The sequence below is a fragment of the Micromys minutus genome (assembly GCF_963924665.1).
Source record: "Micromys minutus genome assembly, chromosome: 8".
Taxonomy (NCBI): domain Eukaryota; kingdom Metazoa; phylum Chordata; class Mammalia; order Rodentia; family Muridae; genus Micromys; species Micromys minutus.
The window spans coordinates 3702269-3990626 of NC_137977.1; the positions used below are offsets into that span (position 1 = coordinate 3702269).

Genomic DNA, 288358 nt, shown 5'->3' on the forward strand with positions numbered 1-288358 from the left:
ATACTGTTATGCAAAAATGCTTTTAAAATCTGTACATTTATCTTTGTTTTTCAAATTAAAAAAAAAAAGTTGCTCTGATTCTCCCCTGGGCCTCCTCAGCACTGTTTACTCCCCCAGGTTATTCCACCAGGGAAAAGGACTCATGGCATTTCAGCTACTCACAGTCTCCATTTTTTTTTCCCAATTTCAATAGCTGATGCAAGTAAAAGTGTTCTGCTTTCTGCTGGTACGGAGGATTTATCCATATAAGACTTCAATAGAGAAATGGCAGCAAGTTTGCTTACAGGCTCACATGCCAGATCCCATAGAGCTCAAGAGTGGCTAAAGGGAAAGTACCCCTTTTTAAGAAGTATGTATATGTGCGTGAGTGTGTGTGTTTGTGTGTGTGTGTGTGTGTGTGTGTGTATGTATGTGTGTGTTGCATTCATGTCTTCATGTGTGAGGTTGGCATTGCTTGTCTGTTTAGCTCACGTATTTTCTGTTTCTTGGACAGAGCTAGTCTAGCTAGCCCTCTTGTCCTAGAGATCTCCTGTCTCCACTTCTTGAGTGCTGAGATTGCAGACTGGCTTTCATGCACATGCTGAGGATCTGTATTTTGGTCCTAACCTTTGTGTGGCAAGTGCTTCATGCACTGAGCCATTTCTCTGGATGCAGTTCCAGGGTATTACGTACTTGTGGCTTTCTGGAGGTTCAGTGAGTTATTTGCAATGAGCAGATTTTCGTTTCTGGGCCTTGTCACAAGCATTCAAACTGTAATACTTATATAATCTAACCAATGAGGTCCGCTTTTAACTTTGGGCTAGTATAAGTAACTCATGTAACAATCTTAAAGACTCAAGAAAAGCAAATGTCTCTTTTCAGTTACTCTGACTTAATTTGTCTCTTTAGACCAATTGGTCTTTTAAGAACCTGTAAACTAAGTATAACTATACACTAAGAGAAAAACCCTTATCCTTAGCACTGAAGTACTTAGTATAGAGGCTGGCCATGTCCTACTTGGTACACACAGTGTGAAATATGTCAAATGTGCATACATCTTTCTCACTTGGAAAAAACACATTTCTTTAAATTTTTAAAAGCCATGATACATCCCAATGACATCAGAAATTTTTTAAAAAGTTTAAAATATATTTGCTTATTTTTAGGACTGCACGTACATGTACTGTATATGTGAAGTTCACAAAGGGGATAAAAGTTGCCATTGGATCTTCTGGAATTGTGGTTACACTTGTGAGTTGTCATGTGTGTCCAGGATTCAAAGCCAGGTCCTCTGCAGGACCAACAAACACTCTTAGTTGCTGAGCCATGTTGCCTGCTCTGACACGAGAAGTTGGATATGCATAAAGTAATACAAATGGCAAGCAAGGAGATTATAAAGAAGAAAAGAAGAGACGTTTGCATTTATATATATATCTATATCTATAAAGGATCTGATGCTTGTCACTTGAAGCAAGAATAATTTTGCCCTTTCTTACAGATCTGATTAATTGTCTATGAAAAGATGGGATTTTCAAGTGAGCTATATTCCTGGTGGAATTATGGTGACAGTAGTGTATAGCTGTCATATCTCCAGCTACATAGAGAGGAGAGCATTGTGGGTACCTGTGATGTGAACTACGGCTTAGAGATGGGAAGGGAGGCTGGATGTCGGGGGTGGGGGAATAGTGAGAGGCCAGCATTCGCGAAGCAGCAGTTTTGAGGGGTGGGAGGTGAGCTCTGTTGAACTTTCTTCCACTTTATCCAGGCAGAGTGTTCCCAGGGGACGCTCTCCCACTCTAGCTCAGTGATTATTCACACTAACTTTTCTCGTATGCATTTCTTTTCTATAATCTTCCTGAGTCTAGGTTTATCTGATGCCAAAACTGTTTCTGGGGATGAATGAGGACAAAGAATCATTGCCTCTTTTCTCACAGCAGTCTGAGGTTTCAGTGTGAGTCACACTGAGTCAGATCCACCTTCAGTATTATGTGTATTATATCATAAGTGCTTATGTGCTGTTTGATTCACAGAGAAGCTGACTCTGGAAGTGGGGTTGCCCTAAGTGAGTTTGGCTCATAGTCTCTCCCCAAAGTCACTTGTCTGGGGATGGGCTGTTCCCTGCCCACTCTTATCTATTCTAGGCAAGGAAGAGAACAGCAGAAGAAGGAAGAAGTTTTACCATCTCAATAACTGTTACTATTTGTTTATCCATCTATGATACAAAAATGCCTGCAGTGGGAAGGAGAAACTGAACGTTCAGTCATGGAGAGACAGCTCAACTGGGAACTCCAACCAGCTGCCTCAGTTTTCCCACTGAGGATCTAGGCAGTGCTGTGAACGCTCAGTTTGACCATATTATAGTTTTATATTGTCTTGTCATTCACCTGACAGGACATCTGCTCTGAGCAGAACTCTCTTGGTCAGGAACTCCAGCTGGCTGCCTTAAAGGGACTTCTCAGTTGTTTTCTGCTGGATGCTCTGGGCACCCAATGTAATGTTTGTACTCCCACTCCTCTTTCTTCTACCCTCCTCTCTTATTTTTGCTTGCTATTTACTTTATAAACTCCCTCCTGCAATACCAAAAATACAGCTCTTGTAGGTCATTCTTACCATTACACAGGACAATTAGTTGTCTGCCCTCTTTGACCTTGAGAGTGCTTATTTGGAATTTCTCATGAAAAAAATGAAAGTGATTATATTAGATTAAACCTGTTCCATTTTATCTTTTTTTTTTTTCAGAAGTATGATATTTTCTGAGCAAGTACAGCTTTAAAAAATGCAGCAGATGCTAAAGACTCATTTCTTCCTAACTGATGGAACCTGTCAGCTTAATTCAGCAAAGGTAAAGGGATGAGCTGACTTGCAATGCTAGCTAAAGACATAGCTGTTTACATTTATATCAAAAATGTTTTCTTCTGGGTACGGTGAAGCATACCTTTATTCACAGCACTTGGTAGGCAGAGGCAGACAAGTCTCTGTGAGTTTGAGGTCAGTTTGTGCTACATATTGAGTCAGGATGGACATCATTACATAGGAAAATCCTGTCTCAAGAAACTTCTTTAAGATTATACTATATGTTTTTTACTTTTAGTTATTTTGCATATCAAGGGACAAAATGAAAATTTCTGTCTAAAAATAGGTTTGTTCATGGACTGGCTGGCTCCCTACCCACATTACCTATTCTGGCAGCTCAACTACCCACAGTGTACTTCAATTTCTTTTATCATACATGGGAATAAAGAGAGATGCTCATATGGACAACTGAAGCTAGATTGTCTGGAGAGGATAAACAGATAAGTGTATGGAAAGATTTTAAGGAGTGCCCAGTGCCCAGTAAATATAAAACAGTGATCTGTATGATAATGATATTGTTGATAATTATAATCGAGGAGGAATTGCCCTAAAAGTAGGATTACAGTGAGTTGAATTTGGTCTAAAGTCTCTAGTGGGTAAAGTTTACTGATTTCTATTTTCTAAAATAGTAGAAAACACTGTGGATGGCTGTGGGCAAGGCTTCTACTTCTCCACATGCTAGGGAGGCCCAGGACAGAAGATGCCCCAAAACACCAAATGAGAGGTCACAGCAGAGGGAGGCTTACTACACAGCCTATTTATCCCCAGTTCTATAACTCCTCCAGAAATGTATTAAAGCTATGCTGATATTTAAAATTTTGTGTGTATGAAAGAACACACATGATATGTACTCACTGATAAGTGGTTATTAGGCAAATAACTTGTAATGCCAGTGATAAAACTCAAGGAACACATGAAGCTCAAGAGGAAGGAAGATCAAATAATGAATGCTTCTGTCCTACTTAGAAGGGGGAACGAAATAATCAAGGGAAGTAGAGGGTGGGAGGTACTTGGGAGGAAGAAAGGAGAGGAGGGGAAAAGAGGGGCAGAATCAGGTATAGAAGGAGATGGAGATGTATAGAGGGTCAGGAAATTGAACAGAGGTGTGTAGCAATGGCAGATGGAGAACTGGGAGTAGCAATCAGAAAGTCCCAGATGCCAGAAAAGCAAGAGCATCCCAGTTTCCCATGGGGAGGACATTAGCTGAAATACCCCGTAAAGGGGGCAGTACTGATTAAGACCATATCCAGAGCTTAGGCATGGCCCCTGGTTGAGGGATAGGGCCACCCACACATCTTCAAAATTTTAACGCAGAATTGCTCCTGTCTAAAGGAAATACAGGGACAAAGAGTAGAACAGAGACTGAAGGAAAGGCCTTTCAGGGACTGCACCACCTGGGGATTCATCCCACATGCAGACACCAAACCCAGACACTATTGCTGATGACAACAAGTGCTTGCTGACAGGAGCTTGATACAGCTGTGTCCTGAGAAGCTCTGCCAGATCCTGACCAATACAGATGCAGATGATGGAAGCCAATCATTGGACTGATCCCAGGGGCCCCAATGGAGGAGTTAGGGGAAGGACTGAGGAGCTGAAGGGGACTTATCTGGCATCAATAGGAGGGGAGTCCCTTGGTCCTGTGCAGGCTTGATGTCCCAGTGTAGAGGACCGCAAGGGCCATAAGGCAGGAGTAGATGGGTGGGTGGGGGAGCACCCTCATAGAAGCAGGGAGGGAAGATCAGATAGGGGGCTTACAGAGGAGAAACAGGGAAAGGGGATAACATTTGAAATGTAAATAAATAAATTATCCAATTTAAAAAGAATTTAAAAAATTGTGTGTCTGCTTATATACGGCTCTTTGCTAAATACTATGTATTTTAAAAGATAGAAAATTTTGAAGAATAACTTCTCAGAAATATGCAAGATTTCTCCCTCCTTCTAATTATGAAGGACAGCCAAATAGCTCTGGAATTGCTGGGCAATACTTAATAGGCTGTAAAATAGACAAGACAGCACATGGATTCACATTTTCATTGACTCGGTGGATATTTCCAAACACAGATGCAGACATATAAAAGTTGGGTGTTTTGTACTGACACAGCCTGTGAAAGTTTGTGCCAGTCGTTGGGGCGATCACATCAATTATGCCTGTGCATTGGTGGCTTCCAGGTTAAATAACTGTGGTTGAAGATTCACGGTCAACTTGCTATCTTAATAGGAATTCTAGACAGAAGTAGCCGAACCAAGAGTCTGTGCACGAAGCTACTGCCCAGCATCCGAGCAAATAGGTACTAAAGGGTTCATCAGAGGATGTGCAATCACACCGCATGCGCACTGACATTAAAATGGGAAGGTTGGACATATGCAAAGCGAGTCTGGACTACTCCGCTTGCCCTAGCATTCATGGCCTTTTGTTTTTCCAGTGGTTCAGACATGCTTGTGTACACGAGCAGATACAATGAATGTGAACTTGACCTGGTTCAGAGAGGAGGACAGCTCAGGGTGGATGCATGAATTGCTGTATGTGCATATATACGTACATATGTGAATATATATCATTATATAAGTATGGATTGTTACAATATGATGGTAATTATATACTTAAATACAATAGATCTAGGATGGTGACTAGTTTCTTTGGTTTTGATAAAAAGCCATATAAAGGAGAAGTTATAGAGCAGGTTGCTATTCAGCGAGAAAACGTCAAACCGGGTCTGCTGAACGCACAGCCGTGCAGGGTGTCAGACACAGGCTCTATTGAGAAAGGAATGAAGGTTTATAGGTAGGAAGCATCAGAAAAGGAATAAGTGGCATTGTCTGTTTTTATCAATGGCAGGTGTGCTCTGTGTTTCCCAGGAGATATCTAAGGCTCAGGGAATCCCTTCCCCCGCAGAGGTTAATGTTTTCCTATTCATACACAAATACCTATGGAGAAGTTTAAATTATAAATTATATGCAGTAAGAGGTTAATAAGAACTGACAAAAGAGAACTCTTATGACAACAAGTTATAGAATTAGTGGCGATGTTTTGTCACTGTTTCTTTAATCTTCTTGTTGGAATGCTTTCGCCTTTCGTATACTCAGGTAAATCGGGGAAAGGGACGGGAGGTCAATGATACAGGCATTGCAATGCAGCCTCAGACTGTTACTCAAACACTGTAATCCTGGGAAAGTCAATCTGAGAACTGTAATGGCTATTAGCAGGCAGGGAGCACCACCAGCACCTGGTACAGGGCTGATTCAGGTCCAGGTCAATTAGAAGGAGGAGCGAGTCCTTAGGATTTCACCTTAGGTTGGTGCACAATTTAAAAACTTATGAGGTGTCTATTTCCAAAGGTTTCCATGTAATATTCTTGTACTGTGGTTGAAGAGGGTAGGTAGCTAGAACTGCAAAAGGCAAAGCCACAGGTAAGGTGACACTATCTCACAGCAGAGTTCCAGGACAACAATTGGAGAGAACTCTGTGCACTGCCTTTCTCTCTCACTCACTCTGCCAAAGATCTGTGACTATTAAAATAGGGGATATAAATGTCTCCTTCCCCAGGGCATGAAAAATGGTAATACAGAATATGTTAATTTTTCCTTTCTAGAGCTATGAAAGTGAGGGACTCTCTCTCTCTCTCTCTCTCTCTCTCTCTCTCTCTCTCTCTCACACACACACACACACACACACATTACCATTGTTTCTTATTTAGAAATGCCTTTGAGAAACAGCCTTTGTAGCAGGTTCTGAATAAAAGGAGCTCTCCGTAGTACAAGAATAAATTTTCAGGTTTCTGTAATGTTTATCTTTTCTCTCTCCAGAAAAAAGATAATTTCAAGGTCTCTAAGTAATGAGGAATCCACTCTCTCTAACCCAGCAACATCTTAATTTATATAATTTAGATTGCTCAGCTTACATGCATGGTCTAGAGGCATAAGGAAATGGGATGGAAAAGTAGTGAGAGGGTAGGGTGGAAAGTTTAATCCTTTTGATGACTTGGCTCACTGCAGTTTACCCTCTACAGTGAGATACGGAGGAGATAAGGCGGGTGTGTTCGCAGAGAGAAGCAGTTCATGGATACTCAGCCATGAAATGGAAAATCCAAACGAGACACGTATGACTATAATAACCTTGGTCTATTAATATTCAAATATTAAGACAGACTTTTTTTGTAAGACATAGCTGAATATTTACTGATCAAATAAGATAGCTTAGGAAGAGAAACATATTTAAGAAACACATTTCAACAGGATTTGACTGACATGTGGTTTGCTTAAGTCAGGGTAATAGTTAACTAATTAAAAGGCACTTCTCATCTGAATGTGTCTTTAAATTTAAGATCCCTTGGAAAAAAATTTCCAAAGTACATTACAACTTTTCATAAGGGTGACACATGGTCCTATTTTCCAAAGACTTTGATTTAATATTTGAATGCAATGGTATTTGACTTTGTTAGTATAGAGTATTTAAACTTAAGAAGAAAATACCTTAATTTGCTTATTCATAAGCCTATTAAAAACATTTCTAGGGGCTCTTGTTATGTCGATTCTCTAGAACATAACCTGTCTTTGAAGTGGTATATTAGTTCTTAAAAAGTCATTCCCGAGCTGAATAATTAGACTGCAAACAAAAGCTATTCTTAGAGTGTATTCCATACAGAAAGCTACACACATGGTGCTTTGATTCAAATAATATTCTTATAAAACCTTGTTATTGCCAGAGGTCTATGTTCAGAACGGCAACTTTTGGTTTTGATGATTATTCCATCCTGAAACAATTGCCCCTTTCCCAATTAGAGCAGAATTAAGAGCACATTTCTATCTGATGATGTGTAGAGATGAGAACCTGCTCATTCTGTGTCTTCACGGAGGGCTCAAAACCAAGAAAAATCAATCCTCCTGAAGTTTTGCCTGGAAGAGAAAGGTGGCTTTTGTTGTTTTGATCTTAGTATGTTGTGCATTTGTACTGGCTGTTAAATTTTTTAAAAAGCCACAGCTTCATCTGTTGTCTGCTCTGTTCTCATTCTGTAAATCACAGAATGCCTCCAGATCAATAGTAAAATGACTATGCCCAAATGTTTAAAAGGGGATTTATCATCACAGGACTGGAAGATTCAGGGTATAAGAAAACCATCCAATAATTGGCTGCAAATGCCACAGACTGGTAAGCACTGCTTCATGCATGTCAGATGATACTTGCCAAGATTTGGACACACAATTATCACCATTGTGACCCCTTTATTTTACATGCAAGAGGCTTTCTTGGTTAATGTAACAGCTGGCTACGTTACTGCTCCCACAGTATAAGCCACAATGCCAAAGCAGCTCTTGTATCAACATTTAAAAGCACATCAAGTTGTTTCCATGTCTCCTTGAGATGATTTTCCAGTAACTTTGTGCCAATTTCTGTCATACTCTTTGGTTAAAAAAGAAACTCCATTCAATCAAGACAACTTCGCTTAGCTGAATTTCCTCTATACAGAGAATTGTAGGACAATTACAGTAGCTGATTTGAGGCCATCATCATTAAGTCTGCGCAGGGCTTTAAAAATGAATGCAAATTATAAATGTGGAGTAGTGTAATTAAACATCAAATAGTCCAAGCGATAAAAGTCATAGATGAGCCGTCTTTCGGCTGCACTCAGGTCCTTTAAATACTGCCTCACCACGTGGGCACTGGTTCTTTCATCAGATGAGTGCCTATCCTTAAAGTTCGGAAATTTCAACTCTTTGGGAGCACCAATCAACTGCAGAAAGTAATTGGCATCTTCTTCTAATGTCTCGAACTTCCCTACAAAGTCATAGTTGATCAAACATGGATAACACAGTTTGCTGACCCTTTCCCAGTGAATATCCATTCCTACTGGGCGGTGAGCATCTAGCAAATAGTAGGCAAATTCTTTGAATTTCACTCCAGATCCATTATTTAATGCTTCTGCAGAAGCATTTGGTCGGTATTTCCTGATAATTTCCTTTCCAAACACTGGATGATAGTAACTATTGGGATGCTCAAATTTATCCCTAAATGCAGACACTAATCTTTCCATGGGATCTCGAACAAACACAGCTTTGGTATAGGTACTCAAACGCATGTGTACCCCTCTTAAGTCAAAGCTATTCAGTGTTTTCAGATGCTTCCCATAGTGCACAGAATCATGGGAGATATTGTATGCAGAGGAAGCCAGTCCATTTAAGACCATCAGAATTCTTTTCCAATTAGAGCAGCCAGCCTTTGGTACTTCACAGTACAGGATTTTGTGTTTATCTTCTACATATATCCTGGATACTATGTGAAAAAGATTGGATTTGGGATCATTTACTCCACCATATTTCTTGCAAAACTCATGAAGGAAGGACCTACGTTTCTCTTGGGTCGCATCTGCTTTCTTCCACTTGTTGCCTTGGACAGAACTTTTGTTTAAGGGCCAAGTGACCAGCCGCCAGTCCATCTGGATGGGTTTCTGAAAAACTCGAATCCTAGCTCCTTGATGTGTTTCAGTTGATGATCTGGGAGCTTGGTCCTCCCTTTGTGAATGGCTGCTCTTCCTTAACACCCTAGTGGGTCTCCCCAGGCTGAGCAGATTTCCTCTTTTCTTTGGATCTTCAGGCTTGTGAACCTCGGAGCTCTGTTAAAATAGGAAGAAGACATGTTGGATGCACATTCACAGGCATGTAGATCAGGAACTTAGCGACTTTGTTTTCATGTATTATTGAGGAGAGCACACAGCACACTGAGTAGCAGAAACAATTTCAGCTTGTTGAACATACATTTTGTGGTAAGATTTTTCACAGAAAACCCAGTGATAGAAAACAAAGATATAGGATCTATAAAATAGAAATTAGAAGGCTCTGCCTTGATGTTAGCAGGCATGCAATGAAATAGATCTCAATCATTTCATGTCTTAGTGATTTCTGAGGCATTATTGAGCCTGTTATTTCCAAGTAGCATTACTGACTGGACATGCCATCCAGAGCTATATTTAGACAGCAGTTTTGTTGTTTTAGGAGCAAGCATTTTCAATATGTAGAACAGTCCAAATTCATAAATTATAACTTAAAAATTGTAATAAGACCAATTATCACAGCCTAACAATCATTACAGTTTCATAAGCATTTACCAAGAGTGATGTATTTGTTTACTTGAAAAATATTTTATTTTCAATTTATTTATCACAATGATGTTAGAATTATAGTCACAATATCATATACTTTTCTTCATGTATGAAACTGTCCACCTTCCCTACTTGAGTTAGGAACACAAAGTATCTTTGATGTATTGTTGTGTAATATGTATTGGAAAAAGACTGAGGTCATTTTTCCTCTTGTCTCACTAGCCCACTTTCAAGAAGCTATCATTTTATTATTTCCTTCCTACAGCTCTTGACTTGGCTTGGAAAGAAAAGCCACAGAAGTTGTAATTTATATGTGCTATCTCCAATAATAAGAAAACTACTAAAGAGATTAGTTTTTACTCTGAGACCGCTAAGAAGCTATTGGAGATCTCTGGCTTGACTCACTTAGACTTTTGGAAAAGCTAGGTGATAAACATTTAGTCTCTTAGCATGTTATTGGGAAATTTAACAAATAAATAATGCACAGAAAGAATACAGTATGGAATCACAGAGAAAGAGAACAGGTAGAGAAAATTGGAAGAGTTTCTTATATGTATTTTTTGTGTTCTTTGCATCTAGGATGCTCTATAATTGATAGTAGTTGACCTTCAATTTTGTGGATGAATAGTCTTTGGTCTTCAAAGATAATTAGGATTTTTCTACTGGTTGAGTGACAGCAGAAAAATAAGTACTGGGGTCACCTTTGAGTATAGTGGGCCTTCACCAATCTAAATATAAGATATCCAGAGGGCTTTGTGAGTAATTCCCAATCACCATACACCAGCTTGTGTAGCCTCATTAAAAACAAACAAAAAAAAAAAAAAAAAAAAAAAAAAAACTGCCTCAAATCATCTGAATTGTGAAGCCATCTAGTTGAGGTCTCAACTCTAGAGCTATTTATCTGCTTTCTTATCCAGAGACTGCCAGGAGTCTTCAAAGCCCCAAATCCTTCTTTGTTCTGATCAATGATTTATGGTACATAAAGTTGTCATAAATTATATATGACTTTTCTGTAGGTTTGAAAGATCACAGAGTTATTGACAGATGTGCATGAGAAATATTTCACATAGGACCATAACAAGCTGCCATGATTACCAATGCTACGATTATCAGTATAAATAAATTATTATTGTTTATAATTAAAGTTAGAGCTATTGTTATTTCAGTAAAAGTAACAGCATTACTTTATCTCCATGGTAAAATGAATGTTAATTTCCCTCAGTTGTTCATTACGATTTATGCTAAGATTTGTGTGTCTCTGTATGCCACCCAATCCGTTAGAATTTTCCCTCATTAATATCTTCCAATGCTTCCCCCCAGTGAGTGTCTGCTGTGCCCTCTAGACCTTCTCTGAGGTCAACAAATTTTCCTTTCTGCTTCAGGGAATCTTAGAATGTTTATTTCTTATAATTTTTCTTACTGGATCCCCAATATTCTGCACACTTCACATTGTCTCAAGTAAATAAAAGTCTATTGTTTGGATCCAAGTGTCCCTTGGTTCACGACCTATTGTCCTGCCGTCCACTCTGTTTCCAGGATAGCTCCCAGAGAGCTCTCTGCTCCTGTGAAATGTGCTCTGTGGAGCTTCCTCACCTTTCTCTTGCCACTGGTCTCTGTTTTGTGTCTTGAGGACTGATTCCTAATTTGGATGTTTCACCTTTATCTCTATATGTAGCAGCTGACATACTGTAAATTCAGCTCCTTAACCACCTCATTTTCAATAGAAGACTTCTCTAATTCACCTGCATCAACCATGTTAGAGCCTTCTCATTATTTCTCAGACCACCACTGCCTAACTGGCTCGTTGTTTGCTATTGTGCAATACTTTGGTGACTTTGACTTCATTCTCAGGCTTCGGGTATATGACATAGCTGGTTCTTCATCATTTAATTCTCATCCAGTTTCTCTATAATGACAGTTTTCCTAGCCACCCCTTCTAAGCCTTATTCCTGGTGATCCTCTCACTTAACTCTACTATTTTTCTGCACAGCACTAATAACCATGTGAAATGATTTGACTTACTTCTATGGTTTCTCTTTTCATCCCATCCTTCCCCAACCCATTAAATATTACCACAGAGGCCTGTGGTTTAGTCAAGAGATAATTACTAAATTAATAAATATGGTGATGACTTAATGATTACTTCCAGATAATTATCTTATGGTATTATAGAAAATAACATACTGTTCATCAAAAGGTGTAGGTTAACTCAGAGAAATAATCAACTGATCCTCACAAGGCACTGAAAATATGTGCACAAAAAATGGCAGCAAAGAAAACCAGGAAGAGCCATTTGTGCTATGTTGGGGGCAGGGTGCAGAGTTTTGCCTGCCTTTTAATCAGATTGTCCAGAGTCACTCAGAGTTGTTCTGAAGCCTCAGAAAACTTCATAGCATTCTGGGTCTTCAGGCTTTCCTGTGGATATGGTAAAGTACAGTCTCTGTTGGTGAAACTCTCAACCATAATCAATGGAGCTCTCCTGGAGTTCAATGGGCTGCGGTGACAATTGGCCACCACACAGCTTCAGTAACAAAGGGAATTCATAAAATAAAGAATATAGTCTGAGGATTTCCTCTCTTTTTGGGGAAGAATGCTCTGTGGTAGACTTGACTGATTTAAAGAAGAGACAGAACTCAAATAAATGTAAGATCAGATGCCACATTGGTCTTCAAGGAGGACAGATACCATGCCTCCTGTTTATATGTTCTCCTTTGTCATGTTCATGGTCCCCAAGCAGCTTTCAGGTGATTGATACAACATGAGGAAAAGGCTCACCCTGCACTCAGGGCTATACTTCTGACTTCTGATCGATTTTATCTCCATGAAAGACAACTGCTCTGACTTTGACCACATTGAGGTATAGGAAAAAAGTTACTTTCTAAAGTGATGGGACAGACACCTCTCGAGCTCTTGTCTGGCTTCATATCCTCTTCAGAATCCTTCACATTACTATTTATTCTACAAAGGCTGCTCTCAGGGACTGGTGGCCTTCTTCCTTACCATTCCACCCAGATCTGATTCCTTCCCATTCTATTTAGAGCTTTCAGAGACCGAGGGTTATAAATATTGAATTATAATACACATTGATATAATACTGATTTTAAAGTGAATGGCATGCTATATCTGAGGCTTATATAGATGATTTCCCAACTCCATCTTCCTAACAATGCCAACAACAGGAATAAGAAAAGGATGAAATCTTAAGTCTTTTCTTTCTTTGAATTGTCTTTAAAGCAAAACCCTACAAAGCCACATGGTTTCTCCCAAGTTCTTTCCTGTTTGTGAAATGGTCCTGTTGCTCTATGTTCACCCATTCATAGGATCTGAGATCATTTTAACAACCAGAAAGTAAGATGACTATTTCACATGTCTGCATCTTTAAAACTGTATTTCATCTTTTTTATATGCCGATTAATCATGTGATTTACTCTGTAGCTGGTGACTTAATGCTTGTCCATTGGGTGTTCTGTACTGTATTTTCAACCAGATTTGCTGCAAATGGCTACCAAATTAGTATTCACCAAATGGTTGCTTTTTCATTTGTTGATGGCTTGGATTGGCTTTGGGAGATACCATCTGACTTTCTGATCCCCAGGTAGATCTGTAGATTGCATCAGCTCAGCCACTTCTTTACTGCTATTTACATTCTCTTGATGCTGACTTTTCCTTGTACTTTCCTTCCTCCTTAATTTTGGCATCTCCTCCATCCTACGCCTCTCTCTGGGATGTCCAAGCTCTTCTAGAGTAATACACCAATCTTAGCTTCTTTTCGAAAAGCACTGCAACCTTTAGCAAGGGGCTCCTCTGCCTTCAAGAATGGCATTAGCAATCAGTCTATACCATTTGACTTTTCTAAATGCTCTTTAAACCACAGATTAACTGTAAGCAATGGCTACACTCATCAGAAATGTCTTCAATGAATAGACAGTGCAAACCTATATAAAAGATACAGTACTTCATAAAATAACAACTAGTATTCAAATAAGCGAATTAGTAAAAGTCCTGGAAGCTTAATTAACTTCACACTGAATTTGAAATTTCCATCCTTATGTTTTGTCTGAGGTCACTAAATGAAGGGTCCTTCCTCGGGGACCTGTGCTTCTTTCCTCCCATTGGAGTCATTGGAAGTGTTCCAAACATCAAGTGTGTGCTAAATGCCAACCGTGAAATGGATAAAAATCTCTGGCCCCTTGATGAAGCCAAGGTTTAATTAGGTTGGAAGTGAATAGTTTAAGAAAATGTGTTTTTATTGCCACAGTGAAAGGATGCACTGGACATTTGCTTAGCAGTGAAAAACAGAGTTTAATGTATCCGAAGAGATTGTGGGCGGGGAGCAAACTTGGCAAATAAAGCAATAGCTCTGATGACAGATGAATACTGGAAAGCCAACAGACCAGGGGCCAGGTGTGGAGAAATGTGTGTGCTGACACCTAGAGTCCACCTAGGCTTACATTCAGGTGAGAGAAGCCAGCAGGCAGGACTCGAAATAATAGAAATGTCCTGAGAAAGACTGCACTCATGTGAACGGCCTGGGACACCTTGAGCCTAACAAACAGACTGCATTTTACAGTTTATACTGTGGGAATTTTCTTTTTAATTTTCCTGCATGTGTGTGTGTGTGTGTTCATACCTGTGAGTGCATGTGATTTTCATGATACTTTTGTGGAGCTCAGAGGAAAACCTTGGGTGTTGCTCCTCAGGATCCTTCCACTTTTGTTTGAAACAGTCTCTCAGTGACCCAGAACTTTAACAAGTAAACCAAACTCCTTGGCCCATGAACTTTCAGGGGTCCATCTACTTCTGCCTCCCATCTTGCCATCTTTAGGATTGCAGGTACGACGACCTTCTTATGCTGGAAACTGAACCTGGGTCCTATAAAAGAGTAGCAGGTGTTGTTAACCACTGAACCATCTCTCTAACCCTAAGAATCAAGAGGTGGAGGAAGATGGTGATAATCTACTTGGAGTCTAACAGAGATAAGTTGGTGAGCTGAGGAGTGAAAAGTGGACGTAGTTGGGCAAACTTAGGAGCAGGGATCAGAACTGAGAAGAGCAACTGCCACTTCTCTGAAGAGAAATTCATGTATACGTTTTATGCAAAGCCACAAGAGTGAATTCTCCTTACCTACAACTTCAGATCTCTTGAAGGCAAGGTGCCTCTGTGGGAGCTGGAGGAAACCTGAGTATACAGGCGTGAGATGCTGGATGTTGGACAGGGTAGCTGAGTTTCGGGCACTGAGGACTGATAGGGAACACAATATTGCCTAAGTTCCTGCTGTGTGCTATACCCCCCAATGCATACTACCATGCATATTTTTGTGTTCATTTTGCAAGTGAAGAGATAACACCTTGGGGCTGGAGGGTTGCCTTAGTGGTTAGAAGCACTTGTTCTTGCAGAGAACCTAGGTTTATTTCCCAGCACCCATATGACAGCTCACAATGGTCTTCAAATCTTGTTCAAGGGATCAACTGTCTTCTTGTGCTCACTGAAGCACCAGACACTCATAGGGTGCACAGGCGCACATGAAGTCATTCAAACACATACACACGATAAAAATGAGCAAACTTTCAAAGAGATAAATAGATGTATTTAAAGAAATAATGAATGGAATTTTAAAAATAGAAATTTTACTAAACACATAGCTCAGTAGAAGGGACAGTTCACAAACCTGTTTCCCCCCCCCCTCAGGCATAGAGATTTCCTGTTCCTATTGTAAATACATGTGTGTGTGTGTGGGGGGGGTAGAAGAGTCACTGCAGAAGAACTCCACCCAGAGTAGAGTCAATGGTAGGAGTGTTTGTGTGCTGGACTGCAAACAAGTGGGTTAGCAGGCAAATGAATGTTTTCTTTTCTGGCTTAATTCCTTCAAGAGATCTAGGACTCTACGATTGTGCTAAATGTGTCAGGTAGCATCATAACTCAAGTTTATAGCAGAGATGCAATAAGAAGTATCTGTGGTGTTAACGCCCATCCCACTCTCAAGGACTGAGATGTAACATCATAAAATGTATCAAATGCAACCCATAGCATCTATAGGACTTGGGGCTATAGCAATAAGGACACATTGGGACTTCCAGCATCTTTGGACAGAAGACAGAGCACAGCACCTTGCCTGGGACCATGAATAGGCTTCTTTTCTTTCCTAGGATATTCCTGTCTAACGAATGGAATAATATTGATAACTATGTCCCAAGTGGAGAGTATTAACTGTGTTAATATAAACAGACTATTTGTTAAAAAGTGCCTACCATACAGTATGTGACAGAACGATGGCTCTCTTTAGGGATGGTTCATTTGCTTCTTTTACTAGGAAATGCTGGGTTTTTTTTTGTTTGTTTATTTTAATGTGTGTGTGTGTGTGTGTGTGTGTGTGTGTGTGTGTGTGTGTGTGTGTGCATGTGTGTGTGTTATGCATACATATGTGAGTGTACTTATGTGTGCCCAAATGCTTGCAGAGGTTAGAGAAGATTATTGGATTTTTTTTTCTACTGTTCTTCTCCTTTTTCCCCTGAGACAGGTGTGACTGAAGATAGTGTGCAGCTGGTGGCCAGCAAGTTCTAGTAACCCACCTGCCTCTACTGGGCTTACAAAGGGAGTGGCCATGCCCAGCTTTCATTGTGCATACTGGAGATTCAAGCTCAGACCATCATGATTCTGCAGTAGCTGTTTTTATCCATTGATCACTTCTCTAGCTATGAGTTGTTTCTGATAAAACTGACATTTAGCACTTGTGGTAAATAGGTGTCTTTCATGCTCATTATGAACTTGTGTTTATGGCGCCATTTTAAGAGTCTCTTAGATCCTGTACAACAGTCATGTTGAGGAGAAGCGCTTGGTGGTCAACACATAAATTTGGTGGTGAGAATACTAATTTATAAACATATGAACACCTCCTCCCTTTCATGTATCACCTAGCATCTAATTCATTTAATCCAATGATATCCTGTGACTTATCTTGATTATAGACATGGGTATGGTCATGCTTCCTCATACTAACAGGTAGATTTAAATTCCTGTAGATGGTAATTAGGATACTGAAAGGACTGGGTGGGATGCAAGGGACCCAGCCCTGTAGAGGATGCAGACCAAGTCTCACCTCTTTATACCTGCTGCTCCTTTTCCTTTGGTTTTGTGGCTTCAGAAGTTGAAAATATAATTACACAAGAAAAGAAGTGTAAACTAATTTTGAGCAATAGGGGCAGTTCAGAAGCATGTGATTAGAGAGCCCTCCTAACTCAATATTATTTTTATCTTACCCGTCCATTGAGCAAAGGTTTTCCAACTAAGCAAGTGCCAGGTGCTGACTCTATGCTGGTTGCACATCTTCTAAGATAGACTTGGTCCAGAAGATGGGAGGGAAGAGATGGAGAATAAAGCCAAAATTGCTTTTAATAGTAAAGTATAGAAAATTACTATAGGTCTGACAGCTTATATGATGACAGAGGAAGAGCACAAAGCTTAGAAATCAGAAAAGAGGCATCTGAGCAGGACAGAGTGGTCGGTGTGAACCACACCTGCTGAAAAACCTGATGACCTGAGTTTGATCCCTGGCACTCTGGAAGGAGCAAGGGCACTCTTGCATGTTTCTCTCTGACCTCTACCTGTGTGCCTTGGCATGTGTGTGTATTCACATGTACACACAACCAAAGAAATAACATGTAAAAATGATAAAACATGAGGCAGTTAATTTCAGTATGGAGGAAAGATAAGGATTCTTGGAGAATTCATGTCTCATACAGAGTCACTTCTGTTTCCGGTCTTCTGCTTTATTTCTCTCCCAAGCACTATTTTGCTTAGCTAGTTCACAGCATGAAACAGAAACTAGATGATTTAATCATGGTGTCAATTTGAAGAGGAAGCCCAGGTATTTCCACTCTTGGTAGATGTAGGACCGATACTGAGAATTTAACTAACTTGCTTGAATGAACACCGAGACTTCTGGAGCTGTGCCTTAGCTGGATTTCACTGTGTGTGGTTTGCTTTCAGCTTACCACAAACCGAGCAATCTCTTCTTTGTTCAATATTCATTAAGTGAACTGGTGTATAGAAAGCATCAGACAGAAGGCTGTTAAAAGAGACACAAACATCAGGAATGGAGCTCTCAGAGTCAGGCAGAAGTCATGTGTGTTGTGTTGTTTCTAACTGGGTAACCATGGGTAACCTATTTTGTATTTTAAACCTCATTTTCCTTGTGTGTACCACATGGCTGGGTGGCATCTAGTTTGTTGGGTAGTTGGATTACAGGAAACGAAGGCAGAGATTGCTTAACATAAAGTCTGTTCTTTGTAAATGTCGCATACTTTTATTGATTTAGGCAGTAAATGTTTACTTATTGAGCAACTTCAAGGTGACAAGCATTTTCAATGTAAATATTTTTCTCTGCTATTTTCTCTCCTTCCTTTTCCTTCTCTCTCACCTTCATAGCAGGTAAGAACTACATTGTAACACACACACACACACATCAGTGAAGAGAGGAAGAAGAAAGGAGAATGGTAGAAGTAACTAAAGGCAAGTGTGGGAAGGAAGGATAGAATGCACTGGGATAGGCCATGGAAGAATCACAAACAGTTGATGGTGTAGAGCAAATACTCCAAGCTTCAAAAATATAAGTGGGTTAATCTTTGTTGTTTCCCTAGGAAGGATCTTCAAGTTGATCCATCAAACTAGTGCATGGTGATTTCTAGAAGCAAAAATGCAAATTATGTTATTTGCTACTATTATTTATTTGGGATTGAATTCCCCCCACCACCCGTCTCTTGCAGCAGAGTGAAATTAAAATATGAGGAGTGCTCCTAGAACCCAGGGTGAACATCATTGCTTAGTCCACACTGGGAAGAGGTCTGCTCTTTGCGTTACCCAGACGCCATGAACGTAAAACCTGAGAGTGATAAGAAGGTACACTCCTCCCAGCAAGCTTAAATTGCCTTAAGGAGTCCTCATTCTATTGTCTTTCTAACTGTTGTTGGAAAAGTGATGCATTCCATATTAGAGACGGTTTTAAGTTCACAGATTACCAGGATAGACCTGTGCAATCATGCACCCACAGTTGCTCTGTAATGTCAATCAGAATAGAGATACTGTTGCACTGTTACTCTTACTGATGCAGGGCAGCGGATCACCAAAGGACAACTTGATAAAGTAAAGGATAGTCCACACATTAGGTCCTCCTTTTCTACTAGACTATATATACACGAAAGGCAGTTGGGGACTATAAATTTAGTCTATGTTTGATCTGAGATCTGCAGGGTAAGTACACGTTTGATTATGAGGATTTAAAAAATTTATTGACAATTTAAATATACAATACATTCGAAAAATGACCTCATAATGATTATTTTTTTTTTAAATGTTACTGAGTACCCAATGCCTCTTTTCCCAGCCTTAACAGCTGATCACAGGGATACCAATGAAGGAGTTAGGGGAAGGACTGGGGAGCTGAAGTGGCCTTATCTGATATCAACGGAAGGGGAGGTCCTTGGTCCTGTGAAGGCTTGATTCCCCAGTGTAGAGAATGGCAGTGCTAGGGCAGTGAGGCAGGAGTGGAGGAACACCCTCACAGAAGCAAAGTAATGGGCGGATAGGATATGGGGCTTGCAGAGGGGAAACCGGAAAAGGTCATAACATTCGAAATGTAAAATAAATACAATATCCAGTTAAAAAAAACAATGAAAAATATAAATGTCAGCAATGATGAATAGGTCTGAGAGGTGGGAGATGGAGGAATGGCAGCTTTTCTCTAGAGTCATTTTCTGAAAAGTGTACCTGCAAGGCAGAGTTATTGTCCTTCTTATGAGGGCATTGGTGCAGAGTGATGAGCCCAGTGCCCTGAGTTCTGGTGCCTAAGTGTAAGGTTCTAGGTTCTGCATGTGTGTGGGGTGAGCTCTCTCTCTCTCTCTTTCTCTCTCTCTCTCTCTCTCTCTCTCTCTCTGTGTGTGTGTGTGTGTGTGTGTGTGTGTCTGTATGTGAAAGTATAGGGGTTGATTCCTGGGCTGATAAGATGGCTCGGACATAATTTTGATCTATAGTGGAAACAAAGGGTTGATTACTCTAGGAAGTTGTCATGTGACCTACATATGGGCACAAAGGAGCACATGCACCTGCATTGACATACACATCGTACACATATATACACAAACAAATCAACATAAATAAGGAAATTTCAAAAGGTTATTACAGGCCTTCAGCTAACGCTGCAACTGGTGACTGACTGGGATCTACCTGAGGGCTAAAGAGGAACAAAGCAGGGGTCAGCTCGTTAGGAGGGAGCTGGGGGGATTCCTGTAGGTTGAAACCCAGAGATGCACAAGGGAAGAAAGCTGCTGTAGGCTTGGAGGTATTATGGTTGAGTTGATCAGCCAAGTTTGAAGGCCAGACTGCCCAACCAAGTCTTCCACCTGAGAGCTGGAAGGTCTTAAAACAGAGTTTTCATTTCTCTTTCCCCTAAAGCAGAACCTGGGTCAAGGATTCCGGGCAAGATATTAATTTAGAGACGATTTTAAAGCCTCTGGCGGGAGTGTGAGCATATAAATCACGAGCAGAAGATACAGGGTGAGTCATCACCCAAGGTAGCTGAGTGGATGCAAGGACGCGAGTCCTATGAGGAACCCCCCCGGGACACACATGATGCGTATCCCAAATTCACTCCAGCAAATACAGTCACAGCACTTGAAGGACTCTTGGAGGAGAGACCTGGCAGCTCCAGCTGCTTCCAGACACTCAAAGCAGATACCCTAGGACAGTGATACACATGTGGCCCTAGCTGACAGCTGGCTAGAGTGCACGGGAATGCTAAGTCATGAAAGAACAGTGGAAGACAGCGCCGGCACAGTTAAGGAGTTAGCACATATTCTGACTCTGTGAGTTCCAGTTTTAAAGGTAGATGGAACCACGTGACTATTCCTGGATGTGATGCGATCGTGGTGATAGTGTTGGTGGAAGTTTCAGATCCCAGGCTGTCTGTAGAGAATTCCAGTTCTGACTTACTGTAGCTACGCTCCTATTGGAAGTGCTTGCCGTGTGGCAAGTGTGTGTGTGTGTGTGTGTGTGTGTGTGTGTGTGTGTGTGTATGAGGCACAGTTTAAAAAAAAAACCAACACCTCACACCACGTAGACTATAGTCACATTATACTGACCAACAAGGTATATATGTGAAAATGCCTTCCCCATAGAAATAAGTCTGGACTTCCTCAAGTCACTGACTTTGAGCAAGAGGCCTCCTGGCCTACACTGTCAGAGGCTATGCTAAAATTTTACTCTTTTAATTGACACTCCTGGTAGCAGATGAAGAAATCCTTCAAAGAATTAGATAGTTTCAGTCAGAAATTACGGAGCAGAGTGTGGGACACATAAAGTTATCCAAAATGTCAGTGTGTCCTGTGTCCATGCCTTTCTTCTCTGGTCTCCTCTTCTCTGGCCATCATGTTACCTTCTCAGCGTTGGAGTGACACAGCTGTGACAATAGTCTCTGTGCACAGATTCAGCTTCTGAGGTGGTCGAAATTCAGAGTGAGCACTTGACCTAGGAGAGTCATCCATAGAGCTCTGGGAACCAATGAGGGGGCTCAGAAAAAGACATGGCCCTGAGGGCTGGAGCTACTAAGTAACTAGATTAATTAGAACATCTTCCTATAGCCTAGAAAATAGGAGTAGGCATGGCCAGTTGTGGGAATAAGGGAAATGAGGAGAGAGAGAAAGAGACTCGAGGGGGAGAGAGGGAGGGAGGGAGGGAGAGAGGGAGAGGAATTAAGGACACATTACATTGGTCTGATTTGGTTAAGTCTCTACTAGCCCCAGATCAGATTCTCCTGAGTCAGCACCTATGAGTGACACACATGTCCCTCTGTCTGGTGTCACCCCTGCGTATGTGATAGCTCAGCTTTACTTAAGGCACACAGCTGAGAGCAGGGAGCACACACACAGTGTGGTGTGCTACTCTGGGTTGTCTGGACTCTGAACCAGGAAAAACGCTGCCTCTTGGAAGCTGCCACGGGGATCCTAATCGTTTGTTGTGAGGATTTCTTTTCAGGATTTCAGTCTGAGAATTCTGCGAGGGAAAATTTTAGGAAAAAAAACCTAGTGTCAAAGTGGAATAGAGGGGCAAGAAAGGACTAGTAGAGGATGTCATATGAAGGGCCAAAGTGCGCTGAACTTAAAAGAGTGCTGATCAAATGGGCACTTGCAAGCACCCCTTCACACAAATGTGCATTCGTGCGCACACACACACACACACACACACACACACACACACACACACAGAGAGAGAGAGAGAGAGAGAGAGAGAGAGAGAGACAAACAGACAGACAAACACACACACACACACACACAGAGAGAGAGAGAGAGAGAGACAGACAGACAAACACACACACACACACACACACACACACACAGAGAGAGAGAGAGAGAGAGAGACAGACAGACAGAGAGAGAGAGAGACAGACAGACACACACACACACACACACACACACACACACACACAGAGAGAGAGAGAGAGAGAGAGAGATGCACACACAGATACATTTAATTAATTTGATTTTAGTCAATTTTTTAATAAACTATATGTTAATGTTTCTAAGGGTTTTCAGGGTAGATTATATCCTGAAGACAACTGCACTTGAGTCAAAGTATACACTAAGTGACTACAGGAAGCAGCTCTGACCATGGCCATGGTCTCTCTTTGTGCTTTCTCTGCAAAACCAATCCTTGGATTTTGGCCTCAAGGCAAGAGTCATCAGTTTTATTTCCCAGAGCTGGTATAAGGTGACTCTCTCCAGGCCTGGGAGTATCTGCCTTCTGCTAATTACAGAGTGCAATTGGCAGAGGGGAGGGAGCCTCGAGCTTTCTTGCTAACCTTTTCTCCCCTGCCTCCCAGGCAGAGTTCAAGACTCTGAATTTACAGCTTCACCCCGTCCTCATGTCCACCCTCTACTTACTCCAAATCTACTTGAGCAATGCTAAATGCCCACGGCCAAGAGCTCTGACAGCTGTCAAGGTAGCTGGACACCAGCAGGGGCTGCTGCTGACATCAATCACAATCGGCCCTTATATCAAGACACTGACAGTAAAGATTCTAAGTCAATGTTAGAGACACATTTATTATAAAGCAAAATAAACAACAGGTGGTAGAAAACCACCAGGAAAGAGAGTTGCACAGGCAAGTTGGGTCATGGGGGTGGCTTGAGCCGGGTAGCTCTAGCCAAGCAATGGGGGTGCACGTGGCTCTGTATCAGGGTTGGCCTGAGGAGTGAGACCTCAGGGCCGATAAAGAGATAAACTGATTTTATTTTTTAATATTTACTACAACAATGGGTCACTGGTAGCTAACTGTTCTGTAGCTAGTACTCTATTGGGATAAAAGTACATGGATCTGAGTACTATTCATTATTGGGTCAGCTGACCAGAACAAGGGAAAATCCCTTGTTGCTCATGCATCGTTTGTGAACTTGGGTCCAGACTATGCTTGCTCCTGAACATACCCAGTGCTAGTCTATAGTTTTTGACACCCTGTTTCCTGCTGGAATCCCCATTTTCTTTAAAGTTATGCTGCTCAGTGATGGCTATCAGAAGAGGATGTGGTATAGAGTATGTTCAACATGAACACTGACAGATCTGGGGTGAAGACATGATGTGCAGAGGACTGCACTGACAATAGATTTATTCTATACTTCAGCTCTGGATAATGTTTAGGGTCCTAAATTCTTTGAGCTCTGTCAGGGGTGACTATGAGATTTGGGGTTGAAATACAGCCTTGTCTGGCTTCTAACAATGAGTTTCTCACTATGTAGCAAAGATATTTTTTCCTTAGTTACCCCCCACATCTTCCTTCCTATTTGCTGAATGACCTTGGCATGGTCAAATGTGTCCAAGTCAAGTTCCATTTAGTATGGACACTTCAGCCTTTCAGAGTCTTCACCCATGTAGGACTGGGCTTGTTGGTGATGTAGATGCCTGATTCACTCACACCCTTTCTGTAATCCCCATAAACTCATGGTTCACCAACCTGAGTTTGGAAGCAAGGCTTTCTTTGTTCTATCATTGCTTTCTATATCTGAGGTGAACAGGTAATTTTTTTTGTATCTTTCCAGAAAAATTATATAATCACTGCGCACTGTGGGGCAGGTAGGCCGTGTTAGGTACCCTGATTCTTGATTGATGCAGTTGAAGCCCTGAGAATGGTAAATGAGATGGCAGGATGCTTTCCAAACTCTCAAGAATCAGGAATCTTCACACTGCCATAAACAGTACATGGCCCCTCAGGGCATTGGCCATGCCCCAAGTCTCACTTCCATAGAAGGATGTGACTTAGATCTCAGTCAGACTGGCCATGACTGAACTCCCTCCCTGCAGGTAGATGTGACCACAGGTCACATAAGCTCTAGGCAAAAGCAGGACTGCCCCCAAATATGTAGACAAGGTCTTCCCAAGTTCCCAGACTAAGCCAATAGGAAGTAGTTCTTAGACTTCGACCTTATTTCAAAACTGTCTTTATATTGGAGCTTGGGGTGAAAGTAAGAGATGCGTGTAAGAATCATTCCTCCACCTAAGTTCCTTTGTTCTAAAGAGCTGATAATACCTCCAGTTGGGAAGAGATTTTCTCTCCCAAAGTTTGCATCCTGTGCCTGAGCCTCTTGCTGGCTCTGTTCAGTTTGGCCAGCAGTGGAACACTGGTCTCAAAAGCCCAAGCCAGAGCTCGTGAGAGATGGAGGTGGCAGAGGCTGCCTTTTCCCCAGCCAGAAAGCTGTGTGGGATTCATGGCAAAAGGTCCCACAGGGTATCAACAAGAAATACTCTAATAATCTCAAATGCTTTGGTATGGCAAGGTGTGAAGCTATTAGTCCCAGAGATCACTGATGTTCTGATCATTAGCTCAGCTTTTGCTCTAGCCTCAGATCAAAGCCTCTGATTTCATGCATCTTTAGTGCTTCTTCAGCTCCTAGGTTACTGGAGAAACATCCAAGTAAGGTGTTTATAGTGTGAGGTGGTCTTCACTTCATCCATGGGTAGACTTTTTAAAACAGTGTAGTTTGTTACTTGACAGTTCAACAGCTACAAATCTGGGAAGAGACAGTGCTAGTGTTTGGTGGTTGGGCAGTTGAACTGCACTTAGAAAGAGGAAGTGATAAACTCTGGGGTCTAGAGAATTTGTGACTTTGTAATCACAGGGACACTTGCTTTATGATGCCATTTCCATGACTATTTGCATATTGAGGCAAACGTCTATCTTCTGAAAGAGTAGGAGGCCACCTGACGTCTGGGTGAATAGTCTTCTAAATTCCTATTTTTACCACCAAGGTTTTTTTCTCGGGTGCCTAGCATGAGACTCATTTTTAATCAAGTCTTCTTTCTATCTTTATGAATGGCCAGAGAGATAGGAAACACATTTTTTTTTTAATGTTCTGTGTTTTGGTTTATTTCTCTGAGAATCTATTGCTTTAGTTTTAATTCCAAATTCATTTTGTTGTTAGATGATTTTGTAGATGCACATATTTGCTTATTCCTCTGTCCTGCCCATTAGTTTTTCTCAAGTTCATGAATTTTTATATTTCCTATTACCCATTTAGTTGATCCAGGGCCATCTGTGTGACCATTGTATTGGAAGCATCCATTGAGGCAGGTATATAACTGAAGACAATGATTTCTCTGCTTCCTGAATGTGTTGGTAGGGAATAGTCCAGCAGTGAGAAATAGGTCTCCCTGTATTCCTCTTCCATCTGCGCCTAACTTTGATTTGTTCTTTCTTTTTCCGACTGAGGGCAGGCATCCATGGATGCCGTGAGTTCATGTTTGTAATGCAGTGCCTGTCTTTTTCCCATCTTCTGGCTCTTACAAATTCTCCAGCTCTGGGTCCACATTACTTCCTTACCCTAGGATTCACCTCTTACTTATCTTCAGTGCTTGCTTCTGCTTCCTCTCTCTGCAGGTGTCTGCCTCCAAGGTTGATGGTTTCATTCTCTTATCCACTTTATCCAGACACCTTTTTCTCCAGCACCTTCTTCATTTCCAGCTGTCAAATCTGCATTGCCTCAGGTCGAGGAGGACAACCTTAGGAATTGCACAGGTGCACAGACCAATCAGCAAAAACACAGTATGAGCCAAGGATGTTTGGAAGACCTACATTCACAGCATCTTCAGCCCAGGAGCTGGTGCAGTGTAAGGGAGGAAGGGATAAAGATCTGATAAAGATCTTTATCCCCAGCTCTGCTTCACCTGCATCTGATACCGACCAAGTCAGCACTCTCCCTCACACCCTTTTCACTAGAGTCTTGATGATTAAGTTAGACTGGTTAAATCAACCCTCATTGGTTGTAAAAAAAAATCAAGACATGTGGTCTATATTAGCTCCGTGGTCGATATTTGTTGAAGTTGTTTTGGCCACAAACTGTATATGTTTTGTCAAGATAATCTGTTGCAGGATATTCGATCACACTGTGAACCCTGAGATTGTGTTATTTACTGGGAAAACCTGTTTCTTGTTGTGGTGGGGGCTCAAGCTTAGTGCATGCCTTCAATCCAAGAGTTTTCTGTTTATTGTAAACAGGATTAAATAAAATTAACGATAGGTCAAGAGTCAAAGCACACAGCCAATTGACAAAGGAATGAACAAAGGAAAACACACTGAGAAAGTAAGAGAAAGTCAGAAAGAAGACAGACAAACATGAAGTAGAAGGGAGGCACATTCAGTTTGAGGATTTCTGAGAGGACATGGAGGTGCGCTTCCCTTTGGAATGTCTGCTTAGGAGTGCTTTCCTCACCTCTCTGAGCTAGCAGGTTTCTATTACAGAATCTGGCTCCCAAGTCTTTATTGGCAAAATTGAATGTTTGACATTTTTGTTAAGCATAACATTAATTTTTTTTCTATAGCAATATTCAAGCTGGTTCATATTAACTCCACTAGCTCTTGCCTGTATTCAGAATCCAATCTATCCACTTCTCCCTAAAACTCTTGACCCCACTATCAATATTTTACTTACACCACACCTTCTCTCTGTTTAGACCATTGTCACAACTGACAGAATTAATTAATCAGTACATTCATTCAAGAAGTATTCCCTGAACACCTGAGATATCCACTGTTTTCCAGTATGAGACTAGAGGGGTAAAAAATATGACTAGGCTCCTATTCTCTGTGGTTCAGATGTTTATGTGAATGAAGACAGGAAAGACAAGTTAGTAAATTAATAGGAACCTTTAGGTGGTGCTAAGTGGATTCAGACACTAAATCAGAGTGATGCATTCAAGTGTATCAAAGGGAGATAGGTGAAGCTGCATTGAATAGATGCCCAGAGAAGAGCTATTTTCAGATTCAGTTAAGCTAAAAAGAAACATGAGAGTTGGGAGCATGACATTTCAGGTATGGGAGGCAGTGGTCATGCAGACCTTGTATTGAGTGAGTTTAGACAAGGGAGAGAATGTGAGAAGGTCCCTGTTCTTGGAACAGATATGGTCTACTGCTACACAACAAAATGAAAGAAGGCATGACCAAACTCTGCAGGAATACCAGACTATGGGATTTTCATGCACATGTGTGTGTGTGTGTGTGTGTGTGTGTGTGTGTGTGTGTGTGTGTGTGTGTGTGTGAGTATGCTGTGCATTTATGTGTGTTCACATGTCTGTAGCACATATGTGTGCATATGTACATTTGGAGGCCACAGGCATCAATATCATCCTCCATCATTCTTCACTTTAGTTAGTGACCTAATGCCACTCAGCTGATCTCAGAGCTGTGGCTTGGCTACCCTAGCTAGCCCTGCATCATTCCTTGTTAAAGCCTACCAAGTGCTGGGATGCCAGGTAGCTACCATACCTCCTGGCTCACATAGGATCTGGTGATTTGAACTCCAGCCCTCACACTTATTCAGCCTCTCTCCAGGCCAACGTGATGTTTAACGATAGAGGTGTAATGTAAGCCACAGGGAATCATAAGATGATTTACAAGGCCAATGGTAAAGCAGACTTGTAGTTGCAGGAATGGAAGGAGGAGGAAACCAGAGTAGCCTAGGGACAGGCTGGCTGCTTGTGACAGTAGAGCCAGAGCAAGAGGAACTATAAGAAGTTCCATACTAACTGTCCTAAGAATCTTTAAGATTCTTTCCAGATTAAAAAACACCCAGTGCTTCTACATTCTACCCTCAGAGCTGGATAATCTTGGCATTTAAAGTACCCTGCCCCCAACCTTCATTTTCAATTTCTCTAAATTCCTACTGTTTATATAAGAAGAAAGGTAGTGACATCAGATGACATGAGCTCTGTTGTTCTGTGACATGTGTCGAATTTTCAGCTCCTTGGAACAGACCAGGTATTGGCACTCCCTCTCACATCTTTCACAACACAACCCTAAACACAGGGTGTGTGCAGAAATTGCTTATTGATTGATGGAAGGCATACATTGCTGGTATTTGTCTCCAGTGTTTTCCTGGTGTGAAGGAGGGTGATTATCTGTCAATATTCATTGCTTCATTAAAGCAATACACAAGGCATTAATCATCCCCGAGATAACCAGATGAGGCTTTATTGTAATCTCTTTCTATTTTGCTGGATAATTTCACTTGCTTTGGAAGTTTATGAGGCCATAAGTGGCTCCCATCTGCTGATGAACATATTTGGAGGAGTCATTTAGTCTCAAGTATGGAATACTTGAGGGGAAGTTAAATTGTAACTTTTACATTAAATGTCATCTTAGTAACAGAATCAGAATTGGAAGCATGTGTTCAATTTTGGTCTTTCATTTTCAAAGCTCGAGGTCAGGCAAATAATTAATTTCATTTGTTTATAAAGTAGATTATGCCTAATAAAATCTATTTTGTTTATGGTCACATTTTGCTTAATCCATTGCTTTGGAAAATGGGAGAAATCTGATTGGCTAATCATTCAACATAGTAAATTGCATTATTCTACATCCACAGAACATTGGCCTAATTGAATTATCCAGTAATTCTATGATGAAATATTCTCTTTTAATAGACTCTGAGACGGGCACAGCAGTGATGAAATACTAGAGTGTCTTATTTTTCTCATTTTTGTTTGATGATTGACCACAGAATATAGCATTACACCTCTGTGGTTAATAACTTTTTTTTTCCACATTAAGGCTAATAAAGACAAGGCCACTTTCATTGGCTACTTCCTGGCACTATGAGTTTTCACTATTTGTATATATTTTCTGTCCTCTTCAGACTTTTGTTTTTCCATAATTGCTAGTTTGCAAACTAAAACTCAAAGGAAATTTGTTTTTCTTTGTGTATAATAGAATGACAATTGTGGTTACTTTCCCCAGTGAAAGGAGGGTTCTCTAACTCTCCAGATGGGTGTGTCAATCCCCTGGCCTGGAGACCACACCCCAAGAATGCTGACTCACTTAAGTCATGCTGATGAGACTGGAGGAATAATTATTATAATTACCCCCTTGATGAAATAATACACCCAAGTTTCCCACATACCTGACATCAACTTGGCCACCTGCTGAGCTGTTGTCCTTTCTGCTCAGCTGAGCCTGTCTGCTTCTCTGCGTATCTTAGAAAAGCATGACCTTTCCTTTACCTTCTTCTTATCTCTCTACCCTCACTACACAGATATTTGTCTGACATGTGACTGCATGCTGACCTTTGACCTATCTCAAAGCTTATGGCTTCCTCTCATTCTCTTCTGCATCTCCTTCCTTCTGACAGCTGCAGGTAGTCTCATCTTGCCTGCCTCATTTTTTTTTGTTAAAATTAAATACAGTTGGCCTCAAGCCTCCTTCTGAGTTGGTTCTTAATTTCCTTTTATTAGTAAGATCAAGAATCCAAAGAGGAGAACCTTGATTCCCTTGGTTACATGAGTGAGTGAACCTCAGGCACTGAGGTTTGTTGATAAGCACTGATACAAACATTCCAAGGGATACTGCTGATTATATTGTTACTAAAAGTTAACGAGCTAAAACATTTCAGTTTCCCTTCATACCTTTCAGAAAAAATGTTAGAAAACAGAGAGGTATATAATTATAAAAATTTGAAAAGAGAGAGGAAAGAAATGGAAGAACTCAGATTATTGAGACTTGTGGGTTAGATCCTATCAATCAGTGCATGAGCACACCGCCAAGTGATGAGATGCATTTGCATTAGGATTTTAGTCTTTCTAATAGATGCAGCAGGTTTAGTCCTGAGTTTCAATACCCCAATCTTCTCAAATGAGTACCTACATAACAACACTGTTATATCAACAGTGAAGAAGGTTTCGGAGGTTTTGAAAAAGTCACATGCTTTTCTGAAAGATGTAAAGCACAAGAAACTGTGTTGTGCTGGGTGAGTGAAAGTTTTCTGCTTCAGTTTTGACTTTACATTCACAGAATCTCTCTGTGGGCTTTATGGAGAAAAATTGCCTATGGCACCAGATTATCCCAACACCTAACTTTTTTCTTCCTTCCTTCTTTCCTTTCTTCCTTCCTTCCTTCCTTCCTTCCTTCCTTCCTTCCTTCCTTCCTTCCTTCCTTCCTTCCTTTCTTTCTTTCTAGTTTTTAATCTCTTTTTAGGTAACAAACTTTTTTCTTTGAAGAGATTCATATGATTAAGAAAACTTAATTATAAAAGTAATTTACTACACAACAGGGACTATCGAAACGAACATATGCTCTACATGATCTTCAAAAAGGCATTGTAAGCTGTCCAGGATTGCTTCAGTCTTGGGGTTAAAATTGGGGTTCTAGTGAATGTGGTCCCGAGTGTGGCAGCCGAGCTAGAGAGACAAGCACAGAAGCCAAGGCAGAGTAAGGGCGAGGGGACTGATTCAGAATAAAACACACCTGGACTGACAAGAGCTGGGCCTATTCTCTTCTGATAACGTGAGCAGAGCGACCCAGAACAGGCTGTGGCTTGACCTGTACAGTTCATTGGCGTGACACTTTCATCTTGCTACTGATCAAGCCTGAGATCTTGGGTAGACTACTTCATCTCATTAACTTTAAACCCCTCCCTCACGGTTTTACTGCTACGGAGTTTGAATGAGGCAATTCTGCATAAAACCTAGCATTGTATCTCCATACGTTCATAAACAATAACGCCACCTACCTTTCTTATTGTTTATTTAATGCTAATTATGACAAGACCTAGACAATTCCGACCAAGGCCACTGTATGACCATATGTCACATGAAGTCAAGGACAGTAATGAGTGCAGCCTAACACAAATTCGTACGCCTACTTAAGACATTATGAGATTTTTGTTTTATGCTTTTACTTACTTGACTGAATAGTTCTGGAATGTGAATGTTGGAGATGACAATGTTATGCTCTGGTATCAAAATGTTGGACATGTCTGTCACCTAAGCCCAATTTCAGGCCTAATCTTCTGTCTGTATGTGTGTTAACATGACATCGTTCAGACAAATGAGTGCAAGCATGTAATAGAGACTGCCATAATCATAACTGTGGGTATTCATAAGTACCATGTGCCTACCTGTATGTTTTATTGCTAATGACTTTCTTCATGTTTATTTCAAACATATATTTAGCTCTTAGTACCTTTTCAAACGCATGAGACAGCTGGAGAGATGGCTCAGCCATTTTAAATGTTTGATGCTCTTCGAGAGGATATGAGTTTAGCTTCCAGTGTTCAAGTTGAGTAGCTCAGAGCCATCAATAACTGAAGCTCCAGGGGATCTGAAAGGCCTGCACATACTTGTGTCATGGGTACACCCTGCACATACTTGTGTCATGGGTACACCCACATACAAACATATACACATCAATAAAAATGAATATTTAATTAAAAACAACACATCAGAGCCATTTTTTAAATCCACCTTTCTTGTCCTTACACTATTTCTGGAAGCCCTTACATAATAATTTCATTTTCTTGGCTCTTCTTAAGAAAGCAGCCTTGATATTTGTATGTAAGCATGTTCTAACTTTGTAGCTTAGCTGGCCTTTAATAAAGACTGTCACTTCTAAATCTCTTTTCATCTAGAGCTAGTGCCACCATCTTTTGATCCAATTCAGTTTTGTTTCCAAAGATTTGTGCAAAAAAGACTCACAAACTGGACAGCTTTAAAAAAGTGCAGCTTGAGTCAAGAATGTAATCGTGAAAGAGAGCTTAAGATGACTGCCCTGCCAGTTCCATTAAGGACAAAATAAAAGTCAAAACAATCTCTTTAGGTACATGGCCATTTCAGTAAGAATGTGAACCCACTTTAAATTTGCAAGCTCTAAAGTTTATGCTCCCCTGAAAAGGCATGAGTAAACACCACTGGCATGTTCAGGTTAAGGCAAGAAATCAGGTAACTTTCAACCCAAGCAAGCTTACTTTTTAAGATCCTGCAGGCTACATGGAGTATAGATTTAGAAGTGAAATAAAGACATTGGTCCTCCTAGCCTTTGGTTTCCACCCAAACCTGTGAACATAGCTTAGTGCAGGAAGGAGACTGCAAATTTAGCAGCAACAGTGGCTGCTAAGATTACAGTTCAGTCAGTAGAAGAATTACTATTAGCAATTGGCTTGGTTGTTAAGATGTACAAGGTCTGAGAATGAAACCTAAATGATCTAGGCCTGAGTCCTTCTCTTTGGAAAGATACTATTCAATCACAAAAATCATACTGGGATAGAAATAATAAAGGTAAAGAGAGGAAAAGGTCTACAACAAAGGCTCTGAGAAATGGGATTACAGAAAGAAAGTATTTGGACGTTAATGTCGGTTCAGTCCTATGTACAGAGAGAGGTAAGAGTCAGGGCAGTGATGGGATGGTTTTTCAAGTGTCACTAAGTAGAATGCATACAAAAGTAGAACAGCAAATTCTTATAGGGGGTGGGAACATTATTTCAAAAGAACAAGAGAATATGTGTTTGGAGTTTATACTCAAAGTTAGGACCTTCTCATGTACACTAGAGAGGGATTTTTTTCAGTCCTTACTTGGTAGCAAAAAATCACACAAACTGCATGCAATGGTATCAACAGAGTTCCTCTAACCTTTGTGATATCTAGAGCAAGGGTATGAGTGAGCTACAGGTATTGTTTGTCTGAACACTTACAAGATCCAATCTGGAACTGGGACACTTAAGGTTCCTCTAACCTTGAAGACTGGTTGTCCACTGGGAGTCTACATGGCAACATGGACATTTGGGGTGAAGACAGACAGGAAGGTGACTGTGGCTAAAAAGACCTAGGTGATCGCTGTGCCTGCCCCAGTCAAAGATGGGAAATATCTCTGGCAAGGTCTTCAGGGTACCTGGAAAGTAGCTTCTTCCTTACACCTTTCCTGACTCCATATCTCTAGGGGGTTCTAAGTACCACTCCAAATGGTATTCACCACCTCACTCTACTCATTAGGGGAACACTGAGGGGTTCAATGTGCCCCTATGTCCTCCAATTTGGGGAACATGGAGCATATTTGGAGAAGCTAAAACATTCTGCTATGTTTGTTTCTCTAGTGCATAGGCTGTGACTCCTGTTCTCTTGTTTGGCCCATCATCATCTGACTAGAGGCTCAGTTTCGTGTCTATATTTTGCTCATACATTGGATGTTCTTGTTGGTTATAAAACTTGTTTTATTTGGTGGAATTGAGACAAGGTTCCCCTCTGTAGCCCATGTCATTCTTGAAGTAATGATAATCCTCCTGCCACAGCCTCCTAAGGCTTATCAAAGTTTAAAATTGACATGAGAAAAGAAGGTGTCATGAAAGATGAGAAAGACAAGGGGAAGAAGAAAGTGGAGGGAGAGGACATAGAAAAAAAAAGAAGTAAAGAGGAAACAGTAGAAGAAGAGATAGGGTAGGAATGATCTAGAAAGGCATGGCTTGCCTTCTCTGAAGGAGTGAGAGAGCACTCTTCTGACTTGTGATACTTAGAACCTTGCCAAACACATGGTGGAGGCCAGTGAAACACATGGCTGTCCTAAGCTTGTCCCATAGTCTGTATTCAACACTAGGTCCAGAGTTTCATGGTAGTGCAGTTGGTAGATCTGTTAACAATGCGCAAGATGATATCTTGTTTTAAAGCCATCCTTCGCACTAACCTGTTATGGTGATGCGAGAAGACTCATTCACAGCCTGGGTACAGACTTGGCTCCCACTGACTTGGGCAATCAGTGCGGGCAAACCTGTCTTGATGCTAGTTCCTGAACTAGGGCTGTTTTCCACAACAGAAATACCTCTTCACAAAGCATGGATCCCCCCACATGCAGTCTCCTGCCTTGCCACCTAGCTGCAAAGCCCTTAGGACCTAATATACTAAGGGCTTTGATGACCGGCATTATAAAGAACGTAAACAGCCGGTGTTCATTTACCTGAGGTTGCAATTGTTGGCTCTATAACGAGGCTGTTTCCAGTTGCAAAAGGAAAAGGCTTTTGGGTTCTATTTTCCTCTCTCTCCTCATGATGACAATTATTTGGTTTTGAAATATTTTTGGAAGTATTTTAAGGTTTTCGCTTTAATCTATCATGATGAAAATTATTCAGCAGACCCATAGGAAGCTTCTTCTCAGCGAGGAACATTTTCCAGATAGGAGATTACTACAGCAGTGAGTTGCCAAAGACACAGCTCAAAAATGGGTCATGCATTCATGACATTTGCGACAGGAGCTGCCAAGTCCTTTGCTGTTCACTTTTGTCCTTTCCCGTAAACAAGTTGAATTAACGAGTTACTTTTCAAAAGCAGTCTGATTTCCCCAGTGAGTTACATGGGAAAGAATTCAAGGTTTTCTCCAGAGGACTCAAACACTTGTTTGTCCTCAGAGCTCAGGTGTGCTAAAGGAGCTAGAGGCTAAAACCACACACTAGATACTGGCCAGTGGGTCCTGAGCACTGCTTCAATTTGAGCCTCGACTTCTCAGGTTGTTTCTCAACTCTGTCTACCCACTATAGGAAAAAGAAAGGACAAGAGGTCAGGCTCAGTTTTCAATTTCAGTTTAATTATGCAATTTATAGTGTCCAGCAGGAAGAATTTAGGGGCAAGATTAATGCTCAAGAGTTTTGCATTTTGCATTGCAGACTTAATAGGAATTCTGTTTTGACTATCCATAGTGAGTTTGCAAAACTGATTCACCCGGGGCTTAAGGGATGGTGTTTTCCACCTCCATCCCTGGAATCCATTGTAGGAGAGACCTGCCTCTCTGGAGGCTCTTGAGAACACAGCAAGATACATCCCTCCCAACCAATGAAAACAGATGCTTCTCAAACGCCAAATTCCTTTGGTAGCAGAGTGGTTTCACAAAGAGGGAGACAGAAGAATTATCAGGAGTTTGAAGGCTGCCTGGGCCACATTAGTGAGTTCTTGGCCAGTTTGGGTTATATAATACGAGTTCATTTCAGAAAAATAAAACAAAGCAGAGGAAAAAAGAAAAAAATAACCCATAAAACAAAACCCAAAGGGGGGTGTCTTAGCTTTTCTTTCAGAAATTGGTTGAATTATAGTTGTCAGATGACTCTTTGAACAGTGTTTTTGAGGATGGGAAGCATGTCCCTTATTGGAAGAACAATGAATAGAAATTCCACTGGGGTATTAGAAATATAAGCTGTTGGACAAAGATTGCACAATGAGATGGACCATGTAAGAAACACATTAAAGCATTACTCTCTTATGTTAAAGTTCAAAGACATTCAGTTGCTTATTGAGACTGGCATCAGATCCATGTTTAAGATCATGAGTAAATATTTGGTGTTCTGTTTTGGTGTCCACACATTCTATTTGTTTAGTCAAATGAACAAAGAAGTAACAAAGGAAACAAAAATTCTCCTGTAAGGACCTGTCTCACTGCAGCTGGAGATAAGCATATTAAACGAGCTAAGCCCATTGCGGAAAGGCAATTCCATGCTTTCTTTATACCTGTGGTTCCTAGATTTTATCGAGATGCATAAAATTATAATATTTCATAATTATATATAAAAGTAGATGTAGACTAGGAAGACAAAGGGACAGATGGAAGGGAGAAGGAAAGAGAAAAAGAGGAATAGTTTCAAAAGGCAAAATACACGCACATGGCAGAGGCTTGACAATGAAAAGAACTCAATCGACTAGACTTTCAAACATTTTTTGGACTATTTTTGTCCATTATATCAATGGGGAAAGCAGACCTCTTCATGAGAAAAACATTCAGTCTGTGTTAAATGCAGAAATATAACAACAATAAACTTTGCAGGTCTTAACTATGGCTCTGCCTTATAAAACCACTAGAGTCTGTAGAAAGAACGTAAAGAGACAGAGCTAAGAAGGTAAATGAACTGTGCCAGAGGCAGGCTGACTCCATTGTTACACAATTATATTCTCAAATCCCTGACCATACTGCTCTTCTCCAGTAACACAACCTTTACAAGTCTATTCAAAAGCAAGTGGGTGAGGGAAGGCAATGGGAAACCTTTCGGCCATAGTCCACAAAAAGGGAAATTACGTTCATGCTTTTCATCTTCTGAGATCCTCGACCCAGCCCTCCCTCCCTCCTCCCTCCCTCCATCTCTCTTACATCTACATACATTCCCTCTCTTTGTCACTAAAGCTTCTACACATTTTTAGTGCATGTGTGCGCGTACACACACACACACACACACACACACACGGGATGGCATTGTAAGAGCCATAACTATTATAGTTGATGTTGCTGATGGTTGATATTGATTGTCAACTTGGAAAAAAATCTAAATCCACTCACCAGGCAAACTTTTGCTCATACTAGTTAGGGATCATCTAGATTAGAGGTATCTCTGGTCACACTGGAAGGATGTTCTCGGTTATACTAACTGAAGCAGAAAGGTCCACTCTGAGGTCTGGTAGCACCTTCCAGCTGCAGCAGTCCAAATATAAGGACCTTTCTGGTGAGTTCATCTAGCCCATGGCTGCCCCTTTTGCCATTTGCTGACACAGGGACTCTGTTTCTTTGATTTGCCAATGTGGGCTGAAGCTAAGTGGTTTCCAGGAATGCTCCAGGCTGTTAGCACCAGACTGGAACTCAGGAAGCATCCACTCTCATGGACTGGGTCAGCTACTATGTAAAGAAAAGCAAACAACAACAACAACAACAAAACCAAAAAAAAAAAAAAAAAAAGTGCCTGATAGATGCTTGTTTCTCCCTATTGTTTTTGTGTGGGATATAGTAAGCCAATTGAGTTCTCAGTGTTCAAGGTTTAATAAATTAAGCAGTGTCTGGAAGTGACCAGACAAAGCCATGTCTTTATATTTGGGTAAATTGACTATAAGAACTAAAGTTGGAGTTTATTTTTGAAGTTATTAGTGACCTAGAAAAAGGAGAGTATAACCATAGAAATGCAGATGTGCAGGCACTTCTGTGGTTTGTGACATTAATTTCCGTGAGTATATATTGGGGGTGGGCGGTGCTGCAGCCAAATTCAGACCCTGTATGCAAGCAGAGAGGATAGTATTCGGGAGACCACAGGAGAAGGATGGGAGAGAAGCTAGGGTAGTATGGGAGGGGTTACCACAAAACAAAACACACAAGCATGAAGAGGCTACAGTGACCCTGTGTGTCCCCAATGGCTCTTCAATTCCATCAGTACCCAAGGGTATCCTGAACTTTGAGTCTCTTCCCCAAGGCTCCATCTCTAGGAGCTGTCACAAGCATATTCTACCACATCCAGTTTAAGTGCTGCTGGAAAGACAACGCAGGGCTTCATGCTCTCTGACAAGCAGTCTCCCAACAGAGCCAAAGTCTCCCGAAGCCTATTATTTGTGTGCTAACTAAAAATCAAAATAATAAAAAGAAACATCCACAATAAAAAGCAGAACAGCAGAAAAAGAAGCATGTGCCTTGCCCGGTATAAATGCAGACTTGCCACCTTTCTCCTTGGCAACCATGAGTTATAATTTATGCCAGAGAAAATGAAAGAAAGAAGCCATGGAGATTTGTATCTGTGAGTGAAATTTGAGCAGTGTTTTGCCACAGGCCAGTGTCAGACTTTTCTGAGTCTCTTGAGCAAGTAGCATGTGGAAGCCCTGCAGCTCAAATGGCCTCTGCAGGGGTCAGTGGGCTTGGCATCATAGCTCTGGGCGAGGGCCTCATGTCACAAGTCTCTTAAAGAATGTGTATACCTGGCCATATAGCCACGAGATCATAGAGACTTGGCATGGAGAATAGGGAACAGATAAGAAGACACAAGCCAAGTTGAGCACATGGAAATGCTGAGAAGAACCGTGAGGTGCCTTTCTGCTCTAGTGGGCCCAGGTAGCCATTCAGTTAAGTTGGTTGGATTAACACTTGGGAGGACAGAGGGGCATCACCTGAGTCATGAGGGTATTTGTTCACATCATGGTTACAGGAACACTTAGGTGTGACAGAGTATATCCTTCAGTTTTGGTAGGATGTGGTAGAGGGAAGGAATGGGGTTGAGACAGATGAGAAAGTACACAGCCATTCACAGATGAATGAGATATTGGTCCTCAGAACCCAGGTTGTATATATTGCTCATAGCTAGTGATGAGCACAGGTTGTCTGAACATTTACTAATGCTTAAGTATTCACATATAAAATGATTTTGAATTATAGTTTATGAGAAGTCAGGGAAATACCTGATTGCTGAAGTGTTTCTGGATTTTTCCGGTAGTCACTGAAAAAGAAAGCAGAAAGAAATTTTATGTGAATTCACACCCATTAAGACAAAGTGTAGGACTTGTGATCCTGCTTGGTCCTTGGCCAAATTACCCTAAGCTGTCATGGCTCTGTGGACAAGGATCTGAATCGCCATATGTACAGGTATGGCAAGAGGGAGAGTGTGATATCAGAACTTAAAAAGAAAGTGCTAGACAAAAAAAACTTAAGTGAAGTAGACACTCACTAAGGACAGTAAGCAGCAGGTTGTACTCAACTGTGCCAGAGGAACAAGGAAGAGGTGAAAGACCAGAGCCTGTCACTGGTCCCAGATGAAGACAATGCCTGGAAGGGTAAGCTCTGAGCTCAGGAGGCTCTAGCTGATCTAAAACTCAGGATCTTCTTACTTTAGCATCCTCACTTCGGAGGTTATAGGCATGAGCTGTGAATCGCTGCTTTCAAAACATCTTTGTCTGGGAAATAGTGAAAACCTTTTTTATTGTTAGTATCGCTGGAGACTGAAACCCAAACCAATATCGCAGGCAATATCTTGGTCAGGACGGGAACGTTCAGAGTAATGGACAGAAGGCAGCAGGTCAGCATGAAAAATAGGAGCCCAAGATCAACAAAGTGCAAAGCTGTGAAGACACCCCAGCACGGCCAGGATCATGTATATCTTACACAGGAGTTAAAATCCTCAGCAACAATGAAGCAACAACCATATAAAGTTTCAGGATGGAAAAAAATAAGAAGTTTGGTATCACCAAAATTATTGTTTGCAAATAGCTTTATGCTGAATACTTTATAAGCATGTCTTCAAAAAATAAACTTTAACTGAAGTAGTCACAGAGGCAGATAATACAGAGGTAAAGCAATATCGTATGTGAGTATGATTGTAATCCCAGTATTTGGCAGGATGAGACAAGATTACCAGCATGAGGTCAGATTGGACGACAGAGTGAAATTATGTCTCAAAAACAAACCAAAACTAAAATCAACCCAACCCAAACAAAAATAATGTAGGGAAATTCCTACAATCCTTTATCGACATTGCCCCAGTGAAAACATCTTAAAATTAAGACTTATAGGATCGAAACATTTATGCTACATAACACCGGGAGATCGATATCCTTTCAACAAGTGTAACTTTCTGCATCACATCTTCATGGCTGAGTGTGTTAGCAGTTGTTTTCCTTTGCTTTCTGAGTTCTACACCACAGTATGAATGTATCCTGCTAATTGTGTGGTTTCTGGGCTTGGCTACACAGAGTGTAGCTGTTGTAAATATAACAGATGGGGTTTGGATGGGACACAAATATTCATTTTTATGCAACATATACCGAGGGATATAAGTGTGAGTTGCATGTTCAATCTTTTAGGAAGCTGCTGAGCTCTGGGCCATCTCTCCAGATAAGTTTCCTGGGTGAAGGTGTTTGTCACCAAACCTGGTGACCTGAATTTGATTCCTTATTTGTACATGCTAGAAGGAGAGAAATGATTTCCATCACTTGTAAATTATTGTTATTGTTGTAATAAAAAGAATCTGGCAGTCTGTTTCTTTAAAGGACATAATACATAGGCAAAACCCTACAGTCATTTTATCATCCAATTATAAGTATACATTGAACTTGTATAATAATTGAGTACCAGGCAAGGCATCATTCAGGGCACAGCAGAGATGTGAGAAGCAGAGAAAATGGAATGAAATACTGTAGGCTATCTGTTTAAAGCTGTTGCTAAGAAATGCCAGGGCCAAGCTTTGAGGAACCAGATAATAAAGTAAGATTGTTTTTAAAATCTCCATTGGACAGTCTTGATAAGTTTTACTGCTGAGATTTAACAGGTTATATGCAGATAGATTTTTTTCAAAAGAGACAACATGCTTTGAGGGAAAGCCTCTGCATTGGCTTTTAGGACCTGGAGGATAAAAAGAAATGGCTCCTCCCTTAGGGCTTCCCACAAGTGCAACTGGTCAATACTTTGCTGTTGGTTGTAGAAGCTGTCCTGGAACTTCTGACCTCTAGAGCCACGGGACTGACACGTTTGTATTGTTGTTTTTCTAAGTCACTAACATGATAGTATTGTCAGCCTCTGGATCTGGATTTCTAATCCACAGACTGTTTGTATTACTGTTCCTTAGATGATGCATGCAGGGACCATTTGCAGTGCTAGATACGTCATGTAAACTAGACATGATTAAAGGTGTGTGGAAAAAAGTATGCTGCCTCATACAAATGCCACATTTTATGCAGGGAATGTTAGCATCTTTAGACTTTGGATGTCCTGAGAACAATTCTCCCAAGTTAAGAATAAAAGTGAGAAAGAGGGAGAGAGAGAAGGAGGGAGGGAGGGAGGGAGGGAGGGAGGGAGGGAGGGAGGGAGGGAGGGAGAGAGAGAGAGAGAGAGAGAGATTCCAATGCATCCTTAAAATGTTTTATTATTGTGATTATTCTTAAAGGTGTATGTGTGTGAGTGTGTGTGTGTGTGTGTGTGTGTGTGTGTGTGTGTGTGACATGTATGCATGTAGAGTCTTTAGAGGCTAGAAGAAGGGGCTAAATCCTCAGGAGCCGAAATTACAGGTGACTGCTTTCTGAGAATGTTGGGCACAGAACTTGGGTCTTCTGGAAGAGCAGCTCATTCTCATTGAGGTATCTCTCCATATCCTATTAAATATTGATGATGATAAAGACATTACTGTGGTTTATTACAGCAGAAATAGGAAATAAGCCCCAGTTAATTCTCTTATTCTATTCTGACATGCATTTAGGGCCACACAGAGAAGTAGATGGGTATTATTACACCCAACTCTGTGACTACTCGTGGGTGATGGATTCTCCTTCTCATACATTATCTCCTGGGACCAGCTGCAAGAAGTAGAAATCATTTTAGTTAGTTAGTTTGTATTGGGTAGAAGACCATGTGATATTGACATTGTTTATGGTTGAAATCCATTGTTTGGATGTATAATTTTTACTAAACACCCAGCAACATGGGTTGGATGGAGTGGCTTGTTTGCTTCATGCTTGGTCCTTGTTTCATGTGGTTTTGGTGAAATGGAATACATGGCAAGGAGAACAAGAATCTTTCAAAGTGTTGCTGGAACGGAAATCTGATAAAATGCCGGAATATCTGCTTAGACTATTTATTTTTGATTGCATGGTGTCTTTAACAAATGGAGCAGAATGAGCTACTGAAAGAGGCTGTGGACACACTGGCTCATCGAAGTTGAATGTGTTGAGATCCATGGTCCATTTATGAATTTCAGGAATAAAAGTTGGAGCAACATTTCCAATCCATTGCCAGCAATATTTTAGGGGACTGACTGTTCCATATTTTAGTATTCTTGAATAACTACATCCTATCCTTACGAGTTCATAGATACCCACACATCTTTCCTACTGTATATCAGTTGATTAATTACTTCAAACTGACAAAAATTTCAAGGGATATTATTTTGCTGCCTAAACAATTTAAACCAGTGATTTACAACCTGTTTATGATAACAGGTCCCTTTGAGGATCTAAGAGCAACTACAAATCTGCTCCTCTGAAAAATGCTGACATAAAGCAATGGCAAAGACTTCTAGACCTTTAGCATGCAGGCACAGAACTGCAAGAACTTGCAGTTTCTAAGTATATTTTGTTTGGTAGTTTATACCATGTGAAATAACTTCTTAGATTCCAGCTCTTTTAATAACTTCAAGTCCCTCAAAACTTCAGATTTATCACATGTCATCTGTTTCCTGTAATTTAATAAACTGAAAGCATTTGTCCCCATGTTGTGGAGTACAGTATGTTAAATTTGAAATTATTGTAACTTAACTATGCCAGACACCTCCTAAATGCTGGCTATTCAAAGATAAATGCAGCAGAGTATCAGCAAGATCACGGTCTAGAAGAAGAAGGAAGAGAAATAGAGACAAACTATAAAATGTAAAAGGCCATAATTGATGATGACGATGACAATGACGATGGTGGTGGTGGTGACAGGATCTTGGTATGTAGCTCAGAATGGCATAGAACTCACTGTTTAGTTCATGCTGATGTGAAATTAATAGTTCTGCTTTGGATATCCTGGTTCTGAGATGATAGATATGAACCATTGAGAAATATTTTTAATCAATTGAATTATGACCGGCACAATCAGCAAACACAGAGAAAAACCAGGAAATATTACAAATATTGAAGAATATCTAGGTTTTCCGTGGCTATTGTGCCACTAAAAATACTGTATTCCTTTTATAACTTACTCAGAAATGTATAACCAACAATTCAGGACTCAGTATTTGTTTAGGGGCATTATAAATTAACCTTTCAAGGTTATAATACTTTTTATGATAGCCTTATCTTTTGGATGAGTGTGGTATTTTGAATAAGAAATGTCTGCTGTATGCTCATGTATTTGAAAACATGGGCCCTAGTTGGGAACACTGTAGTGAGGTTATGGGTTGCCTTAGCCTTACTTGAGGAAGTGCACCCATGCACTATAGTGAGGTTATGGGGTGCCTTCGCCTTACTTGAGGAAGTGCACCCATGCAGGTGGGCTTCAAGAAAATGGCTTCATAGACTCACTCCTCTTTTAGGTCACTTTCTTTGCTTCATGCTTATGGCTGAGGATGTGCTGTCTCAGCTTTCTGTTCGAGTCACCTGCTCACATGCCACCCTGCCACTATGGACTCTCACTTTGAAATCAGAGACCCAAATAAAATCTTTCTTCCTTAAATTGTGCTGGTCATGATCTTTTATTCTAGCAGCATGAAAGTAACTAATGCAAAAGGTACGCTGAGCAAACGCTTGGTAATATTGTAAATGTAAGACAATAAATCCAAGCTTAGAGATAGGACCTGACTTAGACCTATAGGAACCATAATTCTGAGAAGGCAGACTGTGAGGGAGTACTATAAAAGCGGTAAATGAAAGAGTTGTGATGGAAGAATCCTTACCTATGGAGGTTTGGGTTACCTGAACCCCAGTCAGTTGCCTCGTGTTGAGGTATCCGACAATTTGGAAGCTGATATGGGCTCTTCAGAAAGGCGAATATACGAAGGAAAAATGGAATGGTAAATAAATTGGACAGAGTAAGGGGAGAAGCTGGAGGATAGTTGGGGGATTTTGTAAGGGTACAAACACTAGGAGATAGGATTTGGGGCTTAGACAAGGGAAGAAAATAAAGAGGAAAATCAATCAAAGCATGTGGAAGAAGTTGGGGCTAATTGGTAACACATGGCTATAGGAAATCAAGGCCAGAGAGGATTCTATCTGGTGTTTCTTATTTCTTTATTCAATGGTTCCCATTGGATCGGCTTCCTCAAGTCATATATCAGGACTGGGCTCTGAGGAGGTGACTGTGAACAAGACAGTAGATGCCAAACATCTTGCTTCCTGCTTCCAAAGAACTTGGCTTCATTCCTTCCTCTTCCGTGCGTATGTTAACATGTATATTGTAATTTACATTTAACATGATCCTTTCTGGAGAAATGAATTGATTCGAAAGTATTCCATGAAACCACTTTCTTCAGGTATGTGGGGTATGGGGTGAGAAATGGCAAGGCAATAAATCAGTTCCTCTTTCCTGGAGTACAAGTATGCAATTATTAATCTGCATATACGGAGAGATTTGGCAACATCGAGCTGATAAATATTAGGTATCACAAGACCAACCCCCTGATAATATATTACAAATGATTCAAGAATTTAAGAAACAGGACCAATATAGTAGTGCATTGATTCAGTGAACTAGTTCCCTGTCTACCCTGAAAAGGAGCCTCAAGCTTCGTCCATTACTGATGAAAAGACACAGAGGTGAGGACACAGCAAAGGAAGCCAGTGATAGTGTGGGACTAAAAGGAGCACAGAAGTCCTGGACTGCAGGGACAGGATTTGTTTCTTTGCTAAAATACTTGGGACTAAGATGTTATGTACTTTTGTTTTATTTTAGATTATGGAATATATTTATAGGTATAATGAAAGATCTTAGAGTTGACGTGCAAGAGCCATGGTTAGTCCCACTCTGGCAATTAATATAAAAGGGATTGCATTTTCAACAACAAGAAAACTTCTGCAGGAATCACCATCCCTGACCTCAAGCTACATTACAAAGCAATTGTGTTAAAAATGGCATGATATTGGCACAGAGATATGTAGGCTGATCAATGGAACAGAATTGATGACCCAGAAATGAACCCTCAAACCTATGGTCACTTGATCTTTAACAAAGGATCTAAAAACAATCAATGGTAAAAAGACAGCTTCTTCTACAAATGGTATTGATTCAATTGGCAGTCAGCATGCAGAAGAATGCAAATCAATCTTTCCTTATCTTCTTGTACAAAGCTCAAGTGACTCAAAGATCTTCACATAAAACCAAGTACACTAAAACTACTAGAAGAGAATGTGGGGAAAATCTTAGAACACATAGGCACAGGGGAAAATTTCCTGAACAGAACATCAACGGCTTGTGCTCTAAGATCAAGAATCAATAAATGGGACCTTATGAGATTGCAAAGTTTCTGTAAGGCTAAGGATTCTGTCAGGAAAACAGAACGGCAGCCAACATACTGGGAAAGGATCTTTACCAATCCCACATTGGATAGAGGTCTAATATCCAATATATACAAAGAACTAAAGAAGTTAGAGTCCAGAGAATCAAACAATCCTATTAAAAATGGGGTACAGAGCTAAACAAAGAATTGTCAACTGAGGAATATTAAATGGCTGCGAGGCACCTAAGGAAATGCTCAACATCCCTAGTCATGAGAGAAATGCAAATCAAAACAACCCTGAGATTCCACCTCACACCTGTCAGAATGGCTAAGATAAAAAACTCAAATGACAGCAGATGCTAGCAAGGATGCAGATAAAGAACACTCCTCCACTGTTGTTGGGGTTGTAAGCTGGTATAACCACTTCAGAAATCAGTCTGGCGGTTTCTCAGAAAATTGGCCATAGACCTGAAGACCCAGTTATTCCACTTCTGGGAATATATCTCAAAGATGCTCCAACATATAATAAGGACACATGTTCCGCCATGTTCACAGCAGCCTTATTTATAATAGACAAAAGCTAGAAAGAATCCAAATATCCTTCAGTAGAGGAATTGATACAGAAAATGTGGTATATTTAAATAATGGAGTACTACTCAGCTATTAAAACAACGACTTTTGGAAATTCCTGGGCACATAGAAGAAACTAAAGAATCACCTCATGACTGAGGTAACCCAGTCAGGAAAGAACAGACATGATATGCCGTCACTGATAGTTGGATACTAGTCCTAGAAAACTCTGAATTCCCAAGAAACAACTCTCAGTCCATATGAAGATAAAAAAAAAAAAAAAGGCCAAAATGTGGAAGACTCAGTTCTTCTTAGAAAAAAAAAGAAAAAGAAAAAGGGAAAAATATATATTTGTCATGTATTAATATGTAACAAATTTTGTGAGCTATAATAATATTTTATAAAATAAATAAGTCAATAGAAAAAGAATTAACCTTCTCCCAAATGGACTACTATTCCACAAAAATATTTCAAATATGTAGAAAGTGTCAGCAGTGGGCTATGTTTGGGGGACTCAAAAATGAGCTTATTATGGGCTGTTGAATATTGAAACTTTATGACGATTTTTGCTCTTAAAAGGGTCTCACCGCTGACAGGCTGGTTTAAGCCTCAGGAAACAAAAAGAACTTTGGACTTTGTAGAAACTATTAATATGGGGACTTTTGAAGGTAGACTGAATGGATTTTCCGTGTGATGGTCATGAGCTTATAGTTAAGGCAGCAGAAAAGGCTTTAATTTCTTTGAGCGTCAGGATGACCAAAGGGATGTTGTGATGTTTAAGCTTCATGGTTCAGTTGATTTAAAGTCACCTAGAATTCATAACTCTGGATATATCTGTGAGATTTTTTCCAGATAAATTTTATTGAGGTGGGTACTATTAAGATATGGGCTAGTATCTCAGATAAAATGAAAGAGAAAAAGATAGAGAGTGAGAGAGAGAGAGTGGGGAGGGGGGGAGAGAGGAAGTGAGAGGGGGAGGGGGAACAGAGGGAGGGAGAGAGAGCACAGTCATTAAATATTGGCATTTGACTGTATTTCCTGACTCTATGTGTCCAGCTGCCTCTTTGTCTTCTTGCTGTGTCTTTTATACCATAATTAATGGTGTCCCCTCAAACCTTGAGTCATATTAACCATTCCTTTATTGAGTTGCCTCTGTCAGGTAGTTTGTCACAAAGGTTATGAGCATTTAAACATTCAGTTAATAAGTATCATCATCATCATTATCATCATCATCATCATCATCATCATCATCATCATCATTTTGTAAGCTGGGTACAATGACACAAGCTTTAATCCTGGAACTTCGGAGGTTGAAAAGCAAGTCAACCTGGGGTTTATACATAGTGGAAAGTGCCTTAGAAAACAGATCCAACTTAGAAGTTCCTTTTAACAACCCTATTTTATCTACCATCTTTCATATGACAGTTCCGTATCACACATTCCAAGTTCTGGCAACTAAAACCAAAGATAAAGATAAAACATATTCTAGATAAATTAGAATATGTTTTTTACTTTCCCCGAAGATAACTAATACATTTTACTTTTTCAATTTAGCAAAATTCTTATCATTTTCCTGGACTTTGCTGCAACTTACTAAGATTTCATAATGTGAAGATGCAAATGCACTGTGCAGCACATGTGGTATATATAGGTAGAAAGTCCTGGATGGCCACGGAGGAAACGTGTAAGAGACGTGATGGGAGGAGCCTGAAACAAAAGCCTGGGCTGCTGCCGTGATAGTCAGTGTAGGTTCCCTAGACAAAAGATCCCAGGGAGCTCAGTATGCCGGGAATCTATCTGGCTAAAGTACATTAATCTTACTCTCTCTCTCTCTCTCTCTCTCTCTCTCTCTCTCTCTCTCTCTCTCTCTCTCTCTCTCTCTCTCTCTCTCTCTGTGTGTGTGTGTGTGTTCATGTAGATGCCAATGTTCTGCATTGGGTGTGTTCTCCATATACTTCCTACCTTGTTTGAGACCTAGCTCTCTAGCTTTACCTGGACCACTCTAATTAGGAGAAGTTGGTTGTCATGGAGCCTGGGATTTGTTGGTGTCCACCTCCCAGCACGGCGACTGTAAGTGCATTGCCACCAGGCTGTGTGATTTTTCACATGGGTTCTGGGGATTGAACTTGGGTTTTCATGCTTACGGGGCAAACATTTTCCCAACCGAACCACCCCTCCAGTCCAATTATTATCGCTCTTCGTATATGAAATGAATGATTGCTGTCTTTGAGCTGTTGAAATCCTACTACATTAAAAGCATAATTGCATTATTATGTCATGGCTCCAGTGGTTCTGATGGCTGCTGGTGATAATATTTTCTTCTCCTCTGGATCTTTTCAGCCTGGTGGACGTTTAAATGTTCTTTGACCCATAGAATAACACAGGAAGGAAATCCCACTTAAAGGGAAGCTAAATCATTCCCAGTTTATTCAAGTGCTATTTGAAAAAGAGAAATGGGATGTAGGGGGATAAATTATATCTGTATAGACCTTCACTAATAAAAAATTAAGGAGTGGGTGGTTTAGCATCCTTTAATTATTTTTTTTTCCTAGAGTCTTGAATACACAGTGCTTGAAATCTCTGGTTGGATCAACGTTATTTCGCTCAGAGGTTTGTGGACTTTGCATACTGATTCTTTCCTGTTTCCAAGTACATTTGCTTTTAGGCTATTTTTATTCACTTTAAAGGAATTTTAATAACTTTCTGTTGACAGCATGGACAGCTGGTCTTGAGAATTAAAGAAAATTCACTTGCTGGCTGGGGAAGGAAGTGACATCAATGAGCTTCTAAAGTCAGCCCAGAGGGGAAGTGGCTGGTGAGAGAGTAGCCTTTCAAGGCACTGTATTTATCGAGTGCCGCCTTGAGATGCAAATTGCTGTATCAATCAAACCTATGGTGCCTACCTCCAACCAAACTGAAGCAACAGTGCCCTGAAACACCGAGAGGAAAACGGATGAGGGGTGCAGGAGCCCAGGGGCTAAGTGAATTACGGGTGCTTGGTATGCTGCCTCACCAAGCAGATACCTCACTCTGTCAAGCCTCAGTTTCTTTGTCTAGAGAATGAATTTGATGTAAACTGTTGTTTGAAGCCAGTCTATTTCCCTGACAAATGGTATAGAAGACCTTGTACTAATACATATAACACAGAGATGTTTATCTTGCTGCCTGTACCCCCGAGAGAGAGATCAATTGTTTCCCACCAACACCCCCTCCACTGGGAACTATCCAGAAGCAGAGACATTTAGGTATGTTTCAAAGCCAGTAGCTTGATCGCCTATTCTACCTCCGAAAAAGCTAGGTGCAAGATCTGAGCCTTAAATAGCAACACCAGTTACCATTGTCATAGCAATGAACTGTAACTGTCACCAGGGTCGTGGAATGCTTCTGCTGTTACAGTTTACATACTTTTCAGAAGAGAGCCATGGTGCATGTCAGATGTGTGGGTTGTGACTTGTGGGTGTACATAGATGAGTGTGTGTGTGTGTGTGTGTGTGTGTGTGTTTGTGTGTGTGTGTGTGTGAGTACATACCACATACCTGTGGAAACAAAGGTAGAAAAGCACCTGGGTATGTACATCTGATAGTCAAAAGGTGAAAAATTTAGTTGTTAATTATTTATTACTTACTCTGTCCCTTCCTCCCCAAATCTTGGAGACAGCTTGAGGGATAGTTCAATAACAGTAAAAACAATTACAGTGTGAGTTAAAAGTCTCCAGCCTCAGGAAAGCATGGAGATGAAGAAGTTCTGCACAAACCCTGGCTGCTTTCATTCCACTGTCCTTCAACCTATTTGAGACACTCAATTCAATTTTTAAATTCTTATGAACGTAATGTGAGAGTAATATTGCTTACACCATGAAGAGTCTAGAGAAACTCTCACTTGCCGTAGTTTTCAAGCCAAACACTTTGCACATTTCTCCCCAAATAGAGATCTTTTGTCGTTATTAAAACTCATTTCTTTGTTCCTGTAATAATATTTTTAAAGCTGTCTACTCAAGGCAAGTTAGTGTGTTAGCTGCTCAGGGGATGCAGAAATAAAGTAGAGGGAACAATGAACTCTCTCTTGCACACAAATAACACTAAATCACAGAGCTGTCAGATATTTATAGTAAATTGCTTATTTAGTCAGAGGCAAAATGCACCTAAGTCCTGCTGTTGCCGCTTTGGTGACGGGTCACTTTCAGACGCCTCCAGTCCCGACTGCCACTTTCAGTCTGTGTACTATGCAGCAGGTTTCTTTCTTTGTTTTTGCATATAGCGAGTGTTCCAATCACTGTGTGTAGTCTTCACTGCTTAAAGTCTTTGATTCTAAGAAAGACAGTGAAAATTTGTATAAGGTTTGCACAAATATGACTGGATGGGAAACTGGAGGAGGTTTATGAAGGACTGTATCTGAACTAGGAATGGGGTGAACAGAAGCTGATAAAATCACAGCCGAACTCAGTAGGAAAAGCAAGAGTAAAATCACATGCTGGGGGCTGGGGGAAAGGCTCAGTCTGAAAACAGACTGCCTGGCAAGGAAGAAGACCTGAATGCAGATCCCCAGAACGCACATAAGCAGCTGGATAAGGCAGTGCATCCTGAAATCCGAGTGCTGGGGACCAGGAGGGCTGGAAATCTGTGGAGTTCATTGGCCAGCTGTCCTGGCTGAATCAAGGTATAATGATGGAGAGCAATTGAGGAATGTCAGTCAGGGTTTCTATTCCTGCACAAAACATCATGATCAAAAAAGCAAGTTAGGAAGCAAAGGGTTTATTCAGCTTATACGTCTACATTGCTGTTTGTTACCATAGGAAGTCAAGACTGAAACTCAAGCAGGTCTGGAAGCAGGAGCTGAGGCCATGAAGGGATGTCACTTACTGGCTTGCTTCTGTTGGCTTGCTCAGCCTGCTTTCTTATAGAACCCAGGTCTACCAGCCCAGGGATAGCACCACCCAAAATGGGCTGGGTCCTCCCCCCTTGATCACTAGTTGAGAAAATGCCTTACAGCTGGATCTCATGGAGGCATTTCCTCAAGGGAGGCTCCTTTTTCTGTAATAACTCCAGATTGTGTTAAGATGACACAAAACCAGCCAGTACAAGGAATGACACCAAAGTCAACCTCTGGCCTTCACATGTATGTGCACACACACACACACACACACACACACACACACACACACACATTCCAAAACCAAAACATGTGCCCACCCCCACCCCAAACCATTAACTAAGTATGGAATAGCAAGGGAGGCTTCTGATTGGTCAGAGTGCTGTTGTGCGCTGGGGAAGATTCAAGCACAAGGTACATCCTGAATTGGGGTTGTGAGCATATGACCTCATGTGCATATACATTTATACATAAAAGATTATTACTGCCTTGAATTCAGCAAGGGGTGATACTGGGATACTTTTGAGCTAGGGACTGATTAAAATAATGTTTTGGGAAGATCACCCCAACAGTGGCATGGCTGGGGATACAAATTCTGTGGGAGGGGTGAAAGTATGGATGAGTGTAAGGCTCCCTGACCTGTCCTGTCCTTCATAACCAGGGATAGAGGCCTGGGAAATACAGAAACTGAAGGCACTGGAAACTCAGTTACCCGTGAGAAGCTAAATTCATGCAAAAGTGAAAACAAGAAAATGGGAACATTTGAAAGAAAGGTGCCAGAGGAGTTGAGAGCACAGTTTGATATTTGCTAAATTTAAAATGTTACCAAGATATTGGAGGAGAAGGTGGCAAAGCTCAAAGCAGAGTGTAGAATGTTAAGCAATCCCATGTAAAGACAGGAGCTCCAGGGGATGGGAGTCTCTTGATTTGAAATATAAAGAAGGGTACAGATATTTAAACAAAACATTGGAGAACAATTGCATTTTCTTAATAATTTTGATTACTCTTTAGAATATCAAATGGTCATTTTACAGCTACCCCTTTCTTAAAGCACAGCAGCTGGAGATGTTTGTAGCCTACTTAGAAGAATGCTTGCCTTAGCTTGCACAAGACCCTGGCTTCTTGTCACCAGCACTGTATAAACTGAGTGTTTAGCTTCATGCCTGTAATAATCCTAACACCCAGATAGAATCAGGAGGATTGGAAGTTCAAAGTTATCCTTAGCTACATAAAGAGTTGGAGGGCAGCCAGGACAACCTGAGACCCTGTGGCAGAAATAAGAGTTCCCAAATATCACAAATCCAACACGACCTCTATTCAAAAACCAATCTCAAGTTTACACAGAAAGAATGTCAATTAAAGTCTTGGATACAGCTAAGAATGCTAGCCCAGCTCTGTGGGGAGCTGTGTGGAACAAGGATTTCAGTAGTGATCCAGAACTGGGGGACACTGAGCAGGACATGCTTCGAGCTCCATCCCCTCTGAACTAAGGCTGGCACACACAGCTCGAAAACTGTTTTCACTGTTTCACTAAGGTAGAGGACTTAGCTTAGGGCCTGGCATACAGGGAGTCAGCCAAGATCTTCCTCCCCTCAGACTGCAGACTGTGCAGGCAAAGGCGAATGGGCTGACTGCATGGCAGTAACCTGCAAGCTGATGTTCAAGTGCGGTTCAAAGGCATGGCAGTAAGGTACAGGAATGTGTGCTGCTGTATTAGTCAGGCTTCTATAGAGTCACAGAACTTATGGGTTTCTATTTAGTAAGGGAATTTGTTGGTGACTCACAGTCTGTGGTCCAACTCCCCAACAATGGGCAGCAGCAGCTGTGAATGGAAATCTAAGGACCTAGCAGTTGCTCAGTCCCACAAGGCAAGCAGGCGAAGAGAGTCTTCCTTCTTCCAATGTCCCTATGCAGGTCTCAACAGAAGGTGTGTCCCAGAGTAAACATGTGTGCTACCACACCTGGATCTCTGGTATTTGCTTTGTCTCAGATGACCTTGATCTCAGAGATCTCCTTACCTTAGTGTCCTAAGATTCATAGCCACTATGCCTCAAGATCTCCATGCCAAGATCCAGGTCAGAAACTATCAGGATCACAGGTGAGGCTTCCAATTCTAGATTGAGGTTTAAGATATAGTCAAGTTGACAACCAGGAATAGCCACTACAACCTACTCCTTGTCAACTTGACACAAATAGTATCTCATGTCCATGTAAAATAATAACAAAGTCATGAATATTCCTAACATGATACAACTATCCCTCATAAATTGCAAACACATTTGTAAATTACAATGGGGCAATGCCCCTTGGGAACATTCTTTTAGTATCTCAACTTAAATACCAAGTTAAGTATCTCAACTTAAATACAAATGTGTTCTTAACAAAACAAAACAGAAGCACTTATATTACTTTATAATCCTCATTTCTGCAACTGGTTACATAGCCTTAGCTGGTATTTATAACTACCTTCCTCTACTACCGATTCTGTATTTCCTCCACCCTCTGCAAGAACGTCATCAGGTCTTGGCTCTTTTCCTGGAGTAGTGACCCATACCTTCATTCCTGATGGTTCCCTGTTCTTTGTCATCCTGCTTAGATCAAGTTCTTGTAGTTTCCCATTGACTTTAATCACTGGACATGGTAGTAGTAAGAGACACCCTAAAGGTTCTCCTGTACTCCAAATATAATCCTTCTTACCTCCATTGTGAGAGGCAATCCAATTTCCCCATGGTAATCTGGATCTATAACCCCTCCAAACACTGTTATTCCTTCCTCTCCTTTTAAGATTTATGGTTGTGAGCCACCGTGTTGTTGCTGGGAATTGAACTCAGGACCTCTGGAAGAGCAGTCAGTACTCTTAACTGATGAGCCATCTCTCCAGCCCCTGTTATTTCTTTCTTAGCCTGTTGGTTTAAGGGTGTTAGAAGACCAAATTAACCATGTGGAAGTCTGAGCTTCCAGTTCAATGGAAAGTTTGTTGTGGCTCCTAGTAGGAGCACTCCCCTCCTAGAACCCAAACTTCTAGGCCAGCAGAACCTAGAGCTGTGGGTACAGAAAGCAAAAATTTTCCTAGAGGGTCACTAGGAGTGATAATGAGTGGAACTATTCCTCTTTCCACCCTTTGATTCCTGGAACCATGGGAGACCCATGATCCTGGCTATGGGAGAAACTGCACCATATATCAGACACTGATTCAAAGCACATACTGCCTTCTGAAGAACTCTGCCCCAGCCCTCCATGCTGCTGCCTCCTAATAGGCACTATAACTGTGTATTCAAAAGGGCATTCCAGTTTTCTATCAGACCAGCTGCTTTGGAATGATGGGGAACATGGTAGGATCAGTGGATTCCATGATTGTGGGCCCACTGTCGCACTTCTCTGGCTGTGAAATGCGTTCCTTGGTCAGAAGCAATACTGTATGGAATACCTTGACCATGGATAAGGCATTCTGTAAGTCCGCAGATGGTGGTTTTGGCAGAATCATTATGTGCAGAAAAGGAAAAGTATCTACTCCAGTAAGAACAATATGTTGTCCATTCCACGGAGGAAGTGGTCCAATGTAGTCAACCTGCCACCAGATTGCTGGCTGGTCTCCTTGAGGAATGGTGCCATATCTGGGGCTCAGTGTTGGTCTCTGCTGTTGGCAGATCTGACATTGAGCAGCAGCTGTACCCGGGTCAGCCCTGGAGAGTAGAAGTCCATGTTGTTGAGCCCAAGCATAACCTCCATCTCTGCCACCATGGCCACTTTGTTCATGTGGCTATTGAGCAATGACAGGGATGGCTGGGAAAAAGGCTTGCTGCCCACAAAATGGGTCATTTTATTGATTATTGAACTCAACTGAAGTCAAATTTTCGTGAGCATTTACACAAGACACAAAAGTCTTCACATCCTTTACCTATTTGGAGAGATCTATCCACATATTTCTTTCCCAGATGTCTTTCTCACCAATTTTCTAATTGTAATCTTTCCAAGTCCCTAGCTGTCCAGCTAATCCACTGTACAATCATACATATGGCCATTTCTTCTTCCAAACAATCTATAATAGTATATGTACTGCCCGGAATTCTGCCCAAAGTGTAGATTTTCCTTCACATGTACCTTTCAGTGTTGTCTCTGAAAGGGGTTATAATGCTGCCGCTGTCCACTTCCGGGTGATACCTGCATAACGTGCAGAGTCATCAGTAAACCAGGTCCTAGTCTTCTCTTCTTCAGTCAGCTGATCATAGGGAACACCCGGTGAGGCTATAGGCACATGCCTGGCAGCAGATGGCATTGTAACAGGAGTAGAAACCATAGGCATTTGAGCAACTTCATGTAACTTGCTTGTGCCTTCAGGACCTGCCTGAGCCCAATAATATACCACTTCCATTTGATAACAATTTGCTGCTGTGACTGTCCTATTTATGACTTAAAGGGTCTGATAACACCCAGCTCATGATGGACAGCTCAGACAGCATGGTAACTTGGTGTCCTATTGCCAAATGTTCAGTTTCCACTAAGGCCCAATAGCAGGCCAAGAGTTGTTTTTCAAATGGAGAATATTTGTCTGTAGATGATGGTAGAGCTTCGCTTCAAAATCTCTAAGGTTTCTTTTGTGACTCACCTTCAGGGGCCTGGAAGAGGCTCCAAACAGTGTCTGTATCTGCTACTGACACCTCAAGTACCATTGGGTCTGCTGGTCTAAGGGGTAGAGCAGCCTACACAGCAGCCTGGACTTGTTGAAGAGCCTTCTCCTGATCCAGACCTCAGGATCCAGGTCAGAAACTTGTATCTTCGAGCCTCAAGATCAGGATCACAGGTGAGCCCTCCAATTCTGGATTATGGTTCAGTCCAGCTATTGACAAGTTGAAGACCAGGAATAGCCACTACAGCTGTTCTGGATTGACAGTGGGTATAAAAAACATTAAACCAATATTTGTCCTTAATGTGAAGTAGGGGGAAATTACTCAGATTTAAATAGTTTACTAGTAGTCCAGAACTTAATCTTGTCAAGTATGAAACAACAAAAGTGTTTGGAATTCCACTTTTAGTGGGGTACATGAATATATATAGGCACGAGTCCTAATTCTGCATGTGGCCTAGTCAAGATGGCTTTAAAGTCTGCTGGAAATCTGAGAATAATCCTACATTTCTGACCCTGCTTCTTCCACCCTGAGCTCTAAGAGTAAAGGCGTGTAACAACTTGTCCAGTTTGTGTATAACTGGGGTGAAACCCAGGGCAACATGCAGGCCAGGCAAATTCTGTACCAACTAAGCTACATCCTCAACTGTCCTCAACAATTTACAAATGGTTTGTTAGATGATTTATATGATTTTCCATTTTAAAATCTTCCATTCTTTTTCCCCTTACATGAGCAGAGAATATAAGCCTGTTTTATGGTGTAGATGAAAATATCAAATTCTCTAGAGTACTGGTGTATACATCATTGTAATTCTACATTTACACACAGAGTTGCAGGTAGTAATCTATCTTTTCTTATGTTTGTCCCTAATCCCTCTTCCTACCTTAACCAAGTTTGGATCAATAATGTTTTGATTGTTTTACCCACCAGTCACAATCTCACACAACTAGAAAGTCTTTCTCCTTTGATAAACTCACTACTTACACTGACTGTTTCTTTTTCACGGAGAGGAAATATTTGCTATATCAAAAGCTATTCATGCTAGCCTGATGCTGGTTCTTTTTTTTTTTTTTTAAGATTTATTTATTTAATGTATGTGAGTACTTTAGCTGTCTTCAGACACACCAGAATAGGGCATCAGATCCCATTCCAGATGGTTGTGAGCCCCCACGTGGTTGCTGGGAATTGAACTCAGGATCTCTGGAAGAACAGTCAGTCGCTCCAGTCCCCTGATGCTGGTTCTTGGTTCACATAAACAGATATGGTTTCCTTCTGTATAACAACACCCACCCTAGGGAAGGTTTGCTTCAGAAAGAGTGAACACCACATTTTATGTCAAATTACTACCTAAACTTTTTTCATACTCATTAGACATTATATGAAATCTAGACCAGTTTTTAGATATTCAGCAGTCATTATATTAATTTAGTATTTTTCATAATCTTTATACATCTTTTGAAAGTCTTACAGAAGAAGCTATGGAGAGATGATTTCAGAAGAGCTGAGGTGGAAGTATTTCAAAGACCACTGCAGCATTGTTTAGGAGGTAAGAAGGTCCTGTGTGTGTGTGTGTGTGTGTGTTTGTTTGTTTGTTTTGGGTGTACCTACTTCAGAATTGTGCAAAAGGTGAAACCGGCTTAGTGGAAAAGTGAACAAGAAAATACGAGCCACTAGGAGGTTGGGAAATGTACCAACTGTTTGGGTAACCAGTGTGTCATTTGAGCAGCAGCAGGTAATATAATTCGTTTCACTTTAAGCCAGGCATCAGCGTCTACACGCCCTCTAAGGATAGAAATACTGGGTAGGCAGATGGATACGTGAATCTGATTCTCTAGGGAGTTGCCTAGATTTAAATGTGGACGGTGATGACAGCACTGGGGCTTCGTGGAGATCAAGTGTGAAGGGTAGTCTTCAGCAAGAATGAAGGAAGGGAGTAGGAAGAGAGTAGAGCTGTGGACAGAGGACGAGGAATGCAGAAAGGCAAGAGGAAGTGCGGTCCAAAAGGTGGGATGAAATAAACCAGGGCATGGCTTATTCGGTAGAAGAAAATCAGGAAGTGGGAAGGAGCCAATCTTCCATGGCTGGGGAGAGAATATTTCGGTATTTAATAAAACTACTTATTAATTTGCTGCTTGGCTCAAGCTTTTGATTCCTAGTGAATTCCAAGCATACACATCCATAATATTTTTAAATGTATGGAGGCTTGCGTAACATGTCAGTGAAATGTATAAAGAACTGGAGCATAGGTACTTGGGGAGAACAATTTATTCAAAGGTAAGGTTGGCCACCCGGCTCTCCAGATACACCTGCTCGCCACCAAGCCTGATGACCTCATCCATCTCTGGTATCCACATAGTGGATGGAATAAACCAACTTCTACCATTTTCCTCTGACTTCTGTACACATGCCATGGTGTGTGCAGACATACACCTACACACACTCCTACATTGTTGGTGGGATGGAAGCTGGTACAACCAGTCTGGAAATTAGTTTGGAGGTTCCTCCGAGAAAATTGGAAATAGTTCTACCTGAGGACCCAGCTATACCACGTCTGGGCATACACCTTACCATGCCATATTTATAATAGCCAGAAGCTGGAAACAACACATTTCTCAGTGGAAGAATGGATACAGATTATGTGGCACATTTACACAATAGTCTGTCTTTGCCATCTCTGGAGTGGATAGAAATGGACTTCTAAGAATTGCAACAATGGGCAATGTAGCTATGTCACAGGTGTGTGCATGAGCAAGACAATAGATGTAGCACTCCGTGGTAATGAAAGAAAAGAGATCAGTAGGTGTGGGATAAGCTGAGAAAATAGACCCAATGCTGGATCAAGGCTGAAAATGTATGTGGGTCTTCTGAAAGTGTACTGATGCTTGAAATGCCTATTAACAGGAACAGGAACTTGGAGTGGACATGGCTCATGTTGAAGATAATTTCAAAGTGACATCCATGAGAATGGTGTAGTTTCCCAATGTTTGTGAGCAAGGTGTCCGGGGATAGGTGCTTGAGAAAAAGAGGGAATTTGATCATGGGTGCTAATGTTCCAAGCTAAATTTAAAAGCAAAATGGGGGAGTATGGGCAAAAGTGAAATGACCCATGAAGTTGAAGAATTTTGTTGTGGGTGAACCGTAAGCAGAAAGCAGAAACAAGGTGAGGTCAGAGGCTAGAATGACTAAATCTCAGTCTTGCTAAACAGGAAGCAATTCCATGTGAGGATCATGTTGCAGGGGACTAAAATGAAGCATAGAGTTCACGGTCACAGTGAGCTCTCCCCAGGAATGAAGATCTTCAGTCATGCAGACACAGACTTGTCTCCAAGGGGGTGGAACTTTGCTTTCCTGTCATTTCCAATCACCTTACTCAAATTGTTATTGCCAGCCCTATTGTCTCTCCTTCTTTTTATCTACCTCAGAGGTCTTAAAAAGGTCAAAAGCAAAACATAATTTCCCCTCCCCGAGAATTTATTCAAGACAAATCTCAAAGGGTTCATCTATGTCTTCCAGGGTGAGAGAAACTAAACCTGAGAGAGACACAGAATGAGGGTCTCAGTGGAGGCCTGGTTAGAGAGGTCACAGCAAAGCTGTCCCCAGTATTCTTCTCCTGCCTGGGACCAGTCAACAACTGGTCACGAGGACACAAATTAAAATGTATATATTTTCACAGAAAATGTTACATGTATCTAAATGGGTAACGAATTCAGGGCAATTTCTTTTTTCTTTTTTTGATTCTTTCCACATTCTAATTTTCTATAATGAGTTTTGTTACATATGTAATAAAAATGATTGTTTTTCAAATAAATTGAAAACGCAAATCAACATAAACGTTGTTTTTGCATGGCTGTGCTGCCCGTTATTTTATTTTTATTAACTCAATTTATTTGTTGTGAGAGGTTTAAAAAATGCAGGTGAAAGAAGCAGTCAACAACTATCTGTTGTCCTGATCAACCTTCTAACACAGGAACCTGTGGGGGATTCACTGCACACATACCTGTGTTAGAAGGTTGGTCAACAGTAAGTCAATGCTGGGTGCTTGTGGGACCACTAGTAGGAGGGCCTATGGAAATTAAACCATCCATTGGTTACATGGGCCTTGGAAGAGATTCTCTCTGGTCTTGTTCAGCAGTTGGTTCTGACTACAGCTTGTTATAATGAAGACATTCACTGTGCTTAGCTCTTTTACACAGGCTTCTCTGCTTTCTTTTATTTACCTTGATAGGATTATGTTCTTTGGACATGCTATCCATCAACATTATGAGCCAAATAAGTATTTTTATAAAGCAACCAGTCTCATTTATTATGTTATAACAATGCAGGTTGCATGAAGACAAAAGGGTGGCATTTGAGGTACATTCTTCCATATTTTTTAATTTTATTTTACAAAAATGGCTTTTTTTTTAGATAGGATTTTTCTGTATAACTGCTCTGTCTGTCTTGGACCTTGCTTTGTAGATCAGACTGGCCTCAAACTCACAGAGATCTGCCTGCCTCTGCTTTCTGGGTGCTGGTTGACATGCAGCACCAGGGCTGGTAAAACAGTGTCATACTAATGCATATTGTTTGAAAACAATTTTATGCACTTTAAAAACACCTTGAATGTCATTAAATATTCTTGCTTCATATTGTTTTATATTTTTCCTTGTCTTATTTTTGAAACAGTATCATCTGCAATCAAGGCTGGTCTTGAATTTAATATATATCCCAGGATGGCCCGAGACTCTGGGCGAGTCCCCTAATTTATTCTCCAGGTTATTACATTTGAGCTATGAGCCACCATTCCTGACACTACATCATTTTCAAAGGTCAACAACCTTATATCATTTAGCTTGGGTCTTATCAGATCACACACACACACAGAGTGTTACTCATATGCCTTTGAGAACACTCCTGATTTTTCCTAGCACAGACTCCTGGAAGTGAAATTGAAGGATTAGAAAGTTTGATTCAGTGACGCTAAAACACACCATTTCTATCAACTCCATGTTTAAAAAGTGCTATTTGAAGTAGAAACATTATTTGTATGGTTTCAGTGTTGGGACTTTTTTTTTTATTAGAAAACTGAGTGTTTGAATTTTCTTATGGTGCTTTGATGCCATGCTGGTTATTCCAGTGCCTTGTTCTGCTAAGACAACCTCTGTGTGCTCTTAGCTGCTGCCTACCACACATCTTTTCTAGTTTATCTTTCTCCTTGTTTTTGTTTTGGTAACTGTGGTGGTTTGTAGATGCTTGTCCCAGTGTTGGCACTATTTTGAGGTGTGGCCTTGTGGGCATGTCACTATGAGCACGGGCTTTAAGACCCTCATTGTAGTTTCCCGGAAATCAGTCTTCTCCTGTCTGCTTTTGGATGAAGATGGAGAACTCTCAGCTCCTCTTGCACCATGTCTGCCTGAATACCAAGCTCCTGCCTTGATGATAATGGACTGAACCTCTGAACCTGTTAGCCAGCCCCAAATATATGTTGTCCTTTAGTAAAACCCTAAGACAGTAACTAAATGCCAAAACAATAGCAGCCATAGCTCATGTTCATCAAGCAGTGACAGAAAACCTGCATCATGCTAAGCTGTTCATGCTTCTGTCATCCAGTCCTCCCACACCGAGTGACAAAAAGTGACAAAGGCTGAAGTTCATGAAAGGGAATGTTCAGACAGTTGCATGGTTGGGTGGTGTTGATCCAGCTTCTCCACTTCTAAGCCTGTACCACATTCTGCCTTCACGTCCTTCACAACCCTGGCTTATTTGATAGAAAACAGGGTTGAATATATAACTATAGAGCAGTATCAGCCTTGCATTCTAATATGTTTTAAGAAGCACATATAATCAAATATGAAGAATTTAGATGTGACATATTTTAACACTGATAAGAAAGTGATAGTAACATTTAATTTAAGTACATCTACCTTGGCAAGTAAAACATGTTTTTTTTTTTTTCATAATTAATAGATGTACAATATTTATTTGCAAAAATTATATTTCTGGTGGGTAATAAGTCAATATGCATTGAATATACCATTTTTTGCATTTAAGGATAAATTCACCCATTCACCCATCTATCCATCCATCCATCCATCCATCCATCCATCTATCCATCCATCCATCCATCCATCCAACTATCCATCTTTCCAAACATTAAAGGTACACTCTCTGAATGCTTAGTTTGTGTTGGTCCTTAACTGAGTACCAGGAAAACAAAACAAATAAACAAAATCCCTCCTCATGGCAGAGAAACAGACAACTCTAGAGTGATGGTGTCCTGTTCGATAAGGCAAGATACGTAAGATGCTGAGGACTACAGGGAAGGAGGGCCAGTACCACTGTAGATGTGGGAAGAGATGGCTCAAAGGCTCTAGCCTCTCAAGGCCAACAGACACTTACAGACTGCACAGCCTGGCTTAATGACCACTCTCCCCTTACTCAGCTGAGGGTATTGTGTAATCTTCCTGATCAGCTTCCTCCAGTTTCTCTCTATGTTTTGAGAACAACATCTTGTAAATAACCACCCACCTAACTAGAACATAACCACTGTTTACTCATCTATGGGTAGATACCAGCTGACATGGGGAACTGATGGCCTGACAGGCAGTGACAGAACCCAGAGATAACACTGCCATGTGTGTGTGTTTCCTTTGTACGAGTGATGTTTCCCTTGGGGACTGGGAGGCGAAGACACAGTAGGGGAATGTCCACACACAATTCTGGCAGGAAGTGGCAGGTGTAAGGTAGTACTATCTAGAGCCGGAGAGGCATCATTTATTATATAGTCATAAGAGTATTTGAACTTCCACAATTGGTGTTTCCTGACACCCACTCCTTAGACAAAAAGTCAAGTTTCCAATAAGTTGTCGATGTGTTCTTCATTTATTCATTCACTCATTCAGTAAACGTTGAAAGTATGTAATGTTCCAGATTTGTCCTGGGAACAAAGAGGGAAGAAAGCCAACTCAAGTCACCCTGACACTAAATACAGTGCTTTTTCCACAGACTCAAGATGCTTGACTACTAGATAAAAATCTTACTTAGCCAAAGCACTGCCTGCAAGATCCAGTGAGTTACTGCTTCCTGGGAACACACAGTCTTTGGACTGCTCAGTCACCTTTCCATTGGGATGCATGCTCTTGGTGAAGCATGTTGAAATCTTTTTACTTTCTGCACTCTCTTTCTTGGTTTATCCTCATCAGCCCTGGTCACCGAAACCAGTGCTAATAATGCTTGTCACTAAATGGTTGGACCTACTTTTAAAAATACGAAAGACAAGCTATCAGCTGCCTACAAGCTCCCCCATCTGTTGAAGTGGAAAAACTTCACAGAGCTCATGGATGTGGGCAGCATAGTTCAAGTTTGTATTTTAAAAGGACATTAAAGAAAGAACTTTTTAACATGATTTTTCAAACAAAAACGATTTCACTTTGAAGTCTTTTCTTTCTGGGTTGATATAAAATTGTGCGTATGTGTGCAGATATGAGGCGTTACTGAATTGTTCAGATGGTAAGTGTATACTGGGCTCAGAACCCAACATTCCTATAAAAATTCAGGATCGGTGATAATTCAAGCAGGAATTAGCTGCTTGTGATTCTAACACTGGGAAAATGAAGAATGGAAGAACCTGGAGGGCACTGGGTAGCCAGGCAAGCATATTTTGTTAGGCTTGGTCTGCAGGAGTCACCCTGTCTTAGAAAACAAGGAGGATGGCTCCTGGAGAAATGACATTGAGGTTGTTATCTGATTTTCACATGTGCATTGCTAACACACAACTGCCCACCACCCGCTAAAAGAGCAAAATGCAGACTTGGATGTAAAACTTCAGAGAACTTATGTAGCCATGTGCTCCCTGATTCTTCTTCTAGAATGGGGATGAATGGAGTAACTCTTACCCATTTGTTTTTTCCGTAAGGACAGAACATGATGATGCATCTACCGTACTTGGGGCAGCACCTGCCCCAAGTAGTAAGCAAATGGATACATCATCCTAATCAGTACCTCTCTTATTAACCACACCCTTAACGAGGGAAAGCGGAATGACCATGCAACCCAAAGACCTGAAGCAGGACCCACATACTTTTGCTTTGGAAAGATGAGCACATTATACAAACCATGAGTTCATTAAGCTTAGGAAAATGGAATCAGAACCGAGACCATGATGGAATCAATACAAGCTTCACGTTTCCTAAAGTAACCAACATCTTCCAAGACTAGAGACTAAATCTGAATTTTCTTTTATGCCACTGTTTACTTTTAATGTGGCCAAAAAGTCAGGGAAATTTTTTTTCTTATGAATCTTAGTAAATGTCCTTAAAAGGTAATGGCTACAAAGCATGAGCTTTCATTTTCTACTACCCATTGGATACTGGATTTGCATTCATGTGTACCACCCATTGGATACTGGGGAACCACTCATTGGATATGGGAGACCCCATGAAGTCAAGCCACCTTTGCTTAAGCATATTTATTCTTGACCTAGACAAGGCCATAAGAGAGCTGGGATGGGCATTTGGTAAAAGAAAATTAGGGAATCATAGAAGGGTAGAGAAGAGGGCAGAAGATGTATCTTCCCACCTTCAGAAACAAATGATATCATTTTAGGCTTCAAATTAATTTTTTTCCATTCAGTACATATTGCTTGGTTGTGTTTTACTTTCCTTGGTCCATTTGCACTAAGAGAGAAAAAACAAATCTGTGCCCAGATGACAGTCATGGTAACTCATGTGCTCATGGTAGACTTTACTGGGTGGGAGACTGGCTAGCAAACAACAAGGTACTAACTCACAGACCCTGGATCTGCCAGTGTGGGCTGGGGACAACTAAGCCCGTGCTTCCAGTCTCCAGCAGCCTTGTCAGTGTGTATCAAACAAATGCCTCCATGTTCCCTGTGTTCAGTGCTGTGAAGAAGGATGAGAACTCTGCTTTGGAAGGAAAAGCATTGAGCTGTGCTTTCCAGAGGTATGTTAAAGTAAGTGCGCAGTGAGCTTGCTGCGTTCCAGGATGGAGAGGTAGAGAGTTCAGTAAACGCCGAGGACACTGGGATAAGACAATTCGCAGGTTGGAAGGAGCCAGAACTCTGCTTACTGGTCCCAAGAAAAGCTAGGTTAGGCAGTCAGGAGTTTTGGAAGAGACCATAAGAGACTTCATTCCTTACTAATATTTAAATACAAAGCATATTTTCTTTATTACATGAAGCTATCCAAAGTAAACATCTTTTAGGGAAGATATCAGCTCAATTTCTAACTTAATAGGAGAAACCATTCAGTCCCAGAGAGCAGCCCCGGACCATATATTAGCTGTGTTTAAATAATTTTAGCTGACTGCAAATCTCAACTGAGTGCTGGTCATGGCCTCAGGCCCTGCTCAGCTCACAGGGTCCTTCAGAGAAGCGCTCCCCTGAGGTTGTGGTGTGCACTTGCAAGAGTTGACTAACCAGTGCTATCATTTTATAACTACATAAAAATTTGTGTGTGGACACCCGAGTGAGATGATTGCACACTATTGCTTTACTTGGGTCATGGTCAGAACTTTTTATAGGGTGGCAGTCCTGGGCAGCAGGTCATGTGGCTCAGCTCAGTCTCACTCTGACCCTGGCCTACAGCGTGAACTTTGGAATCATTTGAGTTCAAGGGCTGGGTCTGTGAAAGCGTGAGGAAGATGTCTATCATGCTTAGGTCACACATTGCAAGTTATAGCTGTGTGAATAATAGTATAGTTTATTTCATGGTGTTGCTATGAAGACTTACTCAGTAATTGTTGTCAAGGAGGGTTTACTACATATTTGTTGTCCTTTGCATTCCTGCAACAATAAAAGCTACTGTGGATTCAACAGTAGAAGATCATATTTATGGCTATATATGTATGCCATGCATATACATGTATATAATACATGCATATGCACATGTATATCAACACACACACATATATGCATTCTATCAAATTCGGAATAAATCATGAAAATTTGAGTCTTAGGAACAACTGTTAGGCCTAGTAAAGAATCCAGAATGAAATATCCCACAGTAGAATGAAGGAGGAAAAAAAATCCCCAGAATTTCGACGAGACAAGACTTGCAATTTGAACAGAACAGGCACTCATAGAACACGCCTTAGTGAGAATTCCACTGAGGCACTGGTGGAAATAATTTACTCGTAATGCTCTTTTAATACTCACAGTTCTTGTTTCTTTCTAAAGTCTCAGATGTTTTATTTCTCCCCTTCCTTCCCCGTTTCTCTGTCCTTCCTCCCGCCTGCCCTTCTCTTTTCGGATGAGGTTTTCAGCCCAGTCAAGCCTTGAACTCTCCTTGCATCCCTAGGTGACTTTGAATTGGTCCTTTTGCCCCCACCTCCAAACTGTTGGGATTATAAACCAGTATAAACCAGTCCACCCAGTTTATGTATTGCTAAAGATTAAGCTCGGGACCTTGAGAATGCAGAGCAAGCTCTCTAGCCACTGAACTGTCCGCGCTCACTTTCAGGCCTTTCAACCCTCTTGATCACAGAGGGTGAGAAGGTTTAGTTTAGAAAGTTTGCTTATAAATGTTAATAATTTGGGGGAGGAAACTTAAAAGTTGGAACAACTTTTCAAGGATAAGTGCAATTTTTGTGGCAGCTATCATGAGAAAAATCAAGGAAACTACTGTAATTGATCAGACCCCTTTATCTTCCTAAACATGTGTCTGCTGAATCTTTGTACGAGAGGAGGCATAGCACAGGTGAGCAGAGGCTTTTCAAAACATTATGTTGTTTAAAATCCAAAGCAGAAACAGTCATTCATAGTTGCAAAGCAGAAATCTAGCTGTTTGGGGATCTTTAATTTTTCATCTTTTTTGCCTTAAATTCTTTTAGAACAAGCAGGAATGTTAATAAATAATATATTTGGCACCTCTCAATTTAACAAAATCCTTGATGAAATCCTGGTGCTGGCTTCCAATCTCTCTTTGGGCCCTTTACATTGTGTGCACATGAGTGTGAGCTGGTCACATGGCTGTTCATAACTGGCCTTCTTACACATTAGCCACACATCCACCTGTCCTGCCATAATCACTCCAGCTGTTTTCTCAGTTTCCCGGTTGCCTTAGTGACGTTGCAAAGGGACCCGAGTTACTATGAACACAACTCATGAAGAAAAGTTGGCTATCCAGAGGCACACAAATCACTTTGGCATTTCAGGTTGTTCTTGTGCTGATCTTTGATGTTCACTGACGATATGAAAATGGGACATTCATTATGCCTCTCTAATAAGCATCAAAGAGGTTCCGGCAGAGGCTGAAGGGATGCTGGAAACAGACGTATCTCCTTAGTGTTCCAGTGATGGATGTCTTAGGTGAGCCCGAGGACATCTCTTTTCAGCTTTAGGAATGACTGAGCAAACACTACAGATGCACTTTGTGGAGGTGGGTCATCAGAACCGTGGACATGAAATATTAAAGACTTCATTCCCCTTCTTCATAAAATCATTTCATTCCTCAGATTCAATGTGAGATATTCCAGCAGTAAGGATGCATAAAGGGAACATTTAAAGCCTTCCTTAAGACTGAACTCCTCAGGACCAGCCACAGTGAATAACCCCAATATAATATCATGACTGCTTCTTGTACATACAATGTACAAGGATTTCTCCATTTGTTTTTGTGCCTGTGTGTGACATTAAGCAACCCATTCTTTCATTGGACCGGATGTGGTTAAACATATCTTTGTCCCCACTAATTGAGATTTACCTTATTGTCTACTGTGTTCAGCTCAGTTACCCAATGTTTTAAGGCATGCAATTGTTGTATGTGCTTAGCAAGTTTTTATTGTAAGAAATTGTCAATGGACATGCCTTTGTATTTTTGGTTCTCACCCTTTGTAGACTAAATTCTCAGACTTAGGATTATTTTGCCAAATGGTATGCATATTTAAATTTTTAGTTGTTATTACAAAATGACCACATAAAAAGGTTATACAGATTAACACTTCCACCAAAAAAAAAAAAAAAAAAAAAAAGTATGAGTGTTTGCTATTCTAGCCACATCCTCTGGCCTTTGGCATTATTATCCTTTGAAATTATGGCCATTGTTATGATTATTGGCTTTAAAAATTATCACTGAAGCATATTCATTTGTGACTGTAATCACTTGTGATTTCTTTCTGTAAACTGTCCATTTTCCTCATGTCTCGTTTTTATTTGTAGTGGTTTTGTTGCATAAAAGTTAAGATAAATATTTGCATATCTGGTTGTAGTAGTTTTAATTTCATTAGCTGTAAAATGAACTATTTTCTTCCAGTAACTTTATGATTTTTTAGTTAAATTTTTTGAGACAGGATCTCTCTAACTTAGCTTGACTTCAAAGTAAGTAGCCCAAACTGACCTTCAACTCTCCCTTTTCCCCTCTGTTCTTGCTCTTATTCCCTCCTCCCTGTGGTATCTGTGTGTCTTATTCATACATAGTGCAAACGTGTTCTCACTTGCTTAGAGGACAACCACTTTCTGATAGGGTTCCTACTTTTCCGGTCCTTTATTCACCAAACCTGCAGTTAGCCTGGGAGCTGGCTAGCTCCAACAGGTCTGTGTTTATCTCCACAGAGTCAGCGACAAGTGCATGCCCATATCTGAGATTTAGTATTGTTTTTACATGGAGTCTGGAGATCCAACCTCAGGTCCTCATGCTTGCTCAGCCAGCCTTTTATCCACAGGGCCATCTCTTCAGTTGATGGTCTATTACTTGGTATGGCTCCTTATCTTATGTTTTAGAACTAAATCTGGACATTCCTTGTGTGATGCTGAGGTACACTTGAACCCTCGTTGGTTTTGTCTTTGGTATTAATCTAGGATCATGTCCCCCGACTTATTCATATGCACACAATCTCCATATTTGTTCATGCTTCAGCTCAACTCTGCTCCATGTATCCTCTATCTTTATTGGAGTTCACACACCTTTATATTTAAAAAAAACTACCAGCTCAAATCAAGTTTACTGAATAATCGGTTCCATTGTGATATTTTTTCAGACCTTTGATACACTTTGATTGTCTGAAGTGACCTTTGATTGTGAAATGCCCCATCCCCAGGTTAAAAATATCATCCACAAAATAGTTTTCTCAAAAGTGTGAAGGCGAGCCTTTTCCTGGGCTCTGGGCATTCAGCAATGTCTAAGATAGAAGATCCCAACTCCTGTCGGGCTCATGTGAGGCAAGAGGAGGGACATTGGCAAATAAATAGGTGATATAATAGTTCTCCCAAAATGTAGCTAACAAAGTGATGAGTCAAAGCTTCAGAGTGTTGTTGTGGGTAGATAAACTAGAAGCTGTTTGAGAAAGACAGGTCCTCATGATTTGGACAGCACACACCTTACTTATTGAGCAGCAACAAAAAATCCCACTCAATCCCTCCACGCCTCTTCCCTTCAATGTTCTAATCCTAATAGTCTCAATTTTCTAACCCAAAGTCTTTAGCTGCTAGTGAGAAACATTTTTGCTTATCTGATAGATCTATAAGTAGCACCATCTCAGAAGCAGAATCTCAGAGCTCTAGGCTAGGTTCAGTCCTCAAGCCCTTTTCCAAAAGAAGAGTTGCTATTCTTCAGGCTCTGTTCTGAACACCAGAGTGACAGGTACATTCCATCGTCACAGTGACACCTTTAAACTGTCGCTGTACAAGTGAGGGAACTGAGGAATGCAGATGCTATTTAAGGTCACAGAGACAGCTATGAACACAACCCAGTCTTTAAATGAGGAGGCTCTAGAGCTTGGCGTTAATCCACAGCCACGTGTCTCACTTTGCAATGTGAAAGACTCCATCCCCACTTGTGTGTGGTTGAGTGCTATTTCTGCTGTCAGGACCTCTGTCCCTATTTCTATCTGTATGTCCACATGACCAAAGTCCAGCTTGCATAGTCTCTGTTCCCTTCTGAGACCAATTACCTTCAGATTGCTAGCGCAGCTTCAGGAAGACTTACCTACCCCACACAGTGGCTCATGGGAGTTCCTCTCTGCCTTGCTTCTGAAAGTTTACTGCAAAGTACTTTAAAGCACATGCAGCAGCTTCCGCTGAAGAACTAGGAAAGACTTAGTTACCATGAAAAGTACTGTTAATGGCAAAGTCCACCCTACAACTCTCAGTGGAATAAAGCCTGCATTTAGATGCTGCCAATGACTGCGATGTATTCTAATTTTAAGCTTGCCAAATAGAAATTAAAAATAAAGGCAGAGAGATTCACTTGAAAAGCACGTATGAACATATGCTACATATATGGCTCTGTTGAAGGTTGGCTCTAATGCCTTGATTCAATCAGGAATCTGCAAGTCTAAATGCTAAAGGTCTTTGTCCTCATCTGGTTTTTGATGGATCAATAAAGATTCCAGTGGCCAGTGGTTGGGCAAAGGGAGACAGGGTGCGACCCTTAGGGTTGCACATGCTAGGATGCAGGAGGGAGGAAACAGGATTTGCAGGATTCTGTCGGAGACAGGAGACGTTGAGAGCTGTAGGAGAGAGAGCATAAGCCATGTAAGAATTCAATAAGTGGCCAGTAGCCACTTCCTTGACTGGGCCTGGAGTGGCAGGGGAAGGTTTAGGAGTGCCCAACCAAGGCTTTTAAAAATTAACAGTGTGTGTGTGTGTGTGTGTGTGTGTGTGTGTGTGTTTCATTCTCAAAGAGTTCCTGGACAGGTGGCTGGAAGAAAGTGATCCTCTGGGAGCACAAAGGTAAATAGCTAAATACTTCCTGCTACATGGCTCTGTTGTAAGAATCCCTGAAGAACCAAATAAAACTGAATATTTAGGTTATATAGCATCAACAACTAGTCACCACCTCCCAGTAAATTCAAATGAAAGTCTTTTTCAGTGTGATACTGCAATAGCTTTTGAAGGTCATCAGGGTGATAGACCCAAGTTAATTATCCAGTAACTGAGCCATTGAAGCAACCACTCCTTTGAAAGGTGGGGGTGACATAGTGACATTTGGTAAGAGGAGGAGAAGGTGATGGGGTGTGGACTGGTTGTCAGGAAATGTACTCCCAGCGAAAAGGAAAGAGCAGTTAGTGAATAATTATCATCACTCCCTCAATAGACAAAGATCTCTACCTGTAGCTTAATCCAAACCATGAAGGGGACACAGACAACACATGGCAAAAGTGGCAATTTTGTTAATTATAGAATGTGTTAGGAGATACTATGTGTTATTGAAAGACAGGCAGCATGTAGCAACGTTAGTGGCAGTGTGGAGGAAACTGGGTATTCACTGAAATCCTGCTACCAAATGGGCCCCTGAAGGAGGCAAAGGAAGCTGCTGTAGGGTTTCCCGAGAAAGAGTTCCTGCCAGAGGGAGCAACTATACAAAGTCCTAACATGGGAGCATGTTTGTGTGTTTAAGAGCAGTAACATCAGAGGTCAGGAGGTCAGGAGGTCAGGAGGTCAAGAGGTCAGGAGGTCAGGACTGCCTTGGCAGATGGAGAAGGCAGAGCTTGGGCTGCCAAGTCTAGACTGACATGGGGCTTTTGAGGCCCTGTCAGGATTCTCATTTTTCTTTTCTTTCTTTCTTTTCTTTCTTTCTTTCTTCTTTTTTTTTCTTTTGACAGAGCAAGATAGGGAACAGCATGCTTTCACATTCCTGTTACAAGTATCTGTGTTGAGAGCAGACTCATGGAAGGCAAAGATGGAAGCAGGGTTAAGTTCAGGAGAGTGACTCCATTGTTCAATGAGAACTGGGGGCAGCTCACCCAGGTGACAGTCGGACATCTTGCCTCAGGATCTGATTCTGGGTGCCTTTTGGTGTGTGAGTTTCACAAGGTGGTTTTAGTTTCAAGCACAGCAAGATTCTTAAATGAAATTTTGATTCTTCCCACGATCCTTTGCCTTCCTCCAGTTTCACCTTTGATGTTTTGGGTACCTTGGTCACTAGCTTAGGCTACACTGGCCTGCTTGTGGGCATTTGATTACACCGAATTCTTCCCAGACACACAGCCCTCCCCTCCACATGTCTCAGCCTCAGTGTCTCTTACTGAAGAGGTCTTCCTCCACGGCAGCTTAAGAACGTCTCTCTTGCTTATTCATAATCCATCATTCTGTATTTCCTTAATGGTGGTTATTACAGTCTGAAATCCTGCTTCGTAATTTTGTAATGTTAGGTGTGTGTGTGTGTGTGTGTGTGCATATGTGTATATATGTGCATGTAAGTGAGAAAATGTGTTTGTGTATGTGTGTGAGAGTGTGTGTTTGTGAGTATGTGTGCATGTGTGTCTATATCTGTGTCTGGTGTGTGCATATGTGTGTAAGTGTGTGCATGTATGTGAGTGTGTGTATGTGTGTATGTTTTGTGTGTGTATGTGTGTTTGTGTGTGTGTGTGTGTGTGTGTGTGTGTATACATATGTAGACCAAAGGTTGCTGTTTCTCAGGCACCATCTAGAACTCACAGCAAGCCCCAAACATCCACTTATTTCTGTCTCTTCCTCCACTGGGATTCCAAGCAAGTAGCACCATGTCTGCATTTTTACATGAGGGGAATTTACATTCTGAGACATCTGAGCTAAGATTATTTCTTGTAACTTCCATAAGTGCATGGAATGAAATATAATCATATTTACCCCACTTCTGTCACCCAGCTCTGCCTGCAGTCATTCAACACACCACCCTCTGAACTTCAGCTTCCACTTCATACCTTTTCAGCAACCCACTAGGTCCAGTTGATTGTGCCTGTCTGTGCACAGACGTGTACCACACAGTACAATGTGGGAAACCTACAGGATCACATCACTGAGTCTCTCCCTCCCAGGAGATATCAACTCCCAGTAGCTCCTCAATAAGGCGTTTTTGTCCCACTAGAATGCAGGTTCCCTAAGCAGCTAAGACTGGCTCTGTCCACTTTTCAGTGTAGGATGATGTCATTATACAACAAGGAGGGTCCAGTCAATCACTGGATGAGAAGGAAAGGTAGGTGAGAAAAGTCTAGGAAGGAGAGCGGAGGAGGTGAAAGTGAAAGATTGAAGAGGAGACGATATAGAAGCAGACTTAGATGTTTATCTCAGCACATCCCTATATGGATAAGGTTGTTATGAATATCTTATAAGGGATGGAATTGTACAGAATCATTTGACTTAGCTAGGCAGGCAAATGATAATATTCCAGTTGGATCTGAGTGTTTTGGTGTGTTCTTTGATGTGGCACTTAATTGAGTTTGAAGTGTCGGGACACACAAAGCACATCATAGAGTTGGGATGTGTGTGTGCAAGGCTTGGAAACAACACACCAAGGGAAAGTGAGTGAAAACAACACGCTGGGGTGGTCCTGGACCACCCGGGACAGAAGCAGCCTGGGCAAGCAGAGTGGATCGTGCCATGCCTGGGTCAAAAAAAGCCCTGGTCTGTGAGTACTTAGAGGCTGCATGGAGCCGCTAAGATAAAGATACTCCACGTGGCCCCAGAGAGCCGACACTAGCGTGGGGTAAAAGATTATCTCTTATTATTTTTACAGCAACACTCAGTACAGAACAGTGCCGGAGAGAGTTGGGAACAGTGAAGTTGTGCGTGGATAGACCACAGTAGCCTTCCCTCACCCATTGCGCCTTAGTTTCCCATTGTTTCCGTTGCCCATGAACAGCCATAGTCTGAAAATATCAAGTAGAAAACTCTGAAAACGAATGGCTCGTGTGTGTTAAAATTGAATGCTGGTCTGAGCAACAGTCTATTATCTGGAAATGGTGATGTCTTTTCCTGGTGTATGCATTCTGTCTGCGCTACCCACCTGCCAACAGGCTTCAGTACTAGCCTACTTTTCAGGCATCTTATTGGAGGGAGTCTTAAATAAATAAATAAAGGGGATACAAAAAGTCAGGATAGGACACTGAAGGGAAATTAAAGGAAATCAAAGTGACATGTTGGAAGAAAAACATCCTTATGAATCCCTGACAGCAGAGGGTGGCTGCTAGCATGCTGGGTATTACAAATTCTTGTGTAAGGCAGTTTTGTGTCTGCTTCCTCCACTAGGGATGATGTGGTGCTCCTTCTTTTATCTCTGTGCCTCTTTGACAAACACATATTGTACCACATAGTTCTGACCCCATGTTTTCAAGTTCTCATGCTGAGTTTTCTAATGAGACCCTTATTCAATGTAGAGTCTTATCCTACAAAGGCTGCATGGGAAAGAAAACCTTGCATGCCATGATCTTTTGGACATATTGAGATGCTTCTAATCAAGCTGCCATCTGGCTCATACCTCCAATTGCATCTGTTGTGTGCCATTACTTCATGAACTGAGGCTAGAGCTCTGAGAGATGACAGATCCAGATATTTCTGTCTCTCTTCTTCAGTTTTAAGACCCAGGCTTGGCTTGAAAGAATAAGCCTTTAGTAAACTTTAAAAAGTCATTATTCGGGTGGTAGATACTAGAGGGTGATACTCAGCATGGGAAGTCCTTCATTTGGGCAGAAGACTAAGTAATTGAAAGAAGCAAATGAAATATCTTTTGAGTCCTGCCTGTCCTGTGCCCGGGTGGACTGTGGGAATGAGTGTACAGCTCTTAGGAGAGAGACATTGGAAGACTGTGTGGAAGGAAGGCAGTGATGGACAGAAAGCAAGAAGTATTTTAATGCTATTGTTGGTTTCCTCTGAAAAGCCGTTCATTATCTGAGGTCCAGAATAAAATTTGAGGTGGGCTAGAGAGATGCCTCAATGAATAAGAATATTACTGCTCTTGCAAAGGACCCAGGTTAAATTCCTTGCACATTCATGCAAGTTCACAACCATATGTTACTCCAGTTCCAGGGGATCCAATTGCCTTCTTCTGGTCTCTTTAGGCACGAGAAATGTGGGGAGTACACAGACATACATGCAGGCAAAACATTCATACACATAAAGTAAAAATAAATGTTTTAACATAAAAATCAGTTTCTCTATATTAGTACGGTGTTTGGCTCATTACAAACATTTGTACTATTCGTGATCTTATCTAAGTCCACCCACCCTCTGCAACATCCCCATGGGAGGGAGAATAGCATGATCTCTCTTATCTTAGAGACAGGGGGTGAAGTTCTGCCTTACAGGACAAGCTTGCCAAGAGCTAAGTAGAAATGCTGCAAACACGAATCCTTTGATAGTGTAATTCCTGAGGCCTATCAACCTTTCTCCATGGTTTCCCCCCCACAATTTCATTCAAGGACATTTTCTCAGACAAGAATGTAAGGAACTGCTTTCCGAGGAAGCCAGTCAAGGGTAAGCCCAGCAGGCAAGTTGAGGAGGAAAGATTGCAGGCTTAGCCTGATTTCTTCAGAGCATCAGTTACATTCGAAGTAAATTCACTTGGCAGTGGAAGAGCTGGCCTTGTGCATTCCCACATGCTACCATCATTGCCTGGCAAATGGCACCTTTCCCTAGCAGGGAGGATTCAGTGCCCTGGAACAACCTCGGCATGGTGGGAGGGCTAGTCAGTCAGCGCAACATATAGGGCAGCGACTCCAACCTCTACTTCAAACCTATATTGTTGGTAGGAGTAAACAAGGGATTATTTGTGTAGTAAGAGAAAGCTATTCATAATTTTTAAGCTGCTATACTGAGTATAAGAAATTATTTCCCTCTGGCACGTTTTCAGGGCAGATGGTGACCAGTCAAACACCATCTTTCGGATGACTATCAGAGAGAGCTGTAGTCATCTGACTCCCCGAGGAACAAAGTCCAAAAACAGTAGTTCTTCAGTAAAGGAGTTGTGCTTCAGGCTGTGCTCCGTCTTACTGAATTTACAGAATAAATTCTACTAATTCATCTCTTTCACATAAAAGATCTCTCTGTGCTACCCACCGGTTAATAGGCTTGGGGGATAAGTGAGTTAAGTTTTTTTTTTTGGTGGGCAACTATGTATTTATTGTGTTTGGGAGGCAGAGTGAGGGAGAGACCCCAGCAGGAGGAAGACGGGGTACAGCCTAGAGTTCCTGGTGAAGAGGTTTCTGCTATACCCCTCATAGAATGAGAGAGGGGCTCAATAGATCATTCCCTTGGTTTCTCGACAGGGCTTCTTGAGCTTCTCAGAGTTCTTCAGGATGATGTCATATAGCACAGCATAAGCAATACGAATCTCCATGACCATCAGACGAATCTCCTGGTACCCTGCCTCCTGCACTAGCTGCCAGTATTCACCCACCGCTTGGCTACTTTGGCCATGGCATCACCCCTCTCTGAGAAGCTTAGAGATCTGCGTGTGGAAGCCTTCCAGCTTGGTGTGAAGGCTGACCATCAGCTCAACCACCTTTTTCTGGACAGCCACTCCAAAACTATTCCCATCCTCTATCTGAGGTATCTGTAGCTGCAACCAGGTAGTGACCAGATTGAGTTGCTCAGTGACAACCTTGATCTTGGGTTTTAGGTGATACAGGAGGACCACAATCTTCTCATTGCAGCTCACAGGGCCACAGGGAGGACCTTTGTTTTCTTCATCCCCTTTCTTCTTTTCATTGTTCTCCCCCTTCTGCTGTTGCTTCTTCCACTCCTCCTTCTCTTTCTCCTTGACTAGATCACGTACTGGGATGTCCAATGGAACCTTCAGATCTCTTTGGTTGGCTTCATTGAGAACTGGCTCCTTTAAGAATGCATCCAACTCGGAGATCATGGGAAAATAGCTCCCAAGCAAGTTCTCTGTCTTACTACACAAGTTTTTGCGAAACACATCCACTTTGGCTTGGGTTTCGGGATGGACCCTCAGTGTGGCCATGGCGGGAGTGCCAGGGGCTGAGAGCCGTGCGAGGAGCCTGGGGTGCGCAGTGGGAAGGGAAAGCGAAAGCATAGCCAGAAACCAGCCTTCCTGGGTTTTTAAGTGAGTTAATTTTAAGCTCTCAAACTTGTAAAAGGCAAAAAGGATGTGAATCCAGGGCTTCTGGTGATCAGCTCAGCCTTCCCCCCAGGCTGTAGCATGCCAAGCAGTAGGATGGAAGCCTATTTTCATGTGCACAACCTGGGGACCGGCATCGGGAAGGAGAGAGAGGCCTTCTCCCTTGATTCTGATAGTGAATCAATTGTGCTCTCTTGAAGCACAATCAGATCTGAAAAGTGAGTCTGAGGAATAATGTCTTTCTTTGACACAGATGGACTGTCACAGAGCCCCGCTGCGGCTCACCTGTAATGGCTGTGTGGTGTGGAACGCTGTGAGCTCAGGAGACTGGGTGGCAAGGAAATGGCATTGCACACAAGATGGCTGTCACAGAAGCACCAGTCATCTGATTGATGGTTCTTAAGGGAAACAAAACAAAACAAAAGCAACCTCTTCGCATTGCTTGGTGCGGCCGTAGGAAGTGTGCTTACACAGAAGCTTCAGTTGTGACTTACTTTTTTCTCTTACCACATATGAAAGAATTTAGAAGAAAGAATGAGAAGGCAAATCCATACAGTTTGTGAGGTGGACTTTCTACATCCTTGGGGTGAAGCCTTATAGAAGATGTAATGTATAGTCCGCCTCTTGTCTTACACCACTGTAGTACAAGAAGAAATTATTTACTAACACATAAGCCCACGACAAGTACACAAGAAGTTTAAACGGAGCCCAGGTGGGAGCTTTCTAAATGTTTGGGTTGGGAAGAAGATTGGGTCACATACAATAGTAATTCCTCAAGCCAGGGCTTGCTGTGGGGAGCACAAATCCATCTGCACTTTGTCTAAATGGAGACTGACCTTTCTCTACCGAGCCTTGAGCTTAAAATTGGCTGAAGTTATTGGAAATCATTTTCAAAGGTCATTTGGAAAATAAAAAATGTACTATGGATTTACAGATACCTCCCAAACACAGAGCTTAGTCAAAGGTACTGAGGGAGCTGATGGCATCATTGCCAGCTGAGGTTTAGTCACACACAGACATAAAAAGTTCCTTCCTCATCCACTAGAAGAACTATTCCTTTTTATATTGCCAAGCAATATACCAACGCTATGTATACAGCAGTAAAGGAATCTTCAAAATTATGCTTAACAAGAACCATTTTCTTTTATTAGATTGGGGGTAATGTTATACTGACGCCAAGCAGTAAACATTCCCATGAGCAGCGGTCTGAGTCCTATTCCAGCTGAGGGCATCCGTGTGCAGGGTATCCAGTGTGTGATTAGAAAATTTTCAAAGGGCACATGTAGCTGAAGTCACCAGGGTATGGTTGTAGGTTACCTCAATAAGTTAAACAAGAGACACCCCCATGTTGCCCTCATCAGGAGAACAAGAGCATTTTTGTATTCCTTGGAGAATGCAAAATGAGCATCCTTCCCAGAAGCAGGCGGGAGAGGAGGCCCAAGAAATTACTCATACTTGATGAGTCTCAAAGACTCCGCTGATCCCCCTACTAATGTATATTCATGCTCTGATGTAGAAAATTGCTTTTGAATAAAACAAATTAATGAAAAATTTGCTGTTTGCCTATTTTCTTTATGATTTCAGTTAGCGTACAAAAGGATGGGTTTTGTTACAGCATTCTGATATATACATGTTATGATGCTTTGATCTAATTTAATATAAATGTTATATGCATATGTATGTGTTCTGAATATAACAAATGTGTAGCCTTTTGCTTTTCCGAGTCTCAGTTTGTTTAGCTTGATGCTTTTCGGTCTGGTGGTTTGGGTGAAATGCCCACCAGTTGATGATGCTGTTTGGAGTGGGTTAGGAGGTGCAGCCTTGCTGGGAAAAGTATGTCACTAGGAGTAGGCCTTGCGAACCTATCTCCTCCCACTTTGCTCTTTCTACTTCATGCTTGCTCTTAAAGACATGTTCTCTCAGCCTGCTGTTTCCTGCCGTGCCTGGTTTTTGCCACCATGACTGCTGCTTTCTGTCCTATGCCTCCACCACACTATAATGAACTATCCCTCTGGAACCATGAGCCCAAAGAAACTCTTTCTTCTCTGGGTTACCTTTGGTCATAGCATTTTCGCAAAGCATTAGAAAAATAACCAGTGCACAGTACAATTTAAATCATTGCAATATGCAGTAATCTCTGTTAAACAGACTTTAAGAAAATCCTTCCAAAATTTCCCCTTCCTAAGTTTTTATTTTTGTTGGTGCTATTTTGTCTTCTGAGCAGATTTTTTTTAAGAATAATGTTTATTTTGAGGTTTTGTTAAAATTTATTCAAAAACCATATGCTTATTAAAAATAAATCATATCAATAATAATCTTTTCATGTATTGGTCCAACTAACAACTCTTGGGCATCTGTTGTGTGTGTGCTAGAACATTCCTAGTACTGGATTAAATTACACATTAAAAATAAGACAGCTCTTCTGTTCCCACAGATGCTGGCCTGGTTTTGTCTGCAAGAGAGGTGACTATCACTTGGTATTTGTCACACAGCAGAGCAAACTCTATGTGCAAAAGACGGCTGGGTTCCAACATCACTTCTAAGACTTAGCAGCCTCATAACCAGAGGCAAGAAACTTCATCTAAGTCTTAGGTTTCTCAACTGTAAAATGAGAAAAATAATATCGGCACAACCTACCTCACAGGGATGCTGAGAAAATAAAATAAAAGTAAAAACTTTAGGAAAATGCCTCATAAATTCCAAAGCATTATGCAAATCAAGTTGCTAATGCTCTGAGTGAACAGCAGTCTGCATTGGGCTCTGGGCTGAGCAGAGTAGACCCTGCACAGACGGTTGGGGGAGAGAAAGAGGCCGCCATACAATGCATAAAGCAACACTTGCCAGGTCACCAAGTGACACGCCAGTATTTGTGAGTTTTGTTGCTGTTTCTAGGGCTTGGACCCTCTATATTGGAGAATGTCATTTGGAATGTCACTCTGTGGTAATGCCTCTTAGAAATGTGATATATATATATATATATATATATATATATATATATATCATATATTTATATATTATATATACATATATTTTTTCCCCTGAGAGTGTGACTTAACTGTTAACCCTTAAAATATAAAATTTCTGACAACCCTTGTATCATTCTTTCATTACAAAAGTGTTCATAATAGAGTATGGGTAAAGGCCAATTATGAGAAATGAAAAAATATTAGCCACATGACAATTGCTAACAGTTTATTCCATCCACCCTTCCCTGATGTTTTTCTCTTGTTTGGTTTTATGTAGTTCTGGCCAAAGTATATATCTTGTATGATGGCCTGATTTTACATGCCTTTATAAAATGAGAAATGTTTTATTTTTATTTTCTTTGTTCTCTCATATTTAAAGCTCAAGTCCTTTACCATCCCATTTGGGTAGCTCCACCTGTCCTAATAATGTAATTAAAGCGCAAGGATACATCTCTGCCACCACCCCTGAAAGCTTCCTTTCTTGTTAGTTTGAATTTCCTGGTCTCTATTTTACTATGAGTAGAATGTCACGTTCATTTGATTCTGTGTACACAGAGCCTGCATTGGTTTTGGAACCCATTGTTTAATAAACATTCCTAGAATGATCATGTCTCATCTTCCCTAAACTCCTTTGAATCAATAAATTGAAACTGGCCTAACTGCCCTGAAAATTGTCCTATTGTTGGTTCCATATTTTTCCATGAGCAACTATACAATTATTGAACTAAAAATTTGTGTGTCTAAATGATTGTGTGGTGTCTGTATATTGTGCATGCGTGTGTGCACACATGCGTGGGTGTGTGCACAGGTCCACATGTGTACCTGTGGGGTCAGAGGAGAACACTGAGAAAGCATTGTACTCTATGTTCCCTGCTCATGGAGACAATATCTCTTACTGAACCTGGAGTTGGTTAGCAGCCAGCAAGTCCTGGTGATCTTTCTTCCCCACTCTCCATAGCGTGGGGGCGGGGGGTTTACAGGTATGCATGACGTGCTTGGTTCTTTATGTGGCTCCTCAGAATTTGAGCTTAGATCTTCAGGCTTTTTCCCACTGTGGTCTCCACTCTAGAATTACAATGGCTTACCATTGTGTGTATTTATTTACCAAAGTTATGTATTTATTCTTATTTCTCAGGTAAGACTGTAAGTGTAGCCATGAATGGTGCCTAGAGAAGTGGCTCAGTGGTTAATAGCCCATGCTACACAACCCACGTTCACACTCAGCGCTCACATGACAAGCTTGGTGTCTTGTGCATGCTTGTAATAAGTTCTGAAATAGGAAACAGTTTTTTTTTTTTTTTTTTTTTTTTTTTAGTTTTTAACTTAAAGCTTAGTTTTAAAAGAGTAAGTCCCCCATTTTGGGTGAAACCCTGCCTAAAAATGAGTAAACTGATGAAGAAAAACAACACCTAATGTCATCTTTGTGCCTTTGTGCATGCGACAGATGCACACTCCAAAATGAGTAGACATGTTGACATATTCAGACACATACAGGTTCATACACATAAATCTTAAAATAAAAATAGTGCCTAATAAAATAATAATGATCAAACTGATAAGGTTGATGCCCCAAGTATAGGCTAGTGGACAGATAAATAGTTTACAGAATTAGCTGAACACTTTATCCTTGGAGTGCTAACAGGTTTCATCAATTTCAATGACTTTCAGATTTTAATGTTCAACATGTGCCTAAGCACCCAGTGTGTAAGGGCTTGCACACTACTGTCAGGATGCTCCGAGGCAATGAGCTTCCTTCTTTGTTAACTGCCTTCACTCCATTTTGCACACTAGGCTTCCTTCTTGAAAATTCCTACAGTTTACCTCTTCAGCATGCAGATTCAATTACTAGTCGTGTTGCCTAAGGCCAACAGTCTTATCAGTGCTAAATCTGCTCAGAAAGAAAGTCCACACTTTTCTCGGGTAAAAAGGATTTTATAATTTATAGCAGTTAATAATGATGATTTTACCAAGGGCAGAAAATGAGCAAAGTGGCATGAGAGAGGTTGTGGGTTATTTCGTAGAAGCCCTTTTGCCTGAACAGAAAAGCTTGAATATGTATGTCTGAGGTCCCGGTGCAGGGAGAGTACGTGGAAATGAAATGATCTTTAAGAACAGATATGCAGTCTCTCCTCACAAGGTCGATCAATAGTCATCTATAAAGAACAATCCTTAACAGTGGGAGAAGAGTCTGTGATATGAAGGGAAAAGCAATGAGGCCACCGAAGGCTTCTTCTCATTTTTCACTGTTATACCAGAGTTGAAATACTACATGCCTTCTGGTTTCCCAAACTGAGGCATGGGCTGGGGAATTAGAATTGTTTACAGATTGAATTGGATAGGCCTTTGTCTAAGAGGCTCCTTAAAATACTAGTACGAAGCAATTCACCATAAATACACATAATTGGTAATAGTTTTCACATGGAAGGACTAAGTTACAAAAGCATCTTACTCATGACCGACACAGACGTGATGTTTACTCTACATGTAACACATCCACCCTCATGCCATTCACAAAAAGTAGCCAGTCATGTCTGGCATCCATCAGTGTGTGAATTCCAGACTTACTTAGCTGCGGCAAGTGGCTGCTACGTGGCGTGTTTAGAAGAGAGCAGCATCAATCATTCAAGTGTTACTAATTTCCATTGTAATGAGCACTTGAGCAGCCACAGTAAGCTCATTGTCCAGGAGGACATGTGCTATCCTGCTGTTGATCACAATAAGCGAGAACTCATTTTCAAACTCTCAGGACTTGCCTCTGGCACGCAGGCGTTGGAGGTATGATTTCTGTGGGTAATTATCTGCTTTCTGTGTGCGCAGGGCTTTGTAGTTAACAAAGGCTTCCATTACATAACCTCCGAGAGCCATGGAAGCTGGGGCTTGACAGTTTAATTATTACTATTATAGCGAAAGCTCACTCTAATCATTTCTGACAAGTTCCCTATCTTTGTCAGCAAATTCAGTGGGTTGAGTCACCTTACTAAATCTAAATATCTTCAGAATTTCGTCCTCCGTGCTGTTGTAGGCTGGGTTCAATCAAGCTCTTGTTATCTCTCTTTTTATAAAGATTTTACTTTTATATCTTTCTGTTTCTATCTGCCTCTCTCTCTCTCTCTCTCTCTCTCTCTCTCTCTCTCTCTCTCTCTCTCTCTCTGTGTGTGTGTGTGTGTGTGTGTGCACACTCACATACAGGTACCTGAGGAGACCAGTACATATTTGACTTGGAGCTGTAGATCACTGTGAGTTGTCATTTGGTGATGGGGATGAACCTCTAGTTCTCTGCAAGAGCAGCAAGCACTCTTAAACACTGATTAATTTTCCAGCCCCTCAACTCTCCTTCTGATTCCTTTCAACACTTAACTGTTCTTCTGTAGGCTGATTGTATATCCTCCTCTTCCAGCTCCTCATCGAGTGCTTCGCAACACAGCTAGAATGACTTTTAGAAAGCGAATCTCTTATGATTTGCTCCTTGCTTTACAGCATCCAGTGGCTTACAGCTGCCTTTAAGATTAAGTACAACCTCCCTCACAGAGAAGACAAGACCTACAAGGCTCTTCACAATCTGCCCTGGCTTTTGCTCAGGAAGAGTTCAGTCCCTGAAGAACTTTGAAAGGTGATGATGTCCTACTTTCTAGTTCTTTCATGATGTATAATTTAAAATAACAGAGAAAAAGCATAAAACATAAAGTATATACAAATGCAATTAACAGAGTTTTTAAAATGGTCTCTTAATACATTTTTATGTGTGAATTTATGGAAACTAACCTTTTGTCATTGTTTTTAATGTTCTTGTTATAATGTTTTGATGGTAATTGTTTTTAATGTCATTGTGCTTAACGCCTGTGCTTTTAAGGTCCTCTGAGCCTGTATCCTTATTATTACCTATCATTCATCCCGATAACTGTGTGATCCACACTTGAAGTCCTCCTGAAGCAAGTATACGGAGTTAGAACAATGATCAAAACCCACATGTGCTGTAGATACCTCCTTCCCCCACTTGCTTCTGCAGCTTTGTGGTGTGGCTGGAACAGTTGAAAAAGACTTTCCAAAGTCTTGCAACATTTGCTAGTGTTTTGGTGAGCACCCTTTGTGACATGTCTTAATGTGGTACCTGACTCCATGATGTTTTTATTTTGCTTTGTGAATGTTTTCCCAGCTCAGAATTTTAATGTATCTGTTTGTTTTCTAAAAAACTGTCTAGTTTCCACCCAGTACTATGGCAGGTGTTCAAGGAGAAAACTGAATCAAAGTAACTTATTCAAAAATTAGATTGGATTGAACACCCTGTGTCTTCACCTGGGAGACCAAGGGGGTCTTGAGTCTTTATGGAGGAGCAGCAGTGAGAAATGAGCAGACAATTCCAGAGTACAACAGGTCACTTGGCAAGGACATCAAACTAGAAGAACCTTCATACACTAGTGAGAAAGGGCCTCCGTGTAAACACGTTGGGAAACCCTTCAAAGACTAGTCAGCCTAAAAGCTGATCAAAGCTTAACCTACACACCAGCAACTCCTCTTCCATCTGCACAGACACACACTTGGTCATCAACAGCGATGCTAAGAACTGACTGTAGTGTGCCAGCAGACAGGACATGGGGCCACTGAAGGAAAAATTGGAAATAGGTTTAGTTTAGACATGGTTCACTGCTTGGTATATTCGTGACAAGGTCAGCTAAGCAGTTGGATCTACAGACCTGAGATCTAGAGAAGGTTTTATGAAGTTGGTGTGGTTATCATGGCACAAGATGAAGAACAGAAAAAAAACACTGAGCTATCTCAACACTAGCAAACCAGACAGACAAAAGGAAGAAGCAAGAACTTCGAGAGGCTTCTGTCAGTGAGCATGGAGGTGTGGTTTCTTGGACATTAAGTGACGAGTTCTGTGGGGCAGAGATGGATTGCATCGGATGTGATTAATTGTATGGGCTGTTTCCAATGGTCATGAGGAACAGAGAGTGGACTGCAGCTATGAGGCACAGGCATGCGGAGCAGTCTTTGAAGAAATGGAAGGTAAAATCTTGGAAGCAGGGATGGAGAATTTTGGATTAAGAGTTTTCTTGGTGATGACGGGCCCCTGTATTTTGTTTTGGGTGTCTGCATGGGAGTTGTTATAGGGACCAGTGAACAGAAGGCAGAACATCTACTGTAGTGTGGATTGGAGGATAAACATCAAAGAAAAATGAAAGGGAAGAGACAGTTATCTAGATGTTCTATCTATTGTGGGGTGTGCCTCCACCTGCTGCCTTTGGATGTCAGATTCCAGCTTCCCTTTAGCCTTGGCACTAGTAGCCCTCTGGGGACTCTCTGGCTTTTTTCCAGAAATGCAGGTCACTTCATTAGCATCCTTGCTCTTGAGGCTTCTAGTTGCTTGAGCTTGACCATACCACCTACTTTTCTGGCTCCCTCTTGGTGATGGCCAATGATTTCTTTTTCAGGCTCTAGGATTGTGTGAGTAAATTCATCGAACACATTTTTCCTGTCTGGCATCATTGAAGGAGAGGTCTTTGGTCCAATGAAGGCCCGTTTTCCCAGTGTAGGGGAATGCCAATGTGCTGAGGTGGCAGAGGGTGGTTGTTAGAGGGAGCACCTTCATGGAGGCAATGGGAGGGGGGAAGGATGGGATTGAGGGAAGGAGATAACATCTGAAATGTAAATGCAGAGAATATCCAACAGAAAATGAAAAAAAAAGACACATTTTCTCACAAAAGAGAAGATATCTGACCAGAGTCGCCCCCTCCCCCCAAAATGAACTCTCAGATCTAAAAAGACCTTCCTACAAATTTACCCGTAAATTCACCAAGTCAAAATTTTAGGTAGTATCAATTTAGGATAACTTTCATTTAGATAAATGTTCATTTCCTTACAATCTATAGATGCAGGTTCTGGATTATACAACTAGGAATTAATCTGTTTTTAATTGCTAAATCTGGAGTCATTTGCTACAATTGTTACTAGTCTAGGCTACATATTTCAGATTTAAGTTCTTTTTTTACATGTATACAGATGCAGGAAAAAATAAGCAAATGTCTTAAAAATCAATTTCAGAAAAAATTAATAACCTTAAATTGAGCTTAAGTCTCCAGTATAAATCTATTCAACAAGATTTAATACCAGAAATCTAGATACAAAGGTTGTTTTACTCTGTAATTTTATAAAATGACTTTAGATGTATATTAGTGCAATTTTTATTTTTGTTTGGCTTGTATTGAATTTATAAGTTTTTTTTTTTTATTTCCAGTGAAATTTTGAGTTTCTTTTAATGGAAGAATAAAAAATCCAATAATTATTAAAGAACAGTTTCATTTTTAGAATATTTTTACTTGTGTGTGTGTGTGTGTGTGTGTGTGTGTGTGTGTGTGTGTCTGTGTACCTACCACATGCATGAGGATGCCCAAGGAGGCCAGAGAGGGTACTGGGCTCCTTGGTACTTTAGGGCACCTGTGATCCAGTTAATGTGGGTATTGGGAAGAGCATCAATAGCTCTTAACCACTGAGCAACCTCTCCAGCACAAGATCTGGTATTTAGTAGTGTTAGTAATAAGAGCTTACTACAAAAACTTCTTTTGAAGATAAAACTGGAATCTCTCTTCATTGTTCAAGTGTCTTGTAAGTCAGGACTGAGTCTGGTCCAGTCTGAGTCCTATCACCTTTTCCTCCTCAGTGCATCCTTTGGTGTGCAGCATCTCTTTCTGTCCATTGAAGACTCGGCAAGACCAGCCTCAGAGATCATCTGGGAAAGATCTCTTCACTATGCTGAGGCTTTTGTAACTTGTACTCTATAAATATGACTCACTTTTATGGAGGACTTTATACCCCAGTAGTGAAATAAGGAGAAAGGTCAGCCAATGCTTTCATAACAGCTGCTTAACAGTTAGGGTAGCAATGATTCTGTAAAGGACATGCTAGACTCTCTAAGCAAGAGAGGCCACTGGTCTGGAGGGAGGATTACTGCCCCAAAGGTGTAAGATGCTGGGTAGTGCCATAGTGTCCAAGACAGGCTAGGTACAAGGCAGACAAGTTGAACAGTGTTTTGAGTTTTTGTCTGACACTCTCTTATCCTTTTCCATGGTGTGGATATTTGCAGTCTGTGAAACATGTGCCTGTGTGTGTGTGTGTGTGTGTGTGTGTGTGTGTATGTGTGTGTGTGTTTACCCATGAATAACCAGAGGACAGATATTTTAGCTTTGGGTATCTAGAGGAGCCCAAATCATACCCAATTTTATTAATTTCATGCTTTATTATTTATTGCGGAAAAACAGCAGAATCCATGGGCAAAAATAAATCCTTTCTTAAGGAGCTTTTTGGCATGTTTTGTTACAGTAATGAGAAAAGTAAGTGATACCACCCCCCTGAGAGACAATTGTATCTAAATATAATTATGTTTTTTCAATATAGTTCTTTTTCATTCATAACAAATGGGAAGAACTTCTCTATCAAAGCTGGAACCCCTGATGAGAATGTGGGATCACTCCTTACTCATTGGTTCAGAGAGGCGTGCTACTCACCAATCATGTCTGTGGGGTTTCTCTGCAGGTGTGAAGTTCCCAGGCAATTTTTCCCTCATCACTTGTAAGTAATTCTGACTACCACCACATTTGAAAAAAAAATCATAGCAACTTTTGAAAGGGGGCTAGATAATAAAAATAAGAGTCTCAATTAAGATGGGCAACTTTTCTTTTGGGAAGAGATCACTGATCACAATACTCCGTGACAAGCTTTGAAAATGTTCCTATTACACTGATATAGAACACAGTTGGTCTACACACTTCAGATGCATAGAGTTATGGCTCTGAGCCACAGAACATGTGATAAGTATCAGTAGAACAAGGTATTGAAACCATTTTTATTATGTTTTATTTTAATAAAAATACTATTTGCCTGTTCAATACAATAGTAAATGATAGTATCCAAAATATTCAACCTTGGGTTTACAAAATTAATCCTGGCAGGATTTAGCCCATATACAATAATTTTTTTAAAAGCAAAACCCACCACTGATGTGGTGTGTTTTGATAACTTGTTTGCAAGTGAGATATTAAATTTTCAGTGAAATCACTGAAAACTGACTTTGCTGGTCTGATAAAATCTATTTCCAAAGGCTAATTAAATGTTTTATGAGACAAAACTCAACATTTAATTTTAGATTTAAGTAGAATAAGCAGAAAATTTCAGATGTTTGTTTAAAAATGATGTTGGGAGTCAGAGTAACAGGGTTTTATTATATTGTATTGTTTCTTGGGGAAATTAGTTTTATATATAAATTCCCTTATGATGGTTTACATATGCTCTGTCCAGGGAGTGGCAGTATGGGAAGGTGCAGCCCTGTTAAAGTAGGTATGTCACTGTGGGTGTGGCTTTAATAACCTCATCCTAGCTGCCTGGAAGCCTGTATTCTTCTAGCAGCTTTCAGAAGATGTAGGACTTCCAGATCCTCCTGCACCAACCTTCCTGGATGCTGCCATGCTTCCACCTTGATGATAGTGGACTGGACCTCTGAACCTGTAAGCCAGCCCCAATTAAACATTATCTTTATAAGAGTTGCCTTGGTCATGGTGTCTGCTCACAGCAGAAAAACCCTAACTATGACATAAGTTGATACCAGGGCCTGGGGCATTGCTGTGATAGGCATGACCATGCTTTCATTTGGAAGAATGTGGATTTGGGGACTTTGGAAAGCAGGGGAATGATTGAAATGGGGCTTAATGGGCCATCCTAGTAGGAATATGGAAGACTTTGTTACTGAATATGATTTGAACTGTACAGACCTGGCCCAAGAGGTTTCAGTGGAGAAGAATTTCAGAAGGTTGCCTAGAGACTGTTTTTGTGGGATTTTGTTGAAGAATGTAGTTGCTTTTTGTTCTTGTCTAAAGAGTCTACCTGAGTCTAAGATAAAGATTTTTATATTAATTGCATTGACAAAGAAAGTCTCAGAAATGCCCAGTAGAGACTTTGTTTCTGGTTAAGTCTCATGAATGGTATTTTGAACAAGCATAGCAAACTTAGAAATGAGAAATATAAAATATATGGTTCAAGTATTAAAGGGGCACCAGGAAGTGAAATGGAACTGAATCCTGTGTTCTAAGAGGTAGAAATATTAAGAGATTTTTGGGACAAGATCTTACCCAGCTAAATTTAGATCCAGGCATGGTGGTACACAACTTTTTATCCCAGGATACAAAGCCAAACAGATCTTTAATTTCAAGGCCAGCATAGGACAAAGAAGGGTCTATGTGAAGAAATGCTTATGTCCAGGCATAGTGGTATACACCTTTAATCCCAGCGTTACAGGAGACAGAGCCTTGTAGATCTCTGAGTTCAAAGTCAATCTACAGAATAAGTTCCAGGAAAGCCAAGCTTAGGCAGAGAGGGAGCCAGAAAAATTGAAAGATGGTAGTAGAATGGTGTATGTGGGAGAAGGGTGCATGTTCCAACCCCAGAAAGCAGCAGAACATGACAGCTTCAGACATGTGGCTCTGGCTTTAAAGTGAAAAATTGGAAGGACTAATGGGACAATTGATGCTGGTCAGCTGGAGGTAAGAAATTTGTAGTGATTAAGAAGAGACCAGCATTTCTGAGGTGAAATCTTCTGGGAAGTGTTTTCTGCAAGCACAAAGAAACTGTGTAGCCAAGGTTGTACTTTGCTCTGCAGCTGTACTTGGTAAAGTTTACGAGTCAACCAGGTAGTACTTGTTTTGAAGGCATGAAGGGTCATAAAGAGCAGCTGAGTCTTGACATTGTGAGAAGCCATGGAAGGCTATTGGCAAAGGTGAAGCCCCAGTTGCTGTTGATAGCCCAGGACTTAAGGAGTTATGCAAAGGAGTTGAGGCTTGGCACCACGAAGAGCGCATATGAAAGGCTATTGTTGAAGCCTAGTTACATCGGGAAAACCCCAGCATATTGGAGATGCTAGTACCATGGGATGAACACCAGGAACAGGAGAGGCAATGGATCAACCTGAAGAAGAGCATATGTGAATCCCAGACATTGAAATAAGAAGCTGTAACACTGAAGTTGCCTTGGAGACCTCAAGATGTTGGAGATGCCAGAGCCGTGGTCTATCTGCTGAGAAAGGTTGCTAACAGGGAGTAGAAACAGCCTCAGTGAAAGAAGTTTGTTGCAGTCAACAACGATGAAAAAAAGGAGTTGGAGGTCTGAAAACTACCTTGGCATCAGACATAAAGATGCAGAGTTGGGAGTCTGCCCAGCTGGTTTCCTGTCTTGCTTTGGGGATTATAGTTAAATGATTAAATAAATCTCAGAAGAGACCTTGAACTTCCGACTTTTAACACTGTCGAGTCTGCTATAGACTACAGGGACGTTTGAAGTTGGACTAAATACATTTCATTATGCTATGTGTAGGCATGGCCCCATAGACTCATGTTTGAACAAGCCTAAGGGGGCCAGGGAGAGGAGTGTGATGGCATATGCTCCACCCAGGGAGTGGCACTATGAGAAGGTGTGGCCTTGTTGGAGTAGGTGTGGCCTTGATGGAGTAGGTGTGTCACTGTGGGTGTGGGCTATCAGACCCATTTCCTAGGTGCCTGGAAGTTAGTCTTCCACTAGCAACCTTCAGATGAAGATGTAGAACCCTCAGCTCTGGCTTCACCTTACCAGCCTAGATGCTGCCATGCTCTTGCCTTGATGATAATTCACTGAACCTCTGAACCTGTAAGCCAGTCCCAATTAAATGTTGCTTTTTAAGACTTGCCTTGTTCATAATGTCTGTTCATCTTAGTAAAACTCTAACTAAGATGACCTCATAGCTATTATTTGGCTAGTCATATAGGTTCTGGCCACAAAACTGAGATCTTTTTAATTATGAACCACTTGAATATTGCCAAAGGTTTGAAAATGAATGTGATCTAGAAACATAAAATTACCCTTTAGCTTACTAGATAGAGTGAAAACATCATCATTGAAAATATACTTAGTATACTTAAGAGCTGACTGGTACAGCTTAGAATCCTGGCACATGGTAGAGTACCAGTTGTTTACTCTTATAAATTTGTCAATGGCCAGAGCTTGTGAATGCTAGATTTCATCATGCGAGGGTACCACAGAGCATGTTGCAAGAGGATCACATTTCAGTGAGGAATGACTTCTGATGAGAGAGCATTGCTTTCACCCATCATAACTTGGAGATGATTTGCATGCAATAATTAATGAGAAATGTAAAAGCATGTTATTATCACAGAAATATTAGGAAATCGTGTACTGTTGTGTGCTCCTATATAAGTTGAGAGGTTAGATCATTCTTTCAAATGGGAGAAGTCAATGGTAAAACTACAGAAAGATAATCATTTATAAAGACAAGACAGATTAAAATGATTCACCTTTTTATTATGATTCAGCTACACAAGTTTACATGTTATGGTTTGATGTACCTTTAAGTAAGTAATAACAAATTTAAATTATCTTGGAAAAAATAATGGAATAAAAATTCTGTAGGAATTGGCATTTAAAGTAAGATTTGTTGCTTGTGTGAGCAACACATTATCTTGAAAGGCTGAAGGCAGAGCTGATAAGTGGCTTATTGAAACCAAAGCTCTAGAGTAATGTGCATTGTAATTATCCTAATCATTTTCCTACCAGAATAACTGATGATGTGTAGACTTTCCTATGACCACATGGTGAGTCAGAGGAACAAAAAATCCAATTCACAATTCCCAGTCCCTAACCATCATTTCATTATTCCAGAGGACCAAGATCTGTGCTCCTGGGAGGTTCGCCCAGAGCTTCTAACTAGGTCGCTGGGTGAGGTGCAGTGAAGCTTTCTCTGTTTCAATTTATAGGATGAGATGATGGGCATGGACCTGGTAAATTGTACTTGCAATTATTTTCTTAATTATAACTGCAGGGTAATTTGTGCAGATAGGGTGCGTCATGCAGGAAGATCCCTCATGTTAAGGAATAGGGCAATTGAAGGTCTCTCATCTTTGCTAGGAGGCATTTCTGATATCCCATAGCCTACAAATATAGAACAACTTCTTCATATAACAAGAAATACGGGGCTTGGGAAAGACATCGACCAGACTGCTCATGGGCTAAAACAAGCCCATTTTGCAAACATTTTCCATTTCAGTATGCCCGCTATGCCTTTCTTCCTATATCCTGAGATTTTCAGCTTTGGACACACAGCATGAAATCTGTTTTTCCACTTCCTGTCTCCTTTTAGATGTTGTTTAGGTTGCTCCCATTTTCTCCCCATTTACTTGATGGGATAAGACTTTATCTCTTCTTGCCTCAGGTTACACATCTGTCTGTTGCCATCACACTTAGAGAAACAGATCCTACAAACACATTTTATTGATTTCTCATAGAAACCTGGATACCAGTGTCTAAAAGAGAAACAAAAGAACCACTTCACTCACCAACAAATATCCTCCCCTCAATAAAAACTCAAAAACCATAATAAAGGCCCCCCTTACAACTCCACAAATAATGAAACCAGAGAAACTAGGGCACAGCATCTAGCATTGTTTTCTTTGGAGAGAAGTAGGGAAGACAGAACTTACAGTCTCCACCCTGTGCTGATTTTACTTGGTCTTTTCTCTAAAGCATTAGCACCTAAAATTAGTGGTGAAGGTGCCCTGTATTTTCCTCCCTTACATATACTTATGCCAGCATGGGTCTATTTCACAAAGTAGGTTTTTTTTTTTTCTTTTCTTTTTTCTTTTCCTGGCAGAGCTGATTTTACGTCTCTAAGTGCCCCCTAGTGACAAGGTCCAATTACAAAATCTCTTTTCCAGTGACTTTGTTCTATCTACCATTTCCTCTTAGTACAGATGTGACCATCCCAGGGACAAAGAATCTAATTTATAATCAATTTATTTCAATTATGCAGACAGGAGAGCTTTTTCAGTGGATGTAGGACATCATAACATCAAATTAATGTTTTTGTTCTGAAATTCAATTGGAATTGGAAAATTCTCTAGTCCCTCATTATAGGACCAGGGTTCCCCAGCAACAGTATTATACAATAAACAATTTGGAAATGTAATTAATCAGAATTCCATAATTCTGATGTAAGGCTATATTAAGAAGTAGATTTCTGACATTTAAAAAATAATAAACAGATATGAAAAATAGTATTCTATTCTGTAATCTTTTCCAGTTACCATTTCTATGAACCGTCTGATCACTTCCCGTAAGTCTTGTCCCTAGCTAAGAGTAAATTTATTACAATGATAAATATTTAGGCTTCGTTACTGGTTTAGTAATATGTGGCATGGGCAATATATAAGGCCTCTAGAGCATATGTGTAAGAGGAATGATATATAATAGAAATAATAATAGTAATAAAAACTGCGTTGTGACAAAGTGAGATATTAAAAGCAAAGCTCTTAGTAATTTGTCAATGTTTGTCTAAGACTGAAGAAATAATAGTAATTAAAGTGCATAATCCAGTAAGTTGTGTGCATAAACTTTATGTTATTTCATCTACATTTAAAATTATTTCATATAAGCCTGGGGTGGTACATATCTGTGATCCAAGCACTTGGACAACTGAGGCAATAAGGTCAAGAGTTTGGCCTGGGCTGCAGGACATGATACTGCCTTAAAGGTCCAAGAAAATAGATCTATTTGGTGGAAGCAATCACTCATTTGGGGCACAGTCTTGATGATGACTTTTAAGTGGACTGTGGGTCCCCTGGACTGTGCTTATCTCTAATTGATGATGTTTTCAGATTCAGTTTAGAACCAAAATTTCCAAGACCTTAACTTGAACATTCAGTGAATTTTACAATAGCACATTTAGCCAGTTTTTTCTTTCTTTCTTTCTTTCTTTCTATCTTTCTTTCTTTCTTTCTTTCTTTCTTTCTTTCTTTCTTTCTTTCTTTCTTTCTTACCTTCTTTTTTTTTTGTGAAGGAAAGGAAAATGGGAAACATAAGCTTCAGGGCAATATATCCTCTGGAGCTGGAGTTATAGACGGGTATGAGACACTTAATATGGGAGCTGGGACTCAAACTTGGATTTGCTCGAAGAACATTATGAACCCTCAACTGTTGCACCATCTTGTTCAGCACCAACATTTTCTCATTTTCACCAAATGGGAAAACTAGAACAGGAGACTTTCATCAGTTGGCCTCAGTATTGGGAAGTGTCTCTTCTGGAGCTGCTGACACACACACACACACACACACACACACACACACACACACACACACAGAGAGAGAGAGAGAGAGAGAGAGAGAGAGAGAGAGAGAGAGAGAGAGAGATGTATACTGAGCTCTTTGATGGCATCTGGGGCAGAAGAACCTTAGTGATTGTGAAGTTATCAGCACGTACCAACTGAGATGCCCACTACATTTTATGTAACTGCCTCTATAATTTCATCAAAATTTTGTTTTCCAATATTTTATGACTTTCCTTACTTCTACTTGTTATCCGGTCCTGATCATATTCCTCTGTCTTGTTTACAGATCTCATCAAAAGGGGGGCCTGATTAGAGTGAGGGTGATGGGAATGGTTCCCAATTACAACTTATGTAGCACAGTAGAACTTAGCCAGTGTTCTGAGGAGGAAGAACAGGAATGTGCAGGCTTTAAGTATTCATTTTCTCAGGGACTAATGCTCACAGGTGGATATAAAATTTGTGTGTGAGGTTGGGGACAGTCATAATCACAGGAAGCCATCAACACCAATGAACTTGAGGGAACTGAGTTCCTTCACCCTCCAGGAAACATCTACCAATGGGTCTTGACTAGAGCTTGACTAGCTTTCCTGGACGTATAACTAACTGTTTATCGCACTTCAGTCCCATTTAGTCGTTTCCTTTCATTCATCTGCTTTCAACTGCAGTCAAAGTATCCAGAGCCCATTAATTCCGTATCTTTGTGACATCCGTGTTTGTCACACTTAAAAGTTCTAATGTTTATTTTGAAAACTATATTTCATCTCTGATTGCAGTTCTGTCCTTTCATTTATACATCTGCAGTTCCTTCTGTTCTATACCACTTGGCATTCAAGCAGCTCATGTTGTTGTATTTCAGTCTTCCTGGGATCACTGCACTATTTAGAACTGGTCTCTGTTTCATAGTCATGTTAACTGTAGAGAGATGTAAGGAGATGGGCCATCTGGTAAAGTGTTTGTCTTGCATACATGAGGAGATGAACTCCTATGGCAAGTACTTGTAATCCCAGCCCTGAACAGGGGAAGACAGGTGGATTCCTACGGCTTCTTGATCACCTAACCTAGCTGATTTGGTGACTAGGCCCTGTCTCAAAGTGATATGATTGGAACCTGAGAAGTGAGGTTGCCTTCCGTCCTTCACATGTGTCCCATGTGTAGTTCACACACACACACACACAGCATATAACAGCGCAATCCCATGGTGTGATCAAGTCAGCACCATCAGAATTAAGTTACTCAGGCATCTTTGGTGCTGATGAACAGGGAGCAGGTGATTGGACAGAGTTGGCAAACTTGTTATGACAATAACAATATGTCCCAGAAGTAGGACGGTGGGCACAGGATGCTTTAAAATTCCAATCCCCACTGTGTATATCTACAAGCATGTGTATTTACCTACAATACACACTGATTTGCTCAAGTGATGGTATGAATTGAACAAAAGATGATTACTCATAAATTTTTCTAATAAATGTATAATGCCTGCCATGCAGTTGATATTTTATAAAATGTCTCAGTGACTAAATGAGTGAATGACTCTTTGGCTATATCTCAGCTATATGTCTGCACTTGTGTGTTTAGCCCAATTGGAGCAAGGCAAAAAAGTCGCAAGGCACAGTGCTCCTGAGGCAATGGTTTGTGTTGTATCTGTGCCAAGACCTGCTTCTCTTGCTTTCTTCTGTGCACACTGCTGGGATACTAACTCTGCTTCCTCTCCCTGGTATGTGCTCATTGTTTCCCACAGAGCAGGCTACGTAGAAGAGTCTGGACATGGCAGGAAGACTGTCATTATGACTGTAAATCCTAAATTTGAATGAATTTATACATCTACTTCTTTTCAAGAATGAACATAAATGTTAAACTATAGAGAAGAGTCTAGATGTTGATTTAGCTTCCTAGTGAGAAAATTAATCGTGCAAATTTCTTTCATACCCAGCTAAAATTGAGCAGAAAGAACACAGGACAACTTAGTACTCAGAGCCTAAGAACATGCCCACCTCAAGAACTGCCTACCAGGTGAATTCAAGTAAATGACTTGATCTGAATAAGCCATCTAGTAACGGCGATGAAACAACCAGATACAATTTGAAGTTTAGCCTTATTTACCAATAGCTGGGCTTGATAATTTATGCAAAGTGATGAGGTAGCAATCAGCTGCCCCCCAAAGGACCCCCGTAATGTCTCTCTTTACTAATAAAACCTCTAACCCATCTTTGTTCTTTTAACAGACCAAAACCTTCTTGGTTGGTGGATGTGTCCCAAAAGCAATGTTAATTTTTGTGTTTTGCAGATGAAACAAACTAAATTTGGATATTGGACTCTGAGTTTTCACTGACTTTTATATTTAAATCAAAACATGTTTGGAGTTTAACTGAATAAAGTTGGATGAGTGAGATCAAAGTTTGCAGCGACAGCATTGGCTGCCAAATTCTTGCTCTTCATATCTGTCAAAACGAAGGATAAACGTGGAGCAAAAGCACATGACATTATGCTTGACAGGGAGTCAGCCTGAGGAAGCGTGACTTTTGAGACCTGCTACATTCTTAAAGAAGCTGTAGGAGGGTCATAGAATGTATTAATTGTTTTTATAAATCTCTTGGTACCTGCTTGTAGTTTACAAAAGTAGAAGACAAAAATTAAGAAAGATTGAGAGCTTTGACTAGGGATCACACAGAACCAAAGCTCTTTCCACTTTTCAGGAAGAGTTTTTATTTTATATTACCCAGTCCTTATGTGGCTACCTTGTAATTGCAGATATGCAAGTCCAGTGTAGTCGAACAGCACTGAGCAGAGTACTCAGTTCTAATCTAGAGGGGATGGGGTGCTTACTGAGTTTTCTGAGGAGGTGATCTTTTATCTAACTCTGCTGCAAAGTCTGGATGTAGGGAGGAAGAGCTGAGGAAGGGAGGAGAGTTCAAGAATAAACTCCAATGTGACCAGGAAGCCCTTTTTTTCTCAACCTGCTGCTAGGAGCCCAGTCTAACAGAACGCTGAGTGAATCTCCTGGAAGACACAAGCTGTGGGTTAAGACTGATGAGTAGGGAGATGGATCATCAATGATCACAAAACGAAATCATCTATCGATGTACCTATCATCTGACTGTTTATCTATCTCCATCTATCTATCTATCTATCTATCTGTCTGTCTGTCTGTCTGTCTGTCTGTCCGTCCGTCCGTCCGTCCGTCCGTCCGTCCGTCCGTCCGTCCGTCCATCCATCCATCCATCCATTTATCCATCCATCCATCCATCCATCTATCTATCTATCTATCTATCTATCTATCTATCTATCTATCTATCTATCATCTATCAATCCGTCCGTCCATCCATCTATCTATCTATCTATCTATCTATCTATCTATCTATCATCTATCAATCATCTATTTACAATCTATCTACATATTTACACACATTCCCATATATATCTATCCATCCTTTCTTTTTTCTATCATATACCACTGTCTATTTGTTGGGCTGTCTGTCTGTCTGTCCATTTATCTACCATCTATCTCTATTATCTATCATTATCTGTTGTTTATCATCTATACATCTATCAAATCTACTCTTGCTCATCTATTCACTTTCTCTCTTTGTCTCTCTCTCTGTCTCTCTCTCACTGTCTTTGTCTCTCTGTCTTTCTCTCTCTCTCTCTCTCTCTCTCTCTCTCTCTCTCTCTCTCTCTCAATAGATAGATATTATCAGCAACTATTGAAACCAGGCTCTAGGAAGGGTTGAAGACCAAAGATAAAGACTGAGTAGCCCTTTCAGCAAGTCCACAGAAATACCACAATATGTGGTATTCAGAGCACAGGAAAAGATGGTTTGGGCTATTGAAACTTGAAGAGGTGGGAAATAGTTATTTCAGAAAATTATTATGACTGCATAAGTACTTCTAGAATGTTCAAGAGGACCTTTAAAGGACTTGAAACAGTGATCAATTAATTAGGAAATAAAATAGATCAGATATATATCATAAACATGTGTTATCATCCCATTCACCCCTAATCCCTTCTGAACATGCGATGTTAAACCCAGTCAAATCAAGTGTAGCTATTAATTTAATCTGCTACTCTTCACAGTGTATATAATTTTGAAATGATGCAGTTTGAATATATATTTTAGTAAAGTAAAAAAGCATTAATTGTAGAAATAAAAGACAGCAAAGAAGGAAGTAAAGAAATGTCTACTGTCCAGTGAGTCACTTGCAGGATCAGGCAATACGTGCTCATTCCTCATTCCCTGTCTGTAACTTGCTCTCCTGTATCTTTTTATTTTTATTTTATTTTTGTATTTTGTGCTGTTGCTTTCTTATCCCTTTAGCATGTAACACAATGCTAGATGCAGAGAGGTGTTTCACAGCAGCTCAGTACTTAACTTCACTAAAACACAGTGAATTCATGGCTCTTCAGTCTCCAAACATGGGTTCTTATGGTCGGTTCTAGTTTCATGTATTTGTCCTTTCTTTAGAAACACTGAAATTGCAAGACAAACAAAAGAGTCACCCACAGAGTTACTCTTCTCTCTCACTTTGATCTTTGCTCTTCTGTCTCCAGCACGCAGAAGCACACCTTTATGCTGTACAGGAATTTCTGCTCAGAGCATCAAGGATTTGAGGAAGAAAGGAGCCCTTGAGAGAGTGCAGTTAGGATTTTGTTGCACTCCATGCTTAAGTGTAATTGTAACTCTGTCATGTATTTCATGAGTTAAATGTTGACAAGAACTAAGAGACCACTACAGTTTTCACTCTGCTGAGCACACTTTACCACGGATTTCAGCTTGGACCCACATGCCCATTCTGCAGTGACCTCTGAGCATAACATAAAGCTAAGGAAAGAACACAGACCTTTGAATTGATGCAGCTTTTGAACTCATCATTTGCTGGAGGCTTAGATTTTAGGGAAATTTCTTCTTTTCAGTTTATAACAAGAATATTCTAGAAAGATTGGTCAAATACCTCCAGAAAGCCTGATACACTTTTGACATGCGGTATGTGAGCGCATCTCTTTACTTGGCCACAGATTGGGAGAATAATGGAGTGAAAATTAAATTAAAGAAACTTTTATTATTCTGTGGCACTGTTAAAACATACTGTAAATTCTTTAAAAAAACATAGTGTCTGAAAGAAAACTTCTGGAAAGTTCTGATACATTATTGAATTGTGGGAAAGCCCTGTTCTCATTCAGCCTGTTTTTCTTTTGCCTTGGGTAGCAGCAGATCCATGATAGCATACTTTGGGCTGGCTCAGAAGCACACAGACCATAAGCCTCAGAGGTGAGACCTAAAAACATAGTTTCTAAATTAAAGCTGTTGAAGAAACAAGATAAAGCTTTTATTGGCTTCAATTACTTTGCCCCTTTACCTTAGTTTCCTGTGGAAACTTTTATATCCTACATACTACCATCATTTAAGAATCTTATATTCTTTATTAAAATAATTTTATCACATCCAGTGATTGTTTTAATTTACAACATATATGCAGGTGCATACATTAATCTTCCTCCCTTCCTCTCTCCCTCTCTCCCTCTCTCCCTTCATCTTCCTTTCTTCCTTCTTTATTTTTGTTTTTTCTTTCACTTTCTTCATCAGAATCTCATGAGATCCCAGTGAGCTGCTGAAGATAACCTTGAGTTCTTGATTCTCCTGTTTCTGCTTTTCAGCTGCTTAGATTATATGTATGTACTACTACAGCTGTCTGGCTCTCTCCCCTACCCTCCCTTCCCCTCCCTTCCCCTTCCCTCACTCCACTCCTCTCTTCTCCCCTCCCCTCTCCTTTACTTTCTTTTCCTCTCTTTTTCTGCCTTTTATATGAAGCAAACTTCAATGAGATTTTTTTAAAGACACAAAGACACTTGGCAACCAGATGCTGGATATAGTGTGAATTGCTCTCAGTTCCAGGCACATCTTTTGTGTATAACTTGTTTTCCTACCTCAGCTGCCTCTTTCAGACTTTTTCGTGACATGTGGAGAAAAAGTCCACCTCTTCCTATGCTGTTGTATAGGATAGGTTATTAATTATGCTCAGAGGCTACATGATTTGAAGTAATTGGTATCATAAACAGGAAATACAAACCTTGTTACTTAAAAGTACCTGATAAATTACTGGGATGGGAATGGGGCAAAGGCAATGGGAGAAATCTGAGTTTTGAAGCCCTCCAACCTCCAGTTACATCTGAAGCTCACAAGAATACTTACTTATGAGAATGCCTTATCTTCAACCTGAAGATAAACGTACTTGTTGCTTGGAGTTGATTAAGGATGCCATGAGGAAGAGTCCCTAACTCATGTAGATGCTCACGAATCTGCATCTATCAGCCAACGTGTTGATATCAGCACTACTATCCAAGCAATCTACAACATAGCATCTGATTATCACTTCTCTGATTGGAGCTCTCACTAGTGTCTTACAATGCCAACTTCAGGATCTGTGGTCAGTCAGGTTTGGAGAAGAGAGTCAGCACAGAAGATATTGTGTAGCTCATTAGCAGGCAGGGAGTGGCTGAGGAGTGAATGACGGGTCTGCTGAGCATCAGGCTTTTGAGGTTAGACTCAGGAGCATATACATTGTAAGGGGATCAAGAGATTTTTAAACACATAACCAAGGCTGAGCTTTCTTGGTCCAGAGGAGGCCAGACAAGGAGTGGAGTTCAGAGCCACAGACATCTGCTTGTAGGTCTTTTGAATAGTTAGTAATACAAAGATCTTGGTTGAAAAATATAGTAGTATAGGAAATAAGATAATGAAAAGTACTCATAATCACTGTCCACATTTAATTTTAACACTACACACATGTTAACTCCTTACAATAAAGCAACTCTTAATATACAAGCATTTTATAAGGAATATAAGATTTAGGGAGGAGAAAGAGTATGCTCAGACACCCATAACAGAATCAGCCTTATATAACTCCAAAATCCAGTGCTTGTGAAATCTGCCTAAGGGATCTAGGTTCAAGGCACCATGGCACAAGATGAAGGTTGTTTGGGACAGGGAAGGACTCAGATATAAGTTCTGCCCATACTTCTTCTCTGTGTGCTTATGTATATGGATCCAATGAATCTGGAGTTGGTTGTTAAGTATGGGTGTGGAAAGGGTAAGGAATAATACAAAAGGAATCTGTGGTAGTCATTCCTTTCTAGCTCAGATAGTTGAATAATTAAATTCCAAACAATTTTGCTTTTGATAAATAATGCAGCAAGATCACAGATCACTGGCCCTGAACTACAGAAATTTAAAAAGCTTTATGGATACCTACGCTAAAATGCTCAAGCTTGTACCTCATCTTGGAGAACACAGAACGACTGTTCCTGGGCAGAGTGCATTCACCGGTGCATAGCCAGGACAAGCTTCAAAGAATCCAGAGTCAGACAGTTGATAATGGGAATGTAGGGCTATATATGAGAAGCCTGAGGAGAGTGAAAGGGAGGGATGGAGCCCAGGTTAAGAGTGGAATCAAAATCGAGAAACCCTTCAAGAGAGGACAGTAGGTGCACACTTAACTCCACTCAAACTGCTGACTTACATATGCAATTTATTTTTCTTACTGAAATGTTCCCCCATTTCCAGTCCCGAGGAGATTGAAAGCCTAGACTGAATGCCACAATGAGGTCTCTGTGATATCGCAGTGCTGGGGCAAATGCCGGGCAGGCATGGTGATCCCTGTAATCTTAGGATTCTAGAAGCAGAGACAGAACGCCAAGAAGCAAAATGACTAGCTAAACTAGCTGAGTCGGTGAGCTGTGGAATGTGTCTCAATAAACACAATGGAGAGCCGTCAAGGAAGGAAGACACCTGATGTTATCATGCTCCGAATGCAAGCAAAGAACAATGTAGACATACACCTGCACATACATGTGTGCCTCCACACATGTAGGCATACAAATGCACACATGCAGACTACACACCCACATATATATCAAAAAGTCTTCACCACACACTGGTACATTCATTAATTAAGTCGTTTGCCTTCCTCTTATTAAATAATGTGTATTAATTTGTATATTCTTTAATCATTTGCTTACTTGTTTAGCATGGAACAAATTAGCAGAAATAGTCAAATAAATAAGAAAATCATGCAGTAAGGCCTAGACGTTGGTCTATGACAAGGGATTTAAACACACTTGTAGCTGAGGATATTTACTATTCGGACAACCATAAAAAACTTGACTTAAGGGTCTGAGATTTTAGATAATTAGCAAAAATATTCTTTCAAAGTTTTGTGCAATTGCTATCCATACGCAAGTTGTCTTAGTTGCTTAACATTTGGTGTATGTATGTTTTATGAAATTCATTTTGCATTTTCAACCATATAGATTTGGGACTTTAAAATCTAGGTAATTTTAAGTGAGTTTCTGTTTATTCCTTGTTCTGGGAAAAGTCCATTTCACAAAAGCCATGGAGAAAGTGTTGGCTAATTTGAATTTATTAACTGGGTTGTCAACTTTTTGTTTTCTGTAAAAATAGTTTGGCCACTTCCTCAGTAATGTTATTCTTATGGAAAAATTGATGAGCAATTTTTTACTTAATCTATGTTCAAGTTAATCTCAAGAGGTATGATTGTGCTATTATCATGAATAAAATATGTGACTGCAGAGAATATTAATTACCCAGATTCCAGAGTTCTGCAGCCAGGCATCGTTCACATACCAGCAAGAACGTGTGTGCTTCATTAAAGTCAATGGAGTGTACCTCTTCACAGTTGCATCTCCATCATCCAAATATTTCAGTTAACACACACACACACACACACACACAAACACACACAACTCGTTTAAAAGTCAAATGAGGAAATTAGTTCTATGTTACAATTCCATGGAGATACCAAGTCATCAAGTTTAGCCTCAGGGGGTAGGAGAACATATCAATACATGAGTGACAACCTTGTAAAGATGCACAGACACATTTAAATGAGTGCTCTCCCCATAACCATCTCAAAAGAAATTCATTTACCGTTGTAAAAGAGTCCCTCAAATTACTTAATCACAAAATACCAGCCTGATCTACAAATTTTTAGTGCGCACACGTGCAAACGCAAGTCTCTCTCTCTCTCTCTCTCTCTCTCTCTCTCTCTCTGTCTCTGTCTCTGTCTCTCTCTGTGTGTGTATTTGATAGTCTATATAAACATAGTGACACTTTTCACATTTAAGTGGACCTATACAATAAATGATAGGACAGTGATGTTTTGCTGTCATTGTCTTGCTGCAAACGCAGGGAGAAGGAATAGAAACCACATGATGTATCTCCCGGAACTGCGGGTGCTGCTCGCGACAGTTTATAATGCTATAAAATTGCTCTGACATAGAGCTCATTATCTAACGCCATTATCCTATGTAGGACATTCGAACCTTACACCGACCTTTCCTAATGCACTAAGCAGTAATACTAGAAAACATGTACAATTGGGAAAGATGTAAACTAAAACCATAAGCAGTGGCGCTATCCACACCTGCTGTGAAGGAGGAGGCTGGGAGCTGCAATGGTGCTTGGGACTTTTTCCGGCCGTCTAGTGTGCAGCTGACCACTAACCATCTCTAGCTGTCCTACACCTCGTTTATCCAACACGAGTGAGGGTCCATGTCTGCAAAGACACTCCCTCAGAAATATTGACACGATCACATGCCTCAAACAGCTCAAATGACAAACACAACTGAGAGACAGTTTGTAACCAAACCATGGAATATTATACAGAGTAGAGGCAATAATGTTGTGGAAGAGAAACAAACTATATATAGTCATTTAAAAGTATTATGGTACGTGAAAAATTGCCCTAAGTGTATGCATGGTTTCATTTTCAATAAGGAGAAAAATGCTAAAATAAGATGGGTGCCTAGAATAGGAGAACGGAAGGCCGGGTATGCCACCTCATGTCCGTAGTCCCAGCACTTGACTAGCTGAAGCAGGATTGGGAGTTCAAGGACAGCCTAGACAACAGAGCAAAACTGTCTAAAATAATGTAGGGAAGGAAGGAGGTGCAAAGAATTGGGATGGGAGTGGGAGCTGGGGTTGATGGGAGTGGGGGCTGGGGTTGATGGGAGTGGGAGCTGGGGATTGTGGGAGTGGGTGCTGGGGTTGATGGGAGTGGGGGCTGGGGTTGATGGGAGTGGGGGCTGGGGTTGATGGGAGTGGGGGCTGGGGATTGTGGGAGTGGGTGCTGGGGTTGATGGGAGTGGGAGCTGGGGTTGATAGGAGTGGGGGCTGGGGTTGATGGGAGTGGGGGCTGGGGATTGTGGGAGTGGGTGCTGGGGTTGATGGGAGTGGGAGCTGGGGTTGATAGGAGTGGGGGCTGGGGTTGATGGGAGTGGGGGCTGGGGATTGTGGGAGTGGGTGCTGGGGTTGATGTCAGAGGAATAGGAGAACTATTCAGAGTGTAAAATTCACACCATACTTTTGCTGGCAATTACATAGGTCTAGGCATTTTTTTTTTTTTTAACAATGCATTAGAATCAGCACCAGATAGAGATTTCATCATTTTGTTGTGTACAAATTAAGATATATGTGATAAACAAAAACATTATCACTAAACATTCCTTAGAGTGTTTTCCTATTTTCTAGGCATGACAATATTGTAAATTCATGTGTAATATTTCATAAGTTTTTGCCTTCCTGGTTTTTGAAAAACTTTGGTGAAATTACTGTATTTTCATTATAACAAGACACACTTAACCATGAACTTTAAATACACAAAAATAAAAACAGAAAACAAGGAAGCCCACAAACTGAGTACTACCACCAAAGCCCACTTGGCTCAAATACGGTTTCTAGAGTTGAATGTCATTACCACTTCAGGCCAGCAAGGGGCACACTTACACTTTGAGAAGAATTCTGTCTCTGCAGTGAAATTACTCTTCCAGGGCACTTTAATGAGGGGGAGAACGGACTTTTAGGTGTCAGTGTAATGGAAATGACAGATTATTGGAACGCAGGAGATAAATACAGGAACCCTTGCCCCACTAGGTCCCTTCTAACACCGAGGAGGGGAAAAACACTTGCAAATGGGTTCATTGAAATAGTATGTTCACGTGTAATTCAGGCACCAAGAACATATTTAAGAAAACAAAACTGACTGTAGGGTGCCACTCTTTTCTTTCTTGATTATTTCCACACAGGAATAAATGTACAATCCCCTCTGCTACCTACCTGACCTTTGAAACCGCAGACTTTTCTGTGGACATGGAAATGGTTGCATCCATCCACCGTATGCTAGAAGCTTGTGGGATTCCCACAGTGGCACGGCAGTAGGAAAGGGTGGGAAAGTGCTTACAGAGATGGCTCTCCTTTGAGACCAATAGGCTGTGACTCTTAAGGTTTATGCTGCCTGTCTTAGAAAGGTTATCGCTTTCATCAGTTCTTATAAGAACTATAAGGCTTCATTTTCACAGAAACTCAGAAAGCCTATAGAAAAGTCTCTACCTAGCCACCCCTAGAGGTTGTGGTAATCCTGGATTTACAGAGAATGCTCTGGCTGGCAACAGGAAGCATGCCTTACAGTGTGGGAAAGTAGAGCGTGCCAGTGTTTTAATGATGAGTGGCTGCCCTCTTTATGCCCTGACCTTAACCTCAGTGTGAATGCTATTTTCCCAGGGCTAAAGCCAGCCCCTGTTCTGCAACCTGCAGTGTTTGCTACTGCAAGACGGGCTTCACTCTCTATGAACACTGTAACCTTAAGGACACTGAATAACAAACAAACAAGCAAACAAGTCTCTTCCAGGAACTGTGCCCAGGAAGAAGCAAGAAAACAAGAGTGCACGTACAGCAAGGGATCCAAGCCCAAGATGGTAGCTCCTGGAAGGTAGCCACAGATGCTGATGGGTAGAAAATCTTTCTTTAAAATCACACGCACACCGCAGCAACTTCCATTCAAGGCAACCCTCCATTTGAAGAGCAGAATCTGCTACTAACGTGCAAAATGGCACTAAGCTTATATATAGGGATACTTTGACTAGCTGGAAGTTTTTCTTCATGAAATTCCAAAAATCATTTCTCAGTTCTAAGACATGCTAGTACATTAGAAGTGTGCCTGCTTATCTTCCTGGCAAGCATAGGATCAGAAAATCCAAGCTTTAGACGCTATTTTGCATTTTATCACGATCTCGATCTGAGATGCTACAGCCCAGACTATATTCTTGCTATTGAGAATTTATGGAGTATAGGACAGGGGACATATCTCAGTTGACAGCATGTTTGCCCAGCATCCACAAGACATCAGATTCAATCTCCAGCAATGCGTAGAATGGTATGCACATGTAATCCCAGTACCTGGATGATGGAAGAGGGTGAATCAGGAGTCAAAGGTCATTCTTGTTACATATTGGGTCTGAAGTCAGCCTGAAATAACAAATCTGTCTCATGAACAAAAAGAAAAACCCCAAGGATTGGCTTCAACTGACAGGTGTTTGGTCATCAGAGCAATAGGAAAACCGTGTAAGTGAATGAGCACCCAGTATTTGTTCCAAGTTTACCCCAAACTGAGTTTATTTTGAAACTATTGGGAAATCAATAAATAATGAATATCCCAAAGCTTAGTAAAATCTGCAAGATATATAAATGTAGGAATGGCAGTATAGAAAAAAATATACAAAGAGCCCTGAAATGAAACCTCTCAAGACAGAAATAGGAGGCAGTGTTGATAGGGCCAATAAACAAAGGATACATAAGTTTTGGGGAGAAGTGGTTGCTTTCTTCAACAGATGTAGAATGAGGATGGTGACAATCCAGGCAAGAGTGAAGTGGTAGCTTCAGAAGACATTTGTGTCAAGTGCTAGGTGTGTAAAGCACACCTTAGAATTGCAGATAGGTATTTTTTATATAGAGACAGAGTACCCTGTATAAACCTGTTGGGATTCTGCAAACCCCACCCATCAGTTACCTAGGAACAGCCAGGTATACCCTATCCCTTAGTTACCTGGTAACAGCCAGGTATGCTCCGCCCCCGTGATTTGACACTCTAAAGGGGCTGCTTGACCCCTCCTTTCTATCTTGTTCTCTTGCTCTTGTACTCTTGCTCTCTCTCTCTCTTTTGTTTTCCTCTCCCCATCCCCCCTTTTCCACTTCCCTTCTCCCCTCTCCCTCCACGTGCTCATGGCTGACCTTTACTCCTCTCTACTCCTCTATTTCTCTCTCTACTTCTCTATTTCTCTATTTCCCTCTCTATTTTTCTCTCTATTTATCTCTCTCTCTCTCTCCCTCTCTCTCTCTCTCCCTCCTCTCTCTCTCTCTCTCTCTCTCTCTCTCTCTCTCTCTCTCTCTCTCTCTGCCTCTACTAGCCCCTTAATTCCTCCATGACGTAAATAAACTCTATTCTGTATTATACCATCATGTGGGTCCTTCAGGGGGAAGGGATTCCCAACATGGGCCTTCCAGAGGCATCCCCCTTGCCACCAGGCTTTGCTGCACCTCCATGGGCCATATTTCCCCCACTCTCTTCATCCTTTTCCTAACATTGGTGCCAAAACTGGGACATCTTTTAACAACATTGGTGCCCTGTGGACGTCATCTTTTAACAACAAAAACTATGTTAGAAGATACACGGAGGATCTTTTCCATCTGAGAAACACAGCTATGTCTTTGCACTTTTGCAGGGCATCCTCACATCCTAGCGGAGTCTCATCTGTGTGGGAAGAATGGTCAGATGTCCCGAGGCAAAGTAGGGACTGAGAGGTCAGCGCAACTGGCAGAAAGGAATATACAGAAGGCGAGGGGCTGGAGGTGACTAGCGTGGGATTCATATTGGGACAGAGGAGAGGGATTAACTCTAGGATGAAGCAGAAAGAAGAAGCTCTGGGCTTTCCAGACTCCTAATTAATCTCTGGAGTTCTCCTCTCACAGAAACCTTGGGTTCTGTTTCAAACGGAAAGGCTTTCCTAATGTCTCAAATATTGTTCGTGGGAGACCCCTGTGTTCATTTTCCTCAAAGAACTTGAGTAGACACTAGCACCTTGCAGTCATCAGGAATGAATAATCACTGGCTGAATAAGTCAACTATGCTCCCACATAAGATATATGTCTTACATTAATTAAAATGGGAGTCAATAATGTGTCGAATTCAGCCTATATTTTCTTTATTACTGCCATTTGGCAAATTGAGAGTGAGAACTCTTGCAATTCAAATCTCCCTCTGAGGAAAGCTTAGCAACTATCAAGATAGATCTTGGCAGCTCTTTCTCTTGGGTCCCCAAGGCTCACTAAGCATTTGAAGAGGACATAGGCTTTTCTCCCAGTGGCTAGTGCAATAACCCGTGTCCTGGCGATACAACCAGGAAGTTCTGCATTGAAATTTAAAAGCAGTGCTCAGAGAGGTGCAGGGAGCAGGCAGTCTGAGTGCTTCTCACTTGGCTCCACTTTACATTTCTATTCGAGGAGTGGATGCTGCGGCAATGTGGCTTTGCCGACTCTTCTGCCAGGGAAGAGCTAAGCATTAAGGGGAAGTTGAGGCTGAGGTGGGGGCTGCAGATCAACGAAGTTAGGAGTCAGGAACATTGTCGGATGTCGCGTCCAACTCGACCGGTAAGGAAGTGACGACACTCCGGATTCTTCTCAACAACCTTTATTCAGGAACACCTCGATGTTGAGTACGGGAACCTGGAGCGCTGAGCGCTCTCTCTATTTATCTCCCTCTAATGGGGGGAAGGATGATTTGTCCCTCAGGGATTGGTGGAGCGGAGATCACCAAATTAGCATAGCGCCGCCTGGCTAGAAGAGCAGTATTGCACATGCTTAGTACATTTGTTTACCACAGTGCCATCTTAGCGGGGCGCGGTCAGGGAACTGCTCCCTACAGTCGGAGGCCACTTGAGCTGATGTTGATGGGTGAAAAGTATTTATCCTGGGGAGAGCTGGCAATGCCATTTAGCCAACCCACACATTTATGTACTAATTAATGACGTGACCCTTTGGGTCCCAGGCTCTGAATAGAAAAGGCACTTTTCATTTGGGTCAGGGATGAGGATGGAGTTTAAGGTCTTGAGTATACAGCTGTCACATCGCTGGGTCCTGCACTGAGCAGCATCTCTCAGTGTCCCCTTAGAAGCTCTAGGGACTGGCCACTCAGTCCATGAAGCCTCGATGATGAAATCATGGATTTTAGTAGCTACAGGGGCACAGGGATGTGGTTGTACTTGCAAAATCACCTATTCAGGACCAGCTATCAGGTTGCCTATGGACAATTATACATACTCTCTTTTATTCTCCATGGTGAGGAGTCTCCCAGCCCAGAAAAAAACCAGCTCACATTACCAGACGGTAATAAAGGGACAGTGCCCCTCTCCAAGACACTTTCTTTTCTGCGTGGCTGGTACATGGCTCATCTGTCATGACCTCAGGAATACATTCTTTTCCCCACTTTATGAAGTAGGCTTAGTGAGCCCATGCAGTCTGGGGTTTCTGGGGTCTATGTCTAGCTGCTTCTCGGCATATCATTTTAGTTTACGAAAGCTTTCACACAGTTGCAAATTCTTCCAATGAGTGTTCTGTTCTCTTTGTCTCTGTTCTACATATGGTGACCTACCTGCCCATGTTTCATGGTACACAGATAGTTGGATAGGTTTTCAAACATTTATCCTTTCACTATCTGTCTTGTGTTTGCTTCCATGAGATCATAGAAAGAAAACTTGATGTCTCAGACATAAAGTACTGGACATATCAGATTTCTTTATATCTACCGCCAAATATATCTTTTTCTAATTCTTCCTTTCCTCCTGTCTATGGCATAAATTGGTACAATCATGAGTCCCTATGTGTTCTTGCCTTTATTTCTAGGTGATATTTATTTATTTGTTTGTTTTGTTTCTTAGTATTAACTACTGTTTTTAGGGGGTTTCATTCACAATTTAAATTAAGATTTTAATAAAGTATTTGAACCTTACAATTTTTTTCCTTACAACTTTATTTTTCTGAAAAAAGAGATACATGTACAGAATATTAAAAGCATTTTAGTGTAAAAATACATGAATATATTTTTGTCAGTATTTGATTTTTTTAAAGGTTTGATAGCTATGCATTGAAATATTAGTATTTACAATGATCATAAAGTGTATGTAGAACAAAGTGTAACATGGAACTAGTCAAAGTTTTCTTGGTGTGTAAAGACTAAACATAATGATTTTTAACTACCAAAAATTGCCACAAGGCTATATTCTTAGCTCTTGAGTTATCAATGATTTAAGGTCTTGGTGTACCCCACTCTGAGAAAGTGCTATACACTTATTGTTTTTTTTTTTTTTTTCTAAGAAGGACTAAGGTTTCCACTTTTTGGCCTTTCTTTTTATTAGCTTTGCATGGTCTGTGAGTTGTTTCTGGAGTATTCAGAGCTATCAGGGGCTAGTATCCAATTATCAGTGACTGCATATTATATCTGTTCTTTTGTAACTGGATTACTTCATTCAGGATGATATTCTCTAGTACATCCATTTTCCTAGGAATTTCATAAAGTTATTGTTTCTGATAGCTGAGCAGTACTCCACTGTGTAAATATACCACAATTTCTGTATCCATTCATCTACTGAAGGACATCTGGGTTCTTTCAGCTTCTGGCTATTATAAATAAGGCTGCTATAAACATGGTGGAGCATGTGTCCTTATTGTATGTTGGAGCATCTTTGGGGTATATGCCCAGAAGTATAGGTAGTACTATGTCCAATTTTCTGAGGAAGTGCCAGACTGATTTCCAGAGTCGTTGTACCAGCTTACAACCCCACCAGCAGTGGAGAAGTGTTCCTCATTCTCCACATCTTCACCAGCATCTGCTGTCATCTGAATTTTTGATCTTAGCCATTCTGGTTGGTGTGAGGTGGAATCTCGGGGTTGTTTTGATTTGCATTTCCCTGATGACTAGGGATGTCCAGCACTTCCTTAGATGCTTCTCAGACATTAGATATTTCTCAATTGAGAATTCTTTGTTTAGCTTTGTACCCCATTTTTAATGGGATTGTTTGATTCTCTGGAGTTTAAATTATTTAAGAGATTCTATTTGTTTATATGTGTTTTCCTGATTCTCCTGTAATTGTTTAAAGGAGTTATTCATGTGCTTCTCCATCATTATCATAAAGTATGATATCAAGTCTTAAGTCTTGTTTTTCTGGTGTGTTTGGTAATCCACTGCTTGTTGTGGTGAGAGACCTAGGTTCTGATGTTGCCAGGTTTTCTTGGTTTCCATTGCTTATGCTCTTTTGCTTTCCTCTTGCCATCGTGTTATCTGTGATTCTAGGTGATCTTGTTGTCTCTGACTGGAGTCTGTCTCTCCTGTGGGTCTGAGGGCCTGTGGGCTCAGGAAGAAGATTGATCCTGGGTGTTTGGCTCTTTGTGGGCAGGCAGTGAGTTCTGATGGCAGTGACTGTGTCCTGTCTCTGTGGGTTCAGGTGTGAGAGCACTTGGGAGGCTGTTCTGGGAGCTCAGCCATGTGTGTGCAGGTTTTGAGTCCTCATGGCTGTCTCCTGGTTCTCTCTCTGGCCAGAAAGGGGTGATATTATTTATTTCTGTGTTTTATATCCAGACATACTTAGGCAACTCTCAGATTTCTTTCCCTTGACACTGCAGGCATTTTGAATACTTGGTGAGCATCTCTACATGGTCTCATCTCTTTACATGTATACCATCCCTGTCCAAACACCCTTCCAAACTCAGCTCATTCACAATGAGACCTATTTCTGGAATTATCCATGTAGTTCTTTATCTTAATACCCCACTTGTGATGCTGGGGACGGCTCCCATTTTTCATTGCTTTAGAAATTCTAGTCATCTGCCAATTCTATTCTGTCAGCTCAAATGTCAGACTGATATGAATGTTTCCTTTCTTTTCCAATCACATCAACTTGCTACTGTTGTGTTGCTCAGCATTTCATATGTTGGGTAACAAGTTCTAATCACAGGAGAAAGTTGTCTCAGTCTCTCTCTCAGTTTATAATCTGCCCACAAAATGAAAACAATAGAGTTTTTCTTACTGCCAGCTTCCTTATGCAATAAGTATGGTCCTTGGCTTTTTTTTTTCTATTGAACGAACAAAAGAATACGTGGTAATACAGTTCCTACTCTGATTTACAACTCTCAAGGAATAAATAATCTGATTTCTTAATCTTCATTATTATCTTGAGGATTCCTTTTGCTTGCCTTGTGAAAAATTGAGCTTCAGATTTGAAAATTGCTTGCTCTATGGTATCACTTAAGTAGTGAGAGTATATTAGTTTTCTATACAAGTAAAGATAGATTCTTACCCAGGAAACCAATGCTATGGAAAGCAATCAAAAAATAAAATTTCTACTTGTTAGTTTAAAAGAAAAACACGAGTTGATTCTTTTTTATAAAAATTGCTCCTGAGGCATGGTGACTAGTGACTGCAATCTCTAAATGGAGAGCCTTGGGCAGAAATTTTTCTGTGCATTTGAGGTCTTTTTGAGCTCTATAGTAGAAACTGGGCCAGCCTAGATTACCTAGCCAGAGTCTATCATAAAAGAAAAAGAATGTATGCTTATATATATCACAATAGTAAATTTCAATAGACTGAAATACTAGGCTTGAAGCTAGGGGAAGGTAAGTGTGAATTATGTGAGCCAGAACTTATTGAATGCAATGCAACTTCATTACTTACAGTACTATAATCGGCCAATAAAGTCTAAGGACACATTTACTTAATGACATGGATCCTTACTTTCTAGCTGGATCTTTTGCCTAAAGACCATGCTATCACTGGGCTGTGAAAAGATATTCACATAAGCTGCATGTCCTCTCCTTCTGCACTCAGCCAATCCATTCCTCACAGACCATCCAAATAAAACTTCATTCTTGTCTAGAACAAATGATGTGTAGTAGCAGTATCTGAATTGATAAGGTTTTACTGGTTTCACAGAAGAAAGCATTTTGGAAATTTTAAAATTATCGTCTCATGTCTCAAAGAAGTATTATATAGTTCAAAATAAAAATAGAAAATATTATTTTTTTCAATACAGGACAAATATTACTTATTCCATGAGTTGGAAAACATATGCAAATACCTCTGGTTTCCTTGGTAAATTCCTTTTGGATTTGGGTCCTGGTCTGATGGTTTCGCTCTCTACCTTCTGAGACTATCTATTCTACCTGTGGCACCGAGGCTGTGGTTTTTGATGCTCACTATCCCAGGGACAGGCACTAAGATACAGCAGTGAGGACTGCAGATGTGCTTCGTGCTCAGCCAGGCTAAGGAGTGGAGACTAGAGGTGGCTGTTACTCACCCACTCCTAAGCACATGCTGCAAGGAATGTACCAGACACAACTCTGACAAACAACTGAAAGAACATTTCTACATCAGCACCACAGCCAAAGACATTTACACAACTTTCTACATGAAGATGATCCCACTGGTAAGTCTCTGATAGTTGACTTGTATTAAAGATGGTACTGGGGAAGGAATTACAAAACAAAGCTTGTCGCCCCCTGTGTTTCTGGTAACATAGTAAGTGTTACTTAAAAAATATGGCATTACTTTCAAACTATCACACACAGAGTTTTTTTTTTTTTTTTTTTTTTTTTTGCCTTAAATTATTTTTGGATGTTTGATTTCCTTTTGAAGGGAAGGAAGGGATGGGGGAATAGAGGGAATGTAGGTGGGTCAGGAGGTAGGGAGGCTCAAGGAAGAGTTTGGAAAAGGGAAAGAGTATGCTCAAAATATATTGTATAAAATTTTAAATAATAAATTTTTATAGAAAAAAAAATCTTGTATAAATTGAGTAATTAAGAGTAAGTGTGGGTGAAGAACAGGGACCCAGTGGTCAGTCTGCCAGGTTCGTCTTCTAGTAGCTGAGGTTCTATGGTTCAGTATTGGACACATTTGTTTTTAAGACTAGAGAGAGAAAGTGAGCTAATATCCAAGGGGCTGTGGATTGCAAGGGAAGGAACCCATGGGTTTTACATCATCCAGAACTGGTAGGAGCATGCTCTGCACAGAGGAGTTCCGAGAAATGTCTTATTATTCTAATGAACAAGAGGAGCCTCTTCTTTCTGATGGACTTGCTTAAATGTAGCATAGCTCTGTGTTCACTAATCTATGGGACAGCAGAACCATGGGGCCAGCAAATCTAGGGACTATAAGCTTTCTTATTCTCATACAGAGTTTTAATTCTTCCATAACACCACATGAATACATTACACATACTTTATTATGATATAGTCTATACTATGCCATGTATTTTACATAGTATTAATTATATTTAAAATGTATGCTATACTGATTATGCACTATATATTTGACATAAAAAGGTTTTGCCCTCTGAATGTGTAAAAATATTCTTCCAAAATTCATTTGTTCAGATGTGAACATGTACTTGAGTGCTGTGACTTAAAGCATGCTAGGAACATTAAGTCTCTGCCCTGCCCTGTTCCATTTAAATAACCTGCTGCCAGTGTGATTCTTTATAATATTGATTTTCCTTGCCCTAATTCAGACCACAAATCCTCATTGCTCTTATCTTTTTCATCAGTCTTTCACCAAATTTCATTTGTTTAGAAATATCTTAGCCTACACTTGTGCCAATGAGGAGAATTTCTGGCTGTAGGAGCTGTTCTGAGTTTCACTGTTTTGAGCTTTCCTCCTGTAAGGTATCAGCATTTCCACTGATTTAGCCATTTCGTCATGTTAGATGAAGGCATTTATAAGTCATTTATGCAGCTCATCAATAAGTTATAGTTCTTCGGTACAGCTGATCCTCCAGTTTGAACTTGATATGTCAACCTGCTCCTCAAACCTACATTAGTATCATTGTAACTCGACTTTACCTGTTCATCTGTGTAACAGCAGCATGGCGGAGGTCAAGGCTTTTTCGGTTGGTCCATCTCAGACAGCACCATGTCTACTCTGTGCATCCTCCAGCACACTGTCCTCATCTATGTGCACCACCACTCAATGAGGGAGCAAATTAAAGTGTCACAGAAGAGGAGATACTCAATCGTCAAGTGCAACTCCTCCTCTATCTCCGAAGACACTGGAAATTTGCATACTGATTGCATGATGGGTCGTTCTCAATAAGCATCGTACTCAAGATATCTGGCTTATAGGAAAATGTCATTTTCACAAGGGTGTGGGCATGGCATGTGCGTCTCTCTATTTCACCAATAGCTGGAATAGAAATGCAGTGGAAGGCCAACTGTCATTTCTCTTTTACGTGAATCTAGATCCCTGACATTAGGACATACGTTCACCCTAAAACTTTTTTCTCTTTTTGAGCCTATTTTGTTTCCTCACACATCCCAGATGGAAGTATATTCATTAGATAATGTTCATATCTTATATTGTAAATTTGCTGAATGTTGGGATGATCCAGTTTTACTCCTACTTTAAGTTTTCACAACCTAGTTTAGTACCAAGCATTTATATGTGGAATTAAATTAAACATTTGAGAGTTTTGTGCCTTCATAGTTCTGATAAAAAGTTATATAAACTGTCTTTGAGGGAAAACCATTTGCTCTTATAACTAATAATAATAGTAGAGTGAAAGGCTCTTCAAAGCTTTGTTCACCTCTGACTTCTAAATCATTCTTACTTCTCTTTACTATCACATTTATGTGTGTATGCACATGTGCGTGTGTACAGGTACCTATGGAGACCACAAGAGCACATTATATTTCTTGAAGCTGGTGTTACAGATGTTTGTGATCCCCCTGATGTGGGTGCTGACATCCGAACTTTGGTCCTTTGATAAAGCAACACTCATTCTTAAGGAAAGAGTCACATCACCAGTCATTTACTTGTATACCATGTATTAAGGGTCTGGGGGTTGTGCTCCATTCAAACTGACTTATTAGTAGTATCTTTCCATTTGCTCTCTGGAAAAATGCATGTTTCTGTTGCTGTTGCTGTTGCAGGGTTTCTCTGTGTAGCCCTGGTTGTCCCGGAACTCACTCTGTAGCCCAGGCTGGTCTCGAACTATCTCTGCCTCCTGGGTGCTGAGATTAAAAGTGTGTGCCATCAATATTTGGGGAATTCATGTTTTATCTTGTGTATACAAATGAATAAGGTATTAAGATTTAGTTGATAACATACATAAAGGATCAGAACAGAATTTTTCTCTGTTCTTCCCATTCTTCAATCTGAGTCATTTGTGTACAGCAAGCTGAGCCTGTTGAAATGTGATGTTAAGGCCACAGCAAGTGAATATTTTCATTGTTATGATGGAAAATCATTTAAAATAATTAGTGCTTTACTGGTCTTCATCTGGAGTACTAGAGATCTTAATGAATTTGAGTACTGTGATAAGCCACAAAATGCTCATACTCAGATAAGAGGAGCAAAAAATCTACATTTTTTTTTTTTTAAATCTTGGAAGAACTCCAAGTAATCTCTTAGCCACATGGTACATTAATGAAGTCATTAGTCACCACTTTCAAAAGAAGAGATAGAGACAGGAAAAGGTTAGACAGCTTCCTAAGGCCATGAAGCCATTTGTCACAGCTGAGGCAGATTACCTGTAGATTTCCAAGCCTTCTCCTTAAGGTTTCATTAAAACCTTTTCACATGTGTTATGAGTGTCTGTACATGAGCCAGTGGTCATGGAGGCCAGAAATCTCAGAACCTCTGGAGTAGAATCACAGGTGGTTGTGTCCCATTGGCCATGGTGCTGGGAACTAAATGCGGAATCTCTGAGACATGTGTTTTGAGCTGGGCCAGTTGCCATTCCCCAAAGCCTTGTTCTTAATAATGAGCCAGGTTTGCCTTTTTCAGTCAACTTGCTCATAAATGTACTTGTGAACATTCTTTAACTTTTGAAAATGTTTATTTGATACAAACCAAGCATAAGGTCATAGCAGCAATATGTACGTTATTGGCTATCTAGTGTTTAGACAATAGATTTAAAAGTGTATCCTGATGCTTTTGTTTTTTTACATACTCAGATGATCTCAATGTAACTTCTCTCATTTCCTTTAAATTGCTGAATATACAATTATTTGATCAATAATTGCCAGGGTCACAGCTAACGGGGGCTGGTGGTTATTGAATATCAGACATGCTGCTCAATGCTTTCTGTGGGCCTGTGCTTCACATCAGAGAAGTTACAGGAGAACACTGCAGGGAGGAAAGCCGTGGGTTTCCAGACCTGGATTTTTTTTTTAAAACAGTAAAAACTCAAGGTCATCCCCCAGTGTCCCTGCTTCAGTCCCTCTAAAGCGGGCCAAGAACTTAAAAGCACAAAGAAGAATTGTTTTAGATTTACCCTTTCTTTTTCCTAATAATTTACCCACCTTCTTCTTGACATCTGATCCTATAGCTTTTGGTAGTCCCACTTGATAAATCTCTTCAAACATATTCATAGAAGCAACATCTATCTTTTTCACATGTGCATAATCATTAATTTTCAAAATTTGTAATCACATTATTAAATGGTCAAAGACAATGAACGCGGAAGGTCTGGGATAAACTTAACTGCGCTCCTCTGTACCAGCACAGTCAGGGCCTGGCCTACACTTAGAAATGGCTTGGAGGGCTCCCGATGTTGAGCTGGCCAAAAGCCTGTGTGCATGTGGATAAGGGAGTCAGATGTTTGGTTCCTTACCTGCTTTTTTAGTGATTAAATTACGTCTCTGACAATTCTTTTCAAGTAGATACTATATTCATTTACTTTTTCTGCCATCCCCTATTGTCAACCTTTCACCCACTCTGCTTTCTGGCCCCTTCTCTCTAGAGGTCTTCTTTTATTCATGCCTTTTAAATTTTATTTTGTGACCCACTTTCTTTCTTCAGTACCACAAGCTGTGTAGCCACAGCTTTAGAGCTACCAGAGAACCAGCAGGCTCGATATTTGAAGGTGATAACCAAGACCATCAAGTTGCCAACAGTTCACTGGGGGCATTTAGTGCCCCACTGTTGGCTATTGATAGGCCTGGCCTTGTGCCGGGTAACCAGAGGTTCAGTCAGGTATATCACTGAAGAGGCAGTCAATCAAAGTGTTTGATATTTTATGTATGTATTTAAACAAAATTAAAATTAAAAATTAAAACGTAAGGAGGAGAAGAAGGAAGACATTGAGGTTGGTTATTTTTGTCTTAAGCTTGTGGTCCTGAAGTAGGGTGAGTCTAGAATTTCGAGTGTGTAAGGCTCTGCCCCTCTGTCCCTTTGTTCCTGTGGATGGAGATTACTGCATGGGTTGGGTGTACTTGCTAAGGCTCAGCCAGGCAAATGTAGAGGAGTGGTCGGCAGGAGGCCAGAGCAGCAGAGAGCCAGGAGATGCAAAAGGCCCAAATGGTCTTAGGGATTTTCAAAAGAGCCTGCGGTTTCTTTGAGTTCACCCAGATATTTCTGGACTTCACCCTTCACTGATTCAGTACAAAGGGCGTTTCTGCAAATATATTTTGCTTGCTGATCCCACACAAAGAAGTGATTTTTTTGTAGTTCTGAAACTGAGAAACCTGCAAAGGGCATGCACCATTCCTAGCCAACAATAAACAATGCAGAAGAACCTGTTGGCCTGATGGTCCCATGGGGGAATGAAGAAGGGGCTGTGCTTGAAGACTCTGGTAAGGGCAAGCAGCAAAGACAGAGAAAGAATATGGAGCCCACCATGCATATTCTGTTCCTCTGGACCCCTCGGTTCCTACATCTCTCCAGCCCTTCTCTGGCTCAGTCTGTCTATGTCCTAGATCTGAGGACCTTCCTACCCTCCTGAAAGGGAAGGTTTACAGCAGCTGTTTTGAAATATTGGAGAAGAGATTTAGTTTTTTTTTCAAGACTCAGTGGTTTCAGTTTGAGTTGAGTACTTCCTCTATTTCTTTCCCTGGCATTTCCCCAGGTATTTTTTTTTTTTAAATTGAATATTCTCTGTATTTCTGTTTCAAATGTTTTCCCTCCTTTCTCCTACTCCCATCCTCTCTCCCCATGCCTCCATGAAGGTGCTCCCTTTCCCTACCACCCTTTCCCATCTCAGCACCATGGTATTTCCCTACACTGGGAAAATGTACTTTCACTGGACCAAAGGCTTCTCCTCCCATTGATGCCAGACAATACCATCCTCTGCTACATATGAAACTGGAGCCATAGGTCTCTCTATATGTACTCATTGGTTGGTGTTTTAGTCCCTGGGAGCTCTGAAAGGATTAGTTGGTTGATGATGTTGTTCTTCTCATGGGTCTACAAACCCTTTCAGCTCCTTCAGTCCTTTCTCTAACTCCTTCATTGGGGTCCTCATGTTCAGTCTGAGGGTTAGCTGTAAGCATCCTCCTCTGTATCAGTATCTTTCTGGCAGAGCCTCCAAGGAGGCATCCATATCAGGTTCCTGCCAGTAAGTAGTTCTTGATATCAGCACAAGTGCACTGGTTTGGTGGCTGCATATGGGATGGACCCCCAGATGAGGCTGTCTCTGGATAATTTTTTCTTCAATACCTGTTCCTCTATTTGTCTCTGTCCCATGAGTGTTTTGTTCTCCCTTCTAAGAAGGACCAATGCATCCGCCTTCTGACCTTCCTTATCTTTGAGCTTCACAAGGCCTGTGAATTGTTTCCCCAAGGTATTTCTTGTGAGGAGAAACCTAGAGCCATACTGAGACTTCTCTGACTTTATAAGGATTTTGTAAAAAGTTTAAGGTCTCAAATGACTGTTTCTTTTAGGTATTTATCTTCTATTGGTCAAAATATTTATTTCCTGAACCATCACTTTCCTTCACTTTCAAAGCTGCTGTTTAGGTTTACATTGGCTTCAGACATAGCTATTGCAATTGTGTGGTTTAAAGGTGAATGAGATTTACAGAAAATGGCATCTCGCTTCAATAGTTTTAACAAGGTGATTATAAAAGGATTGATTACATCACAGGAAGGAAAATGTCAAGGCCATATGGGCAAGTGGCTCTGTGTATGATGTGAATATTGCAGAATTAGTTAATCAGTTCAAACAAAGTGCATATTCAAAGGAATAAAGCAGTGTGAGACCAAGAAGCCCTGTGTGAGAAGCATGCTTTTGAGCATCCTTAATAAAGCCTGTCACTCTGCCAGCAAAGGAAGTGACCGTCACAGGTCCCCAAGGGAGGATCCAGCACATGCTCTGTATCAAAGAGTGGGACGAGGATGTCATCATAGAGGCTGTGGATGGGACAAGCCCAGGACCCCTCCCCCCACAAAAGCTCAGCATGTGACAGCCAGGACACTTGAGCCCCTCCTTCACTTTTCCTGACTGTCATCTACCCCACAGTCCCCCAATTCCTCCATATGCAAAATGTCTTGATGTATATCTTTGATTTGTAATTCAAGGAGACCAGACAAAAGTTACACAGCTCCTAAGAGAACGCCTTATTGTTTAACACTGTTTTCCATAGTGCTTTCCAAAGCCTGGCCTCATATGATCCTGATGCCTTGAGTGTGATCCTAAGTACCCACATGGAAATGAGTGTAATTTTCAGTACCCACATGGAAACTTGCATGTGATTCTTAGTACACACATGGAAGGTGAGAACTGACCAAAAAAAAAATATTGTACTCTGACCCCCAACTCACACTCCCATGCCACCCCCACCACACAAAGAATGAAAATGTCTCTTCCTTAGTTTTTTTTTTTTACTTGTTTGATTCTGTTCTAAATATGTATGCATGTACATGAGTGTACACATATGTGTGAGTGTAAATGTATGTGTGACTACGTGTGAGAGTGTACACATGCGTGTGAGAGTATGAGAGTAAGTATATGTATGTGTGTTGTTAATTTTAAACTCTCTTAAAAACCTTTAACCTTTACTTCTCAAAGTCTAGCTTCCATGAGGGTGGCTTATTGACAGATGAATGCAGCTAAAACTTTAACGAAATTTGTAACCCTTGCTTCTGAGCTTGCACACTCATGTCTAACTAGTCAGTTAGCTCTTCCTGCCATTCATGTGTGAGGCTCTGGAATTCTCTAGCACCTCTTTACTGCGTTTGCTTCTAGCCCCTCCTCTTTGATACTTTCCCTTTGTACACCATACTTCTGCTCCTGTCTCTTGAAACATTGTTCTGACTGTCAGCCTTCTACCCAAGCCCTTTAAGGCTATCAAAGCCAGATTTATCACATCCTCCCCTAAACACCCATCATTGGTCCAGTTTCATCTTGATTTATCAAATTAGTTAACTGTTAGAAAATTGTTTTACTGGCTTTAATATCCTTTTGAAAATCATGATTTAATTTCTATGGTGACAGGCCAGTTCAACTCTACACTCAGCTAACATTGGCTCTCTGCTCGTGCCTGTGGCTCAGGACTCTGTCACAGCAAGTCTACAAGTCTCTATAGTTCCCTCTATCTCAGGTTTGAAATACCTGGACCCTTTCCTTTTGCCTGTGAAAGTCCTAGTCTTTACTGGGCTTAATGATTTTATCTCTGTGTGCACAGTGGTGGTCCTCTAAACCACATAGGTTGTTGCAATTGAAAAAACCAGTAACAGCCTAGAAGTGAGCTGCAAGGGGGCAGCCAAAACCTTTAGCTTCATCAAATTATTTATGCCTTAATTTTGCCAGGTTAATATTACCTCTGCATTATGGTGGCTGAGAGATGCCTTGACCTGTTTAGGTCGCAATGGAGCCCAGTGCATTTCTAGCTGTGAATCCTGGCATGACCTGACTTACTGAAGCATTGGTTGTGTGATGTGTCAATTGTTTTCCCTTCCCCCTCCCTCCCTCCCCCTCCCTCCCTTCCTTCTTTGCATCAGTCAGTGACACTTTCATAAAGGTATGCAGAACAGTGGGAACAGCTGAGCCACAGAAACCACAGGAAACCCTGACAGGAACTGGTCTGCTTAATGCACAGTGACACATCACTTTCTCCATGTTCTGATGCAAGTACAGATGGTGTAGTTCATAGATCACAGAAGGAATAACTATGACAACCCATGCTCGGTTTTCACACTCAGAATATAAAGCAGAAGATAAGTGAGCTTTCAGCATCAGACTGTCCATCCTTCTGTCCCTCCATCCCTCTGTCCCTGCCTCCCTCCCTCTTTCCTTCCCTCTTGCCCTCCTTCCCTCTTTCTCCTCTCCATCATCTCCACTCCCTCCCTCCTTTTCTTCCTCCCCCTCTCTTTCATCATCTCCACTCCCTACTCCTCTCCCCTCTCCTGCTTCTTTCCCTTCCTCCCTTCATTTTTTTCTTCTGTCACTCACAAAGCCAAACTTGTTCTTTGCTCATAAGCAATGCATATCTGAGTGTGTTATTAAAGTTTCCATGCTAAGTACTAAAATATAAATTATATAAAATAACCACCTATTGTGAACTTTCCTATGACACTACCATGACCTAGATATTGACTTCTCCTGGTCAGTGTCAGGTCACTTTTCCTTCATATCCACTCCGTGAGAGAGCTATGGTGGTTTCAATATCCAAGGGGAACAAGCTGAGCAGTGCTAAGGTCATATGACCTTAAGAGCCTGAACAAGGATTCTGGCCTGATAGCTTGAGAGTACAGCCTGCTCTCCTAACCTCTGCTCTTGACTCCCTCAAGGAATAGACAGAAAGAACTTCATGACATCCAAAGGGCAGATGTGAAATTGGCTTCATTTCCTTTGAAAAGGGCTCAGTACATAGTAACGGGGGCAGCAGGGATACTGCAGTGTTGTCAAAGACTTTGCCTGAAAGTGGTTATCTGACCTTTACAACGTGAGCCTCTCGGGTTCTATCTCTTCTAGTTCATTTGTTAAATGACAAATTAGCTCCAAATAATTCCAGGAATTCCTTGAAGACTTGAGCTTCCATGGTGTCAAGGCACCTGCGTGACTGGGATTTCAGCATTAGAAGCACTGGGCTTCTCAAATTAGCCCAGCACACAACTGTCAGTCCACTGCACTGGCTTGCTTCTAAAGCACTGGTTTGTCATCTTGTCCTTTATTGCTTATGACTGTTAAGTAATACAGCCCAAATTGTAATAGGGAATATAGGGGTCTGACCTTTTGGCCAACTTGTGCTCTGTTTACTTCCAGAGTAAAGTTTCAGTTCTGAGTCCTTATCCTCCTTGTGGGTGGCTTTGAGTTATCTGTGAAACTTGCATGCACATCTAATGCTACCTGTGTGTAGACGCTGGCTGGGAAGGTGCTGTACCTGATTAAAAATGTACTTGGTTTAGGAGAGTGTTTGGCCTTAGGCAGTTTTGTCTGCCTTTCTTTCTTTCTTTCTTTCTTTCTTTCTTTCTTTCTTTCTTTCTTTCTTTCTTTCTTTCTTTCTCTCTCTCTCTCTCTCTCTCTCTCTCTCTCTCTCTCTCTCCCTCTCTCTCTCTCCCATTCCCCCTCTGTCCCTCCCTTCTCTCCCTCCCTCGCTCTTTTCCTTCCTTCCTTCCTTCCTTCCTTCCTTCCTTCCTTCCTTCTTTCCTTCCTTCTTCCCTCACTTTCTCCCTCCCTCCCTCCCTTTTTTTTGTCCTCCCTTTCTTTTACTTTCCTTTTTGCTATCCTTCTTTCTTTCCCACTTACGGATTTTGTTTTCACCATTGCTCTGCAGACAATATAACCCTTGCCAAGCTTTTTCTTTCACTTTGAAGTAGCCTGATCTTTGACCACACTGTTCAGGGTAATCATGCATTTTGTAGGCATTGATGAGGATGAAGCTAATACTGGTGGCTTCCAAATTTCCTAAATATCTTAAGTGCAGTCTCTCTTGTCCCTTCCAAACCAGCATACATGTCAGTGTTTCCTCCTGCAGGGCATTAGTCACTCAGTTGGACACCATAAATTGTTCCTGCTTTCCCTCATGTGACAAGTGTCTGATTGTTATTTTTTAAAGAGTTTTGTACTTCATTCACTTTTTTTCTCATGAATTTTCTTTCATTCTTATCACTGTTATTCTTTGCCTAGTTCAGTGGTTCTCAACATATGGCTTGGGAATCCCACAGGTGGTCCATACAAGACATTTATAATATGGTTCATAAAAGTAGCAAAATTACAGCTACAAAGTAGCAATGAAGATAATTTTATGTGGGGGTCACCACATCATGGGAATGGAGTCCCAGCATTAGGAAAGTTGAGGACTACTGATCTGGATGATTTCAGTAATACTGAAAATGTTTCTTTGCTTGATAGCTAATAGTCATCCCAAATTTAAAATATACAAATAGAAAGCACCTTCTAGTCCCAGTTCCAGCCCTCCCCAAGATCATTGGTCCTCTCATGTCCCAAAGCACCTTAGCTAATAACAGCACTGCCTGACTTGTCTAAACCTTTGTCACTCCTCCCTAACCCGTCCCTGATCTGATCCATTACTATTTCAAAAATCTATTCTAACTTTGATAGCATCTCATTATTTCTTCTAAACTCCCTTTGGTCCAGACTATTTCATTTTCTAATGGCTTACTTTAACAGCTTTTTAAATGGTATCTCCTTCCCTATTGCTTTTTTAAGTCTCTTCCAAGTCTGAGAGTTTTAAGAAAAAAAATCACCCCAGTTCCCTGTTTAAAATCTCCAGTGATTTGTTGTTGCAGAAAACATAAAGCCTGTCCAGTTATAGAACCTGGGTGCTGCCATGAGTTTGCCGTGTTCACCACACTTTACTTTGGTCAACTAAGTCTGTCCTGCCGAAGCCTTCGTACTTGACTCCTCTGCTTTCAAATATATGCTCATGGTTAGTTTCTTAAGTCCTATTAGAGATTCTTTCAGATGCCACCTTGTCAGAAGGGTCTAGTTAGCATGGTACCCTATGTGTAACCACCGCCAGATAATGGCAACTGAAAAACAGAAGCTTACTGAAGAACGTTGCTTCAAATTAGACAAAGCTTACACCGTTCGGAGAACGTCTATGAATACTGCTTTGGCCTTCCTGTACATTTGTATTTCTTTGTATCCTTGTGTTAATTATGTTTTCCCAAAACCTGTTTGTAGTGTCCCACATGTAAGACACTGAAAGACCCTGCCCCCAATTGGTTTTGATTGGTAAATAAAGATTCTGACAGCCAATTGCTTTGCAGGGCAGACAGAGTCTGGGATTTTAGGATTCCTGGGCTAAGGATTGGCAAGAGAAGGAAGAAGAAAGACACCATGCCAAAGAAGGCAAGGGACAGAGGGTATAGCTGCTATAAAAAATAGGGAAGGGCAAGACCGAGAGGGTCCCACACTGGGTCTAGGGCAACAAAGATAGAATAGAGATTTTGCTAAGTAACAACGAGAATATCGGAAGGAGGTAGATTGGCCACTTAGAGGCTTGGAAATGGCCTAACCATTGAGCTACTTAAGACACATAAAAATATAAAAGCCTTGTGTATGGGTCTTTCATTCAGGGACTCAGAACATTGGGGTGGGTAGCGAGGAACGCGCTGCCACTGCTGTGTGCCGCCGCCGGCATCAGTGTGAATAACATGGCACATATCCATCAGTTGTGGGATTCTGGAACATTCTGTGGTTCTTGGTGTGATGTTCTGTTTTCTATGGTGCTGTACCATTCTGGTCACCCAGAAGCAGAGCAACTGTCCCCTCTCTGTGCATCCCTGTAGCTCGGCATCTCTGTGTTTTGGATAATGGATTTTCTAGTGGTGGGTGGGGATGGTCTCACTATGGTTTGACTTTGACTTTTCTGACGGCAGCGATGCTGAGTACTGCTCTTCAGGCACTCACTTGTATGTGTCCCAAGCTGAGAAGGAGGAGACTTTAATCTCTCCCTTGTCTCCAATTATAAGGAGAAAGGGAAGATGGAACATGAAACACAAATGCTGCTTGTCTATCTGCTTGTCTGACAGGTCTGGGAACAGTCTGCTTGCCCAGCCCAATAAAATGAAATACAGTGTGACACCACAGCATCTCCACAGGAGTGGTCATGGAAGCATTGGCTACATTGATTTTCTTTAATATTTCTGTTATTTTATTAAGGATATTTTTACATATGTGAAAATGCGAGAAAAACAGAAATCCTTATCTCTTTACGTCATCATCCCTCTGTCCATGTCATTCAGAGTAAATGGTTCCAACCTTCCCCAAGTGCATGTGTGGACCCAGCATGTCATGAATCTCTAATAACCTCCAAGGACAGGTTCGACAGCACGTTTCGTTCTCCAGAATGTCCCTAAAAGCAGTTAACATGTCAGTATGTGACTCATGGAGAATTTTATAAACCATTTAACTTCAGAATCTAGATATGAATGCAGTATAATGCCTTAAGTGACCCTACACCAATCTTCTTTGATGATGAGTTTATGTAGAAAACAAAGAACAGATGTACCTGAAACACCAAAGTGGTCTTCAGCAGAGGGACAGAGGGACCCAAACTAATATTCAGCTCAGATGTGTCACAAAAGTAGACACAGCAACTATTGAGCAACTTCTCCTCCTCTGGCACCAGACATCCTGGAGATCTGCCAAATGCAGCACCATGCACTTGGTTAACAATTGTTCAGTGAAATCCTATTTCAGGGTGGATTCCACATTCTATGTTTTTTCCACAATAAAAATGCAACCAAAAACGAATGCCCTCTACACAAGACCACTTGGGTGTTTTGGGCACATTTGTTTTTTGTTTTGTACATAAACTCATTATTAAAGACTGATTTAGTCACATAAGGCATTATATTGTGTTCATCTCTAGGTTCTGAAGTTAAATGTTTTTTAAAATTCTACATAAGTCACATACTGACCTTGGCATTTCCATCAGTAAATATAAGCCATGTTTCTGCCTGTCTGTCATCTTTTATGCAAATCCTTACCTCCAGGACAAAGCTCTTTCTTTGTCATTCTGTCAGGAGTGACAATGTTAAATTTTATTTGAGTTTTGACTCATTCTGTCCCAGATCTTCCAGTGTTTAAACTAACACAGCACAGTGGCTTTCAACGAAAAGTAAAAGATTTAAAACTGGCAGAGGTATCTCTTTGCTCCATGTATTTCTGCAACCAAATCCTATACACTATTTTAAAATAGATGATAATAAACTCTATGTTTCAGGGTCATTTAGCTTTTGTTTAATTTTTACAATCACTCAAAGACTTCGTCTTCTAATAAAGTAATGAAACTGTTACAGGGCAAGAATGTGTAATGCCTTCTGAGATATTTAGTGGAAATCGAATATTGCGACTATAATTTAAAAACTAAGAGTAGGATGTTAGTGTATTATGCCATGAAACCAAGAGCTTGTCACATAGGTTAGGAGGGTATTCTTTAAGATTTCTGATAAGAATTTGAAAAATTAATTAATCTATTTGTTCTCCTCTGATTTGTCTTCTCATACAGGGGAAGAAATTTAATTTTTTTGTTTGTTTTTTTTAGATAAACATTGGGAAAAGGTGAATTCTAAGAATAAGTTTATAATATTGCTTAAAAAAGTATTCTGTATCTTTTCACTGAGTTAAACGAAGAAGCTAATGGATTCCTTAATATGTTCAACAGCTAGAAATATATTTAGCAATTTTATAGTCATATCCTTTTACCCTTTGAGTATGTTAAACCTCACAACTATCTTAGCTAAATCATTGTAATGACTTTTACTGATGTCATATAGTTAGTATTTTACCAAAACAACAAACACAGTTACATTTGGATTCAAGATGAGTTACATAACTTTTGATGTAAAACGTGTTTAAAATTGCACAGCAGGGTGTATGCAAACATGTCTAGTAAGGACACGATACTGTCCCTTGAGCGTTTACAAATGCCTGTACAATTTCTGGGAAGTCACTGCACAGCTGTTCCTCTTAAGCACAATAGCACCCACTGTTCTGCTGTGGAGCAGGCCTGGCTGACTGACACAGGAAATGGCATACAAACTCTTAACAGGGTCACTATACAGTGAATACAAGATCTGAGCATTCTTTTGCAAAGAGAACCTACTATTTCCTCAGATTTGGAGGCTTTGACATCAGTGACAAGTGAGCTGCCTGACCTCAGCTACCAGTGCTGCAGTTCAGTATTCTGTGATAGGCGACAACATACAAGCGGTACGTCATGATCTCTTTCCACCCCAGATCACCATGCCCTAATCACTTCAGACCCTGTCCTCCTAGCTTTCAGGGCATGGGTGCTTGTTCCAGAGAAGATCTGTGTACAAATAATACTTTTCACTTGGATTTATGTGCATATTATTTAAAATTAAAAATTATTTTCATTATTTAAGATTTATTTCTTTTAATTTTATGTGTATGTGTTTTGCCTACATGCATATCTGTGTGCTACGAGCATGAAGTACTCAGAGATGGCAGAAATAGATGCTAAATCTCCTAAAATGATGTTACAGATTGCTGTGAGCCTTTATGTGGGTGTTGGGCAGGGAACCCTAGTTTTCCACAAGAGAAACAAATACTCTAATTGTCAAGCTTTCTCTCCGTCCCGTTGCTATTATTTTCAACTAAATGTTTGTTTGCATGTTTGAATGTCTGTCTATATATGTGTGTTTGCATGTGTGTGTGTATGTGTGTGTGTGTATGTGTGTGTGTGTATGTGTGTGTGTGTGTATGTGTGTGTGTGTGTATGTGTGTGTGTGTATGTGTGTATGTGTGTATGTGTGTGTGTGTGTGTGTGTGTGTGTGTGTGTGTGTGTATGTGTGTGTATGTGTGTGTGCATGTTGGTACATGCCTCTGAGTCCAGTACCTGGGCAGTCAGTGGCTCCAGATGTTTTGAGAACTAAACCCATCTCCTCATTCGTTGAACTCATTCAAGAAGTGAATGAGTGTTTGAAAAAAATTTTCTAACCTGAATTTGAATGTCTTCATTTTTAAGGTTCATCTTCCCTGCTCAATGAAACTTCCTGAAAATTCTCTCAAAAGCATATACAAAGATATGTCTCCTAGATAATTCTGAATCTAATCAAGTTGAGAAAAATGATTAATCACCATAAGTCTATCACCTGTTAACTTGATACACAAACACTCCACTTTAATTTATAATATTCTGTCCCCCCACCCTGTGGGCTTATGATCATCTTATAGTATAAAATGCTTTTGTTCTAATTTCAAAAGCCCCCATTGTTTTTTAAAATAGTTTCCATGACTGTTTAGAAAGCAAATGTATAACATCTCATCTGAGAAGCAAATCAAACTTCTTAGTTATGTGAGCCCTAATAGTAAAAAGCAAAGAAGCAAACAATGCACTTCCAATCTGTACTGGCATGGAATAAATCTTTTCATTACAAAAGGAAAGAATGTGGTATAGGAAAAAAAGATTAAGCCAAAGCAAGGTGAAGATACAACAGGGCAACACCAAATTCTAAAGCTCCATGTCCAGTGTTTGTAGCTGCTGATGACATCATCTGGGATTCAACAGCCTTGGGTATTCCCAGCTCTCCAGGTACTGACTCTATCTTACACAGCCTCTGTCTTGTGTTGGTTCTATTACTCAGCTGTAGATTTCTTCAGATGTCCCACTATTATAGCCTTTCCAGGATGGTGGGGTTCCTACTATATCTTATACTTCACCATCACTCCACACCTGGAACTCTCAGAGCCTGCCTTTAGGGTGTCAACCTTTATTACACATTGCTTGGCTTCAAAAGCTTTCTAGGGCGTTGATGCAAGTCTCTAGGACCCCTCATTCTTGTATTTTAGATTGTTACCAAACCAGGCTTATGTGGGCTATGTTGACACTTTCTGTTGCCAGTTCAAGATGTAGTCTATTTTATTTCTACTAGAGCTTTACTGGCTCCTGTGTGCCTAGTGTCTGAACCTAATAAAACATTTCCAAGGATGTTTTCTCCAACTGAGAACACTTTGATGTCATTCTTATCTTGGGCTCTCTCATTTCAAGTGAATTTGCATTTTTAAAAATTGGAGCCTTCAGAGGTTGAGATCTTATCCTCAACACACAATACCATTAATAATTACACTGGTCTCTCCAAACACACATTCTCTGCATCTTCAAACATTTCCATACCATTTCCACTTGTAAATGTATATTTTCATGTTTTTTTCATTCTCTTTCTGTTCTTTTAATGTAGACCTGGATAAGAGTAATGAGCAGTAACCATTCCACAGTCTGCAGGCTACTCTTTATTTAAATTTTCTATGCCAAATGATGTGGTACATTGCACTGGAATTTATCCTCATTAACATTTTTAGGAGATAGGCAGGATGAAGAGGAATTCTTGGCATGAATACAACATGAGTGGCTTCTAACCCAGTTCTCAATAAAGTTTATATTACTCCCTGAGATCTGGTGAACTCTGATTTCAGCTGTTTACAGTTTTCTTGCAATGCTGGTCCTCCTAACTCCCACAAGAAAGATTCACAAAACTTTGTTTATAAAATTCTTGAGCTTTTTTCCCCCTTTATCTTATGGTTTTGAAGGTTTTCACTTATCTCCTCCAAACCAGTCCTGAAGCCCTATGAATCACATGGCCAGATTTATCTGCCCCACTCCTGGTACTACCTTTCTATTTTTGTTACTTTCTCTGTTACTGTGACAAAATGCCTGAAATGGGCAATCTAAAGAAGGAATAGTTTATTCTGGTCTTTGATTTGAGTAGGAATGCTGGTGGAAGTGTGAAGTAGCTGATGATATCGTGTCTATAGTTAGCAAGGACACTGATCATCAGCTGACATCTTCCTTTCCTAGTTCTTATTAAGGCTAGGGCAAAGATCTACAAGTTATGGGCACTCAGATTCATTGTGGGTCGTCCCTCCTCATGAACTTCATAGGATTTTCCCTCAAGGTCACACTGCCAGTATGTACCTTAGGTGAGTCCCAAGGCCATTGAGTTGACAATGAAGACTAACCATCATCTGTAATATCTCAAGTTAGAATCTTATACAATGTGACAAAAACCTAGAGAATCTGCTTTGAGTAGTGCTAAACACTGAAAGCATGCTCACGGAGAGATATTTGTATATCCATGTTCACAGCAGTTTATTTACTGTGACCAAAAGCTCAACTGTTCCATGTGAGGTGAGTGGATAAATAAAATGCAGTATGTAGGGACAGTAAATAGTATTTAACCTTCAAATGGAAGGAAATTCTAGTGTATAACATGGGTAAAACTTAGAGGCATTAGGAAATAAGCTAATCACAAAGCATAAATAGAACATTATATACATGCACAAAAATTTTATACTTAAGTAGCTCATTTTATACATACACCACATTATAATATATTTTATACATTATATTTTAAAGGTGTATTGATGTAGTTTTGTGTATAAGGGTTGTCTGTTTGTATGTATGTATGCACACCAGAAGAAGGTGTTGCATCAATATTGATGGTTCTGAGCCACCATATGGGTTCTGGTAATGAACTCAGAACCTTGTCTAGAAGAATATCTCTCCATCCATATATATATATATATTTATTTGGCAGAGGAAAACAAATGTATATTTCCCCATCAATTATTGTTTGATTTAATTGATATGAAGACTCAAAGTTGTCAAACTACAGAAACAAGAGATGGTTAGTGCATGAAAGCACTTGTTGTGAAGCAAGAGGACAGGAGTATAAATCCCACACACACACAAAAGTTAAGAGTGCCTATAACCCAGGGATGAGGGCAAAGAGAGATGGATCCTGTAAGTTCATTGACCAGCCAGCTAAGTTGGCTCAGCAAGCATCAAGGTGAATTAAGAGAACCCCTCTCTGAAGAGCAAGGTGGAGGTTGATAGATACCTGATGACTTTCTCTGACCACTGCATGCATATCTATAAGCACCCACACCTGAAAACTCACATATAATCAACACACACACACACACACACACACACACACACACACACACACACGGAAAGAATGTGTTTGCTTGGATCATGGGGATAGGGGAACTGAGGAATTACAGGCAAAGTTTCGGGTCTGGGCAGTCCTATAGATAGATGGCAGTGCTGGTAGTACAATTTAAATGTATTTAATGAACCCACCTATCTAAATATTACAAACTGTTTCAATAATAAACCTTATGTCTGTGAACTTTATAATAAGTTTCAATATAAATTTAGACTAAAAGTCTTACAGACAATACACACACACACACACACACACACACACACACACACACATTACTATAGTAAGGTTTAGTACTCTTCTAGGTATCATGTGAGTCAAAGAAGTATATTAGGTTTAATGTAATTTTTATTTTCTTATTTGTCCTTCCAAGAGGGTCATTATAAAATGACTAGAACACTAGGTGAAACAATGACCAATAAAAGCAAGAAAAATTGCGTTATATGAGGTCAAAATTGAATATGATATATTCTCTATGTATCAGTGGTACAGAAAAACATATATTTTTGGAGAATATACACTGAATACTTCTAGAGTCTCCTAAGGACCCCATAAAAGTGGATCTGTCCCCATGATGGGCTCCACTCCTCTAGGGTCTCATAAGGACTTTGTAACATGGATCTCTCTCCACAATAGGCACCTCTTCCACTTCAGAGTCTCTCATTTCTCTCTCTCTAAAAGGCTAAGCCTCTCCAGCATTTTCCCAGTGCCACTGACATCATACAGGGGTGAGCAGGGTTCAGCAGCTTTCTGTCTCCAGAGAGTCTCATGGCTTCTCCGTTGTCCTGAAATCCTCTTATCCGGGGACTCTCCATAAAAATAACAGGGCATTTTATGTGATTGATTTCTGTATCACTTGGCTACGATGTCAGATATTCACTTTAAAAGGTTTTAAGCTACACATTATACAAATATATCATTTACTGTTGATTAAAATGTTTGTGGTCATTTGTATTTTTTAAAAGTTAGGCATCTGTTTCTGGGTTAGGAGCAAAACCTCATTTTTATCCCTGTGAGAAAATCAGTTATAACTAAGTCTCCTGTAGGAGAAGCATAAGGACAATGGGTATTCTGTTTCTCTGGGCAGTTTGCAGCCTTTGTTCTCATAGACTACACTTTTAACTAACCCAAAATGCATCTTTACCTTAAATGCTCCATGCCCAGATCCTGCCAGGACAAAGTATTACATGCCCCTATGTTATATGATTTTGTTGAAGATATTTACTGTGCCTTTAAGTTGGGTGTCTTCCCCTCTTCTATGCTTATTTTCCTTAGGTTTGGTCTTCTCATTTTGTCCTGGATCTCCTGGATGTTTTGGGTTAGGAGACTTTTGGTGTTTGTGTTTTCTCTGACTGTTGTGTCAATGTTCTCCATGTTGTCTTCTGCACCTGAGCTTCTCTCTTCCATCCCCTGTAGTCTGTTGGGGATGCTTGCATCTATGATTCCTGATTTCTTTTTTAGGTTTTCTGACTCTATTGTTGTCTCTTTTTGTGATTTTTCCTTCACCTGTTTGGTTGTGCTCTCCTGTAGTTCTTTGAGTGGTTTTTGTGTTTTCTCTTAAAGAGCTTCTATTTGCTTGTGTGTGTTCTCTCGATTCTCCTGTAATCGTTTAAGGGAGGTATTCATGTGCTTCTCGAAGATCTCCATCATAATCATGAAGTATGATCTTAAGTCTAAATCTTGTTTTTCTGGTGTGTTGGGAAAACCACGACTTACTATGGTGGGAGACCTGGGTTCTGATGTTGCCAGGTTGTTTTGGTTTCCATTGCTTAGGTTCTTTTGCTTTCCTCTTGCCATCTTGTTATCTGTGATTATAGGTGATCTTGTTGTCTCTGACTGGAGCCTGTCTCTCCTGTGGGTCTGAGGGCCCGTGGGTGTTTGGCCGTTTGTGGGCAGGCAGTGAGTTCTGATTGCAGTGACTCCATTCTGTCTCCATGGGCTCAGGTGGGAGAGCACTTGTAAGGCTGTTCGGGGAGCTCAGCTGTCTGTGGGAAGGTCCTGATGGCAGTCATTCAGCCCTCTCTCTGGGCAGGAAAGGACCTGTTTCCAGAGTGCACCAGGCTATAGGTGCTCTGAGAGTTCCTGGACTTCCCTCCCCGGATAGCTGGTGCGAGTGTGTGGCAGACCCACTGTGTGCCCAAGTGGGAAACCACTTGTGAGCTTGTTCTGGGAGCTCAGCCATCTGTGTACAGATCCTGAGTCTTAATGGTGGTCACCTAGCCCTCTTTCTCTCACATACCCCTATTTTATATACATTATAATATTAAGTGTGATGTAGACACATACAGGGAACACTTTGATACACCTTTTTACTAAAGCCAACAAGTCCAGCACAGGTTTCTTGAGAACTGTTTGGTAAGACTGCTGCCTTGGTAAGACCGTTCAGCCTGCTAAAGTACATTTTAAATTTCTATGCCTTATTTTTATTTCGTAGTTCTATTTTAGACAGGATCTTGCTATGTAGCCCAGGTTTGCCTCACATTCCCATTTTCCCTTTGCTAGTTTCTCAAGTGCTGGGATGACAGGTGTGAACCAGGTTTGGCATGAAAATCTATTTTTGTTCGAGTTACATTGTACTTTAATTGGAATTCAGTGGAGATTTTATTTATTTATTTATTTATTTATTATTTTAACGGGCTATTTAATCTAAAATTAAAACTCCAAGTCATTTTGGTTAGCATAAATTAAGAATCTTCATTTCATTTTCTGAGAACAAGGACACATGATACTCAAGTGTCAACACAGGCGACACTGTCTCAGTCAGGTAATGAGACACAGGGCATCAAGGTGAAATCTATTCTGTTGTAGCTGAAGACACTTCTTCCCTGGTACCTCACAAATCATGGTAGACATCTCAAGGGAATGAAAATATGCTGTGCTCTGCTCATCACAGAGGTAATCCAGACAGATATCAGGGTTGTGTGTGTTTGTGTGTTTGTGTGTTTGGTGATGGACTTCACACGGATTCTTTCACAGAGCACTGTGTCAGCACATTACAATTCCTCCCACTTGTATTACTTATCTTTTCATATTTGCTCGATTTGCATAAACACAATCTTTAAATGCAATGCTGTGCAGTAAATTTAAGGTATTTACAAAATAACTCTGTGCAGCTGTGTCATTATTATTCCCTATCATAAATTAGACTGGCTGGAAAATGAAGTTTGTATAAAATGTAGACTCTCCATGACTTTTTGAACAAACAGTTCAAGGATAAGGCTTCTACTTTGAGGGTGGGAATATGTATCTAAGAGGCTCTACTTCATTCAACAATAAATACTGTTCTGAAGCTATAAACCCACAGAGAGCTGGCTATTATTTTTAAATGGGCTACGTTAATGCCATTCAGAAAACTTGTTAGTGAGGAAAGCAGTTTCAACAGAGCAAATCTTTTGGCAGTGGGTTGCCATGGGTGATCAAAGCAGAACACTGGTGTCTTAGTGCTAGAAGACTGATAAACAAGAGACTGTTTACATCAATTTTGGCTACTTGGGTTAGATATAAGTAAACAAAAATCCACTTATGTATTTAATCAGAGCTTTGAGCTTGGGTTAGGTTAGCTGTGGCCCACAAGTCTGGCTTCCAGTTCTAACTTAGTGACTTTGACTCAATTACCTTTGCTAAGTGCTGGTGCCACCTAGGCTTTGATACATAAGACCCTAGAGCCACAAGTGCACCAGTCAACTTTCCTGGTGTAAACCTTCCTGTCAAGGCCAACGTGATGTTATTCTCATTACTTTGGTGGGTGAAGGGGAGGAGGGTTGGTCATAATCAGTTCTCTTCAGATGATGTGGCAAGGAAACAGCCTCACCCTTACTAAACAACCATTGGTCATTCCTAGCTGCCAGAGAATGGAGAATTACACTTTTTGACTCTGTGGCCACTGGTAGATTCCCATGCATCAGCAGATGGCCTCACTCGTACACACACATCAGAGAGTGAACTTTGTGAGTTATCAGAAAACAAAGAGGTCATGAAGTTGGGAAGGGACCATGTTGAGGCAAACTTGAGGGATTAAGAAGAGATGGGCATGATTAGGTTTCATATGTGCATCAGTTTACAGATAATTAGCAAAAGCATGCATGTTAGGACAATGAGTATTTTCAATCTGATGCTAAGGACTCATGATTAAAATAAGGGATCTAAAAGGGAAAGTGAAACATAAAAAGGATTCCAAAACACTGAAAGACAAACATAAAAGTGGGTTTTAAAAATGGTAGTTTATTCAGAAGTATGTGTATAGCTTTCTCCGAGGGCTCAGTGTCAGTCACTGATAAATAAATCTTGGGCTACCTAGTTATTTCTAATATTTGTACCTTAGGGTTTAACTCTTGCTATTGTGTAGGATCTAGAAATCACTATAAACCAAGGATGGCATACAAGATGATCACACCAAAAAGAAGCTGTTGGAAAATTTGCTTTCTTCACATACCATATAAGAAACAAAACATGCCATTCATATGTAAATGGCAGATTTTTATGCACCATTTGTCTACTATTATTACTATTATTTTTCTTCATAACTTTTCTTTTTTTTTTGATTCTTTGGGAGTTTCACATTATGGGTCAGATCACAATCCCTTCCCAACATTCGGTGTTTGCCACCCCCTTGTGACCTGCCCTCCTTCAAAAAAAGTAAAAACTAAAGCTAAGAAGAAAAAACAAGGTTACCTTGTGTTATCTATACTCACTGGAGAATGGTCAAATTCTCAGTGGCCTGACCCTTAGGTAAAACTGAAGTCTTCCACTCCCACATTTCTGCCGGAAGCTATCTTTGTGGAAAGCTAACGTCGGCATTCCTGTCATACGTTTTAAGAGTTCTCTTCGCCTCCAAAAGTAAAGCCAAAGAAAAAGAGGGACTTGCTTGTCCAGCTCTGGATCGGTTTCCCTGGCCCAGCTGGCCTTTTGGTCGCATGGCAATAATCTTTCTTTTACATTTAAGACATGGTGACTATGACCTGGTTTAGCTGTGAGTGGCAGCTGTGGCAGATGTCTTGGAAGAGCCACCAGGTTTCTGGTGGCGGAGGTTGTCTAGCCAGTCTTCTTTTTTTTTTTTTAAACAACTTTATTTTACAAAACAAAGATAAATGTACAGATTTTAACCATTTTTGCATAAAATTATACAATACATTTTTGTCAGTACTGTTTTTTCAGATTTTAAAATAATTTTTACATAAAACTATATGAATATATTTTTTAGTCAGTACTTGATTTTTTCAAAGGATAACAGTGTGCATTGAAAACCTAATAGTTACAATGAGCGTAAAGTACATGCAAAACAAAACGCAACATGGAAATTGTCAAAGTCGTCTTGTTTTGTAAATATTTTTTTTTGTTTTGTTTTCTTTATTTCATGGACTTCATACAGTCTGTGAGTTGTTTCTGGGGGAGTGCAAGCCTCTGGGGTTAGCATCCCAATATCAGTGACTGCATATTATGTCTGTTCTTTTGTGACTGGGTTATCTCACTCAGGATGATATTCTCTAGATGCAGCCATTTTCTTAAGAATTTGGTTAAGTCATTGTTTCTGGTGGCTGAGTAGCATTCCATTGTGTAAATGTACCACAATTTTTGTATCCATTCATCTTCTGAAGGACATCTGGGTTCCTTCCAGCTTCTGGCTATTATAAATAGAGCTGCTATGAACATTGTGGTGCATATATCTTTGTTGTGTATTAGAGTGTCTCTGGGGTATATGCCCAGAAGTGGAATAGCTGGGTCTTCAAGTAGTACTATATTCAATATTCTGAGGTATTGCCAGACTGATTTCCAGAGTGGTTGTATTAGTTTGCAACCCCACCAACAGTGGAGAAGTGTTCCTCTTTCTCCGCAGCCTCGCCAGCATCTGCTGTCATCTGAGTTTTGGATCTTGGCCAATCTGACTGGTGTGAGGTGGAATCTCAGGGTTGTTTTGATTTGCATTTCCCTGATGGCTAAGGATGTCGAGCACTTCCTCAGATGTTTCTCGGCCATTCGGTGTTCCTCAACTGAGAACGTTTTGTTTAGCTCTGTACCCCATTTTTTAATAGGGTTATTTGATTCTCTGGTGTCTAGCTTTTTGAGTTCCTTGTACACCTTGGATATTAGGCCTCTATCTGATGTGGTGTTGGTAAAGATCTTTTCCCATTCTGTTGGTTGCCGTTTTGTTTTCTTGACAATGTCCTTAGTCTTACAGAAACTTTGCAATCTCATTAAGTCCCACTTGTTAATCTTTGACCTTAGAGCTTGAGCCATTGGTGTTTTGCTCAGGAAATTTTCTCCTGTGCCTATGTGTTCTAAGGTTTTCCCTACTTTCTCATCTAATAGTTTCAGTGTATCTGGTTTAATGTGGAGATCTTTGATCCACTTACAGTTGAGCTTTGTACAAGAAGATAAGAACAGGTCTATTTTCATTCTTTTGCATGCTGAGTGCCAGTTGGACCAGCACCATTTGTTTAATAGGCTGTCCTTTTTCCATTGAATGTTTACGGCTCCTTTGTCAAAAATCAGGTGACCATATACATGAGGGCTCATTTCTGGATCTTCTATTCTATTCCATTGATCCACATGCCTATTTCTGTACCAGTACCATGCAGTTTTCAGCACAATTGCCTTGTAATATAGCTTGAGGTCAGGGATAGTGATTACCTCAGATGTTTTCTTGTTGTTGAGGTTGGATTTAGCTATTCTAGGTCTTTTGTTATTCCAGATGAAATTGCACATTGATCTTTCCAATTCTTTGAAGAACTGGGTTGTAATTTTGATGGGGATTTCATTGAATCTGTAGATTGCTTTTCGTAGGATGGCAATTTTTAAGATGTTGATCTTTCCAATCCATGAGCATGGGAGATCTTTCCATTTTCTGAGATCCTCCTCAATTTCTTTCTATAGAAGTTTGAAGTTCTTGTCATACAGGTCCTTCACTTGCTTAGTTAGAGTCACACCAAGGTATTTCATAGTTTTTGTGAGGATTGTGAAGGGTACCTTTTCTCTAATTTCTTTCTCCACATGTTTGTTCTTTGAGTATAGGAAGGCTACTGATTGTTTGAGTTAATTTTGTATCCAGCCACTTTGCTGAACTTGTTTATCAGCTGTAGGAGTTCTCTGGTAGAATTTTTGGGGTCACTCAAGTACACTATCATGACATCGGCAAAGAGTGATGTTTCTATCTCTTCCTTTCCCATTTGTATCCCCTTGATCTCCTTTTGCTGTCTAATTGCTCCAGCCAGGACTTCCAGTACTATGTTGAATAGGTAGGGGGAGAGTGGGCAGCCTTGTCGAGTCCCTGATTTTAGTGGGATTGCTTCAAGTTTCTCGCCATTAAGTTTGATGTTGGCTGTTGGTTTGCTGTATATTGCTTTTATTATGTTTAAGTATGGACCTTGGATTCCTGTTCTTTCCAGCACTTTTAACATGAAGAAGTGTTGGATTTTGTCAAATGCTTTCTCAGCATCTAGTGAGATGACCATGTGATTTTGATCTTTGAGTTTGTTTATATGGTGGATTACGTTGATGGATTTCCTTATATTAAACCATCATCCCTGCATCCCAGGGATGAAGCCTACTTGGTCATGATGAATGATTGTTTTGATGTGTTCTTGGATTCGGTTTGCAAAGATTTTGTTGAGCATTTTTGCATCAGTGTTCATAAGTGAGATTGGTCTGAAGTTCTCTTTCCTTGTAGGGTCTTTGTGTGGTTTAGGTACGAGGGTTATTGTAGCCTCAAAAAATGAGTTAGATAGTATTCCTTCTGATTCTATCCTTTGGAATAGTTTGGAGAGTATTGGTGTTATATCCCCAATAAATGTCTGATAATATTCTGCACTGAACCTGTCTGGACCTGGGCTTTTTTTGGTTGGGAGGCTTTTGATGACTTCTTCTATTTCTTTAGGTGTTATAGGGTTATTTAGATGGTTTACTTGGTCCTGGTTTAACTTTAGGATCTTGTGTCTGTCTAGGAATTTGTCCATTTCCTCCAGATTTTCCTATTTTGTGGAGTATAAGTTTTTGTATTAGGATCTGATGATTTCTTGAATTTCCTCAATTTCAGTTGTTATGTCCCCACTTTTCTTTCTGATTTTGTTAATTTGGATACTCTCTCTTTTCTCTCTAGTTAGTCTGGCTAGGGGTTTATCAATCTTGTTGATTTTCTCAAAGAACCAACTCTTGGTTTTGTTGATTTTTTCAATGGTCCTTTTTGATTCTATTTGGTCTATTTCTGCCCTAATTTTGATTATTTCTTGCCGTCTACTCTTTTTGGGTATATCTGCTTCCTTTTGCTCTAGGGCTTTTAGCTGTGCTGTCTGGTTGCTGATATCAGATCTCTCCAGTTTCTTTTTGGAATCACTTAGGGCTATGTGTTTTCCTCTCAGTACTGCTTTCATTGCATCCCGTAGGTTTGGGTATGTTGTGTTTTCGTTTTCGTTGAATTCTAGAAAATCCTTAATTTCTTTTTTTATTTCTTCTTTGACCCTGCTATCATTTAACAGAGCATTGTTTAGTTTCCATGTGTATGTGGGCTTTTTGTTGTCTTTGTTGTTGTTAAAGACCAGCGGTAGACCATGGTGATCTGAGAGCATGCATGGGAGTATTTCAATCTTCTTATATCGATTGAGGCTCATTCTGTGTCCAATTATGTGGTCAATTTTCGAGAAGGTGCCATGGGGTGCTGAGAAGAAGGTGTATTCTTTTAATTTATGATAATATGTTCTGTATATATTTATTAATTCTAGTTGGTGCAAAGTCTCTGCTAGTTTTGCAGTGTCCTTGTTCAGTTTCTGTTTCCATGATCTGTCCATTGGTGAGAGTGGGGTATTAAAGTCTCCCACTATTATTGTGTGGGGTGAAATGTATTTTTTGAGCTTTAGTAGGGTTTCTTTTATGAATGTGGGTGCTTTTTTATTTGGAGCATATATGTTAAGGATTGAGAGTTTCTCCAGAGATTTCCCTGGTAATGAGTAAAAAGTGTCCTTCCTTATCTTTTTTGATAACTTTTCGTTGGAAATTTACTTTTTTCGATATTAGAATAACCACTCCAGCTTGCTTCTTGGAGATGTTTGCTTGGAAGTTTTTTTCCCACCCTTTTACTCTGAGATAGTGTCTGTCTTTGTCTCTTAGATGAGTTTCTTGTATGCAGCAAAAGGCTGGATTTTGTTTATGTATCCAGTCTGATAGCCTATGTCTCTTTATTGGGGAGTTGAGTCCATTTATGTTAATAGATATCAAGGAATAGTTGTTTCTGTTTCCTGCCATTATTACTTTTGTTCGTTGAGTTGTGTCTGTGTCTTTTTCTTCTTTTAGTTTTCTTGTTTAGGAGTTTTCTTGTTTTTACTAGGCTGTATTTTCCCTCATTGTATTGGGTTTTCCACCTATAATTTGTTGTAGTGCTGGGTTTGTGGTCAGATATTGTGTAAATTTTGATTTGTCTTGAAATATCTTTATCTCTCCATCGATGGTGATTGATAGTTTTGCTGGGTATAGCAGCTTGGGCTGGCACTTGTACTCTCTTAGGGTGTGCATGATGTCTGTCCACTAGCCAGTCTTCTTGACTTGAACACATTCTGAATAAAAAATTTTAAAATGCCTCCTGAAAAGCAAAAAAAAAAAAAAAAAGACTTCTCTTCATCGGATTCTTGTTTCGGCTGTAACTTTCGGGAGTGGGTGTTGTCAGAGAAGCTTTCCATGCCCCTCTCTCTCAATGGTGCCTCTGCTGTGATTTATATCACCGCCACATTAGTCTTCTTGCTCTTTACAGTTAACAGGAACACAGATCACAGATTATGGGCCTTCATAGAACATGATCCCAGTCCCCTACTGCAGTAGGGTCTGAGGACCCAGACAAGACTCAGATACTGCCCAGATCATGGCCACAGCATGGCCCCAGGTGGTAGCATACACTCTGCACATCACCATGGCTTCAGGCTGCAGGACACACCACAGACATCCCCATGGTCCTTGGTGAGAACATGAGCCACAGACAACATCTGGCTTCCCAGCAGGGAGTGGCTGGGCACTGCACAGTAGTCATTGGTCGGGCTGGACTGCCCAGCAGCTGGCTCTTCTGCTCCCACTGTTAATTTTTAAGTTCAGAATGTCTACACATTCAATGTGTGCCAGTGTTTCAAATCGGAATGGTTATTGTTGTGTTGTAACATTTCCAAGGAACACAAAAGCCCAGTTTAAAGTTGGCAATGAGGTAATGAGCTTGCAAAGCACATTTTCTAGGATTTGCTAGATGTGTAACCGTAAATGTCACCCTTTGAATGGACAAAAATATAACACTTCTTTATACAAGGAAGGTTAAAAAAATATAGGAATGAATAAACCATGTCTAACTACAGAGATGACCCAATGTTTTCAATGAACAGCCTGCAATTTTGTTCTGAGATGCCTTGTCTCAGCTGTGGCTCCATTCCCTGGCCTCCATCACTGATCTTCACTTAAGAGTAACTGGATTTGCAAGGCTAGAAAGTTGGGAACTCTATGTATTTAGCAGACGTCATTCCTGCATCCTAGCAAACCTCTGACATTGCCTTTTCCAAATTATAATTCATGAGAAACTTTTCATACCTAAATTCCTCTTCGTATTTTATGCTATGTTGTCTTTAATATCAAGAACACCACGGCATTGAAACAAGTAGGCTTTTTGACAGAAATATTACTCATTCGGTAGATTTTTTATGCAAAAGAAGCATGATCATATTTTCCTGTATTCCCAGTGAAAAAGCTGGATTATTGAAAAAGTCAGGGCAAATAGGTAAATAATCCCATCCAGTATTTGACATTCTGTATTTTGTCCACACATTCTTAGAATGCCACATATTCAAATTTAGCTTTGGTTTTAGTGTCTACGTTGTAAGAATAGGTTTTGTGCTTGCAAAGCTAGTGTCAAGGGGCATATATGCGCTTTGAGTTGCTTTTCAAAGATTGTAGTGAATGATAGCAATTTATATTATTATTGTAGAATTTATTCCTGGCTTATGCAAAACAGTTTCTCAAATGAAACCACAGAAAATGCAGACAAACTGAGAATAGCTCACTGTTAAGTTTTAAATTACACATGTTTATTTGTTTCTGTATGTGTAAACAGCCAAGCCACTGTGCATGAGTGGAGATCAGTGGATAATTTTCAGAAGTTGACACTCTCTTTGTCCCTTTGACACTTAGGGATTGAACTCAGAACCTTGGACTTAGTGGCAAATGCCTTTATTCCTAAAGTATCATCTCCTTATCTCAAACTTTACAGCTGTGTGTGTGTGTGTGTGTGTGTATGTGCATGCATATGTATATGTATGTTCATGCATGTGTGTGTATATGCATGTGTATGTGCATGCATGTGTGTCTCTCTGTGTGTATGTATGCATATGTGTGTATGTACATGCCTGTGTGAATTATGTGCTTGCATGTGTGTGTGTATGTGCATGCGTGTATGTGTGTGTGCATGTAAGTGTTCTCATGCACCTGTTAATGGTGTGTGGATGTGAGTTCATGGATTTTGCACCAGTGTACAGGCATGATGAGCCCAGAGAAGGTGTCTTCCTCAACCATTCTCAGCCTTATTCCCTTGAGACATGGTCTTTCCCTGAACTGTTAGCTGTGTATTTCATCTAGAATTGCTGGCCAGCCATCTCCAGGCATCTACCTGTTCATCTGCCAATTGCTGTCTGCCTGGGGTTATAGCCACATATGGCCATGACTGGTTTGGAGACTGTATCTCAGGTCTGCATGCTTGCAGACCAAATGATCTTACCCATTGAACAACCTTCCTAGCTCATAAAATTGAACTTTTATCTCACAGCCTTAGCCACATAGGCTATGATAAACTTAGTTTAGGCAAATTTAGCCAAAAGCTTTGAAACACAATTCATTCTGAAATTTGAACCATGAAAGGGGTTTTGTGCATTGACCACATGGACAAAGCAGGTCATTTCAATTAAGCAACAATCCAAACAATAGCCGAAAATAGAATCTGCCTTCAGAACGAGCTAGCCTGGATTACTCTCTTATAGTCTTTATCTGGACATACAGCTTCATAAGTATAAGCGAGTCATCATTTCTACTCCTAAAAATAACTTTCTCATTAGGAAGGTTTTTTCTTTTTATGCTGATCAAAAACTTTCTTCTGTGAAAATTTAAATCTAATAAAGCAAAAGTAAATTTATTCTAATTTTACTTATGTGAATCTCTCTCTCTCTCTCTCTCACTCTTTCCCTCTCTCTCTCTCTCTCTCTCTCTCTCTCTCTCTCTCTCTCTCTCTCTCTCTCTCTCTCTGTGTGTGTGTGTGTAGTAGACATGTGAGTGCACAGTCAGAGTGGGGAGGATGTTTGGTTTCCTGCAAATGCTGGGAACTAATCACCATTTTTCTCAAGTGCAGTTAGCTTTCTTCACCACTGAACTATTTACCAAGCCCCAATATTTTAAACAATGTTTTAAACAGCCAAGCAAAAATGAGGTTTTTTTGTCCATTCCTCTCTAATGGGTGCTACTTTTTCATAGTCACAGGCTTTTTTTTCCTATAGTTTTTTTTTTTTTTTTTTTTTTTTTTGGTTTTCTGTCTCATTAGTGAAATAAGGTAGGGGTATGCTGAACATGATTTGGGCCAAATTCTTCTCTTTATTGGATCGACAGATTCAGTAGTAAATAAGGAAGCCACAGCCTCATCTGAAGAACAGAAGCAGATTCCGACGGAACGAGTGGAACATGGGTATCTGAGATGGCCAGACATAGAAATGTCACTGACAGTCAGGGTGCAGTAGAATCTAAAGATATTTCTGCATGTGCTGGTGTCCTACACCTATTGTGCAGATATTCATGACAAAATTGAACAAAACGACTGTGTTGATCTTGGAATGCAGCACTGTTTACAAGGACAGACTCCCTGGAACTCTCCCTCGAGAAGTAAGTGCCTATGTTTGGATGAATCCTGTACATCTCTCTTTGAATCAAGCTTTGTGCTTAAGGTCTATGTCAAAACTGTCCCCAGTATGGAAATTCACTCTAAAAGTAGAGAATTCTCAAGAGAATTATATGAAAACTATAGGTTTAAGTGGCAAGATATCTCCAATTTTCCCACCATTAAGCTTGGCTCTATTCCTTAGTTATTCTCGGTTTCATTTCATCCTGGACATCAGACATGTTGACATACTACGACCACATCGGGCTAGTACCTCCATTAGTAAGAAGGGTTTCCTCAGAGCCCTGCTGATTGCTGTATTTGCAAACAGGGGCATACTGTCATTAGATAGGCTTCAACCAGCAACTTGAGTTAGGCAGAGCTTGGGGAATTTTGCTAAAGAGAGGGAAGAAAGAATTGTAGGAGCCAGAGGTGTCAAGGACACCACAAGAAAACCTGGAGAATCAACCAACCTGGTCCCTTAGGGGCCCCTCAGAGACTGAACCAGCAACTAGGGAGCCTATGTAAAACTGACCTAAGTCCTCTGCACATATGTAACCATTGTGCAGTTTGGTCTTTATGTGAGACTCCTAACAGTGGGAGCAGGGGCTGTTTGTGACTCTGTTGATTTCCTTTGGGACCCTTTGCCTTTACTGGGCTGGCTCCTCTAGCTTCAATAGGAGAAGATGTACCCAGTTTTACAGCAACTTGATATGCCAAGACTGTTTGATATCCATAGGAAGCTTCCCATTTTCTAAAAAGAAAGAAAGAAGGGGTGGAGAGGGTGAAGGACTTGGAAGAAAACAGGAAAGGAAAATTGTGATGAGGACATAAAGTAAATAAATTAATTAACTAATAAATTAATTAACTAATTAGAAAAATAAGTTGAACACTTTGTGAGAAATGGTCAGGCTGGTGTTGCCACAAAAGCCAGAAATAAAGTCTGAGTTTTATCCAGCCTCTGCCTTTAAGTTTGCATATCACCTTGATCACATGAGACTTTTCAATCTGTGATTACAGAAGGGAATTAATGAGGCATCTGGAACAATGATTTGGCTAATTAACATTCTTCCCTTCTGCAGTTTCTTTCATGAAGAAGCCAGTAACACTGCTTCTGTGCAATGCTAGAAGCAAGACCAAAAGTGATCATAGCTTTGAAAGACCAGGCACATCCTTGAATTTATATATCTGCGCGTGCGTGCATGCTTGTGTTTGTTTGTGTGTGTGTGTGTGTGTGTGTGTGTGTGTATGTATGTATGTATGCCTGTGTGTATATACGAATATATATGACATTATTGGGCTTTAAGAGGCAGAAGGAGACAATGGGTGTAAGTTTTTAAAGGGTAGTTGGAAGAATAATTCTGTTGACAAAATGTCTTAGATGGATGCTACATTTAGGAAGAAGTTAGGAGGAATCCCGGAGCTCTGTTCCTTTTTACATGAGTGTGCAGTCTCTTCTATTAATCATAGTAGCTTACTGAGAAACATATCATACCTCTGAACTCCTCCAAAAACACTGTAGGTGTTAGAAATAACATATCTTGGCCTGCACTTGGAGTTAACTCTGTGTTACAGCTCTCTTTAATCCAGACCCGTCTGGGACAGAGCTGGTCTCACAGGAGTGCCGATTCATCTGAGAGCACAGGGGAGACCATCCCTGCTCAAATTCCTGACCTGAGAGGAATCTGCCCAGAGTCTTCAGGACACAGGAACCGAGAAGCAGTCTGAAACAGGATCCTTCTGGTTTCTGCCGGTGCCTGGGGTTGACGTAGTGCCAGATCACTCTGTACCCAGAGCTCTCTGGGAGAGAACTGGTCTCAGAGAAGTGCTGAAACACCTGAACACCATTGATACTTTGATGGACCCATCTAGAACCTTCAGGACACAGGAATTAAAAAGCAGTTTGGAACAAGATCTTTCTGGTTTATGCCTGTGCCCTGTGCTGACCTTGTGCCACAGCTATCTCTATTCAGACCCTGCAGGGAGAGAATTGGTTCCTTCAGTAGTGCTGATAAACAGGATTACAGGAGTGTCAAGTCAGTGTCAGAATCAGAAAGACCAGCTAACACCAGAGATAAATAGGTGGCAAGTCCAAGAACCTAAGCAACAAAAACCAAGGACACTTGACATCATCATAACTCAGTACCCCACCACAGCAAGTCTTGGATACCCAAAAACAGTGAAAGATCAAGATTCTAATTTAAAATCGCAACTCATGATGAAGTTAGAGGACTTTAAGAAGGTCATAAATAATTCCCTTAAAGAAATACAGGACAGCACAGGTAAACAGGTAGAAACACTTAAAGAGGAAACACAAAAATCAACAAAACAGGTTAGGAATTGACCAAAACCATCCAGGATCTAAAAATAAAAATAGAAAAAAAAATCACAAAGGGAGACAAATTTGAAATAGAAAACCTAGAAATGAGATCAGGAGTCATAAAAGCAAGCATCACAAACAGAATACAAGAGACAGAAGAGAGAGCCTCAGGGCAGACGATACTATAGAAGACATTGACACAACAGTCAATAAAATGCAAAAAGTTCAAAATAACAAATATCCAGGAAATCCAGGACACAGTGAGAAAAATCAAACCTGAGGATAATAGGCATAGGAGAGAGTAAAAATTCCCAACTTAACGGCGAGTAAATATCTTCAATAAAATTATAAAAGAAAACTTTCCTAATCTAACAAAAGAGATACTCATAAACATACAAAAATCCTATGGAGCTCCAAACAGGTTGGACCAGAAAAAAATCCCTCTTGTCACATAATAGTCATAACATCAAATGTACAAAACAAAGAAAGAATATTAAAATCAGTAAGGGAAAAAGGTCAAGTAACTTATGAAGGCAAACCTATTAGAATCATACCAGACTTCTCAACACAGACTATTAAATCTAGAAGATTCTAGGCAGATGTCATACAGATCCTAAGAGAACACAAATTTCATCCCAGGTTACTATATCCAGAAAAACTCTAAATTACCATAGATGGGGAAGCCAAGATAATCCATGACAAAACAGAATTTAAACAATATCTTTGTACAAGTCCAACCTGACAGGGAATACTAAATGGAAAACTTCAACACAAGGAGAGAAACCACACCACAGGAAAAGCAGGAAAGTAATCTTCTTTCAACTAACCCAAAAGAACATTAGCCACAAAAACATAAGTCCACCTCTAAAACCAAAAATAACGGGAAACAGCAATCATTGGTCCCTATTATCTCTCAACATCAGTGGACTCAATTCTACAATGAAAAGACATAGACTAACAGAAGACTAACAGACTAAACATGAAAATGATCCAACATTTTGCTGCATACAGGAAATGCCCCTCAGAGACAAAGACAGACACTATCACAGAGTAAAAGTCTGAAAAGCAATTTTCCATGAAACAAGCTGGAGTAGCCATTCTAATATCAAATAAAATTGACTTTCGACCAAAAGTTATCACAAAAGATAAGAAAGGACACTTCATACTCATCAAAGAAAAAATTCACCAAGGAGAAATCTCAATTCTGAATATCTATGTTCCAAATCCAAGGGCATCTACATTCATAAAAGAAACTTTACTGAAGCTCAAAGCACACATTGAACCTCACACAATAATAGTGGGTGACTTCAACACCACACTCTTATAAATGGACAGATCATGGAAACAGAAACTAAACAGAGACACTAAAAAGTTATGAACCAAATGAATTTAACAGATATCTATAGAGTGTTTTATCCTAAAACAAAAGAATATACATTCTTTTCAGCACCTCATGGTACCTTCTCTAAAACTGACAATATAATCAGTCACAAAACAGGTATCAACAGATACAATAAGTTTAAAATAATTCCATGCATCTTATCAGATCACCAAGGACTAAGACTGGTCTTCAATAACAACAATAATAACAGGAAAGCCATATACATACAGAAGCTGAATAATGCTCTATTCAATGAAAACTTGGTTAAAAAATAAAGATATCAGACTTTTTAGAATTCAATAAAAATGACACACATACTCAAATTCATGGGCCACAATGAAAACAGTGCTAAAAAGAAAACTCATGCTTTGAGTTTTCTTGGAAAGTCTCGATGAAATGGATAATTTTATAGACAGATACCAGGTAACAAACATAAATTGGGATCATAAAAACCGTCTACACAGTCCCACAACCCCTAAAGAGATAGAAGCAGTCATCAAAAGTCTCCAACCGAAAGGAGCCCAGGTCCAGATGGGTTTAGTGAAGAATTCTATCAGACTTTCATAGAAGACCTAATACCAATACTTTCCAAACTATTCCACAAAACAGAAACAGAGGGAACACTACCTAACTTGTTCTTTGAAGGTATATTTACATTTATACCTAAATCACACAAATACCCAACAAAGAAACAAAACTTCAGACCAAATTCCTTTATGAATATTGATGTAAAATACTCAATAAAATTTTCTCAAAACAAATTCAAGAACACATCAAAAGTATCATTTATCATGATCAAGTGGGCTTTATCTCAGGGATGCAGGGATGGTTCTATATATGGAAATACATCAATGTAATACACTATATATACAAACTCAAAGGAAAAAAAATACATGATCATCGCATTGGATGCTGAAAAAGCATTGATCAGGAATTCAAGGTCCATACCTAAACATAGTAAAAGCAATTTACAGCAAACCTGTAGTCAACATTAATCTAAATGGTGAGAAACCTGAAGTAAGCCTACTAAAATTAGGGACTAGATAGTAATGTCTACACTCTCCCTACCTATTCATTATAGTACTATAAGAACTAGCCAGAGAAATTAGACAATGAAAAGAAATCAAAGGGATAAAAATTGGAAAGAAGTTAAAATATCATATTTATAGATGATATGACAGTATACTTAAGTGGACCCCAAAATTCCACCAGGGAACTTTTACAGCTGATAAACAACTTCAGCCAAGTGGCTGGATATAAAACTAACCTAAAGAAATCAGTAGCATTCCTCTACTCAAATGATAAACAGGCTGAGAAAGAAATTAGGAAAACGACAACCTTCACAATAGTCACAAATATATAAAATACCTTGGTGTGATGTTAACCAAGCAAGTGAAAGATCTGTACAACAAGGACTTTAAGTCTCTGAAGAATGAAACTGAAGATCTTACAACATGGAATGTTGTCCCATGCTCATGAATTGGCAGTATTAATAAAGTAGAAATGGCCATTTTGCAGAAAGCAATCTACAAAATCAATGCAATTCCCATCAAATTTCCAACTCAATTCTTCATAGAGTTAGAAAGAACAATTTGCAAATACGTTTAGAATAACAAAAAAAAAAAAAAAAAAAAAAAAACCCAGGATGGTAAAACTATTCTCAATAATAAAAGAACATTTGGGGAATCAGTATTCCTGACCTCAGGCTATATTATAGAGTAATAATGATAAAAACTGTATGGTATTGGTACAGACACAGGAAGGAAGATCAATATAATGATTGAAGATCTAGTAATAAACCCATACACTTATGGTCACTTGAGTTTTGACAAAGGAGTTAAAACCATCCAGTGAAAAAAAAGAATATTTTCAACAAATAATGCTGGTCCAACCAGGGTTATCATGTAGAATAATGCAAATTGATTTATTCTTATTGCCCTGTACAAAGCTCAACTCCAAGTGGACCAAAAACCTCCACATAAAACCAGATACACTCAAACTAATAGAAGACAAAGTGGGAAAGAGCCTTGAACACATGGGCACCAGGGACAATTTTCTGAACAGAATATCAATGGCTTATGCTCTAAATTCAAGAATCAACAAAGGGGACCTCATAAAATTGCACAGCTTCTGTAAGGCCAAGGATACTGTCATTAGGACAAAATGGCAAACAACAGAATGGGAAAAGATCTTTGCCAATCCTACACATGATAGGGCACTAATTTATAATATTTATAAAGAACTCAAGAAGTTAGACTCCAAAGAATCAAATAACCCTATTAAGAACAGGGGACAGAGATAAACAGAGAATTCTCAACTGAGGACTATCAAATGGCTGAGAAGCACTTAAAGAAATGTTTGACATCCTTAGTCATCAGGGAAATGCAAATTAAAACAATTCTGAGATTCTACCTTACACTAGAGGGAATGTTTAGGATAAAAAATTTAGATGACAGAAGTTGCTGGTTTGGATTTGGAGAAAGAGGAACATGTCTCCATTATTGGTGGGATTGCAAGCTGGTACAACCACTTTGGAAATGAGTCTGAACATTCCTCAGAAAATTGAACATAGTACTACCTAAGAACCCAGCTATACCACTTCTAGACATATACTATACCCACAAAAGCTCCAACATATAACAAGTACACAAGTTCCACGATGTTTATAATAGCCAGAAGCTGGAAAGAACACAGATGTCCTTCAATGAAGGAATGGATACAGAAAATGTGGTATATTTACTCAATGGAGTACTACTCAGCTATTTAAAGCAATGACTACATAAAATTCTTAGAGAAATGGATAAATCTAGAAAATATCACCCTGAGTGAATTAACCCAATCACAAAAACACACCCATGGTATGCAATCACTGATAAGTGAATATTTTCCCAAAAGCTCGTAATACCCAAGATAAAATAAACAGACCATATGAAGCTCAAGCAGAAGTATGAACCACGTGCAGGATGTTTCAGTCCTTTTTAGGAAGAGGAAGAAAAATTCTCAGTAGGAAATATGGAGACAAAGTTTGGAGCCAAGACTGAAGGAGAAGCCATCCAGAGGCTGCCCCACCCGGGGATTCAGCCCATATTAAGCTACCAAACCCAGACAGTATTGCTGATGTCAAGAAGTGCATGAGGACAGGATCCTGATATAGCTGTTAGAGAAAGAATTGAAGGAATTGAAGGGGTTTGTAAGAACATAAGAACAACAATACCAACCAACCAGAGCTCCCAGGAATGAAATCACTATCCAAAGAGTACACATGGATGGACCCATGGCTCCAGATGCACATGTAGCAGAGGATGGCCCTCTTGGGCATCAGTGGGAGGAGAAACCCTTGTTCCTGCCTAGGCTGGATTCCCCAGGGTAGGGAAATGTCAGTGTAGGGAGCCTGGAGGGGGTGGGTGGGTGAACACCCTCATAGAAGCAGGGGGAGGAGAGATGGAATAGGGGTAAGGAGGGGAATCTGGGAAGGGGAATAACATTGAGGCATAGTGGCTATGAATTCCAAAAAAAACTAAGGCAGGAGAACTCTGAGTTTAAGGCCCATCCAGGCATGGTGGTACACACCTTTAGTTTGAGAAACACCTTCTGCTGGAGACCCATATAAGAACAATGGAAGGAGGAAGACTCTCTCTTCTTCAAATGCCTGCATTGTGGAACTGAGAAACTGCTTGATCCTTGGACTTTCATTCACTTACTTGAGAAAGTAAGGTGGATAACAGTCATGAGAATATCCTTACTTTTAGATTGCTGATTGTAAGACTTGCTTTTGTTATGTAATCATAAAAAATTAAACATTCCATCTCATTTTCTTTTGAATGGAAAGACATAATGATGGGGATATAATTGATTGATGTGAAAGCTAACATAAAATCTAAGCCTATTAACTTATTTTAAATTAATTTAATATTGATCAAGTCAAGGATCATAAATGATAAATTTTAATGCGAAAACTTGAGTAGGCGATCACAGCCACATTTTAGAAGTTGGAAATAAAAGCAGAAAATGGAGCTGGAGCTAATTAAGTGGAATCTTACCGGATACTCCTTTGTGTTCTCTTTTCTTCTCTGTTCTCTCTGAAATGAGAAAAGAAGTTACAGAACAAAGTCATGAGAATACGATAACCTGACAAAGATGAAAAGTCAGTTTATGATCATGTCAGAGCAGAGCTGCTATCTCTCAGCCATGCCCTGCGTGATTTAATAATGGGTGCTATTGTTTGACAAGGAGAAAAATGCTTACAAACCACCTTTTAAAAATAAAACTGTAAGCATGTAAGAACTGTTCTGTGGGGCTTCAAAATTTCTGTTTCCAAGAGGGCAGCTTGGATAACATAACCATTCAGAAACTACAATAGTTGCTTCTAAGTGGGTCGTATGGCATATCACCATGGGATCTAGAGTACCAGCTTTAGGGTTCCAAGCATAAATTTCCTCATGAATAACAGGGCTGAAATCTTGTCAGAAAATAGGTGATTACTCTCTAACAGTCATGACACTATGGCACCTGTGGTGACATCTTGCCTGGTAGGCACGTAGTGGAGCACGTGGTGTCTAGCATTGAATAAGGCCATTGAATAAACACCTTTCCCTAAAAATAAGCCCAAACAGCAATAATTCATATATATATATATATATATATATATATATATATATATATATATATATATATATATATATTTAAGGGAGAAGCTAAATAATGTAAGACCAACAATGATCAGGACAGCTTAAACAAGAATTGACTAACCAGGAACAGAATAGCCTAAGTATACCATACAATTCATCCAAGGGAAAGGGTTAGAACTTTCTTTAGGGATATAATTGTCAATCCTAGTATATAGGAAGAGGGCTGACTTAGGGCTTATCAAATACATAATGACAGAGTGAACTGGGTTATGGTTAGTGAGAATGGAAAACTGTGGCTGCCAGAGGTGATTGGAGTCAAAACAAAGCCCAGAGATTTACAAAAGATGAGGTGAAAGGCAGGTGGCAAGGTCAAGGTTACTCAGTAACTTGGGGGCATATAGTGACGCTCTTGGGCGAGTGATATGGTAAAGAAATGAGGAATTAAAGTGTTGTGGGAATAGGAGGCTTAGCAAATATCACAATTGAGATTACAGATGTAGGATATGCTGGTCTTCTGCTGAAATTAAAAATTAAATAGAATACAAAAGCCGATGATAAAGACAAATAGGCTGAAGTCAATAACTGAGAATTCTGTTGTGTGTGGGGGGGATCATGAGAAACAGAAGTAGCAGAGATCCTTGGGAAATCAAGTGCAATCTGAGTTGAGAGCTAACAATGAAGTTGTGGGAAATTTGGGCTAGGGGTTGCAAGAGTATCCAAACCTGTCAGATCACTCACATTCACATGGTATCTTTGTGGGAGGAGTTAGAAGAGTAAGGGAGCAATGAGGAAGATGAGGCTGAGGATGCCATTTCTCACTCATGGAACTCTGCAGCTTATAAATGGGTCTGATGAAGCAAGAGCTCCAGCTGACACAAGCCATTGTTAACGCTAATGTATGGAACACCTCTACAGGCTTTAAGGCTCAGGTAAAGGAGCCGTGTCCCAGGATAATGGTGCAGAAGGACACCAAAGTGGAAGTGAAAGCGTTGCCTTAGCACTGCTAAATGAGAGCCATCCCTCCCACAGTCACTTTCTTGTCACCTAGCAACATTTCATGGTTAGAAAATTATCAAGGAGTTATATAACACATCAAGGCTATATGTAAGCTTTATCCAACTGATTCTTCAAGCCCTTAATGTCTTTGAAAAGGCTAAAATACAAGTCTCCTTTCTCCAGATGCATGCATTGGAGAATCCCTTTAATTGGCCCCCTGATTAATCATTTTAATTTGGGCTACTTCCAGAAGACTTGTGGGTTGCAATTTATTTCAATGATTCAAGCAGATAAATAGCATGAACAGTCCATTTAAAGGCCTCATTTATTACCAAGCGAGGCATAATTTTCCTTTTTTCAAGTTTTTTTTCCAGGGTGAGCCACCAGTTCCTGTTTGGTTATACTCTTGGGATTACTAGGTGCCTCAAACGTTTTCATAGACTTTCAAATGTGTAAAGCTTGACTTAGCAAAGTGTTTGTTGAATAGCAAAGCTCTAGAGAATCTTTAACTTCTATTAGAATAAATTCTAGTGAATCTCAAGTTAAAAGTGAATGTGTTTAAGGTCATCATGGCATCCTTAGTGGCCAATATCTTCCATCGTTTCGACACTCCTGTTCCTTTTAAATCTCTCACCACCGAATTAGACAGACTTGTGTAAACAAGGTTTTGTGGAATGGTGGAGGGAGACCTCTAAGGCTGAGCAAAAAACACACAGGTTCCCTCTTTCTGTCTTTTGAAACTCTACTTCTCGGGGAATCCAGGTGATGTATATGAGGATAATTACATAGTACATGGGAAGGTCCGCATGGCATTGAACTGAGGTCTTTTGTCAATACCCAGTGAGCTCACATCAGCAACCATCAGCATCCCAGAGGCAACAGTCTAGTCACTTGCCCTGGTCAGGAACTTAGATGACTCTGGTTTATGCACGTCCATGGGCCCTCGGTGTTAGAGTTTGAATGATCATTCAAGAGTTCCCCAGTGGATAGTGCTGTCTGGGAAGGTTATTGAACCTTTAGGGAGTGGATCTTTTTTGGAAGAATGATTGCCAGTGGCAGGCATGGGGGTGAAGATGGGACTTAATCTTGATTTTCTGGCTCCACTTGTTCTTCCCCTCTGAAATGTGATGGGCTGTGCTCATGCTCATTCTGTTACACCTTCTCCATCATAATGGACCATGGCTTCTTTGGAACAGTCAGCTAAAATAAATAATTCGAACTCAAGATGATTTATGTCAGGGTATTTTATCCTAGCAAAGGAAACAAATTTAAAGACAGTACCAGCCTTTCACAAGGTCCCCACAAATAGTAAAAGTTTATCAGTTTTGACTGGGAAAATTGTTATGAATATGCTCAAAGCTTGTGTCTGTTTACCATGTGAGGTAATACAACTACAGTGATGCTAGATCTGGGCAGCTCCTTGGCTTTCTATTCTTTCAATTGAGGATCCAGCAGCTGCATCTTTTCAATTTATGGAAATGAAATGATTAGATATAGTGAGCCCTCGAATGAGACATTGGGACCCCGTGTTTCAGAAAGGAGTATAGAAGACATAGTTGAAAGTTTTACTAAGACTTTAAACAGTTTTTTCCCCTGGGTTACACAACAGAGCTTTTAAAGTGGAGATGCTTATATAAATATTACTTAATAATTCTCTCTCTCTCGCAGGTCTATCACAGGGAACGGCAGTTAGATTTGTACTTTTAGTTGTATACCCAGTAAGCTTTCAGTTACAAAGATAAAGTACCAAAGACAAATTACACTGAGTGAGGGAGGCTAGCCTGTGTGCTTGCAGGGACACCACCCACTAACCTCAGTCTCTTTATTTCACTCTGTGTGGATTATGCAATCTTGCATTCTCTCAAGTTTGGTTCCCAGAGCAAAAAATTAGTTTGCAACCTACATTTTGTGATCGAAATTCTATCTAAGCTTCAAGCTTAGTGGAAATCTCAGGTCACGGCTTCTGTTGAAGCATGTTCCATGTCTAACACAAGTGACTGTCCTTTTCTCCAAAGCCATTGAAATTGTGTGGCTTTTACTCAGATATCTGAACACAAACCTTTCACTATCTGTCTCTCTTACTGGAGTCATGAACTTGACCTACTTTCCTGAGATGATTTGATGTACATAAAGAGATTCTTAACTGACCTGTCTTTTCTGTTCCTGTTACTCTTTGCTGAGGATTAAAGTCCATGACCTTTAATAGACATTTATGACTGGATGTTGTTGCTACCACTTCCTCCTTCCCTCCATTAAGTGCCATTCATGGTACTCATTTTGTGAGATGTTACACCTCCTCCAAGTGCTTTCCAGAATGCCCTGCCTTTAAAGTTCTAAGGGATGAATTCCAATGGACTCCTTAGAGCATAGGGCATGTTCTTTGAAGACCCTTCCTCTTAGGGTACTTTCCTGTGCTCCCCTAACTGTTTGTTTATATCACAAATTTTAAGTACAGTGCCTGGCTGTACTTAAATGTTCATTAGATGCGGTGAGTTATAATTTTCCCTCATGATACCTCCTGCTATGTCTTGAAGACCAGTGCCTGGGACAGCAGTGCAATGCAGGGAGCCTAGGCTTAAACACTAGAGAACACGAAGCTGATTTTAGTATTGCACAGATGTGGTGGACACACAATCAGAACATAGCTCTTAGCAGGTATTTATATTACCACCGACAACCTCGAAAGCTATTATATTAGAAAAGTGGGTGATAAAGTAATGGAGAGGCTTTCAGAATAATGAGCAGGTATTCTGTCCTAGTTATGGTTTATTTCATAACAGTCTAGTTTAAAAGCAGCAAACTAGGCTTTGCATCTTATTTCCATGTAAACCGAGATGCAGTTTTCCACCTGTGAGAAATAAAAATGGATCATCAGCTTATAAAAATTGAATTTGCAGGGCAAAACTTTTCTCTTAAATGAGAAAATGTACTTAATTGAACACTAGAATTTCAAATTTTATGACTATTTATATACACCAGCTTCAGATGCCATTCAAAGCTTTTGTGTTTGTCTTGTTACTCAGAGAAACATTGAAAACACATCAATTTACAGTATATATTCCAGGGCTTTTAAATAGAAGTCTCTTAATCACACTTGATGATTTGTGATGTGTTAGACACAGGCAAATACTGGTGCTTACAGAGTGTGTTACCAATAATGAACAGGAGCACCTCAGTCACTGTCATCACTCCTAAGAAAAGAGAGTTGTTTGATGACATTTGTAGATTGCACATGTGCACACACAGCACATATATATTCACTACATATGTGTGCATATAAGGGAGAAAGAGTGCCTATATATGTAGTCATTTCATTTTCAAATGTACTCCCCATCTAAAATGTGTTCTCTCTCCTACCTGCTTCCGTCTATGGACAATAAAATCTGTCAGGAAATCTGATCAACCTTCTCTCACCACACTACCAACACCTCAGTAGCTAGTTCTAAGTTTGCATTTACTCTAAGGCATTTTATCTGCCCTGTTCTAAGAGGTATTATTAATCACATCCTGTTGCTAGGATACCTGAGAATGTTTCTTTGGTAAAATGCACTATGAGGAAGGCATAGACTCATGACAAGGAAAATTACTGTGTGCATGCTACTTGTTGTAAGAAGTGTGTGTGTGTGTGTGTGTGTGTGTGTGTGTGTGTGTGTGTGTGTTTTAGGGGAGTAATAACCTTCAGATGATAAAATGCTAATTATTTTGACCTTGAAATGGCAATTACGTTTCACAGACTACAATGGGAAACTGGAAATATTTATGTTTCACAGGCTATAATAGGAAACTGGAAATATTTTTGTGGAATCTGTTGACTAGATGTACTTCTGAGCTTAAACAAACTCCAAGGAAGTAGTATTTTAATGTATCCTCAGCATGTGTAGCTGGGTTAAGAAACTGTCATCATTATTTTAAAGTAATTTCAATATTTTGGGGTTTGAGTGTCAGTGTATAAAGATTTGTTAAGCTCATCATCTTGTCTCTTTCCCAGAAACAGCACTACTTACCAGAGGGAATGTGGACTCTGAAGTCATATGACTGACTTCCACCTTAACCATCCTCCCTGGATTTTTGCTGTGTGGGGAAGAGAGTGCAGTGTGTCTTCTTACACATCTCTTCTCATGTTCTCTCTCATGAGTGTGAGAGATGCACACACGTGAGTGTCTGCATCAGGGAAACATTTATTCACTATTTAGCTACCACTCACTTTTCTTACTCTGATTTTTCACCTGAGAGGGAGGGGAGAGAGAGAGAGAGAGAGAGAGAGAGAGAGAGAGAGAGAGAGAGAGAGAGAGAGAGAGAGAGGTAGAGAGACACAGAGAGAGACACAGAGAGAGATACAGAGAGACACACAGAGAGAGACAGAGAAAGAGTGAGAGAGAGAGGGAGAGAGAGGGAGAGAGACACAGAGAGAGAGACACAGAGACACACAGAGAGAGTGAGAGAGATAGAGAGAGATACAAAGAGACACACAGAGAGAGACAGAGAAAGAGACACACAGAGAGAGACACAGAGAGAGACAGACAGAGACACAGAGAGAGAGACAGAGAAACAGAGAGACACAGAGACAGAGAGAAGAGAGAGAAAGACACAGAGACAGACAGAGACATAAAGAGACAGAGAAACAAAGAGACAGACAGAGACAAACAGAGAGAGAGGGGGGAGGGGTAAGATTCTTGCCTAGAAAGCATGAAGCTCTGGGTGGGGTTCATCCTCAACAATGCACAAACTGGCCAGTGTGGCAATCTGTAACCCTAGAATTCTAGAACTAAGGCAGAGAAATTTAAGTTCATGTCCATCTTGGCTACATATAAAGTTTGAAAGAACTACCTGCGATATATGAGATTCTGTTTCAAAAACAATAAAACAAAACCACAATATCCAGAAAGCAATGACCTTTGCTTCAGTCCTGCTTCTCGGTGATCTCAGGAAAGGATTTTTATTATCGTCATATTAAGAATAGCAGTTGGTATTTTCAGCCAGCAACAGTGTACCCATCATTGCTGTCGGTGTACTGTGTGGATTCATTCATTTTTTTCCCACAGTATCAGATACTGAAACTGTTTTCAGTATAAAAACAAACCTGAGCCACAAAGAGTTTTAGCTTGGCCAAACCACCATACTACTAAAATCCCACATAAATAAGAGCTGGACAAGATATAGGTGAGGTGAGAAAGCCTGGGGAAGTAAGGCTGGGCATATTCCCACGGAAAGTCAGTTCTGAAAGTTGGCTACGTGAATCCATTCTTTCTTTTCTTTTTAAAATCTCTGTGAATTTATTGGCAACTTACTCTTCCTTAGATGAAATAACTGCTTATTTTATTGTCTCACAGCTAAGCATAACCCTTCAGGAGTACAATTAAATAAAAAACCTGTAGATTCTGTACTGATGGAATGTCTATTGAGTACCTACAATGACGCACATAGGTTTTATAATTGACATTTAAATATGTTTAATGAAGTCATCCCAATAAACTATTGAGTAGATTGTTATCTTTTTCCAGTGTTGAAAGTGAGTTCAGAATCTGTTTATAACATGTACCATGTTCAAGTTAGTGGATGGTGGTGTTGAAATGTGGGACCAGTAATTTTTCTCCCTTGCTTGACTTTACAGTTGGTGCTAATTAAAAAAATCTTGTAGAGCAGTGAAGAGCTTGACCCTGTAGCTCTACTACCTACTAATCATTAGGCATTGGGTGCATCACTTAATCACTCTAGGTTAGAATGTCTCTCTCTAGAAATGAGGGTGATGTGAGTACCCACTTCTCTGGATCATTGTAAGTCCTGAGTGTATCATATAGCAAAGTTTGTGATGCTTTTACCTCCATATCTGGAGAACAGTGTATCTGTGGAAGTTCCTCTACACAGACATTCCAGGGCAGGTACTATCTAGTAAAAGATTCTCAACACAATCAAAATGAATGGCTGCATTTACTACCAATATTATAAAGTTTGGTCCTGCACTCCTTACTTTCCTTGTCTGTCTCAGAGAGAGAAGCTTTTGTTTCAGTTAATTCCTTTGATTTCTTCATGTACAAGCTGATTTCTGGAAATACTTTCAACTGTCTAACTGTTCTGAGTTACGCTGGGTATGGTGGTTCACGCCAGTCACTCCGATACTGTGGTGGCTGAGCAGGGAAGACTGAAAGCTGGAGGCTAGCTACAAAGGGCCAGCAAAGACGCAGTCACTAGAGTGCCTGTCCTGAAAGATTGTTGACTAAATTTCTGTTCATCCCCCAAACCCATGTAAAGGTGGTCACTGCATGAGAGAGCCAACTTGATATAGCCACTGTCAGGCTTCTGTGTGTATGTTTGTACCCTGTGCCAGACTCACATTCAACACAATAATAAGACGTAAAAACAAGAAAAATCAAACACTAGTTACAGTTGAGAGCACCTTTAAGATCCAGAATTTTTAAGTTTTGGGGAAGGCAAATTGCTTTTTTTTATTTTGATTCTTTAATTTTTCAGCTTAAAATATTTTTCATGCTATGCATTCATTGTACATGGTACTATGTCACACATGACCATTTTCAAATACGTGTGTTGTGCATAGAGTCTCCTTGTTAGAGTCCATTTTGTTTGGCTTTCTGTTTACTTTGTAGAAAGGGTCTCACTTGGTACCTCAAGATAGCCTGGGAATCACAATGTAGGCCAGGCTAGCTTCAAACTGAGCAGTCTTCCTTCATCTCAGGTGTCCTGACACTGACGTAAGTAGGTACTCCAGACAAGCATGCTCATCATGGGAGCCACCACAGTAAGTCTATTTGGAGTGAATAGCTGGTACAGTTGGCCTTGTTGCAGAAGTGAAGAGAGATCTTCTCGGAGGAGCTCGATCCTCACCCCATATCATACTTATAAGCAAATTGGTGGATTTTGGATGGTAGGCTTTCTTAGGATAAAACCATCTCTTCATTACAATAGGTAATACTCTCTAAATACATTGTTCTTACAGAAATATGAAAGTCTTTTAAGTAATATATTGCAAGCTTGGGAACAGAGAGGCTTGACTGGGCTAATTTAAATACAGTTAGTGCAAATGTATTTAGGTAATTTTAGCCATTGCATAGATTCTGTTTGGCGAATGGCACCGAAAGGCTACAGGCTTTATTTCAGTGTTTATGGCTGGCTTCATGTTGCTGTTGTGGTGATGCTGGCTTCAGTGTACACTGATCCTGAGTCTCTGGATGGTGGCAGATCCTGGATGCCCCCCCTGCAGCTTTGGATAAACTCCACTTGTTCTGCCTTCTGTTATTTGGTTAGTTGACACGTTGCTAGGGTGCTTCAGCAAAGAGAGCCATTCTGGGCACTGTGAATGCTGGGACTTCCAGATAGTGTGTACTGAGATACAAAAACTGGCTCTTCAGAAACATATCGATACAGATAGGTCTGGGACTCTGAGGCTGACCATCTGCTTTGGCAGAGGAGATGTTCCATCTGCACTCCCCAGCCCCAGGGTCTGCAATCCGTCATAGTGTGGAAAAAAGAAATGAAAGATATGAAGATTTTTCCTGGGATGACTTCTCTGCCAGGAAGTGGCAAAATTCTGTAGAAGGAACATTTGTTTCAGGTTGCCTTGGAGATCCTCAAGTGTAGAATTTCTTCCCACTTAGATCCATCTGACAAGCACATAATTAATGTGACAAGCTACAGTCCCCTTCAGATTCCCGAGCACTGGCCTGGGTGAGGGAAATCCTCGACTAATGCGTTTGCTATTCAGAATCTCATTCTGAGCTAGTCATTTCTTGGCAGAGAAGATTTTTGGAAGACCTTTAGATGTTGAAGTCAGATTGGCAAAAGCAAATAACCAGCAACTGCCAGGTCTTAAATAACACTGCAAAACGGGAACATGGGCTCTAATAACACAGGCTTTAGCCTACAGGACTCATGAATAATCAGTTCTAGGGAACAGGGCAGTCTTAATGTCTTTGGTGTACCCACTATATAAAAGACACAAGAATGAATTACTTTGTAAAATAAAGGTAGTTTATAGCAATACATTTTTTTTTGCCACAATAAAAAGTAGTTACACATAAAGAGGTAGAGTCAAATTCTTTTCTTCCTATTCCATCTATTTAGTACTATGCTAAATGGTTGACTTTGGCAGAAGTTACTCTTTGCTGATATCTTAGTCGTTAAGGGCTAAGACCATAATGGTTGGGATCTTAAGGACTAGGTAACCTTTTCCCTTAATCTTTAAATGCTTTACGTGTGAGAAGGAGAACATAATATAAAGAATTGGGCTGTTTTGAGACCACCATACTATGAGTTGACTCAAGTTAGATATACATGACTAACATGTCTTGGGAGCTTCTACATGTATGTGACTAATGACACAATATTCCAGTCATTCAAGTCAGGTCCAAAATGCACAAATCAAAAAAGGATTTGGTGCTTTTGATGTGTCATTCAAATGTGTGAAAAGCTTCCTCTGCATTTGGGCACTACTGGAAGGATGTAGAAACTTTTATAAAGGAAAGCCTACTATGAAGATTTAGGCCATTGTAGATATACCTCTGAAGGACACAGTGTGGGACTGACTTATCAAAAGATGGTGCACTTAAATCCCTATCCCCTCTAAGGTGGTTTACTAAATTATACCTACAAATATACCCAGTGTTTTTGCATCTAAACATGTCTTTTGGTCCTAAAGAATGACACTTGTAACTATTGGGAGTGAAATAAAAAGCCTGTCTACATTAGAATATTTTCATTTTGTAAAGTGTTAAATGGTGTGGGGAGATAAAAAGTTCCCAGTCCATAAGCACAAGAACCTGAGTTTGGGTCACTAGTGCCCACATAAAAATTCTCACACAGTGGCTAACATTTGTTATGCCAGAGTTGGAAAAACAGGCAGAAAGGTGGCTGTGGCTTGCTGGCCATCCAAACTAGTTGAATGAATGAACTTCTCGGTTCAGTGAAAAATATTGTCTAAAACCTTGAGGTGAGAGGTTGCTGAATAAGTCACCTAACATGCACTCTTGTTCTACGTGTTTGTATATTCTCACATGTACACAGACACTATCATAATCATATAGCTGTGTCTGGATTGACAGGTAGAACTAGAGTTGTGCAAAGGCTTTAGTCCTTTAGAACTTATAAACCACTAACTGAGGTCTGTATCTGAGGCAAGAACATTCAAATACTCATCTTGACATTAAAAACATTACCACAAACAGTGTTAACTGTATGGCAGACCTAATAGCAAACGTTAGCAACTAATTAAAATTAAACTCATTTTCCCTGGGTTGACTTAATAGTAAGAAATGGACTATGGGAATCTATATTAAATTAAGTTCTGCTATCAGTTAGGCCTAATTTTATGTATGAGACAACAAAGCAGATCAGGTCATCAGTTCTGGTAATAATGCAAAGTCAGAAACTAAGCTTCAAGTGTGTGTTTCTCATTCAGTGTAGTTATCTGTCTGGCTAACAGATACACAATCCTACACAGCTCTTCGTTTGTAATGAGCAAGCACACTTGGTTTCTTTTCCTCCCTTCCTCATAATTGCCATTTTATTAGCTTTGTGGACAAACCTGGTAGAAGACAGTGTGACCTTTGGCTTAGTCTTTGAGGTGTCAACACAGGTTTTATGCTCATTAGCCCATGAATTTTATGTTTATTTTTTAAGTACTATTCATCACCCTTATTTTTTTTTTCCTCCACATTAAATCACATCAAAGGCTTGGGCCTCAGTCTTGCAAGTAAGCTCATGTTTCATAGACTGAACAAAGAAAATAAGGAAAGAGATTAGGTGGATGGTATTGAGTTATTGCTTTCAGGAACTGTTATGTACTTTGTAATGCTGTTTAAAAAAAAAAAAAACTTCTTCTACAAACGGAGGCAACTGCTGGAGTTTGCTAGAAAAACTGTAAATTGTTTAGTACATTTGATGTATATATGGGTCTAAAAACACTTTGCGAGCACAGAAGAGAACAGAAATGCAAACGCCAACTGCATAGAAGACAGAGCTGTATTTTGCATCTGTAGTGAGTTGTCAACTAGAAACCCACAGTCAGGGGCTAGGAAGGCTGCAGGAAAAGCTCAGGTCTCTCTGGACTGACGGGTACACCCAATGTATATGATGTAGGGTGTTCTCTAAAAGAAGAGCCAGAGACAGACAACAGGAAGGAGGAGAAAACATCTGATTGGAACGCCCCAGGCAACAAGCTCTGTCTGGGGAAAACTGTTCTCTGGTATTCAGAGCAAGTGGCTAGTTTTGGGAGGACACGGCACACCACAGCAGGTGCTGTGAGCACATCAGGTGGGAGCAGCTGGACACGGAAAAGCAGTAGACCACGGAAGGGACATTGACTTCCTAGTTTCACCTGCTTTGGCAGGCATGGTTGGGTGTTTGCACAATCATTTCATCCATTTTTTTGGTGCTGGTCTCCAACATGCTTCTTGCAAATAAACACAACACATAGAAACTGTTCACCTGGGCTGCCTCTTCTTCACATAGGTGGCCTTTGCTATTTCTGGCCAATGTCACTGTAGGTGAATTTTTCTGAAAAACTTTACTCACAGATGGTACTTGCCAAGGAAATGATACGGGTGGGAGCAAGTATCTGTCACCAAAACTTCTGGCATCTGAGTATTTTGCCTAGTATATCAAAGGAAAACCAGCATCCCTCCAGACTGACTACACTGGATGGCGGCATCACTATCCTCTGAATCAAGAGGCCATCCGTCTATGTAGTCCCTCTTAGCCTTCCTTTCCGAGGTTGACCTCTTTGTTTTGTTTGGTTTTGAAATTCAAGTTTCCAGTTTCTCATAGCTGACAGTATACTCCAGAAACTAACTTCCAGGTAGTATTTTTCTGTACTTAAGGAATTGCCTTTAAGGAATTATGGAGGCGAGTTACCTCTGAAGCTAGGTGTTTCATACCGAGGGAATGTATTTCTGCTGTCTTGTACGTATCTCCTGTGTTACCTACATTTATACTGTTGAACCAGGATGCCAAAATTCTCTGGAAAAACTGTCTGAATAAGGTTTTCTGATGACAGAGCCAGACTTCCTCACTGGTGTGGTGTCCCTATGTTCTAAAGAATGTTCAATGATGCCACGTTCCCCAGCAGACCTTTACAATACTGGGTGAGTGGTGATGGACATCCTAAGAGAAGGCTATTCTGTTTCATTTTCCCCCAAAGTTGTCAGGGTATGTTTGTCACAACACACACCCTTGGGCAGGCAACACTTGGAAAGATGCTCAGAAAGGAACAGGACATTCACAGAAGACCTTAATTATGAGTTCTTGCATTAGCCTCAGGGAAAGGAGGAGAAAGCATTTTGTCAACTGTTTATAAAGAAGGTAATGAAAACTCAGCCCCCCACCTCCCCAATAAAAGTCACAATGCTTAATATGCAGGATTCTTGTTTGTAACATTGGCTTAATTTCTGCACAAAATTGGCTTAATTATCTACTATTTAAAAAAAGAGGATAGCGAGGTGCAGGCAACAAATGTTCTTTCTATTCCCCAGATTTGGACACAAAGCCCATGTGCCAATGACTGGAATCTCAGAACTCAGGAAGCAGAGACAGCAGGATCCCCAGCAAGTTTGAGTCCAGCTTGAGCCATACTGTAAAACCTTGTTTCAAAAGTCAAAACAAACAAACAAACAAACAAACAAACAAACAGTCAGGAGGAGGGGAACACTAAGAAATATTAAATAGTGTTAACACTTAAAGTCAATTATAACAGGATGTAAATAAATTAGCCATTACTGTATTTTTTAATTTGGAAAAAAGTTATTTATTCTTTACTGGTATAAGCAGGGCATTTTTTTCTCTGAGTTAGATATTATGGGATATACACAATCCTGTAAGTTGTTTGAATAAAATATTCTCTGAAGTTTTATGGAAATGGGTCAATTCTATTCTTTTTCCTTTGTTGTGCAAAATATGTGTTTTCCCCCAAAGAATTATCTGAATTGACTGCATACTTAGCCTCAATCTGCCAGTTTGATTTTAAACGTTCCAATTCACTATTTGTTATATATTTTTAAAAAAGATTTACATTTATGTTTGTTATGTCTGTAGTTGAGATTTTCATCATCTGATTGGATCAACAACATTTCTTAGTTGGGGTGGTGGGGAGAAAGGTAAGAGGACTGGAGGCTGCGCTGTTGCTTCTGTTTTCTTCAAGGGCAGGGGAGAAAGGGAGGCCAACCTGAACCATGCACAACCTAAGAGCAGTGTCGAGGCTGCCTAAGACATTTCTCCTGGAGCACAGAGGGTGTGTGGGAGGTACCTGGGCCACGGTTCTGAACTGCACTGTGACATGGTTAAATCTTCTCTGTAAAGAAAATCAGGAGTGAATGCTAACAGGCAGGCTCATCACACGTTTTCTCAGAGTTAGCCTGGTAGGACTCATGTTGTGTGTGGCTTCTGACAAAATCTTTGCCCTGTTGTGGACATCTTCATGATTTATTTATGTATTCTCTTTCAGAGAAGCCACCTTATTTTGTGTGTGTAAGCTGAAAATATTATCCTGATTTTCAACAAAACCATTATGGCTAGCATCGACTTAAGAAAGTCCCTAAGCAGGTTATTAAGAATAGATTTATAAATCCAAAGGAGATCTCCATGGACAAAGGAAAGGCTCACCTAAAGAAAATTGCTTACCCTCTCCATCTCTTCCCTCTACTCCCTCCCTTCCCTTTCCCCTCCCTCCTCTCTCCTCTTCTCTCTCCCTTCTCCCTTGGAAATTATTTAACAGAATTGCATATGACATCATAGAATCTTTGAAAAAAGTTCAGGGCACAGAGGTTTGGCTATTCAAACCCCCAAGTGATGTGCTACATTTCCCCTCTCTGGCTTGTTTGCAGAGACTTGAATCTACCTGGACTGGCAGGGGCGAGGCTGGCAGCCCGTGGTGCTTGCTCCATCCTAGACACACACAAAGTTTGAAATACATTGCCAGCAGCTCAAGGCAGGAGGGGAAGAGTCTAGACCTGCTGGACTATTTGTCATCTCAAGCATTTCAGGCTTCATATGTCACCTCTTTAGCAGGATACAAAGGGATATGTGTCCCCTGGCAAAATACTTAGATTTGGGCGCATACAAATAAGGTCTCTGATGTGTAAACTTAAAGGGACAGAAAGAACATTAGGTGCCTGGAGCTTGCCTTCCTACGGATAAATGTCAGGAAATTCTTCCATAATATCTTAATATTTTATCCTTAAGAGTGAATAATATCATATACTGGAGTTAAAATGTATACATAGTGGGTATGTTTGTTGTATATAAGGTATTTTTCTCTTAATTTCCATATATTGGCAGAGGAATATAGTGGCTTTGACTTTTTTTCTCTGAGGTCTAGAAAACTAAGACTTCTCAGATTCTTTACCTCCGGTCTGGAAATCTTTAATGACCTCTGGTGGAAAAATACATACTAATAACACCAATGTTATGAAAAAAATGTTTTATAACAAATTAAAAAAAATTATGTGAATATCTGCTGCCTCTAAGGTGATTGGCAAGATGATATCTTTATGGGAAATGTCTCATTATTTTTTAATGCCTAAATCAGTGTAAGATCTCTAGGATGGCACAGTTGAGAGTGGGTGGGAAAAAAGAAAAGGTGGATTTTTGGGTTTTTTTTTTTTGTTTTTGTTTTTTGTATAAGGAATGAAGTCAGCTTTAGTTTGCCCATTGGCCTTATATTTGAGAGATACAGTTTAGTTAGTGGTTCTGAAAATGGCAGTTAGAAATACTTTGGAAATGAAAAAACTGGGAAATAAATACATGTAATAAGCAACAAAAACCTTAGGAAGGATTCAGCCAGTCAGAATCACCTCAGTCAGGAAATTGACATGAAACATTAGGTACTATAATTATTCTCATTGTCAATGTCATGTGCTGGTGGCAATAAATTATAAGACATGTCTGTGAGTGTTTCATTATAAAAGGGAAAGGATGGGAGGATTCAGAATGTAGCATAAGTGGTTCAGTATGATGGTCCATCTGTATCCCCAGTACTTAAGAGGATGAGACAGGAGCATTGAAAGTTCAAGTCTATGCTGAACTACATAGTAATTTTAAAACAATTTAGACTAAATATCAAGATTCTATCTCAAACAACAAGACAAAAGTGAATTTGATCTAAACATATTGTAAAATACATGCCTAGAATAAATTACAAGTCCCGTGGGTGCATGTACACAATCCCGAACTTTATAGTTTATTGTAATGTTTGACTCAGGAGGAGGGGAAGACATCTGAGTCTGGGCAAGAGAATCAAGCAGGCAGGGAGATGCTGCCACACAGATATGGTGCACTTGCACATCTTGAGCATCAATTGTGGACCTAATAAGGGAGATGAGCAGAAGGCCTGCCTCAGAAGCTCCTTTCTCCTCAGACTCTGTGGCCTGAACTAGTTCCTTTTGAACCTGTGTCTGCTTATGATGGAAGCAACTGCATCAAGCTCTTGGTATCAGTAAGAACAGTGAAATGCAGGCTTTGAGACTTTCAAGACACAGGGGTATATATAAATCAATATGAATTTTTGTGTGTACAACTTCATGTTCATGTGTAAAATTATCTTATGTCCATCGAAGTAATTGTCATCTTGGAATTTTACTGCCTCAGTCTGCTAACCTAGGTCTAGACTGAGAAGCTTCTAGCCTTCATACAATCTAATTGAGCCTAGAATGATTTTAGCCTCTGAGACTTACTGCTGAATTAGCTTACTCTTTCTAGTTATTTCTGAGCTCTAACTGGGTGTTAAGCTGGCTTAAACTCCTCTCCAAGCTGAGTTGATCTGACTCCTCTCTGTGTCTCCTGAATTGTTCTGCTTTACCTCAAACTAACTCTAGCAATCTGTTCTAATCTTCTGGCTTCTTCTCATTCTCTGGATTCTTCTGTTTCCATCTATGTCTAGCTTGTTCTCTATTCAAACTATTTCTGTAAATTTCTCCCTGCATCTCTCCTTTCTTCTTCTTCTCCTTCTTTCCTCTTCCTCCTTCTCCTTCTTCTTCTCCCCCACCCTCTCTCGGCACAGTTCCTTTCCCCTCTTTCTTCTCATGAGAATTGGACATATCTTATTCTGTCAAATCTTTCTTTGATTCTTCACTTTGACTGCCTTTTATTTACATATCACTTTCAAATATATGTGCTTCCTCCAACAAACTAACTTTACCGTCATGAATGCTTGCACTGTACATGCACATGTGTGCATTTCTGAAAGCTGGATATCTTCCTCAATTGCTCTCTGCCTTATTATTTGAAGCAAAGCAGTCACTGAACCAGGAGCTTACACTAACTGGTTGTCTAGCAAGCTACTTTGCCTCCCCTGTCTCTGCTTCACTAGTGCTATAGTTATGAACACACAAATGCCTGGCTCTCAGGTGTGTGGGTTCTTAACTCAGGTTGTTGTTGTGCAGCAAACACTGTACCGTTTCAACAATCTTTCCTCACCATTAGTATGGATTTTATTCCTTTAGGGCCGACACAATCCCTAAGTGTGTACATCAGTCATACATTTCTTACATCCTTCAATAGAGGAAGTGCTTTCACTAATAGCTTCAATTGTGTATAAATTTATTTGTATTTTTGTTGAAGGTTGGTCTTGTGCACTGTGTATTCAGATTCTGATTCTGTGTTCAGAGATCTTTTTACATTCCTGATGCTAGAATTGTCAGGATTACTGAACCACATCCCGTCTCAATTTTGCATAAAGAATGCTACCCAATTATCTCTGATTGAGTAATAAAATGCTAATATGCCTATGGCTGGGCAGAGAAGGCAGGACTTTGATCCCACAGAGAGGGTCCCAAAGTGGAGGAGAGTAGAATAGGAAAGGAGTAGAGAGAGACTATGTGGAGAGTGTCTGAGAGAAGTTGTGATGAACAAGTCACCAAGGGATTCCCTGTGAGAACACACATAAAACAGAGCAAGTGATGGTGAACCTCAGACTGCAAGTAACACTTGTGGCTATAAAGTAAATAACTTAGAAGGTGAGAATAGATGAATATATCTGTCTAGTCATGGTGCTTATAGCTTGTTAATAAACTTAATATATCTTTGTGTCAATTATTTTGGTGCTAGAACAGCAACAGATAAGGATATCATGGTTAAATTACTGTTTATATCTTTTTATTTTAATTATACTCCACTATTTCCAAATTTATTTTAATTTCTTGCATATATTCATCCCAATATTTGAAGTGCAATTAAAGTTACTTTCAAAAAGATTAAGTAGGTCTCATTAAACTTTTGTAAATATCATGACTTTCAAGAAATTATCATGTTCATTACATATCTTCAAGTATCATTAATAATTATTTTTAATAATGCCTTCAGTGAACTTCTGCATGATGTGAATGAATACTTGTTACCTCTCCATTTCTATCAACTATTTATCATCTGTTTACCATATATTGCCTATCTACCATCGATCATTTATCTACCTGTTCTGTGCTTGGAAATAAACGTAGCACCTTGCATAAGCTAGGCTAATGCTTTGACAACTGAGCTTCAACCCCCCCCCCTTTTTATTTTGTGAAATAAGGTCATAATATATAACCCTGGAAAACCTGGAACTTAAGACCCTCCTTTTTCGCCTTCTGGATCTTGGGACTTCATGTGTTCTACAAACCTTCGTGGATGACTCTAGTTGGCTATTTTTATGTTCAGCTGGACAACACTGTACAACCACAGACAATTTTGAAATCAATTCAATTCAATTTTGTTTAGAAGATTAGACATCTTTTAGAGCAAAGCAGCCAGATCAAAACTGACAGTGCGTTAAACATCTGGTTACTGCTTTCTGGCTTTGTGGTTACGCCTTACTAATATTCGGTGGCAGAAACAACATGACACTCTCTGATATTTACCTTCTCTTTAGAAAACTAATGGAAAGAAGGAAGGAAAGAGAAGTAAAAAAATAGCATTCTTTAAGAAGACTGGAAAGCTTCATGCAGTCCTGTGAGTTCCTATGGAGGGCTAGCACAGAGGTGTTCCCTGTCCATGTGTTACTGTGAAGAATGGGGCTGTTCTGAGCACTGCCAGCAGGCTGCACATCTTCATGTTCCCAGACGACTTAAACAGGAGAGTTTGAAAATATTAGATCTAAGATAGACAGGCCAGTTGCTTCTTTACACAGTTCACAAAGCCCTTTTTAAAAACCCTTTACTCATTTTATTGGGTAGATCCTGGGTAATGGGTATGAAAACTCAGCACTAACAGAAAAGAATGAGTCTGCTCTTTGTATTCTATTACACTGAGGATAATTTTTTGAATAATTCATTCTCTTCTCCTCCATACAAAGAAGACTCAGAGATGAGCCTCCCTCAGTTTCACTGCTGGTTCCTGTCTCTCCCAACCTTAATTGTTAGCTCTCATTCTTCTCCCCCCTTCAGGTGTTTCCCAACTCCTGATCTTCCTTCCTGCTTCCCTGTCTCTCACTTCACATTAAAAAGAGACAATGGTGCATGGGTTTTCCATTCAAAGTCTTATAAGCATCTGATAAGCTGTTCTCTGTCACAATGGGGGACAAATTGCTTCTAAATTTGAGGCGATTCTGGATCACAGTGCCCCCTCAAACCTCTCCTTTATTTATTTCTTACTCCAGACTGGATCCTTTCTATTAGTATTCAAATTTACCATGAATCTGCTGTTGAATAGCAAATCAAAGCAAACCTTCCCTCTACATGTCTTCAGGGCACCTGCCCTCCTCCTTTGTTTCATTCGCAACCAACCATGTTTCCGGAGAAACTCATTTCAAGCTCCAAATCTCCTCTTGCTCACATAGTAGGCTCAGTCTTCACTGTATTCCCGATGGAACATGCCAAGGACTCTCTGCTTTTCTAGATCACCCATAATATCTGTTTGGGTGAATCTAAAGCAATGGCTCCCAATGTTGTTCTTCCCTGTTCTGTTCTACACTAGTCATCTATGTATAACCCTGGTGAGATGTGTCTTTTACTGATTGTCACCTAGATACACTGTTCACTTTTGTTCAGGATGTTTTGTTCCAAAGGCTTTCTTCTCTTAATAAATTCTCAAACTTCTCATATGTTCTCTTACTCATCTTTGAATGAGCTTGTATGCTTGTGTATGCATTCTATGTGTAAAGATGTGTGTGTGTGTGTGTGTGTGTGTGTGTGTGTGTGTGTAGGTCAGAGATTGTCCTCTATTGGTTTCCTTCCTTCTCCTTTCTTCCCTGACACAAACTCTGAGTGAAGCCAGCTTACTGATTAAGTCATCCAAGGGCTGATAATGCCACTGTCAATCCTCCCAGGGTAGGGGTCACAGCAGTGTGCTTTTTGCATTTGGCATTTTTCATCTATAAAGTTATTTTTGAAATGAAAATTGATTTCATGAAATATATTTTGGATATAGTCTTTTCCCATTCCCAACTCATCTCAGATCCTCCCCACCCCCTTTCTCTCCCTCTCCCTCTTTCTCTCCCTGTCCCTCTCCCCCCACTCTTTCTCCACAACCCCCCACACATACACACACTTAACATTTCTCTTTCTGCCAGCGTGACGTAGAGCCACAGTGAGCGAGTGAGTGAACGAGTGAGCACTGGTGGAGTTTGTCCTCTCATGGGTGCTTCTTCAGCACCTGCCCTGTCTGTACTGGAGGCTGTTGCTGTCCTAGGGGTTTAGCTGTGACGTCATGTGGGACAGTTCCTTTCCTCTTTCTCTGGTGGAATCCATCTGTGACAGAACGGTAAGCCTTTCTTAGGATTTTAATGTAAGCTTTCAGTGTGAAAAATGAGAAAACATACAATTTTAATATAATCAGAGTAATAGAAAAAAGTCCCCAAAGCCAATATTTTTGTACATTCCTATTAAATACAAAATCAATAACCTCTCTTTACAAGCATGGCTAGATTGTACATACCAAACACTATCCAGACAGCAAATAAGTCCTCTGCAAGCTACTCACACACACTAGGATATCTGGAGAAATCGCAGGCATTATGTACCGCCTGACTCACATTTCCAAGTTCCTACTATATGAATTCATTGTAATATTTTTGAATAAATATATCTTGTATTGCTAAAAATGAAGATGAAATGGATATTGAAAACAAAGTCTTTTAAGTGGAAGTGAGTTCTGCCATATGTAAATCACAACTGAATGAATTTTGTTCCAATTTGTATATTAGTAAACCAAACAGCAGTCCCCAGCTCCCATGTGAGCCTAGAAATAGTTTCAAAATATAGAGTTGTAGAAACCATGAAATAAATTTTGGAATGAAAACAGAGTTTAGAATAGAGACTTGGGACATATTGTAGAACTTTCTAAAGTGTAATTTAATACACATTTCATGGGCATCTTATATTTGAAGCATCTCTCTCTTCCCATGTTGGGCATTTAGAGAGTTACTTTCAGAAGAGATCAGGATAGTGTCCACTTACGAATAAATTAAATGATGACAGGCGTCTTAAATTTTATTTAAAACTCTCTGATGTATATAATCTTTTATAAGTCTGACAATTAATTCTTATTTAAGTAAATGTATTTTTCATCAGTGCCCCCATCACCCAGTGTTTAATGTGCCCGGCTCAACTTAGGTCCTGAAATTGTGCCCAATGCTCGGTTCTCCTCTCGCTGTTAAGCAGGGGGCCTGCCTTTCCCTTTTAGGTATATCTGTTCAATATGAAACAAACACTGACCTCCCTTTCCAGGCAAAAGTCAGCAAACATCTTTTCATCACCTCCTATATCAATGTCAGACTCTAAAAGTCAGCATCCCACGACCTGCGACCATGCACCACTCCAGTCTGTGATTCTAGAGTTCACATGACTCTAGAGTTCATTCCCTAATTCATTCATTCCAGCACTCACTTAATGAGATTTTCATTTTGTTTTAGATTCTAAGTCACATTCACTGTGTGATATACTGTCTTGAAAAAGGGGCATGGGCTTTGCTAGCTCATCCTGTGTGAAAGGTGAGCTGAGGCATTTACTGACTCCCAAGCATCCTGCTACCCCTGCGCAGCTGAATCTCACTAGTCCCCTGACCACACAGATGTTCCTGCCTTTCATCACACCTTTGCTTTGTGTTGTCAGAAATCAGAATCCCAAGGATTGATCTTTCTATTTAATAAACTTGATCAATGATAACAATGAAAACTTGGAAAACAAAAGGAGACATGTAGACTATTGATCATTGCCCACAGCGTCATATGGGAATGCAGGTACAGAATTTAGCTCTGCTTGCAGCTTTCTGCTGTCTAGATCCTGGTGATTGACCTAGCTTCTGAGCTGCATTAACTATGCCTTTTCCTTGTCCTGCTAACTCTGGTTGTGGCCAGGCCTTTGTTCTCTCTAATCTTGTGAAGGCTTTTGCATTGTTACACTCCGCAAGATGCAACCAAGGGTAGCTCTTTTCAGACTGGGTCTTGTTCTGAAAAATGCCTTTTCTCTTTCTCGCCTTCCATCATTGAAATATATCCGCATTTCATGCTCCCTTCAGGGTAAATGTCCAGCTCAACTCATAAATTATTTTCCAGGCTTATTCCCTAACTCTAACTTCCTACCCTGAACTGTAAAACTGAAAATGCTCTTGACTTAACCTTTGAAATTCCCTGATGCTTTGTTTATAATTCTCTTGTGACACTTGAAACATTTTGACTCACTTGGCAAATACTTAATGTCTCTCACACCTTTGAGCACAGCAATGTACTGTAGAGGGAGTTATGGTATTTGCAATGTGAAATTGATCCCTGGAAAAGGCCTTATAAAAAATGCACACTCAACCAATATAGTTTTCCATTGCTTAAAATATAGAAACAGGTAGTAGATACCACTATGATTCTAATTCTTAGTCCATTATTTCTTTTGGAGAAACTCTTAAAATATGTTAATTTTTTTCTAAGTGTGATATTTTATTTAGCCTTTGAGCAGTTCCTATAGATTGTGTTTTGATTACATTCACCTTTACTCATCCAGCTCTTCCCAGATCTTATATGCTATAATCCTCCTTCAAACTTCATGTCCCATAAAAATAATCCAAAGAAGTCCAGTTAGTTCTGGTGATATACTAATAGGTATGGGGCATCTACCAGAACACGGTCAACCTGCCAGGGACCTCACCTTTAAAACAACAACAACAAAACAGTCTCTTCTCCACCAGCTGGCAATCAACAACTCTTCAGATAAAGGTGGCTCTTTATGTGCTCCTTCTCCATTAGATTGCATTATTCATATAAAAAACACTGAGAAATTAATTTCTAAGAAAAATGGACTGTAATGTATGTATGTGTATGTATGTGTGAGTGTGTGTGTGAGTGTGTGTGTTTGTGTATGTATGTGAGTATGTGTGTGAGTATGTGTGTGAGTGTGTGTGTTTGTGTATGTGTGTATGTGTGTGAGTGTGTGTGAGTGTGTGTGTATATGTGTGTGTATGTGTGTGTGCACACCAGGATTGTCAGAAGAGATCTAAATAATAAGCAAGCACTAGCATAGCACCAACGCCCTGGAGGTTTATGTTTCTGTAACTCTAAGATTGTACTAGTTATAGACTTATTTACAATTAATAAGAATAAAAAGTCTCTGTATTTGTCCTTGTTACAATATCCATACAACAGTACATGATATATTGTATTGCTGGCTCTCCGTGTATATATGTGCAGTTCCCCTGTTTCTGCTTAGCATCATGTGTATGTGTGGCTACAGGATGAATGCAGACTCAATAGCTCTTTCTATACAAAGATTGTTCTTTGGCCTACAGCTGGGCTTTTGAGAGACTGTTGATTGTTTGTAACTATAGCTCTTGAACTAATAGCAAGCCTGTGCAGAATTTGTTTGGGAAAAGAAAAAAAATAAAAACTTTCCATTGTGAATTTCTACGTGCCAAGCTTCTCTCCCTGAAACTGCCACTTCCCATCAGGCCCCAGTGAGATGCTGTACAAAGACTTCCCTTTGTCATCCTTGTGAGCGAGTCCCTCACTTTAGGATGCTGAACAGCCACAGTTGCCAACAAGTTCCTGAAATGCTCATTCAAGTCATCTTTTGATATACCCAGATGGAAAAGACACGTTTTAAAATCATCTGGGCAATATTCATAGCTCTGCTAAAATGGCTGAAGTTAGCAAGTGGACATAAAGTATGCCAGCAGTTGAATCAGCAGTGCTGAGGTTCCATGTGTGTAACCTGGAGCCAACCATGAATCAACCAACCCTCCAACACACACACATACACACACCATTCCTGCTTTGTAAAAAAATACAATCGAACAAAACAAAGAAAGAAACAAACAACCCTGCCCCCGTATTCAGCCTCAGTTAGACCAAACAAAAATGATGGGATCCAGAAAGTTGGTTCAGTCTACCTTAGCAGAAGATATGGTCTTGGCCTCCTTCCTAAAGAAAACAAAAGTTTCCTTCCTACCTGGGGTTTAGCCCAATAATGGAAGAGTTTGTTCTGATTCCACAGTCTAAAGGGACCACTTTTCCAGCTATACACATGGGCATTTCACTGCACCAGGATGGCATATAAATTAATGACTATATTAAATTAGGTTATAGCAGAGATGCTTTTTCAACTCTTTACAAAGCTTTAAGCCTCCTGTTCTAGCCATACATTCCCTATCATGAATGATGTTCCATACATGCATGCAGAGATGTACACAGATACTTTTATCTCTGTGGTGGTTTGAATGAGAATGGGTCCCACAGACTCACTTGCCTGTATTCTGTTCTGTACTTGATGTAACTGTTTGGGGCAAGTTTAGCAGCTATGGGCTTAATGGAGAAGGTGTGTCCCTTGAGATTATCTTTGAGCTTTCAAAAACTTCTTGCTATTTTCAGTATCTCACCCTTTCTCTCCCTCTCCCTCTCCCTCTCTCCATCTTCCTCTTCCTGGTATCCCTCTACCTCTTCCTCTACATCAATCCCTCTCAACCTTCTCTTTCCCTATCCTTCTTCTCTGAAATCATAAGCTACAAATAACCCATTTTCTATGTTGCTTTGGTTAAGGTGTCTTATCATTGCAATTAAAAGAAAAGACCATGATCAGTTCTTTCAGTAAACGTGTAAAACACTCTTCAGTGCATTGTGTGATGATGACAAAAAAAAAAAAAAAAAAAAAAAGAAAACAAAAACCCTAATTTTAATGTTTTAATATTTCCATTTAAAATCGCTTTCCAGGACTGGAGAGATAGGAGAGTAGTCAAGAGTACTTGCTGGTCTTCCAAAAAACCTGAGTTCAGTGTTCAGCACCTCACAATCACCTGTAACCCCAATTACAATGGAACTGATGCCCTCTTTTAGAGTCTGTGGACCTATACCTATATGGTGGGTATGCATGCATATACATACATACATACATACATACATACATACATACATACATACATACATACATACACACACACACAAATAATATCTTAAGAAATCATTTTCCAAAGGGGAACTCTGAAGAATACTTAGAACACTTTGGTGGATGACACTGGACAAACCCTAGATAGATGTAAGATTCCATGGCAACCAAAAGCCAAACACCACAGTCTCCTAGCTTCTGCTTATCCAGCAGTCCCTTTTCCTGTGTTTAACATAAGTTCAGAACAGGCACCCTGTCGTTAGTCAACCCAAGGGATTTCTTGCTTCCCTTTGCTTTACTTTGAAGTCTTACAAATTTAATTCTATCTAGGGTACAAATCCTTTGTAAAACTTATTTAATCCTATGATTCTTTATATATGGGCAATGCTATATTTCTCATAAAACAGTTCCATATTTGTTCTACATGGTGGAATAAAGGTATGGAGGCTGCATGCTCAGTGAGGGAGAAGTAGTTGAATGAAAGGATAACCAGTCATTTAACCACACATTTGCTCCTCAGAGAGGTGGCCTGTCAAATAGACTTGAGTGGCTTTAATACACAACATAACCGCAAAAATTGATTAGGGAGTTTCACTCTGCCAGAACAGGATGCCTGTCTATGTTTTATAGCATGTTCTTATAAGGTGCATAAAACTCTGAATTTATAGCTTTGTATGGCTCATTTAATCCACCCAGCTAGTTTATTGACTCTGTGGAGAAAGTTTGAAGCAATTTTTGTTACAGCCATTGGCATACTAGTCATTTTTTTCATTTTTCAATAGTTAGAATCATTTAATTTATACATAATATTGAATTAATTATAATTTTAATTGGGACGTGAATAAAAGTCAGAGAAAATCTAAAGGAGATAAAATTATGATTTGAAGAGTTCTCAATTTTTCTCAGAATGCTTGATGTGAGCAACTGAATAGTTTCCAATCTTCTTAGATATATTACTATGTAACTATATAGTTGAATAGTCATACATGAATAAATACCCACACCCAGTACAATGTTTAATCAAATCTTGGTGGTTAGATGAGAATTGAAAAACAATTCTTCTATAGAATAAGTGAAAGTTTTAGAGACAGAGGGCTTTGTTATGGCTTTTTGTTTTTCTTAAAGTAAGTGATATACTTCTTTGGGTAAAATAAGTACATAATAAAGTTTATACATTTTCTGTAGTTTTAACATACAGCTATTAAATGTAGCACTATGAGAGAATTTGTAACTTGCTCACATTAATATGCAGGTAATTCATTGCATACACAGACAGATAAATGTGTAACATGGTCCAAGGAATTCATTATGTTGTCCATTATGGTTACTATTGGAGAGGAACAATGCACACAGTCTAATACCCCCAACCTGAGTGTTGCTACCACAGAATTTCAGTTCACGTCTTTTCCACTGATGTACATTTTGTGTGTTCTCTACGTGTCACCGTTGCCATGTGTAGTTATGCTATCATATGTTATATGGGCACAGGCAGTTGATTTTATTGTATTTTTGTTCCATAAAGTCCCTATATATGTTGAATGAATCAATCAATACTGACCTCGGCAACCTAAAGAGAGAAGATAAAAACTAACAAAATTAGGCAGAAAAAGAAAATTGTTTTAAGAGATTTCAATGAAAGCCAGATTATTAAAATATTTATATTCCAAAAATGTAGCACGCTTAAAATGAAACAAGTAAATTCTAATCTATCAAATTGAATTAAGATGCTATAGCCAACTTAAATATGTTCATAATCAACAGCATGTTAGAAACAGCGGGTGGGGGAGGCATAATAATAATGCTTCTCAAAATGTTTTACAAAATAGAAAGTTGTCTATTCCTGCCAAACTCATTCTGAGATGTTAGTATTATTATAGTGCCAAGACTGGGGAAGTACACAACGAAATCACCAACTAATCCAGATGATCAAGATTCAATGTTCTCAACAAAACACTTGGAAACTGAACTCAGAAAATATAACCACATTAACTTCACCCCAGAAATACAAAGCTGTTTCAACAAATACATAACTATCTATGTATCTATACCTCTGTTGTCTGTCTGTCTGCCTGCCTGCCTTCCTATCTATCTATCTATCTATCTATCTATCTATCTATCTATCTATCTATCTATCTACCTAGCTACCTACCAATCTGACTGTCTATCTATCTACCTATCTATCTATCTATCTATCTATCTATCTATCTATCTATCTATCTATCCATCTATCTAGATATCACCATGCAAATGCACTTAAGTGCATGAAAGCTCATCTATAGCAATAAGATGGGAAGAAGACATAAAATGGAAAAAAAGATAAAGAACTTCATGACTTTTCTATATATTAATAATGCACTTTCTAAGAAAGAATGTTTGAAAGAACATCCTACTCAGAATATCTTCATAAAATACTAAATGGAGAAAGAGATAAAGATGATCACATTACATGATCGGAAATCTACTACCACCCCCCACCCACAATACCTGGGGATGAACCTAAGCAAGGAGGTGAGGAAGTTCTGCAATAGTAGTTTGCAGCTCTGAAAAAGAAAACCCAGAGGCACATCAATGAAGAGAACTATTCTCCTCAGCTGACTGATCTTAGAAAAGCATGAGTCCACTCCCACCTCACGGTCTCAGTGGCACAAAGCTGTGCACCTACTTAGCCATTTTGCTTTTGAGTTCAATATTTATACTTTACTCTCTGGACTAAAGCAATGTCTTTCCCAAGGGCAGAGCCTTTATCTCTGCTTGCTTATGTCTTCTGGGTATTGAATTCTTCACACTTAATAGATCAATCAGCAGATTGCTCCATTAATTAAATTCAGGGGTTGTATTTCTTTTCATATGATGCTATATCCAGTTTCTTCCAAACATTTAAAAAACTTAATGAAGGGTTAAAGGAGTTGGACAATCTGTGCAGGGCAAAGAGAAGAGTGTGCCCTGTGTAAATTTTCCTTTCCAAATAGAAGTATTTGAAAATAGCTGATGTGCAGTTCAACTGAAACTTCCTGCTACATGATACCTTTCAGGGTCACATAAAGGACAGAGTCTACACTTCCTTATAATCATAAATAAAAGCTTATTGTCTCCAGGTTGAGATTTAATCCTAAGGTGACTCAAAGAATGCTTATCAGTGTGTTTGAGTAAGTGCTCCTACTGACAGAACTCAGAAATGTGAGTCCTAATGTTACAATCATGAAAATCACACAGTAAGGAAAAGTGTTTCTCATACTTGATTTTAAAGACACAAAATACACACACACACACATATATATACATATACATATATATATATACTGTTACTTAACTAAAATTGAATTTTAATATATTAAAATGAATAGGAAATTGAGAAACGTATTTAAATCCTCACATTATATTTGGGTCTTTATATCATCAGACAATTCTCAGATTTAGCATTGGCTTGCAAAAGGAACAACAACTGAGTATAGAAATACAGAATTCATAGACTTACTCTGACAATGTCATATCCCTTCTATGTCATACTTCTATCTTTCCAAGTCCTGTGGCAATGACTCTCCAAGAAGTCATTAACTTTGGTCACTCTGAATATGTCACATACCCTGCCTCAACACTGTGGGTGAAAAATACTGGTTACTAGCTAAGTCACCCAGGTCAGAAACAGACTGATCTTTAAAAGCAAGTGAGTACATAAGTGAAACCGGGGCAAAAAGTTCAAAGGGGTTTCACAGCTCTATCCAGTGCCATTTTACTGTAGATTTCATCATTGTGCAGAGCAAAGGTAACCTCAGCCATAATTCATCTTCAAGGACTGGCATAGGAGTGTAAGAGCACACTTACACTTTGATAGGTCAAGATCAAAAACTATTTGAATGCTAGAAAACTTTCTCTAATTGCTTTCTTGATGTACTATGTGTCATTTGTTAGGTCTGAATCCTTGTAGGAATCAAGAGTGTTTTTGCAAATCTTTTAAGTTTGACCTTTTTTTGTCCCAGAGTGTAAAGGATAACATTTCTTTGATAGGTATGCTGGATCTTCCAATAGAGCCATTTGTAAGTCATATAGTACCACTCACTTCAACTCCCAAGAGAAAGAACCCAGACCCATGGTGCCTTGTAAACTCATCATAAAGACAGAGCTACAAAAAGACCTAATGAGGATGAGCTGAAATAGGTGTTCCAGCTCCGTGTACATTCTCTCTGCCCAGTCATATAGTTTTCTTCTGTAGTCATTCGCAATGAACACAGCACACTTCTTCCTTACCATGTAATCTCATAGTGAAACGATGAAGAGCCTGTTATGTGCTATCAGAGTCTATTATCAGGCATGATTATTTTTTATGTATTGTCCAAAGTTCATTCCTTTAGAGAAGAGGTGAAAATTTTACTTTTGCATTACCAGAGTGACACCCGTTAATGCAGAATTTGATTGCTTCTGTGCGTGCATTTTATAAGATGAATTAAATTTTAGTTCTTTCCTACTTGTCATTGAAATTGGCCTCAGAAGGAAACAGGCCAAATTTTCAAGTGACTAACTTATGTGAAGCAAATTCACCAAAAATCAATGTGCCCATGACCCATGGATCACTTTATGCAGGGTTGGACTTAGCTTCGGTTTGTGTATCTCTTTTCTTTCTCTTCTTGCATGGACTTGGCATTTGTATTGGGTGAGTCTTCCCATTGCACAGCTGCTGGATCATATAGGTGATCTCTCTCTGCCCTTCCCCTCTGCCCTTTTCTTTCCATCATCGTTATCTTCCCTGGCCTATGTCACAGTTCCTGTGGTAGAGACCACCTGTCAGAGCCTTAACATATATGTATAGCATGTGGACTTATTTTTGTTTTGTCCCTTTGTTTTTATTGTAGCTTATTTATTTATAAAATTTAGGGCCATTTCAAGGGACTGAAACCTTGGTGATTAGTAAATTTGTTTAGAAATGTTTTCCACTAAATTGTTCTGGCATTTCCTGAAAGAATTTTAGAGAAAAATCTAAGAATAATGATAGCTGCTCATTGAATGAATCTTGTATTTCTGGGACTTCATTATCACACATTAAACTGTAGATGTTATAGAACATTTTCTAGGTAGGGAGGAAGCTCAGGGTTGAAATGAATAAACAATCTACCCAGTAATGTGGTTAATAAGTAGCAGAAACAAGATCTGAACCCAGGTAGTAGAATCTGAGATTTCTGTACTTAAGAGTAAACTACAACCCACAGTCAATGTTTTCCTGAATTTGATAGTTGCAAAACTAAAATAGACAGAATCTTCTAACTGATTTACTGATGGGAGTTTCTTGTAAAGCTTATCATTGGGATAGAGGGTACATACTTTCTAAAATTACAGATTTTGAGACCTCAATGAGTATTCAGGTAACTAGCCTACAAGGGCATCTATAAAGTAGGGATAAGGGTCAATATATGAGGTCACAGACATCTTGCATATAAGAACATAAGGTATCTTAAAGGACCTAATTGTATCAATTTTATAAGGAATTTTAAATAGAGACAAGAAATCCCATAAAACACGAACTATGCTTATCAGCACAACTTTATGAATAGATATATGAAGTAGAAATCAAAGTGTGTTTTACTCCATTTTGTGTTGGTCAATATATAAAAAGGGCATGCACCTCCATGCCTTTTACTGTTTCTCTATAATCACACAGAGGCTATCCCAGAGTGGCTTCTCCTCTCTTCCCCAGAGCCTGTTCTAAATATTTATCTTTACTGACACCAGACATGTTCATGTGGCTGTACAGAAAAAGAGGAGAGAGTACTTGAAAAGCTTTGAGGAAGCCTGTTGTGTCTTGTCACACTCAGTGACATTAGCTGTCACTGTCAGCACTCATCTGGACTCAGCATGTGCAGAAACACTGGCAAAGTCATCTTCCTAATTGAGCCCCTTTGCCCTTTTGCTGTGGTTCTGCCTCTTTGCTTGGTCTCCAGTGGCAGATGGAGCAAGTCAGTCAGTCATTTATTTTTCTTCTAATATTCCAGAATTCTTCCTGCTCATCAGGGAAGTGTACCAGGCATGTTCACTTCAGTATTCTTAGGTTCTACTTTGCAAACTGACAATTACTCAAAGGGTGCAGAATTATAGTTCAAAGACCTATCTTTCCATATGACCACCCTCAGACCTGACTAAACCACCAGGTCTCAACCATGTGGTCTTATAGGATTAACCCGCAAGTACGTGTAAACTCATTATCTATCAGTGGATAGCTAGATGTCAGTCTATCTCACTAAGCAATCAGATGACCTAGCTGTCTGTTTTTCACAGGGAAGCTTTTCACACACTAATCCACAGAAAAGTACTGGTGATGGGGTAGAGGAAATAGCAGCCTATCATATGTGTTGGCCACAGCCTTAGTTTCAACTCACTGCAATGAACAGACTAATGACCCTTCCAGGCCTGGCAGGGTAGCATGTCAGAGACTCTTCATCCTGTCAGTTCCCAACACTTGATCATTTATTAAAGGACACATGGTCAATTTGAGAAACCTGCAAGTTTTTCAAAACTTGTATATTTAAATATAATGTGACACTGCAGATGCTGACTTTACAATAGTGACAGTCTTCATTATTTCATTACGGGCATCAGAAGGAACCTTGGCAAAATAGCCTGAATACAGTTTTGGACTCCAGAGAATGGGAACATGCAAAATTTACATGTTGGTATAGAAGAGCCATGTTCACCATTACAAGTTAGAAACAGATTTCTATCTTGAAAGATCTACATTTTTCTAGATTTATGCTGTTTATAATCATAATCTCAGCTTAATATTTTGCTAATAAACTGAGTTACAAGCACTTGCTATTTCTTTTCTTTAACTACAATCCCCAGTTTTATGTTAAGTCAGAAATAATATAAAGAACCACACATAAAGGTATATATATTTTAGGTTTAAAATGAATTTAGGTGGGTGGTTTTTAGATTGTGAAATTATAGCATATTATGAGGCTAAACTTTCCTTTCCATGTGATATATGTCAATGGAACCACTTACGTATACTTAGTGGGAATGTCGTAGTTAGCTTTACCTGTCAGGTTGGCACACTTTAGGGTTATGTGACAAGTGAGTCTTATTTGAGGGAGTTCCCAGATAAGTGTGTCTGTGGGTAATTGTCTTGAATTTTAATTAGTACATGGGAGGCCAGAAGACTGTGGGTGGTACCATTCCCTAGGCAGGTGGTCCTATGCTACATAAGAAAGCTAGTGAAGCATGGATTCATTAGTGAGCCAACACAGTTTTGCTCCGTGGCTTCTTCTTCAAGTTACTTCTTGAGTTCCTCCCAAGGCCTCCCTAAATGATGTGAATCTAAAGTGACACAAGTCATTTTCTTACTCAAATCATTATGTGAGTGTTTCATCACAGCAAAAGAAACCTAGACCATGAAAATTATGATTTCCTATAAGAGAGAAGATGAACTGAAATGTTCTTTATGCTAAAAAAACAAAACAAAACAAAATAAAACAAACAAACAAAAAAAAACCCGAAGACCCTCTTCCTTTTTTTTCTTTTTTAAAAAATTATTTATTTACTTATTAATTTTACATCCCATTCACTGTCCCCTCCCTGTCACCCCTTCCACAATTCTTCCCTCATCTTCCCCCCTTCTTCTCTGAGCAGATGAAGGTGCCCTGCCTATCTCCCCACCCTGGCTCATCAGGACTTTGAAAGAGGCACTCCTCTTAAAAGATAAGTAATAGTTGTCACATTCTTGTGAAATATGAATCAAGGGATAAAATTAATTGCTACCTGATAAAGAAAACAGAAAATTTATTTTAAAAATTCACTTTACTCAGCCAGGCAGTGATGGTTGACACCTTTAGTACTTGGGAGGCAGAGGCAGGTGGATCTCTATGAGTTCAAGGGCAACCTAGTCTACAGGTCTAATTCCAGGACAGCCAAGGCAGCACAGAAAAAGCCTGTCTTGAAAAACCAAGCAAAACCAAATTAAACAAAACCCAACAAAGTAAAACAAATAACAAAACTTATTCTCATTTAGTTTTGATTACTGTCAAGTATATTTCAACCCAAAAGCTCTTTGATTTCAAGGTTCAAATAAATATTAGCATTAGAAAAGTTAGATGTGTTAGAATGGAAATGTCTGTTGCTGAATTCTCAGTTTCAGTTTTAAAATGGTTAAATGGGGTTAGCAATCTCTTTCTTCTTTAAACTTTTATGCTCCTCTTGATATGCACACACACAGGTCAGTCGTGGATGGCCCAGACATTGTTTCTCTTATTAGATGTCATATATGGACTTCAGAAACTCCAAGGCAAAGGTATAGACAAAATGAATTTCTCAATGCATATGTTCAAACCATGGGCCATAGGCAAAGCTTGGGGCTGTTTTTCACTTGGTCTTCATGTTAACCTAGTGGACTGTGAATTACTGGTACAAATGTGTGCATGAGGAATATGAAATTCAGAAAAGTTAAGTGACTGATCCAAGTTTACACATGACTGTTGGTTTACATTTCTGAAGCTCATATCTGACATGGTAAGGGAAACAATGCCTATTTTATCTCCTGCTAACCTGATAAATTCATAAAATATCTACAGTAAAGAAGAGATTGCTAACCTCACTAACCACTTTATAACTTAAGCTGAGAATTCAACCACAGACACTTCCATGTCACTAATGTAAGTCGCCTAAATTTTCTAAGAGACTATATGGCTATCCTTGCAAGTCCAAACTTGTGACTCTGTCCCCACAATGCTGCTTTTTTTTTTTTTTTTTTTTTTTTACCTTGACATAGTTTTCTTCCAGTAAGGAGAGTATACAATTTTTACATCAAAACTCCAAACTCCTATTTTTTAATTTGAGGATCTGCAGGCATTCCAAAATATTAACATAAAGCGTTACATTCACATTGCAAAATAAATATTCTCTCACTGATAATTCTGGTTAAAATGAGTTTTGCAAAATGTGTATCAGCCCACAACATTAAGGAGTAGAAGGCAGTGCATGTCTGACATCCCAGTTAATCCAGTGGCTGAGGTAATGGAATCTCAAGTTCTGAGCTAAAGCATGAATTCAGGTCTATCCTGAACAATTTAATGAAAGCCTGTCTCAAAATAGAAAGCAGCAGCAAGTTATGGAATGTAGCTTAGTAGGTGAATATATGGAACTATAGATCTTGTAAAGAGAGAGGAAGGGAGAGAGCGAGGGGGTATAGATATTTTGATTTTCCTGGACAGACTAAATATGTTTTCAGTAATTGGTCAACCGTGGCTAATTAGTAAGATGGGTTCATATAAACTGTGCAACACACATCTACAGTTAGGAAAGAGCTACCATGAAGGAAAAGCAATGAATCATGTGAATATTATCATTTTCAAGCCTAGCACTCAGGCTGATCAATAATAAAGTCAATAACTTAAGATGGCCAGAGTTCGGTCATAGTGAAATTCTTAGTAGGCCTATCCTTTAGGCAGTAAATGCAAAATAATAACATTATAATGAGATCAATAGAGTAGCCTCAAATACCTTTACCACAATTCCACATATTAAATAATTTTAGATAAAAAGAGCAGGAAAAACCATAGCAAGTCCTGGGGCGTTAGCAAAAACCAATATTCATTATCCTTCACTGTGTCCCAGTTGTTTATACTAATAGAGTTTAACATCTCCCCTTGGTTGGTTCACATGAGATTGTTATAGTCAAGCACTATCAGGCAAGTCTGTTGTAGCTTCCTGTGTGTGGACTACACTGTGCTCTTTACTTTTCTCTTTTAAGAATAAGTAGTAGTTCCCAAAGGTTTAAAGACTGGTGAGAAGGGGATGTGAGTAGCCAGGGAGCAGAGAGATCTCTGCCAAGTGCACATGGAAAGCACGCCCCTGCCCTGCCTGATGCAGGGACCAGCAACCCAGCATTGGGACCTCTGCTCCCACCCAGCAGCTTTGGGGCGCAGAACAGGGCTCTGACTATCCACCACCTGGACCAGTGGAGATCCAGGGACACAGACCAGGTACAAGGGAAAGGCAAGAATATATCACTGACAACAAGATGGCAAGAGGAAAGTGAACGAGCATATCCCAAGGAAACCAAGACAACCTGGCAAGACTAGAACCCAGCTTTCCCATTACAGCAAACATCGGAATGCCAAACACTCCAGAAAAAGAAGACACAGACCTAAAATCATACCTCAAGATGCTGATAGGGATCCATAAACAAGAACAGGAGGGAAAGCAAAAAGAATCAGAAGTTTTAAAAGAGGAAACAAGAAAAACACTCAAAAAACTCAAAGAACTAGAGAAAAACAGAACCAAAGAGATGAAGGAATGGAAGAAAAAATTTAAAACGGAAATTGACACAATAAAGAAAACACTAAAAGACATAACCCTAGAGGTAGAATACCTAAAAAAGAAATCAGGAGTCACAGATGCAAGCATTTTCAATGGACTACAAGAGATGGAAGAGAGAATCTCGGGGACCAAAGACAACATTGTAAACATAGACTAAACAGACAGAGAAGATGCAAAAACCAAAAAGTTCCTAACCCAAAATGTCCAGGATATCCAGGACACAATGAGAAGACCAAAGCTATGGATAATAGGAATAGAAGAGGGAGAAAAATATCAACAAAGAGGCACAGTAAATATCTTCAACAAAATTGTAGAAGAAAACTTCCCTACCCTTAAGAATGAGATGACCACGAGCATAAAAGAAGCCTTCAGAATTACAAATAGGTTGGACCAGAAAAGAAATTCCTCCCGACACATAATAGTCAAAACAGCAAGTGCCAAAAGCAAAGAAAGAATACTAAAAGCAGTAAGAGAAAAAGGTCAGGTAACATATAAAGGCAGGCAAATCAGAATCACACCCGATTTCTCAACAGAGACTATGAAAGCTAGAAGAGCCTGGACAGACATCATGCAGACCCTAAGAGAGCACAAGTGCCAGCCCAAGCTGCTATACCCAGCAAAACTATCAATCAAAATAGATGGAGAGATTAAGATATTTCAAGACAAATCTAAATTTACACAATATCTGACCACAAACCCAACACTACAACGAATTATAGGTGGAAAACCCAATACAGTGAGGGGAACTACATCCTAGTAAAAACAAGAAAACTTCTAAACAAGAAAACCAAAAGAAAAAAGAGACACAGACACAACTCAACCTACAAAAGCAATAATAGCAGGAAACAGCAACCACTATTCCTTGATATCTATTAACATAAATTGACTCAACTCCCCAATAAAGGGACATAGGCTATCAGACTGGATACATAAACAAAATCAAGCATTTTGCTGCATACAGGAAAATCATCTCAGAGACAAAGACAGACACTATCTCAGAGTAAAAGATTGGGAAAAATCTCCCAAGCAAAAAGCCCCAAGAAGCAAGCTGGGGTGGCTATTCTAACATCAAACTTAATGGTGAGAAATTTGAAGTAGTCCCTCTAAAATCAGAGACTAGACAAGGCTGACCAATCTCGCTCTACCTATTCAACATAGTACTGGAAGTCCTGGATGGAGCAATTAGACAGCAAATGGAGATCAAGGGGATACAAATCGGAAAGGAAGAGGTGAAAACATCACTTTTTGCAGATGACATGATAGTGTACTTAAGTGACCCCACAAATTCCACAGAACTCCTACAGCTGATAAACAAGTTCAGGAAAGTGGCTGGATACAAAATTAACTCAAACAAATCACTATCCTTCCCATATTCAAAGGACAAACATGTGGAGAAAGAAATTAGGGAAAAGATACCCTTTACAATAGTCATAAAAACTATGAAATTCCTTCTTGTGATTCTACCTAAGCTAGTGAAGGATCTGTATGACAAGAACTTCAAACCTCTAAAGAAGGTAATCGGAGAAGATCTCAGAAATGGAAACATCTCCCATGCTCATGGATTGGAAGGATCAACATTTTAAAACTGGCCATCCTACCAAAAGCAATCTACAGATTCAATGCAATCCCCATCAAAATTCCAACCCAGTTCTTCATTGAGTTGGAAATATCAATGTGCAATTTCATCTGGAATAAGAAAAGACCTAAAATAGCAAAATCCATCCTCAACAACACGAAAACATCTGCAGGAATCACTATCTCTGACCTCAAGCTATATTACAAGACAATTGTGCTGAAAACTGCATGATACTGGTAGAGAAATAGGCACCTGGATCAATGGAATAGAATAGAAGATCCAGAAATGAGCCCTCACGTATATGGTCACCTGATTTTTGACAAAGGAGCTGTAAGCATTCAATGGAAAAAGGACAGCCTATTCAACAAATGGTGCTGGTCCAACTGGCACTCAGCATGCAAAAGAATGAAAATAGACCCTTTCTTATCTTCTTGTACAAAGCTCAAGTGTAAGTGAATCAAAGATATCCACATTAAACCAGATACACTGAAACTATTAGATGAGAAAGTAAGGATAACCTTAGAGCACATAGGCACAGGAGAAAATTTTCTGAACAAAACATCAATGGCTCAAGCTCTAAGGTCAAAGATTAACAAATGGGACTTAATGAGATTGCAAGGTTTCTTTAAGGCTGAGGACATTGTGAAGAAAAAACGGCAGCCAACAGAATGGGAAAATATCTTTACCAACTCCACATCAGATAGAGGCCTAATATCCAAGGTATACAAAGAACTCAAAAAGCTAGACACCAGAGAATCAAACAACCCTTTTAAAAAATGCGGTACTGAACTAAAAAAAAAAAAAAAAAAAAAAAAAGTTCTCAATTGAGGAATATCGAATGGTTGAGAAACATCTAAGGAAGTGCTCTACATCCTTAGCCATCAGGGAAATGCAAATCAAAACAACCTTGAGATTCCACCTCACACCAGTCAGATTGGCCAAGATCCAAACTCAGATGAGAGCAGATGCTGGTGAGGTTGTGGAGAAAGAGGAACACTTCTCCACTGTTGGTGGGGTTGTAAACTGATACAACCACTCTGTAAATCAGTCTGGTGATTCCTCAGAAAATTGGACGTAGTACTACCTGAAGATCCAGCTATTCCACTTCTGGGCATATACCCCAGAGACACTCTAATATACAACAAAGAAACATGCACCACAATGTTCATAGCAGCTCTATTTATAATAGCCAGAAGCTGGAAAGAACCCAGATGTCCTTCAGTAGATGAGTGGATACAAAAATTGTGGTACATTTACACAATGGAGTACTACTCAGCCATCAGAAACAATGACTTAACCAAATTCTTAAGAAAATGGTTGTATCTAAAGAATATCATCCTGAGTGAGATAACCCAGTCACAAAAGAACAGACATAATATGCAGTCACTGATAGTGGGATGCTAACTCCAGAGGCTTGGACTGCCCCAGAAGCAACTCACAGACTGTGTGAAGTTCAAGAAAATAAGAAAACAAAACAACAACAACAAGAAAACATTATGCTCAATTCTTACACACCAAGAAAACGTTGACAAATCCGGGTTACATCCTGTTTTACATGTACTTTTTGCTCATTGTAACTAGCAAGACCTTAATGCAGAGTATCATACCTTAAAAAAAAGAAAAAAAAAGCCAAGCACTGACACAATAGTATTTGTATACAGTTATGCAAAAATGTTTAAAATTTTTTATCTTTGTTTTTTAAAATAATGTTTAAAAACAAAGAAAGTAGATTACTGTCTAAAAAAAAAAAGAATAAGTAGTTTACAGACTTTTCAGATAAACTTGAATCCTTAGCGACAGATAAACTCATATCATATGCTCTAATCTCATTGATTTATTAATGCAAAAACCCAAATCCCTCAAAAGCCAACACATAATTGATTTTCTTTGCTCTCAAGTAATTAGAAAATAGTAAACTTTATTATTAAATCCCAAGAACATCATAATGTAAGATATAAGCCATCTCCTAAGCTTGTACTAAAAAGCAGAATTGGGGGAGTGTTCATGCATAATTTTGATGTTAAGAGTAGAGAGGAATCTATATATAAAAGTAAAGAAATAATCTTAATTAAAAAGTATAGTTGTTTTTGAGAACCATAGAATGAACCTAACATTTATACAAAGGTAAGAAAGAAGATGTTCCTATGGCTTTAATATTAATGCTTCCTACACATGGGTGATTGCCACCAATCACATCTCTACTGTCAGAGCTATTTAGGGCTCTCACTACCAGCCCAAGGACTTCAACTTTCTGAGAACCTGTGTGGTCTGATGCAAAATAACATTAGGCTTGAAGAGTTTTCAATGAGTCACAAAATGTTCTTGGTCATTATGTCAAGTCACAGTGGGCCAAAGTCCCTGATTTTTTGTGAATACATATTGTTTTTAAAAATCAGACTGCAGATTTGGTCCTTTATAATTATCCAGTGAGTAAGTAAGAAATCTCAGGTGGCTCCATGGGGATAATCGAGGGGAACACAGTAAGTTGTGATGAGTTTACATATCAGCTGAATTAACGGATGCATTTATTCACCATTATAATGTGTCTGTGCGTGCGTGCCTGTTGTCATAGAGAACCGGTTTCTTCTAACTCATTGCCCAAGCTGCTGCTGTGCATCAATATTGCCGTATTTTACTGGAGTAGAACACACACCTTCTAAAAGTAAACCAAATAGTATAATTAGTATGTGAAATCCTGGACCAATTCACAGACACTTCGTTTAGAGTAAAGCTAACTGAGAAGATCCTATACATTCGGTATCATTAAGGTGTTTTATTTCTACATTTGTTCTTTCATGCACACTGAGTATTTTCGTCTTTGTCATTCCTACATTCTCTCATTTTCTTCCTGTACTCTACCTGACTCTTCACTTCTTCCTAAATCTCTTTCCTTTATTTATAGTTTTTGGTTTTATTTAGTGTTTCATAGGGTTTATGATTTTGAGCTTAGAACTAAGCATCAGAGTCTTGTGGGCTCCCCAGTTGGTATATAACTGAATATCATGTTTCTGCCTCTACCAGAATCTTCCCGCAGATCAACACTGCTGTGGTGGAGCCCTGTGAGTCTGTTCCGACTTCTAAAGTGTAAGCATTAGAAAGACTGGATTTCTGTGGACCTTACCCACGTGTCCAGCTGCTGTATGTTTATGTTTGCCATTCCCCTTTCCTGCTTAGAAGGCCACATTCTGTGTCCCTCTCCTCATTCTCTGCCTTTTGTATTTTTTCCATTTCCTCTTCCCCAGCATTCCCTGAGCTATCAGGAAAAATGAAATCTTTTGTCCTGAGCCATCCCCTTATTATTCCCAGTGCCATGTGCACCCACATTTCTTTATATTATCTTCATTCTCTGCAAGAAGTTTTAATCTGTTTATGGATGAGAGCAGCCTCAGTGTGGTCCAAGAAGGGTTCTAAATACGAAAAGAGTTTTTAAGTTAATTTAAGGAGAGGGTTCATTATAGAGCAGGTTGTACAAAGTCTCTGGAAATTTTGTAAGGTTATTTTCAAGACTAAAACTAAAACAATGGCTATTATGATGTTTTTCCTGTTTGACAAGTCAGTCTACTCTGGTCCAGTAACTTATTGGAAACTTACTGGCCTTTAATGATAAGACTAGGCATCAGATTATATTTTCATTTCTGCTACATGTTAGACAATGCTTTTTCAGTAGAAAAGTTCAGTAAATGTGGAGGGTGGATAATCCTATTTACAACTCATCATTTGTGCTTCTGCTTATAAAATGTAGTATTGTTCCATTAATATTATTTAACATGTTCTTGAGCAAGTTACCATCACCCAAACGTTTGATAGAGACATTCACACAAAACTATTGGTCTTCCCTTGTACAAAACTAAGACACACTCAGATGGAACTATGGGTTTTTGTCTGATAGGAGTTGGAGCAACAGTACTATTTGTATAATCATCTGATTCTATGCACCACATTCAAAGATGCATATATAAATTACGATGTATACTCACTTATATAAAATCACAATAACACTATCAGTATGTCAAAATTCAGTGCATTTTACTTGATGCACACATACGCACAGACACACACACAGACACACACACAATTCAAAGTTCTCTTTATGTTGTCAAGGCCTATGGTCCTCTGCATACAGAACATTATCTTTCTACAAATGAGATAATGATACTCTAACAAGGTTAAGTAATTGGTACTACTTTTAATCCAATGTTGAAACACAGACTTTGTAATCTCTAGAATTTTCAGTCTATTCATTGCATTAACACAAAACCACTAATCACATCATAATTATCTAATAAGACATAATATTGGCACTTAAATAAGAATTCAAAATTTTTAAAGATTTTTTTATATGGTTATATGTACTTGTCTCTGTATATGTATGTAGAGGCCAGAATAGGCTTCCTAATCCCCTGTTTGACAAGGGTGCTGGAACTAAACTTGGGTCTTCTGCAAGAGCAGCAAACATTCTTTACTGTTCTTCTATCTCTTCAGCCCCTTGAGAGCAGATAATAAAGTATTTGATGCTTATCTAGAACACCATGTAGTAGAGCACAGTAACTATTAGCCTCTCTAAAGGGCTAGATTTGTGTTTGGAAGAAGAATCCCAGTCATAATAATGTGATATTGAATTGTTTGTCCTCAACTGAGACTATATGTCTATTGGGGAAAACATAGATAATCTGTGACATCTCAGAATACCTACATAGTTGGACTTCGAGTGCACCTTCTCTACTCTATCACATATGGGAGTAAACTGAAGCATAGAAAATGGAAATAATTTCTTTGTCTTGCTGTAGTTGGATGGTAGAGACAATGCCAGGGCCCACAAGGTACTCTCAGTGGTCCACGCTTTGTGGTAGAGTTCTGGGTCTCTCTGCTCTGCTTCCCCTTGCACATTGTCTTTCTCTGCAGACATCTACCCCTGAACAAGCTGCACCCCTCTCTCTCCAAGTTAGGTATGTAGGTTCAAGGCCCAAGTTCACCCCCTCTCCAGAAACTTCTAAAGCCTAAAGAGTTAGCTGAGATTGCAGACAACAAAGATGTGAGATCAAAGGATGGATCCTTTGAGGGGAGTTTACCAGAATCAAATTCATCCCAGATAAGATCCTTTACAATCAATACACATTGATGATTAATCCCTGGCTTCTTATGAATGTATAGATCCCTTTGGTGAGTTAATCCAGGTGGCCTTTTCTTTTATGGATTTCTTTAAATCATCAACTGTTGCTCACTAACAGACTTCAAGGATTTTCGTTTATTGCGACCACTGGGCAGACCATGGGAATGCATGCTTCTTTTATCTCACGCAGCTGTTAGGAAGGTATCATGAAGGCAGAGACACACTCTCTTATCCTCCTCTTTCTGAACAAAGCGTGATTAAAACATTTGTTCATACTTCCCAACCCAATATTCTGTGATAGAAGCGATGAGAACGCTACTTGTTTTAATAATTGGGAGTTGCACCCTATATGAAATGCCCATTAACCAATAAATGTGATGTTTCAAACATTCTATCAGACTGAATAAACATTGCCATGCTTTTATTATTTATCTGGTTTTGGGGTTCTAGTGATTGAATTTAGGAGCTTTTTCTACTAGGCAATTGCCTCATAGTGAGAAATAGGCATAGCCATCTTTTCATTTCGTATTTTCTGACATAGTCTCATTAAGTTGCTCAGATAGCTGATGAATTTAAATTCTCATTCTGTGCCTTCAGAGTAGATGAGATTACAGGTATGTATCACCAGGCCCAGCCACTGTTATTATATTCAAAAGCCATAGTTGGTATTTCATGCATACACTCAATACTAAAATCAATGCACTTGGAACTAGGTTCTGGTATTCAACAAAGTACATCATTATTTAGAAGGGACATTCCACATCCTTCCACAAGTCCTTTAAATGGCAGAAATTTAGGTGAACAACTTCATGTTGTTCATGTAGTCTGAGAATTGCCATGATTTGTCACAGCTTGTCACAGGATGTAGTCCAATTGATTTGTGGCCAATTTGTTCTTTGTTTTTTGAACTGATCTGTAAAGGTTTCTTCCCTGTTTTTCATAGATAGAAAATGATATCAGAAGTTGTTGCTTTTGTTTTCTGGGTGAGAAATAAATCAGGTTTAATGAAGACCTGTGCCTCAGAGTACTAGAAAAATTAAATTTTGTTCAGGCATGAGAAGCTACTGGGAAACATTAACTCGGTGTATAAGGGATGCTTCTTGGAACAGGTCATTAAGGTAATCCCCACACTACAATGATGACTGACTCAGGGTATACCTCTACACTTGAAGCAGCAACTTTGGCTAAGCTACAGGGTTTTATTGTTTATTTGTTTTGAAAAGGTATGATTGATGGTACGATAGAGACTTGCACTTTCCATAAACTTCCAAATCACATCTTGTAAGCTGAAGGGAAGACAAGGTGCCAAATAACCTAAGTAGGACACATGGATAATTGGAAACATGCATAGTGTGCATTTTTTTTTTTTTTTTTTTTTTTTTTTTTTAGACTGGGCATTTTAACAGGCTGGCTTCAAATTTGAAAGCAGCACAGCATGACCTTGAATTTCTGACCCTCCTACATTTACCTCCTGGAGGGATCAGTAGTTCTAGTTTGGCAGGTAGACCTGCATGTGGCTGAGATACATGCTGATTACAACTGTGAACAAGAAGAGTTGCTGAGATTTGAGGCTGGAAGAGAAGAGAGGCTAGCCCATTTGTTTCTGGTTGGTCTTGATGGATGCTGGCCAAAGATGCATTGGCCAGACTATGGCTGGCTCTTCTCTAGGAAATGTTAATGCCGTGTCAGTTTCAGCATTTAAAAGATAGAGGTAGGAGGGTCAGAAGCTCAAGGTCATCCTGTGCTCTACATAATGTGTGCACTATCACATTTTGTTTGTGTGGTGGGAGGGCCTTGTAAATCCTAAGGAAGCATTCTAGCAGCCGAGATACATCCTCAGCTCTGGTAGATTTCTTTGCTATGTGTTTCTTTTCTTCATACAAAGTAGATAAAATTTATTCCATATTTGTGTCTTGGGGAGGAGGAGGTCTGGTTACTGTCTGATCCATCACACATATTTGGACAGTATTTGTAGAATGAATATGAGAAAAAAAAAATAAAAAGCTCATGAGTCTTTGCAGGGGAATGTCCTTCTGGCAACAGTTCCTGAGAATGGGGCTTAATTTCTTTTCAGGATTCTGTTTGTCCTCTTTTCTTTCCACTTTCCTTGATTTGTTTGTTTGTTTATAACATGTGAAAAGGGGACACTACTTGAGACCTTAAGAAAATAAATGTTTTGAGGAAAAATAAGATGGCCACTGCTCTTTGGCTTCCCCAAGTCTGTATGGCAGAGACAGAACATAACACTCTAGGAATGTCAGTTGCCTCTTCCTCTGCTGAAGCCACTGTACTTACTTTCATCTGTTTTAACGATGGATAGAAACTTCATTTTCCTTATTCAGTTTCCATGCCTTGCCTTCTCAATGGGAAGAGCACTCTGTCTTTGACAGATCAGTTCAAGAACTCTGTGAGCTGGTAGGAAACCTCCTAGTAATGTTATGGGAGAAAGCAAACTGACAGGGAGAAAAGCAGTGCATTCTGTATACCGGGAGCACACTGCATGTTGGGAGTGGAGTGCACTGAAAGCTGGGACATGGAGGTTTGGCCTCTGAGAAGCTCTCACCAGGCACAGGAGCATGAGAAGAGAAGGAATAGGGAGACACTACAGAGAAGTTTTGGTAACACGAGTCACACCAAATTAGATTTCTTCAGGAGATCCAACTCAGCACCGAAGTCTGTTCTGTTTCCTGCCATTAATCCTTTCAATATGATGCTCTGTAAAACCTGCATGCTATACAAGTCTACACTGATACTTTTAACTTGTCTGATTGCTTCAGCACATCCGTTTACATAAACTGAGAGTGCTCATCAAAGGGATGAACAACTTAGAGTAAGAGAGAAGGAACTCAGACATATGAGATATTCAAAACTTACTTGAAAGAACAGAAATTATGTAACACAAACATTTTTTCCTTTTGACTTTTATAAAGTCCCCTATCAATAGCTGCAAATATTTTTGTAAATCTAGTACTTTTGTGTGACATGGATGGATTTGAGTTATCAAAAATGTATCCCCATTATTGGGGGCTCAATTTGTAATGTGCTTGTCTAGTATACAAAAGGCCCTGGGGTTCAAGTCTTAGTATCACATAAAGAGGGTGTGCTAGTGCATAACAATAGTTCAACACTGAAAGGTAGAGGCAGGAGAACCTGGAATGCACTGGGGGTTTGAGTTTAGCTTGGGCAGTACAAAGCCCAAAAAGTCAAGGGGGAAGGGTATGAAACTAGAGGAATGATAGACTGAAAGAAACTGATCTCTATCAAGGGCAGGGGGAGCACAAGGGAAGGAGGGTGGTACAAAAGAAGGAAAGACATCTCATTTTTATGTCATTACTGACTCTGGAACTTTTTTGTCCCTTTCTGGAGAAGTAGGCTCTTTCACTCATGAAACAAATGTAAATAAATACATTTTATGTTTAGAGAAAAAAATTAACTTCTCTTTCTAGAGAGCCAAACGGATTCTTTGAATGTTTATCACTGTACAGGTAGGAAGCACAGAGAGATGTTTTTCATTATAACTGGCTAGAATCGTCATCCAGAGCACTGAAGACTGAACTGTGTGCTCTCTTTGCCCTGTTTTGCTTTTAGTTTCTCTTCCCCCTGAGAAGAAAGCAGACCTGTGTCAGTGCAATTAGCTATGACCAAAGCTAACACAATCTTTGGCTAAGGGCAGGTCTCCACCTCCTCTCTCAAGGGTTAACTCCAATTCTATCTAGCCGTCTAATTCTGCTATCAGCTTCATTGAACTTGGATATACCAGTTACGGTCTGATCCAGTTTGGTTCCATTTAGATATTCATTTTAGGTCTCAATAACAAACAAACAAAACAAAACAAAACAATAAGACATGCTTACAACTTATTGACTGAAGTTCCTTCTCAGCTAGACTTTCATTTCACTTTGTTTTCATGTTCAGCTAGGGAGACCCTTATGATCTGTATTCTCAACCACTCTGTTTAATATTTGCTTAATATTGATAGTTCACTTTTTTGATTAATGGCAAAAAGTAAGGATAAGAAATAAATTTAAAAAACTGGACGTTTGTATAACACTTTTATATACAAAGTTTATGTCACTTTGCTGAACTTGTTTATCAGCTGTAGAAGTTCTCTGGTGGAATTTTTGGGGTCAGTTACATACACTATCATATCATCTGTAAACAGTGATGTTTTTACTTCTTTCTTTCCAATTTGTATCCCTTTAATTTTCTTTTGCTATCTAATTGCTCCGGCCAGGACTTCCAATACTATGTTGAAAGGGTAGGGGGAGAGTGGTCAGCTTTGTCTAGTCCCTGATTTTAGAGGGATTGCTTCAAATTTCTCACCATTAAGTTTGATGTTGGCTGTTGGTTTGCTGTATATTGCTTTTATTATGTTTAGGTATGGGCCTTGGATTCCTGTTCTTACCAAGACTTTTAACATGTAGGGGTATTGAATTTTGTCAAATGCTTTCTCAACATCTAGTGAGATGACCATGTGGTTTTTTTTTTCTTTGAGTTTGTTTATATGGTGGATTTCCATATATTAAGCCATCCCTGCATCCCAGGGATGAAGTCTACTTGATCATGGAGAATGATCGTTTTGATGTGTTCTTGGATTCGGTTTGCAAGGATTTTGTTGAGTATTTTTGCATCAATGTTCATAAGTGAGATTGGTCTGAAGTTCTCTTTCTTTGTATGGTCTTTGTGTGGTTTAGAAATGAGGGTTATTGTGGCCTTGGAAAATGAGTTAGGTAGTGTTCCATCTGACTCTATTTTGTAGAATTGATTGGAGAGTATTGGTATTAGGCCGACAATAAATGTCTGATAAAATTCTGCACTGAACTCATCTAGACCTGAACTTTTTTTGGTTGGGAGGCTTTTGATGACTGCTTCTATTTCTTTAGGTATTATGGGATTATTTAGATGGTTTACCTGGTCCTGGTTTAACTTTAGTATCTGATATCTGTCTAGGAATTCATCCATTTCCTCCAGATTTTCCAGCTTTGTTGAGTATAGGATTTTGCAGCAGAATCTGATGATTTCTTAAATTTCCTCAGTTTCAGTTGTTATGTTTCCAATTTCCTTTCTGATTTTGTTAATTTGGATACTCTCTCTTTGCCCTCTAGTTAGTCTGGCTAGGGGTTCATCAATCTTGTTGATTTTCTCAAAGAACCAGCTCTTGGTTTTGTTGATTTTTTGAATGGTTCTTTTTGTTTCTATTTGGTCAATTTCTGCCCTGAGTTTGATTATTTCTTGCTGTCTACTCCTCTTGTTTGTATCTGCTTTCTTTTGTTCTAGAGCTTTCAACTTTGCTGTCAAGTTGCTAGTGTATGCTCTCTCCAGTTTCTTTTTGGAAGCACTCAGCGCTATGAGTTTTCCTCTCAGTGTTGTTTTCATTGCATCCCATAGGTTTGGGTATGTTGTGTTTTCATTTTCTTTAAATTATAGAAAATCCTTAATTTCTTTCTTTATTTATTCTTTGACAATGCTATCATTTAATAGATCACTGTTTAGTTTCCATGTGTATATGGGCTTTTTGTTGTCTTTGTTGTTATTAAAGACCAGCCTTAGACCATGGTGATCTGAGAGGATGCATGGGAGTATTTCAATTTTCTTATATCTATTGAGGCTTGTTTTGTGACTGATTATATGGTCAGTTTTGGAGAAGGTGCTGTGAGGTGCTGAGAAGAAGGTGCATTCTTTTATTTTAGGATGAAATGGTCTGGCGATGTGTATTAAATCCAATTGTTTCATAACCTCTGCTACGTCCTTAATCAGTTTCTGTTTCCATGATCTGTCTATTGATGAGAGTGGGGTGTTGAAGTCTCCCACTATTATTGTGTGGGGTGCAATGTATTTTTTGAGCTTTTGTAGGGTTTCTTTTATGAATATGAGTGCTCTTGTATTTGGACCATATATGTTCAGGATTGAGAGTTCCTCCTACAAATTTTCCCTGTAATGAGTAAAATGTGTCCTTCCTTATCTTTTTTGATAAGTTTTGGTTGGAAATCTACTTTATTTGATATTAGAATGGCCAGTCCAGCTTGCTTCTTGGAGCCGTTTGCTTGGAAGTTTTTTTCCCAACTTTTTACTCTGAGATAGTGTCTGTCTTTGTCCCTGAGATGAGTTTCCTGTATGCAGCAAAATATGGATTCTGTTCATGTATCCAGTCTGATAGTCTATGTCTTTTTTTATTGGGAAATTGAGTATACTTATGTTAACAGATATTAAGGAATAGTGGTTGCTGTTTCCTGCTATATTTGCTTTTAAAGGTAGAATTGTGCCTGTGTGTCTTTCTTCCTTTGGTTTTCTTGCTTAGGTATTTTCTTGTTTTTACTAGGATGTAGTTTCCCTCCTTATATTGGGTTTTTCACCTATAATTCATTGTAGTGCTGGGTTTGTGGTCAGATATTGTGTAAATTTAGTTTTGTCCTGGAATATCTTAGCCTCTCCATCTCTGGTCATTGATAGTTTTGCTGGGTATAGCAGCTTGTGCTGACACTTGTGCTCTCTTAGTGTCTTCATGATGTCTGTCCAGGATCTTCTCACTTTCATAGTCACTGTTGAGAAGTCAGGTGTGATTCTGATTGGTCTGCCTTTATATGTTACATGACTTTTTCCCTTACTGTTTTTAGTATTCATTCTTTGTTTGGGACACTTGGTGCTTTTACTATTATGTGTTGGGAAGAATTTCTTTATTTGTCCAACCTATTTGGAATTTTGTAGGCCTCTTTTGTGCTCATGGTCATCTCATTCTTAAGGGTAGGGAAGTTTACTTCTACGATTTTGTTGACGATATTTACTGTCCCTCTTAGTTCATATTCTTTGCCCTCTTCTATTCCTATTATCCTTATGTTTGGTCTTCTCATTGTGTCCTGGATCCCCTGGACATTTTGGATTAGGGGCTTTTTAGCCTTTGCATCTTCTCTTACTGTTTTTCTATGTTTTCCATATTGTCTTTGGCCCCCAAGATTCTCTCTTCCATTTCTTGTAGTTTGTTGGAAATGTTTTCATCTGTGACTTCTAATTTTTTTTTTTTTTTTTAGGTTTTCTACCTCCTGGATTGTCTCTTCTAGTGTTTCCTTTATTGTTTCCATTTCCATTTAAAATTCCTTCTTCCATTCCTTCATCTCTTTGGTTCTATTTTCCTCTAGTTCTTTGATTTCTTAGAGTGTTTTTCGTGTTTCCTCTTTAAAAGCTTTTATTTATTTTGCTTTTCCTCCTGTTTTTGTTTAAAGTTTTTCATCATCATCTTGAGGTAGGATTTCAGGTCTGAGTCTTCTTTTTCTGGAGTGTTTGGCATTCCACTGTTTGCTGTGTTGGGAGAGCTGGGTTCTGATATTGCCAGGTTATCTTGGTTTCCAATGGGTAAATTCTTTTGCTTTCCTCTTGCCATCTTGTTGTCTGTGATTATATGTGGTCTTGTTGTTAGTGATTGGTTCTGGTCTCTCCTGTGTACCTGGCTTGCATCCCTGGATCTCTGCTGTTCTCAGTGGCAAATGGCCTGAGCATTTGTTACACATGCAAAGGCCCCATGGGTGGAAACTGATTCACTATGGCAGAATTCCTGCTCCCATGAACCCATGGGGGGCGGTGGGAGTACTTCCTGCTTGTCAGGACTAGCCCTCTCTGTTCCCTGGCTTCTTGCAGCACTGTCTCACCAGTCGTGCCTCCCTGGATCTCAGCTGTTGATAATATGACATTTTAAATTTTGATAAATTCCATGATCAGTAATTGCCAACTATACATAACAATTGACTAATTTGCCTTCTCCAAACCTATTTCCATAATATTAATATTTTTACTTATCTAACTATTTCTCAGTATAGCTTAGAGCCAGCATTACAAACTGAGACATGGATGCACAGGGAAGGCACAGACGGTCAGCTCTTGCAGATGAGGCTGTGTAGACTTCTGTAGTGGTAATATAAAGTTGATAATCTATGTACCAGAACAATGTCACATACTTACTCATAGAGTTAACAGTTCTGCTCTACAGCCAATAGAATGTTACAAAGTTTTAAGTCATAGTATCATAAGGTCTAATTTTTGTAATATTTCTATTTTAGGTACTTTTCATTGCTGTATAAAAATACAATCGTGAGAACTTGTAGAATAAAGTTTGCTCTGGCTTTCAGTTCAAGAGATAAAATCTACCATGGGGATCAGGCATGACAGCAGGAAGCTGAGGAACTGGGCCTCTACCACACATGGGAAGCAGAGAGACTACAGATGATTGGCAGTCACTCCCAATTGGATTTTTCCCTTTAAGCTCCACCTCCTAAAGGCTCCATAGCCATCTCAAAGGGCAGGTTCAAACATGCCAGTCTGTGGGGGAATATGTCTCATTCAAACCACTAAAAACTTACTGGTTGTAAGGCTCACCAGGAGACAATAGGTCTGATAATGGTTTCCAGGCCCTGGCACACATTGTGGTGCTTTTTGGGCACTATTCTTCCTTCTCTCCTTTACTAGTATATCAAACAGGAAGGCTCACATTGAGAATTTTCTAATGGCCCATTGTTTATGAGCCAATTGACTAACCGTGAGTTAAATATTCTCTTGAACTGCTTAGATAATGGAAGAGTTTTGCTGGTACTGAAATATCCTGAAGCTAGGAGGGAGATATCAACCAATTTCAAGTTTCTGTGATTTCCTTTATTCTTTGAACAGTGCTGGAACATTTTTATGTCATCACACAGAACATTCTAGAGACAGCCATGGCTTCTTGTCATTTCTGTGTCAACCTCAGAGCTGCCTTTGGAAGACTATCACAGTTGATTTGCTCTGTGAGTGTGCTGTGTCTGAGGGAACAAAGGTACCCACCAGCACTTGCAGGTTCTCTGCCACTCATGTTTCTGCTGCATGGTCATATTACACTCAATTTTTGCATCTATGTTATGCATCAGAATTCATTCTTATAAATTTTGCAAGTTTTCTAGATTTTAATAGCCATACCCTTCCCTCCTTTTTTATTAAAGATCTGCCAATCGTTTAAGTACTCTGACACCCGGATATTGGTTGATCCCAGATATCCAGTTGATCTACTAAATGAATCTACTGAAACCTTCTTCCTATACTCGAAGGTTCCTGTAATGGTTCATCTGCCTGCTTCTTCTAAAGTAGAATCTCAGCTGGGGTGTAGAGCAGTGTCGAAGTGCTCACTGGTACATGCAAGACTTTGGGCTTAATAAACACATACATCTCTCTATTAGGTGTTTTACTGAGCACAGTTTCTGAATCTTCCCTTTATTAAAATCATCAGTTAAGTCAAAGTTGTTTAAGACTATTGAATATAAAATGATACTGACAGTGGCATTATTTCATAGAAATAAGCAAATGATTTTGTCTAGTAAGAATAAGTATTTAAATTATACGTGAATATTATACTGAAAGCTTCACATTAACAAAGGCTTATATGATAAACACTGACAGTATTTTCTATGATAAATATAATCTATTAAAATAGTCCTTTTAAAGACATAGAGTTTACATTTTTAAAATAATTGTGTTAAAGACATACAGTTTCTATTATATATTTATAAATATTAGAAGCTAGATTAAGAAAGGAAGAATGAAAAGAAAAATGTATTTAAATATAAATGTTAATTTTTTGTTCTAAATCATACTTTTCTTTTTCAAGTTAATATAATTTTATCTTTTTGCTGAAAATATTTGCATAGTTAGTAAAGAAGTGTTGTAGTTATGCAGAAGGAAAAGAATTGTCAATATTGTTTTTACTCACCCAAAACAAGAATTGTTAGTTACAAATATAACTTAAGGTGTAGTTGTTGTATTTACTCTTTATTAATTGGATTTTTTTAAGCTGGCAATTGAAAACATACAATCGCGACACTTCAACAGGATAGCAGGTGACATCACCACACATGTCTCCATTGTGTGGTGTTTAAATCTCAAACATGCCTTTCACTGCGCCTATGTCTTTACAGAAAAACCAAAGCTTTCAAATACTTTTGTTTGAAATCTATCACTTTCTTTTGTGTTGCCGAGACTGAGGAACTGAGGAATAAAGGGTTTATTTGGGCTTCTGGATGCTGAGGAATAAAGTCCATCCCAGCACTGAGATGTAGTCTCAGTTGAGAAAAGAGTCCGAAGTGACAAGATGACCCACCACATTCTAGGAGTGACAAGATGGCCCATCACATTCTAGGAGTGACAAGATGGCCCACCACATTCTCATCACGCAGTGAGCAGAGAGAACTCAGAGCAGGAAACAGGATGAGGGTGCAAACTCCCAACGTTATTCCCAGTCTCATACTTCCTCTAGCAAAACCTGTCTCCTCCTCTGCCCCACCTCCACCAAGACCTTCAATAACTCTCTCAAACAGCACCGTCAGCCAGGGACCAAGTGCCTAAATATTGGAACCTATGGAGGACAGTTTGCCTTCAAATCCATATTCACACCATATTACTAACTATTGCCAGCTAGTTGCCCTACTTTCCAAAGTTACACCGAGTTCTTCATCCTATCCAACTATAATTAAGCATAGTGACCACTTCTCTCCAATTCTCTCCTTCTTCCTACTCCTGTGATCTCCATGGTTACACTTTTACTATTACTTTCTGTGCAGTGTTTTGCATTTTACAAGTGTTTTGCTGTGAGATTTTTATTTTATGCTTTTGAGTATTTGGCTGCACGTGTACCCTATGTACAGTTCCGGTGAAGCCCAGAATACGGCATCAGATCCACCGGGACTGGAATTAGATATGATCCCGAGTGCTGATAATAGAATCTGGGTTCTGTGGAGGAGCAGCCAATGCATTAACCCCCTGAGCCATCTCCCTAGGTCCAGAAGTTAACTTCTTAAATTCCACAGATGAGATTACTAGGTGCTTGCCATTCTGTGTCAAGCTAATGGAGTTTTCCATAATGAAGTCATTCCACCCATATTGCTGCAAATATTCAGATTTTCTTCTTTCTTATTGCCAAATAGTATTCCATTTTGCACATATACCACCCATTCCTTATGCAACCAATGGCTGGTGGATATTTAGTTTTTTTTTTTTTTTTTTTTTCCATTTCATGCCTGTTGTGAATAGCATTACAATAAACATGATAGTGCAGATATATCTTGTATCAATTGATTTCATTTCTGAATTTATACCTATTGATGTCATTATATTGGGATATTAATTTGCTATTTGTTTTAAGTTGTAGTCTTAATTTAAAACAGTAAAAAGGTATATAGATGTTTAATTTTTATTTAAAATCTAAGATAAATGATCTACAGAATTGGCTTTCTATCAAATATTATTTTGCTTTCTTAGCTATACTCCTTACTGCACAGGACTATAATAGCATGCATTTATGGAGTTTCTCAAGTATCACTTTTTCATGGTTCTCATAGTAACTATGCAGAGCAGAGGCCACATAGAAGTTTTTAGTTGTGTCTATGATTAGATGTTGGTAGTGCTTCTAGAAAGTTCCTCTGAACAGCAAACCCCATGTAACCAAAGCAGGCGAAAGCAAACAAAAGTGAATTATCAAGGATTTTTTTGCTCTTGCCCAGGCATCCTCCAGCTGCCTGGAAGAGCCCTATTTAAGCAGATTCTCAACCAAGTGTTTCTTCCTACAAAAGCATGAGCCACGGCATATTGGTTCTCAGGGTGCACTCTTCCTGCTTGTCTGAATCTTAAGAAGTTTACGTTATTGCTGCTCAGTTTGCCTCAATTTGGAGTGCAAAATACTGCACAATACAGATACCCTGAGCCAAAGTGGGCATCAGACCACTGCTGAGGGCTGTGAAGCGCCTCTGACTTACTTGTGTTTTATACAATTATGCAGCTCAAGGATAGTCAGGACAGCTTGCTCGTTCCAAGGGAGCACCTGACCACTGTGCATAGGGCTCTCCCAGTGGCAGATCTAATTGGGGCTGACACCAGCTGCCTGACCCCACCCACTGTCTGGGAGCCAGTTCAACACAGGCTGCTCATTTGTCTGACAGTGGCTCCCGGTGAATTTTCAAATTGTTCTTACAATTTGTTTTTTAGCCTCAAGGCTATGTCCCAGTTACCTAGGTGAGTTTGACAATTTGATATTTCTCTTCATAATCAGGGATAGGTTAGGACAATTGGCCTCCAAGCCATTGCCCCTTGGAGAGGAGTTAAATCTCTATGTCTCACCATTAGAGGGGGTCAGGGAGGGCGCTCCCAGCTGAGCTAAGAAAAGGGAAGTCCAGTTTTCTTTATTTAGATATAATGGGAGTGGAGTCATTCATTAGCCGGTGGTCCGAGAGAGGCAGATGGAGAAAGACAGAGCCTTCGCCTCAGCATTGAAACACATTCCAATAAATCCAACTGCTAAAGTGTAATCGTTCTGTGCGGCATTCCTTGCTAGCATTTTCAACCTAGGGTTTGTAGGTAGTGTTGCCAGTAGAGAAGGGTTCTGCTTTGTTAAGTTGCCACAAACCTTCTCCTCAGCATATCCTCATCGCTTACATCCCTGTTCCACTGTCTCCACTTGTTGGGAAGCATGTGTCAGACATTTTCTCTTGTTTGCCAAGACTGATTTTTTCTGTTTATACTTTTCTATTTCCTTTATTGCCTTCAAAGCTTATTGATATTTCTCCATCAATTAGGATATTTTAACTGTGGGAAACAGTAAATTTCCAACTAAAATGAATTAGGCAATAAAGCTTCTGTTTTTTTTTGGGGGGGGTTTGTTGTTATTTTTGCCATTTTTATTTTTATTGATCAATAACACAACACTGTACTAAAGCACTGCTCTTACAATTCTAGCACCATCCTTTGTCTTCCAGTAAAGTATACGACTTAGGCTGTAGTTCTGTACTTGATTTTTGGGTTATCCCCGTGTTGTTATGCACCAGACTTACTAATGAACATTTCCACAGAAGTGACAAGAAGTCTCTAATGGGGTCGTAGGGCTGGAGAGCGAAAGGGCAAAGGGAGTGCACATAAAAGCAGAATCGAGGAGACACCAGTGTGTATTGTACCACTCATAACTAAGAATGTGTCATCATGCCAAGGCTATCTGTATTTAGTCATAGTACAAAGAAACGGTTATGAACCCAATTTATCTTTCCTGTGACCATTCAAAGAAAATAATGCTGGTTGGAAATAGCTTAAGCGAGTATTTGAGTTGAGGGAAACTTGACAATCTCTTATTATAACTTCCCTAAGATTTGGGTCAGGGAACATCTAGGTGGATGGAAGCAAGACTGGCCCGAGGCAATAGCTGCCAAGAGACATTTGGTGCTAATTTTTATTTATAAGGAATAACAAATGTTGGTCAAAATTCTATCTGTTTATCTATCTACTGTGTCAGTCAGTCAGTCAGTCAGTCAGTCAGTCAGTCAGTCAGTCAGTCGTCTGTCTGTCCTCAGAATACCCAACCTAGAGATTTTTTTCATCCTGAGATCTAATTATATATTGTGCAGAAAATGACCACAGGATGACCACAAGGACCACTTGAGTCTTGTTTTTTATGAACCTGTACTAAAGCCCCATTGATCACATGACCTATAAATCCTGTTGGTATACAGCAGACAATATTCTTCCATGTGGTGGTTTTATCTCCAGAGATAAATGAGAAGTCAGAATCATGTTCCCTTAGTCCTCCTTTGGTTTTCCCTCATAAACCAGGAAGGACCCTGTCTCAGACCTTCTGTTAGTTGACTGATACTTTTTCCCAAAGCAATACAGTTGTCCCAAACCCTTTACTTAGCACTGTCCACCAGATACCTAAGAAAGAACATCCATCAAAGAATAGAGAAGACTGAATCTTTACCACAGCCAGACAGAATCTTCAGCTGTTTGTCTGGAGCAACTAGAAGATGAACTGGGAGGGTTATTCTCATCAGAATCTTCGGGCAAAGTGAAGAGCTCTCCTCCTCTCTTGCCTCCTCCTTTCCCCTCCCCTGAAGGAGAAAGTTATTTAGGTTTCAGTTATGTGACTACTGTAAGTTTTAAATCTGTATACACAGGAGTAAATATGTTAGGCACTCTCTTGCTGATCTGTCTTTCAGTTCTGTATGACAGGCATGAGAGAAGTCGGCCCTTTTCCCTTTCTAATTCTTCTGTGTATCATAAAATAGTTTGTTCAGAGTGGATGCTCAGTAATGTGCCAAAACTTATTGTTTCTTTCTCATTAATGCACATCAACTTTAAAAGAGGTCACGATATGTAGTTATATCATAGTGGTTGTCTGGAATTGCATAGATTATTTTTTTAAGAACTGAAAATTATATTTGCTGAAGAGCAAATTCTCCCAAAGCAGGGGAAAGGCTGTGAGAAATCTAGGAAGAGCTCATATGCCACAGGAGGGAGAGATGTTGGAAACAGCAGAACGTTTACTAATTTCCTTGGGACACATCATTCAATCTCAGAGCTGCTGGTAACCAGCCCTTTCCTAACAACTCTAAGTTATCCCTGCCGATCAGACTGCTTTTATAGACTGACATTAAAAATATGTTTTGTTAGGATCTGAGAAAACAGAGCCCAGTGACACAACTGGTTATTTCAGGGAACAACCATCTCTATAAACTATCTGGGTATTTCTCAGAGCCAGACAGAGGAGACAGTGTCCTGCGACATTTGCACCTGGCTTCCTCTGCCTTCAGGAATTCTTCCTCCTCTTACAGTTCTTGGCCATCAGTGATTCCCTTGTACATTTGGAGGTATACTAATTCATTAAGATATAGGTCAGTGATTATCAACCTGTGGATCACAACCACTTCAGTGGGTCACATATCGGATACCTTGCACATCAGATATTTATTTACATTACAATTCATTACAGTAGCAAAATTAGCTATGAATTAGCAAGAAAAATAATTTTATGGATGGTGTGGTCACAACATGAGGAACTGAATTAAAGGGTCACAGCATTAGGAAGGCTGAGGACCACTGGTACATGTGCTTTATAAGGGATCTAACAGAGGAAAGAGACCACAATTGTCTGAAGCTAATAGAATGATTAGCCAGTAATCCTCTCTATTCTGAACCCAAGGAATGCCACCACACAAAGGTCTCTAAAGTCAAACTGAATACATGAATACGAATTTCAGATGCTGAAAGTACACCCAAGGCTTCCTGCTTTTCATACGAGACAGCTCTGGGGAACAAGCCATTTTGCCTTCTGGAATCCAACAGCAGCCAAGTGGGCCTGGCGCTTTGGCAGCAATCAGTAGTATACTGACACCTGCCAATTTTAAGCAAAGAGTAAAATTTAAATTTGAGAGAAATGGGGAAAGCTGCCAACCTGTTGTTATGAATTAATAAAATTGTATGCTACTTAAAATCTCTACGGGGAGTGGCATAGTAAATTTGGATTTTTTTCTAGATTTTTTTACATGCATACTTAACATTACATGGCCAGTTTAGCTAATGCAAAACACTTCAGGAGAATGAAACTAAAAGTTAATAAAACCATTTCCCACTGCAATTTGCTGTATAGTTAGATATTGCACTATTCCCCCATCATCTTAGTGTCTATGACTTCTCATATTTCTTCCAAGAACATAGGCTCTTGCTTTTGTTTATAGGATTCCAGATTACACTTTTCTCATAGCTTTTAAAAATGTATTAGACACAACCATTTTATATTCAGAGTAAACCAGGAATTTCTGCCTAATTTTCTGCCTATTGGTTCACAGAATAACAGACCTCTGAGTTCTGTTGATTATTAAATTGCTTCCAGGATAGATAAAAAATGTAAGCAACTGACCCTTAATGTCAATCATAAAATCTGAGTCCAAAATTTGGAGGCAGTGTCATTGTTCACAGCATTTCTGGCAGGGTGATAATAAGCAGTCTGGCTATTGTATGGATTTGCTGTATGGATTTTCCTCGCTCTTGAGCAGACTTTGAGAAAGGCTTGAACGAGCCCATGTTGGTTTATGGAGAGTGTGAAAACAGGCTTCTACTCTTGTTTTATTTTCTTACTACGTATCTTTTAGGCTTACATATTTGAACAGAGTTTTAGAATTGGGGCTTTTTATTGGTGATACTGAGTGGGTCTTTCTTGCCTAAAATGCAGTAAGTCATATAGAAATTTATGGGATTACTTTATTCAAAAAGTGATTCCTTTTAAAAATTGTATTTCTTATCATAAGAAATGTAAAATTGTGTATGAGTAACACTAGCTAAATATTCACAATAATGGATTGTAGATATAACCTGAAAGCTGTTTACTGGAGCATGAAATATGTTAAGTATTTATGTCTGTTGGTCTTTCTTCACAGGCAGTTCTATTCGCTGCAGTTTACCACTGATGACCTGATGTACATTCTAGCATGTTCTGCAAATCATTACAATGTGTTCAGCAGGAGTGCACTGATACTTTCCCCACGGTTTCTAGACTCAAAGAGTCAAACACTGGGAAGGTTTTCTCTGTACTGCCACCTCTCTGAATAAACTCATAACATTTTTATGACAATTTCTGGTCTTCTTAACTTTTTGAAAAATTAATGAGAAAAATTCTCCCTGATTCAAGGTCCTTTGCTAACTATGTAGCCAGGAGCCACCCACATAACAATTAAATGTCATCTGAACAGAAAAAAAAATCCTGGCATTTGCATTTGTTATTTTCTTGAGATGGGGCCAAATAAATGGAAGCTTCCCAAGAAGATAACTGGCAAAGTCTTCAATGTCAACACAACACATACATTTTCCTACACCAGATTTTAAAAGTCACAAATAGGGCAGGCAACACTGTAATTTTATACTGTATACCATATAGAAGGGCTATCAAAATGTGTTAAATATTCTGGAAATCAAATACTCTTATGAAGGTTAACAATGAGACAATAAGAGAGAACCAAAATGTATGTCTACAACTAAGAAATAAAGTAAAAACAAATTAACTACAAGAAGCCCAGATTGTTACATCACACAACAATTGAACTACATTATTATTAACATACTCCATGAAGCAGAAGTTGTCATGTACTGATAGAGGTCAATCATGCACCGTTCCTTCCATGAAATGCAATGGGCGAAGGCTAGCTAGGCACATGGCTCGGTAGCAAGAGCTTGCCTTGCAAGCATGAAGACACGAGTTTTATCCTCAGCACTCAGAGAAAGAGCTGGGCAAGTAGGCAGTGAGAATGGATCCCCAGAATGTTGAAATCTCAGAGGTGGGGATGGGTGGAACCCTGGGCCTCACGGCTCAACCAGTCTAGCCTGATTGGCAAGACCCAAGACAGTAAGAATTTTAAAAGCAAGGTGTTTGCAGCCTGATAAATGAGACTACAGGCTGATTTCTGAATGTGAACTTGAATATATGTGTATACACACACTCATAAACACACATTTGCACAAACACATGCACAACCCCAACATCCTTTCTTCAGAGGCTGAGATGGAAGATTCATTTGGACATTGTGATGCTTACAGGCTGGCTGATACCTGGATGAGAAGATGAAAGCTAACAATTTATTTTTAAATTTATTTTATACTTATTTGTGTGTGTATGTGTGCATGTGTACATGTGTTAGTATATGCACATCAACCATGTGGATTCCAGTGATCAAACAAACTTATCAGCCTGAGAAGCAAGTACCTTTACATGCTGAGCCTTCTCCTCAGCCTATATCTGCATTAATAATTTTGTGTATTTTAAGTTAGTTAATAAAATCCTAACTATTGTGTCTAAGTAAAGCACAAACAGGTCCAAAAGACATGATGGCAACATATACTCCTAGTGTCTTTGATTGCATATGGTATTTCATTTGGTTGAGAATTATGGGAATGGCATTAGGAAACATTCTACACCCATCATCATGAGTAGCAGGAAAATGTAGGGTATACATACTAAAAGCTACTCAGAGATTTACAAAATAAAATGATGAGGTCTGAGGTTACTCCAAGAAGAAGAGAGGATAGCTCAGGTGGGTCTTTGGTATAAGGGAACCAACATGGCCAGAAATGAACCTGAAGAGTTTGTTGTAATCTATATTTTGAACACCTCGATAGCCAAGTTAAAGAGTCTTTCTTTTGAGAGTTCCAAGGGAGCTAGAAATTGCTTCAGGCAGAATGACTAGGCTTCTGTGCTCAAAGCTTAATGGGGTTCAGTGAGGACAATGAGATGGGGATAGGGCAAGGTCATTGTGACATCCTTTAGGGGCTGCAGGCCAAGGAAGTCATGAAGAGATGAGCAGAGCAGGCATTTTTGGGAGTAGATAACATCACTATGTGGTGGATATGAGAGAGGAGGAAAATGGAGGAAGCGTAATAGCAAAGATATCTTTACTTACCACTGTGTCAACTGGAACATTGGAGTGAGGAAGAACAGACTGTCAAGAGGAAAGACTTTAGCTTACTTCTTTCTGAGCAGGACTGATCTGCCATTCAAGAGCAGATGCTTAGGAAGTAATTGACTGCAGAAGGCTTTCTAAGGATGGAATTACAAGAGACATTCACTTAGAGTCAGGTGAAAGAAAAGACCAGTGTAGAACTCTTGGGGAAAATAATATGCAAGATGAATAAAGGACACAGAGGAGTGTGAAGAGGACATAGAAGACATCAATAGAGAGGAGTGGGAGGCAAGAAAGATCTGTTTGCATGGACAACAGAGACAAGGGCTGTCTGTTAGCTCACCATTATCTAATCCTGCATTGTTCAGTGGTAGGGCTGGGAAGACTCATGGGACTCAGAGGTGGGAAGGTTATTGGCAAGAACAGGACGAAGGTTTAGTGGGGCTTGACTGGTGAATAAGGCAAGGGTAAGTAAAAAAATAATAAAATAGGGATTATAATTTGACAATTTAAAAGAGTTAATAAAGGTATTTGGACAATAGGAAAAACATGGTAGAAAGATTTGTGTTTGAATTGTGCTGTGGGTTTTAGACAGGAGAGACTGTATTATGCATAAACTTGGATCAAAGAAGCAGCATAGAAATGGATGGACATACAGGAGAAGGGAATGACCAGAGGATAGACAGTATCCAGAGAGATGCCAGCCCTTAAAAGCCAGACAGGAAGAAGAGAAGGAAAGACAAAGGGTAAAGGAGAAAGAAAGGAGGAGGGGCAAGAAATACACAAGAGAAGAGCATGGGATGCTTGTTGCAGTACGAGACTTTTAGATCTCTGCAGCTAAGGTGTCTAACTCAGTAGTAGGAAGCTCTGGGGTTTTCCTTTAACTAGGTTCACCTCTTTTTATAAAGTGGGAAGGAAATCCACCTTTCCAGAGATCCAAAGAGAAATAAGTTTGGAGTATGAAGGAAAGTGAAAACAGTAAACTCTCTCTAGGAAAGAGGAGACAGAAATTCAATAAGGAATTGAACCATCGGTTCATCTTGACACTAATCTATAATAGTCTACTACAGTCTATAGTCACCAAATACAGAAGGCATAGTTTAATTGATCTTGAATAATGATACCACAAATTGTAACATTTTTAAAAATGGTATCTTGTTATTGGCTTTTCATGACCTGTATTTCATATTCATTTACTCAAAAGTAAAACTTCTTCAACATCCTATGAATGAGGTGAGACATTAGACAGTACCAACAAGTATTTCAACTGTAGAGACATAGTTTCAGAAACATGATAATCATAATCATTAGTTAAAAAACTTCTGAATTATGAGGTAAGGCTATATGAATGCTTAGCATGATTAATATTCAATAATTGTTTAATTCTTAGGAACAGGGAAACTAAAATATCAGATATTTTGAAGCTAACATTATATGAGTTCCTTTTCCTGCTGCTGCTGACACAAGCAACTTAAGAGGAAGACTAATTTTAGCACTAAATTTTGGAGGGTTAAGCCCATCATGGTGGAGAAGGCATTATGGTTGGAGTGGCTTGGGGCTGCTTGCATTACTCTGGTAGGAAGCAGCAGGATTCCAGAGAAACAGGGAAGGAATGTAACCTCCAAAGCCCACTCCCAGAAACCCCATTTCCCCAGAAAGGTTAATTCACCCAAAGATTGCTCATCTTCCTTAACATCACCATCATTTGGAGAGGAGATATTCAAACATTTGATCTTGGGGTTGGGAGTTGTAGACATCTTATATCTAGATCACAAATATCAGATAGACTGTTAGTAATGAATAATCCATTGACTGCTTCTTCTAGAATCTGTCCTGATGTGTGTGTGTGTGTGTGTGTGTGTGTGTGTGTGTGTGTACAGGCCAGAAGCTGATGTGGGATGACTTTCTTGATCTCCTTTCCCTTTGTTCTGAGGCAGGCTCTCCTGTTTCATCTGGAGCCAACTGATTTGGTTAGTCTAGTCATACAGCTAGTCTACCCAGGGATCCCCTCTCTCTAACTTCTTTATGCTGGAATTATGAGGTAGGAGTGGGCTTGTTAAAACATGCTGAGATTATAGGGAATGTCAAGCCATCCTGATTTTTAGGTGACTTCTGGAGATCCAACTTCAGGTCAGTTCATTACAGCAGTCTTGGAGAATTTAAGGGTTCTGAGGAGAAGCTATTTCCTTTATCAAAGCCCTAGCTCTAGCCCTCGGTGGAAATATATCATCCCATGCTTCTTTTCCTAAAAGTTAGTCCACTCTGACCTGTCAGTTATCTGGTCAAAAGACCATGCCTCTGGAAGGCTCATTCAGTTTAAGCCATGTCCAAGAGAAGAGAAGACCAACTTATTCTTTTAAAAGGTAAAGCATTTTTCTTTTTAGATATACTCCCTACCCTTGGTGTAGTCACTTGCAAAGTCATTGTCATGTGGGTGAGCCTTCCTACAATGGCTCAGAAAAGCCTTCCATTTTCTCCTTCTGAAACAAAGCTCTTTTTTCTTTCTCTTTATCACCAACAAGAGCCTTGTGTTTTCCCAGACAGTCGGGCTTTCACATTCATTTTCTCTGAAGCTATATAAGTGTGTTTAATTGACATGGTTTTTCTCCTTTTTCTTCTCCTCCTCCTCCTCCTCTTCCTCTTTCTGTTTCAGATAGCTGCCTAGATATGCAGCTTGTCCACCCTGGAGTTTTCCCTCTAAACACTAATTAAAATTGTTCCTGAACTTCCATTTTATTTCATTCTGAAATTATATTATTAATAAGCACAATAACTTTGAGCAAAACCGCAATTTACCTGCTGACATGTGCAATCCAGATTCCAGAAACAATGCTTTCATTCAAGGTGCTTTACCGATTGAGCCATCTTCCCGACAATTAAATTGAACTTATAAATAGCACTGCTTGTGTTCCTTTTTAGGGATGTTGTAGAGGAGCAGACATGTAGTAAAGCAAATGTTTACAACTCAGTCTTGGTATGGTTTACCCAAAAAGACATGTAGCTAAAAGGTTAACAAATACTGGACAGACCTGTGATCTGTTGGGTTAGCAAAGAAAATTTACTTCTCTATCAAAAGTGTAATAAAAACTTTCAGAGCTCTGTGACTGGGGAAAACTAACAGACAGGAAACATAATGAAAACGAAGATACTTCTTTTATCTAAACATGATTCATGTGTTCTTTCCAAGCTTTGTTTATTCTTTAATCTATGACACACTGGATGCCATGCAATTTTCCCGAATGTCTCGGTAGCAGAAAGCTACGCCAGGGGCTGTTTCCTAAGACTTGCTGCATTGCAATGAATCTGTTTGTTTCTTCATTAGTATATTTTTATCAGCTAAAACAATTTTAGATGAAATATTTGGATCATATTCTTCCCTTTCCCCAAGTACTTCCAGAGCTTCTCCCCCTCCCTACCTACACATCTTTAGGTTCCTTAGGGCTGCCTGCTCTGGTTTCAGTGACAGAAGATGCACCTAATCCTTGAGAGACATGAATCCCCAGGGAAGCAGGATGCCAGGGGAAGCATCCTCTCAAAGGCAAGGGGGAGAAGAATAGAATGAGGAACTGTGGAAGAGGGACCCAGTGGGGGAGTCAGTGGCTGAAATGTAAATAAAATAGTTAAACAAGGCAAAATAAAACAAAAAACCCAACAAAATCCTAATAAAACAAGATTAACCCACCAAACAACAACAACAAAAACAACAACAAAACAAAATAAAAAATCCCCAAAAAAGGAAAACTGGAATCAAATAAAAGTAAACACACACACCCACACACACACACACACACACACACACACACACACACACACATACACACACACACACACACACACACACACACACACACACACAACCTGTGGAGTCCACTGTACTTTGGTCAACATCTCCTGAATATGAGGCCTGCCCTGGAGTGATTAATACACTTCAAATCACTTCATTGCAGAAAACTGGTTTCTGCCTTTTCTCACAGGTATAAATGACAGTTCAGTTGTTCACCTGTACCCTAGTGGATAGATTTTTCTTCCTTACTTTCTAGACAAGACAAGGCAATGGAAGGGAAAGAGTCCAAGAAGAGGAGCAAGAATCAGAGACCCACTCATTCTCACAGTCACAAATCCTACAAACACTAAACTGTTTCTATGTTTATGTGCACAAAGGACTTGTTGCTGAACCATGTAGCCCCTGTGGATACTGTCTCAGTCTCTGTGAGCTCATAATAGCTTTGCTCCTGTTGATTTAGAGGACCTTGTTTCCTTGGCAGCCTCCATTCCTTCTAGTTCTTTCCTCTTCTTCTTCCACAGGGTTCCTTGTGTTCCACGGAGACTGAACAGGTTATATAGAATGTAGGGATGGGTTTTTATGAGGCCTCTTGCTCTCACAGCCTTTTGGACACTGTTACTCTACTGTGGACAGTACACTTGTGTAGATCGAACACTGATTTGGGGGTTTATTGTGTGCTATTTGCTATTTGGGTAGCATAATAGTTACCTTTGTTTACCAAAGACACTGGAACATAGGGGTGAATGAAGGTTTTATGCAGGCACCAGCTTGACTTTTTCCATGTTAAGAGAGCTGTGTGGTTATTGGTTATTGTCTTCAGGAATAGGGCTTTCCTGTCATTTTTTTTTTTTTTTTTCTGGAGAGAAACCTATAGTCTTGGCAACAGAACTCATTGACACAGAAAAAGACTTTCTGAAAAGAACACCATCATAACAGGCACTAATGTCCACAATTAATAAATGAGACCCCATGAAACTAAAAAGCTTCTGTAAGTCAAAGACTTCTGTCATTTACACAAAGTGGTAGCCTACAGAATGGGAAAAGATTTTTAACAATTACATATCTACTAGAGGGTAAGTATCCAAAACATATAAGGAATTCAGGAAACCAGATATAGAAAGCTAATAACTCAATTACAAATGGGGTTCAGATGTAAACAGAGAATTCTCAATAGAGGAAACTCCAATGGCTGAAAAAACACTTAAAGGTTTGTTCAACATCCTTAGCCACCAGGAAAATACAAATCAGAATTACTTTGAGATTCCATCTCAAAGATGTCAGGATGGCTAATATCAATAACACAAGTGACAACTCATGCTGGTGAGAATGTGGAGTAAAAGGATGACTCATCCTTTGTTGGTGGGACTGAAAACTTATAACGTTACGATGTAAATCAGTATGGCAGGTTCTAAGAAAGATGGGAATCAATCCACCTCAAGATCCAACTATACCATACTTGGGCATATACCCAAAGGATGCCACATCTTACTACAAAAACAGTTGCTTGATCATGTTCATTACTGCTGTATTCATAATAGCCAGGAATTGAAAACAACCTAGATGTCTGTTTTAGTTAGAGTTTCTATTCCTGTATCAAAACACCCTGACCAAAAATCAAGATGAGTGGAGTATTTGGCTTACACTTCCTTATTACTGTTTATCATCAAAGGAAGACAGGAAAGAAACACAGAGGGCAGAAATGTGTAGGCAGAAGCTGCTACAGGGCCTATGGAGGAGTGCTGCTTACTGGCTTGTTCTCCTTGGCTTGCTCATCAGGCCTTCTTATAGAATCCAGGAGCACCAGCCTAGGGATGGAACCATCTACAGTGGGCTGCCCTCCAACCCCAAAAATCATTAATTAAGAAAATACCTTACAACTAGATCTTATGGAGGCATCTTCTCAAACGTTCCCTGCTTTCAGATAACTAGTTTGTGTGTCAAGTTGATACAAGATTATTTAGCACAATGTACTCCAAAGAAGAATCAATAAAGAACACGTAGTACATTAACACAATGGAATACAACTCAGCCACTAAGAAAATGACATTGGGAAATATGCAGACAAATGGATGGAAATAGAAAAATTCCTCCTGAATGAGATATCTGAGACCCAGAAACATGAATATGGTAAATATTTTCTTAACTGTAGATATAAGTTGTTAAGTCAAAGATAACCAAGCTACAGTTCATTGAAACACAGAAGGTAGGTAGGTATATGGGAAGGGACTAGAAGGAAACATAATAGATAATTATGGATGGATAACAGTGGAACTGGATGAATGAGTAGCAGCGGATGTGAATAAATGGAAAGACAAAGAAAATAAGGACCTTTGAGAGATAGTATGAAAGCCTAATAAAAATAAAAGATTGCTAAAGTATGTACACATATGAGAGTGATCAAAATGAAATAAGCAAACAGTGGGGAATTGACAGAGTCCCAATTGTCTAGTGTATTATCACCTAATAAAGCTTCCAGCACTGGAGTGCTAAGATCAGGTTACATGTACTTGAATTTTTTTTTGGATTGGTGCAACAGTGACTGTTTCCTCTACGTAGATACATCGTCAAATAGAGAGTGGAAACTGCTAACCCACCTACCTAGGTTTGTGACTGAACATATTCCAGACACTATGGGCAATACACAAGTAATTGTTTTGAGAACTCTTGGAAATTAAAGGCAAATTAAAGAGGAAAGGAGCCAGCAGTGAAGGGAAGGAGAGAGAGAGAGGGAAAGAGGCATGGAAACAGTAAAACAAAAAGTGAGAGAGGGGAAAGGGAGAGAGAGGAGAAGCAGCAAGGTAGAAAAGGAGAGAGTGAAAGGGAGAATGAAGTGGGTCATTGACGAGGGAGGGAAGGAGGAGAGAGGGGGAAAGAGGGAAGGAGGAGGGAGGGAGGAGGGAAGGAGGAGGGAGGAGGAAAGAGGGAAGGAGGAGGGAGGGAGGAGGGAAGGAGGATGAAGGAAGGAGGAGGGAGGAAGGAGGAGGGAGGGAGGAGGGAAGGAGGAGGGAGGAGGAAAGAGGGAAGGAGGAGGGAGGGAGGAGGGAAGGAGGATGGAGGAAGGAGGAGGGAGGAAGGAGGAGGGAGGGAGGAGGGAAGGAGGAGAGAGGGGGAAAGGAGGAAAGGAAGAGAGAGGGAGGAGGGAAGGAGGATGGAGGAAGGAGGGAAGGAAGAGAGAGGGAGGAGGGAATGATTATGTTTTGATGCAGGTGTGTTACTCACTGGCTCTGCAAAGTAGAGCCTTTCAGTTACTTCCCTGTTAAAGGAAGCCTCTGGGACCAGAGGATATTATGGTATTTGAAAGAGGGGATTTAATTTTATTAGGAAAATTAGGGTTCAGACTAGGTGGTATTACAGACTGGATCAATACTCACTAAGCAGAACTTAACTTGTCCATTTCTGTGAATAATTTAGTGAGTGAGTTCTTTATACTCACACTCAAAGTCCACACTAATGACTTGGTAATTATTCCAATTGATTTTCCATGAACTGTTGACTACTTTGTTGGCATACCAATAAACAAAGACAGACTGTGCAGTCTCTGTGTCTCATACTTACACATTACCACTGTGTCTCGGAAGGGAAACAAACACATTGAAATAAACATTTCTGTGTATGTTTTACTAGAATTACCACTGAACATATGTAGTGTCTTACAGAAACCTAATTTGGACTGAATTGAGCATAAGGAAAGATAATTATGTGACATAAGGAATTGTGAAGCTGATAGAATTTGTGGGAATATGTAACTTGTTCATGTATAGAAACTCCCAGAGCCATGAGCTGACAGATAATAAAAGTTACAGGAGCAAAATTGGAATTTTATATAAATACAAGCAAATTCCCAAGACCTACTATTAAATTAAAAAAACAATTTGTAAAATCTTATACAGGTATATGCCTTGCATATGAGGCCATGGATGTGAAAAATGATACATGCTTGAGTTAACAACCACAGAGACATACTCAAACATATAGGGATAAATATCTAATTTGGTATGTTGTTATCTCAAGAATGTCAAAAAGAAGGCATGAAGGTTGGAACTAAAAGTAAATGGAATTTAAAGGAGTCAACAAATTGAGGTCATAAAACAGGTTAGAATAGGTCAGAAGTGAGGGGCTCAAACTTCTGAAACTTTATTTATAAGTATACAATAAAATTTCCTGAAGTTCCCCAGCATAGAAGACTCTGAAAGACTAACTGGGTGACCTGTTTAAGTTGTGAAGTTGTTTTAAGATAGCATCTTACTATGTAGCACAGGATGTTCTGGAATTCATGATGTAACCAGGCTGGTCTTGAGCGCATGGCAGCCCTCCTGCTTGGATAACAGGTGCTGGCCACCCATTCCCCACTTGGTTTTCTCTATTTCTTTCCCAATATCAATAATGCAACTTTTGTTAAAAGTTGTGGTGATCTGACTACCACAACCCCCACAGCATAGCTGATGCCATTTTGTTCCATGCCTGCCAGCCATTTCAAACTGTTGCTGTCATATGCCTGCCAGTCATTGTCACTGAAAAGTAACTTGATTCAGAGCACAGTCATGCTGACCATAGGTTTGTTAATCTTAAAAATACCACACAGCTTTACACAGGACCCATCAAATTAAAGGTCAATATGAGTTCCCATGCTTAAAATGGCTTGAATCAGAATCGATTATTGAGCAGACCTTCCTGTAACTGTATATGAGGTAATTATGGTGTGTGTGCGTGTGTGCATGTATGAATGGGTGTGTTTGTGTGTGTGTATGTGTGTGTATATGTGTGTGCATGTGTGTGTGTATGTGTGTGTGTGTATGTGTGTGTGTGTGTGTGTGTGTGTGTGTGTGTGTCTGTTTCTTTCATAAGCTAACAGAAAAAGATGTTTGTTATGGTGGCTCACATAATCATCTGATCATTAGTCAAAAACCCATCTCTGTCTGACTGAAATCAATGTATATGTAGTTTGTGGGAGACTCTCAGACCCCAACAAAAACAACATTTTAGAAATAGAAAAGCGAACCTTTCTAGGTTAAATATATTAAACTTTGCTATTTTTCATTTATTTCAGTCTTAAGAATATTTTATTGATTTCTTCAATTTTGCAATTTTTCTCTTTTGTTAATTAAAATGTAATAATCATGCTTGTTTATGTGTTACAGTGTGGTATGCACATGCACATGGTATATATAGATTTAATAGATATAATCTTTATCTTTACACTCACTTTCTTTAAGCTTTTCTCTTGTAGATCATGTTAATCTTTATTTTCTATATTGCCCCAAATGACTGTTTTATTCTTTCTAGGGTAGAGAAATATTCCTTGTGTATATATTATACACTTTTTTTTTCAGATAACATATTGCTGATACCAATAGACACTTTTTGGGGTACATTTTGGAAAAATTAGATGTTCTGTCACACATCAAGTACTCTCATTTCTGAAAAAAATGCAAAGGTGGGCAGCAGCTTTAATTTCCCCTTTAGCTGGTGGAGATCTTGTTGAGCATGAATCCACTCATCCAGGCCCTACTTCCTGTGTTCTTAGTTAAGTACCAGGTGCCAAGCTAGGAACTTCTGTATTGTATTGAACAGGCAGCGCCTTGCAATCAGTGGTATAAAGAGAATTCAGAACATTGACAGGGAAACTCTTAAGTATCACCTTCTGCTGTACTCTATCACATGGAAAAATAGTTATTCATATCCATGATGGGGCCATTTGGAAATTAATGACTCCTCTCGAGTAATGACAGCTGCTTACCAAGCATGAGAAAAACATTCTCAAAGAACAGGGACACTGTAGGACCTTGGAAGACATAGATCCAAATCACAAATATTTTCTGGGGTTCTCTCTTTAACTGCTCTTCTCTTCCCATCCACCCCAGCTCCAAGCCCAGTGCGTTCAGCTTTTTTAGTGTCTATGATGAGAAAAAGCCACACAAAATTTCAATCATAGAATTCAGACACCACATCCACAATCTATTTCTTAAAATCAAAATCCCAAGAAAGAAAGTCATTCATTGGCCATGCTTGAGCCATCCTATTTTCTGGATTGTGTTCATCCAGTGGCCCATGGTTTATTGGGCACAATGGTAGATGCTGGCAGAGGAGCTCATGATGAATTGATAAGTTACTCTGTAATATGGTAGTTCCTAGTACATCTGAGCAAGTATTACAAGAGATGAGGGAAGCCTGAAGAGGAAGTGGAGCCACAGGTTCAGGATGCCATAGAAAGATGGATGCTGAGCTGAAGCAAGCTATCACTGAATGTTCCAGGTTGGGGCAACAAATGCATCCATTGCACCTCTAATTCTTAAGGACCTTTGAAAGGGTATGAACAGTGCCAAGGCCAAGATACAATAGTTGTTTTCTTTTCAGATTCGAACATGATTAAAACCAGAAAGTTATTAAGGAGCAGATCACATACTACTTGTCTCAGAAAATTGTCCGAGTGATTTGTCAAGTATCCCATAAGAAATTCGCCCATCATCTACATGTACCCAGGCCTTCGGAGGCCTGTAAAGATGCATATTTCTGTAAAAAAAGTTTATTCTGATTATTTTAAAGATTGCAATAATTCCAATAGGGCACTCTGCATGAAATATTTCTCAGAAACAGCTGCTTTGCTAATGAGTTAACAGTGCCTCTGATTTCTAAGACCTTGGATCTATGCAGCATACATGTATTTTTCCCTTTCACTAGTAAGAGCTTCACTTTTCTCTACATCTTTGAATATGTACACTTGGCTGTGACATCACACTCTGAATCTTGTGGTCTTGTCTTGTGTCTGGAAATGGGCCATTACTTGTTGGAAAGCCTCTATGTACTTGGTTGGATCCAGGGTTTCCCTCAGTTATGAAGCATCGTTATTGAACATTAGTCAGTTTCAAAAGACTTGATATGGCTTAAAAGTGATCACTCTTTCACTTCTGGCAAATGAAGCAAAGGAGGGAACATTTCTCAGTCATAGAGGAGACTCAGGCACTTGGGGGAAAGAGGACAAATTTCATGGAGCTTGGTGACTGAGAATTAATATTGAATTTAACGGATGAAATGGGTGCAGAGCAAAATGAGGGCTGAGCACATTTACATATGTAAGGCAAGACAAAAGATGCTTTGGTCACCAAGTACAGGGCCACCTCCTTTGGACAGCCTGTATATTATCATGAGAACAAGATCATATATAAGACAAAAAAATTAATAGACACCATAAACCAAATTACAAATAAAACATTATAGGAGATGAAAAAGCAGGGACACTTACTGGAGGATGTGTAGGGACACTCCAGCTGCAGGATAATAGAAAACTCAGCCATGCAAACAGCTGAGGGAAGAAATGTGCTTTAGGAAAAGAAGCAGCTGACAGAAAGGTCCTGGTATTGGCAAGCATGGCAGTGTCCAGCAGAAGGCAGCAGGAACAAGCACTTATGTGATTTTTACAAAGTTGACCACTGTGAGCAAAATCAGAGGAAGAAATTCAAATGAGTGGCTTTTTTAAAAATAAAAACAGTTTTGTTCCCTGAATCATTGAAGAAAATAAACCCATGCCCTTCCACATTCACAGTGCCTCTGCTATAGGTCAGACAGACAAAGAGAAGGACACACAATTTCACAGTATTTCAATCACAACCAAAATAAGCAATTTTGGAGGCAAAGAATATATCATCATCAGAGAGTCTCTGGAGAAAAGAATAATATGAATCCAGTCTAGAAGCCAGGCTAGACGTTAAAACGATGAGGAAGAAGGTGAAAGAGAAAGCAACGTGGGGTCTCTTCAGAGTTTACCAGAAGCACAGAGACTGTGGAAAGCTGATTCAGCTCTTAGAGAGAGCTGCAGAGTGATGAAGCTCTGCATCACACATCTGGGCCTTATCTTTCTTTCCATACTTAGAAAAATAGGAGAATTAATGTGGCACTGATGTCTGCTGAGCCTCAGGAAGGAAAAGGTCACTATCTCACTTTGGTTATCTTGATGTTGGATGCAGCTCTTGAACTGGACCTTGATCCACAGAAAACCACACCATTGTTCATAACAAACATGGTCAACATGCATTCGGGACTAGAGTTCTGCAGAACCAGATAGTGAGCATGGTTTTCTTTTGAAATCAGCTTTCACTATATAGTTCAGACTAGTCTTGAACTCATCATGGAGGGAAGGTCAATCTCAAACTTCAGAGTTTTCTGCCTGAGCCTCTGGGTTCTGGGGTTAGTAATCCTATACTACCATTGTTGAATGTGACACTAAATTCTGATAGGGAGGAACTATGACTGTTTAGCCCCTGTTAGTGTCATAGTGAGATTTTCCATCTGTAGCCTAATAATCCAAATAAAAAGTGCTCTTTCCTCACCAGGGTACTTTTGATTCATGTTTTGTCACAGCAGAAAACAAGCTAAATTGGTTAGTTTTCTAGTTGGCTTATTTACCTATGTAATGGTGCTGGGACTTAGACTGATTATCTCATATACATATTTAACATATGTTATCTTCACTCATCTTCAACACAGCCCAGGTAAGGATTTATTTATATGACTTTTTATAGATTCTAATAATAAAATATAGCAAAACAATTGATTTGGAGTTTTAATAATGCTATCTTTTGACCTAAGTACAGATTTCAATACTTAATTGATACAAGTCAAAAAAAAATGCTAGGACTTTGAGAAAATATGTGTATTTAAAGAAAAATAAAATCAGAGTTGGCATGTATACAATAGAAATATAAAAATGTAAGTAGCTAAAATTATTAGTCTTGAATGAAAATGCTTAGAGGTTGTTTACAGAGGTTTCTATAATTGACATCTTAGGAAATTTCTTTATTTTGAAAGGTTGAGACTAAATTTCATATTTGATAGTATAGGACTACTAACCCCAGAAACATAAAATCTATCAGATAAGATTCAACACCAGGTTCTCCTGCTTTGAATTTAAAATATACATGTTTCCACTTCACTATTTGATAGTGAATCTTAAGTATGTATATCTCAGGCAAGTCACACACCTGCACAGTAAAAGGAACATAGAAAAACGTTATGACTCCTGAAAGTGACCTGGATTATCTTTTTCATGAAATGGTTTTAAAATCCGAGACTTCATTCTCTATGAAAAAGACCAGTCTCTGTGATGGAAGGATCAAAGACACAGGAAGAGTACAGCTGCAGAGGTCAGAATGCTAACTAACACAGGTCCACTAGCTAACACACGGAGCTCCCAAAGCATGCTGTCATAGGCAATGGATGCCTCAGGAATATGGAACTTGGTCCTTAGAAATATTGAAGCAAGTCTATGGGAACATTTGGCTATGATCTTGGAAAACCCACATAAAATATTATTTATCCACATACATAGCAAAGCCATGGAACATTTGCCATGCACTAGGCTTTATGCTATAGGAAGGGTGAGAGAGATACATCAGTTAGGGTGACTATTCTGCAGAGTGATCAAAGAGATTGAAATTAGAGCTGCATTCTAAGGGTGAGGCACACATCTAGGGTTCTGAAATGTGAGCATGGAGTGAGGAAAGGGATTGGTCTTGTAGAAGGAGAGAAGTGGAGAATGGAGCCGTAGGTCAGCCTTGTCTGTGGGCTTCAGGACCAGGTTCTGTAAAGGACAATGGCAGGTAATGAATATTTTAAATGGGTTGATGAAATTAGATGTATAGTTTTCAAAAATTAACAAGCAATGAGCAAGCTCATAGCTATATGTGACAGATGGGATGATTCTAAAAGGTTTACCCAGTCATGGACTCCCCTGAGTTGGAATTTTAATTTGAGGAAGCTTGAAGTAGTGGGGAATTTCTTTTCCTAGTGGAGAATCATTAGAGTCCTAAGTAGAGAACTGAATCACATAATAAGAAGGACTGTGTATCCAAGCAGGCTCCCTCTTTTCATGGAGCATGGAGACACAGTATTGTTGGATTAGAGACCCGTTCTTACTCCCTATTTATCACTAATTACCTCTCCCAAAATGCCAACCTCCACTTACCATTAAATTCAGAACCACTCTTTATCTCCACAGTGAGAATTATATTTAGACAACACATTTGGTGTAAACATCTAAACTAGAGCAGGTATCAGATCCTTGAGAGTTGGTCTACCTGTCCCTTGTCTCCTATGACAATAGAAAACAGCACCGTACCATGTCCTGTTATTGCCTCTTTGGCATTGAGAGGAAGCAATGTTGCTTTGCGAATGGGCTGTGCTGGCCTGTGCTCAGTGCATGGTCAGGATTCCCAGCACCATGCTTTTCTGGTGCAACTTCCTTTCTAGGAGGATCTCTGTTAGGGCTTCCATCAGTGTCACGGTTTCATAATTGACTACCTACCTACCAGGCTCTTTGTCTTTGCCCCAACTCATTATTTTGTCCCATAATGGAGGGAACTTTTGCTTTTTGACACAATAGATTGTTCTTGTCTACCAATGCATTGACTGGGCACAGAACGGCTTTTGCCCTATTCTATCAATGGGGGTTAGTATCTTCAGGAAAATTTTTTTTTCTGGGTCACTGTAATACCCTTACATTCACCACATTGTTTGGTACCTTCAGCTGTGGAGTTCTCAGGACATACTTCAGAGGGAATGTCTCACCTTGGCATTGGGAAGCACTGTGGTAACTTAGAGAAGCAGGAACAGTGACTAGGCAACGATCCTCCCTGTACCTAGTCCCGTTACTCTCCTTCCGACTTCCACATGAGCAACCAGACTTGCTTGACATTAAATGAATTCTCCCAACCATTCGACATAGAGCTAGAATTGAGAGTGTACTTTTTGCTTTTGTTTCACAATCTGTCAAGGTACAAGATTGGGCAGCATCCAGTTCCTGTGAGCTGTAATGAAGTCTTAATTATACAAGTCAGAATAGGCACCTTGTGGTTGCCCAGACCCATTTTCTGCTAAGGATAACAGGCTGTAGCCGTGAACTTCTGCTTGCCAGGCACTGTGCTGAGTGCCTTGCAAACACAGGTTTCCATAGGCTTTGCTGAGGCTCAGGTTTCTTATCTTCCTATACAGACAGGGTTTCATCAAATTAGCAATTTATCCGATGACCACATTTGTCCACATTTGTCCTTCACTCCTTCAGAGGTTCTTCTTCTGAACAGCATCGATTAAATTTTCACCTAGTTCATCCATAACTACATGGGAAGTGTTGTCCCCATTTTATAGATGACAAAACCGAGTTCTAGAAAGGCCTAGGAATATGCTCAGGGAACTGAGCTAAAGAGAAGTGCATGAGCTGGACAACTGAACTCCTGAAGTTTTCTTAATGGAAAACTTCTGCTCTTAACTGTAAAATATAATTAAAAAAATATAATCCATAACTGCATAAACAGAGCACATAAGTGAATATTTTTTACATTTGGTGACAAGAGAAAGCCCGTGGTGCATAAGCATGAAGACCAGAGTTGAGATCCCTAGAGCCCACATTAAAAGCCAGTGGAGTGGTGGCTAAACTGTGATTCTGTCATTTGAAAGGTGGATCGGGGGTGGGTTAGGCATGTGCGCTAGCCAAATCAGGAGCTCGCTCCCACTCAGCCAGAACCCTGCTAGAAGTGTAGGAAGACGTCTGAGTTCAGTCTCTGACCTTCCCATACATGTACACACCACACACACGACCTCTCACACTCACTTCCACCCTCCCACATATGAACATGCACATATGTACATAGGCACAACATACACACACGTCAGAATAGTCACTTTGCAGCATCCGTTTCTCAGACCTTGAGCAAGACTGTGATAAGCCACTTGGAGTTTCTGATACTATTGAGGAGCACATGAGCTCCAATCCACAGCAGTCCGGGGTCCCCGCTTCACCTATGATGAACCACGGGAACTAGAGCATGCTCCACTTATAAATGCTGTGCACGTGTGTGTGCGTGTGTGTGTACATATATGTGTGTGCATGCGTGTATGTGCCTGTGTGCATATGTGTGTGTGTGTGTGAGTGTGTTCGAAGTGTCCAAAAGACAGACTGTTTTTCAAATTTGCCTTACCGTCAAAGCATATATTTATATTTTAATTTGAAAAGCACTGCACTCAAAAACACGCAACACCTCCAATGTTATTACCTATGGATACCAAACACTTAGGTACCTATCATGTGTTACTTTGTTTACTTGTATTAAAGGTTTAAAGAATTTTCCTGATGCTCTGGTATTTGTTGCACACTCATTTAATCCTTTAGGACTCCTATGAGATAGCAATTCTTGTGTATGGGTCACAATTTGGAAACTCATTACTTTGCCATTATAGGCAACTTGCTCTCACTTTGTCTAATAATGAAGATAATTGGAATTATCTTTGTACAGGGTGGTCCTCATAATGATGCACCTTGGTTAAGTCTGGAACTACCCTTTGTACAAATGTTTTGACGTGAAACCATTGGATAAATAGTTCATCCTTTAGGGTCTCAGTTTATTTTGACAACGCATCATCCATATGCATAGATAATTTGAGGACAGGAAAATGTTTATATTAACATATGAGACTTAATAAGCCCTCAACTAAGAAGGTCCATGGGCACATATTATGAGATGCATTTGTTTTATTTTTACAATTAATTGTGTGTGTGTGTGTGTGTGTGTGTGTGTCTGTGTGTGTGTGTGTGTGTGTGTGTGTGTAAGAAGACACATGTACCACAGTATATACATGGATGTTAGAAAACAACCATGTAGAGCTCATTTTTCTCTTTCCATCTATATGTGGGTTTTGAGCATTGAACTTAGGTGACCTGGCTTATACAGCAAGAACCTTTACCCACCAAGTATATATCCATCTTTATATCTGAGCTATATTTTATATATAGCTCGCGTGACTTGATTGTTTTACTGCATATTGTTTCTTATTGTCAGACTCAGCTACAATTCTCCCATATGATACTTAGTATTTATGAATATATTTTCCTTTATGTACTGAAGACTGGTAAAGCTCTCTAAAATGTTTACGAATAGCTAAGAAAGAAATTGTTTTCAGTCCCTCCTCTGCTGCATTCTAGTCAATAAAGTTTAGATTTATACTTTCATCCAGATTCCTATCTCTAGATGGTATCTTTCTGAGAAAAAAAACCTGACATTAGGAGTTTGTTTTCAGGGAGATTAGCCCACATATTTTATCACATGAAGCTTCAATAAATATTATAAAAACTTTTGAAAAAATACTCAATAATATAGTGGCTCACATTCATAGTTTATATAAATTTGGGTAAATTAAGAATACATGTTAGAGAGGGATGGGAAAAATACATATTAGGAATACATTATAGGCTCTAGAAAACAATATAATCAACCTTTCTCAACAAGTGATACTGCATAAATTGAACACATCCAAACTACCTGCAAAGATATGCAAAGGAAGATATTTAAAACTGAAAGCAATGTTTAAACTTTGTCATACCGGTGGACCCATAGGTGGCTCCATACTGTTGTATACAAGATATTTTAAGGACTTTTTATAGAGACATTTAAAGTATGTCACAATTTGAAACAATTAAGGAGTCACTTTTTGTGTGATGTCTCTACACTCACCTCCTCCCTCCTTCTAGCTTCATTGTCTCTACTCCACTTCAGTGGCTTCCAACAGGCCTGCCTAACAAAAAACATCCAAGTTAAATCCCCTGCTATTGCTTTGCCTGTCCCCGAGGGCATGCACAGCTGCCCTGAGCTAGCTGTGTGCTGTTCTCCAGCTCCATTGTCTGGCTACTAATCCTCCAGCATCCAACAGGCAAATACACAAGATACATGGAGGCCTGCTACAGCAAGAATATCCAGTCCAAGGCTGCCCACTAGAGTACTGTTTCATGGGGAATATCTATATCATGCTCCCTTCCTGATACCTGCTACATCAGGAACATCAGGGGACAACCAGGTAAAGACCAGCATAACAACACAAACAAGAACCAAGAAACATTCAGAGCAAAGCTATCTCACTATATCAAGCCATGAATATTCTAACACAAATGAAGCACAAGAAAATGACTTCAAATATAATCTTATAAAGATTATAGATGCCTTTAAAGAGGAAATGAGTAAATACCCAAAGAAATACAGAAAAATATAATTAGAAAGGTAAGGTAGAGACCTTTAAAGAGGAAACTAATAAATTCCTTAAAGAAATGCAGAAAATACAATTAAACAGGTTAAGAAAATGAATAAAACTTTTGAAGACCACCTGAAAATGAAAATAGAAGCAATAAACAAGCCACATTCTGAGAGAGTCCTGGAGATAGAAAGCCTAGGAAAGAGAACAGCAACAACATATGCAATCATCACCAACAGAACACAAAAGATGGGAGAGAGAATCTCAGGTATAGAAGAATATGGTAGAAGAAAATGTTATATCTAAGAAATTCCTGAAACATCCAGGGAATCTGGGATACTATGAAAAGACCTAACATAAAAATAATAGGCCTAGAAAGTGAGAAACCTAGCTCCAAGGACCAACAAAATATTTTCAACAAAATCATAGAAGAAAATTTCCCCTTTCTAAGAGAGGGATGCCCATAAACATACAACATGTGTATAAAACACTAATTAGACAGAATGAGAAAAAAAAATCCACCACAGAATAAGCAAAACACTAAATGTAAAGAATAAAGAAAAAATATAAAAAGCTTCAAGGGAAAAAGGCCACATAAAATACAAAGGCAGACTTATCAGAATTACACCTAACTTCTCAAGAGAGACTCCAAAAGTTAGAAGGGTCTAGAAAGATATCTTATACTTCTAAGAAACCACAGATAGAACTGAGTTTTCTTTACTCAGCAAAGATTTCAATCATAATAAACAGAGAAAACAAGATATTTTAAAACAAAACAAAATTAAACAATATCTATCCATAAATCGAACCCTATAGATAATATTAGAAGGAATACCCCAATACAAGAAGGTTAATGACACACAAGGAAACACAGAAAATAATTTCACACCAGCAGAAACAAAATAAGGGAAACATACACACACCATCACCACCACCACCATCACCATCAATTAACAATCATTAGTCATTAATATCTTTCAATATCAATGGACTCAATTTCTCAATAAGAAGACACAGACTAAGTGAAAACAGGGTCCATCATTCCACCACATATAAGAAGCACACCTCATCAACAAAAATAAACATTACCTTGGGGTAAAGAGCTGAGTTAAGATTTTTTAAGCAAAGAGACCAGAAAAACAAGCTGAAATGGTTATTCTAATAGATAATAAAATAGACTTTAAATAAAAATTCATTAAAAAAGATATGGAAAGATATCTCATATCTGTCAAAGAAAAAAATCCACAAAGATGACATCCCAATTCTGGACATATATACCCCAAATGCAAAGACACCCACATTCATAAAATAAACATTATTCTAGCATAAGTTGCATGTTGAATCCCACAGCCTTATAGTGGAAGATGTCAACACTACACTCTCACCAGTGGACAGGTCATCAAGACAGAAACTAAACAGAGAAATAATGAAACAGAGGTTATAGATCAAATGGACCTAACAGATATCTTCAGAACCTTTCACCCAAACACAAAAGAATTCATCTTCTTCTTAGCAGCACCTCACGGAACCTTCTCAAAAACTGACCATTTAGTTGGTCACATGGCAAAACTTAACAGATTTACAAAAGAAGAAGAAGAAGAAAAAAAAAATTAAGAATTCCTTGTATCTTATCATACAATGATGGATTAAAGCTGGACTTCAACAGAAAGAGAAACAACAGAAAGACTACATACTTACAGAAACAGAGCATTTTACTCAGTGATCACTGGGTCAGGGAAGAAATAAGAAAACTAAAGACTTTCTAGAATTCGATAAAAATAAAGACATGCCATACTCAAACTTAGGGGACACAATGAAAGCACCACTTAAAGGGAAGTCCAAGGCACTAAATGCCTTCACAAAGAAATTACAAGAGTCTCATACTAGCAATTCAAAAAACACCCAAAAGCTCTATATTAAAAGAGAAGTAAACATGCCCAAGAGGCATAGACAGCAGGGAATAAATTCATGGCTGAAATCAATAAATTAGAAACAAAGAGAATAATACGAAGAATCAACAAAACCAATATCTGGTTCTTTGAGAAAAATCACAAGTTAGAAAACCCTTTAGTCATTCTAACTAAAAGGCAGAGAGACTATCCAAATAAACAGAATCAAAAAATGTAAAGGGAGACATAGCAACAGACAATGGGGAAATTTAAAGATTCATTATGTCTTTTTATAAAACATATACTCAATGAGGCGTCTGAGTGAAAAGTGTAGCACCATAGCTTCTGTGTTGTCCTAGGAAAGTCTGGTACATACCCTGGCAGCTGTGGGAATTGTGACTATCATGTGATCTTCCCCTTAGATACTGCTAGATTTCGGCTTCAGGTTGATGGGAAAGGAACATCAAAAACGACACATGCAGTGCTCCTGGAGATAATTAAGGAAGAAGGCCTCCTGGCACCTTACCAATGATGGTTTCCGGTTATTTCCTGTCTCTGCTGCTCCAATTTTGTCTATTTTTACTTGTTTAATTGCCTCAAAGCAGTGTAGGTCAGAGGTCAACACTCTTCTACAGGAAGATCTGGTGGTTGGATGTGTAGTTGGAGTGGTTAACTAGTAGTTAGTAGTTGCTAACTACTCCACTCTGGGTGGTAAACTCCAGACTAAAGCTGCAAGGGGCAAAATTCCAGAAGGAAGACGTTATACCAACTAACTACAAAGGCACTATCAATGCCTCTCACCAGATTATTAGAGATGAAGGGATCTTGGCTATGTGAAATGACACCTTTTCCTTTATGTTGTTGGTCTTCAACCCTGCCATCCAATTCATGTTCTATGAAGGCTTAACATGGTAGCTATTAAATAATCAGATGAAACTCTCTTCTCTGGATGTGCTCATCATTGTTGCAATAACCAAAGTAATTGTCATCACAGTCACCTATCCCATGACAGTCAATTTGGAGGTTTGGACATCATAGACTACACCCAGATAACAGGACACTGAGGAGTTTCAGAACATTCTCTCTCTTCTTTATCAACGAGTCAAGCGTTTTGGAATAATGGGACTCTACAAAGGCCTCAAAGCTAAGCTGCTCCAGACAGTGCTCACAGCTGCCCTCCTGTGTCTTGAGTATGAGAAGCTGTCAGCTGCTACTTGCACTATAACGCGACTGAAGAGCACACACAAGCACTGAGATTCACCTATAAGACAGTGTCAAGATGCACACACACAAAAGCATACACACCACAAAATTAGAAAATTTAAAATGAATGGTATTCTGGATAGATTCCAATTTTCAAAGTTAAATCAAGGTCAGGCAAACAATTCAAATAGTTCTATAACCCCCAAAGAAAATAGAAACAGCCATTAAAAGTCTCTCAACAACACAACAACAGAGCCCAGGGCTAGATAGCTTCAGAATTCTACCAGACTGTCAAAGAAAAGCTAATACCAATACTTCTCAATCTATTCTACTAAATAGAGACAGAAGGAATATTGCCAAACTCATTCTATGAGGCATGATCCCCCTGATACCTAAACCATACATAGAAAAATTAGACCAATTCTTCTTATGAACACTGATGCAAAAATTCTCAATAAAATACTCGCAAACCAAACCTAGAGCACATCAGAGATATCATCCATCAAGATCAAGTAGACTTCATCCCAGATACGCATGGGTGGTTTAATATATGACAATCCCTCAATATAATCCAACATATAAACAAACTTGAAAAATTAAAAAAAATGTTCATCTTATTAGATGCTGAAAAGCCCTTTGACAAAAATATAGCATCTTTCCATGTTAAAACACTTGGAGAGATTAGGGACACAAGGCACATACCTAAACATAATAAAATCAATATTGATCAATACTATAGCTAACATCAATGTAAATGGAGAGACACTTCAAACAATTCCACTAAATTCCAGGACAAAATAAGGCTGCTCACTCTCTCCTTATCTATTCAATATAGTGCTTGAAGTTCTATCTAGAGCAATAAGACAACTAATGTAGATAAAAGGACACAAATTGGAAAGGAAAAAGTGAACATATTGCTATTTGCAGATGATAAGATAGTATATATAAGTGACTCTAAAATCAGAGCACTTGTATCTGAGAAACAACATCAGAAAAATAACTGGATACAAAAAACCACAAACAAACAAAAAAACCAATCAATCAACAACAAAACCAAAAACAAAACTTAAAAAAATAAGCATATCTCTTTGCTATAAATAATAAACAAAATTAGAGAAGCAAGACCTTTTATGATACCTACAAAAATGTAAACTACTTTGGTATAACTAATGAAGCAAGGTTTCATTCTTGCCTGTGTGACAAGAACTTTAAGTCTATGAATCAAGAATTTGAGGAAGGGATCAGAAGAGGAAAAGATCTTCTATGCTCACGGATCAATGGGATTAACAGTGAAAATTGCCATCTTACCAAAAGCAATCTACAAATTCAATGCTGTTTCCATAAGAATTCCAACACAATTCTTTATAGGGCTTGAAAGAGCAATTCTCATTTTCATATGCAGAACAAAATACCCAGGATAGCTAAAATAATTCTATTCAATAAAAGAACTTCTGGGCTTATTATCATCTCTAATTTCAAGTTATATTACACAGGAGTAGTAATAAAAACTGCATGCTATTAGTATAGAAACAGACAGGTTCACTGATGCAATCACATTGAAGACCAGGAAATACCCAAACACACATGTAGACACTTGGTATTTGACAAAGAAGTCAAAACCATTAAATGGAATAAAAAAATGTATCTTCAACAAATGGTGCTAGGCAACTGAATATCTGCACATAGAAAAGTGCAAATAAAATCATATCTATCATTCTGCATAAATCTCAAGTCCAAGTGGATGAAAGACCTATCTTGGGCTCATTGGCATAGGAGACAAATTCCTGAGCAGAACACCAATATCTCAGGCTTTAATAACAGCAATGAATAAATGCAACCTCATGACACTAAAAAGTATTAGCAAGGCTAAGAATAGTGTCAATAGGACAAAACAACAACCTATAGAATGGGAAAGGATCTTCACCAACCCTATATCAGACAGAGGGATAATATCAAAAATATATAAAAAACTCAAAAATTGCACACCAACAAACCAAATAATCCAATTAAAAATGGGGTACAGATCTAAATAAAAAATTCTCAACAGAGGCGTCTCTAATGGGCCAGAAGCACTCAAAGAAGCATTCAACATTCTTAGTCATTAGGGAAATGCAAATCAAAAAGACACTGAGATTTCATTACTAAGATCAGAAACTCAAGTGACAGCATCTGCTAGTGAGGATGTGGAGCAAGGGGAACACTCCTCCATTTCTGGTAGGAGTGCAAATTAGTACAACCACTTTTGAAGTCAATTTAGTGGTTTCTCAGAAAATTTGGAATAGTTCTACTCCCAAAAGATGCCCCACTATACAACAAGAACACTTGTTCAACTATGTTCATAGCAGCTTTATTCATAATAGCCAGAAACTGGAAACAACATAGGTGTACCTCTGTGGCAAGAACCTTCCCCTAATGAAATAAGATTTGAAGGGACCAACCACTTAGCGAGGAGTAGGCAGGACTTCCAGGTTGGAAAGAAGAGGAGAGGCAGAAAAAGAGAGTGGCTTTTGGATGGAAAAGACAACATGTAGGTAGGGGAGGCTCCCAGTTCAGGTGGCAGATCCGTTGGGACCCAGTTGACTGGTGGATTTCTAAATGAAGTATTATTAGAGGACAATTTGTCTTATCTAGGTGGTCAGTTTATATCATTATCATTTGGCTCTGAGTTCATTGTGTGGACTTTTGTAGGGTGACAATTTACTGATGCAAATCTGACTGATAAATTACAATCCTCAAGAGTTTTGATTTTTTTTTTGGGGGGGTTACTGGAAATTGTGACAATAACCCCAAGGGGTAGATGCTGGGAAGAGAAGCAGGGATCTGCAAGAGGGCGTCTGCTGTATGGGGCTATCCATGGAGGCAGAGAGACCTCTGGAGACAAAGAGTAACAGAAGTTAGCATGGCATATATATCTCTATATCTATCTGCTACATATCTTGATTGAAGAATGGGTAAAAAAAATAAAAAAAAAGTGGTACATCTAATTTAGCTATTCAAAACAAAGACATCATCAAATTTGCAGGCAAATAGATAGAACTAAAAATATCTTCCTGAGTGAGGCAACTCAAACTCAGAAAGACATGCATGATATGTACTCACTTATATGTGGACATTAAGTGCAAGATAACAATGCACTTAATCTACAGACCCAAAGAAACTAAGTAATAAGGAGGACTCAAGAAGCAATAAGTGAATGTCACCTCACCTCTTGGAGAAGTAGAAACAAATAGTCACCAGAGGTAGATGGAAGGACCTGAGTGGGAGAAAGTGTATGAAGGGGAGCCAGGTTTGGGATCAGGCGTGGGTAAAGTCTGTGTGGGAGGGAGCTAGGAGCTAGAAAAGAAATCAATTCTAGGCATCTTTGGGAGTAACTGGAGATCTAGGACAAGGGAGGCTCTGGGGAGTGTGTGAAGGTGACGTTACTAAAGTGGTCACCTTCCGTAGCCAGGTGGGACACACCTGTAGTAGTGCAGAGAGGACACACCTCCTCTAGGGAGGGGAGGGAGGGAGATATCAGCCCACCTACAAAACCTTCAACCCAAAATTTGTACTGCCTACAAGATTCATGGGGGTAAATGTCTAGCAGAAATCGAGGGAATGGCCATCCAAAGACTGGCCCAACTTGAAACACATTCCAGATAAGATAGGCAGTCCCTGAAACTATTAATGATACTCTGCTATGCTTACAGATAGGAGCCTAGCATAATTGTTTTCTAAGTGGCTTCAGCCAGCAGTGGATGGAAACAGATTCAGAGACCCACAGCCAAACATCAGGCAGTGTTCAGAGAGTCTTGTATAAGAGTGGGGATTATAATTGAGCAAGCCACAGGGGTCAAGGACACCACAGGAAGACTTACAGAATCAACTAACCTGGGCCTATGGGACCCCACAGAGACTGAACCAACAAACAAAGAACATGCAGGGATTGTACCTACCCCCCCAATACACACATATTTATGGCAGATCTGTATCTTGGTCTTCACATGGTTTCTTAACAATAGGAGCAGAGGCTCTCTCTAATTCAATTGCCTGTGGTTGGATCCCCTCCCCAACAGGACTGCCTGGTTGGGCCTCAGTGGGAAAGGATGTGTTTAGACCTACTGCAACTGCATGTCCCAGGGTAGGGTAGTATCCAAGGAGGTGCTTCTCCTTCTTTGAGAAAAAGGGCAAGGGCTAATATGAGGATGAGTTTGTAAGGGTAGGGCTGAGAGAACAGGAAGTATGGGTAGGTGTAAACTGAATAAGTAAGAGGTAAGTAAGTAGGTACATGAATAAATGGATAGAAAGAGAGTAGATAGATAGATTGTTAGAGAGATAGATAGATTGATAATAGAAAAGAAATAACTCTTCTTCTATTGTATTTGTCTTAATAGTCATAAATTGAGGTCCATTTCTTCCCCGAAGGTGAATTTCATTATTACCCAAATAAATAGATTTCTGAGATGTCCTCTGACATTTTCCTTAATAATATCATTTTAATTATAAATATAGCACATTTTATCAGTCATGGAATGCCTTCTATATACAGCATGTTTAAACTGATGACAAAAACTATCATCTCTTGTACATGAAATTGTATTAAAACACAGGGTCATCTTTTAATCATTTAGTATCAACAGTCACTTTTGTCCTATGCCCTCATTGCTGAGTAGGTATGATAGAAATACTACAGCCTGACAAGCCAAAGATCTTGCTATTAGGACCTTATAAGAAGGTCTTTCAATCTCCACTTAATGGTAAATGGCTCAAGAATTTTATGTTGATATTGAATTTCCACATAAATATTAGAATTAAAAGAGAGTCTCATGTATTTTGCCCCTATTTAGGCTTGGTGCTTATGAATGGGAAGATCAGAAGGAAATAAATGTTGTGCTCCTATAGGTAGTTTTGAAAATAGATATTAATGTTGTGGTAATGGGACTAGCATATTCCTCTTCGATAGGACACAAACTGCAGTGTAAACACTGAGCAAAGGGCCACTGGTTTGTAAACAGTCACTCTTTATGATCTGGGGATTTCAGTTATGGATGGTGGAAACTGTGAGGCTTCCCAAGTATCTATCAACATCACAACATATTTAATACCAGGGGGCAATTGTGGTTCTCATTTACAAAGAGAACATAGAATCTACATGTTACCTGTATGATGCTCTTCAATCCATGCTTGCAAGTACATGAAGAGCAGGAGCCCTGCTGTCCCAAACAGCAGGACAGAAAAGAAGACTTGTTTGGCTTTCATGACCACTTTAGATGGCTGTGTTTCTCTTCATGTCTGAATCGAAAGACTATGAAGTCGATTTCTCCATGGAGTCTCAATGTTTTCTTGATAGCTTGGGGCTCATTCCACAGAGTAACCTAAAATTAAAAAAAAATTCTATATCTTAATGGCTAATGAGATCTTTGTTCGATTATGAAAAAATGCATATGGACAACAGTGAAATTTCAAGTACGTGGTAAAGTACAGAAAAAGGAAATCTCTGATAAATCCTTCCAGAAAAGAACTGGGTGTGTTATCCATGGAATACTGTACATTCTTACCCTGCCCATAATGAAGCACAGGGTAACATTTAATCAGGTGAAGTTTTGGCTGGATTTAAGCTATTTCATGTTTAAACAGTCAATTGAAAGTTTGAGTTTCATTACTATAATGGGAGAAAAAAGAAAAAAAATAGAATGAATTGGAAAAAAAAGAGGAAGAAAGGCTGGGACATGCTTGAAGAATCTGGAGAAACCTTTCATGCCTTTAGCATCATCCAAGGGTCAGAGGATGCTCAAACTCCTTAGGAAAACAAGACCCAATATCCACGTGCATCCATGTTCCAAATCTGGTCTATAGTAAAGTATTTGTGGAATATATAATGTACCGTGTAAATGTTTTACTAGTGGCTGTGGCACTCTGATTTCCAGGGAATTCTGCACAGGATAGAGCCTTGTGCTGAGTTCTGATGTAGTTCTTTGTTTCTGAAAATTTTCATGTGTGATGGGTGGCTCTGTGGAAGAAGTCTGTTTAACATTCAGTACAGACACTTGTTCTTGCCAAGTATTCTCATTTCCACATCTGATGACTCCAAAGATAAAAAGGACTTACTGTATACAAAATTCAAGACTGAAAAGCCTAAGCTAGCATTTCTTACTTAGGTAAAACAACAGATTTATTCAATTTAAATGGTGGATTTACAATCACTATGGGCATAACGAATGTATAGCAAAGGGCCTGGGTTTAAAAATTCCCTCTCACAAGAACATAATTAATGAAATCTATTGGACTGCATAAAAATTTACCTCAGCAATGAAAGATTTATTAAATTATAAACCGAAGAAAAACCTATTGAAATCAGCTTTTTCTTTGAACAAATTTATTTAATATCTTAATTTTATTCACTGAAATACTCACTTCTGAAAATGTAATGGAAATGTGGACACTCTCCTTTAAAAAAGTATAAACAAAAGAGAATTGGATGCTGGTATTGTGTGACTCTTCCTTGAAAGTGTCTTGAGAGAGGATAGTGGTGTCCGCTGAACTGTACTAAGCAGTCAGGGGCTTTACTTGGTTAAAAACCTGGACAGTGGTGTTACAGTCAAGATGGTACTAGTACCCTGTTATCAGTTTCTACTTTCTATTTTCTAGTACCTCAGCTAAATAGAATCACTGGTATTTTGTTGTTGTTAACTATTTATTTATCTTTTTTGTACAAGTGTTTGTCTGCATATTTATCTGTGTGTCCTGTGCATATCTAATGCACAGAACTACTAGTGCCAGAAGTGGGCCTTAGATAATCTGGAATGGCATTAAAAACAATTAGCTTCCACATAGGTACTGAGACCCAAACCCATGTCCTCTTCAAGACTAGCCAATGCTAATTAACCACCAAAGCATTTCTGCAATCTCAATATTGACCCTTGTGTAAATTGCTTGTTGCATAAAACACATGATTTGTTGAGACTGTAGCTTGTGCTAAAGTTTCCTTTTAGTCTAAGGATAAATAGCATTTTATAATTTGTGTTATCACAACTTGTTTGTCACCACTTGGGTGGTGCCCACTGTGTGGCTATTGTGAATGATACTCCTGTGAAAATGGCGAACATGGATCCCATTAATGCCTTTTCCAGCACTACTTCTTGGCTTGTCTCTAAATATTCTACTCCTGGGTTATGTGGTAATTCTGTTTTCAAGTTTGTGAGGAAGCCACAGTGGTTGTTCCACATTCTATTCCTACTAACAGTGAGCTTTGCTTCACTTCTTTAAGATTTTATTTTGGTTTGGCCTTTTGCTTTGATTGTTTTGTTTGTTTTGTTTTGTTTTGATTTGGTTTGGTTTGGTTTGGCTTGGTTTGGGTTAGTGTCTCACCATGGAAGCCAGACTGGCCTTAAATCCATGGTCCTCCACCTCAAGTGCAACCACATCTGCTCATATTCTTTACATTCTTGTTAATTAGTCTTTAGTTTTTGCTCATTTTAATAACTTTCAACCTAATGAATGCAAGGTAGTATGCATTTAATTTACATTTCTTAATGAGAAGTCATTTTGAGAATTTTAATGTGCTTCTTAAACATTTGTATAAAAAATGGCTACTAAATATTTTTGCCCATTTTATTTTATGTTTCAATAATTCCTCCTCGTCATCAAACTCTTGCATTCTGATACACTCCAGAACCACCTACCCTGAGCTGGAACCACCAACAAATGTCTGAGCTCTCTCAGATCAATCATTAAACAAGAAAATGCCAAGTAGACACACTTTCAGGCCAGTTTGATGGAAGCAAGGCCTCAACTGAGGTTCCTTCTTCCCATGTGACTCTGTCTTATGTCTAGTTAAAAGCTGAAAATTGATGTGAGTAATTGTATGGTCAGTTAAATGGTAGTATTTAGATATTCTTTTCAAAGTTCTTTCTCTCTTCCTTTCCTTCTGGATAGTACTTCATTATTTAGTCTAGGCTAGGTGCAAACTCTGTTTTCCTGTGTTTGCATTCTAAGTTTCAAGATCAGAGTTGTGTGCCACCACATGCAGCTTACGTAGCCATTATTGTGAAACTAGTTTTTGTACAGAACTGGCTTTAAAGCAAGTATAAGATGTCAGATTTCATGGGGAGGTGTGTGTAATATATAAAGTAGTTAGAATGATCATTTGATTAAGGAAAATTACAATTCCAAAGCATCAATGCACAAGAAGAAAAAGAAGGTTCTACTTTCTTTACGTTTGAATTGTGTTGTGGAAGGAACCAGAATAAAACCACCCTGGTCATCAACATCCTATGTCACTTCCAGCCAGCTTTCCTCAGTCCCCTAAGAAAGCAGCAACTTTTAGAGATCTTACCAGTGCTTTGAGGGATTCAAGTCTTTTAATTACGGCAAAAAAGCAGGTTTTAAAGTTGTTGGATATTGGCCAGTTTGATGGATGATACTTTGCACCTATATGGAACAAAAAAAAAGTGTGTGTGTGTGTGTGTGTGTGTGTGTGTGTGTGTGTGTGTGTGTGTTCCAACCATGTGCAGCAAAGAAAAACTACCAAGGAAAGCTATGAAAATAAATGAGCTTTTGCTTCCTTTGATAACCGCAGTTAAACAATGAACTGACATATTTCCAGGGTATCTTAGATGATTTGGATGGAAAGAAAACAGTTAAACAAAATCTAGAACAAAGAAATAGCTGTTTACAAGAAAAAAATAGACTTTTACAATCTGTCTACATAATTAAAAGTTATCTCAGAAGAGGAAAGATAGAAGAAAAGTTACAAATCACAGCAGTGCCACAAACCTGCAGGATGGTGGGTGGTGAGAGCCCATAGAAGCACCCCTTGGGGGTTTGCAAATGAAAATTATTACCCACTATGCTGGAAATAGATTATGCATTTGCCCTGATTTTTTTCTGGAGCTATTGCTATCCCCTCGCAATCATCCTGGGTAAGGAAGCAGCCTAAGAGCCCTAATTGTTAATATGGCAAATGTGGGGAGGGCTGAGTGGTTAAAGCCATAAGGCAGAAAGGCAATCTGGTGTAAAGCAGAGAGATCTGTTTGTTTTTCCTCCACCTCAGTACGTTAACCCCATGTTGGCATTAGGAAATGGCACTCATTAAACACAGGTGAGGTGGTATGGGCACGTGTTTGTGCTTTAAGCAAACCTGAAGGTCAGTCGTGATGGGAACATGCATGTATTTAGAGATTAGATATCTACTTACAAGCCTGCGGGAAGAAGTGTAAATTGTTAGGGATTAGGTACTGAAATTACATAGAAGAATACTGGTTTATGTACAAGCACAATGTGACATTTCTACATGTAAAGGCGTCCTGAGCTTTCCTGAGCATAGCCCCTTCTCTTTCTGGCTATGGATACAATACCTTCAATATGACGATATCTAGCAACTTGTTGCTTTTTACTCAACTTTGAGGAGAGCGAGCCAAATAAGAGCAATGACTGTATTTTACAGTTTATTTGCCAATCCATAGTTCTGCCTTCGAAGAAATGGGATGAAGAATGTCAAAGTACAGGAAAATGGTTTCCTTCTATTTATCAGTTTTCTCAGACAATTGAGTTTAACTGTTTTGAACCTAGTATTCTTGACCAGTTTGATGTTGGCTTCATGGCAGTACAGAGATAGGCCATAGCTGCTCGGCTTCCATGTCCAGTCTGTTGCTGAGTCCCTTCTTCACTTGGATGTTGGGAACTCCACAGCTCCAGAGGAAACTGCCACTGCTGTTTTTTCCCAATCATGTTCTATTCCTCCTCGTCCTCCTCGTCGTCATTGTCGTCATCGTCCTCCTCCTCCTCCTCCTCCTCCTCCTCCTCCTCCTCTTCTTCTTTTTTAATTCTCACTTTGATGTAGCTGGGTACTTCCCTCCTTATCTCTAGTTGACACTAGCAGTGAAGTTCCTGCTCCACCAGAACCTTCCACATTTACAACCTAATAGGTCCACAGTTTCTGTCTGTTTCACAGCTGTTAGCTTCCTTCTGTTTCTAGCCTTAAGTCTGGTTATACTCTCATGCTCTCTCCCCTCCAAATTCCACTTAGCATTGTTTAGTTCTGGGAACAGACCAGGACAGTAAAGTATAAGCACAGGTCCCTCTCCTCACCAGAAACTCCCATGTCATTGTTCAGCTCTAATTTACTCTTTCTAATAAAATCAGCATGATAGCATTTATTCTATGTATCAATAATATAGGAAATACTGTTATACACAATGGATGGTGTGTCTGAAAAAGTATACAACCATCATGAGGCTTACTCTAAAACATTGTTAGTCTGGTTTAAGGTTTTTTTATTTAGTAAGCATGGCAAGTGGACTAAAAACACAAGCGAACACGGTGGAAGTCTATTCCTCCTCTTGGGTATATTGAGGGTAAGTTGTAATACGTTTCTAATAATATCTCGTACATTGTGGACAGAATTATAATTAAAGGGATATAATTGATAACGTGTTCATTGAATTTAGAACCTTGTAGAGTGTGTTAACAACCGAAGCCAGTAAATCTTGAATGAGTAGCTTTTAATTAAGTGAGGAAGGAGACCTTAATGAACATTTCAAATGATACTGGCAGTGGTTCCTGTGATACCACAGTAGGCTTAACTTACTATTCACAAACAACCTTTTGTATGTATGCTAGGGTTTGCATCCACGTACTCCTTCCTGCGTGCTAATCATGTTTACTACTCAGAGATACTCCATCCCATTTACTAACTTATCATTTATGGCTTTAGTAATAGATCATAGAGGCTGAATAATGCTGTTTCGGTTCATTTTCCTAACCTCAAATTCTGTTAGCATGTCTACGTTTTCATCAAATGCTTTCTCCCTCGACAATTGTTATTTTTAAATAATTAGAAGTCATAAAAATAGGGGGATCAGTATGTGTCCTGTCCCCAGCTTCCTCCAATGGTAACATCTTCCATACACAGAACATCATTACCCACATAAGATGTTACTTTTGGAAAGCTACAAATGTTAGCTAAAGAGGTCCATTTTGTATTCACAGAGGCTGCTGAACATGCTATCTCCATAGCAATAAAGGACTTTTAATCACAGAACGAATGAAAGACTCCAGTCAGTGAACCTTAAATCCTTCTTGGTGAGCTGGTTCAGCTCCATTTAATTGCAAATATTCTGAACAGTGAAAGAGGGAGAAGAAAGAGGCAGCCTCAATGAAAGGAGGCTAGATTGGCCTGTGGTAGTGCTGAACATGGAAGAGGGGAGCTGTTGCCTCCCAGATATGAAAAACACAAAGACACAACCTGCACTCAGATTCACAGACAGAAAACAGGCCAGTCAACCAATTGATTTCTGACTTCTAGTCTATATAACTGTATAACATATTTGTGTTGTCTTAAGGCATTGAATTTATTGTTTTTGTAGTAGAAACAACAATTAAACTAGCTAAGGATGCTACCATTAAAACAGTATTTGGAAAGAAGCCAGTTGGTAAAGGTTGGTATGGATGTGTGGAATCGACAGTTTCCTTTCCAGATGGCATCTCAGGTTTCCTGTCTTCTGGCTTAGTCTGATTGCTTACCCATTTGGGGTGTTTTGTCAGTCGTTGCTTTGTTCGACAGTAATTTGTAGGTATTTCTTTATTCATATTGTTCCTGTGATTTCTCATATAATTTATTTAACAGGTACCTTCTACTTTTAGCTGTTGTAGTTAAGATTTAATTATAATTAAAGTCTTTAAGAAGACAGGGCTTTGCCTTTATATTCTTTGTTTTAGAGGAAAAAGTTTTGAACTCTTACATTCTGTTATTTAATATGGGGGCTTTACTTTTTACGCAACATAACCTCTCTTTAATGACTGTGTAGGGCTAAATGCTATTGCCCTCAGAAGCCTTTGTTTGTATTTGATGAGGCCAAACCCTCAAAGGGATTATTGCTAAATGGACCATTCATTCTCTACTTCCGTTTAACTTGGCATCATCCACCTGGTTTAAAGCTTTTAGAGCTTAAAATATTTTAAAATGTTAATCATGCATGAAGTAAAAACACTGTGGGGTTTTATATTTCTTTATGTGGAGCTGAAAGAATGTATTACATATATTCAAATGTCAGTTAAAGCTCCTCAAGACCACCGCTGACCCTGTTGTGTAGAATCACCAAGATCACACCAACCAACATGCGAGACAAATAGAGAACCCATTTTAACTGATTAAGATATGGGTTCTTGGAGTTCCAGACTGGCCACAGGAGAATAGGAAATGGCAATTTAGATGGCCATCAGTAAGTAGCCTGATGGGATTATCAACAAGGAAGATGTCCACACAGCTAAGAAAAAACTGTCAAATGTTAGTGGAGTTAGGAAGTCTAAAAAAATGATCTTATTTTGCTGATAAAAATAGGATAGTACCTTAGGAATGATGGATCAAGCATGGCTTGTACTGAAAGCTTGTCACCCAAAGTGGCCTAACTGAAAGAAACAAAAGTCATAAGTTGAAAGTGGTATTGAAGAATATGGAAGTGACCTCTAGGTTGCTACTCTATGGAGAACTTAAAAACTTTAGAATGGGTTAGTCTCACCCCTACCTCCATGAACAGGCATAGAAGACCGTATTCTTGGAAGTATGCTCTTATGTTCCCTAGAAAAATTGTTGGCTCAAAAAATGGCCTGTAAACTAATTTGCTGGGAATTTGAGGCCAGCATGACCTATGTGAGAATCTGTCTTAAGAAGCCAAAAACCAAAACATAAAAAAATAGCAACATATTCTCTCCTGGTCTTTGGAAGCTGGACATCTAAAATCCAGGTGGGCATAGAGATACGCACTTTTAGATGCTTATTTGCCTCCTGGGTTTCTGCCAGTCTGTGCCCCAAGCACTATCCTCAGAGGTCTCTGACCTGGCAAGGCTGGAGTGTTCAAGTGAAGGGAAGGGTATCACTGCCCTGGCTGCACTGAGCAGAGCCAACAAAGGTCTGGCTAGCCAGCGAGGAGCAGGAGAGTCTCTGGCTACTGGACCTTCAGCTTTAGAAGAAGAGCATTCTCTTCCCAGGAAGTGTTACATCTCTTATAAGAAAGATGCTCTCAGGTATACTGTCATACACCTTTATTCCTTCTGGATAGGATCATATATACAGTTTTGGGGCAGCTTGGGGTCTGACAGCAGGTATTTCCTATTGGCTTGGCTTGGTCTGAGATGTTAGGGATGCCTCATCTACATGTGGGGGTTAGGGTACTTCCCCAACATGACTGATGATCACACCTCTCTCTATGGAGAGGGGCTTTGACTGCATGACTGGGCTCTGGTGTTGGGGGCAGGAAAAGCTCCAACTGACTCTTTGGGTACACAGGGCTTCCAACCCAGCTCTACCTTACCAGGTTCATGATCTACTTCCCCAAAGGCTTCCAGTAACTCCAGGCATCATATGGATTCTTAGCTCCAGTGTCTGCTTTGAGCTCACATGTCTTTTCCTCTGTGTGCTTCTTTTCTCTATTATAAATGTAGGAATATACATACCATTGGATCTAAAGCCCACCTAGATAGTGCATATAATCTCATTTAGAGATTTGTAAGCCAATTACAACAGAGACCCTTTCTCCAGATAACACAGGTTCTTAGTGTTAGGATTTGGGTATAACTTCAAGGATCCTCAGTCATTATTTGGCACCAGCTGACTCTTGCTTTCCCCAATGACGGTGATCCCATTAGAGAGAATCTACTCGAAGAGAGGAGCTTGGGCTGTATGATGCTGGAAAATGACATTTTCTGTCTCACTTAGTATGAATAAGCAGGCTGTATGCAGTTCTTGCTGTACTGAAAGCTCCCTCAATGCTCTGATGAAAGCCAAGCATAACAGAAGCCAGTACAATGAAAGGCCAGGCTGAGGAGGCTGTGGAAGAACACAGGAATGGCTGTTGCTGGACCCTGCCTGAGCTTGTTCAGCCTGTGAGACTGTTAATTAGGAGAGCCAATACATTCCCTTTATTTCTCCATCTATTACAAAGCAATTGCCAGTGCAGAGAGAAATCTAAGGGATAAATTGCATGCAGCATACAGCAGTTTTGGCAGGATATTCACAAGTAGATGGAAATAAATATGCAACCATTTCTTGAGCAGTTATTATGTTCAAGGCACTGTTCTGAACATTTCATAACAATAGCTTTCTTTCCATGACAACCATGTTTCTTTGCCAGAAAAGCAAATGACAGAGTCACTTAACTGCATAGTTTGTACTGTTCCTGAAGATGTGACGTAAGGGGGATAGGCAGAGCCAGATCCCAGAGGCCTTAATGCCCTTACAGTCAAAGTAGCTTTGGCCTGCTGACATGATGAATTAATGTAGGTTCTGAAGGAAACAGATCAATCAGGTTTGCCTTTGAGGTGATCATCATTATGAGACAATGTGAAAATAGATGGAGAAAGAGAGAAGGCTACAGACATTTGAGCAGAGATGAGATAGAACCCCAGAGATAAGACTGGACTAGATTACACTCCAGCATTCATGTCCTCATGTGCTTTGGTTGATGTTCCTTTGCCCTGTTGCTATGTGTTGTAATATCTAAGTCTGGTCCCCAAGCCTGGTTGCACCCAGAGACAAGAGAATTGTAGGCACAATATGATCTTGTTCCTTAATTTAAAGCTATTGGTAATAAAGAAGCCAAAAGCCAATGGCGGAACAGAAGAGGCACTGGAAAAGATGAAGAGAAGATGGAAAGAGAAGAAAGCCTCTGTGGTGTACATGAATTATGAACTTACAGCCATGAGGGCTGGCCAATTGGAGTTAAGAGCTGCCCAGGTAGAACAGGGAAAATTCTAACTTAGTGTTATTAATATGGAAATAGATTCTAATAGCATGGAGGGTGGATATCTGTCCAGCTCTAGAGCTGACTAGGCTTGTTATAATAACAAAATTTAATTGTCCATTTAATACATATTTAATTTAGTAAAAGCACTTAATTTAACATATATTTATTTACTTAACATATTTAAAATTTATATTAATTTAGTTTGTAAATAACATATATTAAATTATTATAATTATCATAACTATTATTAGGTTTCTTTTTATGTGGAAACTAACTGAACAGGGCAAGAAAAAGTCCCAACTGAGATTAATATTTTCTACAATATATTATGGTGGTCATTGAGGCACAGCATTGAGCCTAACCACCTGAGCTCAAATTCTAACCTGAATGATTACAAGCTTTTCAACACTGACCAGTATGAAAGTTCCATGTGCTCCACACTCTTCACATCTACACTGGAACCAATGAAAATACCCATCACATGAGGCTGATACACACAAGGATTCTTGCCCTACAGAACCCCTCTGAACACTGAGATGTTGATACCTTTATATTTTATCAGATAAGCACAGAAGCAGCTGTTTCCCAGACGGTTGGTAAAGATTTGCTGAGACTGGATAGTTTTACTTTAAGAGGCAGTATGGCCTTACAGAGAAGTTTGTCCTCTCGGTCATATTGATTCAATTCAGTCAATAAATAACCATTAGTCTCCCAAGTAAAACAAAACTCTGTGCTAGGGAAAACTAAAATGAATAAGATTGGATCTTGATCATTATGGGAGAATATTTTAATATGTGTGCTCATATTTTGTCCCAGTTGATTCTAGTAGAGCTTTCTAGAACAACTCATAACAAATCTGTTCCCTCCTTTACATGACAGACTTTCCAATTACTGAAAACAATTATCCTGCCTGCCCTCAATCTTTTTTACTCCAGGATAAACAATAAATATACGCAATTCCTTCAGCCATTCCTTATGGGACGTGGTTTAGAAGGCTTCAATCAATTTAATCATCCAGCCAGACACGCTGGAGTTTGCTAATGCCTTCCTTTAAATGCAGGGCTCAGAATTAGATACAATAATCCAAGCATGATTAAATGGACAAACCGTGCTGTAAGAATCAGCACCATGAAAAATGATGGCTGAACGTCTGTGCATCTGCAGAGGAAATGGGAGAACAAAGCAGGTTACAGGTTAGAGCCTGGGGTTGGGGAAGGTTCCTCAGCTAAACCACCAGAGAAGTAGAAAGCCTAATGGGAATCCTGAAGAACTTGGAAGGATGGAGCAATTATAAAGAATTGTGACTAAGAAACTAAGACAAGACATTATCATCATCATATAGTGTTTATTAAATAAATAAATAAATAAATAAATAAATAAATATTTAATGTAACCTAAAAATGTAAAGGTGGAGTTAAAGGAGTGCAGAAATATTTGAGACTAAACGTGTTCTATTTCTTGAGATTTAAAAAGTACTCTGCTTTATTTTCAAACAAATTTTTGAACAGTGACTCAATAACACATAAATTTGATTATTATTGATTGTCAACTAGACAAAATATGTTTTATGTATTCTTACTTGTATGTAACATTATTCTTAAATTTACCCATCTGATGATTTCAGGAAGGACAAAATTCCTGAAGAGGCATTATATTTATAGAGAATCTGGTTTATTTATACCATATATAGTAGGTACTTTATTCTGTTTAGCAATACAATATCTATTTGTGAAATTCTTTACTTTTCTTTTATATTACTTTAATATTACATTGGCTGTTATTATATAATGTTGACTATAAAATAATATTGCTCTGTACACAAGAGTAAAATTGTCTGACCAGCCTAAAACTCTATTAAACAGTTCGGGTATGTGTGTACTGTAAATGTGCGATTTCTTTCTTCTACATGGCAAGATGTATGAGCCAACCTCTTAGCACTATAGCAATCACCCACAGATCTTTAATGTGTTCTACTGTACACTCATGGTTTTTGCTCTTGCTTTGCATGTTAGCCACATGTAGTGATCTTCGTCCATGTTGCCAAAACAACATAAAGTACATCAGCAAAGAATGTTGACTTTAAAAAGAATTTGAAAAACCCAACTTTACACACTGGCAAAAACCATACATTAAAAATTGTGATAGTCTAGCAGGACACCACAAAATAGTAATCATGGTAAAAATTTCAAAGACATTTCCTAAGTAGCTACTGAAACATATGCAGAAGCTTTTAATGGTGTGAATAAATCCATATAGAAAGTTTAATCAAAAACATATAAAAGGAGGAGAGTATTGAGAAATGCCAAGAATGAGATAAAGTTCGGAAAGGGAAAGCTTTCAGTGTTGTTATCATATTATTTAAGATAATTTAGTTAGGAAGCAAATGACTAGACTGTGGTTAAATAAGGGCAGAGCAAACTCTTACTTTTGTTCCCACTCCCTCCTACAATGTCTCCAAAATAAAGCAAGAAGTTAGGAGAAACCAAAAGGGGTTACAGAATAAGAGATAAGGGAGGGAGAGACACCTAGGAGAGAGACAGTCCACATTTTAGATGTGGCTTGATGGAAAAGGAGTGATATGTAGCTTAAAAAGGCTGGAAGGTGTAAGCCTATGTGCTTCCAGTGATGTGACATGAGACGCTGTCTGCTACAACTCCCTGAAGCTGTGAACCTGGCTTCCTGGGACCCTGTATTTAATAGAAAGGAAATAAAAAACTCTGGTAAATGAAAATAAAAACACGCGACAAAGAAAAGTCATCAGAAAGGTTAGGAGATGAAGTATTTCTTAGCAAATAGACAAAAGGGACAAAGAGATGTCAAATATCAAATGGAGATCCAGAAACTGCCTCTACCAGAGTCAACAGCTGAGTCCAAGGAAGTCCAGTGAGGGGGGTGAGAAGTGAGGAGAGGTTATTAGTTACATCATGCAATGAAACTGCAGAGAAGAGATGGTCGCAAGCTCCCCGGTTTGCAGAGGTCAGTCTCAGTCTCAACACAGCTGATGTTGATGAGGCTATCAAGGGAGCATTAGCTTGTTAATTTGGAACACTGGGGCTGAGGAAATGTCACGTTGGAAAGGTGGAAGATCAGAGCGGCAGCAGTGAGATTTGTTAAGATCAGTGTTGGAACCTAGACACAGACAGTGGTGCAGAAGTACAATCTGAATTCTCAAGGACAAATGTACAGCAAGGTACATTGAATGTTAGCACATTCTTCCAAACTCTCAATCAAGCATATGTGCAAAATAATTATTTGAAGACAAGTTTTTGAAGAATGACCTTCTTATAATCTACAGTAGGGCTTCATAATGCAAAAGGGAAACAGAGGAGACTGGATACAGAAAAATAATAGATCTAGAGTTGGGGTTGGGGGTGGTCAGAAGTGGTTGTGGGCAGCTTGACTGTTGGCGTTAATTGTCAACTTGACCAATCAGGATTTCCACAGAAATCAGTGAGGGATCATGTAGATTAAAGTGAGCTGGGAGCCTGCCTATGGAGGGGTTTTATTTTTTCATAGTTGAACTGAGGCAAGAAGACCTTCCCCACTATCTGGGCCCTGAACTGTAGGAATCCAGAAGGCAATCCAAGTAGTGAGCATGCATGCATTCACTTTTCACTGTGGATGTGCTATGACCAGCTGGTTTAAGCTCCCGCCTTGACTTCTCCCACACAACGGACTGTAACCTGGAATTGTGAACTAAAATAAACACTTTCTCCTTTAAGCTGCTTTGTTCAGCGTGTTTGATCACAGCAAGAGAATGAAACTAGGGCAGTTGGTAATGAAAGGATGACTGCCATTATCAGGCAAAACTGGAAAATTAAAAAAAAATGAGAGGCTGCTCAGAATAAAACTGACCTCGTGCTATTTTTCCTGAACACCTACATAGAATATTCAGTCAATGATAAAGAGCTATTTTGAATCAATGATAAAAACTTAGAATTTTAAGGAAGTGTCAAAGCAAGTCATTTCTAAGTTCAGAAAAAAATTAAAAATTATGTTAATCATAGCTGCAAAATACAGAGATATAATAAGTCCATATTAAATCACAGAAGATCTATCTTATAAGTTATAGAATGAAAAAATTGAATAAAGAAATAAGGTTAAGCAAAGAAAATGGTAAATACATTGATAAATTAATATTATTTAACTTAAAATAATACTAAAATTATTAAAGAGATTTTAAATTAAAAGATTAAAATAAAAACTGTCTAATTGTGAACAAATGCATAGTCTAGTGGCTTGAGCTCTAGTTCAGCTGATAAAGTATTTCATGTCAAACATGAGGACCTGAATTCAATCTTTGAGAACATGCGCGAGCGCGCGCGCGCGCGCGCACACACACACACACACACACACACACACACAGAGGATATATAATTTTATGTAAGTATGTATGCATGCATGTATATATCAGCCTGGAGTGTGCCCTTGCTTTATTTTGTTGAGACAGTGACTCTACTCCTATGTACTGGGACTGAAGGTGTAAGCCACCATGCCTGATAATGGTGTACCCTTGTAATCCCAAATCAGAGAAGGTCATGACAGAGAGCTCTTAAGAGTTCACCGGCCAGACAGCTTATTCTACTTAAGTATGTAAGGAATTCTAAACCAGCAAAAGATGTTGTCTTAAAAAACAAGGTGGATAGCATATGAAGAATGAAATCCAAGAGTGAACTCTGACCTTTACACACATGTACACTTGCAGCTATACATGTACACATAGGAACACGAACAGTCTGAACATACATGCTCACCTGTATACATACACCAAAATGAGAAAGTAAAATTTTACATTAAACATAACGGCAAGACATATAACTATTCCTCTAGATTTTAAGGCTATCAAAGTTTTAAAGATAGAATTTCAAATAAGCAAATAGAGAATATGACAATATTAACTACATAAACATAAATTCATTGAAAATTGTAATTATCAAAAATTAGACAAAATAACTGTTAATACTCAATGCAATATAAAGATAAAGTGTATACTTACTAACAAGTAAAATTCACTAGGAACATATGTTCTTATATATGTTTGCCATGATAGAATCATTTTACAAATATAAACATGTTACAAGAAAATATTGGTGAATATGTCAATGAATTGCATACTTTTTAATGAATTTCTTTCGGTGACCCAAAAAGTATTCAGTCACAATTATTATGAGCATATATTAGTGAGTAGTCGTGTCAAAAGGCTTATGTGATGAAAACAGAGTGTATTCATTCATACATGTATAACCTTGATTTCTTTTGAAATGACAAAATCAAGTTCCGTTTTTGTACAATATATATCTGTTTGTATAATGACCAGAGTCAGTGCGGTACTGAAGGACTGCACTTGAGGTATGGGGAAGAAGGAGCTCGTCCATCCCTGAAGTTGGTCAGTTCTCTGCATGAGCAAATGAGAGGGGCACACAGAAGGTGCAGAGGGCCACACCCTGTGTTTTCTGGCTTCTCTTTGCTCCGATTCCTGAGCTTGTTGCCAGGCTGTTTTTGTAGTTCCCATTACAGTCTGGTGGAGTATGAGCAAACCTGATAACTAAACGTTCTACATAATTCTCTCCCGTCTCTGTTACCTGAAGAGGAAACAGTAGAGATGCAAAAATGTGGCAGCACTGAGAAACGGGGGCACTGGATACCTGAGTTACTTTATGAAGCAGAAGTTTTCCACTGATCGCCAGTGAGCAGAGTCAGTGCACCTTCATGGTATTTATATTAAACACACACAATTCCAAGCTGCTAACAGGTACAAGGGTGCGCTGACAAAACCAGGATACTTTAGTTTAACAACACGTACATGTGTATTCGGTTCTCATCATCATTAGTATTTTAATTGCCCATATATCATTTCATTTATCCAATAAATAACATTTTGATGCCAAAAATAGGGACTAGAAGTCTGAGATGTGAGTTGAAGGTGAAGCAAAGATTTTGTATTTCTCTGTCGCACATGATATAACTGTGGGACATGAAAGAATAAGAAGAGAACTAGATTTTCACTTAAGAAAGAAAAGCATCACCACACAACCCACTGACCAAAAACCACACCTGCTAAATTCTCTAAAATCTGGATAGAACTACATAAGTATAATAGTTAACACAAGAGTTACTGAGCCTTGATTTGTACATGAGTTATTTTTAACAGAAGCAAGACAGGAGAATTGAGATCTCTAGAGATGTAAATGTGGTAGAGTAGGGGGACCCTTGTTCTATGCAACAAAGACAAAATTTATTAATGCAGTGGAAGGGCCAGGAGTGGAGGGGTAGCTACAAGACAAATACGTGCACTGGGACATGAAATTTTGTAAGATTCATACTGTAGACCTGAAGCTCTCTCCACTGAGATTGGATCACTGAGAGGTTAGACATCAGTAGGCTATAGGAAAATTTGTTTTCCTGTTGAAACACAGTATAGCTGGAACTGTGTGGCTAAGAAAAATAACCATGCCAACCAGTTTTATCAGATATTAGGATGGTCTTCCTGTTGAGGGTGCTCTAAGGGGAAAGAAATAAAAGAATATGAGCTCTACATCACAATACGGTAGTTACAGGGCTCTGAATATCCTAACTCAAGCACAGGTAGCTTGATGAGAGTTCTTAGAACAAGACCTACACTGGAGCTGCAGGGAAGGCAGGACCTCAACTCTATTGTTTCCTGTCATTGGTTTAAGAGTGGAAGAGTTTAAATATGGACTAGAGACAGAGGGGCCAAGCAATGTGGGGCAGGGGGAAGAGATGGAAGAGAAATGGTAAAGCAAAAGACATTGAGTAAGTAGAATGTGTGCTGGGTTGCTTAGAAAAGATGCCCCTGACTGTGGAATTCAGCTAGTCACAGCACCAACCCAAATAATTCAGCATGGAAAACAGGAGAGAAACACTAACACATGAGCACTGGTGTTATGTAAAGAAAAAGTACAAGATTGACATAGTAACACAAATAGATCCAAAAGGTAAAGTGAGGCAAGGGGATGGTCCTCCATCTTGTTTTCATGTGCTTAATATACAACGCAGCTGGCCTGACATGGAAGTAGTGCATGGTCCCATGGAATGCCTCATGGTTTGGGGTTCATACAGTATGGGGCTTATAAAGAGGGTGTAGAGGTTCTGATTTCATTTTCCTGTGCGTGCCTTTTCTAAGTGGGCTATAGACACTACAAAGACAAAGTCCAGTTATTCAGCAGTTCCATATGCGATGCTGAGAACAGTGCCAAGGTCAAGATCAGGCATTTAGACTGACTTTGATCACTGTGATGCTGATGGGGAGAGATGCACAGCACTACTCTGCCAAGATCAGGTGTTTACATTTGCCCTGATCACTGTGCTGTTGAGTGTGGCTTAGCATATTGTTGGTGAGAGACTCACAGCGCTACTCTGCCAATCCTCCTGTAGCAGCAACATGTTAATCTGTGCACAAGAGCACAAGTACAGTTTCCACTGCTTGTTTTATTCTTCCTTTCTGAGACTTTATGTACAATGACCTATGAAATATCACGAATGAAAAATAGTCACATACTTGCTCTAGAAGTCTGCATCTGGTTGCAGGCAATTCAAATACACTTATAACATCTAGAATTTTTTCCCCAGGCACAATCACTTACATGGATTTATTATCAAAAGTTTCCATTTGTGCAAAGCCTTATTATCATATGTATACATGCAATAACTTAGAGTACAAATAGCTTCTAGCTAATAATTACCTACACAAATTGTTTGCAGAGCTGTTTTCTTTTAATAGCAAATTCTATGTGGAAGTCCGCCTTTCTATAGCTATGAATTCAAACAACTTTTAACTTATTTATGATTTTGAAACTTCAGAAAAATGAAATAAAATATGAACAGTTTAATAAGACCACTAAATTCAATTTCAACCAGTTCTCTTAAGTCTTAGGATTCTCTGAGTAGCACTATGAGTATCATTTAATCACTACAGTTATAAATAGGAGTGGAGGGACAGGGGCAGGGAGCATGGGAACAAAGCTACCACTACCTTTGTTGGAAGATCAAGACTCCATGAAAACACACAGCCACCTTATAACAATGTGTTGCTCTTTCTCCCTTATCAGAACAATATTATCTTTAGAGTGATTGCTTATATTTGAGTTCATATGGCCCGAAAATCAGCTACGACTATTTAGTATGAAATGTTACCAAAGTGAAATGTAAAACAATGTGGGTTTTAAAACAATGTGCATAGCAAGGGGCCATTTGACACGTCTTTCAGAAACTCTGTCTTTGCAGGTATTATAATATTTTATAAACTATGCAATGAAATATTATACAAAATATCTGTCATTATTCTTATAGTTGGTTTACTATATTGCATGCAAAATGTAAGTTGTGTTCTATAACATATATTGGATAATAAATGTTCTCATTTATAAAGGATCATTTCATTTTCTTTGGTTACTTGAGTATTTGGTCTGAAGGAGTCCTAAATGTTACATTAACACCAGCTAGTATTCATCAAGTCTACAATAGGACTATATTATAAACTTTAATAATAAGAAGAAAATATTTACATAGTTATTTTTAAATTAGTACTTTCAATTAAATTGAAAATAAATTCATTTCAAATTTTATATTTATGTTAAATTGGGTTTCAATAAATTTTTGTTGAGTAGTTTTTTATAATTATTACATTTATATTTATTTTGTGTGTGTTGGGCATGTGTCTGTCTGTCTATCTATCTATCTATCTATCTATCTATCTATCTATCTATCTATCTATCTATCTAAGGGAGCATGTGCCACAACATGTATTCAGATGATAGGACACCCTTTGAGAATCAGTTTGACTTTTCCAATTTATGGGTCCTGAGGATTGAACTCAGGTCATCTGGCTAAGCAGCATCAACTTTCACTGTTGACCCATCTCTCTGGCTTGAGAGAGCTTTGATAAACTGGTGTTTTAGGCTTAAGTATCTGTCTAAAACAGTAACATCCTTGCCAGCTCTTTTAATTCGTGGTGAAAATCACACTGGGTCTTTAATCCCATTGAGTATTGGATGAATTTAATTGGTCTTCGCAAGCATTTTACTCAGTTTCAGATACTTTACTCATGGTTATTACAGATGAAATACTTTGCTGTGTAGATGCGCTCATGTTCTGGAAGGATATGAAAAAACAACAACAAAACAAAAACATATTCCCAGTAAAGCATCATCCATGATCAGTATTTCCTATGCTAAAGTGCTCCCAAGTATAACTAGATACTGGGGATAATTACTTTATATAACACCTTTTGATACTGTCACCACGTGTCATCTTTTACATTGACTAAAACATTGCTTAAAATGTATTATTTGGGGGACCCTTTTATTCTTATTACTCTTTTAAATTTTCTTTTAGAGATATTGGCTCACTAGCTTCCAACTAGGAAAAGTCCCGCTATATATGTTGTCAGTTATGAAATTATTATGAGATATTGAATGTGGATAGCAGATATATTTAGAAATGTTACTAATTGGCTAAACTACGTTTGTTCACAATAGCTCACTGTATATAAAAATAATATTTATTTACATGTTGGCTGAGAAAGATAGGGTATTTCTCCTATTTTTTTTTTTTTTATTTTGACAGGTATCTAAAGTGTAAGCTTAGCCATATGATGAATATAGTGCATTTTTATTTACATTCTCTAGTGACAATTTTGGAATATTGATTTCTTTTTTAAAAAAACACAGAAATAGTATAAGAACAGGATTTTGTTTTACTTCCAGGTGCAGGAATATGCAGCTGCTTCACAAAATATAACTATATAGTACGAACTCTAGCAGAGACATAGTTTTGCCAGCTGCAGATTGTTGTATTGGATGCTTACAATCTTGGGAACTTTTCAGAGGGTCTATAACTGCTAGAATCCAATAGGCAGGGTCAATGGTTGTTGACCATTCAAGCAGGTTGTTGGTTAGCTGTTGGTTGTTGTTGGTCTTGGTTTGTTAAGTAATTAGGCCCAAAGAAGAAGAAAAACAAGAAGAAATTAAATATCTTGATGTCGAAGATCAAACTTGCCCATAGGAACTCAACAGGCCTACTCAGCAGGAAGTAATGGAATATGACAAAGGTTCCCCCTTTCCAACTCTGATTTGTTCAGGGTCATTCCTCTCTCTTCTCTGTTCTTTTTTCTCTCCATGTAGTGTCACAGGGTTGAAAGGGTGGAGAAGAGTGGAAGAAAGAAGAACCCACAAAGTAGACAAAGACCTGTTATAGCATTCAGTAATAGCTAAAGTTTTACCATATTCAATTTCTCCCCACGTTGACCCACAACAACTTTTGGTCACTCGAAAGCAAGTAGAAGAGACATCGTGACTTAGCCCTAAGTAGTTTGACTGCTCCAAAGAAGATATCCTCACATAAATCACCTGAGGGCTATCATTCAACAAATTTAACCTAGGTGCAATACTGTTATAGGCCTTGTAGCTGAAGTTCCCACTGTTCCCATATTCTCCATTAAAACTTTTTTCTAAGTCCAGAGTCTAATCAAGAAGGACCCAGTTAGTCACCAGGTCTTCTTTAATCCTGTACTAGCCTCTTGGGTTGTTTTTGTTTAATTTTGGTATTATAGTAGTTGTTTTTTTACTACACATTTAAAAAAATATCTGGGTTGTACTGACAAATACCTATCAATTTGAGTTTGTCTAAGAATTTGTGATAATTAGATCCTGGGTAAATTCGTGTTTTGACAGGACTTTGAAGAAGAGTCTGTTCTGCCACTAGGGATACTAAGTCTGATCATATGGTTAAGCTGACACAGGTGTGAAGGTTCTTTCTCCTTTGTAAATAATCGGAAGGCTGTGGTGCCATCCAAGATAATGGGAGTTTTCTGCCCCTGGGAACCACTTACCGAGTAGTGGAACATTTTGTTAATAATATTGTAGTGGTTACAAAAGTTGCTTGTATGGTTAAATGGTTTGTTGTGTGACTTGTTGAAGTGGTGACCATTCCCTCTACTGTTCTCCATCTACGCATGCACACACAATGGGTTGGGTGGGAGCATCCTGCCTTATGCAATATACTCTAATTCTTTATACACGTTATTACTTTCCATGCTCTGAAGATCCCAGATTTACCCAGTGAGAGCTTATTGTGCCAGCTCTTATGTGCCTTTGATGCACTCTCATCAGTTTTGAGCAATTTCTTCCTCAAGTGACTCCTAAAACATGGAAACTGGAGAGACAGAAGCAAAATGTATGCCACTTGGGGACATGCTAAAGAAAATAAGTGAGGCTGCTTAGTTCACAAGCATCTGTCCATTTATTTTTACTAGATAACGAAGGTGGTATACCTGAGCTTTAACGTGAAGTGTGGTGGTTTGACTAAGATTGACCCTCATGGGCTCATATATGTATATGCATCAGGAAGTGGCACTACCAGAGAGGGATTAGTAATGTGGCCTGGTGGGAGTAGGTATGACCTTACTGGAGAAGGAATTTCCCTGGGGGTGGGTGTTTGAGATATTTAAAGACCAACTCAGTCCTTCCTGCCTCCCTGCTGCTTTCAGATCTGGATGTAGAAGTCTCAGTTACCACATCTGCCTGTGTGGACCACTATACTCCTGGCCATGGATATTATGGACTCTGAGATAGAAAATAAGCCCCAATTAAATGGTCATGATGTCTTTTTGTAGACTGTCCTGCAGCCATTCCTATTTTGATGTTAATTCCACTTCCCCAAGAAGGGCTGCCTAGTCACATACTCAGGTGACTTCATCAGAACCTGCCCATTTTAATTAGTAAACTAAAGGCAAGAACTGATGATTAGGCAGGGGAAGGGAGGTGGAGAAGAAAAGGGAGAGTGAGGGAGGATGGAGGAGGACTAAGAGAAAGGACCAAGATGGAGAAGGAGAAGCGTGAACTAGATCCAGGTGGACTTAATTGGCGTTAGGTAACTATAAACAGTATAAGGATTTTATAGGTCTTTTATCTCATATAGAAGGGCAGTTTGTATCTTTGTCCATTTGATGTAATCTTACTGTGTAGAGAGTTTGTGGATTGAGAATTGAATATATAAACCTGTATGGAAAGCTATCAGGTCTTAGAGTCTTGTTTGTGCTAGGCAGGGTAGTAATTCCCCCGGGACGGAGGCAGTGGTGCGGGTGGAGTGAGATTGGGGGTGGCTTGGATTGAGTGACAGAGTCTGTGTGCCAGCTCCATACTAGAAACAGCGCCTGCAGAGTGAGACCTCGGGCTTCAATAAAGAGATAAGATATGTATATGATGAGGGATTTGGGTCAGTTGAGGAGCTGCAATATTGATGACATTAGCGACAAGTTAATCAGGCTTTATTTGTGCGTGGTATTCAGGTGGATAAAATCTGGTGTTCTGGAAAAAGTGAAACCAATCCAGATAGCTGGGGCAGAGGGCGACCCTTGAAGAGAATAGACTGCAGGAGTCTAACCTCTCTCTTCGAGGAATCAGATACATAGTTTTGGTCTTTGCTCTGAAAAAAATAGTGCCAATCTATTTAAGTGATGTATGCGGTAAGGGAGCAAGAACTATCTTTGCACTGGGGAGAGGCTTGTCTGTCCCTGTACTGGTAGGGCAATGCCAGGTCACTCCTAATGCCTTGGCGTATCTGCTATGATCTATGGAAAGAGCGGCAGCTTACACTCCAGGTATGGCAGAGGAGTGTTAGTAATGTTCTGTGGAACAAGTCTAAAGACACAATGAAACGTTTGACGGTAGCTAGTGGAGGGACACCATTGAGGATAGCACCGAGATTTGGTTTGGGGACATTGGAGCAAGGGGGTGGTAGAGGGGTATGGAAGAGGGGGGATGAGAGAAGCTGGAAAGGGGATAACATTTGAAATGTAAATACAGGAAATATCCAAAGAAAAATGAAAAAAAGAAGAAAAAGAAAACAACCCTGCCATACTTTTTATCTAGTGATATATATGTAGGCTCAAGCTATTAAGTGTTATGTAATTCAGATAGCTCTTTCACTGTTTAATAGCTGTGCATCTTGGGCTCCAGATACAAAGAGCTGGGAGAAGCACAGTTCATCCAGCTGACAGCAGCCTTACAGAAGTCACGGACCAGTTCTCCCTGATGATAGCAGGTCCTAGCTGAAAATAAAGGATAAAGGGCACAGGTAAAGGAGAAGCAGTGCATATCCAGTAACATCGCTAATAAGTAAGCTCTACGGTCTTTACATTTTATTTTATGAGTGTTTCACCCATATCTAAGTCTTTGCACCAGTTGTGTTTCTGCTGTCCCATGCGTGCTGGGAATCAAAACCACATACTTTCAGTTTCTGAGACATCTCTTTGGATCCTGAGTTTTACTTTTAATGTTTGAGAAGTAGATTGTTGGGAAAAGAAATAAATTGACTACTTTTTGAGGACCCATTCAAAGAATCCTGTGGGAAAATCCAATTTATTTAGAAATATGTTTCTAAGACTCATTACCTTCATTTAGTTTTGATCTTCACTTTTATGGTACAAAACTAAGACGATTCTCTCTAAGACTTCACATATGATGTTTCTTTAAAACAAGCTTACACCACTTTAATTCTCCCCAGGTAAAAATGAAGAAAGAACAGCTGACAGAAACGATTGCTGAACTAAGTCGAATGAGGAGCTTCCTGGTTGTGAAACCGTGGAATAACATACTCTTGGATGCACAGTCTCTCTTGTGTATCTGCTTGTTTTCTCTCACAACAGCAGAGTCTAAAATGTCCTCACCACACAGGATAGGTGTTTTTCCTGTCCTAATTATGTTCTGTGTAGTTTACCTAGGAGTAATACCTCATTGCTATAGTAAAGGAGGTTACATGGGTGGCGAACTGGGATGCTCTATGTCTGTTCAGTCACAGAGATAACAGGGAAAGAGAAGAAGGATGGCTTACTTTCAAAATATTTGCCTTGATTCCTCCCACAAATAAAAATCAGAACAGGAAATGACAGATATTCCAATGAAATTTCACTGCCTCTCTACATCTTCATGGGATGAGAGCAGTGCCTCTTCTACTTACACCCCATAATCCCAACATCATCTTTCCTCAACTCCCATGGCACTGATGGACTTACATTAGAAACTATAACAAAAATAGTTGAGCAAATTCAGTGGTTAATCTGACATTCGGTTTGAGCCACTCAACTGACCAAGAATCTTCTAGTGTCAGTGAATTTTACACAGGGAACAATCATGGGGAAGATTGTGTTTTGTATCATTGCTGCATCTCTTGAAGAAAGAGCTACTTCTCAGATGAGTGACTTAGAGCCTCCAGTTTAGAGAGTCCAGGCTCAGTAAAAGAAACGGACACTCACATCCACACAGACATACCACGACCTCAATCATGTGCATCTCTTATAAAGTCAGTAAGATATGTGATGTTTTAAAAGACACATCAAAGTGGGGAGTATCTATGGAAACAAATGTCTTACAATGCAGTCATTTAGTCAAAGTTGCTTGGTTGTCTCTAATACTAAAATTACAGTTTATATTATCTTTTTATTCTCAAAAGTAGGATTCACATATGGCCATAGAGAAAGAGTAGTTGAAGTAATAACATTTGAATTTTATTCTTTTCTTGTATCTTACATAACCTTTATCACATGTATGTGTTCTCTCTCTGTCTCTCTCTGTCTCTCTCTGTCTCTCTCTGTCTCTCTCTGTCTCTCTCTCTGTCTCTCTGTCTCTGTCTCTCTTTTCAAAACTCTCATCTTATTGTGAATAGTATATTTTGTGAGTAGAAGATACATTTTTATAAGCTTTTAGGTGTAAACATTGCAAGAATTAAACATCTCTAAGGCAGACATTGAAACTCTATAATCTCCTGACTCCTATATTCCAGCATGGGCACGTTTACTTCAAGCAGTATAACAAAATTCTAACTCAATGGTTTATTTTGGTTGGCAATAGATTTTGGCCTCTGCTATAAGCATGCCTCAAAACATAATATATCATGTGTTGCTTTTAATGCTGGACTACTGCAATCTCTTGTTTGCATAAGCATATTTCAAGAACATTAAAATGCAACTTTAATAAATTTTTTCTGCCTCTACTTTCTAAAGTTATATATACATAAGTACAAATATGACATAAATATATATATATGTACACACATATGAAAGTTTCCAATGCTTTCCACAGATAGGCCTTTAAGCAAATTTAATGGCTTGAGAGAATGAAGGTGTTAGTCCATTTGTACACTAGCATCAGCTACTCATAGTTATCTACAAGTCAATAGTATCCTACAAGAAAGAAGTACCAAAGAAGTTTTTTGAGTGTGACTCGGAAACAAAGGCAGGAGACATGCCCTTGTTAGAGGGCAACGAAGCACATGGCTCTGGTAGACTGAGGACAGCACACCGGAGAGCAAGTGAGTAGATTCCACCGAAATGTGTGAAGAGACAATGCCAGCATGGGACATGATCACCTACATAAAGATTCTGTTTCCATAGCTACATGGCTCTCATTAGGTCCAGTGTCACCCCTTGGGAATATCTTAGGAATGTGTGTGTACCCTCAGAGAAGTCACAGTTTGAGTTAGGGGTAGTGGCTGCTGCCCTTCAGTAAGGTCAGGGGTCCCACATAATAAAATCTCCCAAACATTCCATACAACAACATGTGTCTCTGAACATCTGAGTATCAAAGTGTAGACTTGTGGCAGTCATAATTAAAAATCTCTTAAGAATTTCACCCAGAGCCTAGACATTTCCAGGCAGGTTGAAAGAGGATGTAGGCACTCTGTGTACTCTGCCTCCTGGTTTTGGAGCAAAATATGTACAACAGTGATAGAAATAACAGCACTAAATCAATTGTTTTTCACTTCAGCATGGTGTTACCAACACCATGGCAGTCAATGGCAGAGGTCACTGAAGTGGAGTTTCTATTGCTAGGGAACAAAGTGAATATGCTCCATGGAGCTGTCAGAAGTTTGAAGGCAACCAGTGAAGAGTGCTCACTCTCTTATTTGCAAAACACAGGTCCATATTTCTTCTGCTACAACGATCTGTGTTTGACTTGGCCACTATTCCCCGTTTGACAGTAACAGCTATTTCCTTCTTTCTGCTCCATACTTTGTGATTGATCTACCCTCCAACCACCCTCACTGTCTCATTTTCCAGGACTTCTCATACTCCATTTCTCCTAATGTTTTTATTTGTCTTAAATTCAAATGTATTATGTGTGTATCTTTATAGCACACAGGCATGCATGCACTCCTGCTCTTTTCTGTGCTTTATGAAGTTATCTCTAAGCAGCACAGAGAGACACACATGTTTACAAATCACTGTTGTCTTGGGTTCCTTTCCATTACTGATATTTTCACTAACTACATTCCTGCAAATTACATTCCACATTATGAATAAAGTAACAGAAAATAATTTTTTTTAATAAGAAGGTGGAGACTAAGGACCAGAGACTGATGTAGTGACTGCTCAGTGTTTGACAGAAGACAGCCAATCAGACTTCTGCATCTGTCAACACCTCTGTATCATTTCAATTCGTGACTACCACAGACCAGTGATGCTGTCACAGCCAGGAGTATTAACACTCATCTCTAACCTTGCAATTACTGTACAGTGACTGGGTTGGAGTGAGTCAGAGCAGGTGTCTAGTTTCTGCTGCTCACTACCAGTGTGTCTTTCTTCTACTCACTGTGATCCCTGTGGGCCACCCATTGTTTCTTTAACTGTTTCACAGTAATAAATTATTTTTTAACATCTTTTCATCTCTGTGAAAAAAAATGTATAATTTTTATTTTAAACTTTAGCACCAACCGAGAGAAATTGATTCCATAATACATTTATTATAAAATAGATCTTGTAAGTCTAAACTTTACATTTCCACCCACAGTATCTCCCCTAAGATATAAATCCTAGTCAAAAAAAAAAAAAAAAAAAAAAAAAAAAAAGTCATGCCTTTTAAAAGCCAAAATGCATCCCTCCGTGTTTAGCATTTATTCTGAGGACATAGTCTTCCTTCTGAAGGCTACATCTCCTTTCCGATTGTCATTCTCTCCACGTCTATAAAATCTACAATTTGGCTGTGAATTCTTGCAATAAAAATGATATTATCTGCTTTTCTGATCGTATATTTTTGGCATTTCTAACCTTTGACACAGCAGTTTTGCGATCTTTTTGAGTCCACAGGGTCAGCAACTCCACAAGTCTATATGCAACTAAACACTGACTATAAACAAGGCGTTTAACTGCAACTGTTGTGTGTGATTCAGCTTCCTGTTCAAGCAACTATTTCATCCACAAGCAATTTTGCCCTAGAGCTTTTGAAAAACACAATAGAAATCTGTTAAATTGGCAGTCTTGCTGAACTTCAACTATTTTATCTAACTGGGTCCATGGTAACAGTGGATGCTTGAAAGAGACCCGTTGACAAAATGTGGTTTTGATTTGGACATAGGTACAGAGATCAAACAGGCCAAATCCCTTATTCAGATGGCCTCTTGCTGCTACTGCTTTTGCAAATTCCTCCACTAGGCTTGGGAATGTCACTCAACACCATACACAGGTCTGAGTGTTAGAAAAACACTTGAAAATTCAACTTTGTGATACATGTAAACTAATGTTTCGATTTATCTCTCATAAACACACATTATGATATTTTAAAACATATTGCTAGCCTCTGTGAGACATGAAGTAAGACTAAAATTTCCAATTTTAGACTAAAGGACTCTTACTTGGAGGCCATGGAGATAGTTCAGTGGCTAGAGTGTTCCCCGTGCAAGCACTGAGTACCCAAGTTTGAGCCCCCAGCACTTAAGGAGTGAAAGTTTCTGCCTGTGATCCCAGCACTGGGAGGTGAGAGAGGCACATCCCTGGAGCTCACTGACCAGACAGCAGAGCCAATCAACAAACTTTAGCTTCAATGATTATCTCAGAAAATTAGAAAATAAGGTAGAAGACAATAAAGGAAGAAACAAGTTCTTTTGGACTTCCATGTGTTTATCCCACTTATATGCATATCACACACACACACACACACACACACACACACACACACACACACACACACAGAGAGAGAGAGAGAGAGAGAGAGAGAGAGAGAGAGAGAGAGAGAGAGAGAGAGAGAGAAACAGTCAGAGACAGAGACAGAGAGACAAAGAGCAAGGCAGAGAGCATGAAAACAAACAAACAAAGAAAGCTCATTCTCCCAGGAATGTACCCACTGTTTGACATGTCCATTAAACGACTAACAATGCAGTCCTGATTATCTTGCTGTGAATTATACATAATTCACTGGGAAGGTTTTTCCCCAGATTTGCTTATTTCTGTCACCCAGCTTGTTTCTGGGCAAGATGCCTACTGGCCCCACCTCCTTAGAAACTGGTTTTGGTATTTGAGGCATGTAAGCTCATTTAAAAATTAACCTAAACAAAAACAAAATTAGAAAGGCAACTTGCCCACAATAACAATGGAACTCTTTTTCAAACCAAACACACACCGTATTCTAAAGACAAACACAAATGACTTTTTAAATAACCATGATTTTAGATTATCTTTGCTTCTATCCCTCTCATTAAAATGAATAATTCAGAGTGCCTACTTTACATGGTAAAACAACTTCCCCTCAATAATTCATTTTTAGTACACCAAAAAAAAAAAAAAAAAAAAAAAAGAGAGAGAGAGAGAGAGAGAGAGAGAGAGAGAGAGAGAGAGAGGTAACACATTCATATGTAAGAAATAAAAATTTGAGTTAGACTATATTTCTAAGGGCAACTTTACGTTCAGAATTATCTATAGTTTGGGTTCACTCTGTTCAGTGCTCTGCTGGTTCTAAGTCAAAACCTTAAGATCTTCAAAATAATCACAGTCCATGAATCTATTGGTAATAAGAAGCCTGTTCTGGGTTTTCATTACTCCTTGGGTATTAAATATTTCAATTTGCTCAAAATTACTACCACCTTTTCCCTAAAATCAAGAAAGTAAATTGGGGTGCTTCACTTAGATCTGAGTTAAAGCAATTGTTCTAACATTCTGTCTATCCTAAAGGACTTAATTTTGAGTGATACATAATCCCAAAGGTTTGGGGGACAGAGCAACTACTGAACTGTATGATCATAGGGACACATACACACCTACACACCAACACATTATATAGATTTGGATTTGCAATTTTTATGACTTGTAAATAAACATGGAGCTATAGAGATGACTTACAATGAAATTTACTTCTGTGGAAAAAAATACCATAGTGGTGCTACCTTGTAATCACAGAGCTAAGAAGGTGGAGAGACAGATATGGGTTCAGTGGCTGGTCACCCGAGCCTAACAGTGAGGTCTAAGCCAATGGCAGACCTTCTCCCTGAAACCACAGTGGATGAAACCTCAGGAGAAGTAACTAACAGGATTGTGCTCTGGCTTTCACAAGTATGTGCACACATGCATACACACTCTCACACACAAAGTTCCTGTACATACATGGGTACATACATACACACAAAACCCCTTTCTAATATTTGAGTTATAGAAAAATAGTGTATTGAATGGGAATGGTTTAAAAATCTGCCAATCTACCATCAAGGACAACAGTTAGAAAAGAAAGACTATTAATCGAGTTTTTGATTGCATGCATGCTGATTCATTCAAAAACAAGACATACATGTAAACTACTATACCCACAGAACATTCATCATTTATATGTTATACATGCAGAGGAATACACGTGAGAAAAGTGTGCATTATTATTTCTATCAATGGTGTATGCGTGTGTTGGGGGTATAGTCATTTGAATAAAGATGATCCTATAGTCTCATATGTTTAAAATCTTAGTCCCCAGTTGGTAAAACTGGGAAGACTTAGAATGTGTGGACTTCTTAGAAAACATTCGTTACTCAGGGTGGCTTTGAGGTCTCCAAAGACCGGTTGCCATTCCTACATGCTCTCCACTTCCTGTTCTGGATCAAGATGTGAACTCTCATTTATGTTTGCTGCCAACCCTTTGCTCCACCATCAGGGACTCTAACCTGCTGAAGCCATAAACTCAATAAAACACTTTCTTTTATGAGTTATCTTGGCCATGGTGCCTTTTCACAGCAACAGAGAAGTAAGTGAAACAGTGGGCATGTGGCATGTGTTGTGTATGCATAAAGTGCAGGTGGGGGAGTCTGTGCACAGAGTCTGCTCTCTTCTTTAACCACATTACTCCTTGGAACTGACCTCAGGTCAGTGAGCTCCTTGTCCTAATGAGCCATCTCCCTTTTACTATGCCTATATAGTTCAATGATTGCATTGCTGAGTTTTTAATTCATAATTTCCAATCCCCAGGAAGTTAGTACAGCCATATTCACTTTTAGAGATCAAGAATTGTTTCCCCCATGTCTTTAGAGCATTCAATGATGCCCGTTTTTACCACAAAGGGAATAATATCACCAAGAGATCCTCTCACCGAATTAATATCCACTCTCTGTAGAAGCAAAAGATGGAAGTCCAAACAAATCCTCCCAGAGAATATGCTGGCCTTGGCCAAATGCCTCACAACTTTTGAGTTCTTTCTTGGTTGGAAGCAAAGGCTTATCAGAGAAACTTAGCATGCTGATAATGCTTGTGAAAGATGGGTCAGTTTGACACCAGTGTGAGCTTTGTGGATGCTTATGCAGAGGTGTGAAATGAGGTAGCATGCTCAGATACCTGTGAGAATAAAACACTGCACTGTAAGCAAGTGGGAGAGAACAGATGGCTGTGGATGATTTAAAACACCCGTTTTTGGACTGTCACCAAGCTCCTATACCACACACTATGATGTTCAGTTAGTACAGACCAGCTCTATATCCAAGCTTCTATACCACACACTATGATATCCAGTCAGTAAAGACAACTGTATATTCAAGGTACTCATTTCTGAAGGAAGGTACTATCCCAGTGGAAATGTTACAAGGCAAATAACATTTTTTAAAACAGTTCTTCTCTTTCTAAGTGTTTGATAAGTGTTTTTTATTTGACTCTATTCAATCAAAATGTTTCCCATTTGATGATAGTTTAATTTTCCCTCATTTCCTAACCAACTGTCAGTGTTCAGGTATTTTGTTTGAAAGCTTTGGGTAGAAGTATAAATTTGTCCTGTTTCAAACACATTCATTTTTGATTGAAGCTCTTCATCTAAACAGCAATAATAAAATGTGGTAGTTGGGAACTTTTGCCCATGAAAAAACAATGATCTTCCTGTCCTCAGTTTGGTAGACAGGCATATGGTGTTATGATTACACTGGGGAAGTGGCAGGTGGCAGGGCCATTGAATCAGGGAGACAGATAAATATTAAATATGGTCACACTGTTTTTGTGTGAGTCTACAAGAAGTCTGTGTTCTTTAAGCCAGCAGGAGCAGAAATAATAAAAATAAAATTGTGTGGAGCTAAAATAATGTAGAAATAGCCATTGGTTAATCACTATCCTAATTATCAGAAGAGGGACATTGAAGAGAGGAATTGTCTATTAAGCATCCACGGGGTTTTGGTTTGGACTGCTTGGTAGAACGCGGGGGCGAGTGGAGGTTGGTGCTCACAGAAACATACTCTGCTCTATACCTCCATTCCTTTCAAAATCCTGGGGCTGTTCAGACACAGTTTGCCTGTGGGAGGATTGAAGTTGGCCAACTGGGATCTGAGGGAGAGGGGCCACAGCTGTAGACTTCACACACAGGAACTTAGTTGGAAATAACTCCTGGCAGGCATCAAACACAACTACCTTTTAGCCTTTCTATAGAAACACACAGCTGGGCAGGATTTCAAACCAGGCAGAAGAGGGATGGGGAATGGTGCTAAAGGAACCCCACCGGAGTGATGGAAACTCTGTGTCCTTTCCAGTCACCTGCTTCACACCTGAGATTCACTTTGACCTTCTTTAGCCCTCTGCTTAGCCACCATTCAGCCCCTGCTTGGGATCTTCCCACCCACCTGACCTGCAGTTTCTGCAATGTTGTACGGAGTTTGGGGCCAGGGCAAAGGAGGCACCAGGGTAGGGTCAATTGTCTTTCTACCAAACAAGCCAGAGGACTGGACAGACCGGCACTGGGAAACTACACTCTTCCCTCCGGTGTCCTGTTTCCAAGCTCCACCTGACCCCACACGGGTGTGTCGCCGGAATACTGGAGTTCAAGGTGCACCGTGGGGATAGAAGGTGGGGGTGGGGCGGCAGAAGTTCAGTTCAGGTAGCTACTAAATTACCCCTGAGTGCAAACACTGGTCTCCAAGTCTTCAGACCCTTGCTCTCCCTTTCTGGCCATTGGACATCCAACAAAGTGGATTCAAGTGAGCTGTAATGCCCCAAGAGTGGATTACCTTAGGCAAAAGATGCCACTCTCAGCCCAGGGGGTGATGAAGCCGCAAACCACGCACGTCTCCCCCTGCCCAGAGCCGCGCCCACCGCGGCGATCAGAGGCGCCGGGACTCGGGTACCGCTCATCCCCTCAGCCCCAGTGCAGTTACCTCCGCATCGGTCCCCGGAGCTGTTGCAGGTACCGCTCTGGCAGAGCGAGCTGGGGAAGAAACTTACCCGCGCTCCAGGGCAAACTCTCCGGAATGTGTCCGCGCGGCCGGCTGCTTGGTGCGGGGACCGAGCGCTGAGGGACAAGGGCAGCCCGGGACCGCAGACCGCTCGGTCGGACCGGCTAGGGCTACAGCACTGCCTGTGAGCCTGCCTGCTCCGGCCGCCGCCAGCCGCGCCCCCGCCACCCCGCAGCTCCGCCTCCTGCCTTTAGTCTCCCTCGAGCCAGGCCAGCTTCTGCTCTACCAGAGTCCCCCCCCCCCCCCCAGGTATGTCCCGTGGCTTAAGAGACTACAGCCTCAGCGGCAACAGAAGCCTTTGTCTTGCTTGTCCTTTGGGAATTCACCTTTGCTCTTTTCCCTAGGACTGACCCACAATCAGTCCTGAAGGACGAGTCAATAGGTTATCTCAAACCGTGGACTGCAAAGGCTTCAGAATTTCTCTGGCTTGAGCAGAGGTTATGTTTGCTTGCTCCTTTCCCTCTGTTCAGGAGCAGTGTGGCCAAGTGCTTTAAGTATCAGATGTGCTTTGAGGGACTTCAGCAGGGAGTTTGCATGAAGTTGTCACTGGGAATAATCGAGAACCAGTAGCTCTCAATGTCCAGTGTCCGTCAAATTCATACGAGCTGGAGCTAGCAGCATGTGAAAGGATTTGGGAGGAACAGGACTGAAGTGATTTAATAACTAATCATTAAGATTAAAGCATATTGAAGTTTAAAAATTAGCTCCAAATATAATGCTAACTATTATCTTCACCAAACTAGGGCGAAATAAAGTCCAGTGAACCCACGGCTGCTTAGTTTGCAACCAAGCAGTTTTCATAAATCAACAGCAACAATAAAAAACAAAACAAAACAAACAAACAAACAAACAAACAAAAAACCAGTGAACTTTCTTTTAAAGCATTAACTAGTGGAAGTGTCCTGAATGGTCATAACATTAGAAAGGTGTTCACACGGACCGAACCTGCCCGGTCTGGAGATTGTTGCTAATGGGGGTGAGCTTCCATGCACAGAAGGAAATCTCCCTGTTACATCACCAGTCTCCTGACTTCTGTTCCTTTCAAATGTAATCTAGTTTATCTTCTCTCACAATGGTTCTGCTTTCATTTAAAAAATTACACATTGTAAACTTTGCCATTTTATGTGCTTTTAATGTTCTGCTCCATGCTGTTGCATATATTCACACTGTAAAACAGACATCTAGAACTTTTTTATGTCATGAAAGAGAAACTCTTCATCCATCAGACAAATAACCCTCTTTATACTCTATCCAGCCCCTATTAGATACTCTTGTACTTTCTGCTCCTGCAAATTTGGCTGATTAGATTTCTGATAGCATTAGTATCCATAACACATAAAGAGCACTTGCCACTCAACAACAAAAAAGTAAAGAACTTGATGAGAAAGAAGGCAATGGGACTGAACAAGCATCAGAGCTGTCTTTGTGCCTTGGCTTCCTGTGAGCATTTGTGTTCACCTTCTCTTCTGTTATAGGGAAGCCTGTCCCCAGCTGAGTGATTCCAGGACACAGTCAGTGCTCTCTGAGCTGATTGTTCTTCAGTGAATTGACTGGCCCTGTGTGTCCACAGCATTCCATGAACCTTTGGAGTTGTCGCCATCCAGGGGTCAATTTCTGATTACTCTTGCTTGCAGCAGATTGAGCATTGGAGCTCACCGTGACAGTCTAGTGTGACAGTCTCTAGTGTGACAGTCTCTAGTGTGACCGTCTCTAGTATGACAGTCTCTAATGTGACAGTCTCTAGTATTCATAATCTATCCCATCCATTCACCTACCATGCAGAATGCCAGAGACTTAAAAAAGCTATGAACTCTCATTCATGGAACTGTGTCCAAAATTCTGAAAAATGTCTTCAATGGCTGGGTTGGGTTGAAAGTTGTATTTTATTAATATCCAAGGTTATAGGAAGCAAACTCTGCATTTAATTAGGGTTACCGAGAAGTGAAAAGACCATTTATCTTCACAGCTAAATCAATTCAAATTTTACATCAGGAATTATTTCTAAACCAGGATTCCACATCACATCTCTAAGCTTTCCCTGGTGTTCATTTTCAATAGTTACATACTGATATTTTGTCTCATGTTACATGTTTGATTTAGGCTGTTCATTGTGCATAGTTACATACTTACACTTCTTCTCATGTTCCATGTTTGACTGTTGACAGCTTCTAAGGAAACATGGAATGTATGGACCGTCAGTACTCCTTTAACATGGAGTTCACAACTGTGATCCTAAGAGAGGTTTCCATCACAAATCTCGGTAAGAACGCTTCTGCAGAACTGCAGCCTCAGCTATGGGAGAAATGTGCACAATGAAGATATTGAAGAAATGCCGTCTCACCTAACTGAAGAAGCAATTAAGCACACGTGTACACTTAGCATCTCAGTGTAACCCCAGTCCTGGGAGCATTGTGAACATCAGTGTCCGGAAGTGGAGACACACACATCTCTAAAGTTCACTGGGCTAGTGTATGCCTGTTTCCCTGAGAGGCACTGCCTTAAAAAAATGAGGGGGAGAGCAATTGAGGAAGACATCCTATCTTGATGTGGTTGCCTAGATCACAAAGGCACATATGCATGGACTCACATGAAGGGTTACTTACAACACACACACACACACACACACACACACACACACACACACACACACACACATGCTTGTGGAATAGTTTTTGTTTCTTGTGTTTTCATACCATATAGGTGTTAACAGTGTCTTGGCTTAATGAGTAGCCAAAGTTAGAACTCGGCAGATTAGTAGAATGCATGTTGAACACAGTACCGGGTCGTGTGGGTACCACACATATCTCCAGACCATGTTGTTCACAGCTCCTACTTCTTTATGGAGTGAGAGCAAAGATGTATTGACCTGGAAACAGTTATTTTTGCAGGAGTCAATGGAGCATATTCGGGTAGCTGCAGCCACTTCCTTAATCTTATCTTGCTTTTCTTCTTCAGGGCAGAATGAAAACAAAGACAAAAGATGATAAAGAGCGTTCTGCTCTTTCACGATCAAGAGAAAGAACATAACTACTCTACCGAGGCAGAAGAAAAGTGTATCAGGCATCTTGCAACAAAGGGCATGATCTTTTATAGATGTTTCTAGCGAAAAGTAAAGATACACGCCCTGAACGAAAGAGATTTAAAAATTGTTCTCAGGAATGGTTTCCTTGATAACAGAAATGAAGATAGTATTAAAAACCTGGGCGTTTGTTTTTTGTTCATTTTTCAGAAGCATGTGAGAATGTGTGTGTTAATACTGTATATTATGTAATGTGCATGTGAATGCTTGCGGCTGGGAACATACTTGCAGAAGCCAGAACTTTCTCCATCTTGTCCTGTTGAAGCAGGGTCTCTCACTAAGCTCAGAGCCAGGTTGGTGGTCAGCAGGCTTCACTGATCTCATGTTTGCCCTCCCAAAATACTGGGGCCAAAGACAAGCGGCTCACACCCAGCTATTTTCATGGGCACGGGGAGCTTAAGCACAGCACTGCATGCTTGTACAGCAAGCACTCACCCAGAGCCATCTCTGCAATCTGAAGACCTGTATCCTTCCACATGAAACTTGTCAAATCTGCCATGAAGTTCTTCACTGCGTCTGCAGGCATGAATCACTGAACTTCATGGCATTAAGTGACCTTTCAACTCTGGAACTCCTGTAATGTCATCTCAGGGTCACTTACTTCAATAAATGCCCTCGGGCCATTATGTCCTTCAATAACAGATCCGTTCCCAGTGACTCCCAGTGAATTCTAGTAAGAAAGTAAAACTTTGGTGTGGACTTTTTTTTCATTAGAATAAATTCAAATAAAGTTCTGCTTATTGCTAAGGAACATGGGCTGAGTGATCTAAAATTATGTATGATGCACACAGGGGGATGCCATACAAAACACCATACAAATGGGCTCTGCAATTTAAGAATGCATTTTAATCCCAAAAGTAAAAAGGACAGAAGGTAAGGTGTTGCACAGTTTTAGAAAAAGAGTAATTTAAAAATACTGATTCATACCTACCATAACAAACAATTGAAAATTTGTAAATTTTAGAATATAGAAATAATGTGCTATAGAAATAAATAAAATATGTCTGTTTTAGAATCATAATTATAGAGGAATGAATATATGCTATATAACTTGTGTGTGTGAGTATATATGTGTGTGTGTGTGTGTGTGTGTGTGTGTGTGTGTGTGTGTGTATGTATGAATACTAGAATGTAAATTAAGCATGAGAGGAATATTGAAGAAAGGGGACAGTCTATAAGATAAATCAATTATGCAAAGAAAGAGGATTCATAGTATTTGTGGAATAACCATCATCTTTAAACAACTTAACACTGTAAATTATACAGAATAACACTGGTCTAACAGAAATCTGTGAGATAATGAATGGAAAATGACAATGAGACAAGACGTGTTGCCCTTGCTTTTGTGTATGTGCTTCCTAAATGAGGGAGTCACTCACAGTAAGTTAGAATAGTCAATATGCAACAGTCTCAGTAAATAGAACAGTTCAGTAAGTATGTATTGATTGGTTGATTGAATAAAGACAGCTTATAGTTATTTTAGGAAAATCAAAGACACTTGGAAAGTTATGTGTCTAATTTCTTAAACTAAACAAATTTAAATTTTCTCATAAAAATGAAATAAAATTGTAGTGTTGGCATGTAACAAAACCTTAGTTAGAAATAGAAATCTTGACTGTAGCTGTATTACTGTATGAGCAAACTTATTTTAAATGTTAATTGATTTAAATATATTAAAGTTGAACCATTTCATTATGTTTTCAGTGGTCTGGAATAGGACAAAATCCATGTGAACACTTCACAAAATGCAGCTACAATAAAGTATTATTGGATGCAAAATTTTGGTTTCCAAGGTGTGTTGAACTTTGAGGTTTTATATAGAATCAAATAAATTGATAAGCAACTTCAAGAATTTAAGTAATATGAACTTGATTTGAAATACTCTACATGAGTGAGTTTTCAATCCTGTAAGTTTTTATACTGTCAAGTCAGGGGAGAATTAATGACAGAATATTTTTTGACATATATTTTATCAATTAATCCATTAAGTCTGAGCCATCTAGTTAGAATCAGTATTTTGTGTTGGTCCCTTGGTTTCAAAATTTAATAAACCACCATCCCTTTTAAATGATGATAAACTGATTACATCATGTATCAATAAATTTGGAATGCTAAAGTTTCAGATGAAATACATACAAAGAGAAAGAGGTAAACAGACAGAGACACACACAAAGATATATCTATAGCTATCTATCTATATCTATCTATATCTCTATCTCTATCTCTATCTCTATCTCTATCTATCTCTATCTCTATCTCCATATCTATATATCTATATCTATCTATATATCTATGTATCTATCTATATATCTATCTATGTATCTATCTACTTATCTATCTATCTCTATATATATAGTGGGGGGGGGGGGATAATCAATCCTGGAACCAAATAAAAGAAAACAGACCACAAGAGATTTGTAATATTCTTAGGTGTGTAGCTATGTGTTGTGTATGTGCCTGCATTTGAACATGTTCGAGTGTGTGTGTGTGTGTGTGTGTGTGTGTGTGTGTGTGCTTTCTAAAGGGAGAGCAACTACCTCCCCACACAAATGATGAAAACAAAAGAGGCTGTTAATGGTGTGTCCTAAGATAAAATACTTCTGTAGAGAGCACAGAGTAATTCTACATCCTTCCCTCCCATGCAGTGAAATATCCCTTTGGCCAGCACTGGGAGTGTCTGTGATATATGGCTCACCTCACCAAATCTAATATCATTTCAGCTGATAGGGACACAAACCATGGTGACTGTCCTAACCTTTTGGAAGAAGAGATTTTGATGACTGCTCATTCAATGTGTTATCTTTAATGGAAGAATGAGCTTTATCAAATGATGAAAAACAATGAGTTTTGAAAACTAATGTATAAATGAAATCAATATAGAAGTCACATAACTTTACACTTGGGAAACTCATGAAACTAGCATATTAAGTCACTATGTGTAGCAGGTGTTAATTCTTACATTCATCCTCAAAGCGAGTGGAAAAAAGAAGCAGGTCAGTTTAGCATTATTAATTAAGCATATGTTTGTTTATATCCCAATTTATATCAACATATTGTTATTTTTCCTAATGTCTTTATATCAGTGCATTTCTCTTTCTATTGTAATAAAATGGATATATTAAAGAGATTTCCTCCTAGTACTTATAAAAGAAGAAAGAAAGTTAATAATCCTTAGATATTTACCTTTCTGATTTTTATTTAGGAGAGATTAGTGACAGAGATTTTATACTGGGAGACAGCCTGATGGTACTATTTTTGGCTTACAGTTGTTGTAAAGCGGACTTGAACTTTAAATACTAAGGTAATTAACTCCATACTTTCTTATCCAAGTCCTCCCAACCTTCCTTTTCCCCATCATCTTTTCTCTCCTTCAGCACCCTTCCTTCCTTACTCCCCATTCTCCTTTCCCTAACCCTTCATCCCTCCCCTTCCTTCTTCCTTTCTCTATCCTGATCTTCATCTCACTTCCCAGGCTTTACCTCTCCCTCATCTTTCATTTTCCTTCTAGTCTTGCTGGTATTGTTCAGTTTGGCCTCACATTCCTCAGTGACCTTGGAGCTCCTCTCTCCCAAGGAATTATCTCTTATGACACATGCTCGAATTGGAAAATCTCTTGTGGCAACCATCACAGAAGTGATAGCTAAGGTGATATTTACACTAAGTGGTGGGTGAAAGAATGCCAGTGTTGCCTCCACAGGCCCTACCTTCTCCTTCTCTCTCATGCCCTCTGCTTTATGGACCACCCACAGTTATGCTCATTGTAATGTGTGATATATGATGCCAATATTATTCTGTAAAAGGTCTCAGGTAAAGGCATTCCTAAAATCACAGTTACACATTGATACAGTGGGAATTTTGTTGTGTGTAGTCACACATTTTATAAACAATCCCAATAACACAGCTGATAGGTCTTTTAGGTTTCTTTTCCATTTGACCAAAGAGCCTGGGTATGTCTCTTTCCAGACTCACTTGACCAGTGCCAGGCCATTTCTTTCTTACCCAATGTCCACAATCTACAAGACTACTGTGTAAACGTTTTTTGTTATTGTTGTTGTTGTTGTTTTGACATTGCTAAAAGCAAAGAAATAAAATACCCAAATGAAACATGAGACAGTTTGCTCACTGCTGGTAGCTCTAGTTCGAAGGTACAAATATTGTCTTAAGCCTAGGGGTAAATCTGAGACTGTTGCAAGTTGATTGAAGACTTCATAGAAGAGAAATTTCTAGAAAGGCAAAAAGCTCCTCCCAAACCACAATATGCCTGTTGTTAATTATATGTCTATACCGTGAATATCAGGAATTAAAATGGGAAAACACAAGATGGCAAGGGTTCTTCCACAGCCGAGTGTAACAATTTTAAGTAGCTCATTAAAGGTGATAAAATGATATTATTTCTCACCATAAAAAGTTTCATGGATTTATTGAACATCATTGACTCTTATAAAATAATTTAAAAGTCTATAAGAATTCACCAGCAATGAAAAAGCATCAAGTTAAGGGGCAGAGAAAAGACTCGGAGTTTCTTACTCCCACTTCTCTTGAGTATTTCTACAGAATGTCTGTGGATAAGAAAGAGTAAATATCTCCAGATCACATTGCCTATGGTGGGCAGCCTCTTGTCTTGGAAGAATAAACATGGACCCTGTTAAACATTGCTCTTCAGTTTAAATTGTACCTGCATGAGCAAACTAATTTTCCCCAAACAATTTTCTTGTATATATTTCTTGTCTGTAGGAAAAAAAAGTAGAATAAACAAGACTTACACCAAATATCAAAATGTCAAATGCTATCACCGATCAATGCCAGCCAAGTTAGAAACGTGAAGGCTTATTATTACCAGATTTAATTTACAGATTAAATTATAAAGTACAGAAATTCTAGAGAAATTTTTACCATGTGTTCTTCCTTGGCCTGGCTTCCATAGTATCAGAAAGATAGAGTTCTGAAATTAGCAAAGCCCTGCATTGACATCAAAGACCAAGCAGTGCCTGGCATACTGTAGGCAAACAACAATCGATTTACCAATAGTCCTGAATTTAATGTAAGATTCACAGGGAAAAACAAGTAATCTATCAATGTTTTCACTGTTTTCAAGATGGAAAAGTGGGAAACATCTAAAAGAAATTTGGGTACCAAAAGAGGGAAGCAGCAAGAGCCACATGCATAGCACATACATGCATTCATATGCATGCACGCATCCCCTGCACATGTGGAAGCTTCTGTTCACTTGTATATCAATAGCTTTTGAAGTTATGGTAGCCTATGAATGGTACTATAGAGACAAGGAAAACAAGGTCCTGCCTGTGTTCATGAAGGGCACTAAAGGCATGCATCAGTGGATGAGAGCACTTGCTGGTTTTCTGAAAGACTTGGGTTCAGTTACCAACACCCATATAAAGCATCTCACAACCACCTGGAAATCCAGCTCTAGGGGATTTGGTGCCTCTAGCCCTTGCTGGCACCTGTGTTCATGTGAACTTACTCACATATAGACACATAACCTAATCTCTTGCATAAATAAAAATAATGAAATAAATCTTTAAAGAAGGTCATTAAAGTTGAACAAGAATATTAAACAAGGGAATTATCAGTCAACATAATCAGAGACTAAAATTTCCTATGTATAAGATTGGACAATAGTTATTGCAGAAAAGTAGGACCTGAGGGTGTTGTTTAGGAGAGAAGGTGTTTCTGCTCAGACTTCCAGGATGAAAACAAGCTAAGTTGGAAGCCTCAGGTGTTAGCTTTAGACAGCTCAATTGACTTATATACAGGCCTTGATTTTACTAAATCTGTGCTAGAAAGGAAGGTTGAGAAGAATTGAAGTCATATGGATAAGAGAGATCAAGCTAGATTAAAAGTTGGGGAGTTGGGAAGTACCTTGAGATATCACACTTATGGGAAGTCTCCAGAAGAGTTTATGTGAGTCAGACTAGTGTTTCCTTCTTTCTTTTCATGTGTGTGCATGTTCATCTTGTGTGTGTGTGTGTGTGTGTGTGTGTGTGTGTGTGTGTGTGTGTGTGTGCAGTAGCATGCATTCTCCTGTACCACATGGAGAATACAAAGGAGAATGCCTAGGTGTTTGCTATATCACTGAACCTTATTCCTGTGAGAGAGGGTTTGTCACTGGTACTTGAGCAAGACTCGTTCCCACATACTTGGAATTTTACTTAAAATTGATTCACTCCTTCCATTGTTTAAAATTGTTGATTGTCTTTCTGAGCTGGGAAGTATGCAGAAACACCTGCATGGTATCCATGGGGCCCCATGCGTGTCTCCAACATTTCAGAATGTTGTGATTTCTCTCTCATTTTTAGAGTCAGCTGTAACCTTGTAGACTTTTTTGTTTTTCTCTATCCAGGTGTCATTCTCCTAGGTGGCTATTGTGAAACAGACCTATTGAGGCTGCTGTTACAAATGTCCTGGCCTTCTGTACTCTGGTTGGCTTCCCAATGAGAAAGACCTTGGAGCAAGCAGGAGGTCAGAGAGTGAGAGAAGAAAGAAAATCTTTACTTTTTTGTTCTGCTTGTCAAAGTTATCTGGTGGGCATGAGATGTGCTTCCAAAGTTTATATCAGCCCCTGCTCATATTTCTGGAACGTAGGTTTAGTTTCTCCCTTCTCTGATTCAGTGTTACCAACTCCACCTTTAACTCTGGTTTTCTACACTATCTCTGAATGATTTCCTGAAAGACCACTTTTTCTCAGTAGAACAACATATTTGCTGTGCTTGCTTCCGTGTCCCCAGTCTTATTTCACCATCTAGTATGGTGTCCCCTGTAGTAAAACTATTTAAGTAAAGATTCCATTCCAGCATGAAAGACATGTACACACACAGAAGCTATATATTGTAATATATCTTAACCTGGACACCTGCTGATGCCCCATGCTGTTAGAATCTACCTGCTATTCATAACCCAAGTTATCGCTCTGTTTCCTCTGGGTTGCTCTTAGTTCCAATTAGTCATCCCTCTGGACCATGTACTCTTTGCCCCTAGCCCATGGCAGCTGTTCTTTACCCTTTACTGCATATTTTTATCTATCTCATGGTGGCTTCTTCTTGCTTCTCCTCCTTTCTCTTCCCCATGGTTCCAAGCCTCAGAAACCTCAACCCTATCCACCTATCTTTTTTCTGCCCAACTATTAGCTATCAGCATCTTTATTTACAAATCACAATTACACTAAGCATTACAATGAATGGTAAAAGACAAAACCTCAACAGTCTTCTACCTGGTAGAAAGAAATCATAAAGACAAGCTTTCCAGAAGAAGGCATACAGATACCTGGTATTTCCGTGGGGTAGAGGCATGCCATTCATCAAATCATTCCTCACATGTCTTGTCAAATATCCTTCTTCAGGATGTGTCTTTCTCTGTGGACCATGTACTACTCCAGTCAGTAGAACAGTGGGTTGACAGACCTATTAGACAGAAATAAAGACAGGTGGTCAGTCATGTTCTTTGACGAAATGCCTCAAGAGATAGGGAGGCTACTTAACTTTAGAGTAAGACTTCAGTCAATGGAAAAATGAAATGAAAATTAACTCTAGACTCAAAGAGTCAGGCAGAAGTGTTGAAAAGTGAGGTGGAAGGTGGGAATTCTACTCCAGTCCTGTGGTGAGAAAGATGTGAAGTCTTTGGAGAAAGAAAACATCTCAGCATGGCTAAAGCCTAGGATGCTATGGCTTGGGAAATAGAAGGTTGCAAATGTTAGCAGGAGCTTTTTGTGGCCATTTTAAGGATGTAAATTTTATTTCAAAAGCAATGGGGAAGGATCAGGAAATAGACCATGGAATTGCATTTCCAGAAAATTCATTCTGTATGCAAGGCGGGAGACAGAGAAAGGTCTAATGGGACCTTTACACTCACCTCACAAAGCCTGGGCTACGGGCGTGAGAAGTGGGAACTACCATAACTAGTTGCTGGCAGGATAGGTTCCAGAGACTTCCTGGAGCTCTGCATAACAACATGAAGATGAACTTCAACCTCAGAGCCTTTCAACACACTCAGCCAGACGTTTCCATTACAGAAAGAGCCGTTGTCCGAGCTGTCACGGAAGACTAGCCTTTCTGTCCTTACAGTAATTAGAACAGGGTGCATCAGAAGGGTGTCCTGAGAATAAGCACTTGCTCCGTGAATGAATTAATCAGCTGTCTTTTAAAAAACTTTATAATATAGCCTTAATAATAATAAATTTCTATTATAAAATATTCACTTTATCTTCCTGGGCAAAAAATAGCCTTGGGCAAGAATAAAATCTAGTAACTTAATGCTTAGAAAATAAAACGAAAACTATTTACTCTCTTGGGTTGAGAAGGATATTCCAGTAATAAATTTCAAAAGCCTCTACAGAACTTCTCTTTTTAAAAAATTAAAAACTACTGCAAATACTGTTTTTATGATCCCAAGCACAAAGATAAGTCTTCCTTTATCTATTTTTTAGGCAGTCCAGCGTGCTATGTATTTGTCGTAAGATATTATGTTTTCTCTATTCTGTGTAATGCTGCCCTCAGCACAAAGAGATTGCCCTTTTTAGAAAAAAAATGAATACCCCTTGTTAATTTATTAAGTTTTGCAATGATTATCACATTTTCACTTGAAATAAATTATCCTTGTTTTCCAGACCTCATCAAAGCAGAGTTACTATAAACAGTGGGTCATCAGAAATGTTAAAATAGAAAGCAGGCATTTAGGGAAACATAAAGTGTGGATCAGTGAGTGATGAGGATCTATCAGTAAAATATCTAATACCAAAGCCTAAGGGTACGAGTTCAATCCCAGGACCCACACAGATTAAAGATAGGACTGACTGCTACAAGGTTTTCTCTAATAGCCAGAGGCATGCTGTGGCACTGCATACTCAGACACACGTGAAATCAATAAAACTGTAATGAAAGAACTGAAAATGTAAAAATGTTTGAGATTTGGCAGCAGCAAGTACTTTAAAAAATCCACAAGGAATGAAATGTAATTGGGGTCATTAATATATTTTTGATGAAATGAATCTACATCATTAAGTTATTAATCTTCCACAAGCCTCAAAGGAATAGAGAGGTCTTCTAAGGACAACATGTAGATTTGATGGAACTGCTCCCTTCTAAATGTTCACTAACCCTTCTGTGTAGCTTCTGTGCAGTGATATATGGTTTCCTTTGGATTTGATCTTGCAGTATTTTGAATGGTTATTACACATTCCTCTGTACTATAAGTTCTCTCCAACGTTGCTTGTGCTCATATGTTCCTAATGAGCTTTAATCTGAAAATAACACTGTTCTCTGTGACATGTTTATCCTTACATTTTTACAGTGAAAGGCACCAGTCGGACACTGGTATGATAAATTTTTTTCATGTCACAGAGAAATACATTTTATGTTTCTTGGTTCCCACCATTATATTTTGCACTACTGTCTTGACTTCAAGAGTTACATTTTAGCAGCCCCAACTCTTTATTGTTTTAATTCTGAATAATGTTTTTTACTTTCATATTCTCTCACCTCTGTTGATATCTAAAATATTATTCACTGTATTGCATAATGTCAGTGATAAGTGGTATCATGCTTTGAACTAAGCTGTTGTCCACCATATTTCTTATATGACTATGCTAAGATGTATAAACAAGAATATTCAAATAAATATTTGATGTATTTTAGTAATGAAGATAAGTATCTTAAATGATCAGATATTTTCTATACACATAGGTATGAATGTGGTATGGTAATATTTGAGAATTTCCAGAAAAAAAGCTTTTATACATTTAATTGGGTATTTGGTTGCTAGTTTATGTTTTTATATTGAAGACATGATTTTAATTCCTTTAAAAATAAAGTCTTGGAATTCAGTGAGGCTTATTGGTCAAATCATTGGCCATAGAAGAGTGAAGATGTATATTTAGATATTCAGAACCCACTTACATAGTGGGTAAACAGGAGTTTTCTGTAATTCCAGACTAATGGAGCAGATACAGGGGTCCTTGGAGCAAGCTGGTTAGTCAGACTAGCCCTATCAGAGAACTCTGGGTCTGACTGAGTAACTATGCTGCATTAAATGAGGTGGAAAATTGATTGACTAGGGTTTCCGACATTAATCTTGGGATAACACACACGCTGCCACACACATGTGCCCCTACACATGTGCCCCTACACATGCATGCATGCATGCATATGCATATATGATACTGCAGAAGAGAAGTAAAGAGATATTTTGGGGTATCATTGTAAAGGCTATAAGGCCTCGTGTGTAAACACTGTTGAATAAAATTTGCTATGTAGGATTTTAGCAAAATATTTTTCAATGCATATGGAATTTAATTCTGGTTCAAACACCTGGCAATGTCTTTAAAAAATAAAGTATAAATGACACTCTGTAGAATGTGCATGATGAATGGGTAGGCAAGAACCAATCGAAAGTTGTTTTGGTGCTCCACAACCATAAACGCAGTAGTTAAGTTGCCTCACTGTGGCATCTGTTTAATTAGTGGCAAGTTTTGTTGATTAGAAGCCCAAGCATGACAAAGTTGGTTCTCTACCCAGAGACTCTAACAGCTAAAATCAAGATGTTCATTGCGCCTCCTTCCCATTTGAATTTCACAATTCATTTCCCGATGCAGAAGCCTGCTCCCGTACTTGTAGAGCTGAGACACACACTAACTTCAGTTGGTTCTCAGGTCCTAATGGCCAAATACAGACCTGACCCTTTTTTTCCATCTCCATAAGCAGTACCTGCCTAAGACTTCTCATCTTGACCTTTTCCCACACTTCATAATCATCTGACCTCACCCCCACCCCACCCTAACCCCACTGACTTCTGGAACTATATTTAAAGAGCTGGGGTGAATAATTAGTCCAGGGCTAAGTATCCAGCTCTCTATCAGTAAGTCAGTGGAATTTGGAGCTTATGACATCTGTAAATTCCCTTCCACAGTGCCTGTGCCTTAGTGCTTTTCTGAAGAACCTGCAAGCAGACAGTCCAGATACACAGGGGTTGACACTTCTGTAAGCTCACTCAGAACTAGAAACCAAAGCCCATAGAAACAAATACAAGTGTCTGGTCCAACTGAATTGAAAATGTCCAGATGAGTATTTCAGTGACAAGGTAATTGATTATTTATTATTCATTGATTATTTATTTCACAAAACTACTCAAACTTTTGTGAAGGGTTGCATGACCAAAATAGCAGCTGTGAACATGGGTCATTAAGCCAACAGCATGAGGCAAGAATCAAAACACAATGTCTGAGGACATTTGTCTCTGCCCAGCACAGGGAGCACGAGTGCCCTGCAAAACCCTGCAGTGGGTCAGGCAGACTGTGTAGATGCTAAGGGGATTTCTTTTTGGACCTGGTTTTGAAAAAAAAAAAGATTATTGGTTGAAGTTCCAGACTCCAAAGTAGCAAAAATTATTAATAATAATAGTAGAAGCTTGATGGCATGTGAATGAATAAGACACAAAACCTAATGGTCTGGCCTAGGGACACTTCAGAAGTTTATAATGGGAATGATTATTCGTTGCTTAGATGGTAAGTGTTAATTAAACCAAGTCTTGCTAGATATAAATTACCAGGGGACTGTATCAATGCTCTAATGTGAGCAAACTCCTCTTAACTAGATGAAGAAAGCAGCACCAGAGAGGTTACCATCATCTTACAGCGAGTAGACTTTCAAATTGTTAGAATCCCAAAGATTAAGATTTTTGAATACATGGCATATCCTGAGTGATATTTTAACAAATTATATTAAACACAAAGATTAAAAACTACTTCACTGCTTTTATGCATGAATGATATTTGCCTTGTAGATAATATAAGATATACCAGCTTTGGATAAGTAACATTGTAATTAGTTTGCTTTATGTAGGGTCTTTTGTTGGTATGTAAGGGAGTTTGTAGAACTAATTACTTTTTGTAAAATATAAACTTTGTCTTAACAGATCCTAGTGTCATGTGAGCAAAACCACGGGAGCTGCAGCTGGAGCTGCGACACTCCAGCTTTCCTTTGGTGCCAGTGATGGCCTCTGACCCACAGGGCTGTATGGAACAGCAATGGGAGAGTCTCACCTGCATGGTTTTATTCAACTTAAAAGTAAGCAACCATCATATCCTGTATTAGGCAAAGTTCTGTATGTATGTACATATATACATTTATGTAAACATACGTGTATGTACTATGAACTAGGATTTATCTAGAAGTTGTTTTTCAGGTAACTCTTGCTGGAAACATATTCAGAAAATGTGCCCAAACAGATGCCATTTAGTTGATTCTGGATATTTTCAAGGATGAGACAAGATGGCAGGCTGAAGAGGCTCTGGGCCAATTGGCTCACCATGATACCACAGTAAACATATATTTTTCTCTGGGACAGAGGGGGTAATGTAACATCATTTCTTTTATCCATGCAGCCTAAAATTAATCAATGTCAAAATTGTCACATTCCTGAGAAGACAATTGTCAACAAGTGTCCTGGTGATTTTAGCTATTTCTTCGAATTCTAATTTTTATATTACTTGATTCTGTCTCTTTCTCTCTCCCTCCCTCTCTCCCTCCCTCCCTCCCTCTCTCCCTCCCTCCCTCCCTCCCTCCCTCCTTCCCTCCTCCCACCCCATCTGAGACAAAATTTCACTCTGTAGCCCAAGCTGACCTCAAACCTACTATGTAAGCCTAGATAGGCTGAAATCCACGACACATCTTTTGTATCTGCCTTACAAGTGTTGGGTTTAAAGGCACACCTCACTTTGGTTCTACTTTTTTATCAATTATTTATTTGAATCTTTGAACCTGAATAATCAGCTTTCCTTTTCCTTTATCCAAAATGTACTCTGGAAGAACTGTGTCAGAACATAGGTTTAAGGAAACACTATGAGCCAAACACAGTGGTCTAAATGACCAGTAGAAGGCAAGACTGAGGAAATGGAGGGAGGAGGATGTAGGCTCAGGCTTGAGCTCCAAAAGGACAATTTTGGGAAAGAATTGTGTTTTGAAAATGACACATACATACTTTATAGACCAAATGTAAAATCAAATAGTACCTCTTATCGAGGCATACTTGATATGCCCATTACAGTTGGGGGTTTCTTCCTGAATTTTCACTGGAATTATATTTACTTCAGAGCATGTAGGGTTGGTAAGAGAGTACACTTGTAAAAAAACAATATGTGCCTTCAGTTATTTCAAGAAGCAATATACCTACTCCAACACAGTCAGGAAGTGCAGAAAGCAATAAGGAACTCTATATTACTTCCAGAGAACTGATCAGAAACAATGGAAGGAAGAGGAGAGACAGATTTCCACACCAATTCTTTCCATAGCCAGGGAGACTTATGCTTGGGTGGTCAATGCATTCACTGATAACACACAGGTGTTGTTCTCATAAGTAACTGAATTTCCGGCTTGGGTTTGCCATCATGTTGTCCTTGCTACTCCATTATTCCATGCCTGAATGTCTTCCTTCTCTCTCATCCTTTCTCCTCATCTACCTCTATTCTGTTTTACTCATGAATTGTAGAAATACTGTCATTGTTTACTGACTTACCTCCACTTCTTCAGAGATCAATGGCATTGATTAAACTCTGACAGCTTCTTTTACACATTGATTCTGACCATGACTGACATGCTCTTAGAAACTAGCTAAGTTTCTCATTGCATTTTCTCACTACATATAACAATACATACTGCGTTTCACTCCCTATTGCCAATCACATTCTAATTCTGCTACTATGTTCAGATTAGCTGAGGAACAACTGGCATAGTCCATGGTCCAGAATAAAGTTCTAACAAATGCTTCTCTTAATATATTCATAGCCTACAGAGGAAGAATCGCTTGCAAGATAAATGTCCTATGTCTTCAGAGAGCCATGAGATTACTTATCTCATAGATAGGAGAGGTCAGTTCTAATGACACCAAGTGAGTTGGCCTTTACTGGTTGGATCCACCTCAAGCTGGATTTTAGAGCATCGTTCCCTCTGTGCTCATATTTTCTTCACTCAGGAAAAAACCCAGAGGGGCAGAAAGAATAAAAGTAGGATTACCTTCATCTCTGAGCTCGAAAATTGTAACCTCACTGATTCTGTTGAAAGATCTGTTACAGAAATTAATGTACAGTGAGGCAGGTATTCGAGAGCTGTCTTAGGGCATGCTTCTGCTAGTTTCTAGCTTGACATTTCATTTAATTCTTCAGATATTATTATATTCCAGGCATATTCACCAAAACACTCTGATAGCTCATAAGTGAGATATATCTCTCTGGGGGAGCAAGTAGGAAACCCTGAACTTGTCCAAATCAGGTTTTGGTTTGTTCTTTGGAGAAGTTAAGTTTTCTCATGCTACAAATGCTGAATGGGAGTCATTAGGTCACATCCATAGAAAAATCCAGTTCTCTTGTTGCTCTTCAGTGCAGCTGTGAAGGCTAATCTTATATCAACCTGACACAGTTCAGGTTACTTGAGAAAAGGAAAACTGACTTCATAAGACCAAGGTGTAAGGCATTTTCTTAATTAGTGATTGATAGAGCATGGCCCAGCCCACTGTGAGTGGTGCCATCACTAGCTTGGTGCTTCTGAATTTTATAAAGAAGCAAGGTGAGAAAACCATGGGAAGAAAGACAGTAAGTTGCATCCCTCCATAGCCTCTGCATCAGTTCCTGCCTTCAGGATACTGCACTGTTTGAGTTCCTGTGCCAACTTCCTTTGATGGTAAACAGTGCTATGGAAGAGTACAAGTTTCCTCCACAACTTGATTTGTGGTCATGGCATCTCATTGATGCAATAGAAACCCTAAAACAAGTTGGCACCAGGGACTGGGGTGGTCCTAACTATGTTTTTGATTAGAGGAATGAAGATCACTTGGGGACTTTAGACCAGAAAAGAAGTTGAACTTCTTAACTGAGGCTTAATGGGCAATAATAGTAGAAACATGGACAGTTGTGGTAAAGGCCATTTGAATGGTGGGACCCTGGCTCAAGAGGTCTCAGAGGGGCAGGGTATTAGAATGTAGCCTAGGAAAAGTTCTTGTGATATTTTGGAAAAGAATATGTCTGCTTTCTTCCCTTGTTCAAAAAAAATATGCCTGAGGCTAAATTGAAGCTTTGGATTAAACGTTTGGGCAGAGGAGATTTCTAGACAGCCTAATATTAATTTTGGCTCTTGGTTATTAGTAGCCACACTTATGCAGATCTACAGTGAAAAGAGCAGGCGAAGCTAAGAAACAATGTAAAAATGTACAGCTTGAGAAGAAAAGAGTAGCAGAACAAGGGAGTGGTGATCTCAGGGTGAGACCTCATTGTGAAAAGCTTTCAGTGTGTGAAAAAGAATTAAAGAAAAGCTAATGGCCAGGCATGTCAGTTCACACTTTAATCCTAGCTCTAGGAAGGCAAAGACAATTCTTAGGATTTCTTAGTTCAGCCTATTCTAGAGTAAGTTCCAGGACAGCTAAGCTTCAGAAGAAGAAGAAGAAGAAAAAAAAAACATCAAAAAATAGAAAGCTGATACAAATGTATTTGAAAGAGGGTACCATGTTCTAGACCTAACATGCAGAAGAAATTGGTACCTTCAGTCACATGATTATGGCTTTAGAGTTGAAAAGTACAATAAAAGGAGTTATGATGTCTTCCTCAAAAACTAAGGGAAGCTGATGGGGTCAGGAATCTGTCAGGGATATCTTTACATGAAAGCCAAGGGAGGCCATATTGTGAAGCCCTAGAGACTGCAAGATGTTGGGGATGGCAGAATGATGTGATACCTACTGAGTTGCTAACTGGATGACTAGAAGGAGCTCAAGAGAGAATAATGTGTTGCAATCAACAATGCTGCACAGATTTGGAGATAAGAGCATTTTGATATCAAGAATAAAGATGCAGAGTCTGAAGTTTGCCTTCCTGGTTCTGGTCTTACTTCTGTCCAGTATTTTCTTTCTATGCTCCATTTCTTTCTCTTTTGAATGATAATTTAATAGTGTGACATTATATGTTGGAAGTATCTTCATTTTATTTTGAATTATACTTAAGAGAGTATCATGAGTATCAGAGCATATCCTTGACTCCAAAGCCAGAAACACAAGGCAGAAGCTGCCTAGATCTGCTACTTTGAATTGTGGACTTGTTTTGAGACTGTGATAGGCCATGAAGATTTTGAAGTTCGACTAAATTTATTTTGCATTAT

The 288358-nt window shown here is 39.6% G+C and overlaps 1 protein-coding gene and 2 pseudogenes across 3 annotated transcripts; 1 reads left to right on the plus strand and 2 right to left on the minus strand.

The window, feature by feature from the left end:
- Positions 1-8378: 8378 nt before the first annotated feature.
- CHST9 (carbohydrate sulfotransferase 9) lies at positions 8379-237185 on the minus strand (the record flags this gene model as incomplete). Its single annotated transcript, XM_080919757.1, has 4 exons — positions 8379-9443; positions 38406-38443; positions 151005-151043; positions 237086-237185. 4 exons carry the CDS (start codon positions 237183-237185, stop codon positions 8379-8381), a joined length of 1242 nt encoding a protein of 413 aa, XP_080775883.1.
- Positions 74895-75623, minus strand: LOC308423118 (proteasome activator complex subunit 1-like; annotated as a pseudogene). The gene has a single exon. The product of its transcript is annotated as a proteasome activator complex subunit 1-like (transcript).
- On the plus strand, positions 230669-231998 carry LOC308423511 (peroxisomal membrane protein PMP34-like; annotated as a pseudogene). Its single transcript has 2 exons — positions 230669-230782; positions 231432-231998. The product of its transcript is annotated as a peroxisomal membrane protein PMP34-like (transcript).
- Positions 237186-288358: the final 51173 nt, after the last annotated feature.